At 43.4% G+C, this 268,808-nt stretch overlaps 11 protein-coding genes and 1 long non-coding RNA gene across 55 annotated transcripts; 6 read left to right on the forward strand and 6 right to left on the reverse strand.

Moving 5' to 3' along the window:
• Positions 1 to 2,363: 2,363 nt before the first annotated feature.
• LOC306931887 (FAS-associated factor 2-like) lies at positions 2,364 to 3,731 on the forward strand (the record flags this gene model as incomplete). The annotated part of the gene is made up of 1 exon (XM_079513553.1): positions 2,364 to 3,731. The coding sequence occupies one exon, from the start codon at positions 2,364 to 2,366 to the stop codon at positions 3,729 to 3,731; it is 1,368 nt and encodes a 455-aa protein (XP_079369679.1).
• Positions 3,732 to 7,677: 3,946 nt separating this feature from the next.
• otud3 (OTU deubiquitinase 3) lies at positions 7,678 to 18,562 on the reverse strand. The gene is made up of 8 exons (XM_079522507.1): positions 18,364 to 18,562; positions 17,025 to 17,348; positions 13,560 to 13,708; positions 12,903 to 13,015; positions 12,336 to 12,458; positions 10,723 to 10,855; positions 10,060 to 10,247; positions 7,678 to 8,419 (listed from the first exon to the last, which is right to left on the reverse strand). The coding sequence occupies exons 2-8, from the start codon at positions 17,228 to 17,230 to the stop codon at positions 8,258 to 8,260; spliced, it is 1,074 nt and encodes a 357-aa protein (XP_079378633.1). The 5' UTR covers positions 17,231 to 17,348; positions 18,364 to 18,562; the 3' UTR covers positions 7,678 to 8,257.
• A 7,167-nt stretch (positions 18,563 to 25,729) lies between these two features.
• Positions 25,730 to 43,072, forward strand: tmem240a (transmembrane protein 240a; the record flags this gene model as incomplete). The annotated part of the gene is made up of 4 exons (XM_079522216.1): positions 25,730 to 25,803; positions 26,187 to 26,293; positions 32,933 to 33,141; positions 42,918 to 43,072. Exons 1-4 carry the CDS (start codon positions 25,747 to 25,749, stop codon positions 43,070 to 43,072), a joined length of 528 nt encoding a protein of 175 aa, XP_079378342.1. The 5' UTR covers positions 25,730 to 25,746.
• Positions 43,073 to 44,341: 1,269 nt separating this feature from the next.
• Positions 44,342 to 60,434, reverse strand: LOC306916176 (ATPase family AAA domain-containing protein 3-like). Of its 39 annotated transcripts, XM_079493971.1 has the most exons (19): positions 60,101 to 60,434; positions 59,348 to 59,424; positions 58,927 to 59,028; positions 58,063 to 58,122; positions 57,906 to 57,975; positions 56,918 to 57,083; positions 56,729 to 56,798; positions 56,127 to 56,282; positions 54,845 to 54,901; positions 53,395 to 53,520; positions 52,854 to 52,978; positions 52,382 to 52,433; positions 52,225 to 52,295; positions 51,949 to 52,116; positions 49,610 to 49,718; positions 46,603 to 47,720; positions 45,975 to 46,014; positions 45,879 to 45,911; positions 44,342 to 45,650 (listed from the first exon to the last, which is right to left on the reverse strand). In XM_079493971.1, exons 1-19 carry the CDS (start codon positions 60,300 to 60,302, stop codon positions 45,240 to 45,242), a joined length of 3,213 nt encoding a protein of 1,070 aa, XP_079350097.1. In that variant the 5' UTR covers positions 60,303 to 60,434; the 3' UTR covers positions 44,342 to 45,239. The 39 variants fall into 39 exon arrangements, with proteins under 39 accessions (XP_079350097.1, XP_079350091.1, XP_079350095.1 ...); XM_079493965.1 differs by having other exon boundaries at positions 44,342 to 46,439; positions 46,608 to 46,694; positions 46,728 to 47,720; XM_079493969.1 differs by having other exon boundaries at positions 44,342 to 45,911.
• Positions 60,435 to 62,732: 2,298 nt separating this feature from the next.
• LOC306935274 (succinate dehydrogenase [ubiquinone] iron-sulfur subunit, mitochondrial) lies at positions 62,733 to 69,024 on the forward strand. The gene is made up of 8 exons (XM_079518244.1): positions 62,733 to 62,862; positions 64,162 to 64,295; positions 64,740 to 64,825; positions 65,391 to 65,527; positions 65,834 to 65,950; positions 67,081 to 67,182; positions 68,082 to 68,204; positions 68,292 to 69,024. The coding sequence occupies exons 1-8, from the start codon at positions 62,797 to 62,799 to the stop codon at positions 68,370 to 68,372; spliced, it is 846 nt and encodes a 281-aa protein (XP_079374370.1). The 5' UTR covers positions 62,733 to 62,796; the 3' UTR covers positions 68,373 to 69,024.
• A 12,698-nt stretch (positions 69,025 to 81,722) lies between these two features.
• On the reverse strand, positions 81,723 to 137,666 carry LOC306938451. Its single transcript, XR_013791726.1, has 3 exons — positions 137,481 to 137,666; positions 86,391 to 86,548; positions 81,723 to 81,952 (listed from the first exon to the last, which is right to left on the reverse strand). It is a non-coding gene; the product is annotated as an uncharacterized lncRNA (long non-coding RNA).
• ttll10 (tubulin tyrosine ligase-like family, member 10) lies at positions 105,133 to 143,227 on the forward strand. 4 transcript variants are annotated; one of them, XM_079522594.1, is made up of 12 exons: positions 105,133 to 105,514; positions 124,970 to 125,528; positions 127,267 to 127,420; positions 127,886 to 128,004; positions 129,719 to 129,839; positions 131,622 to 131,710; positions 134,556 to 134,742; positions 135,327 to 135,498; positions 139,039 to 139,179; positions 141,654 to 141,770; positions 141,887 to 141,980; positions 142,248 to 143,227. In XM_079522594.1, the coding sequence occupies exons 2-12, from the start codon at positions 125,096 to 125,098 to the stop codon at positions 143,066 to 143,068; spliced, it is 2,448 nt and encodes an 815-aa protein (XP_079378720.1). In that variant the 5' UTR covers positions 105,133 to 105,514; positions 124,970 to 125,095; the 3' UTR covers positions 143,069 to 143,227. The 4 variants fall into 4 exon arrangements, with proteins under 4 accessions (XP_079378720.1, XP_079378721.1, XP_079378723.1 ...); XM_079522595.1 differs by having other exon boundaries at positions 131,625 to 131,710; XM_079522597.1 differs by having other exon boundaries at positions 141,937 to 141,980; positions 142,248 to 142,387.
• A 691-nt stretch (positions 143,228 to 143,918) lies between these two features.
• LOC306942070 (putative pleckstrin homology domain-containing family N member 1) lies at positions 143,919 to 160,005 on the forward strand. 2 transcript variants are annotated; one of them, XM_079527772.1, is made up of 12 exons: positions 143,919 to 144,476; positions 147,400 to 147,478; positions 148,774 to 148,929; positions 150,206 to 150,352; positions 151,333 to 151,419; positions 155,492 to 155,576; positions 155,924 to 156,057; positions 156,151 to 156,297; positions 156,953 to 157,039; positions 157,372 to 157,447; positions 158,088 to 158,164; positions 158,842 to 160,005. In XM_079527772.1, exons 1-12 carry the CDS (start codon positions 144,382 to 144,384, stop codon positions 158,965 to 158,967), a joined length of 1,296 nt encoding a protein of 431 aa, XP_079383898.1. In that variant the 5' UTR covers positions 143,919 to 144,381; the 3' UTR covers positions 158,968 to 160,005. The 2 variants fall into 2 exon arrangements, with proteins under 2 accessions (XP_079383898.1, XP_079383899.1); XM_079527773.1 differs by lacking the exon at positions 156,151 to 156,297.
• A 226-nt stretch (positions 160,006 to 160,231) lies between these two features.
• arhgef19 (Rho guanine nucleotide exchange factor (GEF) 19) lies at positions 160,232 to 189,683 on the reverse strand. Its single transcript, XM_079518134.1, has 16 exons — positions 189,318 to 189,683; positions 170,619 to 171,333; positions 169,391 to 169,870; positions 168,480 to 168,612; positions 168,289 to 168,374; positions 167,890 to 168,143; positions 166,737 to 166,897; positions 166,486 to 166,638; positions 166,184 to 166,313; positions 165,904 to 165,978; positions 165,726 to 165,815; positions 164,891 to 165,054; positions 164,086 to 164,244; positions 163,808 to 163,881; positions 161,108 to 161,212; positions 160,232 to 160,917 (listed from the first exon to the last, which is right to left on the reverse strand). Exons 2-16 carry the CDS (start codon positions 171,310 to 171,312, stop codon positions 160,763 to 160,765), a joined length of 2,913 nt encoding a protein of 970 aa, XP_079374260.1. The 5' UTR covers positions 171,313 to 171,333; positions 189,318 to 189,683; the 3' UTR covers positions 160,232 to 160,762.
• Positions 189,684 to 200,050: 10,367 nt separating this feature from the next.
• On the reverse strand, positions 200,051 to 232,519 carry ano11 (anoctamin 11; the record flags this gene model as incomplete). The annotated part of the gene is made up of 26 exons (XM_079513566.1): positions 200,051 to 200,071; positions 200,979 to 201,487; positions 203,571 to 203,724; positions 206,444 to 206,534; positions 207,161 to 207,297; positions 207,951 to 208,156; positions 209,741 to 209,877; positions 211,606 to 211,703; positions 212,476 to 212,530; positions 213,730 to 213,841; positions 214,787 to 214,889; positions 215,199 to 215,297; positions 217,521 to 217,658; positions 218,226 to 218,369; positions 219,239 to 219,335; positions 223,027 to 223,117; positions 225,502 to 225,667; positions 226,120 to 226,230; positions 226,410 to 226,467; positions 226,598 to 226,734; positions 226,849 to 226,956; positions 227,352 to 227,581; positions 228,189 to 228,315; positions 230,426 to 230,544; positions 230,992 to 231,073; positions 232,514 to 232,519. The coding sequence occupies 26 exons, from the start codon at positions 232,517 to 232,519 to the stop codon at positions 200,051 to 200,053; spliced, it is 3,336 nt and encodes a 1,111-aa protein (XP_079369692.1).
• A 482-nt stretch (positions 232,520 to 233,001) lies between these two features.
• LOC306935365 (nuclear factor 7, brain-like) lies at positions 233,002 to 237,026 on the forward strand. Its single transcript, XM_079518380.1, has 3 exons — positions 233,002 to 233,094; positions 233,335 to 233,397; positions 234,838 to 237,026. The coding sequence occupies exon 3, from the start codon at positions 234,903 to 234,905 to the stop codon at positions 236,298 to 236,300; it is 1,398 nt and encodes a 465-aa protein (XP_079374506.1). The 5' UTR covers positions 233,002 to 233,094; positions 233,335 to 233,397; positions 234,838 to 234,902; the 3' UTR covers positions 236,301 to 237,026.
• Positions 237,027 to 238,931: 1,905 nt separating this feature from the next.
• plekhm2 (pleckstrin homology domain containing, family M (with RUN domain) member 2) lies at positions 238,932 to 265,449 on the reverse strand. Of its 2 annotated transcripts, XM_079526349.1 has the most exons (20): positions 264,912 to 265,449; positions 263,267 to 263,373; positions 262,647 to 262,756; positions 261,435 to 261,534; positions 261,256 to 261,343; positions 260,991 to 261,165; positions 259,637 to 259,696; positions 257,714 to 258,014; positions 255,511 to 256,371; positions 255,341 to 255,410; positions 254,770 to 254,860; positions 253,723 to 253,787; positions 252,358 to 252,446; positions 251,982 to 252,114; positions 251,674 to 251,867; positions 247,316 to 247,381; positions 246,834 to 246,993; positions 244,228 to 244,407; positions 243,213 to 243,329; positions 238,932 to 242,097 (listed from the first exon to the last, which is right to left on the reverse strand). In XM_079526349.1, the coding sequence occupies exons 1-20, from the start codon at positions 264,969 to 264,971 to the stop codon at positions 241,960 to 241,962; spliced, it is 3,165 nt and encodes a 1,054-aa protein (XP_079382475.1). In that variant the 5' UTR covers positions 264,972 to 265,449; the 3' UTR covers positions 238,932 to 241,959. The 2 variants fall into 2 exon arrangements, with proteins under 2 accessions (XP_079382475.1, XP_079382476.1); XM_079526350.1 differs by lacking the exon at positions 259,637 to 259,696.
• Between the last annotated feature and the right edge of the window lie 3,359 nt (positions 265,450 to 268,808).

Below are 268,808 nucleotides of genomic sequence, written 5' to 3' on the forward strand. Positions count from 1 at the left end.
GGGTTTTTCAGAAAACTGTCAGGAATTTGAAGGCATTTGTAGAATTGTCGTCGGGTCTAAATTGGAAACCTATGCAAAGCATAATAACCAGGGCTGCAGCATTAATGTGCTCATCTACCTGGGCACAGCTTAATGTGTCAACCACCTAAGGCTAAGCCCTATTTTATACCTTGGCTATTCAAAAATAGCTGACCTCCAAGCTCACTCAAGTCAAATTGCGGTTGAAAGTTAATTTGGCCTATTTACTAATGGGGTAATACATTATCTCCTTAATTCACAATTTCACTCTGCCCTTTCCACTGAAGTTGCCTAAAACATGATTATATGTGTTCCAACTCTAGAGGGCACTATGGGATGGCTTGTGTGACAATAATTGTAGAAAATAAAGCATTAATTTCACAGATGACATGCAATGTTGATGTAAAAAAATAAAATACAGCCAAACACTGGCAATGTGTGCTTAATATACCCTACAACTATATCTGCTGTTCTGATTCTCTGGAAGAAAGTTGCCACCTAACTTGAAAATGTTCATTTTTCAGGAAATGAAAAAACATCCCGCTGGAGTGGAGTTAGAATTTTGTCAAAGCGCTTTAATACTTTTCATTGGTTCAATATTTGTTTTAACCAACACACAGACGTAAAGGCCTGTTACAAAGCACTGTTTTTATTGAGAAAAAAAGATGACTAAATGAGTGGAGTTAGCTGGTTTGGCAGATAGTTTGAGGAATCAATGGAGTTGGGAGTTTTTACCAATGGAAAGTTAATACTTTCCATTGGTCAACATTTTTTTAACCGACAGACATAAAGGGTGTTCAATAGCATTGATTTATGAAAAGACATAGCCACCTCACATCATATTTTACGATGTCATTCATAACTTCAATATTAAACCATGATTTGTCTGTCTAAGTCTTCTAGTATGTTCATGTATTTGTATTTCTTTTTGTGGCAGTAGTCCAGCTGTTAACTGTAACTCAAGTAGTTCCCATGAAATGAGAGCATTTGTCTCTGATTTGAAATGCAACATCATGAGAGGAAAAGCATACAGTAGTTTGGTTGGTGACCTACCCAGGCCTGTGTCGTCATTCGTCAATCACCTTTGACATACAGTATGACTTATGACTCCATACTTGTGCAATGTTTCAGACTAATCCTGCCGCCACTGACTTCCATCATAAAACTAAAGTTAAATATTTGAAGTCGGTGGGGCGAACGGTTCTCGGGTTACGTGCATTACACACGTACAGACAGACAGAGATGTGGTGCATTTATAGATAGATAGATTCAAATTAATGATATAAAAAAGATTAATCGAGTCAAAGCCCTAGTAGAATTGTAATGGAGCAAATATGTGCATATCATGACACACACTTCTCTCATTAGCACCGGACAAACAAACGGGTGAAAACTGCCCTTGGCCTGGCTGAGGATAATAAAACAGCCTGTCTCTTCTTCTCTCATCTCAAGACTTCTCAGTATGGAAGGCTTTTGTTGTTGACAGTTTGTCAATTCATTAGGGATGGTGGCCATGTGGTCATATGACGATTTGGCAAGGTTTCAATGTCAGTGAATGGTACCTGTTGCGAAGGCTCTCAGGTGGATCTCCATATATGGGGATAAAAGGCCGTCACTTGGTGTTGTGAGGGCTCTCAGATGGATCTCCATATATGGGGATAAAAGGCCGTCACTTGGTGTTGTGAGGGCTCTCAGATGGATCTCCATATATGGGGATAAAAGGCCGTCACTTGGATCTCCACATATGAGGATAAGTTATAGCCTATATGTGGAGATAATGGAAATATCCAATGCTGACATCAGATTAATATGGAAACCCCATATAGGGATATACACGTGTGTCATCGTCAGATGCGATTGGATAGCATTGTCATTATGACACGCATATAACTAAAAGTATAAAAAGGATTACAATCAGAGGCTTAAGTGGGCAGAATATCTTCTACTATCTTGGGCACGAGTCGGTTAGATAGGACGGAATATCTGGCCAAGCAAATTATAGAGCTTTGCATTGGGGGTTTCCACATCCCGGTTAAGTTCGTATCGAACACCACTGTAGTGGGTCCTAACTAAATAACCAGCACTGGTTCGAGCTATTTTACAGTACCCCCAGTCGCATTTTGCATTTGAGACAAAGCTTATGAAAGAAAGCGTATGAGAGTTGGCGGTCGACTAGGATACAGGTTAGGTTAAACAAGGTGCACTCTGAGGTCTATATTTGGAAACACAGCATCTCAGCCAATCACAATGTTAGGACGAAACATCCAATTGTGACATCACTGCTACTATAAAGGTTTCCGACAGAGGCACTAGGGTTCAGCCTTGCGAAGTGCCTGTCGAGGAAGATGGAGGAGACGATGGAGCAAGAATTAACCCAGGAGCAGACCGAAAAACTCCTCCAATTTCAGGACATCCTGGGTTTGGAGGACGTGGACCTATGTCGTCGTACATTGGAACAGCACAATTGGAACATAGAGGCCGCAGTACAACACCGACTGAACGAACAGGAGGGGGTCCCCAATGTGCCTGATCAGCCAGCCTCCAGGACAGTACAGGTCTACACGGCACAACATGGAATGTATAGTTACATCATCGCAAGGCCACAACCCAGGGGATTTCTAGGATGCAGGTTCTCAACACCACAACCCAGGGGTTTACTAGGATGGAGTTTGTACTTCATAGTACTACCTTTTAGATTTACAACTTACACACTTCTGGACATATTCAGGTTCGCCTTGCGGTACATCAGACGCCCCATCACATATCCTGTTGGGGACGATGCATCCTTTATTCAATTCTTTGAGGAGCAGTACGGTCAGTCGCACCCAATATTCTATCAGGGAACATACAGCGAGGCACTGAACGACGCCAAACGCGACCAACGCTACCTATTAGTTTACCTTCATGGGGAGCATCACCAAGACACGGATGAGTTCTGCCGCTTCACATTATGTGCAGAAGAAGTCATAACCTTCCTCAACCAGGAAATGCTCGTTTGGGCGTGCTCTGCAAGCAGGCCAGAGGGGGTCACAGTGTCCCAGGCCCTGCAAGAGAACCATTCCTTCCCTTTTCTTACCATGGTCGTGCCGAAGGAACGCAGGATGACTGTGGTGGGCAGGCTGGAGGGTCTCATCCAGCCAGATGACCTCATCAAACAGCTCACTGTCATCATGGAGGCCAACCAGACATACTTGGCGTCGGAGCGTCTGGACAGAGAGGAGAGGAACCAGGCGCAAGTGTTGAGGATGGAGCAAGATGAAGCATACCTGGCGTCTCTGCGTGCCGACCAGGAGAAGAACCGAAGGAAGAGGGAGGAAGAGGAGCAGAAACTGCAAGAGGAAGAGAAGCTACGACAGAGTGCTCTGGCTGTGGAGACTAGACGATGGACACTTGAGGAGGAGAAAGAGAGGAAGTCAGAGTGTCTTCCTCCGGAGCCTCCCGCAGATCATCCTGAAAGTATCAAGATAGGGTTTAAGCTGCCCAATGACACACGTGTGGAGAGACGATTCCTCTTTGAGCAGTCTCTGACGGTAATATACGACTACCTCTTCTCCTTGAAAGAAACCCCAGCGAGGTTTCAGATCGTGACGAACTTCCCTCGCCGAGTGTTGCCCTGCCTTCCCACTGAGGAGCAGCCCAACCCCCCCAAGCTGAGAGAGGCGGGACTGAGTCGCTCAGAATTCCTTTTCGTTCAGGACCTCACCGACGAGTAACCGTCCACTGCCCAGAGCGGGGGTACTTTTCTTTAATATACCAGCCACTTATTTGGTCATTATTATTAAAGGGACACTTCACCCCTTTTGCAACCAGATCTTATTTTAATGATGTTTGGGAGATGAGAAACACTTTCCTGGGTTTTTTTATGTGGGTAATATGTTTGTAGTTATTTTAGTATGATGTCATGGACACTGGTCTCACTCCCTTCCTGGACTACAAGTTGTCTCACCCCCCCTATCCACAAGGTCGGGTGAATTGCACCAAAGCATTATGGTAATTGTAGACCAGGAAGGAAGTGAGACCAGTGTCCATGACATCACGGACACTTTGAAATATCTAAAATATCTAAAAACACATATTACCCACAACAAAAACCCCAGGAAAGTGTTTCTTGTCTCCCAAAGATCATTAAAATAAGATCTGGTTGCAAAAGGGGTGAAGTGTCCCTTTAATTAAAGAACTACAGGCCCAAAGTCCATTGGGAATGATGCCTGTTGGGAATCCATGCCCCTCCAGTTATGCAATAATCAATTGTACCATCTGTCTGTGATCCTTTTTATGCCCATGTATGGATACTCGTGTACATCATGGCTGGAGGATGTACCTGTACCGTACATCAAGCCACCTCACACACGCAACATGCGGTGCCGTTGGTTCGTAAAGCTACTTATATTATTTATAGTTGTTGTAATGTTAAACGTCTGCAGAGGCGTTAGTGCATCTGCATGTATCAAAACCACTGACTTGTTATTTGGGGACATGAGATTTGGGAAATACTCTAAATCATGGTGAAGTTCCCAATATAGTGGCCCATGTTACGAGACAAAACATGATAAAGTGCTGCCCTCCAGACTGCCCTACATGCTTGGAGAGTAAGGGGCCTCCAGACTGCCCTACATGCTGGGAGAGTAAGGGGCCTCTACATGCTTGGAGAGTAAGGGGCCTCTACATGCTTGGATAGTAAGGGGCCTCTACATGCTTGGAGAGTAAGGGGCCTCTACATGCTTGGAGAGTAAGGGGCCTCTACATGCTTGGAGAGTAAGGGGCCTCTACATGCTTGGAGAGTAAGGGGCCTCTACATGCTTGGAGAGTAAGGGGCCTCTACATGCTTGGCCTCTGCTTGTTCCCACGTGAGACAAGTGGATGCTTCTATAGTGGGGAGATGCCCTCCTGGTTTTGCTGGGGTTTTTTTGTTTTGTTTTTTTTAATCCCTAGCTAGTGCACTACAGATTGTCCTGTGGCCAGTGTGTGAAATTGTTACGAAAGTTGTAAATAATAAAAGCTATACCAAAACAAATCACACCCGTGTGAAGTGAGGGCCGCTCTTATCATTATACATCATCTCATTCTGGCCAATCACAATTTGCGTCCTCATCTTCGTCATCAATGTTTGTGTACTCAAAATTGTCCATTCATTGTCAATGGCATTTAAATGTTTGTGTAGGATAAAGTTTGTGCACACACACCAAAAGCTGGACATAGGAGGAGCTAGCGCGCCTCAAATATCAAAAAATATAAAATGTGGAAAAAGATTATCTTCCCCCCCCCCCCCATTCCCCTCAGACAAACAAGAATCCACCACTGCTGTCCCTGGCCAACTGTGGGCAAAGAATTTGACATTCGTTCCTTTTAAAAGGAGAATTCCGGACAAGCCGCATTCTTACCTTAATCTGATGTTATTATATCAAAGAACGGGTGCTATGTGAAACATTTTATACCTCCATCCCCAGCCCACCACAGCTCCGAGCGCGTGCAGTGGGTTTAACGTCATGTCACCCACTATAGCAGCCTATTTTGGGACAAAAAACAAACAAACACTGAAGACATTATGAAAGACAGATGTCTACCAAAGAATCAGACCTGTCTGAAGTGAGTGGTGCGGTACTGCACTTGTGCTGTACTGTACTGTACTGTACTGTACTGTACTGTACTGTACTGTACTGTACTGTACAAGCCCTCCTCCCTGGCCTGTGTGTTAGGCTGTGCAACAGTGACACTTGGTGGTGAACAAACTCTATAACGCTATTTTCGTGCTCGGACACAGACAGGGACACAGGGACAGACAGACCCAGGGACACCGCCACACACATAGCTGTCTATAGGAGTGGTTGCACCACTCAAAAGAATCACACCCGTGTGAAATGAGGGGCGCTCATGTCATCGTACATCAATTTAGCGGACATTGCTACATAAGGTAGGCCTACATAAGGTGGTCCCTTATTGGCCAAGCACTCCCACCCACCAACATGTGATTCATTGGTTAGCCGATTTGCTCATATTTAGCGGAATTATCAGCTCTTATCATCATACATCATGAATCATCTCATACTGGCCAATCAGAATGCCTGTTGCCTGTGATTGGTTAGCCGATTTGCTCGTTTACATATGACGTAAGTTTTCCCTTCAATCTCAATGGCGTTTAATGTTTTGATGTTTAATTTACGTCATATTTAGCGGAATTCTGACATAATTTCTCCGTTCATTGTCAATGGCAAATATTGAGACGTGTGGGGACAAGATTTAGCAGACATTTGACTTGAATTCCCCTTTCATTGTCAATGGCAAATCTTGAGACGTGTGGGGACAAGATTTAGCGGACATTTGACTTGAATTCCCCTTTCATTGTCAATGGCAAATCTTGGGACGTACGTGAGGACAAAAGATGTTCATAGAAGGGGTAGTGCCCCTTAAAAAAACCACACTTGTGTGAAGTGAGCGGTGCCTTTTAACATGATGATGTCCTACATCAGCCAATCAAATCATAAACATCATAAACGGACATACACACAAAAGCTGTGCATAGGAGTGGCTGCACCACTGCAAAAGGGACCTTTTGGAGTGACCTTATTCAAAAAATCAGTGATTTAGCTTTAGGCTTTTCAGAATTTTAAGTAGTTGAGGTTTCCTGATAAGGAACAGTGTCTTAACCCATTTAGACCTGAGGATGATTCTACAAATGTCTTCTAAATCCTGACAGTTTTCTGAAATATCTGGTGCTCAATATTTCATGTCAAGGACCCCACAAATATATGTAATAGGCCGCCGACCCCCATCTGAAAATATGTAGTTCCAAGGACCCCGCCCAGAAGCAAAGATTTGAGTTCAAAACGTTCGCTGTGAAAGAATATATATTCAAAGATTTGCGCCACATTCACGTTTTTTCAAAAACAGCAGATCTACAAGCTTGTAGATCTGCTATTTTGTAATAGCTAAAGCACAGCATAATGCTTAAAAACACCAAAAGGGGTCCCCGCCCAGAATGGGTTAATGTCATCCAACCCAAAGGGGCCTAGTCAACTGTACTGTACCCCTGTCCCCTCCAGCAAGGTCACCACACGTCCTTGTCGTTAAGTCACAGCCCATGTCATTTAGTCATTATGTTGCAAATGGAATTCATTCATCCAATTCAATTTGATTAGGCTAGGCGGCTGTCACTTTTTTTCTATTTGTGGGAACTTCATCTTGTTTCCTGAAATAGAAGGCACAATAATACATGCTTATACATTGTCATCCTTGGGAGAGTAAGTACACTCTCACACAAAGACATTTGAGGCATTTCTGAAGCAAAGGTTGACAAGTGGCCGGCTCTGGTACTGCGTGATTGGGCCCGCATCCGGGTGGCTTGACCAATGTAGGAGCTTTCTCCACTTGATTATACAGGTTTATTCCTCTAATAATGCCTCATTTAGACCTGAGAAAGGATTCTACAAATGCCTTCTAAATATATATGTAATTGGCCGCCGACCCCATCTGAAAATATGTTGTTCCAGGGACCTTCCAGAAGCAAAGATTTGAGTGAAAAACTTTCGCTCTGAAAGAATATATATTCAAAGACTTCTGCTATTTTTCAATAGCTAAAGTTTAACATAATGCTTACAACACCAAAAGGGGTTCCCACCCAGAATGGGTCTAACACGAATAGAACACCTTAAAAAAAAGAAATCACTGTAAAGATTGTTTATTGCCACATTCCTCATTTATGTTACAGTAGACTGTATGCATAACAATCATTCATAAACCGCTCATCCTTTAGTTTAAATCTTTGGCTAGGACCAAGAAACTAAATGCTCAACTCAATCAAAATGGCAAAAATGAAAAAGCCCAGCTGCACATGAACATCTGCATGGTGGCCGTGCGTTCACACCAGCATGGAAAGGGAGAAGGTACCTCGGCAGGTAGACCACATCTGAGAAAGAAACCCAGGTAAGAAAATAAACTCCAAACCCCAAAAAATACTCAAAATACAGTTGAATCCTCCAGGTTTGCTTCGCTCTTTTCTGACAACTGAAAACGAGCACATAATCCGCACGCACGCACACACACACACACACGCACGCACACACAAAAGTCGCAGGCACCATAATAACATTTGCAAAGGAAAAGGAAATGGTTTCTTTTCTTTTAAGAAAAGTCATCCATCGTGATTGAAGAAGTTTGACAATGTGCAAAACATTTGTTTGACAGCGTCAGCCACTGGTAGCTAGAGGAGTAGTAGGTGTTGTTTGGCCATGCTCCAGACAGTCTATATACTCAGAGTGTTGAGGGCTGGCACTAAGGTAACAGCCTCTGGCAGGTTCTGGTCGCAGTTCCCTTTGCTCTGCAGCACCTTCTGTCGATGTCTGTCCTCCTGGCGTTTCTTCTTCTCCTGTCGCTGCTGCTCTTTCCTCTGCTTGGTGGACACCACCTGGGATGGAGAACAGATTGAAACCCAGTGCATGCCGAGACATCTGCTCCACAGCGTACTGTACGTGTTTATACACTTTAATTGCTGCATTGTGGTGACTCTTTCAAACAGCTGAAAATGCTGGATGTCACATGATCTGGGCTCACGAGTTCAAAACCTTTAATTCCTATCTCGGATCGGATCAGATTTGGATTTTGGGGGGGGGGGGGTTCAAAACCAAACATCTGGATTGGGATCACTGATATTTGATCAGATAAGGAGATTCAATCTAAGATGTAATCTGGATCAAATCTTCAAAAGGGGTAGTTCAAAACAAAACGTAGGATAGAGACACGCGGGGACTACAAATTTCACAGCCCCAAATTAGACAGCGCCCCCACTTGTCAATGCAATCCCTATGAGAGGCATCATAAAATACTGTAATTTCACTGGTTGATTACGGAGGCTGTAGCGATTTGTTTGTGTTCTAATGAAGTGACCTATATGAGAAAAGGAGGCACTGGAGCAGCTCAGACAATTTTGGCCCTTAATTTATTAAGGGCCAAGGGTACAAGAAATAAGCGACAACGTTTCGATGTTTCAGTTACATCTTCGTCAGGTCATGTTTGATTTGTCCTTTTTAATGTCGCATACCTGCCACCCTGGAACAACATATTATCAGATGGGGGTCAGTGGCCAATTACAATTACATATCATTTTTGGGGTCCTTGACATGAAATATTGAGCGCCACCGATACAGAAACATAGGGTTTTTCAGAAAAGTGTCATTTTTTAAATGTCGACGTCAGGCCTAAATGGGTTAAAGTGGTTGCATGGTATACTATAAACGTCACGGTTGCATCCCTTGAGATTTTCAATAACCAGATACGTTTGTGTTTCGTTTTATAGGCTATTTATTTGTGGTAAATGATCCAAACAAGACTAAGAAGCTAGACTAACCTGGAGAATTCACTAGATAGTTGATGTCGGGACGACGGGATGTGTCAATAATGTCACTCCATTTAGTTGGGTTATTTCCCCAACTACAAGTTACAAGTTAATACAACAGCGGTAAAACACACACGTTTTAGTTTCTCATGTACCGTCGGAGCTCTGCGGTAAGTGGAACATTTATATAAACCCCGTCATGAACAAAGTCAGTTGGGATTGGGATGTATTATTGAGAATTCCACTCTTTACAAGGCTACGAGCACTGACTTTGAAGACAGTGACGTCACATAAAAGCGACAGGTTTGCTGTCTCCCCTCTGCTCTGTTAACATTATGGGTAACCCGTTCAAGTGGTAAATTAGATGTGAAACACGTCCTCTAGTGAGAAAGATATGTTGACAAAGACACTCCATACATAATGGGCTTCTATGGGTGACCTGCAGTACACCGTTCTAACGGACCAGATGTGTGGCCGCTGTCTCATTTGGGGGCGTGAAATTTGTAGTCCCTGTGTGTCTCTATTGGGAACAGTTTGATCCCCCCCAAAGACATCAGACTTGTGCGAAGTGAAGGGCACTCTTATCATCATACATCACATTCCGTGCTCAGCCAATCAATTTTGTTATATTGGTTATCGGCCATAACAGCAATTAATTATATCAAATATCGATATCGCGAAAGATGTCTCATCGGTGCATCCCTAAATTCTACCTTAGGTTTGTGAAGGTTGCTGCTCTCCGATGGCTGCTTCTGCTCAATGACATTCATGGCTGCATCTCTGCAAGCTGAGCAGGAGTGGGAGCCACACTGGCCCTGGCAGTGCTGGCCAAGCCCAGAGCACACCAGCCACTCGGCGTTGATGGTGGCCGCACTCAACTGCAACAGGTTCTCCTCTTCAGCTGCGACGGACAACATAGCACATGGTCATTATTCATTATATCGGATGTTGTCGTGATATTTTCGTACAACACAGTATAAATCACACAAAACACACAGATTTGTAGTCGTTGTGCCCCTTACATATGTACAGTACATGCTCTGTGTTTATCTCTTAAATAAACCCTATATGCATACCGATATGCATACATACAGAGAAAATGCTTGACGTTTTGGTCTTGAGCCTGGTGCATCTGTGTAAGGAGATTCCACCTGAAGTAGCACTGACACTTATCCATCCATTCTGCATCTACTGTGCTATAAAAGCAAGTTTACAGTATATATTGCTGAATTGTGGCCTGAGTTATCATTTGGTTACATGATGTGTCGAGCACCGAATATACAAGCCCACAAAACATCAACTAAGTAATGTAAGTATGAATCACCCATAACATTGTCAACAGTAGGTACAGAATCCATGGCTAGTTGGCTACTCACTCTGGAGACCTCGGTTTTTGATGGAGCTCAGGATCACGTTGTCCTCCTCAAAGGAAGTGGGTGATGACGGTGACCTTCTATCCCTCTGTCCATCTCCAAACTCACGCTGCTGGCCTCGTGAATTCTGCAGATTCTGATGAGGATAATTAGACCATGTCAGCAAAAAGAACGCCAAGAGCAACAAATCTGAACATTTTTGTCACCGTCAAGTAGGGCCTTCATTAAAAAGATGGCGCATCGACTTCATTAACACAAGTCGATTCAAATTAGGAGAAGTCGAAAGTAAGAAAAAGGTGGTTTCATTATTTTTGCTCTGTGCGTGTGTACAGAATTCAAACTGTAGGATTGGTTATTGTCACGGACAGAAGTCATTATTTACTTTTACAACTGCATCGGAGTTCAGCCTTAATTAACAACATGCAGCTGTGTTTGCCTTTGATGTCCGTTCTCTGCGTTCTCAGTGGTGTACCACTAATTGACTGGCTGAAGTTGAACTGCGCTGTGTCAGAAGTAACAGATAGAAGCGCGCAAACTTTATCCCCAAACTTTACCCACCCCCCATGCTGACGCAGTGACTGTACCGTTTCTGGTTTAGCTTTACGCGCGGGACACATGAATCTCTCCATCTCCAGTCAGTGCGGTTGTTGTTAATTTACTTAATGGCTCAGAAAAGAAGAATCATGAGGACGATATCGAGTTGTTGTCAGGAGGAGAAGACATGCCCATGTCGTGAACATGGAAGGTAATAGCAGATTGTATTCTGATGATGTGCCAACTGCTGCTGGCTGCTATAATGTTACAGTAATTATACCTATATGATCTATGTCTTCTATTGTGTTCTGAAGGTCAGGCTGCTGTGCCACTGTAGAGTTAATGTTATATTTTGTATTGTGTTCTTATGGCTGTCCCGGGCCGCTGTGCTGTGTGCCAATTATGCCCCCTTTCACTCTGTTGCGTTCTCTTTTCTGGTCTCTGTGCTAGTGTGCGTGTGTGCCTGCACTGTTTAGTGTTTATTATTACATTTTTATGTTTTGGTAATCATCGCCTTGCCATAGATACATACAATGTGTGTAGCCTAACTATGTCTTCTCTAATGGGTTTCAGAGACAACTGTGAGCACACTGCACACCATGTTTATTGACTCCGTTTGACATTCTCCATATTTGAGGTTTTTTTGCCCCTGATCCGATCATTTGATTTTGAGCATCTGCCGATACAGATTTTCCCGATCAGATATTTATATTTTATATGCCATATCACAATAGTACAATATCCCAAATCACAGACAATATCCAGTCTAATATCATGATAGATATAATATTGATACTAGGGATGTCCCAATCACGTTTTTTGACTCCCGATCCGATTCCGATCATTTGAAAATGATCGGCCCCAGAACTTTGTTCGGATAGTCAAAACATCTCTGAGGTTCAAGAACAGCCGAACAAAGTTCTGACAAGCACCGCCGAAGTTCTGAATGACATCATGTTGTGTCCGAACTGTCCAGTATGTACTATGTAGCCCGTTTGAGATGTTACAGGTTTGAACTTCGATTGTACATTAGTAATGGTACTTTAGTACAAGCTAACATTGAGATGGTACATTTTCTTCACCTCGATGCGCAGCTGAGCAGGCGACTCCGAGTTGTCCCCAGTGCACCTCACGCTGTCATAGTGGTCGCCATAGCGATATGCAATGTGTAGCTCTCGGCTCGCTTGCTTCTCTGCACCATTGATCTGCATTGAAAACAACACATGTGTTGTTGGTGGAACAGTGTGGATATCAGTGATCACACACACCTTAGCATGTTGCGGGGCCGAAAACATCCACAAGCTCACAGCGGCTGTACACCGGCCGTTTTCAGCGTGCAAGTATAAATTAAGCTTAACCCATTTTGGGCGGGAACCCTTTTGGTGTTAGCATTAGGTTATGCTTTAGCTATTGAAAAATAGCAGATCTACAAGCTCATAGCGCGCCACCGAGTGGCGCGCTACGAGCTTGTAGGTCTGCTATTTTTTTTAAATCGAAGAACCACTGACATAGAAACATAGCTTTTTCAGAAAACTGTCAGGATGTAGAAGACATTTTTAGAATCTGATCTCAGGTCAAAATGGGTTAATAACAATATATTCGATCATACAGTATCATTTAATATTCTTTGTGTGTGCCGTGTTGACTACCTCCCACAGTGGTGTATTAAGCTGATGGATGACGACTTTCAGCTGCTGACTGCGGGCGAAAGCCACAATGGCATCATTGCCAGCGAAAGTACCAGGCTGAGCGAGATTAGACACTGTAGGGAAAGACATGCAAGCAAAGGGATTAGTCACACAATTGTATATAAAAAGAAATTCTCCAATGTTCATGGACTACATCATGGGTTCCCAAAGTGGGGTCCGGGGACCCCTAGGGGTACTTGAGGGAGTTCCAGGGGGTACCTAGCTCAATTAGAGATAGTTAGGAACCAAATGGGTCTGTAACTCAGAGAGTGTACAAATGGAACCAAATGGACCCGTTAGAGAATGTCCATTTGTACATTCTCAGAGTTAAATTAACAGTGGTTTTACAGGATAAATTGGGGTACCAGAGATAGAAATGTCATTAAATCGGGGGTCCGTAGCATAATGCTTGTGAAACTGGGGGTCCATGAAATGAATATGTTTCGGAATCACTGCTAGAGCCGTAAAAATCTTCCCTTATCAGGGTCACTGGCATATGTTTTCAAATGGGGGTCCCTGGCCTAATAAATGTTGATTTGGGGGTCCTTGACACGAAAAAGTTTGGGAAGCACTGGACTACATGACAAGGCCAGGATTCAAACTGAGTTGTGTCCTCACAGTGCTGTGCAAAGGGCACGTCGTCCTCCACAAACGGCTCAAAGTCTTGTCGATAGGACGTCATGTACTGGACTGTCTCATGACGCAGCCGCAGGTGTCCCCTGGAGTGACCTTCTAACTGGTCACCTAGAGCTCTGAACAGGCAGTTCCTACAGGGAAGATAGAGACGGTATTGTTAAATTAAAAGACTAAAATCCGACTTCAAAACACATCGTTCATGGTTTAAACCACTCCTACAACTGGCTTTGTTAGTTTACGTGTCTGTTCGTACCAAAAAATGAGCATGGTTGCTATGGTCACCCAGTTCACCCGGGTGTGATTTCAGCTTTGTTAGTTTACGTGTCTGTTCGTACCAAAAAATGAGCATGGTTGCTATGGTCACCCAGTTCACACGGGTGTGATTTCATTACGTCATACATTACGTCAGACCACAGCTGATCAGGCTATATAATACCTTACACCACTCAGTTCACACGGGTGTGATTTTTGTTTAAATGGTTGTATTTTATCCAAATCTAAGGCCAGCAAATATATTGGCAAGTGGCAACCAATGTTCATCAAAGAAAATGTTTAATTATCAAGACATTTCTGCCTGGTTTCTAGATAATCGATCGTTGATCAAAGTAAGAAGATGAATTAAAAAGCCATCGTCGTCATTCTGGCTGGCATGAAAAACATTGTTGTTAGATTACAACCTATGCATCTAAATGTTCCAAAGTCCAAACGTTGGAGCGGCATGCACCGCTCGAAGATAATTATATTATATATATATTATATTTGTTGAGATTACATTTCTGCATCAATAACTGTAATCACTAGGCAACACAGAAAAGGAAATTAGATACACTCTGCGGGAGAGATGTCTGCACAGAGTAGTTTGTTCTCTCAACCTGCCATTCACATAACTGTCTGCACATACAGTTTCCCTCATCGTGCCATTCTCATAAATGTCTGTTCAGACGTAATTTGTCCTCTCATATTCTCTTAAGTAGGGCAACTGTGGCCCAGGAGGTAGAGTAGGTCATACAATGATCCGTGGGTTGGTGGTTCGAATCCCAGACACTCCTCCTGAACACATGTCGAAGACACTGAACCCTACATTGCCTCCAATGAGTCGGTTGGTGTGAGCTTGCCACCATTGGTGTGTGAATGTGGGAAGTGAGGACGCTTTGCCTCGACTGTTCGACGATTCACCTCCCAATGTATGAATTAATTTACCATTTTAAAGCGATTTGAGCACTTTGAGCACTGTAAAAATGCTATTCATTTAACTGTAACAGTTTTCACTAGTTTTTCCCCTCATCCCTCAAGACAGAGAAGGATCTAATACTCATGTGATCTTGCTTTTATGTTGGAAGAACATTACATCAAACTGTTACTCGAAATGCTGCCAGCAGTGCATCCAATCCACCATCAAATTCAACTCGTTGCAAAGCACAGGCTCCTTTGCAAAGCAAAAGCACCTACTATACTTATTTAAAACATGATTAATTGTCCCTTGATTACTATGTCACACACAAACTCATTCATACTATCTAAAGTAATAGTTCAGGTTTTAAATTAGGTTTCGATATTACACATCCCATGGTTGTGTAATCTCTTTATTCTACTGAGAAATGAAATGTATAGTACTAGAATTTCGCGGGCCTTCGGCCCGCTCATCCCAGAGTTGCGTTGCCCCGCGTTGCGATACAGAAGTCCACAGGTACAGAAGTCCACAGTGACACGCGTTGTATGCAGCTGTTTTGTGTTGCAGCGCGTGCGCGCGTGTGCGTGTAGTGAATCCTGTACATATAAGCATCACGCAATCGTCACCCCTACACAGCAGTCATTAATTAATGGTCTTGACTTGATTGGCTATGCGTTGAAGTTATATAGGGTGAAAAGCGTGAAATGCACAGGCTCATGTTACATCGCTGCTGGCTGCCACTGCCACTCTCTCTCGCTCTCTTCTCTCTCGCCTCCCTCGCTGGGGGGGGGGGGGGGGGGATTAGTTGCGCTGCCTTCGACAGTGCTATACTTCTCCAGCAGCGGTGCAGAACCGAGAGAGTGACACATTCTTTTGGATGTAAACTGCGCAACGTTTAGCTTTAAAGATCGGATTGTGTAGTCGCACCGGTGCTACAAAGTGAATTGTACAACTTGCACGGTGATATGTGAAGTCGCAAATGCGAGTACGTAGTCGCACTGTCGAGCCCTGTGTAGTGTAGTGCAATTTGCGCTGCATCGCGCGGCGATCCAAATTCCCCCCCCCCCCCCCGCGCGCGCGCACACACACACACACACACACACACACACTGTACGTAGCTTTTTGTTGTTGCAGCGCGCGCGTGTGCGTGTGGTGTTGCTGTTGTTGTTCGTATCCATATATGCGCCTCGGGTGTGGGGATCGCCATGTGAGGGGGCTAGCCAATAAGGGCCCTGTGTTGCATGTGGAGAATTGTGTAGGTTAGTGTGTGTGGTGTAGCCGAACGGGGTGGTGAGAACATGAGGGGGATGTAGCACAGCAATCGGTGACCCCTACATTAAGCTGTGTTGCTCCCAAGATGCAGTGCAAATGCGTGTTGTAGCAACCGTAGCCAATGGGGAAACAGGATGCAGTGTTGCCAGGTCCGCGAATTGTAAGCGAGTTGTAAGTAGCGTGTTGAATGGCATTTTTTCTGGGCTTGTTTTCATAGACGTGGCAACAAATTAGGCGGGGGTGTCGGTGCTTGTGGCGTGTTTGTGTTTATTATTTATATTGATATTGTTTGCGAGTGTGGACGGGAGCCGGCTTTAGTGGCAGTGCGATGACAATTTTTACGCGGGTGGTGTGGAGTGTGGCCGAGCGGCGCGACATTAGGAGATAGGGAACGAACGACGCGGAGGGTAAGTGTGTGACGTGTTAGTGTGTTGTTGCAGTGTGTGTTGCAGCGTGTTGCAGCGTGTCAGTGACGTAGTAGCTGGTGACTTTCTTTTCGTGGTTCGGGCTTTGGGGACACCTTTTCAAATGTATAATAGATACTGCAGTGGCGTTTCCAGGAATGACATGTTGGGCAGACAAATGTGTTGTTGTCGTCGTCGTCGCCCCTCCCCTCCCCTCCCGTGCACGATCAGGTGCACTAAATGTTTTCAAAGAGATATACCTGCCAGACGAGTACGCTACAAAGGCTGAAAGGCATGCATGTGCATTCCAGTGGGTGATTGAGTGGTGGTCGCGCTCTGCACGCAACGGCCAATCCGCTGTCCACTAATAGTTCTCAGGTCTGGTGTTTGTCCTCACCTTATTGTAGATACGCCACTGGTATACTGTTGGATGGACTCTATTATCTCTCTCTCTCTCTCTCTATGATTCAAATGCTTCCAAAAATAGCTGATCCACAAGCTCACAACATGTCACAAATGCTTTGTGGTGAGCTTGAAGATCGGCTAATTTTGACACAGTCATTCAATGTATCAATCATCCGAGTATCAATCAGGCTTTACCCGTCCCCGGGGACCTCTCTCAACTTGAGGCCCAGCGCTTGGAGCTGGTTGGAGAAACTGACAAACTCCTCCCCTTCGTCGCCGTCCTGAGGCCGGTTCTTGCGGTCTTTGGCGATGGCGCGGCGCGCCGCCCGCTCGTCCCGCTTGCGCTCCACGTCGCACTTCTTGTTCCTGCCCACAGGTTTGACTGCCTGTTTCCTGGACATGGTGACTGAGTGTAGATGTTGCTGTGAGGCAGGGGTCCGCTAAGGTTCCCACTAAGAGCAGAACTACAACACCACCGTGCTGCTACTGAAGGCCGTGCCACTTCCACACATCAGGAACCTGAGGAAAGAGACACACACACACACACACACACACACACACACACACACACACACACACACACGTTTTCAATGTAATGAGTCCCAGGATGCAGGGACGGTCTTTTAGATGAGTCCCAGGGACATTTTATAAGTCCCACTTCAACGACGTGAGGAGTCATACTGTATTTTGCCATTTTTACAAATTGCAGCATTTAACTCATTTCATTTTATATTTGGGATACAAAATGCACCCTATTTTAATCTCTGCACACGCACATTTGCATTCACATTTTATAAGACATTCTTGAACACAAACAATAGTGGATGCGCAAACTTGGAAAGCTGTACAACAAGTGCTTCAGGATACAGATCACTGGTACAGGAAGCATCGCCTTCTCCATATATGGCGACTGCCAATATTATTGCCGACACTGAAAAGAACTTCCAGACTGTGGTCAAATGTACATGCCACTTCCAAAATGGTCACTTCTCTACTGTCCTCATCAACAACAGCAATATCTGGTGTATAGCTGTGACATCTGAAGAGGCATCATTTTCATTATTGCGCAGTTGAAAAACACAGACAGACAGACACACAGACACACACACACACACACACACACACACACACACACAGGGAGAGGGACATAGATAGTGAGTGAGCCATAAATACAACTGTATCGCAATGTTGCTTAATTACTAAGCCATCATAGCCATGTCGTCATTCTAGTCCAGCCAGCCCAACCTGACAGCTGTGTGTGTGTGTGTGTGTGTGTGTGTGTGTGTGTGTGTGTGTGTGTGTGTGTGTGTGTGTGTGTGTGTCACGTCGTTAGGATACATACTGGGCTGCTGGCTAAAGAAGGCATAATAATAAGCAATAACTCTGTTTAACTGCCAATAATCCTATAATCAACCAGCCAGGTTAAATTACACATTCGACGAAGCAGCGGCTAATTGAGCTAAGCTCGCAGGCTAGCATTCGAGTGATTCGACCAGACTGTTACATAATTCAAAAAGGAAAAAGGCTAGCTTACCTGCCGTTGGTAAACTGAGAAACTTGATGTAACACAGTACTCAAATCCAACAAGACGTAACTGTTATTATGAAAGAATTTATAAATATGGCTATATATATATTTGCTGAAGAGCTCGTGATTTTTTAGCTTTGTTTACAAATTAGATTCCGCACTTACTTCCGCATGCGTAGTAAAGTACAGAAAAGGGACACGGCCAAGCTTCAACATAGCAAATGTATGGCGCCATCTGTGGGCCAGTCTGTAGAACAGTCGCGTCTTCTATACAAATTACAAACTAAGTGCATTTTATTTTTAATATCAATGCATTTGCTGTATTGAAATTTAACATTTTCAAAAAAAGGCAGATTTACAAGTGGTGTGAGCTTGTAGGTCACTTAAATTAAAGGGATTAGGCCTACTTGTTCAACATGATGCAGGTTAATCACAACCTCTTGACTGACATCTTGTGTAATGACACATAATGACATGTAAAGTCATGTTCATGTTGTGAAACATGCCCCATATGCAGTGTAGACCAGTGGTTCTCAAAGTGAGGTCCGAGGACTCCCAGGGCACCTTGAAGAGGTTTTGGCAGAGGATCCCCAGCAAAATGAGTAGCCTAATATACTAAATATAGCATCAAAATCAGTTTAACCACTTGAAACGTAGGCCTACAGTATACTGTACATTAGTTAGTTGCTGCGAGAGGTCTAGCCAACACCAACTCGGGATTCCTGGATCGCTGCCCTCCACAATTTCCTATCCAACATCAGGTTCTTGAGTTCTGCACTGTACTGCGGCACACCGCGCCGCAGTACGTCTACATAGGTGGTACGCTTCTTTCCCCTCCTGGCTTTGCCCTGGGTTGGCTCCCATAGGGTCAATTTACTTGCCTCAAGTTCTGGGTGACTGCAGTGCCCTGCCAGCCTTATCCTTCTCTCTCTGACTTTGTCCGTGACCCGTGGTAGGTCCCCATAGAGGTCCACATTTCTGATGTGGTCCGTCCATGTGACACCTATAGTGCCATTCGTAGCATTCTTGTGTAGACTCCATCCAGGGCTTTTTTTTCCTGTTGTACTGTGAGGGTCCATGTCTCGGCCCCATACAGCAGTACTGACTCCACAGTAGCTATGAACAGCCGCCTCTTAAGGTCTTCTCCCATATCTGATTTCCACACTCTCCTCATCCCGTGCAAGGCTTTCCAGGCAAGTGCTCTCCGAACATTCAGATCCTGTTGGCTATTTGAGTACCAGTAAGACGCCCTGAGGGCGAGAAGCGACCTCACCCTAAAGGACGAGGTCGCGCGCATGCATCCGCCTGGGTGATGGCAGACGGCAGACTGCTGGGCGAGTGCTGGCGCTTTGGCATGGTGGGGTCAGATCAATATATGGAATGAATTCTGTACTGGCCATATATAGATCGTGTCTTGAGTGTACAGGGTTTGATGAGGTCAGATCAACATGGAATGTCAGAACAGGAAGGACGGGTGCATGGGGAAAGGATCAACATATGGCATGTCAGAAAAGGTCAGCTCCATATATGGAGATCTAAGGGTTTGAGGTTTGAGGTCAGATGTAGAGCTGCTGGCCGGCTCCATATACAGTATGCAGATCTAGGTGATGATCCAGTCTTCTCCATGTATGGTTATCCAGGGGTCACTGCTGTATATACTGACTCACCTGAGGAGCCCTCACTGGCAGGACATCCTATACTCCTCCCGCCAAGTATTCCCTGCTGACAGGATTAATGCAGTATGACCAATATCACCTGCAACCGCTTTGGGACTATTACCACTGCGCCACCCGAGCTTGCTTTTGGAACATTTTAACAACACAAATCTCGTATGGGTGTCCCTGGCACAAAAAATGTTCTGGTTCCGCTGCTTCCGCAGCCAACATATTAATTAGTAGGTCATGAAAGACTTTGACAGTCACTGGTGTAGACCAGGGATTCTGATTCTCAACCCCCCTCCTACATTGTATATATGATGATTAAGGATTAGGAGGGTGAGAGTTCAGTGTTTTGAAAAGAGTATACAAAAAGAATAAAAGAATGCCCCTCTCTACATTCTGCTCTCTTAAATTCTCATCTCCTCCAAGTCCTATTAACTTTCTACTTCTGACGTCAGTAGTTGGATAAAACAAACGGTGTGGCCGAGGAGTAGGTGAAGAGGGGAAAATAAATGAAATTAAACACCGGCAGCTGCTGAGAGGAAAAGACATAAACTGCATCACAAAGGGGGGATTTGTAGTGATCCCTGAGGAGAAATGACTTCTCTGCATTGACCCAGCAGTGGCTTGACTCAGACTGAGCACATGGGGGAGCCGTTGGAGGTTAAGTGTCTTCCACAGGGAAGACTTTACCAGGCGTCACAAATCCTGGAGAAGCTGGTAGGATCGAACTAGGGACTTTCTGATGCCCAGACAGTGGCACCACCTCCTCCTGAGCTACTGCCACCCACTGACCACAACACATTTCATTTCATTTCATTTCATTTTTATTTCGCACATAGTGTATCACAATACAGTACAAATCATAATAGATAACAATTAGTTTGTCTTTCATAATTCATTTGTCTTTCATGCAGTGATACGCCCATGGCGAAAAGGAGCAGGAAGAAGAATAAATTCTTATCCCGGCTCCTCCTGTCTACATGTCGAAGTGTCCTTGGGCAAGACACTGAACCCCAAATTGCTCCCGATGTGCTGGTTGGTACCTTGCATGGCTTCCGCCGCAATCGGTGTATGAATGGGTGAATGTAATGCACAATCTATTTAAAAGCGCCTTGGATAAAGGCGCTATATAAATGCACCATTTACCATTTATAAATACCTGCCCCCTTTAGATGGGACATGAGAAAGCTTAGAAGAAAGTCTACTCGTCATTATCATGACCATCTATTTAATAGAATTATATAATGAATAGGCCTCGTTATCTTAGAAACATGAACCACACCATCTGCTTACAGAACAGTAATATTTCATAGACCTAATTTGTTGTTGTTTTCTATATAGACAGATGTGTGACCAGTGGGCTATGTATATTGTATAGGCCATGTAGTTTTAGTAATGGTCTTTTGAATTAAAAAAAATGTAGTTAAAATTGAGTAAATGTTTTCTTCTGAAATGTTTTAGTTTTATCTACAGTTTATTTTGTCGACAGAAATGTATTTTGGCGGGCCTTAATGGCGTTGTAATGCCTGATTTTATACACTTGGTTGCATGCCAAAAATAGCCAATCTGCTATTTGCAGAGCTATTTTCACACCAGAGCACAACCAAACAATTAATTGTCTTTTAGTTCTACTGAATCTCTTCTCCATTTTATTTTATTTTTTATTTGTTGAGGAAATTGTCAACATGTTTAGTCATATAGTCATAACTTAATTTTTATTTAGTTTTCATCATTGATAAAGGTAGTCGATGAACAAAAGGTCAATTTTAGTCAACAAAATTAACATTACATACATTATGCCAAAAGTACATGTCATTCGTGTACATATTAGAACAAAATGTGTATCAGTCTTTTACAAATGTAGCAAATCTAATGTAATGATAGGTGGCTTGTCGATTCTTAGGAAATGCTCGGACAACTGCTTTCATTGATTGATTACAGTACATTTCAAGCACAACTCAATACAAAAACTGTTAACAGTGAGTGGACGACCACTTGTTTACAAGAGGGTCCACCTTGTTCAATTCATCATAACATTTAGAGACGTACAAATATACACTTCTATATAGGCAAAGAACAGGAAATCATCATAAAGGAGGTAAAAAGGGAAAAGAAAACATATACAGTAAGAGGAAAAAGGGGTGGGTGGGGGATTCAGATTTTATGGGGGCCAGTTTAGTTTTGCAGCCGTCCGTATAGGTGCCCTTTGAGAGCGGTTTTGAAGGAGTCAAGGGATTCGCATGTCTTAATGACTGTTGGTATTGGCGTTCCACATTTTGGTGGCATAGGAGCGAAAAATAGGAAACTCTCTTATTTGATGGCAAATTGAACCCTATGGTTTGAAGTTGAACACACAAACTGTCTCCAAGGCTGGGAAGTCCTCCTGTCCAATGACACACCTTGGGTGCTATATAACCCCCAGCTGAGGGTTCTATCTGTCCCAAGAGACCATTCAGGTCCCGAGGTGCTGACGCATATAGAGACCATGCAGGTCCCGAGGTGCTGACGCATATACACCTTCTTTTCCCAAGGCTCAGGGGTTCTGGTGACCCACCGTGAAGCATGTGCAGTGTGAAGGGACTCTCCTGGTTCTCTTCATGCGTTGGCACAGGGCAGGTTCAGTGCCGGCCAGCACTGTACAGTACTGTATTTGCCACAAAGATTTCAGAAGAGACCCCCCCTTTTCTTTTCGAACACCAACACCATACCAATACTCAAACTCAAAGTCCTCTCACGTGCATCGGAGTCTGTTAGTAGGAGCTGTTGCATCTTGCCTCCCTCTTCAGGTGCATGCCATCAGCAACACAGCAGGCAGCGAAGGATATAGCGAGGCTGGACCAGTATGGCTTACTTTATTTTGTCAGCTTTAAGTTTAACCCAACTCAAGCACCACACTGTTGTCCTGCTCTTGGCACATGCACTGTGGGTCAATGGTGTGAAGCCAGGCAGTTAGGGGTTGGGTTAATAATAATAATCTTTATTGTCCCGAAGGATATTGATCTTCACAGGTCTGTTCAACACCAACAACAAAACAACATAGTACAGAAAAACATTACATTTTTTACATTACATTATAAGACAATACAAAAACATGAGGTCCCCACTGTGTACAGAACCATCCTATCGGCGAGGCAGTTTGTTTAATGCCGCGATGGCTGAGGGGACAAAACTCCTACTGAAACGAACCTTTTTCCATGGTAAGGTTCTGTATCTTTGTCCTGATGGCATGAGGTTGAAAAAGCGATACAGGGGATGATCAGTTAGAGCATCTTGCTCAGAGACACCTCAACAGGTCTGGGAATTGAACCTGGGACCTCCTGCCCGCCTTCCCAGGCGGGCTCTCTACCCATTCAGCTATGGCCACCCATAGTAGACCCAGGTAACTCTGCTGCTCTCCTATAGGTTCTGGGGGGGCCAGTCCTTACTCATTAACGGTGTTGAGTATATTTTAGTCGGTATAGCGACACTTTCACCGCTCAGGAAGTGTATATAACATGGGATTTATGATGTGTTGTACCTGCACCCTTTATGGGGGTGACAAGAGGCAAGCAATGAGTATGTGTGGAATGCCTGAACAGGTGTTTTGTCATTGACCTATAATGAAGATCCAACACAGACATTTTTGATGGGCTATATTTGAACATCCCATAGACTGTTATCACACTATATGCTATGGACGGCTGGCTGGGTCTGTGTAACGGTGTTCCTGATGACGATCATGTGGGTGAGCGAGCAGGCTGTGCCCAAGGTGAAATGATGACATTGTTAGCTCTCTTGCCACTATATGATGCTGAAGGGCTATACTAGTGTTGCTAAGCCCATATAAAGCCAGTCCCTTGGGATATCAATAACGGCTCCCTTATGTCGTTTGAGTATAGGTCGGTCCAACCCTTGTGATCAACCCTTTGCCTTATCTGTGCTTTATCTCAGGGTGCTTGGCGTGTGTGTGTGTGTGTGTGTGCGTGCGTGCGTGCGTGCGTGCGTGCGTGCGTGCGTGCGTGCGTGCGTGTGTGTGTCCAAGTCTGATAATACCATGCCCCCAGGGGTTCAATTGCAAATTAAGAGCTATAGTCTGTCTAACTACATTGAAGAGAAGATTACAATATCATAATTTATTTTGTTTAATTTGCTACCTCTAAAACGGTTACCTGAGTCAGTAAATTCTTTAGACTTTATGCTACTTGCCACTGCTGCACTGCATGCAGTCCAATCATCAAGGAAATATAAGGTAACTCTCCAAGGTCCTGAAGCAATGTTTGACATGCAGTTGTTGAAACTCTAAACTCTAAATGTGCTAAATTAATATTTGAAAACTATAGATTTCGCAGTGATACTTAATTGTCCTCATCAGGTTGTTTCACGTGTTTAACTGATTCGTCCAAATAAAACAATAGTTATAACTTAGGCTATATGTTGGCTGACTAAAAAAGAAAGGTTATAGAGAGAGCAAAGCAGTCTTTTGACCTATGACACCCATCACTGTGAGTGGGATAAACTGGCAGGGTTGTGACAAGAGTATAACACAAAAGCTCGGCGAAATGGCGCAGAATGTGAAAGTGAACTGCAACGTCCAGAGAGAGAGAGAGAGAGAGCGCGCGAGAGAGAGAGAGAGAGAGAGAGAGAGAGGGGCGCTGCTGGATAAGGGAGGGCGGAGGTGGATGGTATAAGGGGGGTCTTGAGCCAAGCGGTATAAGGTGCCGCCTCCTACAGAGAACATTTGGTTAAATCAGCGCGAATGTGCACGATTCTTAAAATGTACTCTAATGCAGCAGGCTTCGATTAATAATATGATATAGCGGCAGTCGCACTCGCGGTTTGTCCCTCGCATAACGCCCACAACAGCACGCGCATGCACACGCACACGCGCGCACGACACACGCAGAAACGAGCAAGTGCGCACGCTGCATGCACAGAGAGGTGGTGGTGGATGGATGGATGGATGGATTGGAATTGGATGGATGCTCGTGGCTGCTATAAGACAAGATGGGATAATCATGCGAGTCTGGCTCCGGGCGTTGATGCAGCAGCTGCCGTTGCTTGGTCAGGACAGGACTGAGGGTATGGCTACTGGGTGGGTCTAGCTCCGACTGGATCTATTTGGCCTAATGTCGATGCTATCAAACCATTCCGAGAAGACGTCGTACGGGGACCGTGAAAGTATCCTAGTTGGCGCAGTTCTTTGAAAAACCAGGGCTGCATGCAACTGAATCTTTTTTTTCCTCCTAGTTCTTCTTCCTTTTTTAATCGATGGCTATAATATATTTCTAAATCCCATAAGGCTCTACCAAAGTCCGGAATAACTTGGACAAGGGGACAGATATAGCCCACTTCCAGCCCTTGCATCTTTGCCGAGAATCTTTTGAATGGGATAGATAGAGCCACGCCGGATAAGCACACCCTCCTCTTCGGCACCCTTTGCCGCGTCCAGCCCGGCGCAGGCATCGATACCACTATATACGGGCCGGACCATTCCTTCTCCATGGTATTTGGCGTTCGGTGAAGGCTGTTCTATAGCTATACTGTTTGCCTTGTGTCGGACATAGACAGTGGAGGGACGGAGGGACAGCGGGCCACCGGCTCAGCCCCTGTGCCGTTTCCACTCCACGGTGGGCAGCCTGCAAGGTGCAGCCACGGCGCCTCGATGAGCGTCTTCTCCCGGGACGGAGCGTCTGAGCAGAGCCGCGGGTAGAGGAGGGCTACAGCACGGCGGCGAGTTTGGAAGTTTTTTGATGCATATGATCACAACCACCATGATTTTTATGATTCTTGGTGCTTCAGTTGTTATGGTAAGTCAGTGTCTGTCACCTTTTTTTTATCTTGCCAATTGAGACCGGATCCTTGTTTGCGTCCCAATTTGCCGATCACACATTTGTTAAGTAATTAAAGCTATATATAGCACATCATGTGTAGGAAACTACCTCGCAGGAGGCCTATCAATGGCATGTGGAAGTAGGTTAGCCTACCTATAATTACCTGCTGTCATAAATAAATAATCCAATTGCCTACCATTTCGATGCAAGAGTTTCCCCTTACATTCAGGCGGATTTCCCACTGCCACTCTGTTTAATTATTTTTTAAATACACACTGACCATATCATGTGCAGCTCGGTGGAATATAGCCTAGCCGATTGCTTGACATGTCCCAGCTGACTGGAATGCTTCTTTGCAGGCGATAGCCTGTTTAATGGACATGAACGCACTACTGGACCGCTTTCACAACTACATCTTACCGCATCTACGAGGGGAGGACCGCGTCTGTCATTGCAACTGTGGAAGGTAAATACCGTAAATGCCATCATAGCCTATATTCGGAAATACACACACCGTGGGCAGCGTCAAAACCGCGCTGTTATTTTGCCCGTCAAATTATAATTGCTCAAAAGGCCTCTCGAATGTTTCGCGCGGTGTATAGCCCTGAAAATCGAACGTGATATTATGCGTAACAGCTATATAGAAATAATACTGCTTCATTGACGTCAATTTGGCGATTTTGTCCGTGCTGTGTGCTTATAACGGACAGCTTATTTATAGATTGTGTCGGTGTTTGGGGGCTATACTATAGGACCCACTATAGGCTGCTATACTCGGATTTAGATTTTGCTGCATGCGAAGGTGTGTTGGATGGAGCCATAAATAGGTAATGAATTATTGTGTATATTAGAGGCCATTCTAAAACAATGTGATCAAGTGCATGCGTTCTGTTTCAAACAAAAACACTTGTCGAGTCGAAAACATAATATGATTAGCCTATATAGAAATCATGTGGCTTTTAAAGATCAACTACTATACCTGCAGCCGTTTGTTCTGTCTGATAATGCAAAATTGGACAATGAGAAGTCTTCTCATTTGACAGACCTGTGTTTGAAGTGAGAAGAAAACAGCAGCATGGCCTGTTCATCAAAATCTTCAAATGGAATTCACCAGCCAACACATATTTTAAAGATCTGCTGTATAGGCTATATGTCCTATATGTCCCATAGCCATATTACACATCATCATGTGTAATTACTATAGATGCAGAACACACACCAAGGTGTTTGATCTCCCCTCTTTTTGATGAGTTAAGTTCTCTCTGTCTCTTTCTGCATTGCCCAAGGGTGTATTCATGCTAGAATTAAGGATCCAATAGGTCCACAGTCACTGTGCACCTTCTGTATATAATGTGGCACCTCTTGTGATAATATCTGAATGCCACAGGCTGTAATAAGCGGTTACAAATGGCACTGTCACGGTATATTAGTGCCTAATACTAAATATGAATATGGTAGTTTCATCCTAATCAATTACAGATCAGCATGTAGATATTATCTGCATGCTGGGGGTGTGCTATATTATGGTATACTCGCTGTCTAAAAGACACGAGCACTGAACTCTACCATGTTTTAGAGGCTGTGGATGTGAAAATGGGTCAACATGCTGGTATATTAGACTATATTCATGCAGGGATGCAACCTGTGGAATGGCCTCATGTTCCAAGTTTCAGAAGGTTTAGGGTGACCTGATAGCCGAGTGGTTAGGGCACATATGGGCTCAAATGCCTGACAACGATTTCCCAGTTAGTTCCCTGACCAGTAACCAAGTACAGTTACTTAAGTAGTGTACTCAATTACAATTTTTAGGTATTTGTACTTTATTTGAGTATTTCCAATTTCCAATACTTTTACTTCTACTCCACTATATACATTTATTTGAAAACTTAGTTACTAGATAGCTATAGTTGTAGATTTGGATTATCATTAAAAACATATAACCACTTCAGCCCTATTTCGGCCATTTAATCAATATAAATTTTGAATTCCAGACTTTTACTTGTAACAGAGTATTTATATATTGCAGTGTTGATACTTTTATTCAAGTACAAAATGTGAGTACTTTTTCCACCACTGTTCCTGACCAGCCAGACCAATTCCTGCATGTTCTGCATAGAAATCACACCTGTGTGAAGTGAGGGGCGCTAATATATCAAAGTCTAACTCATGTTGCTATGATTAGGTGAGGAAATGATGATGTAAAACAAACTATGTCAAAACAAACATTGAACTAAAAACAAACAAACCTGTATATAGGCCCTCAAAAATGTGGTTTAGCTAAAAATACCAATGTTATTTAACGCCAAAGAGTGTACAAATGGAACCAAGTAGCTACAGACTGAGGGTCTACTTGGTTCCATGCAACACTAAGGATTTTACTGTGTACTGACACAGAAGGGAGTTGCACAGTGACACCGGTATGTTTAGACAAGAAGTGTGCCAATGTGAGTTAATGTATTAATAAAGGCTGCATGTTATCTTGGTCATTTTATTATTACAGCCAACCAATTACACTCTTTTTTTAAATTAAACCAGATTTCTTGATCAACATGAAGTGATATGAGCTGCAATGAATCATTAAATTAAATAACTATACACCACAGCTTATTGATTTTGATCTTTTGATGAATAATATATTCTGTATTAAAATACAGAGTGACCCACAAAAGAAAGTCCAAATCCAGATCTCTTATCTTGGCTGTTTTAAGGTTGCTATTGGCACGTTGCCTCACACATTCCCGAATCAGCATTGGTCATTGGTTTTTGTGCCAGCATAAATATTCAGCACCTTCTTCTCTGAGTTAATTAATCAATTTGTAACTCAGACACAGAGAATGCACAAATGTTCCACGTGTGCATTCTCTGAGTTAAATTGACACAAGATTGTCCACTGTGAGCCGGGGAACTGCTTGTATAGCCTTGACTACATGACAAGTGGAGGCGTCCATGTCCATCATTGCACACTTAATCAGACTTGAGGATAAATCCTGTGTCATTTCCCTTGGCAGCCACTGCGCTTTGTTTTGTTGTAGCTCAGTCAGGAGTGGAAGTCTAGTTTTACGTCCATGTGGCACAGAGCACGAGCAAGTAGTACATATGGGATGCTGGTATGTAGCCATCTCTTTTTGGAAATTGTGCAAAATATGCCGGTGTGCGTGTGTGCGCGCGTGTGCGTGTGTGCGTGTGCGTGTGTGTGTGTGTGTGTGTGTGTGTGTGTGTGTGTGGTGGGGAGGCAGAGTGAGTGTTGGCAGCGGACTTGTCCTAGGGTTGCCAATTAACAGTTTGACCACCATCCCCAGTTATAATCTCACTTCAGGGCCTGTGTTGCATGTCGTGATTGTCGTCCCTTGTCACTGCCCTGTCACTCCAGTAAATAAAAGCCGAAAATAATGCGCATGAACCCCTTTATGCACCCCAGCCTTCGTCAGTAATGAGCCCTCACGACAAGCTGGTATATTGATTAAGTTTTTACTTTAAAAAAGGGGGGGAATGCACTGCACATTTCTGAGTGTCAGACCCTTCGGTCCATTATTACACTCTTACACTTAAACACTCTATACTTAGTAAACTGGACAGTGTCTGTACTTTGTGTGCTGTTTTTACGCTCTACACCAAATTTCTTCACCAAAAAGAGCTGATTGAGTTGCATTGTAAGGTTGTAGATCGGCTGTTTTTCATGAATATTCCCCCCAGAATAGGCATGCTAGGATTCAAGTGTCAAGGTCATGTTTATTTGTATGACCCAAACTGGGAAATATTGTTTTTACAGCAGATGATAAAAACTCTAAAAACACAGCTACACACAAACTGACAAACAGACATTAACAAGAACAGACATGTACATTATCACAAGATCAGTGAACTATAACTAAAGTGCAATTACAACCATCCTGCACCCTGTTGTTACACTGACACTAATAATTTTCACTTGGTTTATTCATCATTCTGCTCCAAGCAGTTTTGTCATTTAGAAAGTATTGGCAGACCTTACATCAGAAGACAGGCCCGGAGGATTTAATGACATCAATCCAGGATGCAGCTGTCTTTATTCATTTGCTCCAGTCAGTGCTTGCAATAGTGCATCACCGTGGTTACATCTGTCAGACTGTCACTGAGAACTAAGAGACACTGTATGGAAGTGCTTTGTTTTACTGTAGCAATGGGATTCTGTGCTTTCTAGGCTTGGAAAGCACGGCTTTCCTCAATGAGGTGACTTATTTACTCAGTAGGTGAGTCAAAATATACTATACTTGTGGTCAAATATGACTCAACTACAAGTGACAATGTGTACTTTAGTTGAAGTACATGCTTTTATAAGATCCCCCCCAAAGAATTCTAAGATTTTCCCCAACATTTAAAAAAATATCATACATTGTGAGCTTGTGGATCTGCTATTTCACTATTTGAAAGGAGCACATCACCCATTTTCAAATTATCTTCACATAATTGGTCCTCATGCTAATTATAAGATGCCACAATTTCCATCTACTCACTCTGTGTCTCATTGGTGGGATATGGACAGTTCAGAAACCTGCCTATCAATGACATCAAAGCAAAGGGGATTCCAACAACAGCCCTCTTCCTGGACAGTGTGAAATAGAAGCCATTGGTCTTGCATTAATAAAAAATACAAGTTTAAAATCTTGAAATGACCAAACCTGCCTATCGTCGATGATGTACTGGTAGGTTTCTGAATTGTCCACATGCCTCCTCCAGGCGGAGACTGACAGAATGAGTAGACATAAATGGTGCCATCTTATAATAGCTTTAGTAATGACCAATTATATAAAGATAGGTTAAAAATGTGGTCCTCAAGTAATTGTATTATGGTGGCGTACAAAAAAAGTAAATACAATATAATGTAAATCTTGTAAATTTGCTATTTTCACTTAAATCGTATAATCACAGCAAAAGTTTTAAATAACCGTGATATTGATTTGAAATCATATCGGCCAGCCCTAATAATAGGCTTGGAAGCATCGCTTTCCTCAATGAGGGTACTCATTATGTGTTTTGTCATAACCACTTAACTCTAGCATCTCTATTATGGTGACATTCGTAAGTCACCATAACGATGTAGATTTGCTGCTGTCTGTTGATTCATTTGATTTGATGGGGGGTAGAACGGATCAAGTACAGAGCTTTTACTAAGTAAAGAGGTGGTTAACAGTGTTTCAAAGAAGATACATGACATAGTATGTGTGAACCCAGTCTACGCAGTTCCCTTGGAGCGTTTGCAAGACAACCAAACACTTAATTAATTTGGTTAACTCAAGCCATCGTTCGATTTGAATTAGACTGAACACTTACACCCATCTTTCTTTCTCTGAAGTTGGAGGTACGGAACGAATAAGAAATACTGTATATTTTATTTGTATTTAGCCTACTTGGTGCACTCCAATTAGCAAGACAGAAGTGTCATCAAGAAATGCAGTCACTGCTGAATAATGTAACAAGATGAACAGTAATGGTATACACTGACACCAAGCTAGACAGGAACGCCCAAAAAACGTCACATCCGGTTTTAGCCTGAGGTAAGAATTTTCTATGGCTGCCAATGCAACTTGGTCCAATCCTTAATCACATACGGACAAACATCTATGCCGATGCTATCTAACTTGCGGAGGTAGCGTGCCTTGTCCACGGGCAACAGATCTTTCAACGTATGGCATTGCAAATACGTTTGATAATCGCTACTCTGCTCAATATTGTTTTGAAAATGCCGCAAATTGCATTGCAATGAACGAGCGCAAATCACAACTTCCCCAGAGGGTGGGCGGAGTCACAGTTTGAGGCGCTGATTACGCGCCGTGGTGTCAGTGTATGAGTCAGTGGTCAACACAGCAAGGGACAAGCGATCTGAGAAAAACACACCATGTGTTCCTTTGTCCGATTTCTCCTCTTTGTTTAGGAATATGAAAATACAGATTGTTGCAGCTTACATGTTTAGTGAGGAGCAGACGTAGAGAAACCCTTATGAAATGAGTTGCCAGTAAGCCATGAAGGGATGAAAAAAGGGATGCAAAACTACTGCATACTGTCTGTATGAATTAATTAATGATTTTTTATTTTCGTGTCTTGTCGTTAAGACCCATCCCTTACGGGATTATAAGACACCAACAACATAAATAAACAATATCACGTTTACTTCCCACACAGAAGTTACACCAAGTATTTGTAAAAAACTGAAATAAGCAAAAACATAAAAATAAAAATTTTAATTTATTTTTTATTAAAAGTTTTCTTTGTCCGTATGTCCCAAGCTTTCTCTATATATTCTGCTAATGCAAATATCTTCTGTTCGAAAATCCATCTCAGTCGCTCTGCATCACTTAACCACATCAGATCTATATTTTTACATCTGTTAAATAACTTTTGACGTAGCTCATGATACAACGGGCAATAGAAAAGATGTATGTCTGTAATATGTATAGGCCTATGTAATATTGTAATATTGTAATGTATGTAATATTGTAATGTATGTATACAGTATATGGATTGGCAACAGGATAGGTGGGCTCTAGGGACATCTGGGCACCTCATATTTTGTCCAAAATGTTCAAAAAAGAAAATAATATTTGGAAAATGTTTTTAAATAAAGTAAAGTATACATGATTAGAACATGTTTAAACATTTGACAATTAAGGTCTAATATTTCTACAATTGCTACAAATAGCAACAAAACCTCTATAGCCTCTCATTTTGGGGCATAAACGAGAAGTTGAAGGATAAATGTAAGTCTGATAATGATGAACAGTGCTCACTGTTCACATCATGTATACTTTACATTACTTAAGACAATTTTATATAATGTATATCTGTATATCACTCAACTATGCACACTTCATCGTTTGTTAGTCGTTGCATGCAAAGAGTGGGTAAATTGGGAACATCCTCCCAACATCCTCTTGAACTCCAATTAGTTTTCTTACGAAGCAAGACAGATTTCTGCTATGATGACAAAATACAGTCTAATTGAATCACTAATATATTGTACCCCCGGGACAATGTTGAGTTATCCTGACAAAACTTGTGCCATTGAGACAAAAAATGATTTATACTTTTTAATTTATCCGCCTAACGTCTTTATCTGGCTGCCCTATAGGCATCATGTCCACTATGTTATCCCGTATGATGGGGACCATTCCTTGGTGGATTCGTCAGAGAATTACTTTGTGAGCGACAGCGTGACAAAGCAAGAGATGGACCTGATGCTGGGCCTTCTGTTGGGCTTCTGCATCAGCTGGCTCCTGCTGTGGCTGGACGGCGTTCTACACTGTGCTGTCAGGGCCTGGAGGGCTAGCCGATACTACGGTAAGTCACCCTGGACGGGAAAAGCCTCATTTATACTAAGTCGGATGACCGTGCCACTTGACAAAAAAAGAACTGATTTTCAACTGAAAAGAAGAAGGAAAAAAAAACGCGGCTGAAAAACCCATTGCATTACCCCAAACCATTCCAATTGAAAATCTGTTCTTTTCATTTCATCACGTGACACAAAGTAGGAGTCCTTAGCCAGCTGGCAAGCATTACACTTCTGCAAAAATGAAGAAGCTCATAGACAAAGTGAAGCATAGCTAATAGATGAGCACATATTTCTTTCCGTAATGATCTGTTCATTTTAGCTAGCACATCATAGTCATTTATCCAGTCACCTGCCCCAGAGACTGAGCAGGTGAGAGTGGATGCTAGGGGTGTGCATCTCTCCCTTACAAGACGATTCGATACGTATCGATACGCATGGGCTACGATGCGATTCGGGGTCGATACATTTTATATACAGAACGATTCGATTCGATTCGATTCAGTCCAAATCGATACGATTTCGATTTTGTGGAACTTCATGGAATTTGATGCGATGCGATTCGATTCGATACGATACGTTGCGATCTGACACATTTAACCTTCTATAGATTTTTTATTTGAAGCTAGATCTATAAAGAATAGGGTTGGGACTTAATTAAAAAACATCTAATTAATTGGACGCGTTGTGATTGATTAATTAATCTCAATTAATCACATTTTAATCGCATATCAATAGGCCTATTTGACCTGAGCAGTGAGCTTTTTTTTCAAATGGATTTGGATATGAGTGAATCAATGAATAGTGACTACATAAGCATAGGCAATAAAACAAGTAGTAATAATAATAGTGATAATAATATTATTTATATGCTTCTCTGAGTACTTAAAGACACTTTTCAAGGGGAACATGAGAAAACAAATAAAAACAACTTTATTAGAGAAAAACTAAGACTATGGAATAAAATAAATGAAAGCTATAGCAATATTCCAGAGGTGGGTTTGAATTTATAGGTGGTGGCATGTCTCTGAGTTTTGGAAGTGCATAGTTTGACAGGTCTGACTGCCTGCTGTGGACAGTGAAACCCTGACCATTAAACACGGGCAGACGCAACGATACAGTCTATCATTCATTGTTAAAGCTCCAAATGATATTCCCATTCGTCTTTGTGTCTGCCCGTGTAAACGCAGCAGCGAGTGTGAGGGGTTGGGGAACGGATGGAAAGTATAGTGTTATTAAGGAGGACTCCTTCTAACTATATGGAAGTTAAACTAACGTTAGCTCCCATGCTAGCTACTAGCTAGTAGCTTCCCTCGTCAGACAACAGAACACCACCACAGATCGGGTGGAAGCTGTTGATATCACTGCTTGTGCCCGTGGATGGGAAATAAGATGTAAAAGGCTATGGAAGCGTGGATGAAAGCACAGATGTGTGCAATAAAGTTGTGTCGGATCTGCCTGTGCACCCCGTCTGCTGCTCGTGTGTTGTGACTGTCGCTGGTGCAAAGTTAAAGAGCGTCATAAGCATGCGCCCTTCCTGCGCTGGAAGTAGCAGATCTACAAGTTATCTACCCGTCGCAATGCACAGCGCTGTGGGCTTGTACATCTGTGTTTTTCCCGCAGTTAGTTGAATTATATCGATTCACAACTTTAGGATCGATCCAACGTCCGATCCAGACGCTAATTTGACCGATCCAGACACACGTGCATCGATGTAGTCGTATCGTTAATGTTAAAATCGATTATCGATTCATATCGATATTTTTTGACACCACTAGTGGATGCCCTTCAAGCATCTGTGTTCAGCTGATGTGAAAATAAACTGGCACTTGAAATCTATTCTTGACAGACATGCTTTGGAATTAAAGGTGATGTTTTGATGCCTTAAAGCTAAGACTTTCCGAAATGATAAATGAACGTGTGTAGTATACGCCAAGACATGTCAAAACGAAGGGTGATTGTTTTGAGTGTGAAGATAGTTTCCCATCTGTCCACTTAAATATATGGACACTTATATGTCCATATATTTTTCAAGGGATTGACTACAAAACGTTGACGAGAGGTGCTGAGGTGTCAATGGATGGCAAAATGATTAAAAACGGTAGGAAAGGGTCAGTAATTTGTATCGAGTGACTCACAGCTATTTGAAATGACTTGAAAGCTAGGTTTCGTGTGGTAGTACTGGGAAGTATATTAAGTTCTCCAATATGATAGAAATATTTTAATAAAAGCTATGATAAGAATCAATATCAAGGCAGGCAATGAAGATATTATGTTCAACAATCAAGTCACAACAAAAATGTCTCCTCTATCTCTCCATCAATATCTCGTAAACCTTTGTGAGTCAGAGGTCTCGTTGCAGTAAGTACAAGCATAAAAGATGGAGGCACTCGTTGAAATGTATTATTAAACTAGATTACAGAAAACATGAGTATACTGAGATCAACACGTTCACACATCCAACACTTCCTTTGAATTGCCCATCACCAGGTGGTAGATTCACACGCATGTGGAAGCAACGCACGCACGCACGCACGCACGCACGCACGCACGCACGCACGCACGCACGCACGCACGCGCGCACGCACACACACACACACACACACACACACACACACACACACACACACACACACACACACACACACACACACACACACACACACACACACACACGTATAACATTGCATAAACATCAACCTTGCCAAAAAACCCAGGAGGTGGCAGAGCTCTTGTGAGTGACCTTCCTCCTTCCCTTGGCCCATTTTCCACTCGTCTCACCTCACCTTTTTTGGCCTCCGCTTACAGTGACCTCATAGAATATCACAGCCAAAACACCCAAACTGTGCCTGTGTGCCATGATTCATAGGCCTACTACTGTAGTCATTAGATACGGTAGAACACGATCAGTTTCCAAAATGTTGTTTTTTTTGTCTATATATTTATTTTTGGGGTTGGGGGACGTTTACAGGTCTCACTGAATATTTGGCCGAACCAAATATTTGTCAAATGACTGGATCCTTTTCAGTTTCTTCTTGGCTGTGTTGTCAAGTCAAGGTCTCATAATGCTCACTACTTCGGGAGCATTATGCCCATTCCTTGTATTAATATGAAGTTCCGGGGGCCGTCCCGGTGGCACACCGGCAAAGTAATACTTGGGGTTGGATTCCTCCGTGGTGCCTCCTCTGGCTTGGCCGGGTGCTCCACTGAAAACAACTGTCTTTATTTGCAGGTGGCACCTGGGTGGCATAGCACTCCTCCGCACATGTTACACTCTCCTGGTGAAACTCCTCACTATCAGGTGAAAATATTTAGCCTGTCAGTCATGCAGCAGCTTTCACCCCCACGGTCAACGGTTATAGCTAGCAAAACACTGAAGTGAATTAAATGTCTTCCTATAAAAAAAGAAATCTGCTTACAGTAGAGTGCAAATCTCCACCAGGAAGCATGCACTAATAATAATAATAATAATAATAGCAATGTATGCAGTGACATTTCTACCTACTGCACTGCCATGAAAGAGTAGCTTGGCACCAATATTGTACATGTATAGTCTCTATTGCAATCTTCCTGGGTTGTCACAATCGCATCTAAACATGTTATCTTCAAATCCAGCATGCTCGTTCAGCAACTCTTCATGTCTGTGATTTCAAGACAGTGCTGTATTAGGCTATTTTAGATTCGGTGCACACCGTACATAAGCTTTGTGTCAGCGAACTTGCATAGCCTATCTGCCATTGTCTATTTCCAGTATATCCCACAAGCCGGAGTGATGGGAGCAGCCAGTGTAATTGGCTAGCCTGGTGGGACCCTTATCCACAATTGCTCTGCCATTATAAATAAAATAAATTACATAGTTGTCGGCATGCACAAGATATATGACATTGATCGGCACAGTAGAATGTGAGACTAAGGCCTCACTCAGACCTTTAAAACATTGATGCATGCTTGTTGTATGAATGTTGTGAGTGTCATGGCCGCCCCAATGCATTTCCAATGGAAGTCACATGGTTTGTAGTCCACATTTTGGACTACAAGCTGTTGTATGGCTTTCGGCTGTGTTTCGACGGCGCCCCTCCCCCTCATACAACACAAATGTTGTGTCAAACCATGTGACTCCCATTGGAAATGCATTGGGGCAAGCTGTGTCACACCCTTTGTATACAACAAGCATACAGCAATCTGTTGCGACCGTGTGAGTGAGGCCTAACTGTGGAAAGACAGACAGACAGACAGACAGACAGACAGACGGACGGACGGACGGACGGACGGACGGACGGACGGACGGACGGACACATGTACACGCAGACCCACAGTGCCGAATCTCCTGGTGGAGATAATGACAGAGATCTCCAGCCTGGTCCTCAAGCAGGAGCTTCATGGATTAAGGTTATAGGGTATATTTACATAATGGCAACCTACCATATGTAGATGTCTGTTGAGTTTTTTATAATTATGACCATTTCAGACCAATCGAGGGACAATGACGTTGATGATCATGATGATCAGGCAGTGAAAGTTGCTGCATAATCATGACTTTTAAATAATAGTAATAGTTATAATAATAATTACAACATGTTGTCAAAGTACAATGTACCCCTATACTCTGATTGTCCTTGCCCGTAAATTTTGGCCTCCATGATGCCTCTGTCACCTCTTGTCCTGAAAAGACGAATGAAGGGAAGAAAAAAAAACATATCCACGATAACGAGTCCTGGAGACGCGGTGACGCAGAAAACGTTCATTGTTATAGCAACATTGTCCAGCAATGTGTATGCAGTTGTATAGTCGTCGAGTATGAAAACACTGACTATATGCTTTCAAAGCCAAAAAGAAAAGAGGACGAGAAAAGAGGAAGCACAAATGGAATCATGGGAGAATGCGCTGTGTCTAGACCAGACGCAACCCGGTGAGACAGTGGACCGCACAGAGGACACGTGTCTGTTCATTGGTGAGATACTCCCGTCACCTGTCTCTCTCTCTGTGTGTGATTGTCTGAGACCTAATTTCCCTATTCAACGTCTCCTCCTTTCTCCAATAAGGATGTCCTCACTCTTAGACGGGGTAATATCACATTACATCCACTATCACATTTCTGCTCTGTGGTATTCTGTGTCAAAACAGGCCTACGTTAGTGTTATTTATTGTAGTATTTGTATTGATTTTCCATTGTACAATCACAACAATGCACAAGACACTACTCCAAAATAAGACAAACGTAGAAACATGAAAACTGATCATTGCTGGACATTGCAAACCGTGGGTGAAATTTAAAAGTGTAAATGGGGGGAGGAGCCGAGGAGGGTGGAGAGTTTCTATTTGTAGCTACATTCATTGAGCCCTATTTTATACTTTGGCTATTCAGAAATAGACGATTTAGAACCGTTATGTGAGCTTGTAGATTGGCTATTTATTTTTTAATCAGGCTTGAAAAGGTTTAGTAACATTTTATAAAATAATACATTTTCAATTATTATTATTTCAAAATATGGGCACCAGGGTTCAAGTGGGTAATGGAAAGGAACTCAAACTCAAAATAGGACAAAAATGGTTGCTGCGACTTATAGTAATTCTGCATGGAACCACAGGATGAGTATTTAAGGCTTAAGCTGTTACCCCAGTGCTTGTGAGCTGGTGGCATAACTTTCTTCCAACTAAAGTGCATGAGATGTCTAGACAAGTAAAGCAGAGAATACTATAGCTTCTGCCTGCAATGCAAGGACACACTGATAACTAATCACCATGCAGGCCCTGCATGGTGATTAGTTATCAGTGTGTCCTTCGGGACTACACCAAAGACTGCAGTCAGTCAGTTAGGATCAATAACCATAATACACACACAGTATACCTACCGGTACTATGAAAAAGTATTAAAATGCACCTGTCCAAAAATGGGGCCAAACAAAAACAAAACAAAGCGGGGGTCTCACAACACCATCACTTTTGAATGCTCCAAAGTTTATTTGCGACTAACTGCAGATACAATGCTCGTATCTGCCGTTTGTCGCTAATACAACTTTGAAGCATTCAAAAGTGAGTTGCGAGCCCCTGCTTTGTTTTCATGTTTCCGTTCATACAGTTTGGCTCAGATCTGCACCAAGAAACGGAGGATGTGCGACTGCGTTATTGTTTCTTTGAATGCCAGACAAAACCAAAACATGACGCGACAGAACCTGATGCAAGTCGGATGTATACCAGGGTAGAGTTTAACCACCTTATATGTAACCTAGATGTACAGTCGGATGTATACCAGGGTAGAGTTGAACCACCTTATATGTAACCTAGATGTACAGATGTATACCAGGGTAGCGTTTAACCACCTTATATGTAACCTAGATGTACAGATGTAACCTATGCAGAACATTCAAGTTTGCTTTCTTTCTTTCTTTTTTTACCTGGGCCCTATTTTTGGATAATTTACAAATAATAGGCTAGTAGCTAGTGTGGAATGGTTATTGTGAAAAATACACCAGTCAAAATTAATATATAATAAAAAAAACCTTTGTTTAATTGAAAAAATTACAATTTATATCTGGCTGCTTCCTCCCACTGCCTCGTTAAGTGGGTGTGTGATGGGGAGGAGACCTTCTGAATATTGCCATGTAATACATACAATAGCTTCATATTGGAACACCACTGAAAAAAATGGTAGCAAGTGACGACATTTCACCAGTAATATGAAATATACATTTGAGAATTTAGAAGGGAGTTCCAGCCGCGCCTCTAGCCTATAGCAGGCCAATCTGGTGCAGGACATATATGCGAAGAAGGCACTGGAGCAGCTCAGACGTTTTAGGCCCTTATTTTATTTGTAACAGGGTGCAAGTAAAAAGCGACAACGTTTCGATGTGTCAATTACATCTTCGTCAGGTCATGATGACCTGACGAACCGTCTGAGCTGCTCCAGTGCCTTCTTGTTTACATTTGAGAATTATTTCGAATCAAGGCCTCAGTACATTGGAATCCGGAAGCGTGACAAATGTGTTGGGTCGAAACCAAACTCTAGCCATATTGTTGGGTAGAAATATAAGGTTTTTGTGATGAATGAAGCAATACCATTGCTACGTCCTATGCAATCGCCCCCCCTCCCCCCCAGAAACAGCTATAGGCTTCTTTTGTGCTGGACCCATTGTGCAAGGGAGGGAATGCCCACTGCGCTGGCAGTGACGTAGAAGTGTGGTTCGAGTCGTTTAGCCTCCCAGAGACGGGGAGTGAAGGTGAGGCTAGCAGAGACGGAAGGAAGGAGGGTGGAGATGCTGTCACATAGCCCAACCCCCACCTAAACCCCCACATACACATATACAAGCTCTCTCCTCCAGATCTATAAATAGAATGAGAGAGCAGCTGGAATGGCGGGTGAGGGAGAAACACACGCACGCGTGCACACGTATCGTTGCTGTTGGGCAGAACCTTGTCTCCATTTTCATCTTTTAGTTTAAAAATAATAATTCATGCTCTATTTTATACTTATACTCACAACATGACATGATGCGATGCATTGTGAGCTTGTATTTCTTGTTATTTCCAGTATTTGTGGAATGTTATGAAAATATTTGAAGTTGAACGAACGTGCTTTTCCTATAATGACATGCCCCAAATAGGACTGTGGGTTTTATAAATATTTAACGAATAAATAACAAGAGCTTGTGACTAAATAGCTGGATTCATTCAAACGCAGAATCTCTTTTTCTCGATTTCCTGAAAAGCAATGCTTTGGGAATATACAAGGTTTCCACCTGACAGTGGCGATATACACACGTGCCGCATTGAGGTGAACATTGATTTCCACCCCCCCTCCCCTCCCCCGCTTTCCTAATTTCATCTATAGCTCTCTCCTCCTTCCCGTTATTGAACATCCTCCAAGCAGTTTCCTTTCCTCGTGCATCCTTTCCGATTTGCTGGTGTACTTTCTCCATTATTGTGGAATTCACCACGAATGCATGAGCTTATTGCGTCGGTGCACTACACTGGCGTCGCCTTTGTCAAACGAGTGAAAGGGGGAGGCAATACAATGATATAAATAAAGAAAATGATGACTTGGCGTTCGACATCCCCTCCCCCAACCGCCTATTGAAAATATTGCCGGGTGTACCTTGCCCCCCCCCCCCCCCCATTTTGTGCATTACATTATCATTTTTATTTCTCATGCGGAGTGCAGACCCCATCTCCTCATCCTTTTATTGAAATGAGAAGGAACCCGTCTCGTGCTGTCGTTTGTTTCCTTTGGATACCCTTCAGAGCAGTCCTTGTGGATTGCATACCCATTCAAGGCTATAAATAACTCACTCACTCAGCCCCCCCACCCTCCCTCCCCTCCCCTCCCCCAATCTGGCTACCGAGTGTTGCTGTCTGGGGCTCTCCCCCATTTCTACCCAGTCTCCAGTGGTCCTTGCGTGGCATTAGAGCTCTGGCTTGGACTGACAAGCTCAAATCTAGCTCCACCATTCCTGTTCCCCGCATAAACCCCAGTCTGTTTCATCAACCATGACAAAAATAAAAAGAATCCCAGTTCATCCCAGTGCAGTCATGGATTCACAGCAGGTCAGGCTCCCCATCACAGAGCTTGGAACACAGATACACACGCATCGTCAGGGATGAGTTATGGCGGTTGTTCAAATACGGAGAGCGACGTTTGGCAAAGTGAGCAGCATGGGCTATTGCACTCTAAAAAATGGGGACTGGTCTGTGTCCATTGAATTTTATTTTATGCAATGCCAATTTCAGTCTTTAGAGAGAAGGGAGACTCAGCCAAGGCACCTGCTCATGTGCAACATACAAAACATGAATGTAGTCGTGAATCAAGGACATTTCATGCACTTAAGATATTCCTTTCTCTCTTGCTCATCCAATCACATACTGTCTCATTCCTGTGGTCCTGTAAAATGCTCACACCCCTACTTTACACAATTGGAGCTTATTAAAGATAGTTGTTTTAAAAAAAAAAAAAAAAAACAGGCATTGTAAAGCTCTCTTGGCAGTTCTAAAAACAATGGCCTTATGTGGCTTAACATAGTCTCGGGTGTTTATACAGCATTAAGAATGATTTCAAACACGGCTCAAACAATAATAAAAAAATAACCAGAACTATATGTTTTATAATATTCAATTGAGGATGACACCTGCTGTGTGTGTGATCTCATATGTCCAGCTTTTAGTGTGCGTGTAATCCGTGTATACACAAACGTTGTCCTAACACATACATTAAATGCCCTTGATAATGAATGGCCAGTTTGACATCATTGTCCCAATAAACATTAAATGCCATTGATAATGAATGGGCAGTTTGACATCATTGTCCCAATAAACATTAAATGCCATTGATAATGAATGGCCAGTTTTGAGTTTGTGTAAACACAAACATTAAAACCTGGACATCTCATATTGGCCGGAATGAGATGATGTATTATGACGTATGATAATAAGAACGCCCCTCACTTCACACAGTTGAGATTTTCATACAGTTGACAGTGGTAGCCACACAGTAAGATTTGTGTTCATTTGTAATGTACAAATATAACAAATGGTCCATTTGGTTACTGTACAATGAGGATTTACTGTGCATCTATTGCAGTGGCAGATATGTTTTTGACTCAGTCGCCCTGTGCTTGAAAATAGGACAAAATGTTTTATGGGAAACGCCTTGTGCGTTTGTTTGTTATGCTGGTTTTGTGATAGACGCTGGCACAACCGGCCGGGAGCTGAGAAGGACCCAGATCTGGGCCGATCTAGTTTATGATCCTCACCCCTCTGACCTTGTCCTGCTTCTCTTGTGTTTTTCCTGTCCCAGACACCCCATCCTGGTCGTGGCTGCCCCAGTTCTGCAACCTGCGGGATCTGCGTCGCCGCGCGCAGCTCCGACAGCTGGAAGACTCCACCGGCAACATGGTGCACATCAAGCAGAAGCTCTACCACAACGGTCACCCTAGCCCTCGTCACCTCTGACTCTGAAAACTAGAACCACCCCAACACCAAACCCCCACCCCCCTTGTACCGGTCTTGATACCCCAAACTGCCCCATGGCCAACTGCTGCCTCAGAGACCCTGAAAAACTGCCCTCCCACCATTATGAACACGGCCCCTCCAAATGCCCACCCTCGGCGACAGGGCTTTCTTACCACAAAACACGGCGCTTGTCGGCATCCAAACAGCCCCGAAAATCCAAATGGAAGATTATTGTTGCCACTGAAATCTTGTCTTATGTCCATGTCCACTATTGTGGGAGGGGTGGGGGGGAAAACAACATTTTTAAGGGTGTTTTTTCTGTATCGAGACATTTTCTGTGTTCATTGTTAAACTTGGCATGCTTTTAGAACAGGGTAATATGTGGGCAGTGTATGGAACAGGGAGGTAAGAATGGGGTGCCATGACTCTTTATTTTATTTTTCTCTATCGGGCGGGAGGGACTTTGTGTATGGGAGGGGTGAATGACAGGGGTGGGTGGATTTCAAACATTTTTTTTGTGATGAACCAGATAGATTGCTGCTTCTGTAAATACTTATACATACAGGAAAGTGGGGTTTAACAGTCTACCACGGGGTGTGTAGGGGAGGGATTTGTGTGCGAGTCATTTCTCAGTAGAAAACTGGAAGAGGAACTGTGTGGGGGGGAGATTATGATGTGGAGCAGCAGAGAGGACTATGGTTGACAAATGGATGTGAACCATGTGATTTCTGCTAAAAACAAGAACAAAAAAAAAGAACCGAAAATTTAGCTTTGTTACTTAGTGAATTAAATGAATGTATTAATTTTCTTCCCCCTGTAAATATGCGGGTGGGAGGGGAGGAGCATGTGCTTGCGGCCAGGATTCTCTCTGCTGTGCTATTATTGTTTATTTAGTGATGGGAGAAGGAATCGATGCCAGCCGAGGTAAGACGGAGACAGTGCAGTGCTTCCCTCGTCTTCACCATACTGTGTCCAATAGCGCTTCTCATTTGCTACGTCCAACTCACTCACACTTATCAGGAGCAACCAGCCTATCAGCGGAGGGAACCCTCGCCCGGCCCCCCCTCCCCTCTCTGTCCAGACATTGCTGTTGTGAGGATGAAATGTCTGTTTTATTAAAAGTGCCATTGAAGCACAGCAGTGACCCCTAATGTTTTGACTGTGTCACTCCCAACCACATCAATGACTATTAACTTGGGAATAAACAAAGCCCAAGGGTTATCATAGAGCAAACCCAATAAGTAAGGTCCCACTTGACAACTAGAGGTTGGTTTATCTTACTTTAATCAAAAACATTCCATCAACACTGAAATGACTAATACAGTCAATGACATGCTTTACAGTCTTACCATGTAGTCATTTAGTATAGTCTGGTGATACAATACTCCAACAGTGTAAATCAAATGAGTTTACTTGCTCAGTTCTTCCTCATAAATATGAATTCGCTCATAGCCACTAACAGCAAAGATATCCTTGTGGGTTCACAAGGATATTTTTGAATCATACAAACAAAACATGCATGGACCAATAAACCATGATCATTTTGTCTTAACTGTACCTGCAGTGAATTAAAATCCCAGGGGCCGCTAAGCTTGTCCTGAACGTATACACATTTGTCACAGTGACAAAACCAGATTTTTGAAAATGGAGGAAACAAAAGGTTCACACACTTCAACAAGTTGATTTAACCGTTAACAGTGTGAGGTAGTGCAGATGCCACATTCGCAGCATCCCTTTACCCCAAGGAGTTATTTCAATCTGTCTGAAACCAAGAATAAATGGAATTGTTTTTATTCCCTGCAGACTGTATGTAGGCAGGCGTGGGTCTATCTCTGTGGTAAGACAATAACGACTAATGTTCTGTTGTCAAAGGCAGACACGAATGGGTGTCACAGCCCGCATTATTATATTTGAATTATTGTTCCCTGTGCCACTTAAGACAAAACACCTTCAAGTTAGGCTCTATGCCCAGAAGAAGACATACTGACATAATGCAAGGATATAGATCAAGATTGAACAGGAGGACTGTAATCCAAACCAGAATTAATTCTGAGTGAATGCTTCCGTTTCTGCAATAAGGTCCCAGTAAAAAGACATTCAATCAAAAATAATCTTGTTTTAAGAATTTAGTCAACTATCCAAAGTGCTTTTTCCCCCCTCATTTAAATCATTTCTTGGGGTCACTCTCTCCTTTCCACAGTTTCCACAGTCTGCTTGAAGGTTTTGTCTTGTCTTCCTCAGTGCTGGCAGCTTCAGGTGTCTGAATTTGTTCTGAAACAACAGTGTCTGTATCTGTCTTTGCTGCCGTGTCTGCCGCCACCACTTCTGCCTCCTTGGCGACATGTGTAGCTATGTCTTCAGTTTCCTTGACAACCTCTGCTGCAAGTTCTGTTTCAGATGCCTTGGCAACCTCTGTCTCCTTAGTAACCTCTGTTGCTATGGCTTCGGTCTCCTTGGCAACCTCTGTTGCTACAGCCTCTGTCTCCGTAGCCACCTCTGTTGCTATGGCCTCTTTCTCGACAACAACCTCTGTTGCTGCGGCTACAGCCTCTGTCTCCTTGGCAACCTCTGTTGCGACCTCTGTTGCTACGGCCTCGGCCTCCTTAACGACTTCTGTTGCTACAGCCTCTGCATCTTTAGCAACCTCTGTTACTACGGCCTCAGCCTCCTTAACGACCTCTGTTACTACGGCCTCAGCCTCCTTAACGACCTCTGTTGCTACAGCCTCAGCCTCCTTAACGACCTCTGTTGCTACAGCCTCTGTCTCGACGACCTCTGTTGCTACAGCCTCTGTCTCCTTGGCAACCTCTGTTACTGTGGCCTCAGCCTCCTTAACGACCTCTGTTGCTACAGCCTCAGCATCTTTAGCCACCTCTGTTGCTACAGCCTCTGTCTCGACAACCTCTGTTGCTACAGCCTCTGTCTCCTTGGCAACCTCTGTTACTGTGGCCTCAGCATCTTTAGCCACCTCTGTTACTATGGCCTCAGCTTCCTTAACGACCTCTGTTGCTACTGCCTCAGCATGCTTAACCTCTGTTGCTATGGCTTCTTTATCGACAACAACCTCTGCTGCTGCGGCTACAGCCTCTGTCTCCTTGACAACCTCTGTTACTTCAGCCTCAACACCTTTAGCGACTTCTGTTTCTGCGGCCTCAGCCTCCTTAGCTACTTCTGTTGCTACAGCCTCTGCATCTTTAGTCACCTCTGTTGCTATGGCCTCAGACTCCTTAGCGACCTCTGTTGCTATGGCCTCAACCTCCTTAGCTACTTCTGTTGCCATGGCCTCAGCCTCCTTAGCGACCTCTGTTGCTATGGCCTCAACCTCCTTAGCTACTTCTGTTGCTACAGCCTCTGCATCTTTAGCCACCTCGGTTGCTATGGCCTCAGCCTCCTTAGCAACCTCTGTTGCTATGGCCTCAACCTCCTTAGCGACCTCTGTTGCTATGGCCTCAACCTCCTTAGCTACTTCTGTTGCTATGGCCTCTGCATCTTTAGCCACCTCTGTTGCTACAGCAGCCTCAGCGTCTTTAGCGACCTCTGTTGCTATGGCCTCAGCCTCCTTAACGACCTCTGTTGCTATGGCCTCAGCCTCCTTAGCGACCTCTGTCGCTATGGCCTCAGCCTCCTTAACGACCTCGGTTGCTATGGTCTCAGCATCCTTGGCAATCTCTGTTGCTAGGGCCTCAGCATCTTTAGCGACCTCTGATGCTATGACCTCAGCCTCCTTAGCGACCTCTGTTGCTACAGCCTCCACCCCAGTTTTGACCACTGCCTCTAATTCTTCTGCTACAGTGGCGACATCTGTTATCTTAGAAACATCACTTGATATGACTTCAGCCTGCTTAGCAATAGCTGCTATGGCCTCTGCTGCCTGGGCAACATTAGTTACAATTGCCTGTGCCTCCTGTACAATATCAGCAACAACAGTCTCCTGGGAGACCGCAGCCTCCGTCTCCTTGACCTCAGCCACAATGGCCTCTGATTCAACTGCCTCCTTGGCTACTTCTGCTGCTTCCACCTCCGGAGCAGCTGGAACACCGACCGACTCTTCTTTACCGACAGCTGCAGCTTCCTGCACAGCGGACGCGGGAGCGGCTTCTGCTTCCTTCACCTCTGCTGTGATATCTATTTCCTTCACCTCAGGCACAATAATCTCCTCCGTCAGATCCTTGACGACCTCCACCTCTTGCACCAACGGGGCAGGCGCGGCCATATCCGTGACGGTTTCGACCGCTTCCGCATCTCTGACGGCTGGAGCTGCTGCACTTGCCTCCGCAACAAGGGGAGTGGCAACCTCAGCCTCTCGTATCAAGGCGGCTGCCTCAGTGACGATGGCAGCCGCTTCCACTGGTTCAGCCACGGCTGCCATCTGGGCACTGGTGACCACAGCTTCCACCACTGGGAGGATTTGCTGGATGGTCGGAGGGGCTACGTCTACAGCGGGCGCGAGTATAGCAGGGACCAGGGTAGGTGTAAATCCAAGGGCAGCCTTTTCCTTGGGGACAATCACCCCCCTCTTACCGACACCTTCCCCCGCTTCTGACAGAAGCCAATCCATTTTCTGTGCATGCTGTTTCACGGCGTCTTGGACTCTTGCGTCAATCATTGCTTCAGTCAAAACACCATCTTGTGAAGAGTATGCTGCAGCCTTTCAGAAAAAAGAAAACAGAAGACAAGAAAACAGGTTATATTATTTTTGGTTTAGTTTTTATATATAGTATAGTAGAAATTTGCACATCTTCGGTGCACTCACTTCTAGCACCATGCGTCGCTATTGGGAATTGTTTTGTTTTTGTTTTGTTTATTTGCTTTTTTTTGCTTGGAAAAGCAAACCTGGCAAATCTGTGATGTTTTCATATACCCATTAGCCTGGAAGCACGAACTTGGCAACCTGGCCAAGTGGCCAGGTTTTTTCCCCCCTATGAAAGCAAACGTGACAATCCGTGATGTTTTCATATACCCAGTTGCTTGTAAACCGCAAACGTGGCAACCTAGTGGGAAATCGATACCTAACGTAATTCTTTTTGTTTTTGTACTGTACTATTCTGTATTGTACTGTAGTGTCCTGTACTGTCCGCGAATTTGGCAATGTGGCCGAGAGGCTGGCCGCGGGTTTAGTCTCACTTTGTTCAACAACGTGGATGTGATGTTTTAGCGAGGGGAAACGTAACCCATTTTGGACTGATGGCGATTAAAAAAAGGCTTCTAAATCCTAATGGTTTTCTGAAAAACCCATGTTTCTATGTCAGTTGTGCTTAACCTTTTTCATGTCAAGGACCCCCAGAATTATCTCTATTGGGCCACGGACCCCCATCTCAAAATATGTTGTTCCAGGGACCCCCCAGAAGCAAATATTTTTGTTAAAAATGTTCGCTCTGAAATATATATTCAAAGATTTGCACCACATTTTTACAACTTTTCAAAAATAGCAGACCTACAAGCTCGTAGCGCCCCCCCTCGGGGGCACGCTATGAGCTTGTAGATCTGCTATTTTTCAATAGCTAAAGTATAACGTAACGACAAAAGCCAAGGGAAAGATGCAAGTCGGAATGTTCTGCAACAACATGTGGATACAGTTGGGTGCCACCGATTACCATAACCTCAAAATTTTAAAAAATCCTTCTAAATCCTCCAGTTTTCTGAAATAAATATTTTCACGATTTTTCAAAAATAGCAGACCTACAAGCTCGTAGCGCGCCACTCGGTGGCGCGCTATGACCTTGTAGATCTGCTATTTTTCAATAGCTAAATTATAACATAATGTTTAAAACACCAGTCCTTTTGCACAGATCACGCAAACCTCAGCAAAAAGAAAAGGACAATATCGATGGCCTCCAACTGTATGTAGATGAACGGAGCGACGGACGTACTGATGATCAATGGCGCCGAGCAACGGCTGCACGCTCAGAGAATCGCGTGTCGCGTGATTGGGTCGGAGGCTCGGAGCCAATTGAACGTGGATGCAGGCTATGGGAATCGGATGACACGCGTGTCACATGAACAGGTCGGAGCCAATAGAAAGACGTATATCGGACGTATAACTTGCCTAGAACTCATTTGTATACTGATACAGTATTTTAACAATTTAAGGCCTATAATCATTGTACGATAGTGGAAATACGTGGCAGATTTACAAGCTCACAACACATTTTGAGCTTGTAGACCTTTTTTTCTTTCTTTCTTTCTTTTTTTTTAAAGAATTCTGACAACATTTGAACATTTCTAAAAACTAAGATGCCAAAAAAAGGAACGGCAGATTTTAAGCGTTTAGGGCTTAATCGTTAAGCATTTATTCATCGTCCAATTCATCTGCCATGTTCAGTCCCCGGCCAAGTCATACCAAAGACTATAATTGGTACATTACATAATGCATCACTGCTTGGCACTCAGCGTCAAGGGTTGGACTGTGTAGTCCCTGCGACATACTGTACTAGTGTCATGTCCAGGGGCTGTACTTGATGCCTGAGGCTAAGGTAACACGACGTGCTGTGGGCTCCTGGCCTATGGGTCCGTGGTGTCCCAAGGCCACTTACTCACCTGCCAGGCCACACCAAGTTTGGAGATTTCACGACCGGACATGCCTTCTGCTACTACTGCTATCTCCGAGCACTTCAGGCCATAGTCAAACTGAGCCAACTTCATTCTCCTGTTGAGTTAACACAAAAATACATTTGCATGTTAACAACCATCCAGGAGTTGCAATTATTCCAATCTACTGTATCTAAGCAACGTATCAGATTGACTACATAGTCAATACGTAACTAAGTACATTTAACCCTCTTTACGGCTATTGACGTAATTGACGTAATGAATCAAAAACTCCCTCATTACCGTTGACGTAATCGTTTAATTCCCTGTAATCGGGGGCTTAATGTAGCAAAATGTAGCAACTTTTAGCTTGTTTGGCTAACAGCCGATGTAATCTACCTAAAACCGTCCGAAATCCGTGCGTGCACACTCTCGCACGCACGCGGTCTTTATGTGCATCGCTGCGTAAAATGCGATATTTGGGGCTTGATTAGAGCTTAATTTTACTTAGTTATCAAAATAAATGATGATCGCTTAGCATCCCGGACATCTGACAACACAACACAGTGAAGAAAGCTAGCGGATGTTGTTGTGTGTTGAACCGGAAGTGATATCGCCAGATTCGCTCTATTTGGTCAAAATCGGCATAATGGTGAAGTTACCGCCACCATCAGGACTGGGTATAATACTATAGGATTACCGTGTTAAAATGAGATATAGTGTGTATGTCACAGACTTTTCTATTGGCATTAAAATGACGAATTAAACATATGAATAGTGCAGGTAGAAGGCACAATCCACTGTTAATTAAACATATGAATAGTGCAGGTAGAAGGCACAATCCACTGTTAAACATATGAATAGTGCAGGTAGAAGGCACAATCCACTGTTAAACATATGAATAGTGCAGGTAGAAGGCACAATCCACTGTTAAACATATGAATAGTGCAGGTAGAAGGTACAATCCACTGTTAATTAAACATATGAATAGTGCAGGTAGAAGGCACAATCCACTGTTAATTAAACATATGAATAGTGCAGGTAGAAGGCACAATCCACTGTTAATTAAACATATGAATAGTGCAGGTAGAAGGCACAATCCACTGTTAAACATATGAATAGTGCAGGTAGAAGGCACAATCCACTGTTAAACATATGAATAGTGCAGGTAGAAGGTACAATCCACTGTTAATTAAACATATGAATAGTGCAGGTAGAAGGCACAATCCACTGTTAATTAAACATATGAATAGTGCAGGTAGAAGGCCCAATCCACTGTTAATTAAACATATGAATAGTGCAGGTAGAAGGCACAATCCACTGTTAATTAAACATATGAATAGTGCAGGTAGAAGGCACAATCCACTGTTAATTAAACATATGAATAGTGCAGGTAGAAGGTACAATCCACTGTTAATTAAACATATGAATAGTGCAGGTAGAAGGCACAATCCACTGTTAAACATATGAATAGTGCAGGTAGAAGGTACAATCCACTGTTAATTAAACATATGAATAGTGCAGGTAGAAGGCACAATCCACTGTTAATTAAACATATGAATAGTGCAGGTAGAAGGCCCAATCCACTGTTAATTAAACATATGAATAGTGCAGGTAGAAGGCACAATCCACTGTTAATTAAACATATGAATAGTGCAGGTAGAAGGCACAATCCACTGTTAATTAAACATATGAATAGTGCAGGTAGAAGGTACAATCCACTGTTAATTAAACATATGAATAGTGCAGGTAGAAGGCACAATCCACTGTTAATTAAACATATGAATAGTGCAGGTAGAAGGCACAATCCACTGTTAATTAAACATATGAATAGTGCAGGTAGAAGGCACAATCCACTGTTAATTAAACATATGAATAGTGCAGGTAGAAGGCACAATCCACTGTTAATTAAACATATGAATAGTGCAGGTAGAAGGCACAATCCACTGTTAATTAAACATATGAATAGTGCAGGTAGAAGGCACAATCCACTGTTAATTAGGGTGGCCATAAGAGGGTTAATTGGCAACTTCAGTTACTAGACGTGTTATAATAATCGAAATCTTCAAAGTAACTAAACATACACCACCAGATAAATTATGATCTTGGTTAAGCTACCCAGAAACACACATAAATCATGACTAATAACATTCCTACCTACAAAAATCTGAGTACATCTTTCACTTTCACTGACTCCATTAAAAAAAACATTCTGCATAAAAAAAAGAAAATCATTATGTAACTTAGAAATCAGCATAAAACCATGTTATGTTTCCTTGCTCAAAATCACTTTCGAAACATGGCAACATGAGTAATGCTGTTTCATCAGTGGTAATGGGTATACTTACTGCCTCCCTGTAGTGGCCGGGCCCAGAACAAATTTGTCAAAATACAGACGGACCAATCTCTCTCTCTCTTCCAGCCCTGGGAGGGCAAAGTTTACGATCTCATCGATGCGGTCGTTGATGGCCCAGTCAAACTGCTCCGGCTGGTTACTGGCCAGTACCAGCATGAACCTCAGGGGAGAAAATGGATTGTTTAAACTCAGTCACAATGACCTTTCCAGTCATACCGATGCCCTTTTTATGCACTGCCATGCATACTGAATTATGCAAGATACCTACTTGTTGCTCTGCTCCCCAGTGCGGTAAAGGAACGCATTGAGTGTGGCTCTGAGGTCTTCGCTGATTTTCTCCTGCAATACGAAAATTAGACATCCTGAATACAGAAACATTGAAACAGAAAAATAATGCATGAATATGGCTCTGTTTTTTAACTTACAGTTGATCGCTTACGGAGGAATGCATCTGCTTCATCTACGAACAGCAAGAGGCTAAAGAAGAGAACAGGTAAGAAGAAACAATTTTATTAGCTTATTTTCTGAAGTAGCACACTACTACCCGAATCAAATAGGGTACAAGATGCTACAGTACAAAAAACAGATCTAAACCAAAAGGTGGTAGCTGCGGTGGCAGATAGACCAACGCAGCACATGAGCAATGCAAACTTCCCTGTTTAATTGGGGCGCTTTATTAGTGAAGTGTTTATGTGATTGGTTGAGATTGAGAATAGTGTGGAGCTGAGACAGACCAATCGCTGAATTTACTCTGTGCATATTACAGTATATGCAACGCTCATAATACCAATAGTACCAAGTGCATTGCACTTTTCACAAAGTATATATTATGTTCACTGATTGAGCTTTCAACAGTAGGGATACAGACTGCTAATGAAGTAGGCTCACGCATCCTACCCTCGTCTGCTCGTGCCGGCCCAGTCAAAGACCTTGTGCATCGCAGTGACCCCATCGCGGCCCATAGGTGCCACGTCGCCACCCGTCATGATCGCATAATCCATGCCTGAGTGGAGCGCCAGTTTCTGAAAAGGTAACAAAAAACAAATGTATCCGTTAAGATTCTGTTACATTACAACTACGGTGTATAGCATCACAACTGGTGTGAAATAAATGGCATTCTTTCTGTCATTTTATACCAGGCATTTTGAAAAACAAACTGATTTATGCTCCATATACTTCAATTCGTACAATGAATAGCGAAGCGGCACGCTTTGAAGTGAGCTTGTAGATCGGCTTCTATTACATTTTATTACAAGAACGGTACAAATTTTGGATTAAAAAAACAAAAGTTCGCCCATAATAGGGACACCAGTTTTAATGTGTTTAAAACAAATTGTAAATTCTGTTCATTTTGCACTCATGCAACCTGATATCGCCGTAGTATGCTGTTGCCGTTGTCTCAGCTATTGAATAAGTTATTGCCGTTGCCAAGGAATACCTTGGCAAACAGTGTTTTTCCAGTCCCAGGTGGCCCATACATCAGGATGTTCCTGTAGAGGCCCTTATTCTGCCTTGTGTTACGGGTGGCGATGGCGATGTCCCGCACACGTTCCTCCAGAGATGGCTGTGAGACAAAGAAGAGGAGGAACAGGTCTGCTCTTTACCAGGAGTCACAAGTATATGTACACTAAAATGGCATAAGACACTGAAAGGCTCTTGAATACTTTGTCTTAACATTATGATGTTGAGGCTATCACGCACCGAAAATAGCCAATCTATAAGCCCCTGACACCATGACCCCCTTTCTACCGGTTGGTTCCCAATGGGAACCGGTTCAGTTCTTTTTGGTTCTTAGTCCAGGAGCCAGAGCTCCAAAATTGGTTTGAAAAACTAGACCTATATTACACTGTTTATAGGATCAATACAAGTAAATTAATACATGATAACACTTCCACAGTAGTAGCTTTTTCATATTTTCGATTATTTTGCATATTTTCCTACATAATGCCTCATTTGCATATTTAAAATTTGTAATACAATAAATCATTGTCTTCGTGTAAGTACTCAATTGGGGAAGTTTCATGGTGATAACAATCTAATATAGGTATAGTTTTGCCCACTCAATTCATAATTAACGTTCCAATTTTGGAGCTCTGGCTCATGGACTAAGAAGCAAAAAGAACAATGAACCGGTTCCCATTGGGAACCAACCGGTGGAAAAGGGGCCCATGTGTGTCGTGAGGTTCTAGATCTGTGATTTTCAGCGCACGACAACCTCATTATGCTGGCGTATAAATAAAGCATCACGAGGAGGCATATCTAAATGCACACAAACAGTAAGACACTAAATGAGTATCAACTGGATATGAGATTTGTTTTCTCTTGAAAGCCATCAATCAATCAACGGTTCTCAAATGAGGGTATGTGTACCCCTAGGGGTACACGGAGGTACTACAAGGGTTATATGAGAAAGTGGAAAATGTCAAATAAAATGTATTACTGTTGTGTTTAATTAATGATAAAAACGTATACAAATTTGTGTGAAGCTGCTGATGTACGAAGGTGTTAAACCACATGAAATCAAAACATTTGACTAGCACTGTCTGTTATTGAATAAAAATCTTCTTTTTTTTTGCCATTATACTGCATTTTGAACATATATAAATCAAACCTGGACTTGCAAAAATGTTATGGACATAATTTAAAATAAATCTAACCGGGAGGCACTAATTGCATCTCTTTTACTTGTAATGTTATATTCTTGAAGATGGGATATAACTCATTCATCGCATCCTATCATTTGTATTTGTTTTCTCTTTTTTTTTGCAAAAATGTTAATAGTCGAGTACTTGCCTCGGTAGTTGGAATTAGAAATCAGAGAAAGAGGGTATTGAAGCCAGAAAGGTTTTGAGAACCACTGCTTTACATAAACCGTATAAATCACTCACACTGAGCACCACGCCCTCCAAAGCATCCTGGGGTCTGCTTCTCAGCCGCCTGGTCGTCTAAAATAAGAAAACATGTTTGAAATTCAACACCAGCAGTGCTTTACACCCACTGCAGCAGAATAGAATACATAGAACGCCGAAAACACTGTAAGAATATTGGAAGTTGCATCAGTGTTAACTTTTTCACAATACTTTGATTTTAGTCTTAGTCTTTTGAATAACACACCATTTAGTCTTAGTCGTATTTAGTCTTCTGAAAAGACCTTAGTCGACTTAGTCTTTAGTCTTAATGCAATGTTAATTTTGCCAGAAAAGATTTAGTCTTAGTCTTTTGAATAACACACCATTTAGTCTTAGTCCAATTTAGTCTTCTGAAAAATCTTAGTCGACTTAGACTTTAGTCTTAGTCAACAAAATTAACACTGGGTTGCATAACTATGACATTTTGTTGATAAATCATTCAAATGACTGAATAAAATAAAGACAAAAAAATGCAAATGCATTTACATTGGATAAAGTGTGCCTATCTGGGGATGAATAGCGCCACTGTTCGTATGAACAGAACATGATGATAGTTAGTGTGAAGGAACAAACCTACAAAAAATATACCCCCCCCCCCCCCCCCATAACACCTGCCTGGTGGTAGAATTGAAAAGTAAAAAAGTAAAGTTGCTTTATTCCACCATATTAACAAGCTCTCAAAATAATGCAATAGACTCTGTACACACACTTGTTTATCACGGTTACGGTACTTTTGTCAATATATTCATTAGTGGTAGGCCAACATGACCAGTGAAGAAGCCGCAAGGCTTACATTTAATTTACTTTGAGTACAATAATGGCCTACAGTATAAAAGAAAAACACTGTAAAAAGTCTAGAATTCAAAAACAGGTATAATGTCAAAAGCTCTGCAAGGCTCTCTACCACCCATCATTCTCTGTACTAAGAATCATTTGTATTTGTTTATAGGAAATTTAGGTGAGTTTATCAGGGTAGATTTCTTCACAAAACTGATCAACTGACTGTTGGGAGCAAGACAGACATTTATAAAACATTGAATGTTTTATGAGAATGCCAAATTAATTTAAATTATTGCAGTTTTCTTTTTTTTAATTATTTGAATATCAAGCATTTTAATGTATCTGTTGACCTGCCTTTAAGGTTCTTTTGGAAGAATATTAACTATAGTATTTTCTATCTTCAAGTTACAAAGGAAAAAAGAGAGAAAAAAAATGAAAGTAGAGCAATTATTGACTATGACCAATGTGAATCTCATATAACCTTGATGGGGTGTTTGATGCCTTCCCCGACGGTGATCCTAGAGGTCTCGCGCACCAGCGCGGGTTTTCCTAGACGAGCCTCGATGTAGCGCCCAAATACACCTGTGGCATTCCTGGCAGAATATACGCCTACTGCCAAGAGGGACAGGCCTGCAACCTGCACACGCGTCCACACACGCGCGCGCACACACGCACGCCACACACACACAAAATGGGGAACATGAATATAAAGTCATGGTGTCTGTAAATGTACTGTAGATCTTCTGTAATGGGCCTTCTACACCAACAATAACTGAAGTAATAACTATAAATATGTTAGTTTTAAATAAAAACTATTCTTTAAATGTTACATTAAAAACGTGGATGGCAGAGTACAGAGAGTACAATAACAACAGCGACAGTGGCAAACAAGGTGACAACAAATTCGTAACAACTAACGGATCGACTATCAAAATCCTTTTGAATTCACAGGGTGTTATGTTTACAGAAGGGTTTATATCGCTCATCAGTGTGGATTGCTCACATCATTATGATTATAGTAATTCGTGGTGGGGATGGCCCTTAACACTTCCTATGTGACAGAAACCGACAAGTTTGACTTACGGCAGCTGTGAGTTTATCCCAGTCGGAAATAAAGGCCTGAAAACCCTCCCCAAATACAGCTCCTGCAGTCCTGCAATTAACAAAGACACAATTGTCACTAACACAATAAAGAGATACCTGCGGGGAACATTCCAGTGGTGTCATTCTTACTGTCAATACTTTGCCAAGCAGAAAATGACTTCAACTCACTTAATCGATTCAAGGACCGTTTGTCTGTGTTCTGCAGCCTTGAGGCGAATCTGTTCCCGAATGAGGTCGGCGTTCTCACGTTCGACCTTTGCCCGTGCCGTGGACTCAGCCTCGACACGAAGTAGCTCATTCTTGTGCCTCAGATGCATTTCATGTTCGATGGTGGCTGGAAGATGCAGAAGCAGGCTTGAGTTACTGTGTGAATTAATCATTGAATACATTGAATACATAACAGTTATGAGATGGGGAAGGCCCAGGTATTTGCAAGTGGCTACTGATTCATATAAATTGAATTTAACTTGCTTGGAACAAAAACGGAACATCTCAAATTAGTGCTGCAATTAAGGGTTATTTTAATAATTAATTTATCCGTAATATTACGTGTTTTTTTTAACCATTGTTTGATATTCACATTAGAGAGAGAGATAGAGGAAACACAGAGATCTAGCAGGGGAGTGGCATGCAGCAAATGGTCCGGCTGACCAGGAATCAAACTGGGGACTCGGTGACAAGCATTACAGACCAAATGGCATGCGTTGGGTCGCCCTGACATGTTAAATATATCTTTAAACAGTAATTAAAAACACAATTGTGAACCTTACAGGTCAACTTTTACACTTTCAGAGTGAAATTAAACCTGCCAAACCATAACTTTTATCACCTACAGCATATGGGTTTCAACCCTAGGTCAAAAATGTCTACTGCTGAGCTCAGACATGAAGCTGTTTACAATTTAGGCATTTAGCAGACGCTCTTAATACCAGCGATTTACAGTAGTTTAGGCAGGCAATGTATCATGTTTTGAGTTTCATGCAATACCTCATCAAACAGCAGTGGATCCAACCACTGCAGATGTGTTCATTTATATTTGATCAACATACTGTAACTCTACCACACACACATAGTTAAAAATTAAGTTTTATTCAGTCACTCAAAGTCATGGATTGCAGCTTTTACGCTCAAGATGTTACTGCGTAGTTTCCCTTACCTTTTCTCATAGCCTCTTGCTTCATAACGGATTCCTCCTGTTTGCGGAGGTTATCCTCATTGAGCATTTGCTGTGAATACAAAGCACATGATTGATTAACATGTCCATTCCAGATGCGTTCACATTTTCAACAACAATGTCGATGCAGAGAGCTTACCTGTTGCCTGAGCTGATCATCGTACCTCTGTCTGGCAAGTTTGTCCTGATATTGTGCCCTCTAGAGGTAGCAAATGACAAAAAGCATAATACAATAAGGAGGATAGCGTGAACTAGAAACTGGCACTCCTCTGAGTGAAGGTCTTCACCAGGCTAGGTGGCCTGGCAAAGACCATGGATGTGGTGTGGGTTGGTGATGTCAGGGCGGAATCGGTTCCACCACATTTGGAACCGTTTCCGGTTCTGGTGTTTTTATAACACTGCCAGAGCTGGTATTACACGTCAGCAATACAATTACAATACGAGTGGTTCTCAAAGGACCACCATAACTCTGAGATGGTGCAAATGGAACCAAAGTGACCCGCAAGAACCTTACGGTCCATTTAGTTCCAGCTGCACCTTTTTAAGAGTCCATTTGGAACCCCCTGTATGATTTGTTAAAGGGAACCGTTAAGATCGGGCCGTTAAGAAGACCGAATCGTTAAGATCCTAACGGATCCCAACCCTAGTGCTGGTGGGGGTCATGTTTCTGCAATTTGTGGTGCTTGCTATGGGAGTACAAAATCACTTATGGCTCTGCAATGTTTAGAGGCCCTTTGCCTTCAATGTGTAATACAAATTTGGGGTCGATCGGACAGGTCATTCATGAATTTTGCCAGCCTGTCAAGTCTGGCGAAGAAGACAATGAAAGCAAATAAGTTATGCATGACTGATATACTCGTCATACAATGCTGTCTCACACCAATATGACATAATGTGAGCTCGTAGATCGGCTGTTATCAGTGTGTGACACCATTGTTCTACAAAGTATAAGTTAAGCAGCATTACTTCAAGGAGATAGATACTAGTGTACAGACAGACTTACAGCCTGGTTTTGCTTAGTCTCCTCATTGAGGGTCTTCCGTCTCTCCTCCCCCGCGGTTCGGATCTGTTCGCCCTTCAGCTGCTCTACGGCGGCTTCATATTCCTGTTGGGGTTTAACATTCCGTTAGTTGTACAACCAATAGACAGACTGATTCTATATGGGATCTGTTCCGACCACCTCAGGCATGTTGTTTCTAGCCTGGCATTGCCAGACCGATCACGTGGGGTCACTCACCACCAGTTCCACCACAACAGAGAATGTGTGAGTGATCACACACACACACACACACACACACACACACACACACACACACACACACACACACACACACACACACACACACACACACACACACACACACACACACACACACACACACACACACACACACACACACACACACACACACACACACACACACCTTCACTTTACTCTGATGCTCCATCTGTACTGACTGCTCCTGCATGCGAGCCAGGTCCAGGGCTTCTTTTGCATGGCCTACAGTGAGTGGATATTAAAGCAGTGGGAAATTGTTAGCATGCTTTGAGCTGTTTTGACACAGGGGTTAACAGAAATGCCACTTTCACTGAAATCACTTTTTGTAGATAAATAAAAGCAGCCTAAAGATGATGGTATTTCACAACAAGGATTCATACTACAGATCCTGGCATGTAAGTTCTCTCATGTGTTGTGGGCCTACTGTAAACAATGGACTGAACTGAATGCCTCAAGTCTTAACTCACACAGACAGACAACATGGCGCAGCGCACAACCTAGCAACATAGGCTACACATGTACTTGGCCTTGAGCCCAATGTCATGTTAGTTTGGACACACACATGTTAACAAGTGCCATGGGTCGACAAAAGGGACACTCTGTTCTTTATTCTCTGACACGCCCACCAGAGCTCCTAAACCTTTGTTGCATACTTGATACTTGTGCAAGTATACAAACTAGTATTATAGCAGATCGCCCGATGAGCTGAAGTCAAGTAACGTTATGATCATTCTGTCAGTTTTCTAGCAAGGCAAGTGCCTAACGTCATAGGATCACTTAAGATCGAGCTCCAACAGGTTCCGAGCCAATTAGAAACGGCTTTACCTGGTTAAAAAAAGACTCAGCAGTGCAACATGTACCCCATACGTTTGGAAAACAGATTAAACTGTTTACATACGTGATCTGTCAAGTTCTCTGGCAGCTTTTGCGGCTCTTTCGAGTCCAGTCGGGTCAAAGTTACTCCACTTGTCCTTGGCTCTGCCTCCCCCAGAGCCTCCCCCGGAGCCCCCTGCCTCCGCGCCTCCTCCTGCAGCCTCCGTTACCTGCTCCTCCAACGAGGGGGTCTTGGACCCCCCCCACCAGCCCCAGAGCCACGACATGGCCGATGGATGTGTTCTATTAGCCCCTTTTTACTGCCTGGGGTTACAAGGTCCCTAGTCCCTACCTAAAGACCCTCTCCCTCTTTCTCCACAATGTACTTTGGTTACATGCATTGAACCATGCGTGCATGAGCCCCGCACTGCGCAAGCGCAGCCACGGTAGGAGGGGAGAGGAGAACCATTGGATTCATACAGTGATATGATTGGATCATAGTTTCTTTCCCCTCCCGCCTCTAGTGGCATGTGATTGGAGAGTGCCAAAAGCGCCATGAATGGGATTGGACAGTGGTCAAAACAGGAAATCCACTATTCCACTTTCCATACACCAGTGGTTCTCAAAGTGTGGTCCGGGGACCACAATGGGTCCTTGAAGGGGTTTCAGGGGGACCCAGCAAAATGTGTATTTTAGGTGTTTTCATTGTTTCATTGTTTAGGTAAACCAAAAACATCCCCATCTACCAAAACAAACAGTGAAAACACCAGAATACAGAAAGAGGGGCCGGGGTCTAAATTAGCTCTCAAACTTTCATTCTGGCATGAAAGTTTGAGAACCAGTGCCCTAGAGGGCCTACGTACACTACAGTTCAGTTTGGCAAATGTACATCCAGCTGTGTAGAAGACACCCATGACGGTGGACTTATTTTTTGATCATCTCAGATCTCACTAATACTATTAAAGGACCACTTCACCACTTTTCAACATCTCTTCATATAATTGGTCCTCACTAATGTTCATGATAAAACACCACCATTTTTTCCTACTCAGTCTGTGTCTCATAGGAGGGCTTTGGGCAGTTCGGACACCCGTCCACCAGTGACATCATCATTAGGCAGATTCTTTTTTAAACAAGATTTGTTTTAAAATATATTTAGATTTTTATTATCGTGAGAACGATGGCTTCAACTTTTGCATTGCAACTTTTCAGGAAAAGAAAGCCTGCCGTTTCTATTAGCTTGGATTCACCATCGATGATTGAAATATTTATTAACAGTTTGCAGAATTACAGTACATTTCAAGCACAAACTCAATACAAAGACTGTTAACTGTGAGTGGACGACCCAATTAAGCATTACACTTGTTTACAAGAGGGTCCACCTTGTTCAATTCATCAAAACATTTAGAGACGTACAAATAGACACTTCTATATATAGTCAAAGAACAGAACAGGAATTCATCATAAGGGAGGTAAAAAGGGAAAAGAAACATATACAGTGAGGGGGAAAAGGGGTGGGCAGTGGGGAATGGCCTACAACAAACAAAACAAACAAACATTTCCACATTGGTTTGCATGTGGTTATCACAGATGACACTGAAGCCAATCTCATCAATCATCAATCTACTCAGCCCTGGGTCTTGTTCATTTGAGTAGCCTACTGAACAGATGAATAGGCCTAGATATTGTTATAAAGTCAAGTTTAGCTTAGCACACACACAAAATATAAAAAATTAAATAAATAAAGAGCTGGAAATATGTGGATCATCATGTGAGACAAGACTCTGTTACTGAAGAGAAATGATTGCTATTGGAAATTGGAATATAGAGCTATTTAATACTATTTGGTAGAGCTATTTTGATACTATATTTATACAGCTAATGTCCATCATATTCCACCATTTATTGATGAAGAACTACTTATGTTCTCTTACTTTGTATTTGTTTTATTTTGGTGATATTGTGGAAAGCTCACTATGAATAGTTGTTACTGTGGAAATAACTAAAGGGGTGAGTCATAAATAAACAATAACACATACACATTGTCTTTTTAATTGCACCATTATAGGTTAGTACTTGTCCTCCAGACTTCCCGTAGGCCTAGATCTGTCCCAGTATACTTGCAGTAGTTTCCACAGAAGCATCTTCTCAGCAGCATCTGAGCTGAGCACACTCAATTAGGGTATCTTTTGCCATGCATGAGTGGACACAGTAGGCCTATCGCCTATGCCAAGAAGACTGCCAGATGGCTGTTGTACAATGCATTACACCATCAGCTGCTGCTGCTAAACAAAGCATAGTGATGATGAACATGATAAGCATGCATGCGCACATTTCTATTCATGCTGTGACTTATACAGCAGCCTATATATCTTACTACGAACACATCAATAATAAAATGAAATGCACACACTTTTGTTGTAACGTTTTGTCAATAATGACATGCCAACAGTTGAAAGGGTTATCATTTAAAGAGATTAATTTAATTTGAGTTTATATAAAACAAATTCATATTTTAATATATATTTTTAGGCTATATTTATTGATTTTAGTTATTATTTTTGACATTTTCTCTCGTGACCCCATGCCGTTTACAGCAATGTCACTTGTACAACAGTCTCTGACGTCATGTAATGTATATATCCTGGCCACACATTGGACCATTCCAGAGAGACGTCACGCGGCGGCATATAGGGGCGGGACAGTAAGTTACATGTGAGAACATGAGAAGGAATCATCGCAGCCTGTTCTAGTTCGAGGAGAATTAAAACAATCAAGAAAATGTCCATTGTTTGTATTCCTTTGGGGAGAAATGCATGGGCCTTTAGGAATTCTAGCGCAATGGTGGTAAGTGCAAGACAAGATGAACTGACTGAGCATGGCTTTGTTGAAAGAATAGATAAATCGTCACCCAGCTCTACCATCTTTGCGATGTCTATTTGTGAGTCGGGTTGATGACCATTTTAAATATCCTAGGCCTACCGTTTTCTATTGTAAATAGGCTACCAAAGTGTACTCGATTAAATCAATAAACCATGTTCATGACCTGTTCTAAAGCATGCTGTAGATAAAGATAGTGTGGTGTGAGTCACTGTGAGAGAACAGACTAGTTGTTGTGCAACTCTTCCAAGTCTATGTTTCGACTAGCGATTCTAAAAATGTAACAGTGCTAAGTGTTTGTATTTTATTCCTTTCAGATATAAATGGAATATTCACCAGTTTATTTATTTTCATTCCCAAATCCCAATATGTTGTTTTTTGTCTCAGAATGACAGTTAGGTAACAACAGGCAGAAAAGTGATGTAACACAGTAGTATAGTATCTACATTGTATCAGCGTATACATGCCACTAGGGGGCAGTGTCGTTAGTTGTTTTTAATGCAAAGCACACTAATAGAGCTGCCTGGAACACGAGGATTGGATTACCAAACTCTGCATAACTTCTGACAAACTGTGTCACTTTACAGAGACAAGTGTCATGGCGTGTCCTTGAAATGATCTTGTGTGTATATATTTTGTCATGTAACTTACTTTAAAAGCGGCAATCTGGAACTTGATTTATAACGAATAAAACATTTGAACTCATCTGTATGCTAGACTGTAGACATCAGATGTGTCTGGAGCCGGAGGAGGAGGGTATCCATCTCCTTACTCATTGAACATTTTAAACCCTGATGTCGGGTAGTAGGACACTCACTGGTTGACAAGTAGAGCTGGCTGAAGCTCATCAGTGCAATATTCTCCCCAGGACAAACAGGCATTATGTTTTAGCTCAGTGGTAGATAAACAACATGATCTCTCAATCGGGAGACTCTGGTTTGAATCCCTGCTAGGACATTGTTGCTGTATTTTGTATTTTTGTTCCCTTTTTATTTCATAAATCAATGCTATTGAACACCCTTTACGCCTGTGTGTTGGTCAACAAAATATTGAACCATTAAAAAGTATCAAAAAGCGCTTCGACAAAGACCTCCTAACTCCACTTGAGCTGGGTAGTTTTGTAATTTCCTGAAAAATGAACATTTTGGAGTTAGGTGGTTTCTTCCAGACAGCAGAGACATAACAGTTATGGATTACAGCTTTTAACAGGACTATAATTTAAAAAACCAAATGAATACTGAATACGTATTGACTCGCCCTGCTCAGATGGTGCGTCACGCACAGACAGCGGCTGCTCCAGCCCCCACGCCCAGGGTCAAGAAGTTCCAGATCTACCGCTGGGACCCGGACACCGCCGGGGACAAGCCCCGCATGCAGACCTACGAAATCGACCTGAACGCGTGAGTGATGACCGTCTCCGTCTGACAATTCACACTTTGTCAAGTCCCGCCCGTGGTTCTGCCCCTCTTCGCACCCATTGGTTGCCGTTTTGTGGTTGGACAAAAATCCTTTCTCTACATCCACTACCATTGAAATAAGGTGGTTTTCAGTTGCTTCGTATTGATATTCTGTGCGTTCATTTTTTATTTTAAACTTGGCGTCAGTAAAAAGGAACATGACAGGTGCAGCATGGTGACTGGGCATATCATGTTTGTTTTTAGTATTTTCCAAAAATTATGTTTTATCAAATTCAACATGAACAAGGTGGAACCAGGGCGGAACAAGGCAGAAAGAGCATGCTGGTTAGTCAGTCAGGGACCAATCAGAAGGCTGACAAAGGGTGAAATTTGTCTTGTCATCATTTTTCTACATTCACCTGTTTGATTTGATTGTTCATATTCTAGATGCGGTCCAATGGTCCTGGATGCGCTCATCAAAGTTAAGAACGAGATGGACCCAACTCTAACATTCAGACGCTCCTGTCGAGAGGGTGAGCTATTAGCATAATATACTAGATGCAAATAACTAACTCCAAAATGTTCATTTTTAAGGGAAATGAAAAATTGTAATACCAACGCACAGATGAGGGTGAAGGGTGTTCAATAGCACTGATTTCTGGGAAAAAAAGAAGGCTAAACGGGTGGAGTTAGCTGGTCTGGCACATAGTTTGAGGATCCAATGGAGTTAGGAGGTTTTTGCCGAAGCACTTTTTAATTGGTTTCCATTGGTTCAATATGTTTTTAACCAACACGCAGACGTAAAGGGTGTTCAATAGCATTGAATTATGAAAAAAAATACTCAAAAACCTAAAAAATTTAGTCAGGTGGTTTCTTCCGGACAGTAACAATATTATATATTAACCCATTAAAACCGGCATCTGTGTCATTTTACAAGTGATACATTTACAATGCTTAATTTATACTCCAGTGTACAACAGTGTTGTATGCAGAAAATAGCACATGCTCACACCGTGTTGCGATGCTTGTAGATGGGCTAAATAATATCTATTGGGGTCTCTTGGACTTTCTGACGCAGCGTTTGTGTTTTTTGTTCAGGGATCTGCGGCTCGTGTGCCATGAACATCAACGGCGGCAACACGTTGGCGTGCCTCAACAAAATAGACACCAACACAAGCAAAGTGACCAAAATCTACCCTCTCCCGCACATGTATGTCGTCAAAGACCTGGTACCGGTGAGCACAGCATCTCTACTTAAAAGCCTGTTTGAGGGGCGCTAGCCCCCTCCTATGCCCAGCTTTGTGTCTACCCCATAGCGATGATTTGATTGGCCGAGCACGGAATTGAGGATAAAAAGTGAGCACAGAAAAGTGAGGACGCCAAAAGTGATTGGCCGGAATGTGATGATGTATGATGAATCTGTATGATAAGAGCGCCACATGGGTGTGATTTTCTTTATTTTTTTCAAGATGAATGCATTCATTGTTCATCTGTGTTCGGGAGGTTTTGAGTGAGTAGAGTTCTTTTATTTCTGCCAACAGGACATGAGCAACTTCTATGCTCAGTACAAATCCATCGAACCCTACCTGAAGAAGAAGGACGAGACACAGGAAGGGAAGGAGCAGTACTTCCAGTCAGTGGACGACAGGCAAAAACTGGTACGTAACCTGTAGACCTGCTCTGAACCCCCCTAACCTAGACAAGACAATGTTAATCACTGTCTTGATATTGTTGCATTTTCTCTTCCTTAAAGCGATAGCTTCCCTAAAGTGATAGGTTACATCCAGCTATCTGGCCATGACGTAAGTCCAAATACTTTCAATCATCCTTATCTGTTGCCCCTTTGCTCTATGAGTGAGGAAAGTAGATATTTTCTCTCTCTCTCTCTCATTTACTATCATTGCATGGTGAAACAAGTCGTTTAGAAAAGCAGATAAAAAACAAGTCATGTAAAAAAAAAGACACTTAATTCTGTGTTCCCTCCTCAGATTATTTTATATTAACAAGAGATAAAGATACAACACAGTACATGATGGCCAGGTAGCAAAACAAATCCTAGGTTCTAAAGAAACTCAGTCACTTAAACTATACCATTCGACAACATACCTTGATGTTGTGAGTCTATTGCGAAATTAAAGACCTTCCAAATGAAACTTTTTAAATAAGAAGCAGAGACAGAGAACAGGGCGCTGATGATTTTGATTCACTATAACCCTGTTGGTAGCATTGCATGGCAGAGCCTTGTAATCACTCTTTGTGTCTGTGGAACTGGGTGGGAATGATCAGTAGGCTGCCCCGGAGAGAAGATTAACTTTCAGTTCGAAAAGGAAAAGGCCAACGTCACAATCAAGGTCAAGTGCAAAATTGAGAACAGATGGGTGGATTGAAATCATGAAATGCGGGGAGAATGATCAGTAGGGCTGCCCTGATGATTAACTTTTGTGTTGAAACGGCAAAACATCAAGGTCACAATCAAGGTCAAGCTCAAAATTACATCATCAGTCATATATCAGGAGCAGTGGAGAGTTCCACCGGTGATGCAATTGGGATCGTGTGCGGACGCACACGCGCACAAACGCGCACACACACGTGCACGCACGCACGCACGCACGCACACACGCACACACACACACACACTCATAATCCAGATTTTCAGTAAGCAAGGTAAACATGAGGTAATGCATCAAATGCATAGAAATAGTAATCTAATCAGATTTGAGTGAAATTTCACATACATAGGCCAACCAAGGACTGAATTTGTGAATTTGTGTCTCTCTTTATCTCCCAGGACGGCCTGTATGAGTGCATTCTATGTGCCTGCTGCAGCACCAGCTGTCCTAGCTATTGGTGGAATGGAGACAAGTACCTGGGGCCTGCTGTCCTCATGCAGGTGGGTCTTCACCTCATAGGATACACACAAGTGACACATTAGTGACGTTACCTCTTAGAAAGTTATATTCTTATATAGAAATACGTATAATACATAATAGCGCTGTATAGCGCCTTTTTGATTTAAAGGACCCCTAGTTTGATATGCATTAGGCCATGGACCACCATTTGATACATCGTTTTTTTTAATCTCAGGAAACCAATCTACATAGTCAAATCCTAATTTGGTTCAATTTTTAAAACCCTAACCACACCAAAGGGTCAAGACGGTTTTAGCGTTGTCCCTGCGGTGTGATATGTCCTGTTGCACGTTGACGTGTGTCGTCCCTAGTGATTCAACGCATGGAATTCAATGGCCCAAACCACACCAAAGGGTCAAGACGGTTTTAGCGTTAACCGTTTGGACCCAAGGAGTTGCATGGTGACCCTTTGGTGTGGTTAGGGCTTTACACTCACTGACTTTTGTTATCTATAATCAAAGGATTAATAGTACAATCAAACCCTGCAAACCATAGAGTATATAAAAGGATGGAGACTGATCTGGCGCGAAGCTCCGCCCCCTCCGCTATTCATGTCAGTGGAAGTTGCTCAGTGGCGTTTTGAAGCACCCAGAAGGACCGTCTCAGAACGTCTACTTCCGCATTTGCCAACCAAATTTTGGTTGGCAAATGCGGAAGTGCAACCGAGCGCTCAATGTTAAAGCCCAGCTGCGCGGGGTTTCCCGGTCATGAATCCACGGGTCCGCCTGTAGTCCCTCCTCTTACCACTAGGGCCCAGTGCTTCAACGTTGGAGTGCCTCACTGGCCCCTTGCTGCAAACCCATCAAGGACTGCTGTCGTTGTCCAGACCGCACGTTGATAACCAGTGTCTTAGCTAACGCCATATGACATTTTTCGACAGGCATATCGCTGGATGATTGACTCCCGTGATGAGTTTACAGAGGAGCGTCTCTCTAAACTTCAGGACCCCTTCTCCCTGTACCGCTGTCACACCATTATGAACTGCACCAAAACGTGTCCCAAGGTAGGACACAGACCACACACGTTCACATGTTTTCCTGCTGCTCTCGCTCCGTTTTTAACATGCCATTTCATTGGTTCATTTTCACAGGGACTGAATCCAGGGAAGGCCATCGCGGAAATCAAGAAAATGATGGCCACGTACAAGGAAAAGAGAGCAATCGCGTCATAAATAATAATATCGTACCGACGGTACCGTGCCATGAATATCTTGATCCTCCACTTCCATTTCCACCAACACTAGCATGACTGAGAGGTCATTTTGAGCAATGTTTTGAGATTTTGTAGTTGATTATCTTTGCTCATGAAGCTTTCAAAAGGTTCCCCTTCCATGACCATCATCATCCATCATCATTCTATCATCTCAGAAATCTTTGACATCTGAAACATTTTCTAAATATGAATATTTATTATATTTAAGCACATGCTACTTCTGTCACATTTTACTTCAGTCATGCTAGTGTTTTAAGTGAAGGCCCAGTTATTTACTTTTCTTTTTGCACAACAGCGTTTTCTTTCTTTTTCTTTCAACTTTTTTAAACATTAAACTTATTTTAAGTTATCACAGGATCCACAAATAATTTATTGAAACTTACCCAAGGTCTGTAAGGACTCCAGTATTTAGTAGGTTAACTGTTACACTATGTGTAACAGTTAACTTACATCGCACATTTTACATTTAAGGCATATAGTTGTATGATGCAGGCACTTTTTGGTAGTGTAAAGTCAATATGAGAAAAAGTGAGCAAATAAATAACTTCCTTGTGAGAGAATGCTGGGTGGAGAAACGGAATGCAAGATGTTTTGAGCACTTGCTGGCTGTGATGAGAAGCAAAGCAAAGCAAAGTTACTATATTTACCCAGGGTATCTGGGCTAAGCTCAAGAACTTGTTTCCAGCCAGGCCCTGCTCATAGAACATTTCATGGTAGTGGTTCAATGCCTTGCTCAAGGGCACTTCAGCGGTGGTAATTTTAACGTGTCGGACCGCTGATTCGAACTGGCGACCTTCCGGTATCAAGACCGCTCCGCAATCCGTTCGGCCACCGCTGCCACCATTTAGAGACATTTAACCAAAGAGCGATGGATGGATGGATGGATTAACATTAATTAGAAAAAGTGAGCAAATAAATAACTTCCTTGTGAGAGAATGCTGGGTGGAGAAACGGAATGCAAGATGTTTTGAGCACTTGCTGGCTGTGATGAGAAGCAAAGCAAAGCAAAGTTACTATATTTACCCAGGGTATCTGGGCTAAGCTCAAGAACTTGTTTCCAGCCAGGCCCTGCTCATAGAACATTTCATGGTAGTGGTTCAATGCCTTGCTCAAGGGCACTTCAGCGGTGGTAATTTTAACGTGTCGGACCGCTGATTCGAACTGGCGACCTTCCGGTATCAAGACCGCTCCGCAATCCGTTCGGCCACCGCTGCCACCATTTAGAGACATTTAACCAAAGAGCGATGGATGGATGGATGGATTAACATATGTCACATTCTGGGCGATGTATGTTCTGTAAATGCACTGTATGCTATGTGGCAAGCAGTGGAGGAGAAAACCCATAATTCAACATGTAAATATTATTTAAACACATTAAATACGTGGTGACTCAGTCCCGAGTAAAAGTTTAATGTTTATTGTAAAGTTTGGATTTCTTTTGAATTCATGTGTTGTGTTTGTGAAGCAGTCTTGGTGTCGTCCACTGGAAATAGACCATCTGCAAGCTTACAACTCGTTGCCAATGCCATTGCTCCTTCTGAGCTTGCAGATCGGCTAATTTTGAATAGCAAAAGTATATAGGGAAGTGTTACACACTTGTAGGCTACCGATGTCCTGCCCCATAACTAAAATTAAAGATAGGCTAGAGTTACTCCCTAGCGTAGCGCTTCATATAATATAAAGATCCATCCACTATTGCTGTTTCCACAATGAACAATAACAGTTCTGCTATAACACCCTTAAAAGGTGGATTTAAGTAACAGATCACATGCATTGTGGCTTTGATCCTGCATGCAAACAAATTAAAATGTTTATTTGAACAAATACATCTGGTGATTGATGGCAAATCAATTGTTCTCAGTTCCGCCAGAAGATGGCACCACATAATTTGTTCTCAAAGGCTACAATGGAAAAATAAAGGCAGGCTGCACACTCAAATCTGTGCACAACCGGGTATTACACACACACACCCACACACACACACACACACACAAGGCATAATCAACCAGTGAGATAGGATAGAATATATATGTTCATCACTTGATTGGTAAAAGTGTCCACACCTGTAACTCATGGGAGTTGTAGTCCTATCACTTAGTGAACTACAAAGGACACAAGTGTCTACTGAGACAGGGAAACACCACAGAAAAAATATTTACAATTATTTATGGAAAACAAAAAAACTAGACAAAATACAATACAATGCAAACATCAGGCAAAAGCTGTCATAAAGCAAGGAGCAAATGTAATCTTTTGTCATTTGTATAGTATAGTACAACACTCATGTCAAAGTGCTCATTTAAACCTTCTAGGCCAGGTATGGATCCAATAGAGCTCTCTCTGCCATAACCTCCTGTCGGTATCACCCCCTCTCTGAAGAGTAATCTGCTCTGCCATAACCTCCTGTCGGTATCACCCCCTCTCTGAAGAGTAATCTGCTCTGGCATAACCTCCTGTCGGTATCACCCCCTCTCTGAAGAGTAATCTGCTCTGGCATAACCTCCTGTCAGTATCACCCCCTCTCTGAAGAGTAATCTGCTCTGGCATAACCTCTTGTCGGTATCACCCCCTCTCTGAAGAGTAATCTGCTCTGGCATAACCTCCTGTCGGTATCACCCCCTCTCTAAAGAGTAATCTGCTCTGGCATAACCTCCTGTCGGTATCACCCCCTCTCTGAAGAGTAACCTGCTCTGGCATAACCTCTTGTCGGTATCACCCCCTCTCTGAAGAGTAATCTGCTCTGGCATAACCTCCTGTCGGCATCACCCCCTCTCTGAAGAGTAATCTGCTCTGCCATAACCTCCTGTCGGTATCACCCCCTCTCTGAAGAGTAATCTGCTCTGCCATAACCTCCTGTCGGTATCACCCCCTCTGAAGAGTAATCTGCTCTGCCATAACCTCCTGTCGGTATCACCCCCTCTCTGAAGAGTATAACCTCCTGTCGGTATCACCCCCTCTCTGAAGAGTAATCTGCTCTGCCATAACCTCCTGTCGGTATCACCCCCTCTCTGAAGAGTAATCTGCTCTATGCCCTGGAACCTAAGGGAGGAGATGGGATGAGAGTGATTATTAAAATTACAGGCTACAGGGTAGTTTTCATCTTTTCTCCTTTGTGTTCACTGATTCTTTGTTTGAGGGGGACGGATAGTATGCCAACATAGATTAGATTTTTTTGTGTTACATGTGATGAAAGGGCTGCCAATGAAAATACATTTTGGAACCTCATAATGTATATGATACAGTACAAGTGAGAAACCAGTACAAGTGAGAAAAACGCCCGTTTATCCGGTGCGAGGGGCAGTGGCCAGGCCGCCAGAGATGCTTTTAGCGGTTTCAGGGGGTCTTCCATTAAATTATTTATTTAATCTTCATGTACAAGATCATTAAATGTTTCCAACGTACAGGTCAGCATTATGCTAAGGTCGCTTAATTATTTAATTTCCTGTATGCATGCATGTGTGGGAATACAATACAATGACCCACACCGTCTACACTTCCACAATAAGGACAACTTTATTCATGCTAATCAAGTTATATTATTATTGTGCAAGTGTAGAGGGTGTGCGGGTCATTTTATTGTATCCGGATTCTGATCCCTGCCATCTCTTAGCTGATCAGGTGTGCATAAATAGGACATTGCTTTTTCCTGCATGCATGTAGAAAACATAGCCTAGAGTGCTCAGAAAAAAGTAATCAGCAGCCAATAAAGTTGCATTGTAAAATAAAGGCCTACACTTTTCCAGATTGAACTGTATGTCTTTGTGTCATGTGTATATACTGTAGTGTAGGCCTATATGGGGACCGCATGTAATAACGACGGAGCATTAGTCCGACATGCGGCTATGGTTAGGGTTTGAGGTGGGTTGTCGTTTGTCGGACCAATGACTAGTCTGCCTCACAAAAATTCAGCTTCAATGTGAAATTGAAGTTTTTCTTATAGAGCCAACAGGTGGCGTAGGCCTACATACTTTTAATAAATCTGGCTGACCCCAAGCATGCAAATAACTTTATGTTATCGTTCATAACAGCCAGCATTGTTCTCAAAATTCTAATGTGGACGTCACCTGGCATATCCATCAATTATGACCTTGCTTGCTCCTTGCTCAGGTTAAGCACTAAAAGGATTTATTTTCACCTCATATGTAGGCCTACAAGAAGAAGAAAATGTTAAGACTTGTGGTAAAGTCTCTGAGACAGAGTTGAATACTTTCTCAATATAAATATTATTTACAATGCAACAACTGTCAATTATGCTTCCAACAATGTGAATGCCCTTCAGCTATATCTAGCATGTCTTATTGCAATGGAGAAGAAAGGTTTGGCAAGGCATCTCTGCAATAGTCTTGTCTTGACAAAGAGAAATGCTCAGAATTCTCATAAAACTATTGACATTTTGAAAGTGAAAATTAGACAAAGTAGTCTAGTTTGCTTTGATGTGGCAATGCTATAGTGCAGGTCAATCAAGATTGATCTTCAAATAGTCTTCCCTTCAATACACCATGCCACAGACAATGGAGAGTAATATTCTGTAGATTCATAGATTAATAGATACTGTAGATAGAAGTGCAAACGTTTGAATTTATTAATCACTGTTTGAATGTCATATTTTTACCCAGTAAACCCACTTACATACTTTGTTGTACAATTATTTGCACAAATAGCCTATCTACAAGCTCACATCATTTAAATGGGGACTCGAGGTTCAAAGTGGTTAACACCGGCTGATTGTTCATGAGCTGAACAATTACTGGGCTTGATCACCTCAGTTTAGAGGGTAAACACAATGTACCTGTATAGGCTATGTCACCAGCAGCAAAATATGTCCAATCAACAGCACCCAGTTCAAATGTTAGATAGTGTTCAATTGTCTGACACTGAGTGGTGTGCATCTGAAGCAGAACGGAGAAGCAGAATGGAGAAGAGGGTGCGCCAAATGACAATAATGTCCAATTTTTCAACATGTTATCAAATTGTTATAGATATTAACCTTCACTTTCATCACTATATAAATTGAAAGGTAAAAATAAAAAAACCTGTTCTGTAATATGAAATTAATGCAAATTTTAAATCAAGTGCAGAATTTCCAAGGGGAATTTAGGATGTTGTAATTCTAACTGGGTTGTGGTGGGGACCACAACAATCCGATTTGGAGACACCTCCTCTCTTGAATTGCCTTCCCTCTTGGGCGGGCTGACTGGAAATACAGGAAATACAGATTGTAGTCTGAGAGCACCTCCAGTTTATGCACTATTTACATAATCTTTTTTTTCTGCCAGATCTGGCGGTGGTGGCAAGCTCTCAGGACACTGAATACAAAAAGTACAGAATTCGAATAGCCTAAGTTCTCCTCACAACAGATCAATGGATTTCAGGTTCAAAACAATTTAAATCGTGATAGAATGGGAGTTATATGAACAGTTAGTCATCAATGCCTGGGGAAAGGTCATTCTTTACTCATTTAAAAAGCCATAGAAGTGAAAACTCCAAAGGATTGTGCTTGCCATTTTAAGGCCCTGACATTGAGAAGAGATTTACTTCTCGTTTAAAGGGAAAGCTGTGATTGATGAGCACCTGACTTCAGAGTTTTTGGCTTTATCCAGACTATGTTGATTGCAATGTTACCATAATGTGTAGACCACACTGCAAATTTGACATGTTGGTCCTATTTCTTTTTTAAATAGCAAAAAGAGGCTCTACAAGCTGTGAGATTTTAGAGCAGCCTAATTACTATTTTTGATAAAAAAATATATATTTTGGGGATTTTCACCTTCCAGTAGGCTATAATGAAATGGCCAAAATAGGGACGCCGGGGTCGAGAGCGGTTAAACGACCTATCTCAGCTTCTGGTATCTGGTTCATTTCCTGTCCATGACCAGTATGGATTTCACAGATGTCCACAAGCAGTTAACCCCACCCTGTAACCGGCTACTGACTGCCGTTTCCAATTCTGTGTTGGGAGCCTGTTGCACTGAGCTGAGGAGGGTTATAAAATCCCGTGACCAAACATTGTCTGTCTGCCTCCCAGGAAGCTGCTGTCTGTATACGCTCACTGAGCTGATGCAGCCGGATCCAGCAGCGAGCAGCACTTCATGTGAAACCAGTGATTCAGGATGAGGTGGCTTTGTTTGCACTGTCACTAAACACCTGTTTTTGCATCAACAAGCAGCACCGCATCGGTTGTTTTTCATGAAGGCGTACCAACGTAAAAAAAGGATCACAGCGTGATGTAGGTAAGGGGAGCTGCTGATGTGGCTCGTGTCACGACGCAGAGCTTCCTACGGCTGCAGGGAGGTGCCAACAGAACCAGCGGGGGGCATCGTGAGCCTGCTCTGTGCTGCTGACGGAACAGTAGGCATTGATGAACCACCTTGCACAGAGACAGATTTGTTTTCTCCAACCATGAATTAAACATTGAATGTCATTACACTATACTAGCAAGACAGGGAGGGGGAAAGGAAGTTAAACAAGGGAGAGAATTGAGGGAATTAACAAGAAACAAAAACATGTCAAAATAATAATAATAATAATTCCACTTAAAAAAAGAGACGACATTCAGGTGGGATTTTATCGTCTCCACCAAGGAGGTGATGTTTTCGACCCCATTTGTATGTCTGTCACCATGATGCTAAATGAAAATAACATGTTTATCCATGTTTGTAAAAGAGATATTGTATCTCAAAGGGAATCAACCTGTAAATAAAGGTTAAAAAAGATTTGTATAAACTTCCCTCAGACGTTTTATTTCACTATTTCTATACCTCAATGGGCCTATGAGGAGCTTTAAAATAAACACATCTTAAAATTACTATCGCTTGGGGTTGTAAAATGTACTGTATGTGTATTTAATTGCATAACATTTGAGATGGTTGGCCTGCTGAGAGATGGGATCATGTCAGTGCTGGAAACTGGTTGGAGGGACTTGTGTTACTATGGTGGAAATCCCACTGATGCAATATGAGCCAGGAGCAGCGTTTGAAGTGCTTTGTGGCAGGTGATCAAGTCGCTTTAGAGGAAAGGATTCTCACTGAGGAATGACTCTCCAACAAGAACCAATCCAATCCAACGCAGTAGGAAAAATGCCTCACGATAAGGCAGCGTCGATAGATTGATCACATTGTAATGTAATTCTTCACTGGAGGGAAAACAAACAGATTGTACTGTAGAACCTTTACAGGTCCAAACTGGGTCACTTTTTACACTGTCAGAGTTAAATCAATGCTGAGGATGTTCTGTAGCTGCACTTGGACGTAGGCCTACCACCTTTCCTATAACAACTTAAGCCCTATATACTTTGTCAAACAAGAACAAGATATCTAAAATACCCAAACTACGAGCTCACAACAAGCCGGGAGCTTATAGATCGGTTATTTTCAAAAAGTTTAACAATTCTCGACAATTTTCGACCTCTAATGACATGTATGCCCAAAATAGGGATGCTATAGGTTGAACTTGAAAGCTCCCTGTAGACCAGCCCCACCTTTGTATAACAAATAACACTTCAATAGACCACCCATGCCAGGACTTGTGGCCCCCCCAGCAGCCCAGCCCTCATTGTGGGGGCCTGCTGTTGACTACAGGCCAAATGTACCTGCAGCGCTCTGAGGATTTGTTAAGAAGGTGGTCATTATATACACTTCTTTAGAGGAACACAAGCCCCATCTGTGGGGGTCTCTCCACATGGCAGATGGGTGGAATAGATGGGACCGCGAGGCCAATTTAGATATCAGACATTCAGAAGGCATGTTTCACCTCCTGAGAGGGGGGGGGGGGGGGGGGGGGGGGGGGGGCGTGAGGAACATACTGTACTAAACCGTCCATCAGCGGTCTCTCAAAGTGAGGTCCATGGACCGCACAGGGGTCCTTGAGGGGGTTCCAGGGGGTCCATGGACCGCACAGGGATCCTTGAGGGGGTTCCTGTGAGGTCCATGGACCGCACAGGGGTCCTTGAGGGGGTTCCTGTGAGGTCCATGGACCGCACAGGGGTCCTTGAGGGGGTTCCTGTGAGGTCCATGGACCGCACAGGGGTCCTTGAGGGGGTTCCTGTGAGGTCCATGGACCGCACAGGGGTCCTTGAGGGGGTTCCAGGGGGTCCATGGACCGCACAGGGGTCCTTGAGGGGGTTCCAGGGGGTCCCCAGCAAAATGTATTATTATATCATCAAAATCAGTTTAACCACTTTAACCCTATACATACAAATCTTGTCCTTGCCCAATACTTTGAGGTCCTTGACATAAAAAGAACCGCTGATTACCAATGGCTCTGCCCCAGTTGATGCATGTAAGTAAGGGAAGAAGTACCCTCTATGATTTAAAGTTTAGCTCAATAGGAATAAATTATTTAGCCCAGGGGTTTTCAACAGGTGGTTCGTGAAGGTATTGCATGTTAATGACCTGGTGACTTATGATTACGGTCCATGTAGTCATTTACTGACAAGTTGGAGGTCAAGAAATTCAACAGAAAAAGAGAGTTAGAATCTCAAGAGGGGGAAGTGCACGGTGACCAGATTGTCTGGTTGAGTAGTCCAGACCATATGGGCCATTGGTTGAGAAACATACACATCATGGGATGCATAGCAAGTGTTAAAAAGCACTAATCTTAGCCCATATTCCCGCCCAACACAACAGTGGTCAGTGGTTGATTCTATTGTCAGGGTGGTGGTCCCCAGGTTGATTCTAAGTCAGGGTGGTGGTCCCCAGGTTGATTCTAAGTCAGGGTGGTGGTCCCCAGGTTGATTCTAAGTCAGGGTGGTGGTCCCCAGGTTGATTCTAAGTCAGGGTGGTGGTCCGCAGGCTGATTCTAAGTCAGGGTGGTGGTCCCCAGGTTGATTCTATTGTCAGGGTGGTGGTCCCCAGGTTGATTCTAAGTCAGGGTGGTGGTCCCCAGGTTGATTCTATTGTCAAGGTGGTGGTCCCCAGGTTGATTCTAAGTCAGGGTGGTGGTCCCCAGGTTGATTCTAAGTCAGGGTGGTGGTCCCCAGGTTGATTCTAAGTCAGGGTGGTGGTCCCCAGGTTGATTCTAAGTCAGGGTGGTGGTCCCCAGGTTGATTCTAAGTCAGGGTGGTGGTCCCCAGGTTGATTCTAAGTCAGGGTGGTGGTCCGCAGGCTGATTCTAAGTCAGGGTGGTGGTCCCCAGGTTGATTCTAAGTCAGGGCGGTGGTCCCCAGGTTGATTCTAAGTCAGGGTGGTGGTCCCCAGGTTGATTCTAAGTCAGGGTGGTGGTCCCCAGGTTGATTCTAAGTCAGGGTGGTGGTCCGCAGGCTGATTCTAAGTCAGGGTGGTGGTCCCCAGGTTGATTCTAAGTCAGGGTGGTGGTCCCCAGGTTGATTCTAAGTCAGGGTGGTGGTCCCCAGGTTGATTCTAAGTCAGGGTGGTGGTCCCCAGGTTGATTCTAAGTCAGGGTGGTGGTCCCCAGGTTGATTCTAAGTCAGGGTGGTGGTCCCCAGGTTGATTCTAAGTCAGGGTGGTGGTCCCCATGTTGATTCTAAGTCAGGGTGGTGGTCCCCAGGTTGATTCTAAGTCAGGGTGGTGGTCCCCAGGCTGATTCTAAGTCAGGGTGGTGGTCCCCAGGTTGATTCTAAGTCAGGGTGGTGGTCCCCAGGCTGATTCTAAGTCAGGGTGGTGGTCCCTCGTTCATAATCAGTTGAAAATCCATGTTTTAGCCTATAGTTTAAAAAGATAGACTGCATGTGTAGTAAACAATTCCAACTCTTAGTCTCACTTTAGACTCATTCTCATACTTGTATTACGATTATAACCGCATTTCTGTACAGAATATATTGAAAACATTTAAATCCTATTTTCCTCACAATTTATTTAACAATCTGCAGTACTGGCAGTCTGGCATTCGTGCATGCTCAAGGAATGAAAGGAAAACCTTGCCCATGAATGGAAAACCTTCCCCATTTTCAACCTAAATCTTCATTGTCTGTGTAAAAAAATCCAAGTATGTGTACTGTATTTCTCTGCAAAAATGATGATATCAAAGGTGTCACTGTCATCAACATCCATGATGAGAAACATCAGTATTATTTAATAACATTATTATTTCTGTATTTAAGGAATCTTAAATCATTACATCGATTTTCCTTTAGCACTTAGGATTTGACATATAATCTCATTGAGACACACACACACACACACACACACACACACACACACACACACACACACACACACACACACACACACACACACACACACACACACACACACACACACACACACACACACACACACACACACACACACACACACACACACACACAGTCGGCTAATAACGATATACAGGTGTTGACTTAGCCATGTCTCCTGCTCGTGCTGGTTTTGCATCTTTGGTTTGATTTGAACAAAAGAAGTCACATGACAGATGAGCCCTGCCAGCATCCGCTCTGTGAATGGAAAGTTATTTGCGTAGGAAAATGAAAGTATAAGCCTTGGGAGAACACGAGAATATACACCTGTTGACAGTGCTGCAAAGTAACTAAGTACATGTACTCAGGTGCTGTGCTTAAGCACCTGCAGTTTCTTTCAGTGGTGAAATGTCACCACTGGAAGAACACTCAATGTTATAGTATTTGACTATTTATTTTGTAGTAGATAACATTAGAAAAATGATGAAGTCTGTGTGTTTGACTATAGGGTTTGACTGGATGGCTGAATTCCTACAATGACCATAATGCTCTAGTGCACTGCCCCTCCTTGTGGAGAGGGGGGGGAGCTGCGTGGGGGTGTGACTTTGTAGTTCAGGAAGAAAGTGAGACCACATTTTCATGACTCAAGTTTGGTCATGAAGATGGCATCATGACTAAAATATCTAAAAACACATAAAACCCCCAGGAAAGTGTTTCTTGTGTCCTAAACATCATTAAAATAAGATCTGGTTGCAAAAGGGGTGAAGTGGCTCTTTGCTTGGTACTTCTCCTTTACTTGAGTATATCCATTTCTCAATACTCTACTACACCTTTTTAAAACTCCTTTTTACTCCACTGCAATTATTAGACAGGTTTAGTTTACTAGGTTTAGTTTACCAGTTGCTTTGCCGGTTTAAGTTATTAGTACAGTATAACATATACATTGTGCCGGACCACTGGCATAGCGGTCCGGGCACCTAACAGGCTCAACAAAATGTCAGTGATGTTACCCATGTTTTAAATGGAGAGTTTGTACTTCTGCCCTCTGGGAGAAGGTACAAAGAACCAAAGTGGAAGTACATCAGGTGTAAAAAATCGTTTGTACCAGCATCAATCAACTAAAATGTCGAATGAGGCTTTGAAACAGCAGTGACTGTGAGAGGTTAGTTAGATTAGCCACACTATGTGCAATTGTATAATGTTGTGTCTCCCTCTGTTATGTATTTTTGTTTGTCACTGATGTTTTATGTGTGGCTGCAGCTGGGGTGAAAGCCCAAGACAAATATCCCTTGTGGACAATAAAGTTTACATTGACCTTGACCTAGGCTCAGTGTAGTCTGACCTGGTCTTTGCTGCCACTCATAGGTTTTAGTGAATGGAAAAGGCGTATTTTCTGGTCCTCTGGGCATTTATTTGACACAGCTGATGGCTGCTCAGTTGACTCAGATGCTTAACTTAAGATCCATACTTCATAGGACACAATGGAATTAAATTCCCCAGGACCTTTTTTGTGCTGTTAACATGTCTAACTAATAATGTATTCAATAATGTAACTCAATCAAAAATGTAAGTTAAGCGGTCAGCTTTTCTGTGGCACAATACAGAGTCTAATGATATGCACGCTCCACTCCACCCCCCCCCCCCCCCCTCCCCCACAGCAATGGATAACCATTAACCACGCCTACTTTAGATGTTTCCTTTCATCATCTTTTCATGATTCTGATCAAATAATTGACGAGGGGGAAGGGGGGGTCCTGACCCTTAGTGTCTAGACTCTATAGCCTCTGTAGACATTTTTAAAGCGCAGCTTAAGACTCACTTCTACACTCTTGCTTTTAATTGATCTTTTAATTTTTTTGTTATTCATGTCCTCACTGTATTGCATTACTGCTCTTGTTTTTTTTTATGTTTATGCCTTGCTTTTCTTTATTTTCTTTTTCTTTTTTCTTTTTCTCCATTGCTCTGTAAAGCACTTTGAGCTGCATTTCATGTCATGAAAGGTGCTATACAAATAAAGTTTTATTATTATTATTATTATTATTATTATTATTATTATTATTATTATTATTATAGCTCAAAGACACTTCAACCCATACACTGTATGGGTTGAAGTGTCCTGTACTGTACAGTATATGGCGATACAGGATACTATGGGTATGGGTTGAAGTGTCCTGTATATGGCATACAGGATACTATGGGTATGGGTTGAAGTGTCCTGTATATGGCGATACAGGATACTATGGGTATGGGTTGAAGTGTCCTGTATATGGCGATACAGGATACTATGGGTATGGGTTGAAGTGTCCTGTATATGGCGATACAGGATACTATGGGTATGGGTTGAAGTGTCCTGTATATGGCATACAGGATACTATGGGTATGGGTTGAAGTGTCCTGTATATGGCATACAGGATACTATGGGTATGGGTTGAAGTGTCCTGTATATGGCATACAGGATACAATGGGTATGGGTTGAAGTGTCCTGTATATGGCATACAGGATACTATGGGTATGCGGCTGCAAAGGGTCAAACCTGCTACTGTAGCTTCCGATTCAGCAACTCTAATAACTCAGCTGCGGCTGCCTCTTTTACTGGCTATTCCAAACCAGTATCCTGTTATATTATAGTGTGATAAGTGTGGTTTTGCAATTAATAAATAAAGACTAATTGTTGGATTTGTATCCATTTATCAAGTGTTATTCTGCAATGGTCGCTGTAACAATGCAGGAGACAAATGTAGATGCAAATGAATCCAGCATTACGACCAGTAAAAAACATCCAGATTAAATGTTAATTATCACATCTGTTGCTGTTGAATAATGACTGGAGAATGATAACAAAAAAACCTCTCTGAAGTGTTAAAACACATTCCCTCTTCCCTTCAGACTGAGTCCACGTGTCCTTCGTCCAGTGAAACAGACTCAAACAGACTGATTTGCATCCGATGCAAATCTTCAAACTGAAGCACTGATGTACAGTATATGACTGTGAATGACTGAATATGTATGATTGTGAATATTATTAATCCATTCCAAAACATTCAATATATATTTGATATCTGCTGCTATGTGATGTTTCTTATAGACTGAGGTACTCTGTTTTTTTTTAAAGGACACACATTATGTATACTTGATATTTGATATTATATTGTTGGTCAAAACATTGACGGTCCTTCCCTTTGTAGTAGGCCGAGCGTGAGAATCAGGTGAACTTATGAAGAATCCAAGGCATTCCGTTCAGTTGAGTTTAAAAGCCTTTAATATGGCCCAGGCGGTGGCGTAACCGTCTGGGCACCCGACTGGTAATCCAGTCGCAGTGTGCCGCGGGTTCGACTCCCGAGCCCGACACGGCCTTTACTGCATGTCTTCCCCCATCTCTCTCCCGTTTCCTGTCAGCCTACTGTCTGTCCCTTCAAAAACCAATAAAAAAAAGGCGTAAGCCGCAAAGAAATATCTTAAAAAAAAAAAAAAAAAGCCTTTAATATGTCATGGTAAATGGTAAAAATGGTAAATGGTGCATTTATATAGCGCCTTTATCCAAGGCGCTTTACATAGATTGTGCATTACATTCACCCATTCATACACCGATTGCAGCGGAAGCCACGCAAGGTACCAACCAGCACATCGGGAGCAATTTGGGGTTCAGTGTCTTGCCCAAGGACACTTCGACTAGACAGGAGGAGCCGGGATTCGAACCGCCGACCCATGGATCATTGGACGACCTGCTCTACCTCCTGAGCCACAGTCGCCCCTATGTCATGGCTTGGAGAGGTTAAAAACTATTATATTTATTTAGTTTGTCAGTGAAAAAAACGAACATTTTTCGTCAGAGGCTTAGTCGACGAAATTAACACTGGTTCCCCCCAGAATGCTGGGATTCAAGTGGTTAAACGTCAAGTATAAAGTGATTTTCAATCTGTTATAATGGAAACCGATATTCTATCAAAGAACGTGTCCTTGTGATATACTGCATCTTAGGGGGAAAGATTTACATATTTACGTACCGTAAAATGACATACATGTACGGTGCTATAAAGTAACAATGTAATTCAGGGGTGCCGTGGATGAAAAAGTTATTGACCTGAGCCAGAAAACCACTTCTTTTGAGAACCACTGCACTGCATGCACCACTGTAAAATCCTCAGCGTTATTATAACTCAGCGTACACAGATCTGGTTCCATTTGTACACTCTCTGAAGTACAAGTTAGGTTCCTTTTGGTTGCATTTCTAGACGCTCAGCGTTGAATTAACAGAACACTCAGTCAATTAAGGCCTCAGTCATTACAATATGGTGTCATTGTATGAAAATGAGGTGTTTTGGGGGTATTTTCGATGCTGGTGATGTGAGGATATTACATGATGTGTACCGTACGTTCTTCTGTGGACGCGTGGGAGATATCGACTTCCTGTTGGCGTGTGAATAAAGTAGCGATGGTAATAACAGTGTACGTCCCTGTCTGTCTGTCTGTGACTCGGGAGGCACGCTGAAACACATGCACGCACGCACACACACACTTCAAAGGGAGGTGTGTGTGCAGCGCACGTCCGTGTGTTGTGTGTGTGTGTGCTGGCGGGGCCTCTGTCTGCGGTCCCCACCCCACATGAATAGAGCCAGGCCCAGTGCAGTCGACAGCTGTCTTCTTTGAACCCCACGAAACAAAAAAAAAGGAGCCTTAAATCCACAGCCCTCCTCTTTCATGTGTTCATTTGATACCAGCCTTCCTCACCTCACTGTCACTGCATTCAGGTCCATGGCCTGCAGCATGAGGCCTCGACTTATACTAGTGCTACTACTGCTTCCTGCTCCAGGGCTCCACTTTAATGACGCTGTCTTCTCTCAACCTTTTAATGAAGTGGAAATGGATCTGTTATTATCTCTCATTTGTGTTTGAAACAAGAACAATACAAATATAACATTTTAACTAACTTATTATGGGCCCCATTTTATATTTTCCAAAACATTGCGAGATTATCTATAGGCCTACATTACAAGCTCATAATGCAGTGTGAGCTTGTAGATCGACTAATTTAGTTAGGCTGTTTAAAAAATGAAAAACTCCTAGTGACAAAGCTACAAATGAGGCCAGGTGTGGCCAGTTACACTGTCACAGAGTATGACAGTGTAACTGGCCACACAACATGGGTTAGGTTGTTTAAGAAAAAAAAAGAAAAAAAACATTTGGAAATTGTTTTAAAACCCAGAATAGGGATGTCAGGTTATATGATGATTCTGATCAAACTGCACTGAAGGATTTCTGTTGAAATGAGTTGGAATGTGTCTTTATAAGGCATTTAGTGAGACGTTACAGTAGCATGCATGACTGCCATAATATGTGAGGCACAGTTTGACAACATGGGGGAGGAAGTTCAAACGGTCTTAATGCTTTTTAACCTTCCTTGGCTCGGGCTGCAGATTACGGTTAGTCTAATGAGCACAACTGCAAAGGCTCCACGCTTCTATTCTCAACCAATCGCAGACTCACTTCAACAAATGGAGACGTTTTCATTGCTCATTCCTTGCTTGCTTGAAGTTAGACAACACCCCATATTTGGGGCGTAGCTGCATTGGGAATTCCTTATATGGTTATGGCAGAGTCATAGTGACATGAGCGAGACGATGTGGTCCACCGGCCGGCCACTGGCGGCCAGCCACCCTTTTCCAATTGTAATATAAAAATCACACCTGTGTGAACTGAGTGGTGTAAGGCCTGTCTGACGTAATGAAATCATGTCTGACGTAATTAAATCACACCCGGGTGAACAGGGTGAACATAGCAACCATGCTCATTTTTTCTGCACTAACAAAGCCAGTTGTATGAAATCACACCCGGGTGAACAGGGTGAACATAGCAACCATGCTCATTTTTTCTGCACTAACAAAGCCAGTTGTAGGAGTGGTTTACACCACTCAATAATGCTGGGTATAGGGGAGATGGTGTGTTTTCCAAAACAAGTCTTTTTAATGATGGGTGCCGGTGACATAAAGCTACAAACTGACACCCGTCACTGCGTGACGTCATGACACGCTACAAAGTTGAACAGGCAACTTTCTGAAGCGCTACAATCAATGTCAAGGTCAAGTGTCTCTTCCGCTGCCCTTCTCTCACCCCACAATTCCTGTTCTGTTACGCAAGTGGAAGAAAATATCATTTTTGCCGTTAGCCAGTTCCCTGTGCTATTCAACCCTACCCTTTTATTTACCGGGACGCTAACAAAACAAAAGCAACTTGGCAGACGTTGGCCACTATTGCCAGAGTACGAGCGCTTGAGCAACACTTCAATGGTGACTCTGACAGTGTAACTGGCCACACCTGGCCTCATTTGTAGCTTTGTCACTAGGAGTATGAGCTTAGCATTAGGTATAAGTGGCCCACTACCATGCCTCCCATAGACCCAATGGCCTTTGATAAAACATAAAAAAGCTACAGTACAGAGGTGAGCTAAAAATAGTAAGTTGAGGAGAAGAATGGGGAGTTCCGCGGTGTGTGCTGTGATAACCCGGGCGATTGGCCCTCTGTGTGTCCGCCTGCCTCCCATCCAGCAAGGGCAATTAGAAATTCTTGAGGGCAGGATTCCTTGGCTCAATGCGTTCACGTTTTTGTGTGTGTGTGTGTGTGTGTGTGTGTGTGTGTGTGTGTGTGTGTGTGTGTGTGTGTGTGTGGTTGTGCGTAAGGGGGCAGGGGCCCAGCACTGTACCAGGCAAAGGTTTCCACCAAACTGCTCTTGCATAACTCAGTGAGTGATAACACCGGTGCATTCCTCTCAACACACATCACAACTGCCAACATCTTTTCTCCTTAGCTTCTCCCCTTTTCGCCTTTCCTATGCACTATGCGGCTAACATAAAATACTGAAATACTGCCACAGTCTATACCGCTGTCCTGCGTTGAGTCAGTGCACGCACTTTCTTCTCGTTTCGAGCGGATTTAATCAAAGCACGGCAAGGAGCTGAGGTGGCCGGCCTGAAATGAAGACACCCTTTTCGCTCGGCGCTTTGAGGGGAGAGAGAGGAGACGGATTGGGGCTGGGTTCTCCTCCAGGGGTAGAGGTCACGTTCATCAAGAGGTAGGTCAGCTCAGGTTATGGCTGTAGGTGTTCCCACATCTATAGAGTGTCTGTCTGTCACCCTGACACAAAACAGAGGCTGCCTCAGGCGGCATGTCTTAACATGTGGCTCAGGTGGTAGAGCGGCCGCTTGTTAAACGGAAGGTTCCCGGTTTGATCGCCAGCTCCCCCTCAGTTAATGTCATTGAGCAAGACACTGAACCCCTGACTGCTCCCGATGAGCAGGTTGGTGCCTTGATGGTTTCCTCTGCCGCGTGTGTGTATGAATGGGTGTATATAATGTACATTGTACCTGTGTATAAATGCACAATTGACCATTTTAACATGTGAAACAATCTTTTTTTATTTTAGCCCCACATGAAGGGACATTTTTTCCAGCTGATGGCAGGATGTTGGCAAGACCCCTAAATTGCTCCCGATGTGCAGGTTGGTGCCTTGCATGGTTTCCTCTGCCATCGGTGTATGAATGTGTGTGTGAATGGGTGAATGTAATGCACAATCTATGTAAAGCGCTTTGGATAAAAGCGCTATATAAATGCACCATTTACCATTCACCATTATACTGTATGTTGATTCAGGGGCAACACACCTGCCTGTTCCTGTCCAAATGCATTGGCTATAACAGAGGTTGTCAAAGTGGGGTTCGGCCACCCCCAGGGCACCTCAAGGGGATTCCCGGGAGTCCTCAGCTAAATGATTGATAGCTTAAGAACTAAATGGACCCTTACAATCGACATTTGTACACTCTGTGTTCCCTGAGAGGGAACACAGAGGAGCTGTACCTGTCCTGCAACCTCCATGCATCGTTATCCATCACCCAAGGAACAGCTGGTCTCCTTGACTCCCGCTGCCTCATAGGGCCCTTTGCAGGGCTGTGTTGCGTCTTTGCTGCCCTTTGATTGGCTGTGGGGAATACGAAGAGGTCCCTGCGCCTGGAGACCTATTTTGTTGACAGAGAGAGAGAGAGAGAGAGAGAGAGAGAGAGACAGACAGAGAGAGACAAAGAGAGAGAGAGAGAGAGAGAGAGAGAGAGAGAGAGAAAGAGAGGTCCAAATTCAAAGGGTGTGTTTGGAAGGCTGTAAAAACAACTTTCAACTTGGCCGTCCATAATTTGGGCATGTCATTATACCGTAGATGACAATTGTCCAAAATGTTCCAAAATTGAATGACAAAAATATCAAATCTACAAGTTCACGGGGTGCCATGATGAGAGGTGTTGTGAGTTTGTACTAGATCTGCTATTTTCACTATATTGTCCTAGGAAGAGTTGTAATAGAGCTGAAGTGGTTAAACTGGCTGAAAGGTGTACATTTATAGACCTCTTACTGTGTGTGTGTGTGTGTGTGTGTGTGTGTGTGTGTGTGTGTGTGTGTGTGTGTGTGTGTGTGTGTGTGTGTCCGTGCTTGTGCGCGTGTGTTTGCGAGCCTGGGTGCCTGCATGCGAATCAGAGAGAGAGAGAGAGAGAGAGAGAGAGAGAGAGTGGCAGAAAGCAAGAGAAAAGGGGATGGTCAGCTGATGTTTGGGCCCATGGACTTTGATCCTCATTTCCTTCCTGATTCATAACATTGAATGAAATCTGCTGATCATTGACTTGCAGCCAGAGACCGGTCGGTGTGACTGCATTCAGTCCACGAGGTAATTTACTTGCAGCCAGAGACCAGTCGGTGTGACTGCATTCAGTCCACGAGGTAATTTACTTGCAGCCAGAGACCAGTCGGTGTGACTGCATTCAGTCCACGAGGTCATTTACTTGCAGCCAGAGACCAGTCGGTGTAACTGCATTCAGTCCACGAGGTCATTTACTTGCAGCCAGAGACCAGTCGGTGTGACTGCATTCAGTCCACGAGGTCATTTACTTGCAGCCAGAGACCAGTCGGTGTGACTGCATTCAGTCCACGAGGTCATTTACTTGCAGCCAGAGACCAGTCGGTGTGACTGCATTCAGTCCACGAGGTCATTCCATCCTCATGGTGTTGTGGCTTATCTAATGATGAGCATGAATCCTGTGCCTCTTTCGTCTCAAGGGATCACACATCATGCATTGCCTACAGCTGGGGTTCTCAACCTGTGGGTGGGGGGGTGGGTGGGGGGGGGTGTTCAGATTATATGGCCACGATTTGGCCGCGAGACATGGCCAAAGCAATTCCGGGGGTCACCGGCCAAAAAGGTTGAGAACCCCTGGCCTACGGTATCATTCACAATACACATGCACCGCAAAGAACAGGTATAAAATGCATTACATTATGACTTTACGCAAGATAGGGCCCCGGATGGCGCCCTATACTATGTATAGTTTCAATGTACAGATTCTAGATGTTTTGATATTATACGGTTTAGACCGATTATATAGGTTCTTGGTTTACCTTATATGACATATGGTCTAAACCAAAACTTAGATCATATGTCCAGATGAAGCAGTGTTTTGGTACTGAACTGTATGTCAAATCCTTTCTGACCAGAAACCAGCGGTCATTGTGTGCCCAGCTGAGAACTGGTATCCTGCCTCTGGCTATTGAGGTAGGGCGGTTTTCAGCGGTCCCAGAAGAGAATAGATTATGCATTGTATGTGACCTAAATGATGTGGAAAATGAATTTCATTTTATGTTTTATTGTACCCTGTATGATGATTTGAGGGTTCCACTGTTTGAGGTAATGCAACAAAGAAATCCTGATATATTCTGGGAAGATGATGGACAGAAGTTAGACTGGTTATTTAATTATGAAGTATTTAGGACAGCCCAGTTTGTTTCTAGAGCCTGGAGTAGAAGACAATCCCAGCTCTTCAAGTAGGTACATGTGTCTCCTGTCACAGGCCTAATGGTGTATTTTATTTTATGTTATATATTATGTAATCTGCCTCGTAAGGATCTGGAGTGTCAGTTTGGTATTCAATTGATCATTGTTTGCAAACCGTCATGTCGGTTTATTGTAATTGTTCATGTAAACTGTAAAAAGTGTCCTGTAAGTCCATATGGGCTGGGCTTCTTCGGAAGCATGACACTTAAATAAAGAATCAATCAATCAATCAAAATCATATATGATCCTAGAAGATTACTATTTCTATGCATTTGATGTATTACCTCGTGTTTTCGTTGCTTACTGTAAATCACTCTTCATTAGGAGCGTCTGCTAAATGCCTAAAGTGTAAATTGTTTTAGCTTTTGTAGCGTAGTCCTCTATAGTGACGCATTGGGCAGTGTAAAAGCGGCAATAACTGAATATTTGTAAGAATGTTGTTGCAACACAAGAAGCACATGCAATGGTATATTCCATAGAATTACCCTTTAAATGTATAAATTCCCTAGTTCATCTAAATATTCTCTGCTTGGACTGTAAATCTAGGCAATTCCTATGGTAAATGTAGATCAGATATACGGTCTGTAAAGATGCCATCTTATTTTTTATTGCCATCAATTGCCATTTAGCTATTTTTATTCCCATTTCTATTCTACTTGTATTATAATTAGAGGTGCAACAATTAATCAAACTAATCGATTTAATCAATTATAAAAAGAAAATATTGATCATTTAAGAATGAATCCCTATTTTGGAATTATATGCAATGTTCCGCGTATCGGGTTTGTTCTGTTCTCTGGGATTACTCACTTTAGTTTACAGGCATGCACCTTATTTAAACCACATTTAAACGTATAGTTTTTTAATAAATTAGTGCTCTACTTCATCGTACAAGAGTGTCATGCTAAAGTGGAAAGAAAAGCCAATCTACAAGCTCATGTAGGAGATGTACTATTTAATTTTTTTATTTAGAAAGTGAACGTACCATAGTTATCTGTCTGTGGGTTTAAGAATCATGTACGGTAACCATTGTAAAGTAATAACTACATTGGATCCATTTGAAGACAGGTTATTTTTGGACATACAAGGTTTCCGCCTGCCTGACAGCGAAGATGTATTCCTTGTTGATAACAAATATATTCATTATATTCATATTCACTGTTGATAGGCTGTACATTATTCAGATACTCACTGCTAAAGGCTGGTTGACATATATATTGTATTCAGTCTCACATTCACTTTGGATAGTCTGTGCATAATCAATCCATTCATATATCCATTGACGGCAGATTCACTACTGATAGTGTACATTTACTTTACTGTATATTTATTGACAGAATATCCACGTTAACTCAGTCAGACAACCTTCAGACTATTCTATTTTATCTCTATTTTTATCTCTCTACCTAAACCTATCCTGTGTTTCACTCTCACTGCTGTTGCTGCTATGAGTTTATCTTTATCTAATCTTATCACTTAATAGCATAATATACAACCAGATACAGCGCTATAGCACCGGTTATTAACTTTTTTTAATAACCATTTCCTGCCACAGTTAGGCCTGTCACAAATAAATTATTACATAATTGTCTACTCTAATCGCAATTATTTGAGTTAATGGCAATTATTTTGTCATAATAGTCATAATCGTTTCCATGTTGAAACATTTTCATACATTAAACAAGCTGAAATAGCAGATCTACAAGCTTACAACGCGTCACTTCGTGATGCATTGTAAGCTTGTAGATCAGCTATTTCAGCTATTTTTTTAAACCTTTTTTTAAGTTTCAAAATAATGAATGTCAGTAATTTCTTTGCATATTTCAGTTATTTGTCATATTTACCCTGTGCATTTATTTTATTACGAGGCAAACTAAATGTAATCTTTATTCATATGTTCCAATGTTCAATGCCAAAAACACAATGAAATCCTTAATCACAATGAATTGTGTGACAATTAATCATCAACTTAAATTGGTAATCGTGACAGGCCAGTAGCTACAGTAAGATGTCCAGGAAACCAAGTGGTTTCTGTTTCCATTCTTCATGAAGTGCTGTTCCAGTGAAGGGGCGTGGCGCTGCCTCACGTCCAAAGATTTAGTTCTGGTTCAATCTCTGGTTCACCCTCATATCCTTTATGAGATAAATGAGGTGATTATGGAGTGAGTTATGGCGTGTCATGACTGGGCCTTTGAGGGGGCGAAGCCAGGGTGTCTGGGTATCTCCCTGCCCACACCACTGCTGAGGTCAGATGTATATTTTGGCCGTGGCTATCGGGATTACCAAGGATTGTAAATTACCAAGAGCTACAAATCTCATTTAACACATTTTGGGCGGGAACCCCTTTTGGTGTTTTAAACATTATGTTATAATTTAGCTATTGAAAAATAGCAGATCTACAAGCTCATAGCGCGCCACCGAGTGGCGCGCTACGAGCTTGTAGGTCTGCTATTTTTGAAAAATCGGGAAAATATTTATTTCAGAAAACTGGAGGATTTTTAAGATTTTTTTTAAAAATGTTGAGGTCAGGCCTAAATTAGTTAATTGGAACCTTTAACACTGCTGTCTTGTAAATTGCAGACAAAGAAACCCGACTAGAATCTAAGCTTGTTTTCAATGTCGGCGCTGAACTCTACTGTCTGTCAGCGGGAGAAATGTCAGATATGTACAACAAGGCCACAAATAAAAAGTACCAATGAAGATCACTTGGAAAAATGTGGCGAAGGAACACAGAGAGATGGAGTCAGTTGCTTTTCTGTTTCACTCATACGATACTCAGTGGTAGAAAGTAACATTTACTTGAGCATTTCCAATTTACAGTACTTAATTTACTTCTACCCCTCTACATTTCAGAGGCAAATATTGTACTTTTACTCCACTACATTTATTTGAAAACTTTAGTTACATTATTATTACATACAGTAACCAATACAGTAACCACTTCAGCCCTATATACATTTCGACCATTTGAAAATAGCTGATCTACAAGCTAACAATGCGTTGCGACGCGACGCATTGTTAGCTTGTAGACCTACTATTCCACATCCCCGCAGGGAGTGCAGTGCCCGGTGTCGAGTCGGTCGGACCCACGGTTGTCCAGAACCGCCACAAAAGGCCTCTCTGCCCGGGCTCTGGACAGGGCCCCTGCCATGCAGGGTCCATATATGGAGCTGGCCTGTTCGGACATCACAACACTCCATATTTGGGCATGCCTGACACAGAACTCCATATATAGGAATAAAGGGACACAGAAAGACAGATACAGAAATCTCCATATATGGGCATAAAAGGGACACAGACAGAAGGGTGGAACGGTTACTCTGACACGGGTACAACAGGTATTGCATAGCCGGGTGGGGCATGGATCTCCAACTTCCATCGTTACCAACTCTGTGCACTACAGCTGAGTACCAGTCTAGTTCATAATAAAAACAGTACAATTATGCAGTCTGGCATTATGAATGAATAATAAAAATCACACCCGTGTGAAGTGAGGGGCGCTCTTATCATCGTACATCATCATGCATCATCTCATACTGGCCAATCAGAATGCCTGTTGCCTGTTGCCACAAATTTACGTCAGATTTGGCGGACATTTGACCTAATTTCTCCTTTCATTGCCAATGGCAAATATTGAGACGTGTGGGGTCAAAAGCTGTATATAGGAGCGCCCCTCAAAAAAGCAGGATACATGTATATACAAAGTGTAAAAGAATAAAAACAGACCCACCCATCCATCCCAGCTAGGACATAATTCTATAATCAATTGTATCAACTGAATGTCACAAAAAGCATACCTGTGCAAATGATGTTAACATTTTCCTCTTTTAAACGTGTACAATTTGAGGCGATCTCTCATTCACCTTGCGTTATATAGAAGGTGCCTCGATCGCACCTTCTCAAACACAATGCATGTGTAAGTAATGGGCATGGCGGGCCACGGGTCGATGTGTGGCGTGTCCCCAGCGTGGCAACGGGTCCCAGTGGGCAGGGCCCTGGCTGTGTCTTCACCTGACTGCCTCTCTGGAGGACGCCTCTCCACATCACAAACACATGTTGCATCATTAGCCAGATCTGCTGTTCCCCTGCACGCAGGGACAAGCAGCCCAGGGCTCCATGATACGGGCTCTCTGGGAGAGATCAGTGCTTATTCATGTCTGACACACCGGCTGAGATGGATTTGCTGGTGGCTCTGTAGCTTAACGCATTTTGACCTGAGATCAGATTCTAAAAATGTCTGTTTGAAAAAGTCAGTCGTTCTTCGATTTTTCAAAAATAGCAGACCTACAAGCTCGTAGCGCGCCACTCGGTGGCGCGCTATGAGCTTGTAGATCTGCTATTTTTAAATAGCTAAAGCGCTACATAATGCTAACACCAAAAGGGGTTCCCGCCCAAAATGGGTTAACGCACATTTGAATGTTATATATATGTGAGATATTATGAACAGAAGCTTGAAAACGTGGAAAGCTATGATGTCTTCCGAGGCCCATATTTTGAACGTTCACTTAATCTGGGAGATAAAACGGAGTGCTTTGCTTTGCTCTTCTTCTAGCTTTTGTTCTAATCTGATTGATGTTGCCTTCATGTACTGTCTTGAAATTGAAGTTATATTTGTGTGTGTGTGTGTGTATGTGTGTGTGTGCGCGCGTGTGTACAGTATGTGATGGGGGTTGCTTTTTTATAGATAGACAGTCTATCAATTGTATCAATTGAATGAAATAATCTTTATTGTGCAAATGTGTACATTCTGGCCAATGGGAACTATGTCTAACTTAGACTATTGTGTACTATAACATTTAACTATTCATTTATGTCCAGGCAGGATATCTTAAACCTTAAGCCACTGTACATACAATTGTGTAAATTACTTTAACCACTTAAACCCTAGATATACTTTGGTGTAAGAATGTCCGGGGTGCCCACACTTTTATGACGTGAGAGCTACTTTCAAAATGATCAGCTCAACAAGATCTACCCACCGTTGCTGAAAAAGTGAAAATAGTTTAAATATGTACCTGAGGGGGCTTTAGAATAGCGGCACTGGCATTACATATAGGACAAATGCACTTGGAATGGGAAATAGAGGGGGAGAAATCTAATAGTTAGGGTTTTTTTGTATTTAATTTGTAATGCTACAGACATTTGTGCACAGCAACACTGTTGAAAACAAAATATTGCATTGTGAGTTTGAGCTTACAGGCCCCTTTTGTCAATCAATCAAGTCACCTTTAACTCAAGTGGCAGATTCCAAAAATAGTTTTTTATATATTTATTATTTAAATTAAATATTCTTTAGGGACATGTCCTGTGATCTACCTGTACAGCCTTCTACCTTTTGGGCACCCCTACGCAACAAGTCACAATATACATTGTAAGCCTGTAGATCTGCTTTTTTCGCCAAATGTCCGTCGCCTGTTATGCCCTGCAGACTAGGGGCGCTAGGGCTCATGTGGTTTTAAGGGGAAACCAACACAAAATATCTTATTTTCACTGTGCCCAAACATTAACCCATTTAGACGGTTAGACCTGATTAGACCCCCCCCCCCAGGAGCAAAGATTTGAGTTGAAAACGTTCGCACTGAAAGAATATATATTCAAAGGTTTGCGCCACATTTTCAGTATTTTTCAAAAATAGCAGATCTGCAAGCTCGTAGCACTAGGTGCCGCGCTATGAGCTTGTAGATCTGCTATTTTTCAATAGCTAAAGCATAACATAATGCTTAAAACACCAAAAGGGGTTCCCGCCCAGAATAAGGTGGTTTTAGACGGTCAGTTGTGTGGGTGAAGTGTTGCCTCTTTGACTAATCCATGTATCTTTTCTAGTCAAAGTAATGAAACATCTCATACTTGCTCATGTGACAAGTAAAAGGCCTGGAATGACCCACATAACAAGGCTTTTGTTAGAGACAGACACACTTTTCCTTTCCCTCAGGTGAGCTCATAACACAAACATAGACTGAGGTATACACCCAGTGCTTCTGATGCTATTGAACTTATTGAATCTATTGTCATTTTCCTCATCGTAATGCCTTAGTAAACACATCACACAGCTAGCTAATTACCTGGGACCAAACAGAGAATCTTTTGGAAGGAACGGGCAGGTGTGTTTGGAGATGTGTGTTGCGCTATCATAGCCGCTCATAATGCAGTTGACTGAGCACACAAACCATTTCATGCTAGTAGACAATGCCAGATTTGGCCCCAAGGCAGCGAGGCGCACATGCTATTTAGTGCGGCGCACAATGACTGGTGACCTTGAGGTCGACATTCAAACTCATTTTCTAAACAAACTCCCAACGTCTCAGGCATGGCTGCCTCTCACCCCTCACTGCTGAAACTTGACACAGGGCAAGCCCTCCACCAAGGTGATTGATTAGGCAATGAGAACCACACCAATGGCATAGTGCGTGTCCCTCTCTCTCTTTGTGTGTGTGCGTGTGTGTGTGTGCATTTGTGAATGCATTCGTGCGTGAGTCTGTCTGCAGTTGTGTGGGTGTGTGTATATGTGTGTGTGGAGGCAAGTGTTTTAATCTTTGCGATCATCTTTATCATGTATTAAATTGTACTTCCCACTACCAGTGGCTGTTAATGGACACTCAATATTCCATGGATAGATTATATATCGCCGTAGATTGACTGTCCACATTTTAAATGTATCCATTCTCTCACGGTGTATGTAGCTAGCTGACACTACAGTGCATACTGTATGTAGGCTATATATGTCCGCCACACATTTTATGTCTAGTGGGATACGGCCAGTATTTGTGCGTCGAGTAGTTTCAAATATCCAGTGGCTTACTTTTATTTCTACTCTACTACATCTCACAGGCACTTTGACTTCACTACATTTATTTGAAAACTTGAGTTAGGCCTACTAGTTACTTTGTAGATTTGGATTATTATTACAAAACATACATTAACCACTTCAGCCCCATTATATATATATTTCAGCCATTTGAAATTAGCTGATCTACAAGCTCACAATGCGTCGCACCGCAATGCATTGTGGACCTTGTAACAATTTTTGCTAGTCAAAAAAATAATGATACATTTGAAAACGTGAAATGGGACATTCTGCTAGATTTCAGTATTGATACTTTTACTTAAGTAAAGAATTTTTCCACCACTGCATATGACATCTGAAAAGGATGGTGATAGATGGTACAGTGTATTAGGCTAAATACAGTAAATGTTTCACCACTGATTATATATTCCTCATTTATTCACTGTAGATAAATATTGAAAGGTTGTTATACAGTAGATTGTTTGAGTGCAGACAGCGAGACCTGACCTTATATATTTGGCATTTTGAATATTAGTTCTACTACCTGACTGTACTCGACTCCTATCAAGCAGGAGACCTGGGTTTGAATCCAAATGCTAATGTCAACATTATATGAGTGATTGCCCAACACAATGTGCAACGTCATATTCCTACACTACTTTCATTACGTGAATTGATGTGTGGATTTACCTTACATAAATGTACCATACGTGGATGTATGGTGAGTGGATTTACGTTATGTGGCTTTACCGTACGTGGATTAATCTTATGTGGACCATTCCATGCGGATTGACCTAATATGGATTTACCTTTCCTTGCTGCACGAATACTATAACTGCATACCGGTATCTGTTATTGCTCTAGTGAACTGCACCTGATGTATTTTTGTCTCCACCAGGCCGAAGGCATGGGGAGAGAGTATGTTTTGCACTCCGTCCGTGTGTGTGTGTGTGTCCGTCCGTGTGTGTGTCCGTCCGTGTGTGTGTCCTTCCGTCCGTCCGTTACCAGCTAATCTCCGGCACCGTTAACCCGGTCGATGCCAAACTTTGCACACACACTCCCTGGATGCCAACGATGAACCTCTGCCCCGCATTTTCCAGAACGGCCTGTTATAGCGCCACCAGGAGGCCGACTTTTGTAAAACACATTTTTGGATATTACTCCTCCAGATTCTGTCCAAAAATCTCACAAATCGTTACACAGTATCTCTATGGTCATGTGCTCAAGTCGGATCTGTCCGATATTTCATATTCCATCCTAATTGGCTATAATTGGCTTTCACAGTTTGCAAGATTGCCCCGTTTTGAACAAAAGCCTCAAATCATGAACACAGCATGCAATTTACGTGAAATCTTTCACACATTTCTTACTAGGCTGAGGAATATATCCCACCCTTTTCACATTGGCCTGTTATAGCGCCACCAACAGGTTGATTTTTGCAAAACACATTTTTGGAACAAAATGCCTCAAATCATCCAATTGCCATCAAAGGCAAACATGTTTATATTACTCCTAAACATTTTGCCAAACATCTCACACAGTCCTATCCTCCTGGTGGAGACCTGTGCCCAGAAGGGCACTTTTTCTAGTTGCACCTGTGGCTACTGGTAACCTCACCTTATTGCTGCACAGTATGTACATTTCTGGATGGCACTTACGTCCGCCTTCTAATGAGAGCGCAAAATCTCTCTTGGAAGAGCCACCCATCGACTTCTCTAATATACGGCAACCTTCCCTGTGTTTCCTCGTCCGATCCAGAAGAACACAGTTTGCTGGCCATGAGCTGATCATGAGGTTATATCTTCCCTTCTTCTCTGGAATCCTGCCTCAAAGCAGCCCAGAGGTAGAAAACTGTCGTTCCCTGATGTCATCGCTATAGCTACACATGCATCAGTAAGCAGGAACTGGGGATGGCAATGACGGACTGGGAAGTCTGGCGTGGAATTGTGAAATCCATGATCTCGACCGCGGTCGAAAAATGTGGATGATGCCATTTCCTAACCTCATGTATATACCGGTATACATGTTTCTACCTGTACTGTATGTATGGCGTGTGCATGTTATACAGTATATCTTTCGATTATTTGACTTGTTTCTATCCTGTGTTTTTCTCCTTGATCTCTATCCTCCTCCATTGTCATGAAAACTACAAATGGAGGGTGCAGGGGAAAGCGATTTTCACCCGCACCCACTTCTAAAACCCATAAACCTGTGATGTGACCGTACATTTGATTCTGATTCTGATATAAACACTAGTGTATAGAGACTCTTTAGGTGTGTGCTATCACATTATGCATTACTCTGCACTATTCCTATATGGTGAGGAAGGGCTTTCCCATTGCTTGCACCGACATCAGACTAAAACAATAGTAAGTGGGACTCAACCAGCGGGCCAGCCAAACAGGTGTGTTGTGGAATAAGATGCAATAATAATTGGTGTGGCTTGCTCCCCTTCCCCTCCCGTCCCTATGGTAACTGCCCCACTGGGGATTACGGGGTACGGTGGTGACATACACACGCCACACACCCCTCACTAAATCCTCTGAGGGCCAATTACCTGCTGCTGCTGGAAGGCGGCAAGTTGGAGCAAGGCTGTGGTTGCTAGACTGCTTGTGTGCACCTCGGTCCCTCGGCGATTCCCTTATACCAATCCTTCATGAGAACAATTATGCTCAAATCTCCAAACTATACGCGTCTTGCGGGTTCCGTCTGTAGAGGTAAAACAGTGAAACGTAAAAGTCATACACTGTAAAAATGGAACGAACGTATTCCAGTGGCGTCATTCATGAGTGCATTGCAAACACCTCACTCGGTGGCTGCATGATGACGTGCAGACATTGTTCTCCGGTAACGGCAGACAGGGGAGCTAATTGGCGAGAGACTCCGTAGAAATCAGTGGTTGAGTGGCTGATCAGGGTAATGAGGGGCCTTTAAACATCGCACCTGTGCTATAAGTCCTCCAATTTCCTGTAAGACAATGTAAATCTATGTAATTATCCCAGAGTCACCTGAGCAGCAGGGCAGTGCATGAAGACAGCTGGATGAAACAACAGAAACTACCAAACAAACAGATGCTACTTTTTGCTATGGATGGGTGTTAATGATAAGGTGTGTCTACTAATGGACTGTCTATCGATGGTGACACTACATTCTGTCTATGGCAGTGGTTCTCAAACATGTTATTTTCAAGGAACCATGGGTTCGGGGACCTGTAAGGGTCCATTTTGAACCCGGAACTTATAGACCTGTAAGGGTCCATTTGGAACCCGGAACTTACAGACCTGTAAAAGTCCATTTGGAACCCGGAACTTACAGACCTGTAAGGGTCCATTTGGAACCCGCTCAAGGAGACAAGAGGGGGGCGCGCGCTGGCCTAGTTTTCCAGGCGTATGCCTTATATAGTCTGGCCTGACAGCGTGTCGCGTGTTCGAGTCACGTTCATGACGACCTTTGCTGCATGTCTGCCCCATCTCTCTCTCCCTCTTTCCTATCAATCTTCACTTGTGTCTATCAATAAAGGCAGAAAAGCCAAAAACAAATCTTCCGTCTCTGAACCCCACTTTGAGAACCAGTGGTCTCTCACAAAGCATGGAAGGAATCATCAATCAATGTTCAAGCATGTGATTATTCCATTTGACGTAGCTTGTAATTCGCTTGTCTGAATGATTGGGAAACAAACAGTAGAAAGTAGCATGGAAGCCATTGAAAACGGTACAGCCTTTTATATCTGTTACTATAGTATATCTGTTACTACTATTATGTTCCTGTATATTTAAGTGCATATATATACACAGAAGTTCAACACACATCATACTGTAGCATCGGACTATAGAATAATGTGTATGTCATGTTTTCATTACCGTTGATCGGAACTGGAACTGATAAATACCTGTGACATTTGTCATATGCCTGTGTGACATTGCCTATGTGACATTGCCTATGTGACATTGCCTATGTGCAATAACCTTTCCAGCTAAAGATAAGTCAGATGTTCACAAGCTGTTTTTGTTCAGTAGGAAAGGGGCTTACGTTGAACAATCATGTAAATGCTAGGATAGGATATCTCTGTATTCAGGCTAATATCAGGCTACATCTCTCGACAGGGGTTATACACGCATTGAGTGTTGGTGTAAAAGAGTTGTCGATGACCCATGTTTAGATCGGGGTCAGACGTGTTTGTTTAACCTGTGGCACTGCAGGTTGAGCTATTGCAAACAGGCTGACATTATATAGTCTAGACTCTACACATTGATAATGTGATGTACTGTAGCACACAATGATACTCAATGTTAATAACTGATCTTAAAACTGATTCACTGAACATGTACTGTATTTAGCTTACACAGCGGGCTAATGAGCGACTGTTTGAGCCAATTGCAATCGCAGCTGAAATTCAACATACTCCTCACCATTCTGTATGAAAATATTATGCTGGTAGTAGAGGCTAAACTTGTACCTACAGTATCAGTATCTGCCAAAGGTTTTAGAAAGATTTTTCTTACTTTACTATATTCAATGACGGTCACAATATCCTGCCTGAAAGAAGGCCTGAAGAAGGTCAGTACAGACCGAAAGCTTGCAAATAAATATATTGATTGTGCACAGATTTGAGTGTGCGGAGCTTCCCATAATTTTTTCTTCATTATCCTTACGTTTTTTCAGAAGATGAGCAGTGTTTTTTTTGTTGTTGTTTGGTCACACTATCCATAAAATACATAATCTACATAATAGCATTGTTTTCTTGTCCTAATCTGTTTGCTTTGTCTTGTTTCTTGTACAGCACTTTTTGTCAACCTTTGGCAGTTGTAATATGTGCTTTATAGTATACCGAAAAGTTTGAGTTGAGTTGAGTTGAGCACTAAAACATTGTATTCTCTTCTAGATTAGCAAAACAAATATTAGCTTAAAAAAAAGACATCTAATGTTTGGAAGCACAAGTTAAAGGGTGGGCCAACAATAAGGGCTATTACACACCCCTGTATCCAAGATACAGCTTATCAGTTATTGTAAACTAGTTTGTCATTTGCATACAACTACAACAAGGTAGGTATCCTGAGAAACAAATCTGAGAAGTTCCATTGTGTACTTCGTAATTATGGTGACAAAGATCCATCCAAAAATGAAAGACTTAATAACAATACAATTACATTTTTGTGGTTAATTATCCTGAAAATCGTGATTGTAATCCTAAACTACAATGTGTACACTATGGATTCAGTTAGGGCCTGTTCTACCGCTCTACAGAATTAGTCACCATGGATACGAAACACAGAGTAAGAGCAGTGACTATGCAGAACTGTGAAACATGAAAAGGGCAACGGCACATAGAGAACAATAATACAACAGTTGTAAAACCTCCCAAACAACAAGAAGCCATGGCATGGATCCAGGTGGCACTGAACTCTGCTGGGTGAGGTGACCTAATCTCATTTATATACTTCTTATCATCATCAGTATCACTACCACCACAATGGGGATGTGACAAAACCTTAGAGTATATATATTAATAGAGACGGCACCGGATTTCTCCTCCCATCCACTTGCATTAAGTTGCTCAAAAGCGCATGAGGCGATTTCACTCCTCCTTCCGGGTAGGAACAGAGTGCATTCTGGGATGGATTGGGCCAAATCGTGAACGCGCTCGCCGTTGACTGTCATTGCACACGTTCAGGTATGAAACAGCGTTCACGTGTCATTGCCCCATAACGTGAACGTGCGCAATGATAGTCAACGGACCAGCGCTGGCTCGAGCTGCAGTACCAAATTCGGCCACTATGTCCATTTCGCCTCAGGGTTTCCTCCGGGTGCCGTCTCGATTAATAGGACAAAACACACTAACTGCAAAAGCAACACCAAAGCCTACGGTCCTTTCACAGAGGCACCACCCAAGGGGCATCCTGACTGGATGCCTTCGGTTGCATGTGTTTGGTCCGACGTACTAACAGTCCTACAGTCATGAGTTCGACACCCTACCCAAAACCCAACCCTAAACCCAACCTCACAGGAAGCCATGGGTTAGTTTAACCTGGCCCCGGGTTAAGTTGTAACCTGCAACGCATGTCGGGAAACACAGGGTAGTTTTAACCCGCCACAGGTTAGTTTTAACCTGCCGTGCATGTTGGGAGCCACAGGAACGACGGTGTTGTCGAACTAATTATGCCTGTGGGACTGTAAGAAACGTATATGCACCCCACTGGCCTCAACCGAAGCACCACAGAGGGTGGTATGGACAGCCCAGAGCATCCGTTGACATGATCTTCCCTCCACACAGGAAATAATATACACCAGACGACAGGGACGTGCAGAGAGTGTTAGAGAGGCTGAAATCCCGTAAGAGGGCACTTTTGGACAAAAATAGCGAAAATAGCTGATCTACAAGCTCTCAACGCATCGAGAGCTTGTAGATCAGCTATTGTCGGGGCGCTACCCAGCACTCTTTAGCTAGTGGTGATGCGGTGTATACGACATGGATTTCTAAACAAATTAGTTCAACGCAAAATACTGTGTTCAAGTTCAGGAGACTTCGGGGAAAAAAGCAATTCTCCTGAATGCTGCCTTCCGGCATGGCATGGAAAGGAGAGGAGGGCATTTGCATTTCTTTCACCATAGTAGATGCTGCATTCGTGGTCTGGAAATGGCAGTTGTTTTACAGACGGGTAAAAGGGCAGGGGGTGAAGCCCCCTTTGATGTCTATGTGTGCACGTCCCTGCCAGACGATATGTGAGTAAAGCCTGTATAGGATTATCAAAGACCCCCAACTATGGACTGTTTCAGCTGCTACTGTCTGGCAGTAGTGGTTCTGCAGCCTCAAAGTCCAGACCACCTCTTTCCATCAGTCAACCAGGCTTATGAACAATAGACAATAACGGTCTGTTGTCTGTCTGCTTGCCACACACACACACTGTATATTGTATAGGCATGTAACATTTATTAAGGTGCTAAGTGCTGAAATGTTTTACCTGTGTGTGCGTGTGTGTATGTGTGTGTGTAGTTCCCCCCCCCCCCCCCCCACACACACACACACAATTGTTATTTTATTGCTAATTCTTCGCGATTATTTTTTCTGGTTGCCGCAATGTCAAGGAGCCGAAACCCAAGAAGTTCCACTTATGCTGGTACTGTACGATGCATGTAAGAAATAATCTGTCAGCATGTCAGACCACTTTTATCATTTATCATAATAATTACAAAAGTAATTCTAGGAGGGCCACTGCACTTGGGGGCCACTTGCGATTGTATGTGTTTGTGTACATTTGCTATTGCGTGCGTGCGTGCGTGCGTGCGTGCGTGCGTGCGTGCGTGCGTGCGTGCGTGCGTGCACACATGTGTGCGTGTTTGTTGTTGAGGGGGTGTGTGTCGCCTGTTGGGCTGCTGATGGCAGTCCTTGCGTCCTGCCTTGCGTGACAGGCCTGCCAGATAGCCATCAGTATCCAAATGAGTGCAGGTCAGGCCCCCGTGCTTCACTCTAAACCTCATTTGGTATGCAAATGAATATCCGAAACAAAGCAAACCATTCAGACTGGGGCGGGTTGACCATCCATTTCCTCTGAAGAGGCCTAGCTTCATTCAGGGACAGAAGATGTTTCCTCTGAAGAGGCCTAGCTTCATTCAGGGACAGAAGATGTTTCCTCTGAAGAGGCCTAGCTTCATTCAGGGACAGAAGATGTTGAGACTTTTATAATGCATAAAATTGCTTATACTGGTGGTCTCGTACATACCAAATGAACCAAATGAGTCAAATGACCATTGCGGTTTTTGACACATGTTTTGGTCCAATGAACCAATGAACCAATTTCATGGCATTTCTCATCGCCCCGTGACGAAATCTCACAGGTTTTTCGACTCACAGATCCTCTAGCGATCACCTCTTTGCTCTGCTGCCAACGCAGCAGCACCACAGCAGCAGCAGCAACCTGCGCCACGCCCCTGTGAAACAGGATCCGGCTCGGGCTTTGTGCTCATTGTTGAGAGACTAATCCAGACAATTACACCTCAAGACTGAGAGTGGCTTGCCTTGCCCAGCAGCTAGCCTCGCCCTGGACAGGGCCTGGGATTAGCCCCTCATGCCTCTGGGGCGGTGAGCCTCAAGCCTATACGTACCAGCCCCCGCCCCCCCCGTTGATTGACAGACCCCACTCACAGCTCCTGCTTTGGTCTGAGCCAGTGATGTTTTCGTCGACTAAAACTAAGACTAAATATATTGACAATTTCGTCAACAAATAAAAACTAGACTAAAATGTTAGGGACTAGTGGACAAGAGATCCAGTAGACTTGGTTGCATGCTGAAAATAGCCGTTCTACAAGCTCACAACGCGTCGCAGCGCGATTCGTTGTGAGCTTGTAGAACGGATATTTTCAAGTGTAAAATCAGTCATTACGACGGCATCAAGGCCCGCCAAAAAAACATTTTAGTCGACTAAATCAACTGTAGATTTAGTCGATCGCATGACATTTAGTCGGCTAAAAATACACTAATACATTCCAGGTGACTAAAATATGACAAAAACGAAATGAACTTTCAGTCCAAAGACTGACTAAACTAAAAGAGAAATTTGCTGCCAAAAACAACACTGATTGACAGACTCCACTCACTGCTCTGCTTTGGTCTGAGCCAGTGTGAGCAGACGTTTGGGTTTGGCCCGGGACAGTCCCGGGTTATCAAGCCGCTTATCCCCGAGATCCGACGAATATCTGTAAAACATTCAATATCCCCCGGTTTTGACCACAGTTAAGACCTGAGGACGATTCTACAAAATAAATCATGACGGTTTTCTGAAAAACCCTATGTTTCTATATGTCAGTCGTTCTCAAACATTATCATGTCAAGGACCCCCAAAAATATATGCAATTGGCCGCCGACCCCCATCTGAAAATATGTTGTTCCAGGGACCCCCCCAGAAGCAGATTTGACTTTAAAAAGTTTGCTCTGAAAGAATATATATATATATATTCAAAGATTTGCACCACATTTTCACGATTTTTCAAAAATAGCAGATCTGCCACTCATCCTAATGACAACCCCAGGTGAAAAAAATACATTGTAGCAGACCTACAAGATCAAGATACAAGGGTCCTTGAAAGCGTTTCTGAAAATATGGTCACCCTAGTCTGAGCTCTCTCTCTCCCGCCCATGGCCTCAAACCGCCAGCGTGTGTCTCTGCTTTGCTCACCTGCACTTTGTTCACCTGTCATTCGCTCTAGAAACGCAGCAGGGTTATCGTTGGCCTCAAATGGGCGTGTGAACACAAAGAGAGGGAGAAACAAAGAGAGAGAGAGTGAGAGAGAGAGAAAGAAAGAGTGGGCCTGGAGAACAGGAAAAGGGCAAAGGGCAGGTACTTCAGGTTACGGCCGTGTCATACGCCAAAAGTAGGCCAGGGTTCATGTATGTCATAAAATGTGTGTACATGTCTTCAGGGGGTGGGGGAGGAGGTGAGGGGCTTCTCGACCATAATAGTTTGACAGTTTCTTGATACTTAACTTTTCTCAGCGCGAGCACCTCTCCTCGTCCCCATCCCTCAGAGAGGATGGTGGCCGAGGATGACGGCGCTTGCCGTCAACTGCTGTGAGTGTTGGAACATAGGAGGCCGTTCCCACAGAAGCTGGAGCTGACATCATAAACGAAAAAACACAGACACACACACACACACACACACACACACAACAACAAGGTACCTGGGGCGGATGAGAGGAAGGGAAGGTGGGGGCAGGCGAACCGGTGAGATGGGAGTCGGGGGGGGGGGGATGGGGGTGGGCGGCCTAGGGGTGTTTCGTCTCGACTGCGATTGGCTAAGCGTGTCGCGGTGGACACACCTGTGGGTGCCAGAGGCTAAGGAGATTGGCTGCGACCTGAAATTTACACCTGCGGGGGGAGGGGGGAGGGCTACATGTAAACCAAGCCCTTTACAAGTTCTGTCTCTCTTCTTGAGGAGCTTAACCAACGAACATCGGCGACAAGAGCACCCGGAAAGAAGACGCAGAAGAAGAAGAAGAAGAAGAAGAGGGAAAAAAAAAAACTACTTTAAAAGAGGCGCCGGCCGGGAGAGACTTCACGAGCTTCAACGCCGGTTGGGTTTTGTTTCCGCGACAGGCCGGTCTTCTCCGTCCCATGGATGGATCTGACCTCCCAGCGAGCTGACCCGACACTTTATCTACCCGAAAAAGGACAGCGTCTTTTTCTTTTCACCCCCGAAGCCTACAAAAGTTGACCGTCCTTCAGCGAGAAGGAGGAAAGAGGAAGACTAAGCCAGAAAGGCGTCAGCGCCAGCGCACAATGATGTCTCTTGTCTTGGGTTTCTGGCTCAATGACCACACCTGGGGACAGACAGGGTAAAAACTCACAAACGTGATACTTTCTTTGTCTGCTTTTACATAATTTTGGTTGAAACACTTGCCATTTGTCGTTGACATAGTTAGAGCTTTACGGACATTTTGTTTTATATTGACTTACAGTAGGCACTGATCAGGAAATGCGTGGCAAACCAATTAGGTCATTGCGTGAAGCCTTCGGCATTTGTACGCCGATATAGGAGGGTCGAGTTAGTTTCGATGGGAAGCAAAAGCTTAATCTGTATCAAATTCCAGCTCCATTTAAACAGAGAAAGGAGAGGAAACAATAGAAGCCAACGCTCATTCCTAAACTGGATAGACCAGTTGGGGCAGGTAAAGGCAAGCTGCCAGACTTGTCAAAGGATATGAAAACGGTGGCAGATCCCTTCTATTGGAAGACTGCAATGTTATTTACAATAGGACATTTGAGCAAATGGTACAAACAATTTTTACAAATTGGAGAACTGATAACAGGTTATTTGTTGTTTCTTTGTAGGGAAAACGTATTGTGAAATTCGATGTTTAGTTGTAAAGGATTCTTGCCGCAGCGAGCGATAATTCATATGAGAAACTGCGTCGACAACTTTTCTCTAACACCTGTTGACTGACAAGCCTTTGTGGTCTTTTGCTAAGATAAGATATTGTCTGTTGAAGAGGAGGCTAAAATACCAAGGCTGGACATGTTCTTGCTTGTCTTTTGGCTTGTGTAGCTAGAGATTTGAGAGAATAATCCCTGTTTTTTTGCCTTTGATCTGAGAAAAGGAAAGCTAGTAGTACAGCGTGCAGAACATAAAATGTCTGCTCATCCATTTTATTTGCCTCCGTGGTTTCTGTAGCCGTTTGATAGAGAGAGAATTTAGTCGACTTCCTCCGAGCAGAGAAATTCAGAGAAAACCGCAAGTTAACCTTTTCTTGGTTGATTTAAGCCGGTGTTCTTTAGTGGCTCTGCATTATGAGGTTCGGAAAGGCATTGGTAAAATGGAGGGAAAATGTCGACCGCGTACTGTACAGCAGTGAACGCAGAGCGAGGTGGAAGGTTGTGATTGGTGGAAAGGGAGACATTTGTTCAATTCTTTCATATTATTTGAATAGCTGCGAGTCACATGAGTTCTAATAGCTATGCCAGTGTGTGACAACAGGGTGGAAACAGGAGTAGGATTTCAGCCAAAAGTGAGATGAAATGCGATGATAGGGACATCAAACAAAATGGAGGACCTGCTTCTGAATGGTTGCTTTTATAATGTTTGTTCACAGCTAGCCATTTGAGGCAGAAGAGCAACTGCCTTGTAATAAAAAAGGAACTGTTGCTCTTATCACCACACAGGTTGAGAGGTCAAGTTAAAGCAGCATTTGACGTCACGTTAGTGGATTGACTTAATGACAGCTTTACATACATAGGCCATGTGTCATGGTCAATTTAAACAGTTACAACTATGCTGTGTATGATGTATTTCCCCCCCCCCCCAAGAACGGAGCAATGATAATTAGGTGATGTACTGTCTAATAACTGACATTCAAAGTAATAACTTAATAATAACTAATAGTTGCAACTTTATGGCAGCAGTCATATTTAATGAAACATAAGTTACAGGACAGGAGCTACACTTGGGAATTCTTCACCGAGCATTAAAAGCATTAGAGAATTAGAAAAGGACGAGTACATCCCTTTTTGATTATCAAATTTCTTGCAAATTTCACCCATTCATTTAAATATTCAAAACAGAAAAGGAAACTGGCTGCAAGGGAGGAGCTGATGATACAATGGCTCTGAAAGAGACATATTTACATATTTGCAATACTGAACCAAGTAGCAGTAGCTTTTAGACCTGTACGTGGTTCTCAAAGTGGGGTTTGGGGAACCCCAGGGGTCATTGAGGGGGTCCCAGGGGGTTCACAGCTAATTCTGTTCACACAGCATCAACTACTTTCACATTACAACATATAATAGACTATTTAAAAAAATAGGCGATCTGCAAGATTACAGGAGCTTGTAGATCTGCTATTTAAATTTGTATTTATTCAATCTTTTTAAGTGAAAGATTTAGTATATTTTTTTGAAACATTCTAACAACACAAATCTTCCACGGGGGTCCTTGGTACAACATATTTTCATATGGGGTTTATAAACTAAAATATATTTAACATGAGACACTGAGAAGATGTAAAGAGGAGTATAGAACATAAAAGGAAAAAAAAACAGGGACGCAGCTACACATCATGGTAACTAGGCGACTCCCCAGTAGGAGGAAGGCCCAATCAGGTGTCGTTGAGATAAGGTACGGACTTAAATAAGGTTTTGGGTTTCCCCAACCATTGTTTTCTCACAAAGACGCCAACTATTGATTAAGGACCAGGCTGGTTTACCTATCAGGTTGTTCATTTCACAGTGGAGTCACATTCCAGCACATGAGGGCAGGGTTACCTGAGCACGTCCTCACTTTACAAACAGCCACGAGCGTGGGCAGCCATAAGCGGTTTGTGCTCCCACCCGAAAAGAGCACCACTGCAGCTTCAACAATGGAATAATAACCCACACAAGGAACAAAGTTTTTGCAGAAGAGGAAATATTTGGAAGGACATGTCAGGTTAGAACTAATTCAAAGGAAGTTCGCTGGAGGTACTGTAGGGGTCTATCAGGGGGGGGGGGGGATAGGTAACGCAGGACAAACTCTACCTTGACCAGATACTATTACTTTTGTGGACACTGCTTCTTTCTGCCTACTCTGGGCTAATCTTTTTTTCTTTCTCTCTCTCTCCCTCTTTTCTTCCTCAGAGGGCCCGCAGCACTGGTTTATAATGCTGATGATTAACTAAATAGAGTCTGGGAGAGCAGGTCTGCTTGGCTTTCTCATTTCACTGACCGGGAAGAAGACGCCGCGCGTTCTCAGACAACTGGCTGGAAATTCAAGTTCTTTTTTTTTTTCTTCTTTTTTTTGTCCTTCCTCCCCTCCAGTCCATACTCACTCTCTCCCTTTGGTTTTGTTACAATCTTTCCTTGGGGGTACCTTTCATGACGGTAAGGTTACAGGTGTATTCTACGTTTTCCCTCTTCTTTGCCTTCCTTTCCTTGAACCTTTCCCTCCCTCATGCTCTGTTCTCTCTCTCTCTCTTGCTCTCTCTCCCTCCTCCTCCCCCCTCTCTCTCACACACTCAAGCTCTTCTATTTCGCCTTGCTTTGCAGGATGACTGGAAACCTGTTCTTTCCCCCCCCCATCTTTTCTTTTTACACAAGAACTAATCACACAATGATTCTGTTTTCTGTCTTGAACAAAATGTGTCACTTTGTGCGACATGGAAATGATAAGGCAAAATGGCAAAAGTAAGGTCAAAGTAAAATGGGACATATAAAACCCCTACCCCGAACTGTAGAATGATTTACTGAAAGAAATGGGGAACTTCCCTTTGTTTGCACGCGTTATCTGTAGATTGAATGGCTAATATGCTATATTTCACCTCTAATGCGACTAAAACATTTGTAATGCGCTCGCGAGGGCCTCACTGCAACCGTGTAGATTGAGATTTTGGCTACATGGACAAAAGATAAGGTGTAAAAATAGCATTATACAGGACAGCACAAACAGGAAGTGTGCCGTTTTCACACCGTGTACCTGTGAACGACACACGTTATTCAGTAAACGAGGGCTGACTGCATGACCTTCTGCCTACACAGCGTAGGCACAGGTCAGCCTGAACAGCATTCCTTCAGGCTTTCATCACAATGCAAACAACATAAGACGGGATACTCTGAGAGGGCTGAGGAGGTTGATTTATACTCCGTCGTACGCCAAAAAGTATAAATTCGGCTAATGAGGAAAGAAAATAAATCACATCACCTCCAAGTTGCTTACATTTCATAAGAGAGATCTGTTGAAATGCATTTGACAGCAAGCGTGCATTTATTAGAGACAGCTAAGTGCGCCATGTTGCAACGTTACAAAAACATGACCGCCATTCTCCAGGGAATATGGTGCAAATAACTCCAGGGGTTGCAGGGTTGCTCGAGACTTTGTGGTATTACAGGATGGATGTGTGCGAGAGGAAATGTTTGAAATAAGTAACCGCCATCCATTGTGTGAGAAGCAGCTGTCGCAGCCTTGCCATGCCATAGATTTAGACCAGTCGGAACAGGTTTGGGCAATCATTAACAACGGCTTGTGGCCCAATCTTCTGTGACAGCTAGTTTTAAGGTAAAAAAAACCTCAACCAGAACAAAGGATCCGCAATAATACATAAGAGAGAGCGAGGGATATGAAGCTAATGACTGCTCACGTTATAAAATGCTAACTTCAGGCATGCAGCTCGGTGACTTCCCTCTAATTTCTAAGAAAATATTACTTGGGCCTATCTGGTTTTACCTGAGTCAAACATTTCATATTAATTAAAGCCCCTATGTACTGTATTACTCATGGTTGATAGGTTCGAAACCACTCCATCTTTCTACCTTTCTTATGTTATTTTTTCCAGTTTTAGAGATTCAGTAGCTCATGCCTTTACCAGAGGTGTTGGTCATGAGAAACCTATTACTATGGACGATTATCTCCATCTTACGAGGCAGCATTGGATCGCATATCACTTTCTCTAATACTGCCTGGTAATGATGATGATCGCTGTCCACTATACTGCGATGAATCCTGTCACGTTTGACGTTAAGCAAGATTAGTAGACTGCTACAGACAACTATTATTAATAATATTATTACGTTTGGCTACAGCTTTGCCAAAGAAAAGCGGGGGGTTGTTTGGGGTGGGTGGGAGGGTTTCCAAAAAAAAGAATTGGCTCTCAGGACCCATCTTACCTTACAGTGCTGGATTGTACGTGTGTGTTCTAACACTGTCTGGTAACGATGTTTTCTGGGTGACCCATGGACTGCAGCCTAACCCAACTCTGAAACATACCACGCTCAATGAGTCACTCTCCAAGCACTGGTTCCCAATCACTGGGTCGCGGACACATTTTTATGGGTCCCTTTCCTTTTTTTTGCTCACTACATTTTGTTTTTTAATTATTGTTTGTCGTTTCAAAACATTTTCAAAAACATTCCCAAAAAAAAGCTAACATTTTCATGAATTAAAACCAAAGTTCTATTTTTTTTCCAGTGATTTCATGAAGAAATCTAACCAAAAACTAAGAAATTCCATAAATTAGAAAATGTTTAAGAAGTAGTGAAAATAGCCGATCTACAAGCCCGCGACGCGTTGTGAGCTTGTAGATCTGCTATTTTCACTATTTTAATGTCTAATCTCTCTTTTGGGTCTCAGCCTGAAAAGTTTGGGAACCAATGCTCTAAAGCACAGGCCTTTTGACTCTAATAGTTGAGACTTCAGTTGTTCTTTAGTATCCCTGGATTTTAATAAATGTTTTTCCATCTACAAGATTCCTCCGATGATGTCATTGTTAGGTAAACTTACCTGTGGCCTTAGTCACCGTCATTATTTTAACTGAAGTTAGTGCACCATGTAAGCTCTGGAGCCATAGCTGTAACATATTTGCATGGTGATTCAGCACAAGCACCTACTGTATACCTATGACTACATCCGTATATTTAACCACTTAAAAACTTTGTTGTACATCAGTGAAATTGTGAAAATACTACCTTTCTACAAACTCTGAGCTTGTGTAGAAGCTGCTATTTTCTCAGAATTTTCGCAGACTGTCTATGGCGCCTATGACGACATGCCCAGAATAGGGCATGTCAGTTTCATGTGGTTAAAACTGATTTATAACTCCTCTCATAATGATCAGATAATTCTGATATCCATTCATTTCAACCTCCTTTTGAGTTTGTGTGAGAAACAAATTACTTTCCCTCTGGGAAATGAAAAAGAGTAGACAAAAAATTTGGGCCCTAAAGCTCAGCCATTGTTCTTCCTCTCTGTACTTCCCTGTCCTGTATTCATTTTTTTTTCTTTCTTTCTTTTTTTATGGCGACCCCTCCCTGTCCGAGAGTATCAGTCGGTTGATGGTTCCACCGGTCGTGCCGGGAGTGGTTTCCTTGTTCCCTCCCCCCTGTACAGTGTGGGCCTTTGTGCTGTGTGGCCACGATTGGTCCGTAACTCGCCTTACCTGCGTGGCACATCCTGTAACTGACACATGAGCTCACCTGAGCACTTAACGACTAAAATAGACCTCAACGACACTGCCGTCTCCTCCCTCTATATACCCGCTAACCCACAGCCTGTCTGTGTGCTAATAGAATTACCGCATATTTCAAGAGTCAAGAATGATTCATTCATGTGGGAAGTAAAGATATTAATTGAAGGTTTTAAGTATACCGGAACAAAATACTTTTTGAACCACCAGACCACCCCCACACATATTTTCCTTTTTGAATTTCAGAGGACGCTGATAACGTATTTTAAGTGAAATGAGCAGATCCCTTCGAGGCAAATGAGGGTTTTATCCCTTGCCAGTAGGAAAATAAATCCCAATTAAATGTGTGGAACCTTCAAACAGTCACCACAGACGAAGGCAAATAATAAAGACAGAACTGGCAGAGGCCTAATGTTTGTTTAAGGAGGGAGAATTACCCCGCAAATATTAAGCCACACCTATATTTGCCCACCCAGCTCCATTATCCGAGTCATAGACACACGCAATATATAGCTTAGCTTTTTTTTTTGTCCTTCCCTTCTTGTTTAGTCACCGCCCTTTTCTTTCTCCTGCCGTCAAAAAGCATCAGTTTCAGAGAGTAATGATGAAACCAGGAAGGCTATATAGGTTTCGTCATGAAAAGAGTTTGCTAAAGCTTCCTTTGTCGTCTCCCTTGGCCTGTACTTACTTACAGTCAAAATGTCAGCTCTCTCCACGGGCGTGTTGTTCCTGTCCATGCATGGCAAATCACTGTCAATATCCAGTACTACTGAACTACACTGTGTGGGCTTTGTGGACGCTACGAAGTACACAGTAAATTCCTCAGTGTATATAATTCAATCCCATCGTTAACTCTGGCAGACTAGTGTACAAATTGAACCGAATGTCCATTTTGGTTCCATTCGTACACTCGCAGAGTAAAGGAGTTTACTGTGTAGTGTGCTCGTTTCGTCCTTTTTTTTTGCTGCTTGCATGTCTCACTGTCTCTTCTGGTTTCTCCTTCCTCGGTCGTGTACAGGTACTGTAAAAAGCTCAGAGGTGATCCTTCCAGCCCGTTGATAGGCGTCTTACCAGACATGGTTAGATGTAATTATTTGTCTCTAATACTGTCTGGTAATGCCGTCCATTAAATGGCATTACCTTCCGCTCTCTCTCATTTCTCTCTGTCACTCTTTAACGTGCCAAGTGCCCTCCGTCACCTTTGGCAGACAGCGCCGTGTATTTATTGACCTAAAGCTGTACGGTCGACGCACAAGTGATTATGTATAGCGACAGATGGGGTGGAATAATAGACTGAATGACGGCGATAATGTATATGGAACTATGAGCCTTGCACTGGAAGAATGATTGAATTCTTGGGGTTTCTTCTATGTGGTTTGTGTCAGAGTTCCCTTTGTTCAGCGGCTGTTCCCCATAATGCCTTCAGAACATGACTGCACCTGCTGACTATTTGCGTTTCAATAAAAGGCTGTACATTTGAAGGTTAAATGTGTGATATGTTGTGTTGAATGCTATGCACGGAAAACATGCATATATCATTAAAACAGTATTTGTATACATTGTAATAAAATATGTGTTGTTTTGAATGAAATAAGTGCTTCCTTTATTTTCATGTTATGGACCCCCCTTCCATTTTTACACTGCCATAGTTAAATTAACCCAAACCCAGGATTTTTACAGTCTAGTGCCATCCAAGAACATTTCCTCAGGTAACTGTAGCCTCATGTTTCTGAATGTATATAATTACACTGATCTTCATTATGCAAAGTAACTGCATTTAATGCAATATTATATCATGTTATGTATGGAAATCCTGAATAAAAAAGGTTAACATTGAAAATGGCCTATTTTTATCATTTCCTTTTTCTGATTTATATAATAATTCCATTGTAGTCTTTTTAAAAAGGGAACATTTAACCACTTAAACTCTCTGAAATTAGTAAACTGCCATTTAGTTGACCAGTGGGGACTCTGTATTTGACCTACTCGCTGTTTGAGCTCGTTGATGATCTGCCATTTTCGGCTGTGAATGTTACCCCCAAAATTGTGACGCTATAGAGTTCAAGTGGTTAAAAGTGTATTTTAGGGCTTTTTTTTCTTTTTTCTTATCCACTGGGCCTCCATTTCTCTGGTCATTGTGTTCTGGAGAACTCTTGCCTGCACAGAGCGGAATGCCAAGCCCCCAGTCAGGTGTGGATCGGGTTACAGGTGAACAGAGCTCCTTTTTAAATGCCTCAATTTACCCATGAGGTCCCCCCCCCCCCCCATCAGCTAAGCCCTCATTGTGTCCTAGAAAAGGCCCGGCGACGTGGCCTGCTTGATAAGCCCAGAAACACAAGGGACCCGGGTTATTATCAGTGGTGGGGAAAAAGTACTCACATTCTTTACTTAAGTAAAAGTATCAATGTAGAGCTATACTAACTAAAAGTCCAGAATTCAAAATGTACTTGGAGTAAAAGTACCAAAGTATTGGTATCAAAATGAACTTAAAGTACCTGAAGTAGAAAGTACTTATTCTGCAGAATGTCCCGTTTCAAGTTTTCAAATGTATAAAAATATTTTTTAAATAGCAGATCTACAAGCTCACAACGCGTCGCATCGTGACGCGTTGTGAAAAAGTACAATATTTGCCTCTGAGTAGAAGTAAAAGTATCGGAAACTGGAAATACTCAAGTAAAGTACAAATACCTCAAAATTGTACTTAAGTAAATGTACTTAGTTACTTTCCACCACTGCCAGAAGTACAAGGGACCCAGGTTAAATAACTTTACAGTGACAATTTATATGCTTATAACTGCTTTTATTTGTTGTTACACTAGCCTTTTTAAATCAACACCCCCCTCTCTCTCTCTCTCTCTCTCTCTCACGCAAACACACACACAAATTGTAGGCCTATTGGTGTTTGATTAGGGCTGTTAGCCTGGGGGTTCCGTTGACTGGTTAAATGCAGCTGTGATTTTATCAGGAACGAACACAAAGACAAAAAACATTTGGCCATTTACCAGAACGGGCTCCTCGAGGCCCCATTAACCTCTTACTGAAAGTGCTACTGCAAAAAATAGAAGAAAAAAAAAGAACAGTCCAATCCGGGACTTGTATGAATGAATAACATGTTATTTTATCCAATCTGTATGGGAGAGTATTTTAATAATATAACCATCACATTTTGCATTCCAGTGAGAAATATAGCCCCTGGTGTCAGCTGGGACACAATGAATAAAGCTATTTGAAACAGACACAGCACACCACATCTCCACTGGACACTAGAGAGAGACAACGGACATTGTAGCTTTTAAGGGCTACGTTGACATTTTGACTTGTCTGTCTTTAGTTTGCCATCTCTTTTTCGTTGGCAGCCATTCGCCATACTACAGTAAGAAATAAGGTGCCCTTCAGCTACTCCTAAAAACATATTGTTAGCATGACTTTGAACTGAAGCCAAGAGGAACTGCACTAGAAAGCTATTAAAGCTAATAGTTTAGATAGTGGTTAGTACTAGTAGAGGCTACACCTTTTAATAAGGAATGCTAACAAGCCATTTGTTAGTAGAGTAAAATGTAGAAAGGGAACCTATAATTGAATGTGTGTGAACTGTTCATACACAATTGAATAAGTCGGTTAATGAATCCAACCAAATTACTGAATAAAATAAACATTTAACAAGGCCTGAATTGGGAATTGGCTTTACTAAATTGGGACTTGAAGGGGAGAATCTTTTTTTCTTTTGTCTTGAAGGGGCATGTTTTGCACAATAACAACAGTCTTTTCATTAGGTCTGCCCACGATCTCTGTGATTCATACAGTACAGTTTGTTTACCTCAGTCACTGATACTAAAATCTGATTTTATTTTTATTTTTTCTATGAACCTGTGACTTGACATTCTGATTCTTTCAAAAGATTTTCAAAAATAGATAAAAGTGCCAACCTACAAGCTCACAACGTGTCGATTATTAAAATAAAATCTATTAGCAGTCTTTCATATAATATATTCTTTGATATGTAAATAAGAAACAAACTATCAAAGAAAACACACTTCTCCATTATTCAACGAATAGAACAAGTCAAAACGCTCGATAGCAGCCCTACACGTGACCTAGAACGACATTCAGCAGCATGCCAGTCAATCGGACGCAGGAAGAAATCCTGCTTCGTCATGCTGATGCGGGGAGGCTGAACAGAGAATGGACGTCGGCGAGCGGCCATCTTGAATGAGTGTGACATCATCATCATTCACAAACCAGCCACTGGCATGTTACATTCCAGACACGGAGAGCTCGTGAAGGATTCCAGCGCTGGTCTGTGCATGCTCCCAGTCGGACCGGATTCCTTTGCTACGCTCCACTACGGAGGAGTAGGGCTTAAGTTCAATTGAGTTTGTTGCCACTGAGGTGGAACGTACAGCAGAGCCGAGGGCTAAACCGGTGTGACATATAGCTACGCTACGGGTGTGGTGACGTAGGCCTCGGTGCGCTGTCACGCACTCACCCGAGGAGGGAACTCCTTTAAGTGGTGAGCCAGAGGCTTTGAAAAGAGCGAACTGCAGGTGAAATTGAAATTGTAAAAAGTAATTTGGCCATAAACTAGGTCGTATAGATGGTAGTACCATGTGGTAGTAGTAGCCACTGAAATACTCAAGACAGCCGGATTACAAAATAATCATTATGGCTTCCATGAGAGAAAAGGCAATACATTAAAAAAAAAACATTTTAACTCGAATGTCATCCAAGTTAAATGGAAGCAGGAAGACACTTTTCAGCATTTGTTTGATCTTCCATTGACGTGCAATCATTAAAGATTTGCCAATGCTGATGGAATGAGGCCAGGCTGTCGGAACAAAGCGTGCTGTTCTACAATCGTGGCAGTTATGTCTGAATACGCTCGTTTGTGTCTTCATACCGTTAAGCTGCTGACTGGGTTAGCAGCTTTGCAACCAGGTGTGTCTGTGTTTAGAATGGAGGCCCAAAACGCATCGTTGCCAAGGGAACCGTACGACACAAAGAGTGATGCTTTAAAAAGTGCTGCTGATCCCTGAATATTTGGTTATCATTCATGCCATAGTGCACAGCACACCCATTGTGTTTTCAAGCTCTGCAAAACCAGATCCTGATGCTTGTTTTCTTTATACAGCTTTATACAATGATGCTGGTAATGACAGCAAACGGGCGGTATCTTTAAAACTATTCAAAGAGAGAAAACAACTTCTCTCTACATTTTGGGTGACCACAGAAGCTTAGTAAAATGCAGATTGTGATGGAATATCCTTCTTTTTTTTCTAAATGAAAGCCCTTTTTTATACATGACGGCCAGGCATTGACAATAAGGGTTGCCCACCTGCCCCTGGCAGGTAAATAAAGATTTTGGGCAAGTGGAGTTTGCGTTCTGGTTGGCCGACCGGGTAAGTGCTCGTTTGAGAGTGGATGCAACCATCTATAAAGACAACAGGAGATGTCTGTCTAAACAACGGAACGTGGCCAGAGCACTCTGTCTTCTGGTCTGTGGAATGTAAAATAAGAGCACTGTTAACACATTATGTGCCCTTTCATTCTTTCAAAATAGCGACGTGGGGTGCCCATCCGATTTTGCAAAAAAAAACGTCTTTCCCCAAGACGTGTATAGACGTCCTTCGCACTGCATGGGATCATTCCTAGGACGTCAAATTGTGCTAAGTGTGAACCCATAGTCATATTCATAGCTACAGTATATGTAGATTTGGCATACAAAATGAGGTATGACATTTTGTGTCGCACAGCCCCAGAAAGTAAAAAATAAAAAAGTAAAATGTTAATTCACATTTACCTATCATGTTATAATGGATGAATTACTTTTTGGGCAAGTGGACATGACCTGTATCTGTGTCTACCTGTGTCTCTGAGACCTGAGTGCCAACCCCTGTACGTGGTCGAATCGTCAAAAAAAATTGTGTCGTGTGGTGAAAATCTCCAATCTACAAGCTCACAATGTGGGAGGCGTTGTGAACTTGTAGATTTGAATGACATATACCCAAAACAATAGCTAGAATGAGATGATGAAGGAATTAGGATCTGTATATCAAAGTAAATACACTGTCAAATCATGCGGAAATGGTCGCATAAAGCAGGGGTTCCCAAACTTTTTTGGACCAGGTACCCCTTTTGGGGTAGACATTTTTCCAGGTACCCCCTCATCTGGAAGCGGCCGCAGAAACCTTTCAAGAGTCTTTTTGTTGTTTCTGCAGCATGCGTCCTGCTGTTACTGTTTGGGGTCACGACAGGTTGACTGATGTTGTAGTTTTAGTAATCATGTCAGCTATAGAGGGTATGCGCATGCTTAAAGTGAATGGCACATCGAGTGGCAAATTGAGTGGCAAAGCAACATGCAAAGTGAGTTTAACATTGTTTAATGTTGTTTAATGCAATCAGAAGGACTTTTCTGTTTGGATGCATGCGTTTCAAGGCCAGAAAGTAGTTTTTTGTCACTCAGTAGGCGTTCCTGCATAACTTCCGGGTTTGATGATGATGTCACGCGCATACCCTCTATTGGCCCAAAGCAAACATGGGAGAAACACAATGAACAACACAAAAAATACGTTTATTGCGCAACTTGGCAGAAATGACCATGTAGATAAACATAATTTTAATGTTAAAAAAAAGTTAAAAAAATTAAAAATAAATAAAAAATAAAAAAAATTCTGGGAATTATTTCGGGTACCCCCTGGCTACACTTTGGGAACCGCTGGCATAAAGGATAATTCGGCTGTTATTTTTTTATTAAGCTTTAAAGGGACACTTCACCCCTTTTGCAACCAGATCTTTTTTTAATGATGTTTGGGAGACAAGAAACACTTTCCTGGGGTTTTTATGTGGGTAATATGTGTTTTTAGATATTTTAGTATTTGAAAGTGTCTTCCTGGACTACATCCCCCTCCCCCTATCCACAAGGGTGGGGTGAGTGCAGCAAAGCATTATGGTAATTGTAGTAATCCAGCAGTGAGACCAGTGTCCATGACATCACAGACACTAAAATATCTAAAAACACATATTTACCCACATAAAAAACCCCAGGAAAGTCTCGTCTCCCTCCCAAACATCATTAAAATAAGATATGGTTGCACAGTATAGTACCCTGGGTTCCAAACAAGCCTCCATAAATTATTGGTTGCATACAAATTCTCCTTCATGTACAGTACAGTATGTCCTCACTGTTCCGTATCAGATATGGCCCAAAATGAATACAATTCTCAGCATTTATTCCCAAAAGAATGAGGTTTCACTGAGAAGAAAAAAAGAAAAAAAGATGATACTGGCATATAGCATTGTCCTTGCGGTTTTGGATGCGTGTCAAAACCAGTTTTAGTGAAACTCGACTTGAGCATGTCCCCTTCTTGTATGTCTCACCTACGGTGGGATGGATTGGCTCGAGACCATGGGAAACGCTGCTTTCCCCCGCAGACCCCCCCACCCCCCACCCTCAATGGCGGTGTAATTCTGTAAGGAAATCATGAATAGCGGGAGAGAGAGAGAGAGACCCCATTGAAACTGGTCTTTCTTTACATTGTAACTTAACTCCATTCCTTCCCCTATAACACCTTGACAAGGAGAATCCTTCCAAATAATGGGTTGTGCAGGGACACCATTGCTGCAGGCAGCACCCCTGTAATTGCAAAACTACTTCCTGGTGCGAGAGGCGGTTGAGATGACATGGGAATGGGCTCGTCTCCAAAGACACACAGCTCGCAGTGTCCCCGCCCAGTGACAATAAAGGCCCGCCCATCCATTGGTGCGCACGCGCACACTCACACACACGCACGCACACGCACGCACACAGGTTTGTATTACTATACTTGTGAGGACATCAACATTTTGAAGACAGCCATTTTATGAATGCCATTTCAAAATATTTTACCGTTTTTAACCCCAACCCTAAAGCCGAAAACAGCAGATCCTGCATGTGTAGATCTGCTGTTTTTGGTGCACAACACAAGTACTGTAGGTAATAATCTGGCACAACTGTAACCCCAACCTAACAAATACGTTTTAACCATAAAACAACCATTTCTCATGAGGAGTCGGACCAAGAAAATTGTCCTGACAATGTCCATTTCTCAACTTCTGCTACACTTGTACAGACATTTGGTCCTCACAAGTATATTAATACAAGTACACACACACACACACACAATCAGACATTAAAAAAGATATACTCATGTACAAACATATGCCCTCGCAGGTGTACACACACACACACGCGCACACGCACACACGCACGCACACACACACACACAGTCTTGGCAGATGGCGGGCTGAGGAATCGGTGGGGCTGTAAAACAAACCTGTTCTCTTTGTCCACCTACGCGGCACTTTGCACAGTGTGTCTATCAGATGGCGGCTCTTTATCAAGGTGTGGCTGACACTGGGCTCAACACCAGCCAAACACAAAGCACTTTTTACACAAGAAATATACCTCCAATAATAAATGGGGTGCCTCAGCCTGTACTAATGTTCTTGCCAAAGACCTGTTTCAGTCTTTGCTGACATTTTCTGTACTCCAAGTGAGGCGTTTACAAAGCCACAGCACAGCCTCATGAGTGACGGAACATGGCTGTGTGGCTGGTGTCTTACTTTCTGTGTTTTACGGTGAAATACATTTCTTAAGACTTTAACAAGACTGGCGTATAGAGGGAAGTAACGCACGCCTCATGATGAGATGATCCATAATTGTATGGTTGCATGGATGCTTGTTAGAAAAGACGCCCTTCCCTGTCAATTATCAGCCAGTTGGGAGGAAGAGGAGATTATGGTTAATTGCCAACTGTGGTTGGTGCCTGGGCGGGCCCTCAGTTATCAAATCACAGAGACAGGGAGTGATTAGTGGATTTTCCATACGAGACGACAAATGCTGCTAATGTTGCTCAACTGCATGCTCGGCATTGCATCTAGTAACTTCACAATATAAATCACTTTTATCAGTATGCCAGAATCGCGAGGAATTCAGTCAAGTAAAATCATTTTATGACATGTCCAATAACGCAGACTCATTTTTGAGTGGTGCCTAACCCCTCCAATGAACAGCTATGTGTGTCCCTATCCCTATGTATGTATGTCTCCATGTATGTCTGAGTACGGACAGCTGCAATACCACTGGGTGACCTAAAGTGGCACTGTTGTTGGCGTGGCCGTGTGGTCACACACACACACACACACACACACACACACACACACACACACACACACACACACACACACACACACACACACACACACACACACACACACACACACACACACACACACACACACACACACACACACACACACACACACACACACACACACACACACACACACACACACACACTCTGTAGTTACAAACATATGTACTTTTCACTGTATGACAGCCAACTGCGGGGGAAAGTCATTGAGGCCCTCATCACATCAATACTAGATTATTGTAACTCTCTGTACTCAGGAGTTGCTAGCTCATCACTCTCCAGACTACAACTTGCCGCAACCAGACCCCTGACTGGTGGTATCACATCACCCCCGTTCTAGCCTCCCTTCATTGGCTGCGAGTCAAATTCAGGATCAATTTTAAAATCTTACTGTTTGATGTTAAAGCCCTACAGGGCCCGGCACCAGCCTATATATGCGACCTGATCAGGCCTCCCGACTCCACGAGGCCACTGAGATCAGCTGACCAGACGCTCCTAAAAGATCTGCGCACGCCACTGAAACTAAAAGGCGACCGAGCCTTCTCGGTCGCAGCACCGAATCTGTGGAACACTCTGCCATTAGCTGTCAGGGCTGGCCATTTTTAAATCCATATTAAAGACACATATATTCTGCCTGGCCTGGCAGTGGGGCAAGGACATTTTAATTGCGACTGTAGGTCGCATTTACTATGAAAACCTGCATTTCCGCGTGTCACGTCACACCTCCATATATGGTCACGCCTTATGACATCACGCCTACATCGCCATACTGTATATGGAGCTGTTCTGACATTCCATACTGTATGTTGATCCTACCTCACCAGTCCTTCCTCTTCGATGTCTCCCTTTTGACGGATACCTGTCCATTCAAATTTCAAACTCTAGACAGGCCCGCCCCAAAGTTATTAATGCAGCCGCGCCCGGCAGCCGGTGAAAACTAGAGTTCTCAACAGGCCCGAAACTTAAGGCCTGGCCCTACCTGGGCCCTCATCAAACCCTGTACAGTGTACACTCAAGACATTGCCCCCGCTGCCACTCTTAACCACACCAAAGGGTCGAGACGGTTTTAGCATTGTCCCAGCGGTGTGATACGTCCTGTTGCACGTTGACCCACGTCGTCCCAAGTTGTGCCAAGTGATTCAACTGGTTGAATTCAATGGCCCAAACCACACCAAAGGGTCACCATGCAACTCCTCGCAAACCGTTTGGACCCAAGGAGTTGCATGGTGTGGTTTGGGCTTTAGAATAGATCTCCATATATGGAGCTGACCTGTTTCTGACATTCCTTATGTTGATCTGACCTCATCAAAACCTGTACACTCAAGACATGCTCCATTTATGGCCAGTACAGAATTAATTCCATATTTTGATCTGACCCCCCCATGCCAAAGCGCCAGCACTTGCCCAGAAGCATGCTTCTCGCCCTCAGGGCGTCTTACTGGTATACGTAATATTTGCCAAACCCTCCCGCGCACTCAAATCAGCCAACGCAGGGAAGCTGGAGGTACCTTCACTAAAAACGCCGGGACAACGCTCCACATGTCCCAAACTCTTCTCCCTTCTGGCTCCAAAACTATGGAATGCACTTCCCATCACAGTCAGAACTGCAGCCTCACTCCCAATCTTCCGCCGTAGTCTGAAAACCCACCTCTTCAGACTCCACCATGGCCCGTAGCACTTGCCCTAGCCTAGCCCCTTAGATAGCACATTATGTAGACTTAGATAGTATTTTAAACAGACTTATAGCTTGTTACGTAGACAGCTCTAGAATTGCACTTTATGTAGTCATAGCACTTTATAGTACACATGTATAATATATTATATAGTATAGTATGTATAGTTTACATAGATACTCCACTGTTACGTTCTTAGTCTAGGCATGATTCATGATAACTACTTTTTATATATGTGATGTATGCCATGCTTTTGTTATTGCTTAATGTAAGTCGCTCTGGATTAAGAGCGTCTGCTAAATGCCTAAATTGTAAATTGTAATTGTCTTAAAAGTCCTTCAATTATTACTTTAGAAATGTACAGATACCCTGTCTGCACTCAACTGCATAATGATTTGTTTACTGTCGAGTGAGAAAACAATGTTCACATTAAGCAAATCATCTGGGAACCCCCCCCCCCCCCACAAAATGTTTTATTTATTTGACAGGGACAAAGCTCATTAATCAACAGTTTTCACCTCAATGTAAATGGGCCAGAGTTAGCCAAAGCAAAATTTCATCTGTAGTCCCTGGGCAGGCTCTTAAAAAATGAATGAGTGTGTAGTGTGCCAGCACACAACACCATGCGTTGATGCCATGTGTGCATATGTGCCAGCACCCAACACTATGTCCATACAAAAACACAATACAATACAGATAAAAGAAAGACAGAGTTTGTAGTGTGCCAGCACACAGCACCATGCGTTGATGCCATGTGTGCATATGTGCCAGCACCCAACACCATGTCCATACAAAAACACAATACAATACAGATAAAAGAAAGACAGAGTGTGTAGTGTGCCAGCACACAGCACCATGCGTTGATGCCATGTGTGCATATGTGCCAGCACCCAACACTATGTCCATACAAAAAAGTAAAAACACAATACAATACAGATAAAAGAAAGACAGAGTGTGTAGTGTGCCAGCACACAGCACCATGCATTGATGCCATGTGTGCATATGTGCCAGCACCCAACACTATGTCCATACAAAAACACAATACAATACAGGAACAGATCAACATGGTACAGGGGACAGAACAATATATACTATATATATATATACTAAATAGTGCTGATAGTTACTCATGATTACAGATTTGATTTGTTTTTAGCCACCTTTTCAGGTTGAATTTGAAGGTCAGATAGTTGGAAGTCTCTCTTACTTCTGTGGGGAGATTGTTCCAGTAATGGGAGGCTCTAACAGAGAAGACTGTTTTACCAAACACACTACGTCTGATTGGCACTTCACAGTCCCCTCTGGTAGTCGCCCTTGTTGCTCTGTCACCGCTGTCCCTTCGATCTATGAACTGTTTCAGTGGTGGAGGTGCAAATAATTTAGGGACCCCCAGTTTGGGAACCATTGCACTAGATAGAATATTGTCACTACAATGAAGACAAGCAAGATCATGTTGAAGCCCATACTTAGCGCACTCACTTCGCTCGTGCCATAGCAGTTTGTGCAGTCACATTCCATCCATGAGTCCTGAATTTCACATTGTATGCCCAGGGCTTGCCAGCAGGTGTGTGTTTGAGTTTGCCTTCATTATGATGACAGAAATCCAAAACATGTCACAAACACAACCGCTCAGAAATGATGGCTTCACCCTTTTTATGTCTGGACACAATACGTTGGAAGGACAACAAATCCATTTTGATTGACAGCCTGTTCTCATGTTACTCATATAGGGTTCACAGCAGACGAACGGATTACTGGCAATTAATATTGAATGATGTTAAACGCAGGTAGAGGGTCAATGTGGGACACTTATCCTTGAGTGGTATGTGCTGGGTTGATTGTATGGCTTGTTTTCAATATAATTAGCAACTGTTGCCTAGGGGCCCATTGCCAGGGCAACCAGTGATTGTTTACACTGGCCAAGCAAGTGTGCCCACAACCCACATTGACTGAAGATTGGCCAGTCGACTTCACCTCTCTGTTCTCTCTGTAAAAGTTAAGCCATTTCTCTGGTACCTCCAGTTGGACTACATTTGGGTGGAAGAGGGGGATTAGATGGAGGCTTCATGCAATTTTTGCTGACCGTGTGCTTCAAGTGAAGTGAGTAAGTGACCCTCTCCAGTTCTAGAAACAGCAGCAACATAAGGTCAGATTTCACCCCTTGACAGCCAGCGCAAAACGCCACATTCAGTCATGTATTGCTCATGCTATGTTTTTGTCGTCTCACATCTGCTAAAACTTCTGTTTTAAGACTGATAAATGTATTGGCACAAAAAAACCTATACAACTATAAACTAAAATGAAATGATCACTAAACTATTTGCTGTGATGGGTCGATAACTTACAGAAATCAATTCAAGCATGTGTTGTGCAGTATACAGTATACACCAGGATGAAAGAAGCCAACGCCACTAGTGCTCTCCTTTCAATGTCTCTCAGGTCTATCTTGACTCAATCTACAGAATTGGATATAGCCTGTGCTCTCCGCTCTATTAACCGTACAGGGCCAAGACGAGACAGACAGACAGACAGACGTGTCGTACACCTCTCTCTCTCCCCTTGGCTGGCGGCCAGGCCCTAATGGAAATTCTCGATTCTCCCCCAACGATGCGGGTGATCAGTGGCAGCGAATGACGTCATCCAAGTATTGGGTTGAGCCCTGCAGCCCTGAGGGTGAAGCAGGGTTGACGGCGCTGCCGCAGAGAGACGCCGCAGGGACACGAGCGAAGGAGGAGGAGGAGGAGGCACGCGGGTGTCCTGCGGCGATCGGGACATCGCAGCAGGGGGACACAGAGGTGTCAGGAGGGCAAGAGTGTCCTGCGGTGATCGGGACATCGCAGCAGGGGGACACAGAGGTGTCAGGAGGGCAAGAGTGTCCTGCGGTGATCGGGACATCGCAGCAGGGGGACACAGAGGTGTCAGGAGGACAGGATCCTTTGTGCCCAATTAACCGCAGGTTCAATGAGGAGGTAACGTCAGCCGAAGGTCCGGAGGAGGCAACAGAGAGGTCCGGCCGGGGGAGTGCGGAGGAGGAAGGGGGCAGGAGCAGTGATGGAGGGCCAGGTGTGTTTGGGGAAAGGTGGGCCGTCTCATGATTCAAATGACTACAACTGAGTGTTGCTTAAAAAGGATAGTAAAAACACTTTTTTTCCTATCGATTACTCACCCCATGGAGACTTGAATTCATTAAATTATTTTTTTGTCGCATTCCTAAGCCAATAATGTGATGACCAGCAGTTGGTTCCTATGGAGACACACATAGTCTCCTCTGCCTCTCCATAGGGAGCTGGTTATTGCAGTATTGGCTTAGGAATGCGACAAAATCTAAAAAATATATCCATGAATTCAGGGGTGAGTAATCGATCGAAAATAAGTCATTTTGGGGGTGAACTATCCCTGTAAGGTACTTTACACACCGGAAGCGTGGAAAATAAACAATACAGAAACACGTCTGCGGATATTCCGCATGAAACAACCCATATGGTTTATGACGTGTCCATACAGGTGGATGGCATTATTTGCGGTGAACATTTGACTTCGTTTCAAAAAGAAAGGCTTTATTTCCACCTAATATTTGTGTTCTGTGTGGTTGTACTCATGACACAAGCAACAGTTATATTTGTTAGTTAAAATAAGTGTTAGATAACTATTGTTAGTAATCGTTGCTAAAGCCTTTTTGTTCAGTATAGCAGGGATCTTGCTGTGTCTCTGCTGCTCTTTAGTAAATGAGGGATACTAATATCATCCAACCAGGAGAGAGAATTGGAACGTAATCAAATTAAATAAATGGGTTCTCTCTCCTGATTGGATGAAACTGGTGACCCACCTGAAAATTTCAAGTGCTGGAGACACAGGAAGATCCATATTACTGAACAAATAATGTCTATATAGCAATGATTACTATCAGAATATTGATCTAACAAAAAACATTCTTTCACTGCCGTTTACTGGAAATCCTGTATTTAAAATTATAGCCATTGTCTGCCGATTACTGTAAATCCCGTAAATGAGCATTTTATATTAATATGAAGCGTCTGCACTGCAAACCAGCCTGTAGTCATGCCCCAGTTGCTATGCAACGCCTCCGTCATCCCCAGCACAAGGACTTTTGCACACGACTCCCATAGACCACCACCAGTCAAAGTAGGATCTAAAATGCCTCGTTACTCTGAAACTACGGGCGCTTTCCGTGGTCTTGAAAAAAACATCCGATATCTTGATGTGATTTGTGATTTTTCACCCGCTGGCGATCGACATATTACCATTTCTGGTGAAAGGTAAACATCGTAAGGAAATGCTAATACTAGCCGTTTCTTCTCCTCTCACTTCGCGAGGCCAGGAGACCGGATGTAAAGGACTAGAAAACCCGTCATATCCGTCGGCAGGGTTGAACCACCTCATCAGACCACTAGGTGGCAGTCATTAATACAGCTCCTAATTTTAATCGCACAGAAAACATAACACGCTTCCAGTGTGCAGGTAAGGGCCTGTGGTTGTATTTCTCTCAAATACAACCGCGTGCGTGCGTGCACGTGTGTGTGTGCGTGTTAGGATTCAACGTTTAGAGGTTAGGTTTAGGGGTTGGGTTTGGTGTCGTGAACTGGAAATGGCAGATCTACAGTACAAGCCCACAGCTTGTAGATCGGCTATTTTCGGCTTGGGTTATGGTTAAAATTAAATGCCCAAAAATGATAAAACAAAATCACCGTCCTAAAATGTTGACATCCTCACAAGTACAGTATAGTAATACAAGTGTGTGTGTGTGTGTGTGTGTGTGTGTGTGCACGTGCATGCGTGTCAGGTATGTGTCTGGTGGAGCGTTACTTCAGTGCGGTCAGCAGCAACAAGAGAACTCCTTCCAGACGATTGGAGGAGCTCTCCTACCCAGACAGGGAGAAGGAACCCCGGGGCTCTGGACCCTTCTATTTCTTCGGAGGTGCCAACGGGGCCGAAATGTAAGTACAAAACACTATTTTTTTGCATTATATGCTTTGCCTCATATGCTTTCAAACAACACAGATGGCCACTAGCTGTACAACTTATAGTGAATAAGTTGGCTAATAACTTAACTACGTTCAGCCTGTCGCCCCTACGTACGTCATTAAGGGAACATTTTCCAAAATGTTCATGAAATGATACAATTCAGAAATGTGCAAAAATAGCACAGGTTTTCTTTTTTGTGAGGGAACAGGGGAGGGTGGGCTATATGTATGCCTGTAATACTGAGAGAAAAAAAGAAAAAGGCAGATCTACAGGTAGATTGTCTATTTTCACTATTTCTGACATTTCATATATACAGTATGTTTCAAAAGAAAATGAAACCTATTTATTTCAGCTAAGCTGCATGAACTCATGACCTGTGGATAACAGTATGTTGGTAAGAGTGCAGCAGAAGTGTGATGGATTTTCTCTGGGTCTAGAGTGAGCGATTATTGCGAGAGCAAAGGATGGAGGCGGACCTACGATGCGCGCAGGGAGGATTTCAAGCTGAAGTGGTGCGAGACCAAGTCTACGGCCAACTACAACAGCTTCAGAGAAGGTAAAAGGGCAGCGGTGGCTCAGGGGTAGAGTGGCTGGATGGGAACCGCAAGGTTGCCAGTTCGAACCCGGGCTCCCCCAGAGTTAGTGTCCTTGAGCAAGACACTGAACCCCTAATTGCTCCTGATGTGCAGGTTGGTACCTTGCATGGTTTCCTCCGGCATCGGTGTATGAATGTGTGTGTGAATGGGTGAATGTAATGCACAATCTATGTAAAGCGTCTTGGATAAAGGCGCTATATAAATGCACCATTTACCATTTAAAAGCAGTCATTGGTGATGTGAGACGACACCAAACACACTCTGTGGTAATTCTATACATTACACTCCCTTATGGTAATTACAGTACACTGCGTTTCCCCCGCACATGAAAACTGGGACACCTCACACCTGGTATTTTTTGTTATACTGTACACTATCATCATTGTTGCGGGTGAAGGCTAGCTCTGGTCCATATCAGTGTTGATTTCGTCGACTAATACTAAGACGAAAAATGTCAGTTTTTCACTGACGAAAACTAAATGAAAACTAAGCTATGATGACTAAAACTAAGACTAAATATATTGACAATTTCGTCAACAAATAGAAACTAGACTAAAATGTTAGGAAGGGACTAGTGGACAAAAGATCCATTATAAGTCATTTTACACAAAAATAAATGTTGCTACTCACCAAAACAAAGACGGTTTAATGTAAGCCTACTCTCACTGGTTTAGCAGTCCAGGTACCTTATCTGGTAATCCAGCATGACAGTGTGTCGCGGGTTCGAGTCCCGATCCCGACGAACTTTACTGTGTGTCTTCCCTTCCCCATCTCTCTCTCCCTGTTTCCGGTCTACCTTACTGTAATCTATCAATAAAGGCAAAAAAGCCCGCAAAAATATCTTAAAAAAAAGAAAGACTGGTAGAAAGGTAGAAAGGCTCTCAGCACCCCACCTTCCGTGTAAAATACACTTTTTGGCCAGAAAACAAATTATTCCACTGACTGGACTGAAACATATTTTAGTTACTCCTGTGCTCCACTCCACCTACAGATCTTGCCAATCGCATTTTTCTACTTTACACGGAAGGTGGGGTGCTGAGAGACTTTCCACCCAGGAGATTAAAACCATCTTTGTTTTGATGAGTAAACAAATGTCTGAAGATTCACATAGAGCTAAGGAGAACTCCTAATGCCATGGACCAGAGCTAGGTGAAGGCTTAGCCTATTCCGGGATGAATATTTGACAGAATCAAGATCTACAAGTTCACAACGCATTGCAATGTGACACGTTGTGAGCTTGTAGATCGCTATTTTCAGTTTCAGATATATTTGGTGTAGGGAGGGAAAAACGCAGGGTAGGGTTTAAGTGGTTAATAGTGAAAGTAAAGAAAACAAGATAGGGTATAATATTAACAACATGGCTTCTAGGGGTGTGGAAAAAAATCGATTTGAATTAGAATCACGATTCTCATTATAAACAATTCAAAATCGATTCATAATTTCCAAAAATCGATTTTCAAAAATAAAAAATAAAATACATGCATTCCCTATTCAATCTGTAGCTATGGATAGCAAGTTACAAGGTGTGATGTCTATGGACGAAGCACCAACACACACACACAGACACACCCACATGCACACACACACACCCACATGCACACACACCTATATGACTGCCTGGCCCCATCGGCGCCATGCCATGAAAACCCAAATTCCATCCATGTCTGCATGCAGGTAAACAGCTGGTGTTCCAGATTCCCAACAACAAGGTTCTGACCACTAAGATCGGTCTTCTCTGCAGTCTTCGAGAGTATGACCGTGTCAGTACCAAAGTCAACCATGGTCAAGGACAGAGGTGAGACATGGTACAGCTCGCTTCTAGTGGATTTGACTCCATTTTCCAAATGGGTACACTGGTTTCAAAAGGGAGGGATGAACCATTATCGGTCTCCATTGTTGTCGTAAGAGAATACTGTGATGTTTTGAGTTTCATGTCAGTTCTTTTTCTCTGTTACACACTAATGGCTTCTGGTATACGGTATCCCTTGGCTTCAATAAATAATGTTCACAATGGTAGCAAACATCTTGGGGCAGAATATAACAACTTTCTGCACACAATGTGACAAGCTTTGTGGTGATGTCAGGACATTTCTGGAGCAACGTATTCCTTGAAGCACAGACCTGCTGTTTACTCAGGTTTCAGTGAGGTGACCTGCTTACATGAACTAGCTGTAGGCAAGCTTATACTGAAGGTAGCAATATGGTAGGCTAAAGTACATATTGACGCCAGATACTAGTAGAAATAGAATCAAATTTCTGTTCTAATTCACGTAGACGTCATGTCTTCATGATGAACTTGTCTTAACATCTCAACCCTGAAGCACCAAGGGAACATCACACGTTTACACCTACAGTAGCTGGAATATAATTTAGACTAACTTTCATTTAAATCTTCGTATCCAACTATAGCCTTAAGAAGGATATTTCTGTCCCTGTGTCCCTGTGTCCCTGGCTGTGTCCGAGCATGAAAATAGCGTTATAGCGTTTGCTCACCACCAAGTGTCACTGTTGCACAGCCACACACAGACACACACAGGCCAGTGAGGGCGGCTTGTACAGTACAGTACAGTACAGTACAGTACAGTACAGTACAGTACAGTACAGTACAGTACAGTACAGTACAGTACAGTACAGTACAGTACCACTCACTTCAGACAGGTCTGATATTTGGATTTAATATCATACATTCAAATAGCTGTTAAAACACATTGTGTGTGAGCTTGTAGATCTGCTTGAATTATATATACAAGGAGGAAACCCCCACAGGTATGACCGTTCTACATTATTCATGGCCTCCATTCATATTTCCCTGTGGTCTGTAATAGGCCTGCAACTATTGATTATTTTCTTAGCAAGTATTCTATCGATTATTGTGGGGTTTTTTTCTTCTTTCTTTTAAGAAAATAATAAATACATTTAGAGTGGGCAATTATTTTTACCCCCTTTTCTCTCCAATTTAGCCGTTATGCAAATAAATTCATCCCCACACACATTTCTGTGTTGTCAGTGTTGTCAACATTTGACTGCTTACTGACTCACCTGCCAGTGAGGAGCCCCCACCAGGAGGACATGGGGCCTTCGTCCTATACTCCTCCCTAGCCTAGAAACCGGACGAATCTGCCAGTAAAAAAAAACAAAGAAAATCTCTGTGATATTAGCTAACTCCTCCCGCCAACACTTACTGCTGACAGGTGCCACCCCAGCCCGTAGGAGTACAGTATGTGCAGTGACAATTATCACAGTCCCCGGGCCAGCTTCCCTCCCCCAAATGTATAGGCGCCCCTCCCCCAAATGTATAGGCGCCCGACAAAGGGCGATGCACCACGGTGGATTCGAACTCACAACCTCCATGGTGGTGGACAGGTGTCACTACGGTGTCATGTAAACATTGAAACATGAAAATAGCAGATCTACAATCTCCCAGTCCCAACGCAATACGACGCTTCCATATATCTATGAACGCTTCTATAATTATGTTATGAAATGATTATTGCTTATTATTGATTAAATCAATTAGTTTGATTAACTAATGAACATTATTCATGGCCTCTGTTGATAATTCCCTATTGCTGTTTAGTAGGAGACTGAAAATGGAGGACTTCTTTCCTTGGACATTCCGCTTGGACGTGAAGGACGAGAGAGAGGCTTTCTTTGCCCTACAGCAAGGTAAAAAATGGTGACACAGAGCTGCACAGTAGCATGGTGATACTATCACACTGGTTAAACTAGATTCTTGTTTTGTGAGGGGACGTTCGTGGGAAAAGTTAACAAGAACTCGTTCCAGTCGTTGAATTTGCAAAGAGAAGAGAAATTATGGAATTTGCCTGGGGATGCAACTATCGACAATCTTCTTTGCGATAACTTTGTCGATTGATAGGAACATCGAGAAGCGGGTTTTTTTAATTGCCGCAAAAATGCTGAATTTACTTTTTTATAATTGAGTAAATCGATGAATATGATTAACTACTTAATCACTATTTTATATACTTTATAAACTATTCTAAAGAAAAAAAGTGAGATTTAAATATGTTTTCGTTTCGATTAGCGATAATTTTGTATAATCCATGAAATCAATTTGTTGGACGAACTGTTTGACGAACTGTTCAACTCCTCGATGATGATAAGACGATAGCAACCTCGTTTCATTGGGGGGTTAGTGCACTTCACCTCCCACAAGGCCATGGGAAACTCACCAGCGGAACATGTTGTTGCCATAGCGACCAGTCAGAAGAGGGCAGGGCCGAGACACACAAAGGGAAATGTTCAACAGGCTCCCAGGTCTGTACAGTACGTTGCTATTGGACTGTACAAAACTCACTCCAGTGGCCAAGCTTGTATAGCTTGCAGTGGTGGAAGAAGTACTCAGATATTTCACTTAAGTAAAAGTATCAATACTAATAGTCTGTTACAAGTACAAAATGTACAGTATGAAAGTACACACAAGAGAAACGTGAATACTCAAGTGCAATATACCAATGTAATGAAAGTAACGCAACATTGTACTGTAGTAAAGGTACTGTACTTAGTTTACTGTCCACCACTGTGGACTGAGCATGGAATTTTCAGCCCTTTTTGAGTAAATGGTGACAAGTGATTGGCCAGTCGCTGTGATTGACAGCCTAACCCTAACCTCAGTATAAAACTATAATATGGGGGCGTCATCATTTACTCAAACCTGAAGATTACATGCTTGTTACAACACTCACTCCAGTGGCCATGCTTGTAGCTACAACACTCACTCCAGTGGCCATGCTTGTAGCTACAACACTCACTCCAGTGGCCATGCTTGTAGCTACAACACTCACTCCAGTGGCCATGCTTGTAGCTACAACACTCACTCCAGTGGCCATGCTTGTAGCTACAACACTCACTCCAGTGGCCATGCTTGTAGCTACAACACTCACTCCAGTGGCCATGCTTGTAGCTACAACACTCACTCCAGTGGCCATACTTGTAGCTACAACACTCACTCCAGTGGCCATGCTTGTAGCTACAACACTCACTCCAGTGGCCATGCTTGTAGCTACAACACTCACTCCAGTGGCCATGCTTGTTACAACACTCACTCCAGTGGCCATGCTTGCTACAACACTCACTCCAGTGGCCATGCTTGCTACAACACTCACTCCAGTGGCCATGCTTGTAGCCGTGGGCTGCGTGGGCACAAGGAATGGTTCAGCCACAGTGCAACTCTGAACCATGCCGCAGTGCTGTAAAGTAACTAGGTATTTTTTACCAAAGTACTGTACAATTTTGAGGCGTTTGTACTTTACTTGAGTATTTCCAATTTCCAATACCTTTACTTCTGCTCCACTACATCTCAGAGGCAAAATATTGTATTTTTACTCCATTACTTTTATTTGAAAACTTTAGTTACTAGTTACTTTGTAGATTTTGATTATTATGACAAAATATACAGTAACCACTTCAGCATTTTCAAAAGACGTATATACATTTGAAAACTTGAAATGGCACATTCTGCATAACGACTACTTAGTACTTTAAGTGTTTTGATGCCAATACTCAAGTACATTTTTAATTCCGTACTATTACTGACGGAGTAGTTCTGTATCGCAGCATTGATACTTTTACTTAAGTAAAAACCTTTGAGTACTTTTTCCACCACTGAACCATACCACGGTTTGGCGTTGTTAGGCCTTCAGCATTATGTCAACATGAGGGACGGACGGTAATGGCGAACATATGGTTATCAGAAAGTCAATACAAAACACACAGTCACCTTTCATCTCTGGGAGATGAATGAATCTGTGCAGTGGCGTGCACAAATGGACACTAGGGGGTGCTAGAGCACCACCTGCCCTTGCCCTCTGGACAGCAATGTGCCCTTTTAAGCTTCTAATATATTATTTATGCCCCAAACTCTATAAATCTCACACTATTAAGGCAACCGGCCGGTTCTATACGCACTGCACAAGGTGCCCTTTTTTCACTTGAGCACCTGCCCCTCTAAATGTCTGTGCACGCCACTGAATCTGTGGAACATGTACAATACAGGACAGGAAGGTTCAGCTTAAACATGAACAGATCAGAGAAGGTTTTGCAGACTTTGCTGCCCTCCCTCTCCAGAGTGGTGTAAGTGTATATACTGTAGGGTGCCGGGGCTGTGCTTGGCCATGCAATGCATAGCATGTTACATACATTATAAAGATGCTCATGCTCATTCAACTTCATGAGAGTTCAATTAACCTCCATATATATAGAATAGTCTCTCGAGACAGACTGTTGCCTCACCCAATCTTCAAATGCTTCTGTCGTACATCAGAAGAGCTAATGCAGTTCGAAGTCGGTAAAGCATATGTGAGCCTCCTCTCCATTTCCGTTTAATCTTTGCAGTCACGTCGTAAATAATATTGTGGACAAAGATTGTGGAACAGTTGTCTGGTTTCAGAGACTATTACTAGACTATATCGTAGGGAGGGATCTCATCAAGTCTTACACCCCAGCCTCTGGGGCAGACTTAATGTACCGCTCTGCCTGGTGGTTGCTACAGTAGGTGCGAGCAACAGGGAGACACACATGTGGATATGTAAGCCCACGGGTCTGAACCAGGGGAGAGGCATCTTCCTCCTGAGGGGCCAGAAGGACATCACCACCCTCAGACTAATGCTACAGGATCTGGAGGACAGCCAACAATACAAGATGCACTTCCGCCAGCCTCAGGCACGCATTGTGCAACAGTGAGTGAACACAATTCTTCAAATTTCAACTCTTCTGTTACATTACCATTCGAGCATTCCATGCAAATGAAACCAAATGGACCCTTTGGTTCCATGCATGTACATTTTCTCAGAGATAAATGAACACTGACGATGTTTCAGTGTGGATTGGGGTCGAAGAGATTTATTTTATTTGAATGGCGGTCTGTGGCCTCATGCATATCAAACTGAGGGCCCTTGGATTTAACCCATTTAGACCTGAGACCAGATTCTACAAAATGTCTTCGAAATCCTAACAGTTTTCCGAAATGTTTGTATATCAGTGGTGAACAAACTTTTTCATGTCAAGGACCCCAAATATTAAATGTATTTGGCCGCACACCCTAATCTGAAAAGATGTCGTTTCAGGGACCCCCCAGAAGCAAAGATTTTAGTTAAAACGTTCGCTGTGAAAGAATAAGATTTGTGCCACATTTTTCTAAATAGCAGCTCTACAAGCGCTATGAGCTTATAGGGGGGGTTGAGAATCACCGCTTTAGAAATTGGCCTATCAACAAATGTGTCCTCTCGCCCACACACACACACACACACACACACACACACAGGTACATCCAGAACCCGCTGCTCCTGAAGGGGCGGAAGTTTGACGTGCGCTCCTACCTGATGATTGCCTGCACGTCTCCTTACATGGTCTTCTTTCGCCACGGCTACGTACGACTGACCTGCGATCGCTACGACCCCAACTCTAACAATCTGTCCGCCCACCTGACAAACCAGGTAGACTTTGTAATGCATAACTGGAACAGATTTTAACATATTATATATTTAATATACGAGTATCACTAATACTGTACCACTTAACACTTAAGCGTTATTCATAGTCTGGATTTTCGGTGGTGGGGTGACCACCGAACTACAACATGACGTCACAAGCCGCGGTGAAGAACAAACCACCGCCACCGCCCCAGCCCTTCTCTGTTTTTACTCACCACCGCTCAGCGTTATTTCAGCTCCGGTGGTCAGCTCACCACATTATATTATAGAAAATGTATGAGTGTCTCTTACCAGGTGGAAAAAATAGGCCATTGTGTTGTTGTGTTGGATCATGTCTAGCAGTCAAGAAAAACATTACAATCGGACTATAATTTTCTAAAGTAGCACAACAGCTACAAGCTTTGCAACAGCTCACAATGCAGCGAGTTTTGAGTTTGTAGATCAGCTATTTCCGCAAAGAGATTTGATGTTGAGGGTTAAAGGAGCAGACCTAGTATACAGCCCTGCGTGAACACGATCAAGTAAGTATATAGTGTTTAAAACCCATTTAGGCCTGACGTCGAAATAAATAAAAAAGTCTTCTGAAAGAATATATATTCAAAGATTTGTGCCACATTTTCATGATTTTTCAAAAATTGAATAGATCTACAGATCTACAAAAATAGCAGATCTACAAGCTCATAGCGCGCCACCGAGTGGCACGCTACGAGCTTGTAGGTCTGCTATTTTTCAATAGCTAAAGTATAACATAATGCTTAGTTAAAACACCAACAACGGGTTCCCGTCCAGAATGGGTGTTTAACTTTCCCAATATGCACATGACTAAATAACATTTTGGCTTATAAATATCACGGTCCTGAAGCATTTTGTTTTTTACTAGTCTCTCAAGACAGACGGTTGCCTCAGGGGTCATTGTTTTCCCCAATATTTGACGATGGGATTCTCAGATTGATTTTTTTTTACTAACGATGCTCCAAAAACGTTCACTTCCAACTAATGCCATAATGTGTCCTTTAAAGGAGCATTCAGTGATTTGGGTGATTTGGAAAACCACCCAGTCCGCCCCGGTAACAAAATGTGCACATGCACGCTCTACAGTGGGGGGGAAGTGCAACAGGCCAACAGCATGTGCACCAAGGCCCGCCCCCACTCGATCATGATTGGAGGAAGGCCCCACTCATCCTGATTGGATGAAGGTTTTGCCACCCGCCACCAAAACTGAAACTAGGGTTTTTTGACCCCAGGGGCTCACTGAGGACAGGGAGGAACTCCTTATAGTCAGCACACTCTATAGTAGGGAGGATTATCCAGAAAAAAAGAAAAAATAAGTGATATTTGAATTAAGTCAAATCACTGAATATACCTTTAATGTGTTCATAGTGTTGATATACAACCCATAACCCCAATTGGAAAAATATGGAAAAGCTCATTTGATTTAGCATCCGAGTGTTTAGGTGAAGATGACCTTTTATTACTCAGGAATGTTATGCACAGCTACGATATTCATAAAAACAAACATAAAAACTATGGCAATTATTATTATTAATAGTAATAGGCCTACTACTACTACTGTACTGTGGTACCTTTAAGGGGTGGGGTATAGGCGTCGCAGTCCCGCCCCCTTTCATGACGACGCCAGGCCCAGGAAATAATTCCCAATGCATTTTTCCCATAGACATTTCAAAAAGTATTTATTTAAAGACCTTTTAAGCGTCTTACAAACTACTACAAAGCCAACTCGAGTTGTGACAAATCATGAAACAATATTTTGGACCAAACAAATAATTACAAAGAAGAAAAACCACAAAAAAAGTGTTGTAACCTGCCGTTGTTTTCTTCTTTCTAATTATTTGTTCGGCCCAAAACATTGTGTTTATTGTCCTGATTTGTCACAACTTCAGTTGGCTTTGTCAACATGAACAGGGAACAGGGAAAATGAACAGGGAATTATTTTCCGGGTCTCTCGAGGGTACATTTGCACATACCTGTCATTCTGTCAGCAGTTAAGTGTGCTGCTCGTTGAGTTGAGGGTCAAACCAGCGACCTTGTGATTTCCAGATTGCCTCTACAGTGTCAGTCGGTCATCCTTTGCCCACGGTAGCTTCCTGTAATAGGTTGGAATGACATAACGGATTATAGTTTCAGTCAAAAATGGGGATATTTCATTCCACTCCAAGGTAATGTCCTTAATCATGCACATATCTGTCATGCATGTGCTGCTATTTGACTGCCCCATCCCACTGCTACAGTAATTGTAACCACTAACCACCCACCATGTATATTATTATTATGGAACTTGTTTTATGTCATTTCACATGGCCCCAATATTGATATCTGACCAGTTTAGCTGTTTCTTTCTTCCCTTATCAGTTATCACTTTTCACCTTTCTATGAATGATGTAGGGCAGGCTATCACAGCAGTTGACTTGACAGTTGAGGTAATGAAACCCCAGACTGATTTTGTAGTTTGTTTTTCAGTTCACAGCAGATTAAAAGCATGGCAGACTAGCAGTAAAGCAACCCAGGTACACCAAACAAAACAAATTGAAGATTGTCTGCTTGTTTTCATGGGTCTTGACTTCTAGAAGAGCCAAGGGCATACCAAAATGTCTGCAACTTGCACATTTTGGTATGCCCTTGGCTCTTCTAGAAGCAAGCATGATAGCAAATGCCAGAAAACGTTAACGTAGGGTGCCGAGAGGGGCTACTGTGTTACTTACATCATTCAGTAGTCTACATCACTGTGTAGTGTAGAGGCCTAGTACAGTGATTATGCAGCCTTGAAAGTGCAATGATTGATTTGTTTTTACCCTGCCCTGCTGTAGACTGTAGTGGCAATTACAACAATTACTACAAAATCAGCCTAGGGATACATTCATGCTCCTTTGAGTTGTTGTCGAAGTCGAAGACAAAATGGCTCATGACTAAATAATGATGCTGGTTTCGCCATTTGACAGTATTTACTATTTACCTCCTTTATTTATTTATTTTATCTTCAAAGCACAGTAGGCTAGTGTACATAGAGCATGCACGCACTGCCACTGATCCGCAACAGTTCTTCCTCCTCCCTCCATGTGGAAAGCCCGGTGACGTGACTGGTTTGCTGAGTTCTAGCCTTGGATCAATTCAAGACTTATCGAGTATGAATTATGTTACTTTCGTTAGTTCCATGGTAACGCCTGCGGTCTCCGAGACCGAGTTCCATGGTGGTTAGTTCAAGCAAGATAGCCTAATAGTTCCCCCACAATGGCTCAGTGTCACCTGTGGCAGCGGTGGCCGAACGGATAGCGGCGCGGTCTAGATACCGGAAGGTTCCCAGTTCGAATCAGCCGTCCGACACGTTAAAATTACCACCGCTGAAATGCCCTTGAACAAGGCATCAACCACTACGATGAAATGTGTTCTATGAGCAGGGCCTGGCTGGAAACAAGTTCTTGAGCTTAGCCCAGATACCCTGGGTAAATATAGATTTCATTTCATTTCATTTCACCTGTGTGTGTGCGTGTGTGTGTGTCTCTTGCGCCCCCTGCTGGCTCCCTCTAGTGTATGCAGAAGAAGAATCCTTTGTACAGCTTGTTGAAGGAGGACACAGTGTGGTCCATGGAGACTTTCAACAGCTACATCAACGACAGGTTCAGGGCTGCCAGAGGCCTGCCATTGGACTGGGTGATGGGTGTCTTTGCAGTGAGTCTACTGGTGGATTGTGCTTTTTTAAATTTCGTTGTACTTGTTGCAATGACAAATATCTATCTATCTATCTATCTATCTATCTATCTATCTATCTATCTATCTATCTATCTATCTATCTATCTATCTATCTATCTATCTATCTATCTATCTTTTGGGGACCACCAGTTAGTATTGTAGCCTAATGGGTGTTGCTGCTCATTGCAATACTGATGGTTTGTTTAATTAATAATTTAACTCGGTGTACAATACGATCTCAGAGACGAATGACCTGAAAATGAATTGAATTTATAGGCCTTTTTTATATAATTGGTTTAGTGATGTAAAAATGTCTATGCACACCAAAATGTGAATTTTGTTTGATCGCTGTGTAAAATATTTCAAACTTGTGATGAGCATTTGCCTGTATTCATTACTCTAATTCAATTTTACCATCATTTTATGACCTCGAATAATTGCATAGATTAATTGTATGATAAAAATTGAGTGGTGTAAACCACTCCTACAACTGGCTTTTGTGTGCAGAAAAAAATGAGCATGGTTGCTATGTTCAAAATAATTTCTGACGTAATTAAATCACACCCGGGTGAACTGGATGACCGTAGCAACCATGGTCATTTTCTCTGCACAGAAAAAGCCAGTTGTGAAATCACATCCGGGTGTGATTTCATTACGTCAGATCAGAGCTGATCAGGCTACATAATACCTTACCTTATTTCATTACGTCAGACATTACGTCAGACCACAGCTGATCATGCTATATAAAACCTTACACCACTCAGTTCACACGGGTGTGATTTTTTTGGTACGAACAAACACGTAGACACGTGGACACGTAAACTAACAAAGCCAGTTGTTGGAGTGGTTTACACCACTCAAAAATGAATTCACAGATTAATCAATTATGAAAATAATGGTTAGTTGAAACGCTATGTTTGATAGATCCATTGATCCATCTAACACAGCTTACAGTACAATGTGAGGGAGAGCAAATGTTTTAAAATGTTTTACACTAGAATTTCGCGGGCCTTCGGCTCGCTCATCCCAGAGTTGCGTTGCCCCGCGTTGCGATACAGAAGTCCACAGATACAGAAGTGCACAGTGACACGCGTTGTATGCAGCTGTTTTGTGTTGCAGCGCGCGTGTAGTGTTGTTATCCATATATGCGCCTCGGTTCGTCCCGTTTGTTCCACGCCAGGTGTCGACGCAGTCGTTGGCGCAAATTTCTTATTATTGTAACTGTGTATGTAATCGCGGCTAGTAGCACACTTTTTTTTTTAGGAGCACGATGAAAAGTTATGAAATAATGTGTTTGAGGGCCCTCCTATATACAGCTTTAGTCCCCACACGTCTCAATATTTGCCATTGACAAAGAACAGAGGAATTAGGTCGAAATGCCGCTAAATATGACGTAAATTAAAATGTATTATATATATATTTTTTTTTAATTGAATGTAAATACTTTACTTCTAAGAAAACCTGGCAACCCGCACCCCGCGGTCATTTTCCGCTAACCGGAGCGGTGCTCCCTAGCCTGCTGGAGGGGTTCACATCATCCCATGCAGCCTCGAGAGGAAAAAGAAGGAAAATAAATGCAGCCTTGAGGCTACCTACCAATGTGGTGTTGTGGAGCTTGATCACCTCCTCCTCCTCCTTTTCTCCCCAAATTGCCAATCCCAATAAAAGCAAAAGTTGCCTAGTGTGAATACTTCCACAGCCTAAGTAGTAAAGGATAAACTATCAGTCTTCTCTGAAATCGGTCAATGTTTGTCAACTCAGCACGTGTTGACAACGCATAGTAAACAGAAGCCGTATGTGTGTCACACCAAAAGTGGTGACCTATAGAATCCTGTACATAGAAGCATCACGCAATCGTCTCCCTCCCTGTGTGGGTCACGTGGTGGGCTCTGAGCAAATGGGAGAGGGAATGTAGTGTTGCCAGGTCCGCGTATTGTAAGCGAGTGGTAGTGTGTGTAAGTAGCGTGTTGAATGGCATTTTTTCTGTGCTTGTTTTCATAGACGTGGCAACAAATTAGGCGGGGGTGTCGGTGCTTGTGGCGTGTTTGTGTGTATTATTGATATTGATATTGTTTGCGAGTGTGGACGGGAGCCGGCTTTAGTGGCAGTGCGATGACAATTTTTACGCGGGTGGTGTCGAGTGTGGCCGTGCGGCGCGACATGAGGAGATAGGGAACGAACGACGCGGAGGGTAAGTGTGTGACGTGTTAGTGTGTTGTTGCAGTGTGTGTTGCAGCGTGTTGCAGCGTGTCAGTGACGTAGTAGCTGGTGACTTTCTTTTCGTGGTTAGCTTTTGGGGACACCTTTTCAAATGTATAATAGATAGATAGATAGATGAGAGCAGTCCCATTCAGAATGCCTGGCCATGGTAGACCCATACTGAGCTACAGTATCCTTAATATTATATAATATTGTTTTGGTTAAATTATTTCTTTCTTTGTCTCTGTCATCAGAAGCGCATGCAGCAGATTATGACCCAGTGTTTTCTCGCGGTCAAATCCAAGCTGGACCGCAGACTGGGCATATTTGACCTGTTTGGCTGTGATTTTATGGTCGATGAGGAATTCAAGGTATTAAAAATAATATGTATCTATTTATTTATTTTAATTCAGAGACATTTAGCTTACCTATTTTGTCCAAAAGTGTGTTTGTGTTGACCAAGATCACCTTCATCTACCCTGAAAAGGTCTGGTTATTGGAGATGAACTGTAACCCAGCTCTCCACACTAACTGTAGGGTCCTGAAGGAAGTGATACCTGATGCTGTTGTGGAGACTTTGGGTGAGTGCATAACTTGGCGTTAGTATGAAATCACATTCAATCCGCTTATTTTGAGCTCCTGCTGAAAATAATGCAATGAGAGATATTAGAACACAGTTACTTTAGTGCATTTTGTAATAGTTAAAAACAAATGACACTAGTATTCACCGTTTGCGTGGTATACTTCACACAAATTTGATTTGTTCATTGTCAAATAGCATTTATTTTATTAGCCTAAGGTCTAATCCTGAGCAATTTATATTCCCCATTCCTTCCATCTTCATATAGATCTAACCCTTGAGATCTTCAACAAGTCTCGCAGAGGACAACAAATCCTACCCTTGGCCAGGCAGAGGGAGTTTGTGCTCCTGTTCAATGGGGAATCTCCCCCTGCTTCTGCTTTGCCCCGCCGCAAGAGGAAAAAAGGTCGAACGAAATTGAAGAGAGTGTCTGAACCGAAAGCCAACAAGAAGACGCCAAACTCTGCACCAGTAAAGTGTACCCAGAGGAAATCAAGAGAAAGGAGCCAAATTACATCAACAGCTTCCTCCGCAACTTGTGTGAGTCATTTGGCGGCTGCTGGTGCAGAGGACAGTTCCAATCCTGATTGCACCTCTGCTATTTCAACATCCGCTATCCATCATTCTGCTCCAACAAGTGAACACCTATCAATGCAGGCACTTCGAGATTCATCCGCTGGCCCGGTGGTTGCTCCAAAACCACATCTTGTAGCTAAACCTGTAGAGCCCCCCAAACACCACCTGCCTTTGCGCAAGTCACAGTCTCAGCCCCGGACAGAACTCAAGCTCAGCAAATGCACCTGGCTTCACCCCTCAGGGCCCCCAGTCCACCTCGCGGCCCCTGAGGGGCTTCACCCCTCAGGGCCCCCAGTCCACCTCGCGCCCCCTGAGTCGCACCGGAAGATGAGTGCCGTCAAGTCGCTTTCAACACCGTCTCTGAGCGAGGTGTCCTCTCGCTTCTCACTGTCCCGCACGACGCGGTCTGTGTGGATGGAGAGTCACGACAACAGACATGGACCTGATAAGCAGGAGTGTGGAGAAGATGCAAAGAACACAGGGATCAACGTGAAAGACAAACTGAAACCATAAATGCCTCATATATGCAACAAATATCATATATGCAATGCTCTAGTTCCAGCATAGAACTATACTGTGTTCAATCTGGACAAATATCAGGGAGTGGTGAAAACAACAAACATGTTTGTGTAATGTGTTATTAAAGTATAATAAAGTGTAATCTCTCTTAATAATGACTTTGTGGCAGTATCTCCAATACTTCGTAGTACAATTCATTGTGAAAATAGCAGACTTTTCTTTGTTTTGAAATGTTTTGCCTGCCCTACAATGACATGTCCAAAATGAAAATGACATTTCAACAGATCTATAAATGTACTCTCCTTTAACACCGGACGTAGCATGACCTTTTTTTTTTCTGCAGCTGCAAATGGAGCAATGGACAGACAACCACAAACCACACCATACAGCAGGGTTCGACAGCGTCTGTAGCTATAGGCGAGAGGCATTGTGGTTCATGCTTCACATGACAGATCAAATGGCCCGTGGAATCTCCTCCTGTCTCAAATAGGATTCCATACAAATGATGAATACACAGACATGACATTGTGCACTCATACTTTACGCCCACGCAACACATTGCTCTATATAGTTCCCAACCAACTGTGGTTGTGGCTTGCTGTTATGACTGCAACCCCTTGCCTTATTGTTTCACAACAGCTTATTACTTTGCTTAACAGTCCATGTTCAGGTTCTGCACATGTAAACACAGGCATTACACTTCCACCGTTTTGCCTACATGGGCAGGTCTTTCCCAACGGCTCTGTGATCAGTTGCTCCACCCGCGACAAGGTGCCTCCAGAGACAGGCTGTCAACATCAGGAGGATTGCTGCTTGAAAAACATGAGGGGAATGACTGCTCAGCCGCTTAATCGTTTTCTGATTGCAATTGTTCAACACTGTCACCATGACATTGAGGTCAACTGTGTCTGACAGTCAATGACAACAAAGCTTGACAGAAGTTAAAGTGTCCTTCCCAGCTCGAGGCTGTGTTTGAAACCCCTGAGTGAGGAAGCTGCTCGGTGCCCTGCACTGAGGCAACTAACAGGAAGGAAGAAGCAAGCTGGCTCAGCTTTGACACCTCTCTCTATCTTGAGCCTCCATGGGCATGTATTTGGTGGCGAAAAGGGGAAACTAGGGCTTAGCTGCAACCCCCTCCTTCTCTGGTGCAGAATATCCTCTTTTGGTACACAATACCAGCCCCTGTCTATATCACGTCTCTTTGGTGTGGATGAGTCACATTGGGCAGATGGTACTCACTGTGTGGAGACTGGAGCTAAAGGTACAGCAGGAGTTGTCCGTCACATTGAGGAGTGGACACTTTGGTCATGGGATGTTGCAGTGTGACCCAGAGTCATACTGGGATTGATGAGGTGGGACCTGACGAGATTGAACTCCTGGAACTTTCTGGGGACAATATAGGGTAAGGAAAATATCCATTCATAATGTAATTCAGACAGCAGTTCATATGTTTATCTTATAAATGTCATACATGTTATATAGAGGGGTTGTTCTGTTGACTTCAGTAGAAAAGGAAGTGGTAAATAGCTGTGACGTAAAAGAGCAGTGTGATAACAGCCTGCTTTTGTTTCAACTTTTGCAGCTTTGACATTGACATTTGGATACACTATCTGTATCCACTGCCACTGTATCCACTGTATGTACCACTGAGCCTTATGCAGCCACTTTTCAAAGTCCACAACTGCATTTTGGTAATTTTGCAGTTTCAAGTGCTTTGCAGCTCTTCATCAATATTTGATCTACATTCTGCTGCTTGTCTTTGTGAGTTTTGGGTTCGGATTTTGTTTTACAAATTGAAATCCTATTATGAACTTAAAATCTGCAGGGGATAAGATAATCGATTAATAATCAATCCTTATTTTGGGGCACAAAGTAGCAAATATTGTTAATCGATTCATTGATTTGTAGGCGTGCTTCTCGATTATTAAAAAGTAATATAATAGTAATAATTAAGAAAACAAGGGATAGTTGCAGCCCTATAACAACCCGACGGCATCCTTGATTATATCCATTGACACCAAACCTAATGAGGCGGGACAACTAATTTGTCTGTATTTACACCACATGAACTTGGAAGTCAGTGATGCAGCGCTGATGTGATTAGAAGATTGTAAAAAGACAATGGATGATGGTGGCTCAGCCAGTTAATGCACTTACACCACATGCTCCATGTGAGTTGCGACGACACGCGTATGGATCTATAGCTCTGGTCCATAGCCTCCTGCACTTTACTGCGCAGGCAGTAAAGTGCAGGAGATCAGTGCAGGCTATGGATCAGAGCTAGTATGAATCGGAATCCTGGTGTTATGTCTTGCGTGTCTCTCCTCTCTTTGCCCTCGGTTAATTCATTGCCTGGCTGAATATAGCTGAAAATATATAGCTCAAAAAGTTATCAAAAAAGCCTTGCTGCGAAGCCTGCGGTTCCATTTGTACTATAAGGAGTGTTTAGCACAGAGATCATGGGTGAGACAAATCCCCACTCATTTCTGAGACTGGGGGATTATCAGAGGCTAATACCTGTCCATATGTGCCTGAACTGCACATCGCTGACGTATGCACCTATAAAGCAATCATGATGTATGCTTGATGTACCGTATGTACATACTGTACAGTAGGCCTACATGCACTCATACACACACATGCATCCAAAGAGTGTGTGGTTATCACAGAAGTGAAAAGCAACCCATGAATGCAGCATCTAGCCCACCGTAATGTCAGGTCCATTCGCAGCCTTAAAATAGATGTGTTTACAAATTTGGTTGCATGTGCAGCATCACCATCTCACTGTATGAGCCAGATTCAGTGTGTGTGCAAAAAAAAAATCACACCCGTGTGAAGTGAGTGGTGCAACTCCGTGTGGGGGTCCCCGGAAGTTCCAGACCCACAGGAACGCAACACGGCCAGGGTGTCGGCCCGGTTCCGGCGAGCCGCCCCGCGTCCAAAATGGTTGAGAAATGACAGAGTTACTGTGTGGGGGTCCCCGGGGGGTCCCCGGAACATCCAGACCCCCAGGAACAGCCCGGTTCGGGCGAGCCGCCCCACGTCCGAAATGACCCCAGGGGGTCGCTCTATACTTTAGCCTACTCTACACTGTGTGTGTGTGTTAGGCTGCGCAACAGTGACACTTGGTTTTGAAAACCAACCAAAAGCTATTTTCGTGCTCGGACACAGCCAGGGACCCAGGGACCTAGGGACCCAGGCAGGTACACACACACATAGCTGTCTATAGGAGTGGTTGCACCACTCAAAAATCACACTTGTGTGATCACATGTTGCTGCCACATGACCTCACGAGTGGGGTCCTGTTTTTTTCTCCCTAAAAGCCAGACGTTGGAGGGGATAGTGCCCCTCACAAAGCCAGACGTTGGAGGGGATAGTGCCCCTCACAAAGGTCAGATGGTGCAGGTCTGACTGTGCACTGACACACAGTAATCTGATTATGTCTGACTATTGTCTGGCAACAGCTAGGGCGGTCACATCTTTTGGTAACTACTAACTACTGTAGGTACCGCAAGCCAAGTAACTGCATGAAAAAATGGTAACTGACATTTAAAATAACAAATTGTATACTGCAAACAATATTGTCAACATAAAATGCAAGGAAACAAGGAAGAATAAAGTAGTTATGATGATAAAGGACCACAATGGAAATGAGCTCTGAAGCCTTATTGTGTTTTATCCTTTTGACTGATATATAATACTGTGTATCAATCACAATACAACTACTCACGAGTTTCACTTTGGCATTGCCTGATTGTCAGTTATGTTCCAATCAGACATACAGTAAAAATGCATACAAGACCATGTAAACCTGTGGTTCCCAAACTTTTCCATGTCAAGGACCCCCAAATTAACACTAATTAGCCCGCGGACCCCCATTTGAAGAGATAATGCCAGGGACCCCCATAAGAGAAGATTTGTATGGATCTAGCAGTGATTCTCAACCCGTTTAATTTCAAGGACCCCCAGTTTGACATGCATTAGGCTACGGACCCCCATTTAATGGCATTTCTATCTCTGAGAGCCCAATTTATATTGTAAAATCAAAGTTAATTTAACTCTGAGAGTGTACAAATTGAACTAAATGGACCATTTGGTTCCATTTGTACACTCTCTGAGTTATAGACCCATAAGGGTCCATTTTGGTTCCTAACTATCATTTAGCTGCGGACTCCCTGGAACTCCCTCAAGGACCCCTAGGGGTCCCCCGACCCCACTTTGGGAACCACTGGTATAGACAACCATGCTCTATTCATAATCACGTCCATAGTATGCATTGTTGCAAGAATAAGATACATAGAAATAACGTGCTTTATATGGTTCAGGGTATGGAAGCTTGGGGAAAGCAGACTGCAGCTGTCAGTGAGGGATGGAGACGATGAACCACCACCTCAACACCCCTCAGTAAGTCATCTTGAACAAAAACTAAAAAACAATTCATAACAAAAAAAGGTTATTATTATCCCCATGGGGAAATTACAGTACTTCTGTACATTTGACCCATCCTATTAGCAGTGGTGTAAAGTAACTAAGTACATGTACTTTTGAGGTATTCCTTTTTTAATTTACTGGAGTATTTCCAATTTTCCTCTACTCCACTACATCTCAGAGTGAAATATTATACTTTAGCTTTAGCTAATATTATATTTTAGCTTTGGACACTTTGGTATTATGCGTGTCTTAAGTACCAGGTCTTATTACTTAACTTAAGACCTGGAGGCGTGATCAATGCCATTTGGCTATTCTGAGTGGCAGCAATATCATATATTTGATATTGCTGTATTTAGTGTATAGGCCTATGTTGTTGATTTTTGTGTTTTGTATTTCGGTTACATTGAAAATGAGGGCCTGCCCCTCAATTGTACTCCGAGTTTAAATAAAGGTTATGATGATGATGATGATACTTTTACACCACTACAGTTAGTTGAAAACTAGTTACTAGTTACTTTATTTGTAGATTTAGGTTATTATTACAAAACACACTAACTACGTCGGCCCTAGTTACTAATTTCAGCCATTTGAAAATAGCAGGATCTACAAGCTCGCAATGCAACGTATTGTGAGATGGGCTATTTTCAAAAGATTTTTTTTTCTTTTTTGTTGCTTTTCTGCCTTTATTGATAGTATCATCAAGTGAAGACTGACAGGAAAGAGGTAGAGAGAGAAGGGGAGAGACATGCAGCAAAGGTTGTCATGAACGGGACTCGAACACACAACGTGCTGTCAGGCCAAAGCCTGGCATGCGCCTGGACCACTTGGCCAGCGGGCGCCCCAAGATTTTTTTAATACATTTTGAACTTCATGTGTAATGGGTCATTCTGCACAATGAGTACTTTTACTTTTGGTACTGTACTTTAAGTATATTTTGATGCCGATACCTCTGTACTTTTACTCAAGTACATTTCGAATTCCAGACTTTTGCTTGTAAGGCCTCACTCAGACCTTTAAAACATTGATGCATGCTTGTTGTATGAATGTTGTGAGTGTCATGGCCGCCCCAATGCATTTCCAATGGAAGTCACATGGTTTGTAGTCCATTGGGGCAAGCTGTGTCACACCCTTTGTATACAACAAGCATACAGCAATCTGTTGCGACCGTGTGAGTGAGGCCTAAGAGAGTATAGTTCCACATTGCAGTATGTATTGATACCTTTACTTAAGTAAAACATTTGAGTACATGTTCCACCACTGCCTATTAGGAGCAACGTGCAGCCCCAGGGGGTGCAGACATGGACACCTCAGAGACACCTCCTCGACACCAAGCCAGGAGGAGCCGGGGATCAAACCGAGCTTCTGGTGCCCAGACGGACGCTATTGTACCTCCTGAGTCACTGCCGCCTGCAAGAGATCAAGAGGTCAGTGGAATTGAGCGTGTGTGTGTGTGCGTGCGTGCGTGCGTGCGTGCGTGCGTGCGTGCGTGCGTGCGTGCGTGCGTGCGTGCGTGCGTGTGTGTGTGTGTGCCTGCCTGCATGTTTGTGTGCGTGGCTGTGTGTGTGTGTGTGTGTGCTTGCGTGAGACAGAGACAGAGAGAGAAAGAAAGAGAGAGAGAGAAACTCACGGTTTACTTATATGTAGTTTGACAAAAGTCTGTGTATGTGCAAAGTATCGGTGTGCATTTCTGGTACTTAAGACATAAGTAGGTGTTCCGCCATGTGCTCATGAACCAACCAATTAGAGGTTGGTTGCTCAATTTGAGCAAATAAATGAATACATTTGCAATACGGTAATATCAGACTGCGGCAAGCAGTTGCACTGACTGTGACAGACTGTCTTCAACATCAACATTTTCCACTCTAAACTGTTATTTGAGTTGAGACGAGTCATGTTCTATATACAGTGCATAGGCCTACTGTTACGTACCACAGGAATTTCCATGACACAGGTGAGAGACGTTGTATTCTTCATTTACTGTGTGAATGTTTCCAACCCAAAATAGGCTTAGGGAAGAAATAACACAGTAGCCAAAGGAAAACAGTTATTCCACAGTACTTGTCAGGGTTGATGTGTACATGTGTGAACAAGGGAACTGCGTTCAAGTCAAAAGTCTTATATTGGGTTTCCAGTCAGTCAGTCAGTCAGTCAGTCAGTCAGTCAGTCAGTCAGTCAGTCAGTATGTCTGTCTGTCTGTCTGTCTGTCTGTCTGTCTGTATGTCTGTCTGTCTGTCTGTCTGTCTGTCTGTCTGTCTGTCTGTCTGTTGTCACTGCTGCTACAGCTCTTATATGATAAAAATAAGCCAATAACCTTTCATGGTAAGAGGAAGTATATTGTATCTGCTCGGACGAATTAGGTCAATTCAAGTTCCTCCCTAATGCTACTCCTGTCTTCTCTGTGTCATGATTTTGGACAGTATTATAGCAGGGTGTAAACAGTTTATAATTTCATGAATTATTCTTAATTTACACAAAGCAGGATAAATGTGACAAAGATTTATAAATGTGTCATCTTTTACTCATCTAGTTGTTGAACTTTAAATGAACTCCAATACGCAGCTATCTTCAGACCTGTGTCAAGATAATAGTCATAATATCATATTATAGAATAGACTAGATTCAGGATGATATGAGCAACAAACATCAGTTTAAGTATTTTTCCAAAATAAATCTCTCTCTCTCTCTCTCTCCCCCCGCTAGGTGGTGCTGTGGGGCAGAAGCAGAAGTGAGTTGTACCACAGGATCTACTCTCAGCAGTGTCTCCAGGGCTGGGAGGGCCAGCCTGCACACATGTATGGAGAGATCCTCCACTCCTCCTTGGTGTCTGTCTTTAACACCTACACACAGGTTGGGCTTTAAACTGTCCTTTGATGTCTTAGCCATTATTCTCTCAATTACCTTTTCAGAAGCGTGGTGTGTTTTAAAATGAACAAATGCCAACATATTTGATAGGACTCTGCAAGTCTCCTACCGGGGAAATGATTGGCTTCTGAATGTGACAAAAACAAGATTCTCCATGAATTCAAGGCTTCAGGGCTTACTCCTTTAACTGTTGAACCCCTATACACAAAGTACCACTGCAGAATAGAACACAACTCGCAGTATTAATTGTCCTTTGAAAACTCCTGTTTGTCTTTCCAAAAGGACTCCGTTTGTGTTTTAGTTTATTCTCTGGGAGACCTTTGAATGATCTTTTTATTCAGATGACTTTATAAAAAATGATCTTTTCTGTTTACGGTATGACGTCAGGGAAATGTTCAGATCTCACCAAAGTAATGACACTGTTGAACATGTAGGCTACAATTAGTCGTTTACCTAAAGGTAGACAGACACTAGACTGGGCGTCAGAGGTTGCCTGACAAAGCCAATCACCAGACACTTTTACCTACAGCCTACAGGCAGCAATGTTGCTTGATAAAGTAATGGGTAGGTGAATTAAACCATATAATGACACATAATAGCAAATTATTTTGTCAACACTCACAAATTAGTGTGTAAACACTTTAATAATGCACAGCAGCAGAACCTAACCTCAGCATTTCTGAGACATAGGTGTGAAGTCTGGTTGTCAGACATGGCTAGCACATTCATGTCATGCACGTCACGCACAAAATTGGGAACTTCTGTTTTTGAGAAACTGAAATAGTTTGTTTTTCAAAAGGCATCTTTCATTATGATGCCTCTGGGACCATTAAATAAGAGCACAGGTAGTGAAGCGGTGTGTAGAGGATGCTGATTGGAACAACAGCACGTCTCCAGATAGTGTGCAGGTGTGTTGACTGTCAAACCCATTTCATGTACGGTATAATGTCCATTTGTTCCCACAGGAAACAAGAGAACACTTCCTGGTTTTGTTCTCTTTCCACTTGTTGCTGCTGTCTCTGGACCACTTTCACCATGACTTTATTTATGAGGTACTGTACTCTCTGTTCAACCACTTAAAACCTATAACAACAACAACACCAACAACAACACTAATAAAGCTTGATTTATATAGCACCTTTCAAGAACAAGGTCACAAAGTGCTTAACAACAAAGGAAACCCAATAAAGAACCCAATAATAATAGCAAAGCATTGGATAACAGAAAGTGAAAAATATATCAGAAAATACATTCACAACGATAAAGGATTAAAAGCAGCTTTATAGAAATGGGTCTTCAAGGAGTGATTTAAAACGAGGAACCGAGTCGGCAAGCCTGACCTCAAGGGACTGCTGGGCATTCCACAGTAAGGGTGCACGGACTGCAAAGGCCCGGTCGCCTATAGTTGTTTTTAAACCAGTTTTTATTGTAAGTAGAGCCTTGCCTGAGGATCTCAGCTCGCGGGCAGGCTCATAGGGGTCGAGTAGGTCCAAGATGTAGGACGGAGCAAGGCCGGTCGTCGCCTTGAATGTAAAGAGCAGAATTTTTAAGTAAATTCTAAAGGAGATTGGCAACCAGTGGAGGGTGGCCAGGATAGGTGTGATATGGTCAAACTTTCTTGCCCCTGTTAAGCGGCGGACTGCTGCGTTCTGGACCAATTGTAGCCGGTGAATGGATTTTTTTGAAAGACAGGAGTAAAGGGAGTTGCAGTAGTCGAGGCGTGAGTAGATGAAAGCATGGATAACTTTAGTTAAGTCGAGCGTGAAAGGAAGGTTTTGATTTTGGAAATATTGCGAAGGTGGTAGAATGAGGACTGGACAACCTTTTTTACATGGCCCTCCAGAGAGAGGTTGGAATCTAGGGTGACACCTAGGTACTGTAGGTTTCTAGCTGCGGTGCAGTTTGACCCCTTTCATGAAGACGAGAAGCCCAGGAAATAATTAATTTCCCCCCGTAGACATTTCAAAAAGTATTTATTTAAAGATATGTAAGCCTCGAACAAAGCCAACTCGGATCGTGACAACAAACAAACAAATTCTTTGGGCCGAATAAATCATTAGAAAGAAGGAAAAAAAGGGCAGGTTTTTGTTGTTTTTCTTCTTTGTAATTATGAGTTTGGGATATATCTCTTTCCTGACCATGATACATTAAGAACACACACACATATTATAGAAAACAATATACAATATAGAAAACAAATTAAGCTTGGCTAGATCGACTATTTCTGCTATATTCGTAGCAGGCCTTGTGATTAAACAGACCTAAGTGAACCCAAAGCTTGGGTATAGGCTATACTTTGTTATTTAAACATTTAGCTGTGTTGGTCCTGGGAATATTTCTTTAGGCAAGACAACAACAAGAATTATACGAGTTTATGCTCAACAAAAGGAAACCTGGAAATGAATGGAATAGCCACAACAAAAGATACATTCCATGGCTGAATCTGCTGTTGGGGGTATTTTCAGGAAGATAAAAGACCCATTGTGCTGCCAAAGAATATACGGTACATGTACAGTATGACAACGTATAGAATAACCTACAGGTGGCTCTCATAAAGGGGCATTTCAACCATTTAGCACAGAACTGTATTTTGTGTCTTCAGTGCAACTGATTCACTTGGGAGTGAAAAAAAACGATACTGATACTGTAGTAAACCCGTGCTATAATAGTTTTAGTTCAGTAAGTGTTTGTTCAGTAACTTCAGTAACCAGGGGGCTCCCCATCTCTCCATCTCTTTAGTAAACAGAAAACAATCAGTTTCGATTTGAGTTCCAGTTCCATTTCTGCTCTGCAACAACAATCATCATCATCATCATCATCATCATCATCATCATTATTTATATAGCACCTTTCTTAACCCATTTAGACCTGGGCGATTCTGTCTTCTAAATCCTGACAGTTTTCTGAAAGACCCTATGTTTCTATGTCAGTCGTTCTCAAACGACTGAAAATTTGTTGTTCCAGGGACCCCCCCAGAAGCAAATATTTGAGTTAAAAACGTTTGCTCTGAAAGAATATATTCAAACATTTGGGCCACATTTTCACGATTTTTCAAAAATAGCAGACCCACAAGCTCATATCGCGGCACTCGGTGCCGCGCTATGAGCTTGTATATCTGCTATTAAAACACCAAAAGGGGTTCTGCCCAAAATGGGTTAACAATGTTACAAAGTGTTAACATCAACCAAACAACGTGGCCTGGTTGGCATCTGTCACTTGATCTAATTGGAACTGGGTCCGGCACGCATTGATGTTGATGTTGTATTGTTGTTGGGGATTTCCAGTGGAACATATCTATGGCAGGTCAGGGCCCTGTTCAAAGGCAGTAAGTAGAAATACTCCAGTGGAACATATCTATGGCAGGTCAGGGCCCTGTTCAAAGGCAGTAAGTAGAAATACTCTAGTAAAAGTCAATTGTTTTCATTCAAATGTTTCCAAAATTGGTCAAAAATAGGGATCTACAGGCTTACAATGCACTGCAATGTGACACATTGTGAGCTTGTAGGTCTGCTATATTTTCGAATAGACAAAATATAAAATAAGGCTTAGTTGGATTACCGTCTGTTTTGTAATGATAATCTAAATCGACAAAGTAACTTGTTTTGATTGATTGATTGATTGAAGAATTTATTAACAGTTTGCAGAATTACAGTACATTTCAAGCACAAACTCAATACAAAGGCTGTTAACTGTGAGTGGACGACCCAATTAAGCATTACACTTGTTTCCAATAAGGTCCACCATGTTCAAATCATCAAAACATTTAGAGACGTACAAATAGACACTTCTATAGACAGAACAGGAATTCATAAAGGAGGTAAAAAGGGAAAAGAAACATATACAGTGAGGGGAAAAAGGGGGGGGGGGCGGTGGGGGGGGATTCAGATTTTACGGGGTCCAGTTTCGAATTGCAGCCATCCGTAGGTGCCCTTTGAGAGCGGTTTTGAAGGAGTCAAGGGATTCGCATGTCTTAATGACAGTTGGTAGGGCGTTCCACATTTTGGTGGCATAGGAGCGAAAAGAATTTAGTCCCTTGTTTGTGCCGAATCTGGGTTGTACATGGTTCGTTGCACTCCCTCTGGTGTTGTGGGTGTGGACTTCGTTAACATTAAGGAAGTATCTAGACAGGTACATGGGTATCTTGGTGGTGTATCGAATCTTGTGGACCAGACCCATTGCAAGATGCTGTACTCTGTCGTCGACCCTAAGCCATTCCAGCCTGTCGAAGTGGGCAGGGGTGAGGTGGGTTCGGGGGGCTAGGTCAAGTAGGAGCCTGACCAGTTTGTTTTGGGAAGTCTGGAGCCTGGTTTTAAGGGCCTTTGAGGTGCTGTGGTACCAGGAGGTGCATGCATAGTCAAAGAAACCCTGTACAAGGGCTCCTGTTAAGGTCTTCAAGGTGTTTTTGTTGACCAGTGAGGAGATCCTGCAGAGGAATCTTGTTCTATGGTTGACTTTTTTGATTACGTTGGTGGCCATTTTATCACCGGAAAGATTAGCCTCCAGGATGGAACCTAGGTAGGTAATTTCATCTTTACGTGTGATAACATTGTCACCCACTCTAACCAAGAAGCCATTTGCCTTGCTGAGATTACTAATAGAGCCAAAGAGAACGGATTCAGTTTTTCCCAGGTGTAAAGATAGTTTGTTATCAGCGAGCCAGGTGCGGATTCTACCGAGTTCAGAGCTGAGGGCATTTTCAACCTGCAGTTTGTCCCTGTCCGAGACCAGCAGTGCTGAGTCATCTGCGAACAGGAACAAGTTGCAGTCACAAGCTGAAGTCATGTCGTTTACATATATTAGGAACAGTAGAGTATGCTTCCTTGTGGAACGCCACAGCTCACTGGGAGGGGGGGGGGACAGTGTTCCGTTCACTTCCACCATCTGTTCTCTCCCCTCCAGGTAGGATTGCATCCAGCTCACTGATGTGCTATCGAAACCAATTTAACTAACTATTGTAACTAAAGCTGTCGAATAATTGTAGTGGAGTAAAAAGTACAACATTTGCCTCTGAGATGTAGTGGAGTATTAAGTATAAAGTATCGAAAAAAGTGACATACTCAAGTAAAGTAAAAGTACTTGAGTAGTAGTACCACCACTGATGAGCTGCTTGCCGTATCTCCTCAGGGCATCCTTCCTCTTTCTGGACTGTCCGTACGAGCAGTGTCCCTCCCTGACACATCACATCCATCACATATGTTTGAGATCAGCGGTGAGTCACGGGACACTTGCTTTAAGGAAAAATAAGCAAACAGTAAAACATTGATTCTCAAACTTTTTTCATGTCAAAGGGCCAATGTATTTGGCCGCAGACCCCCATCTGAAAATATTTTGTGCCAGGGACCCCCATACAAGATTCTTTGTTGTTTAAAAAAATATGCTTTTTTTTTACGTTAACATTAACACATTTAGCTAGGGACATTCTGTAACCACCCCCCCCACTTTGCAGTGACACTTTGATAAACACTGCAGTAAAAGACCTCCAAAACAAGACAACGGAGGAAAATGACAAGATTGTAAATAGCAGAGCTTGATTTCTACTATTTTCTTACTGTTAAGGTCCAATGGTGGATTCCAAGGTGATTATTTGTGCCAGTGCTACAGAGTTGAGGACATGGATTGAGTGCCTGGAACACAGAAGATACAAGTCAACGGAACAACTCAGTCCCTCCCACTGTGCACTTCCATATCTAGTAATAACAGTATACCAATTCTTCTTTTCTTTTCTTTTCTTTCCTTTTCTTCTCTACATTGATATACTCTGCTCCTCGTGTTTTATGCTGCAGTTACCCTGTGATGAGCACTGGAAAAGAGAGGAGCTGAAATCGTACCTAGAAAAAGCTCCAATATGGCAGTGGGAGGGTTCTCCTATCCAGCACATGGGTCAGCCAGGATATATATCCCTTGTGCACATCATTAATGCGCAAAGACAGGTAAATGAGCTCCACCGGGAGGTATTCATACTAAAATGCCGATGCTGCAGTATGTTTCCCGGGAACCTTCCAAGACGTTACCTATTATGGTAAAGTCATATGAGGCTCACTGCAGGTTTTTTGCAGCACTGTTTTGTTTGTATTGGACATTCTCAGGCTTCCATCATTATGAGTTTCTGGGTCGTTAAAGAGCCAAAACACTAAACCTTTTGGGATGTTGTAAAGTGCACGAGGAAGACAAAATGTTTGAGTACATTTCAAAATGCAGAAGTGGGACCAAGTGAGTGATTCATTCATTCATTCATTCATTCATTCATTCATACATACATACATAGACAGACAGATAAACAGCCTCATAACATTCAGTTTGCATCATGTTGCGGCTCAACCAATCTGGGAATCCATTGGTTTCAAGTCTCAAAACAAGTCTTTATATCATACAGTTCAAGTCAGGGTTGAGCTACTCACGTCGAGGTCCAGTGCAAGCTGTCAAATCCATTACTCAAGTCTGACTCGAGTCCAATCAGTCCAGTACATGTGACTCTGGCGAGTCTAGTCCACACATCTGTCCCAATATCAAGGTGCCCTCTATTTCTATTATATATAGTGTTATGACACAATGATCGTAATTGTGACACTGGCGGCTTTGTTGCAGGGAATCCAAGAAAGGCTCATGATCCTCTTCCCTCAAGATGTCCTTCTGCTGTCAGTGGATAACAAACGCCTGAATGTGAGATATGAGGTAGCGTAAAACGACACTATGGGAAAGCTCCACGATAATACCTCTGAACACTGTGACCTATCCACCTGTTATTATTACACAGCGGTTGTTCTTTTGACACATGACATATTACACATTGTCGTTGCTCACGCATATACCCACCCATAACACCCATCTGCTCTGGGAAATGAGGCTGAATAATGGTCTAAATGTAATGCTGTCTCTTGCTAAGAAACGCATTTGAATCAGGGGAAACTTGTGGTACTACAAATCGAGGAGGAAGTGGTGAATGTTACATGTGCTTCAGTGTACCATATGGATTAAATGTTCTTATCTCTTGTCAACTGCAATAGGGTAGGTTACCCAGGAAAAGCATCAAAGCCATGGAGAGGTCCTCGGTTCCCGGAAGACTCCAGTTTGAACTGACAGGTGATTCACTGACTTGCATTATATTCTAGTACAGAAACCATAGCCTTGGGGGGTGGGGGGGGGGGGGGGGGCACGGTGGTTTGTAGCGCTGTCACCTCACAGCTAGAAGGGTGCTGGGGGCATGTTCTCTCCTCTGTGTCATCAGCGCCCATACCCTAGGTGGGGTTGCCGAAAGGGCCTTTCTGTGTGGAGTTTGCATGTTCTCCCCGTGTCTCCTTGGTTAAGTTCCCTCACAAAAACATGCAGTAATCCTGGTCTCTATACTGACTCGCCCTGGTCAACCGGGGCGCCTGATAAAGGGGAAAGGAACTGGTGGAAATACTGTAACATGTTCCTTCCATGCGCTACTGTACGTCCTACCGGGGAAACTTCCCCTGTCAGGTGATAAGAAGCGGCTTGCTCACTCCTCATGCATTGAAGAAAGCATGAGCTCAGTTCGGGGCTCTTCCCAGGTTGGCAGAGGGAGAGTAGCCCCCAGGATTACAGCTTAGGCAATTGGCACCGGGTGAAAAAATGTGATGATTTGGTTTCATTTGTACGAACTTGAATTAACATGAGGACTTTATTGTGCAGAACTAGATGACAGCGAAATAAACTATACTGTACAGTGAAGCATAATGCATAATGTACTTTGCTTCAGGTAACCTGATGGAGCCCCTGCAAGTCATCTGTACAAGTCCAGAAGACTACCAGAACTGGATGTTTCATTTACAACAGGTATGCGGCCCTCTCGTCTGAATTACAGTTCAGCTTGGAAATAACGTAGTAAATAGGTAATGTTATGCAAATACCATCTGATATGGTTTGATAGTTTAGTTTACCCTGAGAAAAACAGACGTTGTTTCGGTTGCATGCTAGATGCTACATCCCTCCAATTTGAGTGATATTCATGTTTTTACTTGAGGAATGTTTCCAGGACCTACGACGCTGTGAAGTCATTTGAATCCGACAATCTAATTTAAGAACAAAAATGCCCTGTTGATGATCAAGTCATTCCTTTTCTCAGTTCCATAAATGTACTGTAGACTCTATGGAGGTATGAAAGTTACATCTGTACACGATTCCCAATTTGAAATGTAATGGGTCTGCCTATGTGATCCACAATGTAATGGGTCTTCCTATGTGATCCACAATGTAATGGGTCTTCCTATGTGATCCACAATGAAATAAGTCTTCCTATGTGATCCACAATGTAATGGGTCTTCCTATGTGATCCACAATGTAATGGGTCTTCCTATGTGATCCACAATGTAATGGGTCTGCCTATGTGATCCACAATGTAATGGGTCTTCCTATGTGATCCACAATGTAATGGGTCTGCCTATGTGATCCACAATGTAATGGGTCTGCCTATGTGATCCACAATGTAATGGGTCTTCCTATGTGATCCACAGCCTGACAGAAACAGCAAAGTCACAGCGAATCACATCGCTCCTCCAATCATGCCAAAGCGATACAGGAATAGAAAGGAATCTCAGGAACCAATGATAACCTCTGACCACACCAATGGATGGAGCTGACTCATCAATTCATTTCTCTCCTGTACTGTATAATACAACCCAAACATGTAGATAGTGTGTACATTAGTTTCTATTGGGATTTGGGACCCGGCAACTACCCAACAACAAGATACTGTACTCTAATGAAATCTCAGGCAAGGGGTTTCTTTTTCAGTCCTGTAGCCACAGTTACTTAGGTTTATGCTCGCTCTGGGAGCCAGGCTAATGAAAATGCTCTTATAGCCGTATACTGTGAGGACAGAACACAATCATGGCCATTGTGAGACCGGAGTCACTGTTTAGAAATGCCAGGCTGTGTAGCCTATGGTCTGTAAGGGCAATTTCACGCTTTAAGTAGTTGCAGAGAAACAACAAGTCTCACGTGGAATTGAACATTGCATTGTATTGGCATCTGTATTGCAGATGACGGTACTATTATTGCAGAAGACAACCCAACAGGACCAAATGGTCGATATTGCACATTTTCATTTCTATCCTGACTGATCTCTGATTTCTTTTTAACAACTTTTTTTTAAATCAAACAATAAAGAGTAAAAAAAAAAGTGATTGAAACATGAAACAACAATAAAAGGAGTATTTGCATTTATTTTAAGAATCAAACATCTACAGTGGTGTGCTGAAACCCAGAAAACATCCAGTGTATCATACTGTTTGATATTGCTATCTTTCACTGCCAAATTCAGCATTATGGAATATCAAATCCTGCTCATATAAATTATCATAAACGTAAATGAACCATATACTATTTTTTTTTATACATGTAGCTACGTACATCTAGTACAGAACGTAAATTTACATCAGTATCTCCATAGAGAATAACCAGCTATAGGAGCATAAATACCGCAATCATAAAACAGCAATCTTTAAATTAGAACTACCATCATAGTTGGTGTAACAAAAGTCGATTTATAAACATTTCATGTGCCACTGGATTGGTTTACATCTTAATGTCATTAATAGTGGTTGACCGATAACATACAGTACACTTACATTACAGTATGTTCTTGACCTTCAGTCTATGGAGTGGCGAGAGCAGTTCCCTTAGGGCCGATTCATACTCCTATTTTAGAGCCGAATAAAAGTCGGTTCGGCTCTGTAGAGCCTACAATGTGACGTCATTTGAGGTTCGGGGGGGCGGGTACTGTCCTAAAGTCGGCTCTTCGGCGCTACTCAAAATGTCTGACGAGCCGAAATCATTTCGGCACTACAGCGCCGAAACAGCGGTAAAATAGGAGTATGAATCGGCCCTTAAACTACAAGTCCCCCCACCCCAAAACTATAGATCCAATCTCATTTGATGGGAAAAGATGTAGGCCTAAATGCAAGTCAGTGCTCTGTGTACGTTTTAAATGTAAGCATTGGGTCTAGGAAAGTTTTTTTTTTTAAAGTTAATACAACTCAATTTGTCAAGCCGCTCTTAGAGGCTAAGTTCGGCAATTTTAGACTCATATACTGTAGGTCTAAAATCACCGAACTTACCCTTTTAATGTATTTTAAGATGCACAGAGCCATGGATACAGAGCCAAAGCTTTGGAAATAATGGAAAGCTTTGGAAAGCTTTTGGAAATAATGTGCTTAGTCATTTCAAAGAGCATTGAATGCATTCACAGCCAGCATGCAAAAAGGAAGTTGCAATTTTGGCATGTTCTAGCAGCTGCATATATTATGTTGGACCCACATGGATTTAAAGATAAAACATCAACGCTGAAGCTTTAAAGTCGTATTAAACTTAATTGTATTGTATTGTATACTTGACATTGTGCACACATCACACGGTGCGCTAATGATGGACATTTCAGTGTTCCACCTCCAGTTTCTGTGTGACACACTTGATGCGTATATTGTCTCGGAGGTTGCGGAGGCGTGCACTGCGACTTGTGATCTCCTCCACGTAGGTTTTGGGGAACCAGCCCCGTTCTCCGTCAGACAGTCGGATGCCTTCCACCCAACCTGGGAAAATACAGCAACCCTTAGTAATCCAAACACAGTATCTAGTGGGTTTTTTTTTGCAATTTGGTCACCATTCAGAAAGTATTGTATTGTTATATTTTGCTTACAGTTGATTATCAAATATATTGTGCATTTTCGAATGTTGGCATTGAAGCATTTGCTAATAGATAAATTGGTGTCAGAGTCTTACCGTCACTGGTAATGGTTTTGGCTTGAAGAATATCTGCTTTCTCCAATGTCAACTCATCATGCTCTTGTGCCTTATAGCTCTTGATGCACTGAACTTGAGATAGATCTAACAATGAAAGGAAAAAGAAAAAATAGGTAAGCAGCAGCAGTACTCGCATTATTGGTGACATGGCAGCCTCCACTATGCTGAAATATATTAAAAAATCACACCTGTGTGAACTGAGTGGTGTAAGGTCTTATATAGACTGCTCAGCTGTGGTCTGACGTAATGTCTGACGTAATGAAATCACACCCGTGTGAACTGGGTGACCATAGCAACCATGCTCATTTTTTGGTACGAACAGACAGACAGACTAACTAACAAAGCCAGTTGTAGGAGTGGTTTACACCACTCAAAAACATATCTTGACTATACAAGGTAGAAAATCGATAGAATTTTTCTTTATGAGGTTTTCATATATTATGGGGAATCCAATGACATTCTGATTTGAGATCAGAGGAAACTGCTTCAAACTCATATATATTGTGGAAATTGTAATGTATTAGTGAATATTTCTTCCAAACTAATGCTTGCTCATATGACTTTATAACCTACCCGCTGTAAAAAAATAAATAAAGAAAGAAAGTATATGCTAATTATGGATTTGAAAAGCTCCAGGACTTTGAGACTGAGGTGTGCCATCAGGTGTATGGGAAAGATGGACTCCTCTGTGGGCATACAGTGGAGAGACAAGGCCCCTTATCGGCCTGGAGGGTGTGAACTGCACTGTCTAGTGTCTACCAGGTTACCAGGTGTCTACTAGGTAGGGGAGGTGGATGAGAGTGACAGGACTATGGAGCCCCTCCCAATCCTCCCATGAACGTAAGTACGAAAGTAAAAACCCTGCTGGCACAGACATGTCTCATGAGTCATGACTCCCATCAAGGCTATAGAGTGGTGCACTTGGGAGGCCAGGATGAGTGCTCATAGGCAGTTAGAGAGAGTGGGGCGAGTCAGTCTGTGGTTCTGATGGTTCTAAGGCCCAAACCACACCAATTACTAGTCGCAACTCCTTGCAACTGCCATTGGGGATAATGGTTGCATGCAACTACATGCAACTGCATGTTGCATGCAAGGAGTTGCGTGGCGAATCATTGGTTGGGACAAGACATTATTATTATTATTTTCTAAATGTTTATCCCATGATTTTGCAACCCATTTTTTCACCCAGTGTCAATTATCTAATGTAATCCTGGGCTCTACACTTCCTCTGCCAACCTGGGGGGGGGGGGCAGTGGACTGACCTCATGCTTCCTTCGGTGCATGAGGAGTCCAAGCTGCTTCTTTTCACCTGACAGGGGGGAGTTTCCCCGGCCAGACGTAGCGTGTGGAAGGAAGTGGAACACCCTTTGGTGTGGTTTGGGCTTAAGACTTCCATGTGTTGCAGGGCTATTGTTAGGCCAACAGGGATGTCAGGCCCCCTGGATAGTCCAGGCAGATCTGTCTCTTATGCCCAAGACAGGCAACTGTGGGTCGGACATAGGTAGGAGGAAGGAGAGTTGATCCCCGGTACGGTGGTGGTGTTTGTAAGACCTCCATGTTGTGCATTGGCTCAATTTGTCTGTGTGCCAGGCTTACAGAGATATGCCTATATGTCAGACTGCACTCACACAGGAGAGTCAGTATCTGGTTGTATCAGTAGTAGTATTAACACATGCAGGTCCCCACCCAGATCATTATGTCTCAGAATCTGGAGCGTTTCAAATCTGTAGAAGGAAGCAATAAGGTACACCCGCACACTGTGTATCTGCTCGGTACAAGAGTATTGTCTTATTTAATGAAGCAACGTTTCCTCTGCCTGAGGAAGGTCCCTAGTGACCGAAACGTTGCTTCATTAAATAAGACAATACTCTTGTGCCGAGCAGATACAGTGTGCGGGTGTACCTTATTGCTTTCTTTGATGTCCACTGGCCTACGCACCTGTGCATACGCCTGATTGCTACATGTGCGATAGTTTTCTCCTACAAATCTGTAGAAGGGAAAGGGAGACAGCCCAGGACTCCCTGGACATCCAGCCCCCCTCTTACCTCTACACCCACACCCCCGCTCTACCAACCTGAAACCCTGAATTTATTGGTAAGGAATTGGTTACAAGTTTTTTTTTTTAATAACCTGACTTATAAATGAAGATTTCCGCCATACAGTCTATGAGTTTCAAGCCGTTTATTTGATCTCAAATCAGAATATGGCATTGGATTCTCCATAATGAAAACCTTAAAAGATACATTCAATCAAGTTTCTACTTCGTTTAGTCAAAAGGATATGTTTTTTAATATCATTAGTGGTGGTGGGCACCATCTTGAAAGTGTCGATTTTGAGGCACTAGCACACATTTTTGAGCTGGACAGTGGACATACAACAGATTTGTATCCAGCACCTCTTAATACCCCTACAAACATTATCATAAATTAACAGCACATTTTCTGAAATTCTGCCTAGTCTTGTTTATATTCTTTAAAGTGCTGGTGTGATTTTAAGATTTTAAGTTTCACCATACTGTACAATGAGGGTGAATGTATTTCCTACTTCCGGTTCCTTTTTATACAGCACACAGAAACAACAGATTAACAACAATATTTGGACATAATATATCCTTCCCACTGAACCAATGGCCAAAGGTTCTAAGTTCAACATCGCATTAGAGCAAACCATAGAACTCACCTTCATTCTCACTCGCCTGCTCAATGTCTGAGTCAGATGGAAACATTGCTGTGATCCATCTCTGCTTTCCACTCCTTGGTAGTACAAACAAACAAACAAACGTTTTGAGCACAGGCTCAAATGTCCAATCAATCAGAACAGTAAGGAAATGGTTTCTAAAATGAAGCCCTCTGGCATGGTTCAGGACTTTCGAAGAACATAATTCATAGGAAACTACTCATCGAGGCTCTATAAAGCGTGCGGAAGGCTATATAAGCTGTTGGAGTAGTAATACTCACTCAGTCTGGGCTTTGAGTAAGATCTGGTGCTTGAGCTGCGGGCCCTCACAGAGCTGGAGGTGGAAGATGAAGCCTGAGATGCCCTGGAGCTTCTGACTGAGGTCCTTCACTTTCAACTCTCCAATCTTGGCATGGACAAATACCATGAACTTCCACGTGCTGCGCAGAAACACGAGAGGAACACGTCATTCTGGGATCAACGTGAACACACTACAGTAGTGTATTTTGTTTGTTACATTTGAGATAAGGTACTGTAGTTAAAGGACCATGCTGGTGGTCTGGCAGATCTATCCCATTGACTACGACTCACGGTACACTTGACATCACTGCCAACAGTTCCATTTTCATTTCAGTAATAAAAATGAGCTATAAAAATTAACTTCCAGATTTTAAAATTGCTTAAGACAGGTAATCGAACACACACTGCTGCATTTCACCAAACCATTATTGTGTGGCAAGGTCATAATAATGCACTTTAGAGCACTGATTAATTTGAAAAGTCTAGCGGAAAATAGACTTAGGGAGGATTGTATAATACTCCCTAGTTGTTGGCATTGTTTTAATAACTTTGGATAAAATGTAAAAATCTAATCAAATGGTCCATGTTTATGTAGAATATGGCCAAAGCTATGAATGGATAATGTACAGTATCAATGCTGGTATGCTCGGTTAATGGTGGGTTTAGCGAGTCTATTGTCCAAGGTGTTATTTCCTTCATTACATGCATGGTATCAGGACTTACTCCTTCCTTCTGGACAGCAGCAGACAGTCATTGAACAGGTGGAGGTACACAGGCTTTACTTACTCCTTCCTCCTGGACAGCAGCAGACAGTCATTGAACAGGTGGAGGTACACAGGCTTTGTGGGGAACTTGAGCTTGGACCCAGAAATGCTCATCACCTGAGTGTCCACTTCCAGTAGCTCACCATGCTTCACCAGCCAGCGGGACTGAGAGATCAGAGGGAATATCTGGAAGGGGGAAGATTGCAGTGTACAGTAAAGTAAGCCGCCTCGTGGAAATTGTTATTATTAGCTACAATAGAGCAGCGAAGTCTGACGTCACTTTCAGTAGAGGGCGCCAGTCCACATGGAATTAATGTGGCCGTAAAAGCCTTGAAACTACAATGAAAGCAATGTCGCTGCTAATATACAGTACGTCACGCCCAGCTGTCAACACATTGCGTTCCTGAGATTCCTCGTTGACGTAAGCTCAGCTGGCAGTGACTTGAGTAACCACGAAACATTAAATGTAAAAAAGAAAAAAAAACTTAATTAACATGTCAGTTTCTGTTGTGCGACGGGCAGCTGCAGCCACCCCGCCTACCCGGAAATGTAGTCTCTGGGTTGTTTGACTCGTTTCTAACGCTTATTTTGTTACTCTTTGGGTATATTTGTACTTTCCACCTTCAGTCGATGCTTCATATCCATATGAGTGAAAAGGCCGGGATGATCGGTTTATTTTTCAAACACAGTTCTTATATGAGGCGATCTAAAATCCCCCTATGGGGATTTCAATGCAAATAAAAAGTACACAAACCTGTGGACTGGCTCCCTCTACTGACAGTGACGTCAGGACTTCGGTGCTCTATAGATTGGAAAACTAAGTCACGTACATATACTAGCAAAGTGCAAAAACTTACCTTCCCCTCAAAATTAATTTTCTTGTTGAGGTGAATAAGCTCCTCCATTCTTTTCATAGACTGCACACTGAAATTACATTCCATTATGATCTGTGGAGACATAGTCCAACATAGCTATTACTGTCAAGTAATAACAACGTAACAAAGTTTTGCTTGCGTTACACCAGTTAATCACTACCTTTTTCAGCTCATTGAAGGCTTTCGTCGCAGTGTCTTCATCTCGCGAGCCTGGCGTTGTCCTCTTTAAGATATTCTACAAGGTAAAGCAGAAGTCACTTGAAGACATGCCACATAGCAAACATCACTGCCACGTACTGTAATGCTATTCAAAGAGACTGGGCTAAGCTAAGAGGTGGCAAAATACTTAGAAATAGAATAGAAATAACCCACTGATGATGGCTCACATAATTGAAACCAAGCGCTAACATGAATTCTGTCATCAAAGTTCACGGCTGTACCTCCACCAGCATTTTGAGTCGTGTGATCCGCTGGAAAGGAAGGATCAGGAAGGAGGCGAGAGGAAGTCTTTGGCAGATGGGGTCTTCCTCCAAGCGAGCCAGGATACTAGGGAAGCGAGCGTTCTCCTGCCTGAGAGGATATTAGACAGTCCTTTAGAAGCTGAAACACTCTTTAGAAATGTAAGTAGAGCATTAAGATCATTTGTAAAGGGCAGGTATCAAAGAACACGTGAACGCCATTACAGAAACATTTGCATTTCCCTCGGCATTAACATTCTACAGGGAATTAAAATGTTGCTCACAGCAAACGCTGGTAGGTTTGTTCTTGGTAGGCCTGGTTGGTTACATACGGCAAGTAGACCCGACGTAGGGCTGGGCAATGGTCAAAGACGATGTCACATACGTCAAAACGCAGGATGTCCTCTTCTAGCCTGTGCTCCAGATCCCGAAGGAATCTATGGATAATTAAGCAGAATCATCAGAGACAACAACACATACATTGGAATTTCGTGTAACCAAAGTGGCACGTACAATAAAAGCCATCTTACTGTACCTCTCACTGACATCTTTGACCTCAGGTAGCTTAGAGAAGAGCCATTGTTTATCCTGGGCTCCCAGACACTCGCCTAGCTCCTGGGAGAACATGAAGTGGTCCACTGCAATCGTCAAGCTGCGAATGTATGACGCTTCAGATGTCACCAGCTCAAACTTGGCCTGATTTGAAAAGGAAATAATATACCTCAGTCAATGTACAAACTATGTACACAAGTAAGACGCGCGAACGCGGGAAGCGAACGCAGCTCGTAAATTGCAATAACAATTAGAATAAATTACGTACTTTAAGATTTCTTCAAGATCTTTTTTAAGTTAAGTTTTTTGAAGTTAAGTTTTTTCATTTTAAGTTTTTTTTTTTTTTTTAAGATTCTTTAAGATTTTTTTTTTAAGATAAGTTTTTTTTAAGTTAAGTTTTTTTTTATTAAGTTAAGTTGTTTGTGTGTGTGTGTGTGTGTGTGTGTGTGTGTGTGTGTGTGTGTGTGCGTGCATGTGTGTGTTTTTGTGTGTGATACAGCTGCGCCCTCTGGTGGCGGGCGGGTGGTGTTACAGCGTGACACACACACACACACAGACAGACAGACAGACATGATCTGCTGGGTCTCATAGTAAATGCTCACTGCGTTCGCAAATACAAACTATTTTGACGACAGCTGTAATGTGCATTTTCCTAGCATAGTTTAGGTCCCACATTCAGTGACCTTGTGGCCTTCGGATCGAGGTGTTAACAATCTAGAAAAGACAACTCCCATCAAAATAGAAATGCCTCATCTACGGACAATTTGAATATACCAGAGGGCCCTATTTTCAGCCCTGCGCTATCCCCTTGGCACTACCCGCTACCCGTTAATTACGCCCAAGGCAGCTGTCTCTGTCCCCAAACGGTATCTTACGGCCGTGCTACCTGCTAGATATTATGCCGACTCCGTTATTTGCTCCTGGAGGTGTGACCGCGGGCGTGTTGTTGGGTAGCACGATTTGGCCTTATTGCTGAAATAAACTTGCTTTGCCTTGCCTTCCTTGGACCCAAACCACTCAAGGAAAACTGCATATATCAACTTAACAGAACAACAAGAACACAATAATTACACATGCTATCAGGAAAGATGAAGGAATGCCAATGCAAAAAAACGTAATCTTTCTTAAATGTTCACCTCCTGCAATTTCCTTTCCTCGTTGCTGAAGTTGTCCAGCTGGCCACTGCTTCGAACATCAGGAATATCCTGCCACAGAGCGAAAGCGGAGCCTCGTGACGAACGGAAGGAACTGGACGGGGAGAGATTGGATGGAGACGGCGTGCCATCGGACCCCTCTTCCCTAAGCTCCTCCTCTGTGCTTGGCTCCTCCCCCTGTTGCCTCTGGATCTCTCTGTTAATGGCCACGTCGCTGTACTCCTGGTATAGAATCGCTAGGATGTGAAGACAAGCCAAACGAAAGAAAAGGGTGAGATCGTGATCCTGAGAGTGTTCGTCAATACAATTGTATACTTTAAATCCTTATCCTTGCTGTATCCTTAAACGGATACAGCATGTGAACGTTGCAGGACAACTTACAGCTAGGCAAAAAGCGAGACAGGCGATTTGAACTTGTGAGAGGGGGAGGTGAACCCCAGTCTTCCTCTATGGATTTCTTTCTCATCCTGTGAGGAAGAGGAGAACAGTCAAGCGAACGTAAAGAATGTCAACATTAGCCTTTGCACCTGATTATAACTGTGTTTAAAGTGTCTCCTTCAGGGAATAGTCACCCAAGTTTGGTGCTCCAACGATGTAATGGCATGCTACAGTCACTGGAGGGCAGTGGTGGCGGGGGGCCAACAGGACTGTGGGGGGTACTGTCACTAGAACCCCCTGAACATCGATGCCTCGTGTTGGACTTCGCTAAAGAGGAACGAGCAGATGCTGTAAGTTGGTAATGAACAGCTTCAAAATTCATGGGTATGAATGGGTGTAAGTCCAAACCACACCAATGATTCGCCATGCAACTACTTGCAACTATACTTTCAACCATTATCCCCAATGGCAGTTGCGACTAGTTGCATTGTTGTGGTTTGGGCCTTAGGCTTATGTTATCGAAATTTGTAGAGATTTGCAGTCCTAAAACCCGGAACTGACTTTGCAATGTTGCAAAGTCAGTTCCGGCCGGGTTTCAGGAATACAAATTGTAGCAATCAATTAATCCAGGAACAATTGTGTCACCGATACACACATTCTTTTGTGCTTATAATAATGAATCCAGTGACTTTGGTTTGCTTTGATTAAATTCTTATTTTGAACTAACAATTTCTTTAGAAAGTGCCTAAATAACATTTTCATGTCAGTTCTAGTTTTCCATCAGTTTTTTGTAGCTGGCTTGGGACCTTTGGGTATATCTTCTTTATATATTGGATGGAGCCCGCACACCACAGGTATAAGAAAGATCGTTCTTTACTGAGAATTCTGTCAGAATTCTCAATAAAGAACGTCTTTCTTATACCTGTGGTGTGCGGGCTCCATCCAATATCTGCTGAAGTTTCTTTAGCCCAGCACCCAGCCTGTCGATGTGCGTATTCTACGTCCGCTCTACATCTTCTTTATACACATTTTGGATGAAAACGTTGGCATAATGATGACATGCATGATGTGTATAATGGCTCCTATGGTCTTGCAGCCGACTCACAGTCAGGGTTGGGGCTGAGGCTGCTGGAGCTCTGCCTGTCCCGGGACGCTACGCGAGCAGACAGCGACTTCCCCAGCTTCAGGGTGAAGGAGCTCTTCCTCTGGGACAGCTGCAACCTGGATATCAGTTCTGAGGCCGAGAAGCGCCGGCGCTCGTGGTCCCCTTGGCGAGGTCGCGATAAAGAGCTCCCCCCGATGGCCGCCAGAGTCTCTATGCTCTCACAGTCCTCTCCCGCCATTGAGTCTTCTATTATATGCAGGGGCTCCTCGGGCAAAGTGTCAGAGTAAAACGAGTTTGGGAGGTCCATAGCCTCCGTAGGCGAGGGACTGGTGATCGCCTCGGAGGAAGAGATTCCGTTATTATCGTCTTCCTCCAGGAATGACGCAAAGGGTCCTGGGAAAACATACTCTCCATCCAGAATTGGACTGCTGAGAGACTCGTCGCTCAAGCTATCCGGGGAGTAGACTCGCATCTTTCGCCCTAGCAAACAGGGGGAAGAATATTAAAGGACCACTTCACCACTTTTCAACCTATCTTCATATAATTGGTCACAATTTGTTTGGGGAGCGCTAGCCACTCCGAAATCCAGCTTTTAGTGTATGTTCACAAACTTTGTCCTACACAGACATTACATTCCCATTGACAATGAATGGAGAATTTTACGTCATAGTGTCTGAGCAAATAGACTGTCTATTTTGTCCTACACAAACATTAAATTCCCATTGTTAATGAATGGAGAATTTTACGTCATAGTGTCTGAGCAAATAGACAGTGTCTATTTTGTCCTACAAAAAGCCCTTATCCTAAACTTCTTTGCCTTTTTTTACTACCACCATTTAATGGCATTTACTATTACGAAGAAGTTTAGGGATAAGGGGTGAAAATGGATGAAAATAGATCCCATAGTGTCTATTTTACATCATGATAAGAGCACCTCTCACTTCACACAGGTGTGATTTCTGAGTTTAAAAACCAAAAATCATCATTTCAACTTGGCCAACCATTATAACATTGGAGTGTACTGTAGGTCTATATTTGTACGTCTTAAAATGTTCTGATGAATTGAAAATGGAGGACCCTGGTGTAAACAAGTCTTAGTGCTTTTTCTGGTTTTATCCTCGTTGCCGTTTTTGTATTGACCTGTACTTTCGTTGAACTGTACGCCCATTCTACAAACTGTGAATACAAATTTCAATCAATCAATCAATCAATCAATCACGGTACTCACGGAGGGACTTCTCCTTCAGCGAACCCTGAGACGCTCTCCTCTGTGGCAGGTACGTGTCTGGACTCTGGAACCCCGGGCCCTCGGGGGAGGACGGGGAGCCGGGCAGCTGAGAATCCCAGGAGTCTCGGTTAGTATAAAGGGAAGACAGAGGTAAAGACAGCGGGAGGCTAAGCGCTGCATGGAGGGGACGGCACACGGTCGTCACTGAGACGGGTCTCTCCGGCTCCTGAGAAGCATCGGTCCCGGTGTCGCTCTGGCCGTCAAACTCGTCAAACTCGCCTCTCAAAGTCTGCGAGTCCAAATTCAAGTTTGCGTCGTGGTCGTCGTTCAGGTTGCTCCTCCTCCTGTGGCGGCCATTTTGTATTTCATTCAGCTCGTTCAGCGTGTGCTTAAGACCATTCAGTCGTGCCTGTGTGTCCAGAGTAATGGCGGACCTGGCGGAACCGAGGCCATTGATTTTAGGAGTCACGGGTGACTGTAGCTCGATGAAGGCGAGCGTTTCCTGCTGGCACACGGCGACGTGCTTGTGGTGGCATGATGGCCGCAGCAACGATCTGTCATCTCGGGCCTCACTCAAAGCTTGGGACTCGCCTGAGCCAGGGATCCACATGCTGGGGCTCTCTCCTCGGCAGTGAAAGGCGTGGAGGTGGGGCTGAAAGTCAGGGAGAGGCGACAATCCATACCCAGGGAGCATAACGGAACAAATTCATGGACGCTGCAGAAGTGGAGAGAAGAGAGGAAGTGGTCACATTCATATCCATGTACAAACTTATATTTTAATGAGTCACTAACTCTCGATTACTCTCGATGTATGTTCTTATGCTCTGTGATGTATTGTGAAGCACTTTGGTTCGACCTCGGTCGTTGGAAATGTGCTATATAAATAAAGTTTAATTTGATTTGATTTGATTCAAATATTCATTTTCTCCCATTGCCAATTCCCCCAATAGTCCCTGTCACTGCTGAGCCCTATAATGGGATTTATAGAATACCTTACACAGCCTTTATTAGAATCAAAGGATAATTCCAACCTAAAATATTAGATATTATTAATATAGAGATTACACTTTGGTTCGACCTCGGTCGTTGGAAATGTGCTATATAAATAAAGTTTGATTTGATTTGATTTGATTCAAATATTCATTTTCTCCCATTGCCAATTCCCCCATATAGTCCCTGTCACTGCTGAGCCCTATAATTGGATTTATAGAATACCTTACACAGCCTTTATTAGAATCAAAGGATAATTCCAACCTAAAATATTAGATATTATTAATATAGAGATAGGTTTGGCCTGTTTAACCTATTGACCATGACTCACTGTATACAGCAGGCTACTTGACATTACTGTCGACCATTTTCCAAACGTACATATGCAGGTACATTTGGTAACATTTTATTGACTTTGGAGGAGAAGACACTAACAGAAGATGGTCTATGTTTATGTATATCATGGCTGAAGTCTCTGGATAATATCAAGCCACTCCGTAGATCTCAAGTCAAAAAAGTGTGGGCACCCCTAAACCAGTGGTTCTCAAAGTCGGGTCCGGGGACCCCCAGGGGTCCTTGAGGGAGTTCCAGGGGACCCTGACGGGTCAATTTGTTTCCATTTGTACACTCTCAGAGTTAAATTAACATTGATTTTACAATCACTGAGAATCACTGCTAGAGTCGTAAAAATCTTCTCTTATGGGGTCCCTGGTATATCTTTTCAAATGGGGGTCCGCAGGGCTAATTAGTGTCAATTTGGGAATCCTTGACCATGAAAACGTTTGGGAACCGCACTGGCCTAAGCAATCTGACCCCCCCACCCTCCCTCATCCCCACCCACCACCTGTCTGGGGTCAGAGGCAGAATGTGAGCTGAACAATGCCAAGGACACTGGCACACAGGACAGGTCCATTTGGAGCTTTTGCATGCACACAGATGTTATAACCTAGTTATACTCTATCTAAGTAACAATCTTGTGCACAGCATCTTCAAACATCGGTCAACACTGCTCTCTTGCTTTATGAGTCCCCCTTGCTGTTGTATACATATGTTTAGTATTGATATTAACACTGGTACAATGTCTGATGAGTGATGATGGAACAAAACTAATGTTAGTCTCATGTACACAAGACTAGAAAATAACTCCCTTTAATATTGAACCCTTGATGCTCGATAGCCCAACAAATGAGAGAATTTGCTTCCGACCTCAACACCAGGACCTAATGAGAAGAAGAGTAACCGTCAGAAAACAGGAACGCTTTGTCAAGAAAAAGGAACATTGAGCTGTTGCTGGTGCTTTAGTCCTCTGTAACTAAAACACCAGCGAAATACAAAATACAGCAACAAACTGCTTATCCAGCCATTAGAGATGGGTGACAGCACAGAAACTCATGGCTGGTAAATTGGCTTCAGTGACGTCAGAGGATTCCATGGACTTGATCATGTGTTACGTAACACAGTGGTGGTCAAGTATAATGAACAGTGAGTGAATTGTTATTTGTGACATGAAGGTTTCTGTTCATCTGGAAGCACTGGAGAGGGCTGTGGTATACACCCTATACTAATACCAGTGGTTCCCAAACCTTTTCATGTCAAGGACCCCCAAATTGACACTAATGTTAGCCGTGTGGACCCCCATGTGAAAAGATATGCCAGGGACCCCCATAAGAGAAGGTTTGTACGGCTCTAGCAGTGATTCTCAACCCATTTAATTTCAAGGACCCCCTGTTTGACACGTATTAGTCCACGGACCCCCCATTAAATGGCATTTCTATCTCTGGGACCCACAATGTATATTGTAAAATCAATGTTAATTTAACTCAGAGTGTACCCTGACGGGTCCATTTGGTTCCATTTGTACACTCTCTGAGTTACAGACCCATAAGGGTCCATTTGGTTCCAAACTATCATTTAGCTGGGGACCCCCTGGAACTCCCTCAAGGACCCCTAGGGGTCCCCGGACCCAACTTTAGGGTCCTATACACAAAAAAATCCAATTGACTTTGAACAATGGACCAAAGTCAAGAGTTAATTAAACACTCGTTGCACAGCCCTCTCCAGAACCACCAGATGAAGTGGAAGTCATGGATGGAGCTCCGGACTTCACTGTGTTAACATGGCTCCCGTTACATTGTTGCGGTTTGACCCGTCCACATTTAACATGCCATCCGTACGATACGCGCACAAACGTGCACACACAGGCTCGCTCAGGCGCTTCCTACAGGAATTAGCGAGATGAAGGCTAAGACGACACGTGCACTGGTGCAGGATGTGTTTCCGCACGCACGCACGCTCACCACTGCAAAATCATGAGTGTTCATGGGGGGGGTACAAATGGACCCGAAAGATGCCATTAACATTAAAGATTTTACTGTGTGGTGCACACCTCAGTCGGGTGCAGTGTCTTCTGAGCTATGTCTTCCTGCTTTAATTAAAGACCACTTCACACTTCACAGCCCCTGTACTTATCGCGCGTGCGCACACACACACGCACACGCACACACACACACACACACACACACACACACACACACACACACACACACACACACACACGCATGCACACACGCACGCACACACGCACACACGCACACACGGCCAGACAGAATACCCACAACAATCAGACAGAGTTAGAAGTAGACAGCACATCCTCACCACTCTCACCTTTCACCTGAGAATAAGGCCCATCGATCACACTGACCGTCTGTCTGTCAGAGCCTGACTGTGTCTCCAGAGAGACACTCTGAAAGCACTGCTGTTTGTTTTCTCCCAGTTTGATATATGCATCAGGCAATGGACACCCATTTGACAGTATTCATTGAACTCTGAGAGGGTACAAATGGAACCAAATGGACCTGTACCCCACATAGTAACAACATGCAGTGTACTGTGTGTGTGTGTGTGTGTGTGTGTGTGTGTGTGTGTGTGTGTCGTGCAGTGTAAATAGCCAATCTAAACTCACAAGACGTCCTGCTGCTACATTGTGCACTTGTAGATTGGAGAGAGACACCGCACGCAACGATACAGTCCTACTGTATAACATAATTAAGTTCTTGACAGGCATTATTTCATTTCAAGCGTTTTCCCCACACCATGCCTATTATAGTATAATCTAGCCGAAGGCATGGGGAGAGAGTATGTTTTGCACTCCGTCCGTGTGTGTGTCCGTCCATCCGTCCTTCCGTCCGTCTGTTACCAGCTAATCTCCGGCACCGTTGGCCCGATCCATGCCAAATTTTGCACATACACTCACTGGATGCTAACGATGAACCTCTGCCCCACAACAGCTTGTTATAGCGCCACCATGAGGCCGATTATGGCAAAACACATTTCTGTAGATTACTCGTACACATTTTATCCATACATCACACATTCGGTATACACTATCTTCATAGTCATGTGATCAACACGGATCTGCACCATTTCCCATCCTGATTGGCTAAGATCGGCTTCCAAAGCTCACATGATCGAACAAAAATTAATCACAAACACAGTGTGCAATTTCCGTGACATTATACACGCACATTTCCACTGGGCCGAGGATGAAATGGCACACATAGATCTGTGTACAACTCTGTATGCACACTCCCTAGAGGCCATGGAAAAACGTTTTCCCTGCATACCAAAACATCTGCCGGTTATATCGCCACCATGAGGCCGATTTCTGCAAAACACATTGTTTATATTAGTCGCACAGATTTCATCCAAATCTCACACAAATCGGTAAACATGATCTCTGTAGTCATGTGATCAAGACGCATCTGTTGGATTTCTCAGATTCTACACTGATTGGCTAAGATTACCTTCCAAAGTTGGAGTGGCTCGTTTTGTACAAAATGCTGCAAATGTCCTGCTGATCCAGAATTCTATCCTCAGAGATGCTATGCGTGATCTGGCTCTGCATTTCCTCAACAAAATGAAGAAAAATGTTTCAAAAAACAAACAAACAATAAAACATGTTTATATTACTCCTAAACATTTTGCCAAACATCACACACACTCCTATCCACCTGGTGGAGACCTGTGCCCAGAAGGGCACTTTTTCTAGTTTAAACATATTGTTGAGACATTTAACAAAGGTACAATAGCCTATACCTTTTTTCCCCCCGTTGACCACCTGTAATTATGCCATTGACCACTACTCTAGTGCTCCGTGAGGCGTGGACCACTGATTGAGAAAGTCTCTTCAGTACAATCAGATCAGCAGCATTTCTAAAAGCATGTTTCCAGGGAGAGAAACCACTAGCACTTATCCAAGAGGTAGGGAAACCACCTCCTCCAACCTCTGCACAATGAGGTCACATACAGTAACAGTCCTCTAGTCTACTCCAAATGAGTGCCGCGCTACGAGCTTGTAGGTCTCCTATTTTTGGAAAATCGTGAAAATGTGGTCCAAATGTTTGAATATATTCTTTCAGAGTGAACGTTTTTAACTCAAATCTTTGCTTCTGGGGGGTCCCTGGAACAACATATTTTAAGATGGGGGTCGGCGGCCAATTTCATATATTTTTGGGAGTCCTTCACAAGAAAATGTTTGAGAACGACTGACATAGAAACATGTTTTTTTTTTTCTTCAGAAAACAGTCAGGATTTAGAAGGCATTTGTAGAATCGTCCTCAGGTCAAAATGGGGTCTGGCTCATAAACTAAAAACTGGTTCTGAACTGAACCGGTTCCCAACCGGTGAAAAGGGGGTCACAGTGTTTCTTAATGTTTAGAGTGAGAGTCTCTTAAAGTACACCGATGGGGACACATCCATCAGTGGTGGAAAGTAACTAAGTACATTTCCTTATGTAATGCACTTAAGTACAACTTTGAGGTATTTGTACTTTGCTTGAGTATGACACATTTTCAGTACTTTTACTTTTACTCCACTATACAATTATTTGAAAACTTTACTTACTTGTTAATGTATTAATATACAAAAACACACATTAACCCACGTCAGCCCTACATACATTTCGAAAATAGCCGTTCTACGAGGTCAAGGCGACCCATTGTGAGCTTGTAGATCGCCCAATTTTCAAAATATTTTTTACTACATTTGAAAACGTGTGAAATGGGACATTCTGCACATCGCGTACTTTCTACTTTTGGTACTTTCATTACATTTTGATGGCAATACTTTTGTACATTTTGAATTCCAGACTTTTACTTTGTAAGGCCTCACTCAGACCTTTAAAACATTGATGCATGCTTGTTGTATGAATGTTGTGAGTGTCATGGCCGCCCCAATGCATTTCCAATGGAAGTCACATGGTTTGTAGTCCACATTTTGGACTACAAGCTGTTGTATGGCTTTCGGGCTGTGTTTCGACTGCGCCCCTCCCCCTCATACAACACAAATGTTGTGTCAAACCATGTGACTCCCATTGGAAATGCATTGGGGCAAGCTGTGTCACACCCTTTGTATACAACAAGCATACAGCAATCTGTTGCGACCGTGTGAGTGAGGCCTAACCGAGCACTTCTACATTGCAGTAGTTTTACTTAAGTACACCATTTGAGCACTTTTTCTACCACTGCTTAAAGTAGAGCGGTGGGGACACATCCATCTTGACAGGCTGTTTAAACCATTTGGACCTGGGAACCATTCTACAAAATGTCTTCTAAATCCTGACAGTTTGCTGAAAATCTTCATGTCAAGGACCCCCCAAAAATATATGAAATTGGCCGCCGAACCCCATCTGAAAATATGTTGTTCCAGGGACCAAAGCAAAGATTTGAGTTAAAAACGCTCGCTCTGAAAGAATATATATTCAAAGATTTGCACCACATTTTCACGATTTTTCAAAAAATAGCAGACTTACAAGCTTGTAGCGCGGCACTCGGTGCCGCGCTACGAGCTTGTAGATCTGCTATTTTTCAATAGCTAAAACATAACATAATGCTTAAAACACCAAAAGGGGTTCCCGCCTGGAATGGATTAAACAGAGCCCACTGAGGCAGAGTCTGTGATTGTTTCCCCCCCTGCTTCCTGAACAGCTAATCCTCAACTTCTGACTTAAACACCAGGTAAGTGGAATAGTTCAGACACAAATATGCACAGGCACGTGCACGCCCGCACACCCACACACGTACATAATATGCACACGCCGAGACATTCACGTGCACTTGAATGTGTCACCACCACCACTGGCACGGCAGTACACACCTATGTGTGTGTACTGACTGTAGGAACAGGCACACGCACATGCCGTACGCAAACACACTCGCGTACGATCCTACCCCTCCCTTTTTGAAACAGCCACACCCACTCTCACTGCAAAGGTAGGAAACCTGGTCGACTCTATCCCTCTCCCTCTCTCTCTTAAAAAACACACACACACACACACACACACACACACACACACACACACACACACACACACACACACACACACACACACACACACACACACACACACACACACACACACACACACACACACACACACACACACACACACACACACACACACAGAGAGAGAGCAGACACAAACGGTTACCTGTTCCCTGCTGCAGACAAAGGCAGCCTTTATCTGTGCGACTGGGGCAAGCACAGGATACCCAAGAGGCTGTGGGAACAGCTTATGCTGCTAACTCTGAGAGTGTACAACCAAATGGACCAGTAACGGCCCCATTTGTACAGTACACTCCAAGGTAAATGAGCATTGAGGATTTTACTGTGTGGAAACACTAAACTCCTCCACTCATAATGCTACCATACATTTTAATCCTGTTACAAACATACTGTATGGTGCTTACACATTATTGCCAAATCCTTCTGTCAAATTAAGGGGCGTTTGTTTACTGGTCAGTTATTGTCATGGCGCCTGCACAGCAATATCCGGAGAGCTAATTTAACTAGCATTTGACTGTTTCTCAATAATAAGCAGGTCAATTGACTGTTACCATGAACCCCACATCAATGATTCAGTCCATGAATCAAAGTATTCTTTTTTATAAAAGCAGTCAACATGTGGTAATAACCCACTCACCACATTCATCAAAACACAAAAAGCATCCGATTACATGCATTTTGCATTCCCCGCGATGATGCTATTATATCGGGCCATTCAAATAAAGTCCAAAGACTTATAATTTTCCTTGTCATAGCAGGGTGTTATTTGTGAGCCTTATGGACTTATGCTGCCAGAGTTGCTCCCTGTAATTTAGTAAGACAGCATGTCTGCATACAGCACTTAATGAATGATGGCACTCTGGCATCTCTTTTATGACAGCAGCGATAAAAGGAGATATACAGCATAGATTTTTTTTATAATATGATTTTTCATCTTGAAGGCTCAGAATGATCCCTTTGGCATGAATACGAGCATAAACCTAACGCTGATTCAGCTTTGTGAAAGCCCAAAATGTTGTGTAATAGCATCATTACAGTTTGTTTGATGTTTGCCAGGGAAGGCGAGGGGTGTTACAACAAAATGTGTTCACCGTCAGAAACGCTTGTGGTTGATGGGAGTTTAAGAGACTTTTCCGGAGCATTTACTTTTCTGATGTGTGGTTTGTGTGACGTTGGTCGATGGTTCTGTGCATGCATGGTGGTTGGTTAGTGGTCATTTTTTGGAGAATCAGTCGTCCTTTGTCAGGATTTCAGCGTTTAGTTAAATGTCAGAAACTACACACAATATCTTGCATCTGACAATACTTTGTCATATAACCTTTATGAGGATCGATTATGGCCGTGTGTGGGTAACAACGTGTGGGCTCTGGGTGGGTAACATGGCTGTGAGTCCAGTTTGTTTGGTCAGACAGGCCGGAGTGTCCTAGCGGTGTGGTGTGAGCAGATCCTGTGTATGTGTGAGGTCGCAGTGAAACTTTGTCACATCAGACCACTAATTGCCTGGCAGCGGACTGCAGAAGCCCACACTGTCTGCTTAGACGAGTGACACCGGAGACATGACATCATTTTGTGTGTCACTTCTGGGAAAAAGTTCCACTCTGCTTCTCGTGTTTAGGGATTGGTTGTATATTAAGAGGAATCCAAGAGGAAGGAGTGATGCTAACTAGCCAAGGCAAAATAACAAGGTTTATTTCAAGCATTCTTTTCAGTGACTTTGGAAATAGCAGGCTTTATTTAAATCCTTCACTATACTGTCTTGTTGCTTCTTGAACTTCTTGTTGAACTTAAAGCCATTTCTGATGACTCAGTGAGGTGAGTCAGATGGTCTTGTATGCTGCATCTAGTGTCAGACCATCTTCCAAATTCAAATATCTCAGCAAAATGTTTTAGCCATTCCATTCCGGAGAAGCATGTGCATAGGAGGGCAAAGTGACCGGCTAATTGGCTTCTTTTTTTTTTTGTAAGATAAGCCATTTGGATTCCGTGCAGCATGGCTGAGTGAATTCGGGTCAGGGGGTTCTTTGGTATTTGTCCCTCTTCCGTCCGGCTCCCACTCAGACAGGTGAGCTTCCCAGAGGCTATGGAGGAGGAGGAGGAGCGGTCGAGGGGTGGCACCCGAATGTTTACACACGATGTGGGTCCTCCTAATCCTACCCTATAGCCTCCAGCAGATATACCCGTGTCCCACCAAGACACCATCAAGACCAATACTGACAACCTGGCTTAGTATCGCACAGGGCACTGACACATGAGGCCCCCATTGGACAAATGACTGAATGTTGTGCGTGCGTGCGTGTGTGCGCGCGCGCGTGTGCGTTTGTGTGTATGTATACACTGCAGTGGTATCTATCCATTTTTGATTGCATGTAATAAGACATATAGGGAGACCTTCCCTAACCTTGTCCCGGTCTGGCTCAGCTGAGCTGGTTTGGGGCTAATATAAACAGACAGGGCAAACAACAATATCTCATTTAAAAGCCTGGAGAAAAAAATGGGGACCATCTCACATGCAAACGTCAAGACTTTGGGAACTTTTGACACCTGCCCCCCCCCCCCCCCCCCCCCCCCTCCCCCCACATGCCCTTCCACAATAACAACTCCAGACAGATAGAAAGCTAGGAAAAACAGCAAGGGATAAACCAAGTAAAGATCCCAGTGTTAAGAGTGTATGTAACCATTTGAACATATAAGGACATTACTGTGCAATGCAGCAACAACCGAATGACCTGATCCAATTATGTTGCACTATCATGATTCATGAGTCATAAAAGCTACTTAAGACATTTTGGGCGGGAACCCCTTTTGGTGTTTTAAACATTATGTTATAATTTAGCTATTGAAAAATAGCAGATCTACAAGCTCGTAGCGCGCCACCGAGTGGCGCGCTACGAGCTTGTAGGTCTGCTATTTTAGAAAATTTGTGAAAATGTGGTGCAAATCTTTGAATATATATTCTTTCAGAATGAACGTTTTTAACTCAAATGTTTGCTTCTGGGGGGTCCCTGGAACAACATATTTTAAGATGGGGGTCGGCGGCCAAATACATTTATTTTTTTCAGAAAACTGACTTTTTTTAGAAGGCATTTGTAGAATCTTTTCTCAGGTCAAAATGGGTTAAAGCAAATACAGTGAAGGGCTGAGGAGGATCCAACGCACTGCAGTAAATCCACACAATCCCATAATGAGCACCGTCTGACAGAGAACAGTGGGATCTTTGATATTGGAGGCTCGGCTGAAGCCCGTGTGAGAATAACTTCCTAGGAAAGGAGGACTTTAGGTGTGTGTGTGTTCAGGTCACATGCATAATATTGATTATATTGTTCCAGGAATATACTTTATACTTTAATAAAGATACTTTGTATTGTTACATTGATTGTTGTCATCATGGTCAGCCACTTCAAAGATGCAGCTAACATATTTAAATGTTATGTAGCGTCTAAAATACTGCACATTTGCTTAGTCTTATACAGTAGTTACTGAGAATACCAAACGACTCGCCCCTTTACCAACTCGCCCCGGGCGTACAGCCGGCGGAACTGTGCGGCCTGGTACTCCTAAAGTAAACTAAGTATATTATGCTTAAACAGTTAAACCTAACCTTATTCCTAACCTTAACCTCAGTAAAACTATGCCTAAACCTAACCCTATACATAAACTTAACACCAACTTAACTATGCCTAAACTTATTTCTAACCTTATTCTCAGTCAAATAAAATAAAGAATACAAGAACCGTCGGACCGAGCGGTCGGCATGAGGTCGGCAGAAAAATGGAGGGGTGAGATGGTTTAGGGGCGACCGTCACCGTCACCGTTACTGAACAGCGCTATAGTTCAATACAAGCACAAATGCATTGAACAAATCAGTGACTGGATGTGACAGAATTCTTTTCAGTAAAAACAAAGACAGAATTGAAGTAACAGTTTTTGGAGCCAAAAAAAAGAAGAAAAAAAAAGAAAAGGAAAAAAGAAAAAAAAGGAATCAGGCCTCAGCCCTCATTTGGTAATGTTAAAAACCACAACCCCTAAACATAAATCTTGGTGTAGTGGTCATGGACTCGGACGTGAATCTCAACAGCCTTAAAGGACCACTTCACCACTTTTCAACTTCTCTTCATATAATTGGTCCTAACTAATGTTCATGATAAAATACCACCATTTTTTCCTACTCAGTCTGTGTCTCATAGGAAGGCTGTGGGCAGTTCAGAAACCCGTCCACCAGTGACATCATCGATGGTGAATCCAAGCTAATAGAAACGGCAGGCTTTCTTTTCCTGAAAGGTTGCAATGCAAAAGTTGAAGCCATCGTTCTCACGATAATAAAAATCTAAATATATTATAAAACAAATCTTGTTTAAAAAAAAATCTGCCTAATGATGATGTCACTGGTGGACGGGTGTCCGAACATTAGTGAGGACCAATTATATGAAAAGATGTTGAAAAGTGGTGAAGTGGTCCTTTAAGAGAATTACATTGTCCTGATGAGTCTACAATCACCTTAAGAATAATATCAAGGATTAAAGGACTATTATGTCTCGGCAGGATTTGGAAAAAACATGTCCATATGTTTATGTCTAATGTGTTTAAGAATAATGTACATGTTTTGTTAAATTGAATCTACCTCTTCATATAAACTCCACTATAATCAGATGAGGAAATTAGTCCAAGACTGGTCCTCCCTTAATTGAGTGTGGTTTGGGAATACTATTACATTGAGGTTCACCGAATGTTGTGAAGAATGTCTGGCATCCACTTATCTGCTGTGTTCCCATTTCACCTTGAGCTATTTGTATTATCATCCTTTTTTCTTTTTCTTTTTCTCCCATTCTGGCTCTAATGTGTATTAAAAGTACCGCTGGCTGGTGTTCTCTACACTCTAACTGTCAATCAATCGGCTACACGTCGATTCCCATCTGATCCTCTGCCACTGAACTCTCAAGAGGCTGACCTACTTTAGAGTTTAACCTCTTGAGCATTCATATACATTCAAAACTAGCCAATCTATTGAGCTTGTAGACTGCTTATTTGTGGCGAAGAGATTTGGTGTACGTTGGACAGGTGGAAAAAAAGTAGTGTACTTAGGTCTGTTTCACTAAGAATAGAGGGTTTTAACTACTTGAGCATTCATATACATTAAAAAAAGCCAATCTATTGAGCTTGTAGACTGCCTATTTGTGGCGAAGAGATTTGGTGTACGTAGGACGGGTGGAAAAAAAGTAGTGTACTTAGGTCTGTTTCACTAAGAATAGAGGGTTTTAACTACTTAAGCATTCATATACATTCAAAACAAGCCAATCTATTGAGCTTGTAGACTGCCTATTTGTGGCGAAGAGATTTGGTGTACGTAGGACGGGTGGAAAAAAAGTAGTGTACTTAGGTCCGTTTCACTAAGAATAGAGGGTTTTAGTGGGTTAAAGCTAATGTATCTCCTGCATTCATCTCCTCCATGTTGTTAACTCGCACTCCTCCCTGGCTGTTTTTCCTGTGTCGCCACGCTTCAGGTTTTTCAGCCAAGCACCAGCATTTTCTTGTCAACCCCCACTCCTCACCTCCCCTTTCTTTTATTATCTGGACAGGTATGGACAAGCAACCCAAAGGGCTGCTTGTTGTGAAATGTGATCAGGTAAAAGTGGCGCAAACATAAGGAGCTGACCATGCGGCTATAGGTCTCCAGAAAACGGTTTGCCGTTGCCCAGAGAGGTGAAGCTACAGGTACGCTCTAATAAAACATAAAAAAACGCACAGTGTCATCGGGATTAGGGGATGAATCCAACAAGGGCTGTGTGCCAGCATTTTGCACATTTTGAAGACAAAGAGAGAAGGGAAAAAAATCGAGTTGTTTCTTTAAGGAAGTTGTCAGATAAGCTGCGACACGGCGAACACATGGGCACAGTGTAAACATTTTTAGACTTTCAGTAAATTAACACAGACGAGGAAGCACCATAATATCTCAACCAGTTTCTATGGAATAAGTCATTCCTCCCAGGTCAAAGAAATGCATTATCTCTTGCATGAGTGTGCATGTGAAACTCTCTCCCCGTATTGGCCAACTCCCAACCTGGCCTAGCCTGAAGGCTACAGTCCTAGACAGGTGTGCGAGCAACACAACCGGAGAGACACTTCTTCCCCACATTGCCTCCAGGCTAAGGTTTTTTTCACGTCTGCTTTAACATTCCCACATGCAAATATCCGTTCACACGCAGGTTAAAATCATTAAATGTGCAGCCTTTAAGGGGTTCTTAAATCCTCTGAAGAATGCCACCCAGATCCAAATGAACATATTGATGTATGCTTGATGCATGCACCGGATTACTTTATCCACTTAAGGCTCTACTTCAAAAATAGCAAAAAATAGCAGATCTCCAGTACAAGCTCACAACTAGTCATATTGTGACACGCTGTGAACTAGATCTACTATTTTCACCTGTTTTTGCCAAAAGTTTGACATTTTTACTAACTACAGTATAAACACAAGAGCAAAATAGGGTCATCACCAAGTCGAAAGTGGTTACGGAACACAAACATCATTGAGAAGACAGCATAACAAACATAAATCTGTCAGTGGTCAAGTTTATCGAGCATTTCAAGACAAGTTCACGTCCAACTCCTGTGCTGCCCCCCCCCCCCAAACGAGAGACCCTCTGACACTTTCCACATTCCCTGAATGACTAGGCCCCTGTCATTCCTCTGAAATTGCCCACTAAGCTGAGGCAGGGGACAAACAAAGAAACTCAACTATCCACGTGCAAAAAAAGCAAAGGCTACTATTATACACCGTTAAGCCCACTGCTATTTAGGCCAAACGCTGAAAAGGCTAAGAAAGTGGTTGACCCTTGTCAAAAACACTATGGTATCATTTCACTTTAAGACAAAAAGTGAACTTTGGAGGTCAGCAGGCAAATTTGTCTCCGCTTTGGAAGCAGGGTTTCAGTGCACTCGGCTGGGGGTTGAGGGTAATCACCTTGTTTTGGACGTGTGTGTGTGTTTAAGCGCAGGTAGGATTTACAGTACATGCCAAAGTTGGTCGGGGGTAAGGTGGGGAAGAAGGGTGGGGCACGGCGCACGCACACACACACACACACACACACACACACACACACACACACACACACACACACACACACACACACACACAGCGTGTCTGAGTGGCAGGTGATGGGGCAGGTGCTCTCCAGACATGCAGTGATGAATGGGAGCGCGGTGTGGTTATAAATCTAGGCATGATATGAACAGGCCTCGACCAAAAGTCTAATCCACTACTACTGCTATATGGGCCTCACATTCAGAAGTTAAGAAAACTGGCACAGACAAGACAGACAGACAGACAGACAGCTGTCATGTTCTACCCTGCAGTCCGTGATGCTGCACCGTGGGAGACGATCTGTATACTTGTGTATTCGTGCTTCGATATGACGAAGGTGGTGTGTCCGACGAACAGACCTAGCCATAGTGAATCACATAATGATCCCTGAAACACACCCAGAAAGTCGCCCGGCTTGTGTACCAACTTGTGCTGCAGCCCAAAATACCATTGCCGTCTGGATTGAAACCTCGTATCAGCATATTTCCGTAAATGCCTATACTTTGTTAAACTACAGTGTCACACAATAGTACGGAGAATACGATCCTCAGGATGCGGTGCGAGCTTGTAGATCCGCTATTTTTTTACTTATTTTTGTTTAAGTGAAAGTGGTTAAGTGTGTGTGTGTTATTTTTAACCAATGAAAAGTATAAACAAGAGCATGTGTTTTAAAAAGAATATACACATTTGGAGTGAACACAGGTTCATTTTCTCCATTTCCTGAAAAGTAATAACCGTGTCGGACAGTCAAGGTTTCCACACACCAACGCCGACAGTGACGCTACAGTACAGCATGTACAGTACTACCTGCGTACAGACATCCTCCACATAATGGGACAACACAGACATGCTGCCAGACACAGACAGAGGCTCTGACTTGAACTCGGGACGCAGACCAGCTCGCGTGACGATAGACTGAGTCATCCCCGAGCGCAGACGGAGCAGCAGGCAGGGCATCACCCGGGCTCACCCTCCATCACTTCTGCTACATTACAGACCATCATTATTACGCTGCGAGAGGCCAGTCCAAAGACGTCTGGAGGGGTTGAGTGACCTATTTTAAGTTAACCCCTTTTCGACGGGAACGCATCCGTGTCGCCGTATAGCGTTTGACCACTTTAAACCATTATTTAAAAAGAATAGCAGATCTGCAAGCTCGTAGCGCGGCATTAAATCGTGAAAACGTGTGCAAAATCTTTCACAGCAAACGTTTCTTTTTTACTTGTATCTTTGCTTCTGGGAGGTCCCTGAAACAACATATTTTCAGATGAGGGTTGGCGGGCCAATTACATACAGTATAATTTCTGGGGTCCTTGACATGAAAGTAGTTTGAGAACCACCGATATAGAAACATAGGTTTTTCAGAAAAGTGTCAGCATTTAAGAAGACATTTTGTAGAATCTGGACCCAGTGCTAAACGGGTTAAACCCCAGTTCACCAAAGCAGTACTAAAAGAAGTGCGTAATGGGATTCCGGGGCACTAAACAGAGTTATATGGCTTGGCTGTTGAATGTCATCGTTGCGTCGTGTGTTTGTCCATCGCGAAGCTGTGTCAACAACCCGGAGCAAACTGAAGACGGCCCTGCCAGAGACTCTGGGTCAAATAGACAAAAAACATGCACAAAACCGCCCGCGCCAGAGAATATCCGACGGTCGCCTTGGAGAAACAGACATGTATACATTTACATATTATAATCGTACGGTTTGCCACACAGAGACACCAACACACATAGACAGGGACACACAGAGACACACAGAGACACACAGAGACACACAGAGACACCAACACACATAGACAGGGACGTGCAGAGAGTGTTAGAGAGGCAGGGGCTGAAATCCCGTAAAAGAGGGCACTTTTGAACAAAAATATCGAAAATAGCAGATCTACAAGCTCACAACGCGTCACGCTGTGACACGTTGAGAGCTTGTAGATCAGTTATTTTCGGGGAGCAACGCAGCACTCTTTAGCTAGTGGAGATGCGGTGTATACGACATGGATTTCTAAACAAATTTGTTCAACGCAAAATGCTGAAAAAAAGCAATTCTCCTGAATGCTGCCTTCCGGCATGGAAAGGAAAGGAGTGGCATTTGCATTTCTTTCACCATAGTAAATGCTGCATTCGTGGTCTGGAAAGGGCAGTTGTTTTAAAGACGGATTTAAGGGCAGGGGCTGAAGCCCCCTTTCATGTCTATGTGTGCACGTCCCTGCACATATAGAACATGCAACCAAACACTATCCTTAGTGCAGTGGTTCTCAAACAGTCAAGAGTAATAGAGTATACCCCATATTGATCATGTATTAAGCCGTTGACTCCCATTTGACACCTGTAAGTACAGAATGCTACAACTGTCTTCACTAGCATCGATACTCGTGTCTTCACGAGTATCGATGAAATGAGCAATGTAGAAATGCTCTTGTTGCAAGTAAAAGTTCCGGATTTCAAAATGTACTTGAGTAAAAAGTACAAAGGTATCTGCATCAAAATGTACTTAATGTACCAAAAGCAGAATGCACTCATTATGCAGAATGTGAATGTCCCATTTCAAGTTTTCAAATGTCTTAAAAATCTTTTGAAAATAGCAGATCTGCGACGCATTGTGAGCTTATTAGTAGATCGTCATTTTCAAATAAATATAGTGGAGTAAAAGCACAATACTTGGATTCGAGATGAAGCGGAGTAGGAGTAAAAGTATTGGAAATTGGAAATACTCAAGTAAAGTACAAATACCTCAAAAGGCAAAATTGTACTTTTCTTAAGTACAGTTCAGTACAGTACTGTTCAGTTCAGTTCTTAACCAGTGTGTGTTCCACCACTGGTTAAGGGGGAAAGAGAAAGCTATGATCTGAATAATAATTCTGTCATTGGATTACCTTATAGAACCTACTGTAGAAGCTGGTGAAATGATACTGAAACCAACCACCTTCAATCTGTTTTTTTTTTTTAAATACAGAAAATAGCAGATCTACAAGCTTGCGTTGTCTCGGCTATTTCTGAAACGGTGTTTAAAAAGCGTTCCTGATTTTGCTGGGGAGACCCTCGAACCCCCTCAAGGGGCCCTGGGGAGTCCCCGGACCGCACTTTGAGAACCAGCACTTTAGTGTCTACAAACACAGGGTCACGCTTAGCCTAAGGCTACGAAACGTCTCGACTCTTAAGTTCCACCGTGCCCTGCAAAAGAAATACTACAGTGAGGAGAGTGCAACACCGGCGCCAAGTTTTCAGCCATGTACAGTCTCATCTCGTTTTTTTTTTAACAACCCCTCATCCAACATAGTCCAGACATGCACTTACCTGCCCCGCTCGGCACTCCACCACTGTAAGGCATCGCACCGAAGCCCATGGCTTAGAACCAACCTCACCTCTCTCTGCACAATGCCTACTGCTTCATCAAGCGTTATTACCGATGCAAGCGCGCAACGCTTCCAACAGAATACATTAAAATGAAAGCTGATCATAAAACCCTGGGGAGGAAGGTTATGCATGCGCTATGCACTGCTTATTCACATAAATGTGAAGGTGTGCGTGTGTGTGCGCGCACACGTGTGTCACGGCACGTGAAACACAGCGCTGACGCGCCACGCACGCCGGCAGCAGAGTACTGTACATCAACGTTCAGTGCTTCGAAACCTGCCAATGAGTGGCCCACTTTTTCCACGTTTTAAGACACCAAAGCCTGTTTTCAGTTTTCTTTCTCATTACAATGTCATGTCTGTAAGTGAAGAGGAAGAATGCATCCCATATATATATATATTGTGCGCGGTGACATAACGTGTCACGGCGAGTGCGTTTGGTATATCCCATAGGAGGCTGACAGAGTCCTCCACACAGATCCTCTACAGTGCTACCTTTGTCTCCAGCAGCTAGTGCTCCACACTGACACAGACAAAGCAGTGCACCTGACATGCAGCAGTGGCATTACTTTCCCCCCCCCCCCCTTCCTCCAAAAGTGCACACAGCGGCGCACAGCCCGGGTGACTCGCAGACAAACAACGCAGGCTCAACTTTCACCACCCCATCCCCGACAAACAAAACACTTAAACGCTACATAATCACTGACAGTGGAACGGAATGTTCCCAGTATTGATTTCCACAAAAAAAAGAAGTACATCTACATAGTGAGACTGAGATCTTATTTGCAGTGTGCACAGGAAAAAACCTCAGTGTTAATATGACTCTGAAGAGTGTACGGACCGAATGGACCCTTATGGTTCCATTGGGTTCCACTTATGAGGTTTTACAGTGTGACAACCCACAGAGAGAGTGCGGTTACTGTCCCGTGTACTGTACCTCATGAGTGTCAGTATGTTGCATGCTGGATGGTGGCCAGCATCGCTGTTTGAATCCGGGCCGTCCCAGGGTCAGGCTGAGCCGCGGCTGTGCTATCCATTGCTGCCTTGCGTTCCTCTCGGCTTTCTTGTTTCCCCCTTTCTCCCTGGTTTTCTTTAAACTCCCGTCTGCAAATCCCCGGCGGCACCCGGACAGGGGGTCCTGGACGAAGCCGTTGCTCCGAAGCCCCCCTCTTCTGTCCTCCTGTATTCCTCAGGCAGCAGAAAAACAGGTTGAAAAAAAGCTCCAACAACAACAACCACTTGCTGTTCTCTGGGCTACTTACAATGCAGATCCCTCTGTAAGCTCTTCTCCTCTCCTTGCTCACATTTCTCCCTCTCTCCCTCTCTCTCCCTACTACCCTCTCTCTCCTTTTTGCTCCCTCCCTCTCTTTCCTTCTCCCTGCTACTGTTGGGGAAGCACTCTGCTGTTTTCCCTCGCCCTCCCCTCCCTTCCTTGGAGTCTAATAGTTATTTAGTGTCTCATTTCAACACCTGCTTGGAGAGAGAGAGAGAGAGAGAGAGAGAGAGAGAGAGACAGAGAGAGAGAGAGAGAGAGAGAGGGGCGGGGGGAGCAACAAGGAAGGAACTATAATGAAAAATCTCATATACTCACATACACTCTTTGCAAGTGAGTGTGTGTGTGTGAGCGCGCACGCTTGTGTGTGTGTGTGTGTGTGTGTGTGTGTGTGTGTGTGTGTGTGTGTGTGTGTGTGTTAACATGCAGTAAATGTGAGACAATAGCAGCAGGTTTAGAGGAAGAAGTTTTGTTTTGTATACACGTGTTAAAAAGAGTTATGTGGCATTATGTGTGTGTGTGTGTGTGTGTGTGTGTGTGTGTGTGTGTGTGTGTGTGTGTGTGTGTTTCAGCTGCAGGAATGTGTGAGATACATTGGGAGAATGTCTGTGCATGTGCAGAAACTGCAGAGAAGCATGTGTGTACGGAAGTGACGTATGTGGGCATGCATGCATGAATGCAAATTATTCGTGTGAGCGAGCGGCCGACCGCGTGCATGTGCCCTGTGTGTGCGTGTGTGTGCGTGTGTGTGTGTGTGTGTGTGTGTGTGTGTGTGTGCTTGACACAGCAACATTAAATCAAATGTACTTTGTAATCTGTTATCTTAACTAATTTAACACTTTGAACCCTTTGCATAATCTGCGAGGGGGACAAGAGCCAAGAAATAGCACATCTACAACATGCTGCATTGTTTGACACATTGTGAGATTGAAGATCAGCTATTTCTGGCAAAGATATTTGATGTAGATGGGGGGGGGGGGGGGGGGGGGGGAAGCAGTCCAAGTACAGTTGCAACTCACTCAGATCAGTTTTCCTAAGAATAGAGGGTATTAAGTGGTTAACATTTGACAGTGTTAACTGTTAAAGGTATATTCAGTGATTTCACTTAATTCAAATATCACTTCTTTTTTTGTTTTGTTGTGATAATCCTCTTTACTATAGAGTGTGCTGACCATATAAGGAGTCCCTCCCTGTCCCCAGTTAACCCCTGGGGGTCAAAAAACCTTAGGTTTCGTTTTTGGCTAGGTGGCAAAGCCTTCATCCAATCAGGATAGAGAGGGGCCTTGATCCGCCAATCATGATCGAGGGAGGGTGGGCCTTGGTTTGTGTGCTGTTGGCCTGTTGCGTGTCCCCCCACTGTAGTGTGTGCATGTGCACATCTTGTTACCGGGGCGGACCGGGGTTTTTTCCAAATCACACAAATCACTGAATGCTCCTTTAAGTGTACAAGATGAGATTTGGGAGACAGAGAGCCGCGGATAAGGCATGCCGCAGAGCTCTGTGTCCCTGCCATCGCTGCCTGGCAGAGCTCTGTGTCCCTGCCATCGCTGCCTGGCATTTTATCCACCTAATTACTCTCTAATCAAACATGAAAAGGCCTATGTGGAAAAACAGGTTACCTGGGGCCAGCGCTGTACCCAGTCAAATCCTCAGTGTTTGTTTAACCCATTCAGGTCTGACGTCGACATATTAAAAACGTCTTCTAAATCCTAACTGTTTTCTGAAAAACCCATGTTTCTATATGTCAGTGAAACATGTCAAGCAAAGATTTGAGTTAAAATGTTCACAATATATATTCAAAGATTTGAGGCACATTTTCACGATTTTTCAAAAATAGCAGACCTACAAGCTCATAGCGCGCCACTCGGTGGCGCGCTATGAGCTTGTAGATCTGCTATTTTTCAATAGCTAAAGTATAACGCAATGCTTAAAACTCCAAAAGGGGTTCCCGCCCAGAATGGGTTAACTCTGGCAGTAGTGTAAATGTAACCCAAATGGACTAAATAACACTGAGTGTTTTTTCCCACGTACCTATACCCACTCCAGCAGTGCTGAGAGATATGCTCAAGAGGGAAAACCGTGCTCTGAAAGCCTGGGAGAGTTCTTGTCGGCACTACCTTATCGAGGACTTCCTATTTAATTACAGCTATTAATTAACTAATGAAATAGAAATTGAATGCCTTCGCGTGATGGGGGGTTGGTGCCTGGTTTGCAGGACATGTGATATGAGCTTCAGCGCTTTCTGGATCGGAGCCCACTTGAAAATCTCAAATGCGTTCGTGGCCAACCCTCAGGGCTCCATTTTCGTCACCGCTAAAAACCCCTTATCCCTAAACTTCTTTGCCTTTTTTACTATTTTGCTAAACATTTGTGAATAGTTAAAATGGCCAGTCTACAAGCTCACAACGTGTCAATGTAGATTGGCTAGTTGAACTATTCAAAAATGTTTTGCAAAATAGTAAAAAAAAAAGGCAAAGAAGTTTAGGGATAAGGGGTTTAGCTGTGACGAAAATGGAGCCCTCAGTCTCAGATGGGTTTTTCAGAGCATGTTTATTGGATCAATGCCAATTGGTATAACTTATGAAAACCCCAGCTTTAAAGGAAAGATACCAGGTACTTTATTTTTTACATCAATAATTTGATATTAATGTTATATTATCATTAAAATCTTTGTGTGTTTGCCAATTATTGGGGGGGGGGGGGCACTTGCAATACCCTCACGGCCCACCAGTAGGCCCCGACCCACAGGTCGGGAACTCTGAGAGTGTACACGTTTGTGTACACGTTTGTACACTCTCAGAGTTACAGACCCATAAGGGTCCATTTGGTTCCAAACTATCATTTAGCTGGGGACCCCCCTGGAACTCCCTCAAGGACCCCACTATGGGAACCACTGCTATAGAGAACAGCGCGCACACACACACACACACACACACACACACACACACACACACACACACACACACACACACACACACACACACACACACACACACACACACACACACACACACACACACACACACACACACACACACACACACACACACACACACACACACGATCTTTCTCCTCATACTGTACTCCTGTACAGTACTTTAGCGTGGCAGTGGGAAAGTCAGGTCAGTCAGTAAATGCTTCAGAGTCCACATTGCATACCTGCTGCTTGCTGACATGTACTAACGCTGCACTGCTCTTCCTGCGGGCCATGGAGGAGGAGGAGGAGGAGGAGGAGGAGGAACGCACAGCAATCATAACAATAAAAAAAAAAGAAGAAAAAGAAAACGATGAACGTGGCTAGAAAGACAAGATGGGCTGGTGGTGGTAAGTGAGACAGGAGGAGGGAGAGGAAGGTGCAGAGCGACGGGGTAGAGGTAGAGGAGACAGAGGGAGGGAGAGGAAGGTGCAGAGCGGCGGGGTAGAGATAGAGGAGACAGAGGGAGGGAGAGGAAGGTGCAGAGCGACGGGGTAGAGGTAGAGGAGACAGAGGGAGGGAGAGGAAGGTGCAGAGCGACGGGGTAGAGGTAGAGGAGACAGAGGGAGGGAGAGGAAGGTGCAGAGCGACGGGGTAGAGGTAGAGGAGACAGAGGGAGGGAGAGGAAGGTGCAGAGCGACGGGGTAGAGGAGAGGAGACAGAGGGAGGGAGAGGAAGGTGCAGAGCGACGGGGTAGAGGTAGAGGAGACAGAGGGAGGGAGAGGAAGGTGCAGAGCGACGGGGTAGAGGTAGAGGAGACAGAGGGAGGGAGAGGAAGGTGCAGAGGGACGGGGTAGAGATAGAGGAGACAGAGGGAGGGAGAGGAAGGTGCAGAGCGACGGGTAGAGGTAGAGGAGACAGAGGGAGGGAGAGGAAGGTGCAGAGCGACGGGGTAGAGATAGAGGAGACAGAGGGAGGGAGAGGAAGGTGCAGAGCGACGGGTAGAGGTAGAGGAGGAGACAGAGGGGGGGAGAGGAAGGTGCAGAGCGACGGGGTAGAGATAGAGGAGACAGAGGGAGGGAGAGGAAGGTGCAGAGCGACGGGGTAGAGATAGAGGAGACAGAGGGAGGGAGAGGAAGGTGCAGAGCGACGGGGTAGAGGTAGAGGAGGAGACAGAGGGAGGGAGAGGAAGGTGCAGAGCGACGGGGTAGAGGAGACAGAGGGAGGGAGAGGAAGGTGCAGAGTGACGGGGTAGAGGTAGAGGAGACAGAGGGAGGGAGAGGAAGGTGCAGAGCGACGGGGTAGAGTTAGAGAAGAGGAGACAGAGGGAGGGAGAGGAAGGTGCAGAGCGACGGGGTAGAGGTAGAGGAGGAGACAGAGGGAGGGAGAGGAAGGTGCAGAGCGACGGGGTAGAGGTAGAGGAGACAGAGGGAGGGAGAGGAAGGTGCAGAGCGACGGGGTAGAGGTAGAGGAGGAGACAGAGGGAGGGAGAGGAAGGTGCAGAGCGACGGGGTAGAGATAGAGGAGACAGAGGGAGGGAGAGGAAGGTGCAGAGCGACGGGGTAGAGGTAGAGGAGACAGAGGGAGGGAGAGGAAGGTGCAGAGCGACAGGGTAGAGGTAGAGGAGACAGAGGGAGGGAGAGGAAGGTGCAGAGCGACAGGGTAGAGGTAGAGGAGACAGAGGGAGGGAGAGGAAGGTGCAGAGCGACAGGGTAGAGGTAGAGGAGACAGAGGGAGGGAGAGGAAGGTGCAGAGCGACAGGGTAGAGGTAGAGGAGACAGAGGGAGGGAGAGGAAGGTGCAGAGCGACGGGGTAGAGGTAGAGGAGACAGAGGGAGGGAGAGGAAGGTGCAGAGCGACAGGGTAGAGGTAGAGGAGACAGAGGGAGGGAGAGGAAGGTGCAGAGCGACGGGGTAGAGGAGAGGAGACAGAGGGAGGGAGAGGAAGGTGCAGAGCGACGGGGTAGAGGAGACAGAGGGAGGGAGAGGAAGGTGCAGAGCGACAGGGTAGAGGAGAGGAGGAGACAGAGGGAGGGAGAGGAAGGTGCAGAGCGACGGGGTAGAGGTAGAGGAGACAGAGGGAGGGAGAGGAAGGTGCAGAGCAACGGGGTAGAGGTAGAGGAGACAGAGGGAGGGAGAGGAAGGTGCAGAGCAACGGGGTAGAGGAGGGAGAGGAAGGTGCAGAGCGACGGGGTAGAGGTAGAGGAGACAGAGGGAGGGAGAGGAGGGGAGCGCCACGGAGAGAGGGAACAAAAGAGGGCTGACGGGAAGTGAAAATAAAAAAGAGGGGAGGAGAGAGAGAGAGAGAGAGGGGTGACACAGCGGTGAGGAGGATGAGAAGGGAAGGGGCGGAGGGATCAGAAGTACCCCAAGGCCACATGCACACACACACACACACACACACACACACAAGCACACACACACACACACAGTAAAATCCACAGTGTTAAATCGGCAATCTGGAACTTATTTGAATGAATAAAACATTATTTTAATCAAGCATGGTATAGAATATATAGCATATACTGTACCTAACACTTCTGCAGTGGTGGGAGGTCTCCCTACACTCTTCCAATGAGAAAATGGTGTCAGGGACACTAGACACCTGCAGGTGGACAAGTAGTACTGCCTGAAGCTCCTATATCTTCTGTGTGGTCAAGCAGAGATTTCATCTTGGAAGAGAGACAGACATTTTGGCCTCTCTGGGTATAGCCCCCTGGCCTAGCGGTCCGGGCGCGCACATACCACATAATACTGTAGGCTCTAATGAAGCCTGACAGCGCATCGCGGGTTCGAATCCCAAACACGATGATCTTTGCTGCGTGCCACTCCCCGTCTCGCTCTCTCCACTGTATACGGTGGCGGCGGTGGCTCAGGGGTAGAGTGGCCGGATGGTAACCGCAAGGTTGCCAGTTCGAACCCGGGCTCCTCCCAGAGTTAGTGTCGAAGTGTCCTTGAGCAAGACACTGAACCCCTAATTGCTCCCGATGTGCTGGTTGGTGCCTTGCATGGTTTCCGCCGCCATCGGTGTATGAATGCCGTGTGAATGGGTGAATGTAATGAACAATCTATGTAAAGCACCTTGGATAAAGGCGCTATATAAATTTACCATTTATACTATGACTAAAGGCATATATATCTTGGGTCTTTCAGGCGGGAGAGACCTGGGCTCAAATCCGGATGAAACATAAAACGTATGGATGATTGCAGCTTTAAAGTAATACTCAGGATTTGACAGTGTACCCGTATGGTTGAGGATTGTGAAGGGAGGGAGGGAGGAGGCCGCGATTGAAGAGAGAGAGAGAGAGAGAGATAGAGAGATTAAGAGAGAGGGAGAAAGAAATCATTAAAGAACAGCTGTCTCCCTCCGACTCGTCATAAATCACTGTCTGTGTCATGTGTGCCCCTCGGTTTAGAGAAGCTCACGTTTGTTAACGTGTGATGGATAAGAAGAGGAGGAGAGACAAGCTGTGGTGGGAAGTCCATTTACTCAAGTAGCCTACTGTATCTTAAGTAAAAGTACGAGGTATTTCAATACTTTTCTACTCCACTACATCTCAGAGGCAAATATTGTACTTTTTACCCTACTTTATCATTAGTTACATATTGCACATTTAGAGTATTAACACAATAACCAATTATGCCCGATTTTGTACTTTGGCTATTCGAAGCTTTCAGATCACTGATGATCAGCCTTTCTACTTTTCTGAATACAAGCCTTTTACTTGTAACAGAGTATTTCTACCGCGTGGTATTGCTACAATTGAGTAAAAACGACTTCAGCCACCACTGCAGATAGGAGGAGAGGTTAGTAAACCTCTCTTACGGATCATGCATTGATTGGTTTCTGTTGTTTTCTTGCATTCATCAAACGATATTTATTCAGGATTCTTTGCAAAACAGCTCACACACAAAATGCGAGTAGTGTTTACTGTATGTTGTTGTCATAGCAATTATTACACTGTAACCATCAGCAACAAAACAGTGAGTTTTCCATCTGCACACAAATACACACACAGTGGAATAGCTCAGTGTTCATTTAACTCATAGGGGCGACTCACACGGTCGCAACAGATTGATGTATGCTTGTTGTATACAAAGGGTGTGATACATCTTGCCCCAATGCATTTCCAATGGGAGTCACATGGTTTGACACAACATTTGTGTTGTATGAGGGGGAGGGGGGCATTCGAAACACAGCCGAAAGCCATACAACAGCTTATAGTCCAAAATGTAATTGTATCAAACCATGTGACTTCCATTGGAAATGCATTGGGGCGGCCATGACACTTACATCTTGCTTACATCTAGCATGCATCAATGTTGTATGCTAGATCGAAAGGTGTGAGTGAGGCCTTAGAGTGTAAAAAAATCGCACATGTGCAAACTGAACGGTGCAACTATACTTGTATTTGTTACTTGTTATAGTTGCTGTGTGTGTGTGTGTGTGTGTGTGTGTGCCTTGGAGTCAAGCACAGTTGTTGACTTAAGCAGCTGCAGGGTCAATAGTTCCTGCTGAGACAGGGGTCAATATGTCATACTCAGACAGGCGCACAAGCACACACACACACACACACACACACACACACACACACACACACACACACACACACACACACACACACACACACACACACACACACACACACACACACACACACACACACACACACACACACACACACACACACACACACACACTTAATGGAGGCGGTTGGCACCGTTCAAAATGACCCCAATGGACACGACAGGTCCATTAGGGTCAATTTTTAAATTGAACACTGTATTTCACTGTGTAGCCATTCAACTCAACTCAACTCAACTGTGTGTGTGTGTGTGTGTGTGTGTGTGTGTGTGTGTGTGTGTGTGTGTGTGTGTGTGTGCACGGAGAAGTAGAATATCGACATTTGCAGTTACTAGAGCAGAATTTCAATAGAGTGCAAGCAATACGCATCATGTGAAATGTGAGCTCGGACAGAGCAAAACGTAAAAAGAAAATGGACGAATAGAATCCGTTCTAGTGTTTGAATCACTGCTCCTTGTGCTTGGCCTTGGCTTGGAGATGAAAGAAGTCCATAATATTGATACCATGATCGAAGCCTTTTTTCTGAAAATGGACAAGATGAATCCTCAACAGACACTTTACTGTCGTGCTTCTGTGAACAAAATCCATATCGCGTCCAATCAAAAAGAGACAGCAGTCCAGTGAGGAGGAGGAGGAGACACCCACGTCCACAGACGGTAGCCCCAACGAGTGTCTTTTCCATCAAAGGAGTGTCGTCTCTACAGTCTACTACGCGGTAAAAATGCCCAGTGTTCATTTATCCATTTGCAACTCAGCGGTTCTACAGCTGCGTGGGGTGTAACCATGGTATAATGTAGCACATCTACAGTATCTGGAGGTGGTTTTCCTCGAGTCTTCCATTGAGAAATGTAGACCCTAGGTGTCGGGTATAGCAGTGGCTCCCAAAGTGGGGTCCGGGGACCCCCAGGGGTCCTTGAGGGAGTTCCAGGGGGTCCCCAGCTTAATGATAGTTTGGAACCAAATGGACCCTTATGGGTCTGTAACTCTGAGAGTGTACAAATGGAACCAAATGGACCCGTTAGAGGTCAATTAACATTGATTTTACAATATAAATTGGGGTCTCAGAGATAGAAATGCCATTAAATGGGGGTCTGTAGCCTATTGCATATCAAACTGGGGGTCCTTGAAATATAGCGGTATAGAAATCTGGTCTCTTACATGAAGTTTTACATAAGCATGACCGGGTCAATAAGAGATTCAGGAGGAGACTACTGAGCTACTGAGTCCTATTGGCTTCAGGAATGCAACAAAAACAAACAAATAAAAAACAAATCTCCATGAATTCAAGGCTTCATGGGGTGTGTAATTGATGGGAAAATACCGGTAAAGTCATTCCTTGGGGCGAACTACTCCTTTAATGTGTTGGCCTGGGTTGGAATCCCTGCGAGGACATAACAGTAACGGATTGCATCTTAAAATGAGCACTGAGGATTTTTTTTGGCAGCGTAAATCTCCTCTATCCCTGGCAAACTGTCCCCCCCCTCCCCCTCCCCTCCCCCTCCCCTCCTCGTCTTCATTGCAGCGTCTCTCGGGCTCTGCGGTCTTAACTCATGTTGCCAGAGGACGCGTTGCTTGCTTGAAGGCAGGGCAGGGCGTACAGTAGAGGGTTGACAGGGCAGGGCGTACAGTAGAGGGTTGACAGGGCAGGGCGTACAGTAGAGGGTTGACAGGGCAGGGCGTACAGTAGAGGGTTGACAGGGCAGGAATGAAGAAGGTAGACAAGACAGACAGACAGACAGACAGAGAGAGAGAGAGAGAGAGAGATATAATTCTATAAATTATGTCAGTGGACTGCTGTGTCTGAAGCAGACAAAAACACCTTAAGGGCATAATTTACTCCTCGTCGCAACAAGGACAAAAATACTGTAACTCGGTTAGAAAATGTGTTATTTTACCATAAGTGGCTAATTTACACCTTGTTGCAACGACAATGAAAATGCTGTAACTGAATCAGTTACTCATGTGTTATTTTTTAGTCTGTGACAAAGCAGGTTATACATACTAATAATAATAAGCTTTTGAGCTTACTGTCTGCTACAGTATGATATAGTCCAGTGGTTCTCAAAGTGGGGTCCAGGGACCCCCAGGGGTCCATGAGTCTTTTTAGATTTTAACCACTTAACCATTTCCATTACATTTGATTAGAATCTAACCCAAGCATGAGGTGAGGCAGAACAGATTGAGGACTACTCACCCCACCGTCAGGGAAGGAAAAACACATCACAACATTGTTGGTCAGAACACAGGGAGACACACACCATCAACACAGCACATCACTGAGCTATAGGGAGACACACACCATCAACACAGCACAGCACTGAGCTATAGGGACACACACACACCATCAACACACAGCACAGCGCTGAGCTATAGGGACACACACCATCAACACAGCACAGCACTGAGCTAGAGGGACACACACCATCAACACAGCACAGCACTGAGCTATAGGGACACACACCATCAACACAGCACTGAGCTATAGGGACACACACATACCATCAACACAGCACAGCACTGAGCTAGAGACACACACCATCAACACAGCACAGCACTGAGCTAGTGGGGGGACACACCATCAACACAGCACAGCACTGAGCTAGTGGGGGGACACACCATCAACACAGCACAGCACTGAGCTATAGGGACACACACCATCAACACAGCACAGCACTGAGCTAGTGGGGGGACACACCATCAACACAGCACAGCACTGAGCTATAGGGACACACACACCATCAACACAGCACAGCACTGAGCTAGAGGGACACACACACACCATCAACACAGCACAGCACTGAGCTATAGGGACACACACCATCAACACAGCACAGCACTGAGCTAGAGGGACACACACCATCAACACAGCACAGCGCTGAGCTATAGGGACACACACACCATCAACACAGCACAGCGCTGAGCTATAGGGGGACACACACCATCAACACAGCACAGCGCTGAGCTAGGGGGACACACACCATCAACACAGCACAGCACTGAGCTAGAGGGACACACCATCAACACAGCACAGCACTGAGCTAGGGGGACACACACCATCAACACAGCACAGCACTGAGCTAGGGGGACACACACCATCAACACAGCACAGCACTGAGCTAGTGGGGGGACACACCATCAACACAGCACAGCACTGAGCTATAGGGACACACACACCGTCAACACAGCACAGTGCTGAGCTATAGGGACACACCATCAACACAGCACAGCACTGAGCTATAGGGACACACACACACACCATCAACACAGCACAGCACTGAGCTATAGGGACACACACACACACACCATCAACACAGCACAGCACTGAGCTATAGGGACACACACACCATCAACACAGCACAGTGCTGAGCTATAGGGACACACACACACCATCAACACAGCACAGTACTGAGCTATAGGGGGACACACACACCATCAACACAGCACAGCACTGAGCTATAGGGGGACACACACACCATCAACACAGCACAGCACTGAGCTAGTGGGGGGACACACCATCAACACAGCACAGCGCTGAGCTAGAGGGACACACACCATCAACACAGCACAGCAGATGTTGGAAAAATAATCAATTTGGGGGGGGGGGGGTGATTTGTTGAAATGAATGGTTTGCATTCATTTGCATGAAAACAGTTGCATGAAACAGGGAAATGTAAAATAGGGCGATTGAAAGTGTAATCATGTTAATCAATTTAGATGATTTTTTATAAAAGAAATCTATTAGATTTATTTATTTGCTTCTCCATCGTTCGAGTAATTGGACCGTGTGGGCTGGGGACGGTGGGTGGCTGGGGACGGTGGGTGGCCGACCGTGTGGGCTGGGGACGGTGGGTGGCCGACCGTGTGGGCTGGGGACGGTGGGTGGCCGACCGTGTGGGCTGGGGACGGTGGGTGGCCGACCGTGTGGGCTGGGGACGGTGGGTGGCCGACCGTGTGGGCTGGGGACGGTGGGTGGCCGACCGTGTGGGCTGGGGACGGTGGGTGGCCGACCGTGTGGGCTGGGGACGGTGGGTGGCCGACCGTGTGGGCTGGGGACGGTGGGTGGCCGACCGTGTGGGCTGGGGACGGTGGGTGGCTGGGGACGGTGGGTGGCCGACCGTGTGGGCTGGGGACGGTGGGTGGCTGGGGACGGTGGGTGGCCGACCGTGTGGGCTGGGGACGGTGGGTGGCTGGGGACGGTGGGTGGCCGACCGTGTGGGCTGGGGACGGTGGGTGGCCGACCGTGTGGGCTGGGGACGGTGGGTGGCCGACCGTGTGGGCTGGGGACGGTGGGTGGCCGACCGTGTGGGCTGGGGACGGTGGGTGGCCGACCGTGTGGGCTGGGGACGGTGCACGATGTTAACAGCCTGGGGGCGGGGGAATTAATACGCCGCCGTTCTCAGGTGCAGAATTTGACCTCCGGTTTTACAGGTATAGTTAACTACCGCTTTAAAAGACCTCTGCATCGTAAATATTGGTAGATTAGTTATTAGGATAGAATACCATATATATATATATATATATATATATACTAGACCGGTGCCCGGCTGTAGAGCACCGAGTCGGTAACGATGGAAGTTGTAGATCCATTACCCCACCCGGCTATGCAATACCCGTTAGAAATGTTTAGTATGGATCCCCAGCATGTAGAAACTGCCGGATGCTAACTTGCATATGTTGAGCAATTTTCATAATTGGCATAATATGTGACCATACCAATTACAACCTATAGAAAAATTTCATCATGCTTTATGTAGCATGTGACATGTCAAACTAGGGGGTTTTCATGATGCTGAATCCATTCCAAGCATTAGTTTTGCAAAAAAAAACACTCATTGGGCTAAAAATGGCCAATGCCATCATCACAAATTGATGTCAGCACATTTGGGCAAGTGGGCATGGCCGTTTTAAGCCCAATGATGCATGATGGTTGGAATGGAATTCAGCATCATGAAAACCCCCTAGTTTGACACATCACATGCTAGATAAAGCATGATGACATTTTGAATATTTTGCCTTCTATAGGTTGTTAATGGTATGGTCACATATTATGCCAATTATGAAGATTGCTCAACATATGCAAGTTAGCATCCGGCAGTTTCTACATGCTAGGGACCCATACTAAACATTTCTAACATAAAACGTTGGTGTACTCAACATGTCCGGGTTCACTTTTTGGCTACTAGGCTAATATATGGAGTTCTGTGTTAGGCATGCCCAAATATGAAGTGTTGTCATGTCAGAACAGGCCAGCTCCATATATGGAGATATAGGGGTGATCAGGTCCAGAACCCTGGCAGAGGCTTTTGTGCTGGTTCTGGACAACCGGCTATCCGACGGACCTCGACACCGGGCACTGCACTCCCTGTGGTGGGAGTGCAAGTTAGTGGGGCGAACGTTTTTTGAGTTATGTGGATTACAGACGGAACGCACGTACACAAAGAAACTTGGTGCATTTATAGAGAGATAGAAGATTTATGTATTAGTATTATTATTATTCCTTTCCTTTATTAATTAAATAATAAGGAAGTGATTAAATGGTAATAAATACATAGGCATGTGGGAGGTTCTCATTAATTCATCTCTCTGATATCAGTAGTCATGACGCATTTTACTGCCAGGCGGGAAAGTGAGTCATTACCACAAACGACTTTCCCCTTGAACATTCCTTTACCATTTCCCCCAGTTTATTATTCCTTAGGAAATCATCTCAGGGATATTATCTACTGCTCGGTTATACCAGTTATACCTCCACAGAATGCTATAAAAATGTATCTGGTAACGCGAGAACATCTTCAACAATCACGTTCACTTGTGTGGGACTGTGGAGTCGGGACGCCACAGACTACAGTATGACAGCAAGTCGAGCTGCAGGTGCTTAGCAAAGTGTGTATAGTGAGTTTGTAGGAGGTACTAGGTTCCTAGGCACATGCAGGGGGCTTTAGAAGCCTATAAAGTGTGGAATTTATTTATGGGAAAAAAGCAGTCTGGGAGACAGGTTTAATATGTAACCTATTAACACTACTGCCCCACTTGCCCTGTTGGGAATGCAATTGATCGCACATAGGAGATTAATGTTTCAAGCCACAGGGAATAAACTATGGTTCTGGCTGCAACTACAACAGCACGCTGCGTGAATGTAAAAAAATAATAATTTCATATCAATCAGTTCACATGGGCATGGACAACCCATGCGTGGTAAATGCTAAATCTACCGCATGATATGGTTGTGGAAAGCCATGCAGATGCAACGCAAGGAAGGACAAAACGAGGAAGGACAAGGAAAAAGACAGTAAAAGACAGCACACAAAACAGGAAAAGTGGTTCTCTTAAGAGTCTCTAGGACCCTAGGTCTGTGCGTGTGTGCGACGTGCGTGTGCGTGTGTGTGTGTGTGTGCGTGCGCGTCCCTGTGTTCCACTGACCTGGCCCACGGCCTCGACTCACCAGCAGAGCCTCCTGGTTGTCGGTCAGGGCCTGCTTGGCCAGGAAGCGCTCGCGCTTGATCTGCACCTCCAGAGACTCGGGGACGTCGGGCACCATCCAGTCGATGGAGCGCAGCACGAAGAACACAGCGTGCTGCCAAGTGATGAGGGGAGGGGAGGGGGGGGGGGGAGAGAGAGAGGGAGAGAGAGAGAGAGAGAGAGAGAGAGAGAGAGAGAGAGAGAGAGAGAAACACCCAAGGAAGATTTACAGCTGAAAAGAGAGAGAACTGCCGCGCCAGCTACACCTCCAGGTTTAAGAGCTTATCGTAACCACATTAACCACTGCTGCCCCGCTGGGGCATTTTATCTGAAAATATAGTCTAGACTAAGACAATGTAGAACTGTAAGTAAAAAGTCCGGAATTCAAAATGTGCTTGCGTAAAAGTACAAAAGTATTGTTATCAAAAATGTACTTGAGGGTACCAAAAGTAAAAGTACTCATTATGCAGAATGGCCAATTTTACAAGTTTTCAAATGTATACAAATCCTTTGAAAATAGCAGATCTACGAGCTCACAATACGTAATAATAATCCAAATCTACAAAGTAACTAATAACTAAAGTTTTCAAATAATTGTAGTGGAGTAAAAGTACAATATTTGCCTCTGAAATGTAGTGGCGTAGAAGTAAAAGTACTGAAAATTGGAAACACTCAAGTACAAATACTTCAGAATTGTACTTAAGTAAATGTACTTAGTTACTTTCCACCACTTATGTTGATGTTATTGTATCATCTATGCCGGTGTCGTTGCGACACCGTCATACAACCACGTATGACTCAGGCATAAGCGGTTAAAGTTAAGCCTGCAGGATGCCACGTGGAAAGCACAACTGCCTCAATGTTTTTCAGGCCAAGGACCCATTATATTATATTAGCTGAGACTGCCAGAGAGATTAAGCAGGGACCCCCACTACATATTGTGTTGCAGAATACTTTTCATCAACGTGTTTGACAGCACTGCCTGTCATCAGTGTATGTTGGATTCATTCATGTTAAAGGAGAATTCCATGCTAGAAGGCTTTCTTACATTTATTTGTAGTTATTACGTCCCCATCAAAGAGGTCCAGGTGTTATTTTGTGCAAAAGTGCATTATTGGCTATTTCCCCTAATATAAGCCCACAATGGCGTTTGGGTTTTTGTGTGCCGCTTGGGATACTATTTACATTATGAAGAGAGGATATATACAAAAAAAATCAATTCAATTCATTGAGGGCTTATGGTAGGGGAAATAGCCAATAATGTACTTTTGCACAAAATAACACCTGGACCTCTTTGGTGGGGACGTAACAACTACAAATAAAGGTAAGAAAGCCTTCTAGTATGGAACTCTCCTTTAATGTGTATTAAATACTTAATGAACATGACTTTTGGCCCTGTACTTGGTCTGCTCTTTCTCCTCCTCTACACCAAACCACTTGGCCAAAAATAGCCGATCTACAAGCAATGCGTAGTGAGCTCGCAGATCTTGCTATTTTCGGCAAATGGTCCACCTAAGAACAGGGATGCTTGTCTTCAAGTGGTTAATAATGAAAAAATATAAGACGTTCTTAACACAAGAATATTTGGCGGAGGACTAGTACCTAGGAGACCCCTGATTTAGAGAATAAGTGCTGAATATATCAAGTGCAAAAAGTGCCGATGTGTGTGATGTGTCACATTTCTGCTGAAGCATGAATCAGATTTAAGAAGCCAACAGAGGGAGGAGAGCGTGAGGGAAGCCAACAGAGGGAGGAGAGCGTGAGGGCTGCTGATTTAAGAAGCCAACAGAGGGAGGAGAGCGTGAGGGCTGCTGCGGCAAGAGATGGAGGAGTGATGATGGACATGGAAAGAAAGGCAAGCACGATATTGACAAAATCCGAGAAGACGGTAGAAAAGAGAGAGCGTATAAAGCATTGGAACGGAAGAGACGAGAAGGGGAGCGACAAGATAGCTGCCAGATGAAAATACTAGTGTGCGGAAAGATGGCTAATCAATACGGTGGTTATAAACCTGAAGAGATGGATGACAGATTGTTGAGGCTAAGCCAGTTTCAACACTGCCACATAAATTACCGTACGTACATACGGGCAAGCATGACATGAAATGGACAAAACTGAAACATCAGTCATAGAGATACTGTATACAGCAGAATAAGAGAACCAGTGTACAACTGTCAACTAGGCAACACAGTTGAATGGAACGATAAAATACAGCAATGATGACTATTTATTTCAAGGATCCCTGTTTGATATGCATTAGGGCCCAATACACATACACACACACACAGCCTAATGATTAGGCCACGCACTGACATTTATTTCTGTGGGACTCCAATCTACTCTATAAAATAGACGTCTCAAATGCCTGTATTTCAGAAGCTCTTAAAATGTAAATGAGTAGAAAATAAAGCCGGAGGCCCCCGCCCACCCCACACTTCTGGTTTGCTATCTAGTCGAGGCCTATACAAGATATACAACGTGATGTCACACTGTGTTGTTGTTGTAATAGTGGCGGACCTCACAAGATGGCGCCACCTGTCCAGTGTCCATTATAGAAATAAAGGTAATGGGTCAGACACACCTGGGGGGGGAAACATTTTGTGAGGTAGTCTTGTCAGCTATCTCCTTCTCTACAGCTAGCTAGCTGCTTAGCAGAAATGGAAAAATACATTTTCATATGCAGCACAAAAAATACCCTTCCGATTTGAAGAGCAGATGACGCTTTTACAGGGCGTTGTTACAAGTCTCTCTTGCATTCAAAAATGGTGGAATAGATAGTCTGGCTTGAGAGACTATAGTTGATTGAGTTTCTGAGTACACTGTTGCTGTCTTACCTCAAATGCAATGATGAAGCCCAGTCTTACAGCAAGCAGCTCCCAGTAAAACAACGTGTAGTTTCCATCATCATCTCTGAAAGCTTTATACCTTAAGAAGACACACACAACTATCTGTTAAGTCTTGTCATTGTCAATCAACACAAGAGGCATCTGACACGCAGCTGCAACAATAAAATGAGAAATGCTGCCCTCTGTTGGTCCAGTCTCTGAATCTCATAACGAAACAAGTGCTACAGTACATTTAAACTTTTTACAAACATTCTTCAATCATGCTTGGAGTTTTTCCAGAATGAAAAATGAAGACTAACATCCAAAATGTCTGTAGGTACTATAGGTCAGGCTTTTAGAGACGTTATTGTTCTGTACGGGAACCCCTTTTGGTGTTTTAATACGTTAGCTATTGAAAAATAGCAGATCTACAAGCTCGTAGCGCGGCAGCTTGTAGATCTGCTATTTTTGAAAAATCGTGAAATGTGGCGAAAATTTGGAATATATATTCTTCGGCTGGCATAGAATCATGGGTTTTTCAGAAAACTGTCAAGATTAAGAAGGCATTTGTAGAATCGTCCTCCTCTCTAAATGGGTTGATTTCTGGCGTGCTACAAGAAAAATACAACGTATAGCAATTTCTTCCCCAAGCATTCGCACATGCAGAGTAAGCCTTTTGCTCCGTCAGCATGCAGTTCACCTGCACATCGTCAGCATGCAGTTCACCTGCACATGGGGTAGACGGTGTAATTAGCCGGAGCGTGAGCCAGGCTGAAGTTGACATATCCATCCAGGTCTTTATGAAACTTGTACTGGTACAGCAAGCGAGGCAAGAAATCTGATGTGAAGGCGATCAAGAAAGCCTGTGGACATAAAAGCATAAAAGAATATGGATGTAGATCACCAGTGGCGGAGGGAATGTCCCACGGGCCCCGATGCCAGATTGACAGCCCAGACCCCCCCCCCCACCCCCTCCCCCTCCCACCCGCACGGTGAACGCCGAAAGGGACCATACGACCCAACAAGTGTTTAAAGAATCAGTGTCATTTTAGATTCTAGCGTTGGCTATTCAAAAATAGCAGATATACAAGATCAATCTGGTATTTTTGAAGTGTTTGAATAATTTTGAATGACAAAAAAAAGGTTTGAGAACTTCCGATTTAGAAGGCATTTATAGAATCGGCCTCAGGTCTTAATGGGTTCTGAACATGTTGTGATACAAGGGAGTCATTTTTTATATTAGCTGTCCACAAAAGTTTTGTAAAAAGAAAGTCAAATATGAACAACTTGGGACGGTGCACACAGCAGTGTTGATTTCGTCGACTACTACTAAGACGAAAAATGTTCGTCGACTACCTTTTTTCACAGACGAACACTAAAACATTCCAGGTGACTAAAATGTGACTAAAACTAAATTAAGTTTCATTCCAAAGACTATGACTATAAACTAAAATAGAAATTTGCTGCCCAAAAACAACACTGGCACACAGTAAATCCTCAGCTGCACGTGACGCACATTGACTATGACGGACAGGTGTGACAGGCCCTCCAGGATGTTGAACCAGACGCCTATGTTCTGGGCGCGCTCGGCCACCGGGCGCCGGTACTCGCACACAAACTTGTGGGCGTCCAGGCGGACCTCTGCCCAGTTGTTGAGGAGCGCAAAGAGAGGCGCCAGCGGGAATGCCGCCACGAAGATGGTGATGAACCCAAACTGCAACACTGTTGATGAAAACGGTCATACATTTCAACAACATAAAAAAAAAAACCCTATAAAATATTAGTCATAAGACAAAATATAGGCCAGCCATTCCAAATTGTGTTAAGTGTAAGATCAAACTTCAGGTTCAGTTGACACAGCCATAATAATAATACTTCATCTGTGGGCAATGGACATATATGGTAATAATAGTCGTTGTGTAGCCACTAGCCAGACAACTATTCCACAATCTCCGAATGCTATAGTCTGGAACTACACCTCCCGAAATCCCAGTAAGGAAGCTGCCATTTCCGTTCACGAAAATATATTTTAAAATATCGTTATTCGTTAGAGCTTCTTTTTTTATTTCCATTTCTGCTAATAAGCAAGCTATATATATGCTTAGATGATTTCTATTTATATTAGGATACATTTGCGCGACTGTAAAGACGAAACGGAAGTGAGGAGGAGGCTCCACTTCCGCTTTATATTTTACTCATGATAGCTCTTCCGTTGTCTCCAGACTGTATGATGGAAGCATTTGAAAATTGCGAGAGGCAACAGTCTGGCAACGCGAGACTATGGTAATAACAAGTAAGACGCGCGAACGCGGGAAGCGAACGCAGCTCGTAGATTGCAGTAACAACAATTAGAATAAATTACGTACTTTTTCAAGGTTTTTTAAGTTCTATTTTTTTTGTTTTTAGTTTTAAGATTTTTTCTTTTTAAGTTTTTTTTGTTTTTTTTTAAAGTTTTTTCTTTAAGTTTTTTTTTAAGTTAAGGTTTTTTAAGTTAAGTTGTGTGTGTGTGTGTGTGTGTGTGTGTGTGTGTGCGTGCATGTGTGTTTTTGTGTGTGATACAGCTGCGCCCTCTGGTGGTGGGCGGGTGGTGTTACAGCGTGACACACACACAGACACACAGACATGATCTGCTGGGTCTCATAGTAAATGCTCACTGCGTTCGCAATCACTGCGTTCGCAATAATAACACATGGAAGGAGGTAGGGCCCAGCAAACCATCTTTAGGCAAAGGAATTCCTTTGCCTAAAGATGGTTTGCTGGGCCCTACCTCCTATGAGACAGACAGACAGACAGACAGACAGACAGACAGACAGACAGACAGACAGACAGACAGACAGACATGTCCTTATGCCTAAACGTCTTTGCCTTTTCTTTTTTTTTTTTTTTTTTACTATTTTGAAAAACATTTTAGAATAGTTAAAATATCTACAAGCTCACAACGTGTCGATGTAGATCGGCTAGTTGAACTATTCAAAAATGTTTTTCAAAATAGTAAAAAAAGGCAAAGAGGTTTAGGGATAGGGGGTTTAGCATGGACGAAAAGAGAGCCCTTAGTGCTATATCTTGCGCCACCTACTACTTAACTACTATCTTGTTTTTCAAGATAGTAAATTATGGCAAAGAAGTTGGTAAGGCGCGCCCAAGATTGGGGCCATTAGTGTAGATGGAAAAATGTACCAGTGTACAGACAGACAGACAGACAGACAGACAGACAGACAGACAGACAGACAGACAGACAGACAGACAGACAGACAGACAGACAGACAGACAGACAGACAGACAGACAGACAGCAATGAGACCCTCACCCATCTCCAGGTATTCCTCAAACAGACCCTCATACTCCACCAGCTGGTAGTCTTCCTCCCAGCGGCGCGGTTCATCGGACACCTTGCTCCCCCGCACCTTGGCCATAGCTCTCTGCTGGCGCCAGGCCTTCACCTTACTGTCACACAGGGCGCAATGATCAAAGTCAATTAAATATAGCACACTCACCACAGGGCTTATAGTACTGTAGCAGCTTCTGCTTCATTTTGACCTGAGATCAGATTCTAAAAATGTCTTCTACATCCTGACAGTTTTCTGAAAAAGCTATGTTTCTATGTCAGTCGTTCTTCGATTTTTCAAAAATAGCAGACCTACAAGCTCGTAGTAGCTATGAGCTTGTAGATCTGCTATTTTTCAATAGCTAAAGCATAACATAATGCTAACACCAAAAGGGGTTCCCGCCCAAAATGTGTTAACCACATGAATCCCAACATCAACTGATTATTCTAAGAGAACACAAAAGGAGGGATATTTTTTGTTTGTGTAACAGTGTCCAATTTTCTCTATTTCTAACCACACACACACACACACACACACACACACACACACACACACACACACACACACACACACACACACACACACACACACACACACACACACACACACACACACACACACACACACACACACACACACACACACACACACACACACACACACACACACACACACACACACAGTGTCCCAGGGTTGACAGTGCCAGTACTGCAGTAACAGTACGGTATAGGGCTGTACTGCTAGCCTGGATCCAGCCCAAAGACCCTGCCCACTCTCTGAGTGGACTGCGTCTCTTGTCAGACTGAAGCTTCAAGAAAGCTACAGTCTGATAATCAGGCTACTGTACTGCACCAAGCAAACACAGCTCCACTCAACATGGAGGGAAGTGTAATGCAACACAGACTACAGGCTTGATTCATACTTGATTGATTTATACACAAAGGAAGAACTTAGCTGCCATTAAGCAGTTAAGTCGTGAGCTTGCAGATCTGCTCATTTTCTGCGAAGAGATTTAGGGCTCTATTTTCATCCTTATGTCCTTATGCCTAAACGTCTTAGCCTTTTTTTCTTTTCTTTTTTTACTATTTTGAAAAACATTTTTGAATAGTTAAAATATCTACAAGCTCACAACGTGTCGATGTAGATTGGCTAGTTGAACTATTCAAAAATGTTTTTCAAAATAGTAAAAAAAAGGCAAAGAAGTTTAGGGATAGGGGGTTTAGCATGGACGAAAATAGAGCCCTTAGTGCTATATCTTGCGCCACCTACTACTTAACTACTATCTTGTTTTTCAAGATAGTAAATTATGGCAAAGAAGTTGGTAAGGCGCGCCCAAGATTGGGGCCATTAGTGTAGATGGAAAAATGTACCAGTTTTTTTTTATATTCTTTTTTTTCTTTTTTTCTTTGCTCTAATCTGGTGTGCAGGTGATGACATGCACATGACATGCACAATATAATTACATTTTCTTTCTTTTATTTATAATGGGCTTCGGTGGCAACGAGGGCCAAAACTGGTTTCCACCAGGTGGCACTGGATGAGTTAAGACCAGAGACCAGATTCTACACAATCCTGTCAGTGGTGCTTCTATTTGGCCGCAGACCCCCATCTGAAAATGTGTTGTTCAAGGGGGGCCCCCGGAAGCAAATATTTGAGTTAAAAAACGTTCGCTGTGAAAGAATATATTCAAAGATTTGCACCACATTTTAGAAAATTGTCTAAAAAATAGCAGATTTACAAGCTTGTAGTGCATCACTTGGTGCCGTGCTATGAGCTTGTAGATCGGCTATTTTTCAACAGCTAAAGTTTAATATAAGGTCTTAAAGTGTGGTAAAAAACAACTTACGGGATGACAAACTCCTGGACGTTGCCGATGACCTGCTTCCCTACCATGATTATGAACAGCTGCTCGGCCAGCTCAATCAGACAGCCACCTGGACCGCACTGGACACACGCACACGCACACACACACGCACACACGCACACACACACACGCACGCACGCACGCACACACGCGCACACAATATCAATGCAGAATCTTCATTATGATGATAATAATACTGGTACTAATCTACTACCAATAACAATAGATAATAATGATCAAAAGAAAGTAGGTTATAATGTAGTGTATAAAACAGATCAAAATGTACTTACCCGTATTGTCCCGAATATAAGACGACTAGGGCCCTATTATGCGTGTCTTAAGTACCAGGTCTTATGACTTAACTTAAGACCTGGAGGCGTGGTCAATGCTGTTTGGCCACTCAGAATAGCCAAATGGCATTGATCACGCCTCCAGGTCTTAAGTTAAGTAATAAGACCTGGTATTTAAGACATGCATAATAGGGCCCCTTGTCTCTGATTATAAGACGACCCCCATTTTTCAAGACTAATTTGTAGAAAAAGAACATTGAATGTCCAATAGTCTTGTCCCCGATTATAATACGACCCCGTTTTTTAGGATATGTCCATTGGAAAAAAACGCAAGTCTTATATTCAGGCCAATAGGGTAAATAATAATAATTTAAAATAAATGAAAATACACAAACAAATTCCTGTCTATACTACAAATTACTGTATCTTTAGGGACTTAAAAGCTACAGCTGATTTGCTCCCAATAAGCTCCTTGCTCGACCTAAAGTAGGCTACTGTACAGAAACCTTGGAACGAGGCTAAGAACCACACGTATCATCCAAACATAATAGAGAAAACTCACGTCTTCGTTTCTCATCCCAAATAAGGTGCCATAGTTGGTGGGATAACCCACGAATCTATCAGTGACATGAAAAAAGAAAATTAAATTCTTTACATTGAATTATTCTTCAGGAAAAAAAAGTTAACAAATTAACCACATGAACATTCTGCGAAAAGTAGCTGATCTACAAGCTTGTGTCGCACGCTGGCGCGTTGTGAGCTTGTAGATCAGCTGTTTTCAATGAGGAGATTTGGTGTAGACTAGAGGAAACAAAAGTACAGTTTATAGGGTTTAACCCATTAAGACCTGGAACGTATCTGTGACACCTTAGCTTTTAACCACTTTAACCATTATTTTAAACTTTAGCTGTCGAAAAATATCAGATCTACAAGCTCATATAGCACAAGCTCATAGCGAGCTTAGTAGATCTGCTATTTTTGAAAAATCGTGAAAACGTGTGCAAATCTTTGAAAACATTTTTAACTCCTATATAATTTGCTTCTGGGGGTCCATCTGGGGGGCCGCCGTTTCATTTGGGGAATCCTTGGCAGGAAACATTTTGAGCACCACTGATATAGAAACATAGGTTTTTCAGAAAACCGTTAAGTTTTAGTAGACATGTGTAAAAATCGATTCAGGTCTTAATGGGTTTAAGTGGAAAACAGTGTTGCATTCCGTTGCTGTTGCACCTCCATTTTGGAGGTTTTAGATTTGTTTTGCATAAATCAGTGCTATAGTCCATTACGTCTGTGTGTTGTTTCGAAAATATTGAACCAACGGAATGTAGTAAAAAAAAATGCAAAAAAACCCCAAAACGCTTTGGACAAAACCTCTCAACTCCATTGGACCCTCAAACTGTCTGCTAAAGCAACTAACTCCACCACCTCCCCCCCTCTCATGCAAGTCACAACATGAAGTCACAACACTAACTTTGATGAGGAAGAATTGCTTTGTTTTCAAAATATAAGGTTTTCTCAATTTCCTGAAAAATTTATATTTTTCATTTCCTGAAAAATGAAACTTTTAGTTGAGTTAGGTGGTTTCTTCCCGACAGAGCCATAGAGTAAGACAGAGTTACGACAACTCCGTTCACTTCATGGGGCCAGGCTCTTCTACATAAGTTTACAGAATGCAATGTGGAGTCTATGGGCTCGCGCGAGTACATGAACCACGTGATCAGGCTGTTTTCTGCCCCCTCAATGTCATAACTTTGTCTATACTCTATGGCTCTGCTTCCCGACAGCAGAGATACAGTGTGAGTCACTTCTCTCTCACCTCCCCTTGAAGAAGGCAACGTAGAAGGGAGAGGAGTAGAAGTTGACAAACTGGAAGACAAACACCTTGAAAGTGAAAGCGTCTTCATACTGGGTCTGCGTTCTGTGCATCTCTGTCAGAAGGAAGACAATAAACATGATCTTCAACTCAAGTCACTAAAAGAGTTTCAACTTTTAGCGTGCTCGTGTCTCTGTCTATGGTTCATTTCACGAACTGACTGTTCAGCAGCAAATTTCTTGTGCACACTGCCAGTATGCCACTTATTTTTTTAATATATTTATAATTTATATTTCAGAATCAGCTATATTGTCACATCACAGATTTACCAAGTAAAAGAGTGGGTGAAATTCGTTTTTGTGCATAGTTCCTATCATAGAAAGAAAGGAAGGAAGAAGGGGGTGTGTGTGTGGGGGGGGGGGGGAGGGGGAAAGGAGATCAAGGAAAAGAGACAAGGTAAAAAAAAAATCGACATATTTACACATAAACCTGAGATAAGGTACAAAGGTGCGTATATATAATGCACAATGTATATTGTGCATTATATACTTTCATACAAAACACAGAAGTCAGTGCGTTCGTTGTACATGGAATTAAGTTCCTAAATGTCATGGTATTAACGTGCAAAATGTCATAATCTACATCGAAAAAAGGAGTCAGGACTGACACTGGTATAATCCACGAGTAGGCCCATGAGGTAGAGCAAAGGAAAAAAGGTCAAGTCCCTCGTGGTATAATCCACATGCAGGTTGGTCCAAGGAAGAGCTACGTGAAATATCTTTTACGGTGGTGGATTTGAATGTTATATTCCGTGGGACTGACCTAAAGACTAACCTTAGCCCTGAAGCCTTGAGCTTAAACACATTTTAGTGCATCTGCAGTAAAAGCTAAAGTACTCCTACGACCTGGAAGTGAGTGGGTGCTCTTCCTCCACGCACTGGGCATTGATCCCGTATATCAACGGGAGAGGCGCCAACAGTAAAAGATGCTTGGGAGCAGTGGGCATATCGCTGCTGTATATCAAACGGGAGCGGTGCCAAAGAGTGCCGCTGGCTCTTACCCCATTTAGTGAGCTTCTCTGCTAATGCGGTGTAAACCTGTCCCATCAGCAGAATTAGCCCCAAATTCACCATGCTGCTGGAGATGTTGGCGATGTTCCCTGCCTGTGGGTGGGCACGTGCACACGCACACGCACACACACACACACACACACACACACACACACACACACACACACACACACACACACACACACACACACACACACACACACACACACACACACACTCTTTGTGTTACTTAAATGAGGATTTCCTGCCGCGTTGAAGGTGAGGCTGGTGCCAAGTGCCGAAGATGGCAGATCAACAAGCTCACAAAGTGACACGGTGCAACAAGCTATGAGCTTGTAGATCGGCCATTTTCGCCATGCGACACCGCCGTGCGACACAGTATAAAATGGGGCTAAAGCGTACCTGTGTGCGCAGCACGGGGCTCCCAGTGTGGAACATCATGACGCTGATGATGGCACGGTACATTATCACCGTCACCAGGAAGATCATCACCACACACAGCTGAGTGGCGGGCAAAAGATTACAATTCATAAAAGCACAGGTGAAAACGATGGCTCACGTTTTGACACCAAAGTATTGACACCAAAATATACTGTACCAAAAGTAAAAGTAATCATTATGCAGAATGTACCATTTCACGTACCAGTTCAAGTTTTCAAATGTATAAAATGTATACAGCACAAAATCTTTTGAATAAACAGATCTACCAGCTCACAAGATCGGCTATTTTCAAATACCCAAAGTATAAATAGGGACGAATGTTTTGCATTAATACAAAATCTACAAAGTGACTAAAGTTTTTAAATAATTGTAGTGGAGTAAAATGTACAATATTTGCCTCAGATGTAGTGGAATAGAAGTAAAAGTATAGAAAATGTAAAATCCCTCAAAATTGCACTTAAGTACAGTACTACTCGAGTACATGTACTTAGTTACTTTCCACCACAGCATAACGGCAGAGGTGTGTGTTTACCTGTATGATAAAAACAGCATTGTCCTGCCTACATTTCAACATCAATACGAGGTCTCATTGTGTGTACTCATTATGTATTTTCCAGATGGTCACAATATTGCACCCTGGTGAATGTTCCCTTTCTGTGCCGACTAGCCTCTGTGATAACAATGCTGACTCAGCGCTGTATCCGAGCATGCCATTTGTAATTGAGATTGGATAATCTTGAATCTACAGTATAGGAGTATATACAGTATACACGTCCAGAGGCCACATTGACGGTTCAATTAAATTCAGACATTTTTTCCATTATTGTTATTGAGTGGAAGAACCCACAGGTCTTTTAACCACTTTAACCCTGGAATCCCTATTTGGGGCTTTTTTGATGGGCGCTATAGCCCCTTCTATTTACAGCTTTCGTCCCCACACTGTCACAGTCTGTCAGTGTCTGTGTGTGTCTTTGTGAGTGGGCGTGTGTTTTGGGCGTAGGCTTGGCTCCAGCTCCCAGCTTGGCACACCTGGTTCCAGTTCCCTAATCTCCCTCACCTGCCTGGCATCAGCTAATCATCCAGTCTATAAATGTTTGGTCTTCTCCCCGCGCCGATGCCAGATCGTTTCACAACCTCAGTGCGTGGTAACGCTTCTAGTCTACCTCTGTAGTATATTTCCTTGTGAATCCTTAGTGTTAGTATTTTTTGGAACCTTGATTTTTTGCTTCTCGTGATTTTTGATCCTTGCTCTTCTTTTTTCTCAGTGCTATTCTGACCAGCTTCTTTGCCTTGCCTGCCACCAGCCTCAGCCTGCTCGACCACACCGAATATAGAGGATCTACAAGCTCCTTTTTCCCTCCTGTGTTTTTTCAATAAACACCCTTGGACTTTGACTTTGTTGTGTTCTGCTTTTGGGTCTGCCAGTTTTTACATATCGTGACACACACGTCTCAATATTTGCCATCGACAATGAAAGGATAAATTAGGTCAAAACCCTGCCAAATATACACATCAAAACATTAAACGCCATTCACATTGAAGGGAAAATGTACGTCATATGTAGTAGACGAGCAAATCGGCTAACCAATCAGATGTTGGTGGGAGCGCTTGGCCAATAAGGGTGCTTAAGCGCTTGGCCAGAAGATATCAAAGCTCTACTGATTGGCCAGTATGAGATGATGATGTACGATGACAAGAGCTCCCCTCACTTCACACGGGTGTGATTTTGTTTTTTAAATATTTACAAAAACTTTCAAAATAAATCTGCAATTTTAAAAAATTGCTAAAACGGCCATTTAAAAAAAAAGAAGATGACTATCAAAGGTGAGATGAGAAAACAGACCACCTATTAAAATACAGAGTGTCTCACCATAACGATGACCATGGACCCAGTTAGCATGCAGGTCAGTGTCTCACCATAATAACGATGACCATGGACCCAGTTAGCATGCGGGTCAGTGTCTCACCATAATAACGATGACCATGGACCCAGTTAGCATGCGGGTCAGTGTCTCACCATAATAACGATGACCATGGACCCAGTTAGCATGCGGGTCAGAGAGTGTCTCACCATAATAACGATGACCATGGACCCAGTTAGCATGCGGGTCAGAGAGTGTCTCACCATAATAACGATGACCATGGACCCAGTTAGCATGCGGGTCAGTGAGTGTCTCACCATAATAACGATGACCATGGACCCAGTTAGCATGCGGGTCAGAGAGTGTCTCACCATAATAACGATGACCATGGACCCAGTTAGCATGCGGGTCAGTGTCTCACCATAATAACGATGACCATGGACCCAGTTAGCATGCGGGTCAGCCTAGCTTTCTCCGGGAAGTAGGGCTCCTTGACCCCCGTCACCGGGTTCTCCTCCATAGCAGGGGCCATTGCTACAAAATCTGGTCTGGGTCGCTCCTGGAGAGACAAGGGGGACATTGAAATGTCTGACGACATCGACTTGTAAAACGTTAATTGATTCATCAGCAAGAGTCACGGGCGACGTTGAAAACTCATGTCACGTGACGTCACAAATAGATTTGGTTGAAAATAAATCGAAATTCTGGTCTCTAAACTACCTCCTCCTGGCGCCTGATGGAGGGGAAAGTAACTGGTCAGAATAACGTGTTCCTTCCACGCGCTACGTCCGACCGGTGAAACTCTCCCCTGTCAGGTAAAAAGAAGCAGCTTGGACTCCTCATGCATAGAAAGAAGCATGAGGTCAGTCTGCTGCCCCCCCCAGGTTGGCAGAGGAAGTGTAGCGCCCAGGATTACATTAGATAATTGACACTGGGTGAAAACATGGGTTGCAAAATCATGGCATAAAAATTATGTGAAGAAAATAAACCGAAATTGACTCTCCATATTGGCAAATCCCCCCCCCCCCCCCCCCCCCCCCAATGAATTAATGAATACAACTATTACTCATAAAGCTAACTGTAAACAATAATATTAAGTCGAGGTGAAGATGGGTGGACACGAAACCTCTTCTTCTTGGAAGTCCATGCAGTCCCAGTGGTGGGCGAGGGTGGCCATTTTGCGTTTCCAGTACTCCAAGAAGGTAACAGCCCAGAAGGACATGAACACGCTGAAGAAAACTGTGCCTGGGTGATCAAACAGGTAGCCCACCTGAAAGACAGACAGGTGAGGCAAAGATGACTCCTGGTACTGAACCCATTTTTTGGGTGCAGTTGCAGTACCCGTGCTTCATTTCTACAGGCATCACTGCTTTGGCTGTGTCATTATAGGCTGAATAAATACAAATGTTGAACAAGCAAAAGATAGCAGAATGCTCACAAGTCACAACACATTGTGAGCTTGTACAGCAGTGGTGTATCTACTATCTACAATAAGACGAGGACAGACGGCCGCCTGTCCAAATCCATTTCTGCCTGGCAAAAATCCATACACTGAGAAAAAAAAGCGAGGACAAACACCAGACCTGAGAACTATTAGTGGACAGCGGATTGGCCGTTGCGTGCAGAGCGCGACCCTCAATCACCCATTGGAATGCAAATGCATGCCGTTCAGCCTTTGTAGCATACTCGTCTGGCAGGTATATCTGTTTGAAAACGTTTAGTGCTCCTGATTGTGCGCGCGCGGGGGGGGGGGGGGGGCGGACAACGACGATGACTACAACACATATTGGCCCGGTTTCCCAAAGGAAACCGGGCCAATCTAGGCCGCACACAGAAGCCTGTGAACATAGACATTCCGTGCATAGATGTGCCACGCAATGGTAGGCCTAGAGGAGCAACTGAGCATGTGCAACACCACTTCTTACACCATGGTGTAAGAGGTATCCTTTGGGAAACCGGGCCCTTGTCTGCCCAACATGTAATTCCTGGAAACGCCACTGTTGTACAGTAGCTCCGCTATTCTCACTAAATAGGATTTAAAGTGTTAAACGTGCCAGCAAAAAACGATCCTTACTAAAAACACAAAGTGTAGTTTTACTTTTCGGAGAACCGTTGTTGAATAAACCCTGGATGTAGTACCTTGGCCATGGGGCAGATGTCTGACATGTTCCACGACGTACAGGTGTTACACAAAGGACACATCAGGTAGCTGTCTCCACTGTCACAGATCTCCTTCCTGCAGACATGCATGTATATGCAAACACATTAGGGGTCAAATAGTTATATGCAAACACAGTAGGGGTCAAATAGGTATATGTAAACACAGTAGGGGTAAAACAGTTAATCAAACTGATCAATTTAATCTATTATTAAAAAAAAATCACACCTGTGTGAACTGAGTGGTGTAAGGTCTTATATAGACTGATCAGCTGTGGTCTGACGTAATGTCTGACGTAATTAAATCACACCCGGGTGAACTGGGTGACCGTAGCAACCATGCTCATTTTTTGAGCACAGACAGCAGACACGTAAACTAACAAAGCCAGTCATAGGAGTGGTTTACACCACTCAAAAAAGTGATAAACAATTTCATAAAATTACTGATTAATAATCAATCTGTATTTTGGGCATGTCATTATAGGCAACAAGCTTTAAAAAAAGCAGATCTACAAGCTCACAATGCGTCACTACTACGCAACGTCCTAGGCCTTGTGCAACAAGTAGACAATAATGCTCAAGCGGTTAATCTATATCACTTATACAATTATATATTAAAAGCCACGCTTCGACGACTTAGTTCTCAGAAAAGTAATATAATGGGAAATCTGAATCATCTCTGCTTCTCAGAAGCACAATGAAAAGGCCAACAGGACTGCGTCACTGAATTCTGATCAGCGAGAGGCTGAGAGGCTGTTTCTTAGGATACAAAACCCTGACATTCTGCCATCCGTTGTTCAACCTTAATCCCAGTAAAAGCACAGTGATTGTGTGGGTGATCTCCGAACGATTTTTGCCTCAGGAGGGGGCTGGAGGAGCAGTTGGAAATAATTTGTATAGAAGGATGGCTAGCTGCAACTGTGGATGCACACCAGCTGGTTTAAGATACAGCACTCAAATGAAGAGAGTGAATAATGGAAAGATCATTATCCACTAATTGCCGTGGTGCAGTTCATTATTACCAATACAGATCTCCCTGTTCGTCTCCAGTGATTCGTGGCCCTAATCTAACGCAGATGAACAGGTACACAAGTGTCCCGTACGTTAAAGACAATTGCTTTTGCTTCCCAAACATTATTGTCTCGTTCGTCGTAAAACTCTCTGGTATTTCTCATTTGCAACTTATCCGAACTGAAGGCACTATAAATATAGCGGCGGGTGAGTGCAAACTGAAAACACTAAGCCCCTCGTGGAGGAGGAAGTCATGGTCAATGGCTGCCATGGAAACAGACAGGGTGAAATAAGGACCTTCTGACGAGGCGTTATTACAGCTCGCCGTCACCCAGAGATTCACTTCAGGAAGGAAAACAATCCAGCACTGCAGTGTCGGTCGGTAGAAGGGAGCTCACCGAGGTGATGCATTATTAAAACCCATTTAGGCCCGAGGACGATTCTACAAAATGCCTTCTAAAATCCTGACAGTTTTCTGAAAAGCCTCATGTTTCCATGTCAGTTGTTCTCCATGTCAGTCGACCCCCCCAGAAGCAGAGATTTAAGAGTTAAAAGCGTTCGCTCTGAAAGAATATACATTCAAAGATTTGCACCACATTTTCACGATTTAAAAAAAATAGCAGACCTACAAGCTCTTAGCGCGGCACTCGGTGCCGCGCTATGAGCTTGTAGATCTGCTATTTTTCAATAGCTAAAGTGTAACATAATGCTTAAAACACCAAAAGTGGTTCCCGCCCAGAATGGGTTAAATATTCTAACCTGACCACGGGCGTACACATACCCATGTGGTTTACACAATTAGTGTGTTGATTTTAGGCTCTGCCCGGCTGGAATTCCAGGAGGCTGAAATAAGTGTATTTGGACGCGTGCGCATGTGTGTGTGTGGTTATGCGTGCGCGTCGGTGCTTGCCTGTCTGTGTGTGTCTCTGTCTGTTTGTCTTTCTGTGCGTAAACAATCTCTGGAACCGCTGGACTGATCAGAGTGAAACTTTTCATGCTTGCTGCAGTATGCCAACAAAGACACTATGTATGATGTATCTATATTTCTGGGAGATCTGCTGATCCGACTTGCCCACTTTGAGCATCACTCCCTGAGTCCTCAATCATAGACACGACAGGCTTGAAGTCGATCGGTGGGGCGGTTCTCGAGATGTGCCAGTGACACACACACACACACCGGTGTGAGATGGCGAAAATGGCCGTCAGCTTGTCGTCGATTGGCTGTTTTCGCGACTTTAGCGCACCACTGACGTGCAACAAAGTATAACATAGGATTTAAGTGATTTAATCACTATACAAATCACTATATAATTATTTCACTATGGCTATTATGAGGAAGCATGGCTGATGGCTGATGGAGCCATAATCACATTAGCAGCAGGCAATTTGTAGCTGCAAATGGATGGCTATTAAAGCTGTTGATGAAAAGATATGCTACAACTACACTGATGGCCTCCTAGCTGCTATAGGCCGTTATTAGACCCTTTAGAATATAGCTGCTAGGCCCTAGCAGCTATATTCTAAAGGGCATGGCTTCTCTGTGGATTTCTGATAACATGTTGATGATGTCATATTGATGATGGCAGTCTTGCCGAAATATTGGGGGACGACGGTACAAACTGTACCTACTGGCAGCACCAATCCTGCAAACTTACTGTGTACAATACTGTGTACCGATGTGTGTGATGCATGGATAAAACTCTGTAGGAGTATGTGTATATACGTGTTAGGGCATTCACTTCTAGTAATTTTTACTAGTTGACTAGTTGCCTAGTTTACTAGTCGACTAGTTGTTTGGAAATCAATATTTGTACATTGAAAAACTGTGTACATGGTGACTATAACTATAATCTACCTGATCTTGAGGCCTACAAAATCGGGAAAAAAAATAAAAAAATAAACTTTTTTTTCTTTTTTTTCCTTATCAACTAGTCAACTAGTACCAACAAGGTCGACTAGTGGATTTACTAGTCGACTAGTAAACTAGTCGACTAGTTGCTTAATGCCCTAATACGTGTATATATATATATATATATATATATATATAGGCCGATCTGAAATATCTGGGGCAACGGATTGCAGTTTCACTGCAATCTTTCCCTTTTTTTTACTATTTTGCAAATAGTAAAAAAAAAGCAAGAAATAATTCTTAAATTCTTGCTCTCAAAGCAAGAAATGTTGCAAAACTAATGTTCCTCTTAATGTCTGAAAGAATGACATTAGCCAAGCTTCATCAACCAGACTTTATCAGCCAGACCTGTGAGTATAAAAGCACATTTGCCATGGATATCATACAGTAATGATGTGTGTCTGGCTGCCATCTGCAAGTTGATTGATTTGGTATGTTTTTTTAACCTCTGTTTTAATATACTGTCACATTGGCTACACAGACACATTCCCAGTGTTAAATTTATCCATTTGAGTTAAATTAGCACTAGATTTTACTGTGTACGAATCATCCTGTTAAAAAGAGCCGACACTATTATCTAGAATCTCTCCGATGAAACAATGTTCCTATCTTTCATTTAATTGCCTATTAAACCCATTCTGTTTCTCCGTCTTCTGCACAGACACACATTCACAAACTTTCTATCCCCATTATTTTTCAAACAATCTTAGTTTCTCTCCAAGTCCTGTTTTATTTCTTTAAAACATTTTTAATATGATTAATACCATGCCAAATGCCCATTGGTCTCCAATGAGGAGACATATGTGATGACTAAAAGCAGTGGTTTCATTTAGAGGAGGTTTGGACTCACGCAGGGGTGTTGCTTCCCATGGACATGACTCCTGACACGAACACGAAGGTTCCCACCACTGCAGCGGGCAGCAGCCAAGCTGTGTAGAAACCTGCAGACAGAGAGAAATACATGTCTGTTCCACCCTGGATGAGCTGAGGTCCATCTCACTGCTCCATATTAAACTGCTCTATATGGAGCAATAGTGTCTGTTCCACCCTGGATGAGCTGAGGTCCATCTCACTGCTCCATATTAATGATGAGCTGAGGTCCATCTCACTGCTCCATATTAAACTGCTCTATATGGAGCCGAGGTCCATCTCACTGCTCCATATTAAACTGCTCTATATGGAGCAATAGTGTCTGTTCCACCCAGGATGAGCCGAGGTCCATCTCACTGCTCCATATTAAACTGCTCTATATGGAGCAATAGTGTCTGTTCCACCCTGGATGAGCCGAGGTCCATCTCACTGCTCCATATTAAACTGCTCTATATGGAGCTGAGGTCCATCTCACTGCTCCATATTAAACTGCTCTATATGGAGCAATAGTGTCTGTTCCACCCTGGATGAGCTGAGGTCCATCTCACTGCTCCATATTAAACTGCTCTATATGGAGCTGAGGTCCATCTCACTGCTCCATATTAAACTGCTCTATATGGAGCAATAGTGTCTGTTCCACCCTGGATGAGCTGAGGTACATCTCACTGCTCCATATTAAACTGCTCTATATGGAGCAATAGTGTCTGTTCCACCCTGGATGAGCCGAGGTCCATCTCACTGCTCCATATTAAACTGCTATATATGGAGCTTTTAGTGTCTGTTCCACCCTGGATGAGCCGAGGTCCATCTCACTGCTCCATATTAATAGTGGCAGCACGTCCCATTGGGACACATGACTCTTCCTGAAAATGACCAATTAATTACATTTCTCTTCCAATTTAACCGAAATGCCAATTCAAGATTCCTCGTGTATTCTAGTCTCTTGTCACCGATGCCTCCTAAAGTTGGTGCTAGGGAGATCACAGACAACCATGTCTCCTCCGATACATGGATCATCATGGTTAGAGCTAGAAGCTGCTGCTGATTGGCCAGGCCGTTTTGTGGCCGGGCATCAAGTCTGCCTGAGAGTTCCCAGATGGGAGCAGGAGGGGGGAACCCAGTGTACTCTCTGCTGCCCCATCTGGCGGAGTCAGGTTAGCATTGCAATGCATCGCGATGCATTACTCTTTTCTATTACTGCACGTAAACATGTCAAGTCAATACAGTCAGATATTCTGAACAACATATTTCATTTAGAATTATATTATATATTGTATACAGAGCAGGATGCACCCAAATGTATTATTTATTATTATACTATACTATGTGTATATGTATCAATGTATTATATCCATGGTTGATTCTTTTCATCCGACAATGAGGAGTTTTATCAGAAGGACAAAATGTGGGGCGCCCGCTGGCCAGGCACACACCACATACACTAGGCCAGGGTTCCCCAATTAATTTTCCTCGACGGCCATATTTTGACTAGGGTACCAGGCTGGGGGCCGAGTCCGCACGCGTGAGGTCGAGGTCTTGCCCTGAAAATGAATTTTCAGGGCCTTGAAAATTCATTCAAAAGAAAAGTTTTTTTTTTTTTATTCTTCCGCGGGCCGCAAGGGGCGCTCCGCGGGCCGCAAATGGCCCGCAGGCCGCCTATTGGGGAACCCTGCACTAGGCTCTAATGGAGCCTGGCAGCATGTTGCTCCCCATCTCTCTCACACAGTTTCCTGTCAATCTCCACTGGTACAATCAATAAAAGCAGATAAAAATATATTGAATCACATTGAGGACATAATGTGTCCACCCTGACCAATCTGTAGGAGCTGCTAGTGCAACAACAGAGAGATCGCTCTCCCTCACCCAGCTTCCCTCCTGCCAGTGCCAACATGGCCAGTTGTTCTTGATTGGATGCCCGGCCAAGCCGGATGCACCTCTGAGGATGCAAACCCTTAGTGGTGGTGGGCAGGAATTTCACCCCTTGCACCCCGATTTTAGGCATTTTAAGAACATACCGCACAAGTTCATCATACACCAAAGAATAAGTTCACAGGGGATTTGATGCATCGCAAAAAAAACAGCTTTTTAAGACCAGAGTTAAATGTATTAATGCAATAAATAAATAAAGCTGTAAAATGAATAGTGATTAGTATGACAAATATATCTAAGCAATCTTAAAATGCATGGAAACAAGAACGATGATAATACTGAACTAGAAAGCTGCAATCCTGCGGAGTGTGGTTGCCTATCTCTTTCACTGAGTTGGGTATGTCACCGACACCGTATACTGTCCATCAGATGAGGGAAAAGTGCACAAAAGCCTTGAGAAGAGTTCCGAATCACTGGCCAATCGGAGGGGATAATAGAGAGTTATTGCACGCCAACAGTCTCCTTACCTATAGGCAACCACACTAATTAAAGATCTCGTCTTTGGACATTAGGATGCATACATTACCTAGCCAGGCAAAATAAAGTGCAATCTTCTCTCCAAAGTACTCTCTGATGTGGTCCAGCGGCTGGTACTTGAACCATTTGGACCAGCGGGCCCAGTAGTGGAACAGAACCTGCCTCTTATTCAGCTCCTCAGGACGCACCTCGTACTTTGGCAGCTCAAAAGGACCCTGAGCAACAGGACAGGCAAACAGTCAAATCCTCAGCATGAATTTAATTAACTCTGTTAAAATTTGTACAAAAGTCAAGTCAAGCCACGCGCCGCGCTGCGACGCGCGGCGACACGTTTTGAGCTTGTAGATCAGCTATTTTTGCTATATTTGAATTGAAATCCTGAATAATCTTTTGCTATTTTTGAATTGGAATCTTTTATTTAATTTCAAATGCATTTAGTAAAATGTATGTTAACTTTATGAACTAAATACAAATATACATTGGACATAAAAAAAGTTAAATTTAAAATTACATTTTAATACTAGTAATTAGCTGAAATCAATACTATATCAGTATTCTGATGTTGACCTCAGGGCCGCATTAAGTGAAGGAGGGGGCCGCATGTGGCCCCCGGGCCGCCAGTTGCCCATGTATGCTGTAGACAGTGATACATATGCGAAGATCTGACCTCATGCAGAGGGAAAGCGGCGGTGTAGGCCCCCTCGTTAAGCAGCCTCGCCACGCCAACCTCAGCTCGCTTCCTTTTGCCATACTGCGTCCGAGCAAGAATCTCATACACCTGGAATGGAGACGATTTAGGGTCCATCACTTGATGCAGAATGCATTTCATTTTCATTGTGCTTTATTGACGGGGAGTCAAATTAGTCAAATGATCAGAAGTCACACTACACTACAAAATCAAGTGGCAATTTTAACTCGTCAAAAATGGGTCAGGATTTTGAAGCGTACTGTACTTACAATGCGGTGCCTCTGCGTATTTGTGAAATATGTTTCCTGGTTGTTTGAACCGAGGAACCTGAAAGGAGAGGTCCATCAGGATATGCCATGCATGAACTATTCTGCCACATTTGTATGTACTACTACATGCAATATACATTATATGGCAGGGCCTATATGACAGTTATGAAAGTGGATCAGATTATTACTTTTCCATCTTTGACTTGCGAAAGGCACATGTGTAGTAGTCCAGCGGTCTGTTTGGCACATACTCTGCCATGATGTTCGGTATGTATAGTTTCTTAAGAACCCGATCAGAAGGGTTGAAGTCTGGGTTGGGCTGCGCCTGTGGGGCAAACGTCATTTCCAATCAATCACTGAATGTGTTAAGAACAAACTCATCATTACAGCAGCACGATATCCAGGCCAGCTTCCTTTCAAGAATAAATATAACGCGCACCTGCAGCGGTGCCCTCAGGCTGAGGTCCTCGGCATAGTACACTAGCACCTCCCACGGGGCACTGACTTTCAGGAAATGAATAGTTTTCTTCTCATTGGATGTTTCCTCCTGGTGGGACGAGTCAAGAGAGGGAACACAAAGTAAAAGCTCCTGTGCCCAATTTATAATCCCGTCTGTGAAAATAGCAGATCTATAAGCTCAATTAAAGATTTGCCTCCCGACAATGCAGGACAATGTATTTGCCACTGTTGTCCTGCACTTTTTGTTTTGCCATGAGAAAATAATTGTGTTACGTGTTGTTGCTGTTTGTTGCGTTTGTTTTTTACTGTTTGAGACCGAAGACAAATTTCCATACGTGGACAAATAAATGAAACTAACTAACTAACATGCTTTCTGAGCTTGTAGATCGTCTATTTCCAGCACAGGACATCTGTAGTAGTCATCATTAATGAATGAATAAGGCAGATGATGGACGCCGCTTTACACGTGACCTACTACTATACCTTCTCCATTAGCAAGCCAACACTCTGCAGGTTCTGGACGAACCTCTCCCTCCATTCTGCCAGCTGGGCCTTCCTTCTCTCCGATCTGCTCGTCTGATCTGCCGCCGCCGCCGCCGTCTCCCCCCCCTCCTCCTCCTCCTCCTCCTCCTCTCTTGCGGGATCGGCCCGCTCCCTCGCCCTGGAGCGACGTCTCTTTTTGCGGGATCGCACCTCCCACACCAGCACAAAGTCTGGACCGGTGGTGGAGGAAACAAAAGTACCCAATTGTTTCACTTTTAAAGTAAAAGTATCAATATTCTACTACTCCGCTACAAGTGAAAGTCCGTCATTCAAAATGTACTTGAGTAAAAGCACAAAGGTATTGGCGTTGAAAGGTACTAAAAAGTACCAAAAGTAAAAAATGCAGAATGTCCCGTTTAAAGTTTTCAAATGTATGCAAATAATCTTTTGAAAATAGCATCACTGTGAGCTTGTAGATCGGCTTTTTTCCTAATGGCCAAAACATGTAGAGGGATATATAAGTGGTTACTGTATCTTTTGTAATAATAATAAAAGTAACTAAAGTTTTCAAATAAATCTAGTGGAGTAAAGGAACAATATTTGCCTCTGAGATGTGAAAGTATTGGAAATTGGAATTTTTGAGGTACAAATACCTCAAAATTGTACTTAAATGCAGTACTTAAGTAAATGTACTTGGTTCCTTTCCATGCACCACTGGTCTCAACACAGTTGGCAGCAGAGGCCAGCCGGGGGTTAGAGTCAGGTCAGATTTGGGACCATCAGTCAGGGAATGCTCAGTGGATTGTCACAGCCAATGACACCTGACACCTACAGTACCTATTTTGGTGCGTCCATCTCGGAAGTAGTTCCCCTGGAGAGCGGCTGGTTGGTCGCTCTTTGTATCAAACTGAAGGTAGATGGGGTCGACATCGTCGTCATTTTCATCACCAGCTGCAGCTAAGAGCTGAACATGAACCCATACAATTCAATTATACAGTACTCTACTGCACTAAGTACTTTATTCAGTGAGCAAACAATAACAGGACGAAAGCACAATAAATAAAAATACTCGATTTTCTATGGGTCTCTACAATGGGTCTTATCTTTTGCCATTAAACAGTATCATAGCAGGCTCCACTTTGCAATATTGATCTTTAGTTGCACTCTCTATAAAACATATGAAAGAAAAAGGAAATGCTAGGAACAAGCTTTTTCATGAAGTACTGTCTGTACACCAATCTCCTAGAATCTAGATCAGGGGTGGGCAACTGGCGGCCCGGGGGCCACATGCGGCCCCCACCTTCACTTAATGCGGCCCTCAGGTTAATGTCAGAATACTGATATAATATTGGTTTCAGCTGTTTACAATTCCACAACATGCAAACATGACCCGCTTTAATTACTTCAGTCTAAATTAGTAGCTCAATGCTTCAACACAAGTATAATTAAAGACATTTGAAATTACATAAAAATGTTAATTTTCATTCATTCAGATTCCAATTAAAAAATAGCAAAAAAAATATTCAAGATTTCAATTTGAAAATAGCAAAAATAGCCGATCTACAAGCTCAAAACGCGTCGCGCTGCGACGCGTTTTGAGCTTGTAGATCGGCTATTTTTGCTAAGACAGTAATATATGGCCCTAGGGAGTGAGAGTGGAAATATAGTGGCCCTCTCCATCGTCAAAGTTGCCCACCCCTGATCTAGATCATGGCTAAATCCATATAGAAATGCGAGACTTCTCAAAACCACAAGCTCATACACAGTACTGTACACACTACACAGAGCAGTGGACGTCAGATCTGGGAGGAAAACCACAAGCTCATACACAGTACTGTACACAGTACTGTACACACTACACCGAGCAGTGGACGTCAGATCTGGGAGGAAAACCACAAGCTCATACACAGTACTGTACACACTACACAGAGCAGTGGACGTCAGATCTGGGGGGGAAAAGCCTTTCAAGATTTACTGCATCGTCTTGGAGGGGTCGGCGAGGCGTGAAGGAAATGAGACGAGTATGGTGGGGGGTTGGGGCTTGGGGGTTACAGTCAGGCAGCATGATTATGGCTAATGTGATAAGCCCAATTATATTGTGTGTGATGTTTGTTGATGATGTTTGTGGAAGTTTTTTTATTTTCCTAATGCTTCTATTGCCTAATGCTCATTGTGGTTATCGGTGTCATTTCTTTGACACAAAATGTTATACTGTATAATAGCCTGTGTGGTTTTTATGGTGCCTCTGTGAGCCTGGGGAGAAGGGTTAGTGTCAGCTGACCAAATAAGGTGTTTGAATAAATTGCCAGGTTTCATTACATAACTGTGTGAAAAAATAAGATAACAATCTTTGATTATTTCTAAATGATTGTACAGTATGAAATCTGTGCACGCAAAAGTACAAGTGCATACCAATTTACAATTAGCAAAAGATTCAGATTGGGGGTTAGGATTAGAGATTTGGGGCGTCTTGCGATACCCCTTAACCCTAAACTAATTTGCCATTTTCTACTATTTTAGAAAACCTTTTACAATAGTTCAAATAGCGGATCTACAAGCTCACAATGTCTCGATGTAGATCGGCTAGTTGAACTATTTTAAAATGTTTTTCAAAATAGTAAAAAATGGCAAATTAGTTTAGGGATAAGGGTTAAGGGGTAGCGCAAGATATAGCCCCAAATCTCTAATCCTAACCCCCAATCTGAATCTTTTGCTAATTGTAAATTGGTATGCACTTGTACTTTTGCGTACTTTTGACTAAATACATTTAGGGATAAGGGATAAGGGTGACGCAAGATGGAGCCCTAAATTAGAGTTAGAATTAGGTTTAGAGGTTGGGATTGGAGTTATGCCTGGTTTACACGTAGTTGTGTGCCGGTGTTGTCCACCGAAAATAGCTCACATAACTCACAATGCATCACGTTGTGAGCTCGTAGATCGGCTATTTGGTTACTTCTGTCTAAAATATCCTAAAGTCTTCATGTACGCTTCATGTACGTGTGTGTGCGTGTGTTGCATAGAGGGGGCGTGTGTGTGTGTGTGTGTGTGTGTGTGTGTGTGGGGGGGATCCTCACATATCTCGGTGGGATGAAACCCCCATTCCGCAGACTCCCGTAGCTGTCGCTGCCTTGGGCTTCGCCCCCGTAGTCGAGATCCAGCAGAACCTTTCTGTCTCCCATCAGCAGCTCTGAGCCTGTGAGAGAGACGAAAATGATATGATGATGAGAAAGATGAAGTTCTAGCCACTGGGTCTCACAGGTGTGTCTGACATGGGACCCGCATGGCATGGAGTTTGCACCCACAGTAAAATCCTGAGTGATAATTCAACTCTGAGAGTGTACACGCTGAGTTACACTGAAACTGAGGATTTGACTGTACACAGTACAGACGCTCAGTGCACATTGCATGCTGTATAGATGTTTTATGCACAATATTCTGCTCACAGGTTCAGGATGCTAATGTGACCCTGTCAAGTGTCTTGACAAAAATGATGAACATGCTCTGAAAATGGAAAAGAGTGGAATGGCTGATACATACTGTACCTCTTCTGTAAGGGAGAGGAGCCTGGGAAGAAATAAGAAAAAAGAAAAAACGCGGATGAAAGCGACAGCGGATGGTTCAGATATGGAGCAGTCTCTACCTCCCTTCTCCTCAGATCTCTCTGCATCCTTTTCTCTCTTCTGCTCCACGGGGAGAATAGCGGAGCACTGTGGACTGCCGTACTGCAAAGAAAATAGGCGCAGTTACTGGGTCGCTCCTTTTCAGCACAGGGGAATCCGCGTCAGCGCATGCAGTACGCATCCATCGCACCATAAATAATATATATATATATATATGCATAAATGAACAGGGGCAAAGTAGGGGTGTGAACTGTGAATCCTCACTCAGTAACATTCTTCTTGAATTAATTTGGTAGGGAGAGATCGTATTCCCCCAGCCACACAGGCTGATTCACACATGTAAATTGAATTAAATATACACCTTAAATAATTAATGCTATTACAAGAAAAGAAAAAACACCACTCACTGCCTTTTGTTGCCTGAAATAGCACAGGCAAATTAAAGCAATTGCACTGACGAATAGTTCTTTGCAGAGCAATGGTTGAGAATATTATTTTGAAATAATTTGCAGTTTTTTATATATATTACTTCAAACGCCCAATTCATTATCAATGGCCATGACCTTTTAAAGGGTAGCAACAGCAAAGAACACAAGTCTATAGCTTTTACAATGCTCTTATAGTTGTAATCCAGATTGGGGAGCTCAGGGAGCCAGATTGCTCATAGAGTTGCTTGTGCCAGGATTCGATCCCGAGTGCTATTCCCATTGAGCTACCCAGACACAAGAAACAATGTAGATTAACATTCGATTCCATAAATCTGCAATTTTTACTACAGGGTCCACAGCCATTGTTTTTACATCACCAACTTCACACAGGTCTGCTCTCCGATTTAATCCAAAGATCTGTAAACGTATACATTGAGTTAAGACCATTAATATCAACTCTATATATTTTTTTTTGTTGGAGTACCAGGGCACAGTGGTTAAATGTTTAGGTGGAATAATAGTAAGTTTATGAACAGGATACCATGTTTGTTTGGTTCTGGTTCCATTCTTTTACCTTATAGTTCCAGGCACAGAGGCATTTCTGAGTGATCTGTTCCTCATATCACGGTCACCACATTTGATTCAGATCTTCAGCTATAACATGTAGCTCTAGATTATAATGGGTTCATCGCCCCCTTGTGGCGGACAATACTACATTGTAGCGCACACCTGAACAAATGATTCATAGTGCCCATACGAATAATGTGACATACCTACCATTTTCACCTTGGTGTAGTTGTCCAAGCCATACTCTCCCAGCTCTCTACCGTTTCCTGAGGCCTTAAGTTGTAACCTTTATTGTACAAAAGCATTATTGTCTCCACCAGGCCGAAGGCATACATGATACCAGTCGAATGGGGTGGCAGAAGTATGTTAACCACCTTATGAGCAAAAGAGAGAGAAAAGCAGAAGGACTCTTGCTATGAAGAGACACTCACTCATGGATTAATTAGTTGAGCTGGAAAAAGGGGGCTAGAATTGATGCTGATGCCAAAGCCATGGAGGAAGCTGCAGATAGTATGCAGAAAAGGCAGAGAACCACTAGCAAACTTACCTTCATTGCAAAGTCCAACAGCCTCTGCCATTCAGCAAAAGAAAAGAGAACAAGCCATGCTATAGAGACATTTGAAAAGCAAATTGATGAGCTAAGAGAAATTAAAGAATGAGAAGCTTTCTTAGATCAACTTAGATCGACAACATCATAAAAAGTAGAGAGGTCGCTCACACCAAGAAATACATTTATTACACACTGAAGATTGTGAAGAAGGCTTGTAGTCGAAACGTTTGTCCTGATGAAGTAAATAAACCTGCTTAAATGTATTTATTGGTGTGTACGACTGTACGTGTGCGTCGTGCGTCCTCTCAAGTGACAGACTAGTGAAGTGTCCATGTCTGTTTGTGCCAGGTGAATCAGCCAGGAGTTCAGTCTGCGGAATGTAATGTGTAAAGTAATCCATTAATAATACATTCTATGAACAAAATGTGTTGGCTCTGCCTCTGCTCCGTTTCACTTCCACCTTCATCTGATTCCGTTTCCGGCAGGCCTCCTAGTCATTATTAGGCATGTCATTAAGGACCTAATGGTTTTCAGCTGATGTGAGAGCGAGACGGCGTCCAAGTTCCAACGTTTACATGGTGAGTTCTGAGCTTTGCGTGATTCTTGATATATATTAATCAACGACCCTCGTCCATAATTAGTACTTTTGCACGTTATGCTTTTGAGCAGATTAAACAAACGGGAGACTTGAGATTGTGTTAGCGTTTACGGTTCTACCCCATTTACAATCAATTCAACATGAATAATAACATGGCTCCTTTCCGTTGACTGTATCATACGGATATCTAAGAACTTACTTTACATATTACATTCCGCAGACTGAACTCCTGATTCACCTGGCACAAACAACAACAGACCTGGACACTTCACTGTCTGCTATAGTGAGTACCGTATTTCTACAGTTGTAGTAAATTGTTATGGATGGTGGATGGTGTTTTAAAATGTTGTTTCCTCTGCTTTCTTCGAACTTTGCACATGGTCAGATGGTCTCTGGCCCTGAGACTAGACCATTCTACTTAGCCCGTCTCCGGACCCCCCGGGTTGAGCTCCTTTGGACCTGCCACGTAGGGTCCGGTCTCACCGGCGTCAAGCGACATGGGATGCCATCTGATTTCCCCTGACTTAGCCCTGTGCTGCGGTGTGGGTGTCACGCTGACATATTCCAAACGAAGCATATGAACGCTATAGGAGACAACGAACCATCTGACCCCCCCCCGCGAACGGCTCAGAAGCCGTTAAGTATTTTTAATGTTTGTACGACCGTTTTGCCAGCTCTGAAATTCTCTCTTCGGTCCCTCCTTGTTGACATCTCGGTTGGCTAGCTGCGCCTACGAGGCGCGTAGGGAGGCGCTGCTAGCCAACCGAGATGCCGAGAGGCGGTACAATGGGATGTCAACAAGAGAGAATTTCAGAGCTGGCAAAACGGTCGTACAAACATTAAAAATACTTAACGGCTTCTGAGCCGTTCGCGGGGGGGGTCAGATGGTTCGTTGTCTCCTATAGCGTTCATATGCTTCGTTTGGAATATGTCAGCGTGACACCCACACCGCAGCACAGGGCTAAGTCAGGGGAAATCAGATGGCATCCCATGTCGCTTGAATCCGGTGAGAAGGAACCCTACATAAAGTCATCAAAATGTCAGAAACTTTAACGTAGGGTTCCGAAAGGAGCTACATTCTACTATGCAGCTTCAAAATGATGAACATGTCAAGCCAAACTAGCAAGCAAATAGGCCTACATTATCAGCAATTAAACCACTCACAGGCAGCGTGGTGATGCATTTAGATCAGCTTTTCTTTTTCGTGCCATAGGTTGGTTAATTTAATATGGAGGGAGTAGGAGTATGCAAACTATATGCCACTTAAATCAATGAAATCAACTGAAAACAATACCTCTAATGGAGCGTAGCTATTTAATTGATTAGCAGGCGAGAGGAGTTGCACATTAAAATATGAGAATCAAAGTTGTGTGTTTGAGTGAATTTGAAAATGAATGCTTACCCAGGAATTTGTTATTATATATTTATATATTCACTATATATTTCCATACAACAAAGTGTAAATGACCAGAGAACAAATGAAAATTATCAATGTAATTGAATCCTCTTAGTTGCAAGTTATGGAGACCCATTGTATTCCATCCAAGTAGTCTGCTTAACGTACAGTTGGTACTCGGTAGTGGTTCACTGATGATTAATAAGACCTTGGTTTGCCAAGTCTTATTGAATGGCTAATTAAATCCTTTTTTTTTAAAAACAATTATCTATTACAACCACTACTTGTACTACTGCTTGCTAATAATGTTATTGTTTCATCTGCTAGTTCTCCGCAGCAGTGACTCTGCCTCAGGTAAAATACCAGTGGAGGAAGGGCTACGAGCAGACTCGATGGCTTCCAATTCGACTCGAGAGGATGAGGAGTTCCACTGTGCTGTGTGTCATGAGATCTATAAAGATCCGGTTATCCTGTCATGTAGCCACAGCTTCTGCAAATGCTGTCTACAGGAATGGTGGACAGGAAAACCAACCAAGGAATGTCCTGTGTGTAGAGGATGCTCCAAGGAAGAACCTATTACCAATTTGGTGTTGAAGAACCTGTGTGAGAGACGGAGTGCTATGTCAGAGAGGTCGGACGTTCTCTGCGTTCCACATGGCCATAAACTCAGCCTTTTCTGTCTGGAAGACAAAGTTCCTGTGTGTCTCGTGTGCCGGGATTCTAAAAAACACAACAACCACAGGTTTAGACCCATTGATGAGGCCACATTAGATCTCAAAGTGGAACTCCAGAAATTACTTAATCCCTTACAGGAGAAAATGAAGGTCCTTGATGAAGTTGAAGCGGACTGGTTTAAAACAGAAAAACACATTAAGGTCCAGGCTCAGCACATAGAGAAGCAAACGAAGGAGCAGTTTAAGAAGCTTCACCATTTTCTACAAGAGGAAGAGGATTCCATGCTCTTTGCAATTAGGATGGAAGAGGCACAGAAGAGTCGGGTGATGAAGGGCCACATTGAGCGGCTGAGCATAACTAAGGCAAAGCTTTCGGCTACAATCAGAGATGCAGAGGACCAATTGAAAGCCAACAATGACATTTCATTCCTGCAGAACTACAGGGCCACAGTGGAAAATGTCCAGCTCACAGTTGAGCTGCCGAACCCACAGCCAGTCCCAGGAGTACTGATGGGTGTGGCCAAACACCTGGGCAACCTGACCTTCCGTGTCTGGTCCAAGATGCAGAAAATTGTCTCTTGGACGCCTGTTATTCTGGACCCAAACACTGCCGATGCTAACTTCGACCTGTCTGAAGACCTGACCTGTGTGAAAGTTGGTTTACCACAGCAGCTGCCTGACAACCCAGAGAGGAGTCGCTATCTCTATGTCCTAGGTTCTGAGGGTTTTAAGTCGGGGACTCACAGCTGGGAGGTTGAGGTTGGTGACCATACATCCTGGAGAGTCGGTCTGTCAGAATGGAGTTACCCGAAGAAGTTGCAGGGTAAATGTTGGTTAATGGACATTCATGATGGCAATTACAAAGCAAGCTCAACAGAAACAGTGCCCACTGTGTTAACTTCTGTTAACCAGAAGGTCCAGAGGATCAGGGTCCAGCTAGACTGGCTCAACGGAATGCTGTCCTTTTCTGACCTTGATTCTAAAACACACCTACACACCTTCAGACACAATTTCACTGGTGTTCTCTTTCCAATATTTGGTTTTGGTTCCTTCATGTCACTCCCCCTGAAAGTGTTAACAAAGGAGCTCTGTGTCCATCAGGCAGACAACAGTTAGACGCCAACACAACCATTTGTAGCTAAAACACACCACGCCATTTGTAGCTAAAACAAAAAAAGCTTATTGTTACCTGTATTACACAATTTGCATGTTATAGCTAGGAGTGCCATGACATGCTCATGCTCCTCAGCAAACAAATTGATAGTTTGATTGTAAACTGAACACTGCATTCTGTGATAGCTTTAACATTAATTCAATGTTTAATTCTCAGAGAAAGTTGGTGCCGAGATAACAAAAAGGAGTATAGAATACGTTGGGTAAGGTCAATGGTATAAAAACATTAACCAAAAGCAATTTGTCTATAATTTAAATAATAATCAAGAGGTAGAACCAAGTCCAGTTTCAGTTGCCAAGAAGAGCATTTAGGGTTGAGGGGCAAAATATTGAAGCCCTATTCAAGATTTTTCAAAAATGGCAAATCTACAAGCTCACAAAAAACATCACATTGGCATGTGTTATGAGCTTGTAGATCTATTTTTCTACTAATTTTCTCCTATAGTGACATGCCTAACACAGGGATGGCAGGTTGAAACTGGTTAGACAGAAGTGAGGTAGGAGGCATACATCAATGAATCTAGTTGGTGAGCTACTGTACACTTCAGAGAGAGATCGATGGCAACCATTCCAAACCTTCCTATACTGGACACCATTTTCTGTTCCATCATTGTAAGATGTTGGCTGTATGTCTATAAATTACTGTAATTACTATGTAATTTGGGTAAATAAATATACATTTAGCAGAAGCTTTGTGATGGAGTTTGTTCCATGTTATACTGTAAACAGTTCAGATTCACCATTAATGATTATCTGTTCCAGAATCTTGGTTGACTCTACCATCCATATACAACTAGAGAAGGCTTAGCCTCGATAGTCGATACCCAGGCTTTCATTAGAGAAGGCTCGAATAATCAGTTTCAAGGTTATCTACAGTAGGCTCTAGGAATTCTGGACCAGCTGACACCACCATATGGGAGCAGGACCAAAACATGTCTAATGACTATTCAATTAGCGTTCCATGATAAACCTAATCAAATGTGGGGGTCCTTAAAAGTAGACCTTGGTGTAAACAAAATACCACCAGTAACCACTAGATGGTCATTGGTCAATTCAATAACATATGAAATGGCCTGTATTCCCATTTGTCTTGAACAATGCTGAAAAAAGTCAAGTAGGAATCAGCAGTACCAACTCAAGTTGCCTATAAAATTCAATCTGACATGACACAATGCAGTAAAAAGGACTGTTGTGTTTGATTTAGAAAAGTTTGTCTTATTTCCTGTCAAAAAATCTTGTCTTTTGGCAATATCGGTAGAGTATATGGAGTAACAAAGTATTTTTCTTCCAGTGAAAAAACAATCCCTTTCATACGTGTGGTGGGGGGGCTCTGTCGCTCTGAGTGCGTCCAATAAGGAAAGTAGGCTTTCTAATAACACAAGCCACCTTTGTATTGGTGAGTAGGTAAAACGTTCTTTATATTTTCGCAACAGAGGAGAGATGAGGCTGTCTGCACTCTGCAAGAGTCTGCATTTAATGCAAGGGCAGGAAGACAACAGTAATAGGCCATAGTATGTCAGTCAATTTAAGATTTGACCCAAAATAAATTGCAATAGTAATCATTCAAGGTTTTTATGATTCTTAGGGTCATCCAAATAACAAATGATTATATACATTTTGGATCATTTCAGGGGTTAAATGTTGGGGTACCATTGAAAACTTATACAAGGGAAACATTTCAAATTTGAATTATGCATGTCAAACTAGGGGTTTGACATGTAACTGACATGCTACTTAAAGCATAATTCAAATTAGATTTATTTTCTTAGGTTTTCAATGGTACCCCAACGTTCAACGCCTGAATTTACCATGATCCAAAATGTATAATCACATTTTAATGTTATTTGGATGACCCTGAGCAAGGATCATAAAAAAATCACACCCGTGTGAACTGAGTGGTGTAAGGTTTTATATAGCATGATCAGCTGTGGTCTGACGTAATGTCTGACGTAATGAAATAAGGTAAGGTATTATGTAGCCTGATCAGCTCTGATCTGACGTAATGAAATCACACCCGGCTTTTTCTGTGCAGAGAAAATGACCACGGTTGCTACGGTCATCCAGTTCACCCGGGTGTGATTTAATTACGTCAGAAATTATTTTGAACATAGCAACCATGGTCATTTTTTTATGCACACAAAAGCCAGTTGTAGGAGTGGTTTACACCACTCAAAAAACCTTGAACGATTACGATTGCAATTTATTTTGGGTCACCTCTTTTTAGCTTAGATTCAGCAAAGGGCATTAGGGCAGTGGGCCAGAGCTAAGGAAAACCCAGTCCTGTATTGTTTTTATTGCTAGCAGAAGAATGTGTCTGTGAAGTCCGTACATTACACTCAGTGACAGTGGCTGACCACGCTTTCTTGATCATTTTGTAGCTTTTCTCAATGCTAGTGTGGATGCAGCATATTTTTAAATAACCTTTCAGGACGGGAACCCCCTTTGGTGTTTTACTCCATCAGGATGGGAACCCTTTTTGGGGTTCTTGTAACATTTCCTTTCCCAGAAAGGTTTTTTTTCAATCCGGCCTTAGTCCTAATGGGTTAAGATACATTGCCACAGAAGCCAAGGTTTATATTGAATTTATTCATATCATCCCGTTCAAAAAAATGTTTTATTTGCACATTCCTCCATTATGTACAATAGAAAAACGTTATGGACATGCTTGACTTAGTGTGTGAGCAGATGTTACAATTGATTAAGCCTACACTATTTACAAATAAAAAAAAACAAAGGAACAGCCAAGCATAACATTGTATATAAAAACAAAAGGCGCCTCTCAAGAGATGTCATCCATCATTGGCCAGCAATGCCCAACATAGACATCACAGCTCACAATGTCATACTTCCGTTCTGGACAATTCCAACATATACACTTAATAGGCCCCACGTTTTAGATTTTTTCTAATAATCCCATTAAACATTTCAAGTACTTTCAGATATTGCTGTCCCCCCCCCCCCCCCCCACCCCCACTCAAGTCCTTTAATAAGCCACAAGGGATTGCAATTTGGATCCTTTAGTTTAGTTTTAAATCACTCTAATTTAAGAAATCCTAATAACTTATTTTAAAACTACAGTACATCCATTTTCCAACAGCAGGCTACAATTCTCTGACCGACTCTCCAGTGTGCCCTCAACCTAACTTTACATTCTTCATCCAACATCGCACCTAAAATCATTTGGAATTACCAAACTGGAAAAGGGATTTAAAAATAATAAACGGCAACAACAAAAATAGGAGGGTGTGTATGTTGGGTCTTGAAATATGTACTATTGTAACCTGAGATCATTACCTTCACTAAAGAGCAGAATAGAAGTGAGAACGGATAGCACTGCCTTTAAGCAATGCCTGAAACTTCTAAAATACTAAGCTCAGTATGATGAGACTTGACAGACAAAACACAGAGGTCTCACTCACAACCATATACATATGCCTCATTCCTGACTTGTCGGCGACAGAATTCAAATTAAAAGCAGCCAAACTGTAATGCGTAAGGCCACACTGGGACAAAGTCCACTTTGTCATATTTAATTCAGGTTGACAAAAAGGCCACAAAGTAACTGAGTTGTCAGGAAATCTTGTCAAGCTCACCTTAAAGGCTATTGTAATACACACAGCAGCAGTTTAAACTTTAAGGTAATATTACTCATACTTCCTCGACAATGAATCTGATTATAATGCATCAATAATTTACATTGGGAGGGAAGCTGTATCGTAAAATTATAATGAAGCACAAACCTTGACCAAATATCCCATGATGCATTATGATTCTTATATTTTCACGTGAAGCTATTGGACTATCTAATAGTCATATAGGAACATATTACTCTTGGTCTAAATCAAAGACCATTTTATAAACCCCAATATGTTCCTATACTTCCCAGTCAAGACTGTAACAGTGAGAGACATTTAGTGGAGTACCCAGCTCCCAAGACTTTCTATTGTAAAATCTAAACCAGATGCATATACAAGTGGTAGTTCTCAGGGACACACAGGTATAAATTAATTCTTCACATAAACCACCATTTCTCGAGAGATGCAATGACACTGCCATTGAAAGCTCAAAGAAAATGAAATATTGCAGAGGAAATGAACAAGACTCAATTGTTCACATTTACTCCAAGAATCCAAATGCAGCACAATTTATGGAATTTGGACAAAACGGAGTCAGTCATTAGGTACCATTAAAATGATCAACAGAAAACCAAAAGTAGGCATTCAGCTGAGCTGGAAGCCTACTCCACTGATGTGTGCACAGCAGATCAGAATGGTCTGTGACGATTTAATATCGAAAAATAGCCAATCTACAAGTTGTGAGCTTGTAGATCAGCTATTTTCGGTGCCTGACACATCGTACAACGCAGTCTTCAGATTGTTTTGCTAGGATTCTTATTCACCCAATGGACACTGGGCAGTCTTGACATAGTTAAACACAGACCCAAGATGGGTGACAGATTAGCAGGTGCATTAACAGTGCAAGTAGTAGAATTCTCAAGATACAACAGAAAAATCCCTATTTTACTGTGGACTTCATAACCAGGGCATGTTGAGAGACCCTTGTCCTCTCAAGCAAAACACTACTGTAAATGAACAGTAACAATACTTTTTGTGAGGTATGTGCTGATAGACTAATCTTTACAAGCCAAACGGAGTAATTGATCCTCATACATGTACACACGAATAACTGATTATTATACATAAATACTGCACAGCTTGCTGTACACATTATGTACTGCAGGTCAGGTTTGAAAGAATGTCTTGTAACTTTAAGCCTCTTAGAACAAAGGGTGAGAGTTTGATCCTCAGTCCCCTGTGTTACTTCTTAGAGGAAAGTTAAGCGTCAAACATATGCAAGTTGAGGAGTGCGTGAACATTTGATCATCTCAATTTACTTCCTCCTCTATGGCTTTACATAGTTTAATAAATGTTAATAGAAGCCAGAGGTAAAATGATTAATGAAAGACCTCACCACCATCTACTATGTCTTCCTCTTCTCATAGCATAAATACAAAAGGCGGATCCTTTAACATGGAAATCTATGTCAGATTCAGAACATCATCAATAACAAGAATTTATCTTTTTCATAATGGATTGCCTTTTAAGAGGGAGTCACTTAATTGTGTATTCACTGAGACAAAACCAATGGCATGAATTGAAAATTATCTTCACTGAAAATAAAACCTTTTCAATTCAGCCCCAAGAATGAGGACACACCAAATGTGTGTAGGAAAGTATTTTACCTGCCACCACAATCCCATCATTGATCCTCCAGTAATCTGCTCATCCATCAGTATTTCCCATCAGGAGTTTTCCTTGACAGGGTGGAAAAGGCCTACAAAAACCCTCCTCTTGTAAACCTACGTCACATGGTAATGTTAGCTCCTACTGCTGAGGAGAGCTATCTCCGCTCATTAACGGAATGAGAGAACAGCATCAGCTGTGTGTTGTGTACTGCTCCCAGGCCTGCAGGTCCGGTCCTGATAAACGCAAAAAGCCCATCTCCATCTCTGCATACCTTTTGAATCATTCTCATGCGTGCCAACGTCATTGTCCATCAAGCTACGTTGTTAATTTTACTGCGTCTGGTCCCGTCCGATCCATCAGCACCACGGCTCTCTCTGGGCCCGGCCTCGGGCCAGGCTGTCGGCCCTCTGCCAGGCACTCCTCATCAGGGCCAGGGCCTCGCTGCAACGCTTCTGCATGGATGGATCGCGCACTTCTTTGCGTGGGAGTCTCACCTGGGTGGTCAGAGAGAAAATTATGGACAGTGAGTGTTTTGTTAAGAAATATTCTTGTTCTTCCCAGGCGGCAAGTTCCAGCCAGGCAATTATACCAAATGTCAAAAATAATAGGAAATAAATGGAATTTACCTTTGCATGCTCATGTCATTTGTGTAGACTCATACAGTAGAATGGAGAAGCTATTCCTATTATTCCTATGTTTGTCTCTAATCTTCAATAGCTAACGTTGACCATCAGATTTTGTGTCTGAAATATGTTGTCTCTCTCTCTCTCCCTAAAGGTAATTCTCCACCAAACAGACTACTGCAGATTACTACCGACTGGCAGTCGAATGAAGTCGGGAAAGGTGTGAAAAAAACGTTGCTGAATGCACCCGAGAGCCGGCACCGACAGAAAGAGCCTGAACATGTAGCCTACATTAAAGCAAAACAAAATCTCACGGCTGAAAATGTTTGCATGACCAAGTCTTAAATGTGCGATTTGTGAGACACTAGCACTGATTCCTAAACAATACAACCTTTACTAACACAATATGTAAAATGCCATATACCATTGTCCCATGAAATAGTTGGAGCACTCGGGTTTGCTATGGTAAAAATAAAAGTCAAACCTATAGACATAGAAACATAGCTTTTTCAGAAAACTGTCAGGATGTAGAAGACATGGGTTAAAGAAAACCAGCAGTATGTGCTTATGATATTTATCATAATTTTACGTTAAAGATACAGCATACACTTAATTCAATTTCAGAGACAATATGAGTCATCCGATTCTGTTTGAATCGAATGAGTCACACGTCACGTGTGCATACACACTCCCATACTGTGTCTGCATTTTGAGCACACATGCAGCAGTAGCAATATCAATATACCATGAATATGCACTGTATTCATACAAAATAAATGTACCACATTTTAGAAAGGGCAGCAGCCAAGCAGAGAGCACTATCTCCTCTCCGCCAGGCCGCATCTACAAGGTGGTCGAAAACAGAGCATGCTTGGTCGGCTTTATCCTCCATAACTGTTCTTTGTTCTTGCACGTTTCTTTCAGACGTCGTTTAGCAATACTGTATGAATGCTGTGTGTCCACAAATCCCTCCTGCGTGTTCCTACCTGGAAGATGTCTCTCCAGGTGGCCTCTAACACTTCCAGCATTCGATCTCTCTCCTCGCAGCCACTGAAGTACAACACCCAGGGAGGCAGGAACTGAGCCCTGTCCACGGAAAACTCCTGGACAGAGACAGGGACAGAGGAAAAGGTGATAAAACTCCTGGACAGAGGAAAAGGTGATAAAACTCCTGGACAGAGACAGGGACAGAGGAAAATGTGATAAAACTCCTGGACAGAGGCAGGGACAGAGGAAAAGGTGATAAAACTCCTGGACAGAGACAGGGACAGAGGAAAAGGTGATAAAACTCCTGGACAGAGACAGGGACAGAGGAAAAGGTGATAAAACTCCTGGACAGAGGCAGGGACAGAGGAAAAGGTGATAAAACTCCTGGACAGAGGCAGGGACAGAGGAAAAGGTGATACAACTCCTGGACAGAGACAGGGACAGAGGAAAAGGTGATAAAACTCCTGGACAGAGGCAGGGACAGAGGAAAAGGTGATAAAACTCCTGGACAGAGACAGGGACAGAGGAAAAGGTGATAAAACTCCTGGACAGAGGAAAAGGTGATAAAACTACTGGACAGAGGCAGGGACAGAGGAAAAGGTGATAAAACTCCTGGACAGAGACAGGGACAGAGGAAAAGGTGATAAAACTCCTGGACAGAGACAGGGACAGAGGAAAAGGTGATAAAACTCCTGGACAGAGACAGGGACAGAGGAAAAGGTGATAAAACTACTGGACAGAGGCAGGGACAGAGGAAAAGGTGATAAAACTCCTGGACAGAGGAAAAGGTGATAAAACTCCTGGACAGAGGCAGGGACAGAGGAAAAGGTGATAAAACTCCTGGACAGAGACAGGGACAGAGGAAAAGGTGATAAAACTCCTGGACAGAGGCAGGGACAGAGGAAAAGGTGATAAAACTCCTGGACAGACACAGGGACAGAGGAAAAGGTGAAGAATTGTCGCTCCCAAAAACACAAATCCAAGGTACTCGCGAACGTGGCCCTGCACACTCACAATGACACAATACTCCTTGTTGTCCTCCAGGCTCACGGCGGTGATATCGGAGAGGTCGGCGCAACCCAGCGAGCGGAAGAAGCTGGTCTGGCAGTCCTGATGACAAGTCAGCAGCTTGGTGTCCGTCACCACCATGCAACAGGGGATACATGGCGTTGGGGCCACACCCTGGGGGATCACCTGGAATGAAAAAGACACAACACAGTTACAAGGTGTGACAAGATGAAATCGAAAAATCGAATAAAATATAAATAATAAATTCCATAAATAAGAAAACAAATTAAGCGAAAGAATAATGAAAGTAGCCGATCTACAACGTGGCACGATGCAACGCATTGTGAGCTTGTAGATCTGCTATTTTCATTCGTTTGGGTCCCAGGGAGAAAATGTCTCTTTTGGGTCACAGGCTAAAAGGTTTAGGAATCACTGATCTAACAGATAGAAGTAAGTCTCACATGGCCAGCCCTCCAATCCCACATCACTCTAAATGGAAACTGACATGGATAGACTGAGCAAGCAGCTAACTCGCTCTGGTGTGGCTAAACTGTGGAGTGTTAGGAGTCGGACCATTGTTTTTCTGACCACGTGGGGAGCAAAATATAGTCAACTAGAAAAAGTGCCCTTCTGGGCACAGGTCTCCACCAGGAGGATAGGACTGTGTGAGATGTTTGGCAAAATGTTTAGTATTAATATAAACATGTTTGCCTTGTATGGCAATTGGATGATTTGAGGCATTTTGTTCCAATCAACCTGTTTTGCAAAAATCAACCTGTTGGTGGCGCTATAACAGGCCAATGTGAAAAGGGTGGGATATATTCCTCAGCCTAGTAAGAAAATGTGTGAAAGATTTCACGTAAATTGCATGCTGTGTTCATGATTTGAGGCTTTTGTTCAAAACGGGGCAATCTTGCAAACTGTGAAAGCCAATTATAGCCAATTAAGGTGGAATATGAAATATCGGACAGATCCGACTTGAGCACATGACCATAGAGATACTGTGTAACGATTTGTGAGATTTTTGGACAGAATCTGGAGGAGTAATATCCAAAAATGTGTTTTACAAAAGTCGGCCTCCTGGTGGCGCTATAAAAGGCAGATGCGGAAAATGCAGGTCAAAGGTTTGTCCTTGGCCTCTAGGGAGTGTGCATGCAACGTTTCACGCAGATCGGTGCAGTTTTAGGTAACAAATGTGAAAAGCTGCCTCATGGTGGCGCTATAACAGGCCGTTCTGGAAAATGCGGGGCAGAGGTTCATCGTTGGCATCTAGGGAGTGTGTGTGCAAAGTTTGGCATCGACCGGGTTAACGGTGCCGGAGATTAGCTGGTAACGGACGGACGGAAGGACACACGGACGGACACACACACGGACGGAGTGCAAAACATACTCTCTCCCCATGCCTTCGGCCTGGTGGAGACAAAAATAGAAGAGACATGTATGAAGATACTGACCTCTCAGGCAGTGTGCACTGCACAAAATACCACCTTTCATTTAAAGACATCCATCCATCCAAAAACCAGACTAACATCAACAGCTTTTGTTTGTCCTGCAGTCGCCATATTTGTTTCCCTGAGTAGTTGATGTGTGCACCTGTTAAACTGATTGTGACTTTCCTCTGGACATTAGAAATATGCCTGTTGATTTCTGTGCAAGGCTGTGACTAAAGCCAATTCACGGCGGATGCAATTCCACACTTAAGGCCGTTTCAGACGGGGATCGAGTGACGTGGGTATCCTCACTTGGATCAGCAGTTATCGCGTTCATGTGCCGGTGTGTAGCGTGGAAAAAGCTGACTACAATACAGCTCTTGCCGCCATGTGCATGGAACAAGCACGCTCGTGAGAGTTTAAAAAAAAATGATGGCATTCTCAATTGTTTTCATGTTAGTTTTTTTTCCCTGTGGGGTGAATGTGGACTGGAGTCCAGGTTGTCCAGGCTCTAGATAAATGTGTGTTGTTCAATAACAGAATTACTGTCTACAGTCTCAAGTAAATGATAGCATAGTCATAGTAAATGAGGTAGTGTGTGCTGAAGAAAGTTACAAATATATATAAATATACAGAAAAAACAAATGTAACAAGTTGTTTGTTTTTATGTCCGGACAGGCTTCTCCTCAAATCTGAACCCATTGCAACTGCATGCCCTTGCTGACATAGCCCCTAGGCAGGGTTTGAACCCACAACCTTCGGCATGAAAGACATATGCTCTAACCGCTACACAAGTGTTTGCTGGATTTAAAAAATTATAATAATCAGTTCCCAGTGCACCATGAAAACAATTTGATGAACTTTGTCCCCTTCCAAAGACCCACTTTTCTCTCAGCTCAAAAGTGGCCTAGGCCAGGTCATTCTCAGGTCAGCAGCAGCACATGCAAATGAGCCAGCCCGTCTCAGTCAGTCCTGTGCTGCTCCTTCCTCACACCCAACTGGAAATTGGCCAAAGGATTGCATCAGATTAGACTAGAGGAAAGGCCATGGGGCCTTAGATTTCAAGACTTTTGTTTTTAGACCAAAATGGTGATTAAATGGGCCGACCAACAGCATGCCCTGATCAAGTCAAACCTTATAGTTTCCTTATAGTGACAGTCACACTTGGAGGAATATTCTCACCCCTTTGGAGACGGACTGGCAGAGCAGCAGCATCCAGTCGGCCATGTCCTGTTCATTGTTGGCGCTGAGCTCCAACGGGGGCCGTTCTGTCAGGATGACCTGGAAAGCGTGTGGGCGCTCTGTGCTGTTGGACCGTCGACAGCCCCCGCAGTTCTCTCCTCTGATGGGGGTGAAGTAAAAATCAGTTTCATACAGAGGCAGTTTCTTTTAACCCATTTTGACCTGAGATCAGATTCTAAAAATGTCTTCTACATCCTTGTCTACATCCATGTTTCTATGTCAGTGGTTCTTCGATTTTTCAAAAATAGCAGACCTACAAGCTCGTAGCGCGCCACTCGGTGGCGCACTATGAGCTTGTAGATCTGCTATTTTTCAATAGCTAAAGCACAACATAATGCTAACACCAAAAGGGGTTCCTGCCCAAAATGGGTCAAACAAACAGGTTCTTATTTACCATGATCTGTTTACAATGTGAATCTTACCCCATGGTTATGGACATAATTGGCACCACGTCCATTCTTTCTGCGTACTGGAACAGAATCCCTTTGCTGCAAAACGTTCAATTTGACAACAGCCATGTCACCAAACATTATCACGCATCACAAATATTTGATATTATCCTACTGTCACCAACAAAGTAAGGACATAATAAACTAAAAATGTTCTCCTCAGAGCACAGGTCTCTGCCAGGCCACGTAGGTTATTGTGGGCTAGCAATGTTTGGAATTCAGTCATTGTGTGTGTATGTGTAGAAAATAACACATTGTGACATGCTCTGCAAAAAAGGGCACCCCTGCTAACTTTGGAAGCCAATCGGAATGAAACATTATGACAAATACGTCTTGATGACATGCCTACAGAGACCATGTGTATAGACTTGCACAAAATCTGTCAGAGTAATGTAAAAAATGCCATGTCATGGTGGCGCTATAATAGATGGATTTGTGGAGATTCTTTCTTGGCCAACTGGGAGTGTGCGTGCAAAGTTTCCTGCCCATTGGTCCAGCGGTGCTTGCATGCAGCATTTGCTTTGCCAAATGTGAATCAGCCTATAAAAGCGCTACCATGAGGCCCATTTGAAAAATGTAGAGTGGCATTTATTCCATGGCCTAGTGGGAATGTACGTGCACATTTCATGGCAATTGGACCATTAGAACCCATCTTAGCCAATGAGGATGTCATGTCATGTCATGTCTCTGTACAATGTGTTTTCCCACCATCCCCATACTTTCCCCCTCATGCCGTCCTAGTCACTACTTCCCCCGTCTCAGAAATCCCTCAAATCTCATCTATCCAGCTCGTTCACCCAGTCACCACATGGTGGTGGAGGGAGGCCTCTGGAACTGCCATGCAGCTACCAAAAAGAAAATGCCTGAATTCATCTCAGGCCACGCCTCCCTCAAGTCTCTGCATTTCCTTGCTCTGACTGAAACCTGGATTACCCCAGACAACACTTCAACCCCGGCCGCCCTCTCTGTTTCCCACAAGTTTACCCACACCCCTCGCCCAACAGGTGCAGGGGGTGGCACAGGACTACTAATGTCCCCCAAATGGAATTTCCGTGTCTTAAATCTCTCTCACCTTTCTCTGTCCACATTTGAATTCCATGCTATCTCAATATCACAACCAGTCCCCCTCACCCTCATTGTCCTCTATCGCCCCCCAGGAACTCTTGGGAACTTCCTGGAAGAACTAGATTCCCTGATTAGTTCATTTCCAGAAGATGGCACCCCCCTGATCCTACTGGGCGATTTCAACCTACCTACAGCAGAGAAGTATCTTCCCGTTACATCCCTTCTGGCCTCATTTGACCTCTCACTATCTCCCTCCCCTCCCACTCACAAGGCTGGTAATGTTTTGGACCTTGTGTTCTCCAGAGCCTGCTCTCCCTCTACACTCTCTGTTACTCCGTTAATTAGGTCTGACCACCACTTCATAGCCTTCTCCCTCTCTCTCTCCACCCTCCCGCCTAAACCCACTAACCCTCCTAACGTCACCACCCGACGCAATCTCAAATCCCTAAACCCCTCCTCCCTCTCATCCTCTATTCTCTCCTCTCTACCCTCCCTGGAGTCCTTCCTCTCTCTCTCACCTGACTCTGCAACCTCATCCTTCCTCTCCTCTATCTCATCTGCATTCGACCAACACTGCCCGCTCTCATCCAGGCCAGCTCGCTCATGTCCACCGGCTCCCTGGTTATCTGAAACTCTCAGATCTGAACGAACACCTCTAAGAGCAGCCGAAAGGAAGTGGCGCAAGACAAAGCTACCTGATGACCTATCCCACTTTCACTCACTCCTCTCTGCCTTCTCCCTCTCACTAACCACTGCTAAAACCTCTTTCTACCACACCAAAATCCAATCCTGTACTTCTAACCCAAGGAAGCTCTTCTCCACTTTCTCCTCCCTCCTTAAGCCCCCTCCCCCCACCCAACCTTCATCCCTCACTGCTGATGTTTTTGTCAACTACTTCGAGAAGAAGGTTGACGATATCAGCAGCTCCTTCCCCCCTCTCCCCCATAAAGTGGCATCTGACTCAACCAACACTAACCCCAACACACCATGCATGTCCTCCTTCTCTCCTCTTTCCCCAGACGAGGTCCTACAACTAGTGACTTCCACTAGACCTACCACCTGTCCTCTCGACCCTGTCCCGTCTCCAATCTTCCAGACCATCGCACCTGATCTGCTCCCCTTCATCACCTCCATCATCAACACCTCAGTAACCTCAGGCTGCGTCCCATCTGCCCTCAAGTCAGCCAGAGTAACACCACTCCTCAAGAAACCAACCCTTGACCCCTCAGATGTCAAGAACTACAGACCGGTATCACTCCTTTCATTTCTATCAAAAAGCATTGAACGTGTTGTCTCCAACCAGCTCTCTCTCCATCTCTCACATAACAACCTGCTGGATCCCAACCAGTCCGGATTCAAAAAGGCCCACTCCACAGAAACTGCCCTGCTGGCAGTCACAGAAGCACTACATGCTGCCCAGGCTGCTTCCCACTCCGCAGTCCTGATTCTCCTAGACCTATCAGCAGCATTTGACACAGTGAACCACCAGCTGCTCCTAGACACCCTAGCGGATCTAGGCATCGGCGGGACGGCACTAAAGTGGTTCTCCTCTTACCTCACCGACCGGACCTACCAGGTCTCCTGGAAAGGTCTGTTATCATCCCCCCGAACCCTCCAAACTGGGGTCCCACAGGGATCTGTACTTGGTCCCCTCCTTTTCTCACTGTACACTAAATCCCTTGGCACCATCATCTCTGCTCACAATATATCCTATCACTGTTATGCCGATGACACACAACTGTTTCTATCCTTCCCCCCCTCTGCCACCCAGGTGGAAGAGCGCATCACTGCTTGCCTGGCTGACATCTCACAGTGGATGTCCTCCAACCACCTCAAGCTGAACCCAGACAAGACTGAGCTTCTCTTCTTCCCAGCTAAGTCCTGCCCGATGCGGGAGCTAACAATTTCCGTAGACAACGCCCTGGTAACGTCTGTCCCAACAGCCAGGAACCTTGGTGTTGTCCTGGACAGTCAGCTCTCGTTCAAAACTCACATCACAGCTGTCACTCGATCCTGTAGGTTCACACTCTATAACATACGACGAATTAGACCGTTCCTCACCCAGGAATCATCCCAGCTCCTAATCCAGACAACAGTCCTGTCAAAACTTGACTATTGTAACTCTCTCCTTACTGGCCTACCGGCATGTGCACTGAAGCCTCTCCAACTGATCCAAAATGCCGCAGCTCGCTTGGTCTTCAACCAGCCAAAATTCTCACATGTCTCCCCCCTGCTCCGCTCCCTGCACTGGCTCCCGGTCGCTGCCCGCACAGAATACAAAACTCTGATGTTGGCATTTAAAGCAACCAAAGGTATGGCTCCCCCATATCTTGCCAGCATGATTGAACCCTACAAACCCTCCCGCGCACTCAGATCAGCCAACGCAGGGAAGCTGGAAGTACCCTCACTAAAAACGCCGGGACAACGCTCCACACGTCCCAAACTCTTCTCCCTTCTGGCCCCAAAACTGTGGAATGCACTTCCCGTTGCAATCAGAACTGCAGCATCACTCCCGATCTTCCGCCGTAGTCTGAAAACCCACCTTTTCAGACTCCATCATGGCCCATAGCACTTACCCTACCCCCCTTAGACAGCACTTCTTAGACTTATATAGCATTTGAAACAGACTTATAGCATGTCATGTAGACAGCACAATAAGTGCATTGTATGTAGTCATAGCACTTCATAGTATATAGTGTATAGTAGTCATAGCACTTCATAGTATATATGTACAGCATAGTATAGCATATATGTGTAGTTTATATGTATAGTGTCATTATATAGATATGTTCTAGTTATAGTTTATATGTATAGTGTCATTATATAGATATGTTCTAGTCACGTTCTTAGCTTACGCATGTTTCGCGATAAATGCTTTTTTACATATGTGATGTATTCCCATGCTTTTTGTTCTTGCTTATTGTAAGTCGCTCTGGATTAAGAGCGTCTGCTAAATGCCTAAATTGTAAATTGTAAATTGTCATGTGAAAAATCAGACCAGTCTGAAGCGAGTGGTGCAACAGCACCCCCTATTGGTACACATTGGTAAACATCGGGACACAGGGACATAGTCACACAGGTTGGGACATAGGGACAAAGCTGTTCCTTGGAGTGGTTGCACCACTCAAAAATCAGACAGATCCGTCTTGATCACAGGAGTGTAGACGTAAAACTGTGTGTGCACAGTTTCTCACTGACCGGTCCAACAGTGCCAGAGATAAGCTGCACACAGACTGACGGACGGACAGGGCGGAGACAACCAGTACCTGAGGATGAGGTAGCAGCTCTTCCACTGCTCTTTGCCCAGGTAGGTGGTAAAAGCCTTGTAGAGCAGAGCACCTTCCTTGGCATTACAAGACTCCAGTGAGCCTGTCCCCACTGAGGCTTGTGGGGACAGGGCCATGTCCATGGGGTCCTCCCAGTGGATCAGTGAGTACAGGCAGATAGACACCTCGGAAACCTAGAAGATTACCAAGATTTGCTTGATGGATCAATTAGTCAAAAGCTGGGGTCTTAATGTGAGTAACCCAAACATGAGAATAGACAGAAATGATTCAGGTCTCTTAGTCTCTACCTCACAGTGACATTCCTGGGAGATGAACTTGGTGAGGGCCAGTTTCTCCATGGTGGCATCGGTCAGGACAGAGGGGTAGGGAGGCTCGCGACAGCCCTTCACCATGGCTGACTTCAGGGCGTCCAGGAGCCAACTGAATGAAGGGGAAGGAGAATAAAAATACAGAATACAAAATACAAAGAGATAATAGAACCAGAGTAATACTTAATAATTATGATAGGATATTTTCGTCAAGCAACCCCATCGTACAACGTATAATTCAGGCTGACTTAATACAATGAAACACACATCCACTGGTTGTGAACTGGCAAGAGCAGCCTGCTTTGCAAAGTGGGGCAGGTGATAGTGTCAGACTGGTGATTGGTGGTACACTCACACAGTGAGTGAAGCATCCGATGTGTCCAACAAGAACTGTCGTCGCCTGTTTGTGCACACCAGCGTTATCGTCTGCTGGTCAAGGCCCACCTGGGAGAGAGGGAAACAGCATTACCACTTGCCACCATTGTACAAGCAAGTGTCAACAATAGTGGAAGAGGAGGGCATGTAGTCTTATGGCACTCTATCATGCCGAGTGCATGATAGGCGGACGGTTCTGTCTATACAGCCAGCGGCCATCCATTCATGTTGGCTGATTTTATTATTGACATTACAAATATGTGCAGATATCGCCTGCATTGTATGTGCTACATTTGTGAGAATCAATTGCAGTTGATTTTTATTTTTTTATGCCTCTATTAGTATTTATTTTTGCTTCTATTCTATTTCTCTTTACATGCCCTTTGATGCCTTTTGTAAAGTACTTTGAATTGCCTTTACATACTATACAAATAAACTTGTCTTCACATTCTAACATTAATGCGGCCTTATAAAAAAGAGATCACCAGCTCAGTGGCCTTGTGGTTAGAGTGTCCGTCCTGAGACTGGGAGGTCGGGGTTCAATCCCCGGCTGGATCATACCAAAGAAATGGGTCCCAGTGCATCCCTGCTTGACACTCGGCATCAAGGGTTGGATTGGGGGTAAGTCCCTGCGACATACTAGCGTCATGTCCAGGGGGTGTACTTGTACATCAAGCTGCCTCACGCCTACAGAAACAGGAGATAGGCTCCTGCCCTATGGGCCTCATGGCTCGGCAAGGCTACTACTACTATAAAACAATCACACCTGTGTGAACTGAGTGGTGCAAGGTATTATATAGCCTGATCAGCTGTGGTCTGACGTAACCAAATGACCATAGTAACCATGCTCATTTGGTACGAACACGGGTACAATTTACAATTTACAATTTAGGCATTTAGCAGACGCTCTTAATCCAGAGCGACTTACATTAGGCAGGAACAAAAGTATGGGAATACATCACATATATAAAATGCATTTATCAAGAAACATGCGTAAGCTAAGAACGTAACTAGAACATATCTATATAATGACACTATACATATTAACTATACATATATACTATACTATGCTATACATATGTAGGCTACTATGATGTGCTATGACTATATACAATGCAATTATTGTGCTGTCTACATGACATGCTATAAGTCTGTTTCAAATGCTATCTAAGTCTAAAAAGTGCTATCTAAGGGGGTAGGATAAGTGCTATGGGCACTTATCCTACCCCCTTAGATAGCACTTTTGTACCCGTGGCTTTGTACACGGGTACAAAGCCAGTTGTTGGAGTGGTTTGCACCACTCAAAAAGAGATGGCTAAGTATGAAATACCATATAGGGACTTACGGAGACATAGTCCAGTTCATTATAAGACACAGCCTCCTCTACGGTGTAGGGCTTCTCTGCAGCGCCTGGAATGAACAGTAGAGAGAAGACAACTTTAAGTTATCACAATGCACATCATTCTCAACAGTATATGAGCTTAATCTAGTTGTGTAGCTCTGCCAGCCAGGATTTACAGTAAGGAGGTTATCATCTTGATTTAGCTTAATTCAATTCTATTTGGTGGCGTCTAGTCAGGTTACACTTAAGCGATATCATCGCAGAAGTGCATTAATGACGATAAAGAACACCCTCAAGTGTAATATTGCAATTATACAACAGTTACCCTTAAAACTAAGATAATCGCAAAAACAAATCATATTTCTTTTAATGACAGATGTAGCCACTACTACGACCACAAAATGTCCCAAGAAACTAGCTAGCCTAGCCACCAAGTCTGCTGCGCTCTGGGAGAACAGAGCGGCTGAATGCTTTGTTTTAATTAGATGTTCCTTTGCGCTTGTGGGTTTGGGGGCTTTTCTGAGCCTTTATTTGATAGATATGTACCCGTAGTGTGGAGACTGAAAGACATGTTAGAGATAATCTAGTTTGGCGGAAATGTGCTTGCTTGGCATAAACTGATTTATGCCAAGATCCAAGTAATCATAGGGAAATAAATGTATAGCAGCATTTGGGGTAGTGTTTCTTCCCTGAGCTATTGGGAATGTGCATACAAAGTTAGATTATCTCTGCAGGCTCAGCAGTCCAGGCACCTTTGCTGGTAATCCAGTCTGGCAGTGTGCCGCGGGTTCGACTCCCAATCCCGACGGCCTTTACTGCATGTCACCCCCCCCCCCATCTCTCTCCCCATTTCCTGTCAGCCTACTGTCTGTCCCTCCATAAGAAATATAAAATAAAAGGCGAAAGCCACAAAAAAAACATTACAAAAAAAACAAATATATATATTATCTCTGCAAAGTCACACACACGAACACATAGTCACCTCCCAGGCAGTCAGCCTGGTGAAGACAATGAACACTCAGGTTTCTAGTGTATGACCTCAAATCTTACCCTTCCTGAGCAGGTAAATGTAACAGTCAGTCAGCAGCAGGAAAAGGGGTTGCAGGTCTCCCTCCATGTGGCCTGTACTCATCCGAACCATCTAGAGACACAATAACACCAAATGAACTGTTAAACTTTCAGCTAGTTCAATATTCATTCATTAAGCAATCGTTTACAGCCGAAGTTTTTTTATGAATTACGAAATAATTAATAATAAACAACGATTAACTAAATGTGTGTATAGCATGTCAGTTATTATATTCACGATAATAGCACTTTTCTCTTTGCCACATTTTGGTTTCATACACATTTTTGGAATGTACATTAGACTTCACGAGAGCATGAAACCTCAATGACAAATGATAAATACTTTATCACTTTGACTTTAACCACTTAAGCCCTATTGTTCTTCATTCATACAATGAATAGCGAAAATAGCTGATCTACAAGCTCACAATTATTGCCATTAAAACGTTGGGTTTTTACTTTTTGACAATTGCATGCATGCGCAGTTTGCTCATGAATACAATCATTATGGGGTGGGGGGGCTCATTATGAGTGAGGTGATCACCGTGTGTACCTTGAAGAGCTGCTCCTCGTTCTCTCGGAACACATGAATCATCAGAAGCAGCTTGTGATTGTTGTCCACTCTGAAACATCCACAGATTATCATGGCATATCCGTCTCTGACTGAAATCCTGAAGACAGTCTGGTCTGGTGCAGTTTTGTGATTTTCTATTCATGACTTACTTGAACTCTGCGGGATGAGTGCGCTCTGTTGGACTGAGCGACGTCTCCTCGGGAGGCTGCTCCTCTGTTTCGCAAGCCACCTCTCCGTTCTCAGCCCACGTTTCAAGCTCCTCCCTCTCGCTCCGCTCCACCGTCTCCTCGGCTTCATCTGCCTCCTTCACGGTGGGTTCGTGTTCCTCTGGCTCTTCTGCCTCTCCCTCATCTTCGTGTACACCAGAAAGAGCCTGTGGTTGGCAATGCTCTGCAGCATCATGGTGGCCACCACTCTCGGAAGCAGGGTCTGGACTGTGAGGGGTAAAGCAATAGAAGTCTGCCGAAGCGGGAGAGGTCTGCAGGAGACCGGGGCTCGGTTCTGCTGCTGCTGGGTCGGGTGGCTCGGCCCCCGGATGCTCTCGAAAGGGCTGCTGGACGGACGGCTGGAAGCGCAGGTTGCCGTCCAAGGGGGCGGACACGAGTTCTCCGTTTCTCTCCTCCTCCTCCTCCTCACCCAGACGGTCCCATGCCTCTCCGCTGTCCAGAGCCCCATTGAGGCGATCCATGACGTCGCGCAGCGGCCGGCCCACGCCGTCCATGGAGGTGTCCGTCATCTGCGGAAGCCGCAGGAGGGCGTCGGCCTCTTCTTCGTCGCAGTCCTCCGTCGCTCCCCTCCTGCTTCTCCTCCTCACCGTGACTGCCCTGCTGTCTGTGAGGGAACAACTCAAGTGCTCGTCCTCCTCCCCTGGCCCCGAGCCGTCCTCTGGGATCTGGAGGCCGTTTTCCGCTCCCATCTGCTCGGAAGAGGCCGAGTTGCTGACGCTGCCGATGGAGTCAGTGGAGCCCTTCCCACGTCGCTTCTTGGCTGGTTTTCTTCGTCTGGCCAGCCTGGAAGAACAGTTATCATCTGATGATGTTCCCCGCTTTATGCAAATATTCAATATATCACATTAGATCAGTTTAAATAGGAATGTCAAATTTCAACAGAAGAATTGCTGAATAACGTAGTATTTTTTGTGATTGATAATTTTATTAGACAATAAAATGCAAACAGTACAGAGTACAGTCAAGCACATTTGGCCCAAAAGGACAGCACCGAAGAAAGACCTTGCGGTCTTGTTTCCATTAAGTGTCCCATACCAACAACAATTGTGATATCTATCTATCTATCTATGTACAGGTTGGAATAGAAATAAATTGGAGGGGAGCGTTAAAGAGGTGGGGCAATCACCTTGTCTCCATCTGACCTGATGACAGTGACAGGTGAATTTTCAGCTCTTTTTAAAGGAAACCAGTGATTTGCGTGTTTTGAGGGAAGGGGGCAGGGCATTCCACACCTGAGTGGTAGTGTTGTGGAAGGGGAATTTACCCATATTTGTTCGAAAAGTGGGTGGCACCAGATCATTATTCATGCTCCCTCTAGTGTTGTGGCTGTGTGAGTTGCTCACCTTTTTTAGGTAATCAGTCAAGTAAATGGGCACTGGTGGCATGGAGGGCAGAGCTGCATTCACAATTTTGAATGTCAGACCCATTTTCAATTAGTGACTTTTCCTGTCAAGATTATTGAGGGGCGCTAGCTATAGTGTAGATTTTTGTCCTAACACAAACATTAAATGCCATCGACAATGAAGGGAGAATTTATGCCATATGTGGACGATGTGGACGTCGTGTGTGAAATTCACTTCACACGACGTGTGTGATTTTATAAACTTGACAGAGACATTTAAGCTAAGAACATCCAGTAAACGACTCTCGAGGTTCCCAGTGTCATATTGAAATGTCCTTTGAGCGAGTTACTGAACCCCTAACCGCTCCCTGGGTGCTGCCGTTCAGTAGCTGTCCACTGCTCCTAGCAGTTAGGAGGTTTTAAATGCAGAGGACAACTTCGGGGTATTTGCAAATGTAGTTGGCCAATGGAACTTAACCCTCGTAGCGTGGAACTCGGTGCCGCGCTATGAGCTTGTAGATCTGCTATTTTTTAAAGATCGTGAAAATGTGGCGCAAATCTTTGAATATATATTCTTTCAGAGCGAACGTTTTTAACTCAAATCTTTGCTTCTGGGGAGTCCCTGGAACAATATATTTTCAGATGGGGGTCCTCACCCTAACCTCCCACGGGGCAGCACACCTAAACCTAACCTTAACCCTCTCCCAACCCCTCAACGCTCCCCTCACCAACCTGTCTAACCAATACTATGGCTAACCAAAGGATGCCTCCCCATGTACAAACCTGATGACCTCCAGCTCGTTGCCGTTGCTCTCCGCGTCGTCTCCGGTGGTGACCGCGGCGTCGTCATGGCGACTGGCCACGTGGACGGGCGTGACGTCGGCCGACGTGTTGGTGTTGGTGTCCGACTCCTCGTTGAAGGGGTTGTGCCTGAACGTGGGGCTGTGCGGCGCCACCGCCATCTTCACCATCACAACAGAGGCTGCGCCGGGCCGATGGGCCGCCGCCGCCGTGTCGCAGACGACCGTCTGCGGGTCCGACCCACTGGAGCGTGGACAGCTGGCCGGGTCGGTGAGGTCGCCCTCTAAAACGGCAGCATACGAGAAACTGGGATTAAGCAGCGCTCACTCGGCCCGCTAAATGCTTTCATAGTTGTTAGGGCTGGCTTGGTGGCATATTAATGGCATATACAGCGAGATGCGTTAGAGCAGTGGTTCTCAAACGTTTTCGTGTCAAGGCAGGGCCCCCAAATGTGTTTATTGACCTGAAAATGAAAATGTTTTGTGCCAGGGACTCCCAGAAGGGAAAAATCACACCTGTGTGAAGCGAGGGGCGCACTTATCATCATAGATCATCTCATTCTGGCCAAATCACAATTTGCATCCTCACTTTTGTCTTCACAGTTTGTGTTTTTTGTCAGACTCTCAAAGCTGGACAAAAATACTTTCAAGATATTCTTTTAAATGTTCAAAAAATAGCAGATGTAAACGCTTGCAGTGAGCTTGTATATCTGCTTTTTGTTTTTTAATAACCGATGTATAAAATATGGATAAAGTGGTTACAATTATTGTGATGCTGTATTAATACATTTAGCTGGAGCCGCCCTGGAGCCAACCCAAGGACCGTGCTTTGAGAACCACTGCATTAGAGACATGGGCACACAGGAAGTTGCTTTCTTTGAAGTGGCATAATAGAGGCCTTGGTCAAACCGCTCCTCCACGGGCTTTAGTGCAAGCAAACAAATGCAACAGCATAATAGAAGCATCCCAAATTCAGCTATTAGGACCATTATTAGTATCACTAGATCACAGAAAGACTTAAGCAAGAGGGGTTAGCCTGAACCTTGACCTGTGTCACACAGCTTACCACTAGTACACACCAGGCAGAAGGAAAAGGATCCTCACCCACAAGAAAGAGAGGCATAAAAGTGGCATAGCATGGCTGACACCCTTTAACGTTTAATGGTACATTCGTGCTCCTTCCCCAAGCTATTAATCATTATATGACACTTATTGGGTCATTAAAAAAGGAAAAATAAATAGCATCTGCAATTTAACTTGACTTAATAAGGTAGAGTTATTTTGTTCTAAATTAGGTTAAATAGTGATCAAGAATTGTGCCCTGGATTCACACTGCATCTACTCTATATCAGACTGGGTGCTACAGTGCCATCTAGTGTACAAAATCAAAATGGGGTTAATCTCAGGTTACTTTTACAATTCAGAGATAAAAAATAATAATAAAGTTTGACCACATCCGAATAAAGTTGAACAAAATTAACTTGTGTTTTTAAGTGAGTGATGTCTGACCTGGAAGACGGAAGCAAAAAATTGAGAATCGAGAATGCTTTGCCTGCCGGTAACTTTAGATTGATATGCCTTTCTTACATGCTTCTCTGATAAATACCCAGATTTGAATTTCAAAATAATAAATTGCATCATTAGCAATAAGCTGAGGAAAACATATTCACATGCATTGCATATTAAAGATCAGTTTATATCTTCTATGCAACATGAGCAGCTTTGATGTACAGCATATCCCGTCCTTGTTACCAGACCCGAGAGTCACATTTCAAGCTAGTACTGTAGCATGCGTTGAGTTCAGCACAACCTTTGAGACACACATGCCTGACACCATGGTGGAAGAAAGGAAGCATGGGGGTGGGGGGTGAGCGAGAGGGCAGGGAAGGGATAACCAATGGCCCACCTTCCCAGTCTGCACTTGGCATTGACTGCAACACAGGGAAGATGTCACCGAAATCATAATCTACAAAAAAGGAGGAATAAGACTCAATATTAGAGAAGGAAAGATGAGTTATAAGAGGGAGAGAGATAGAGAAGAAGAGAAGAGAAGAGAAGAGAAGAGAGAGAGAGAGAGAGAGAGAGAGAGAGAGAGAGAGCTAGAAGAGGGATTGAGAGACAATGGCACAAAATCATGAAAATAAAATGTAACATACTGTATGAATGATACACATGAAAACACAACAGACAGGGGGGAACTAAAATGGGACGGTGACTTAATGATTTGTGGATAGTGGTGAGAAGAGCAGTCACACAGAGCACTAGCCTCGCCCCCCAATGGGTGGCCTACCGCTTCCATTTACACTGCTATGCCATTCTGACGTCCAAACGCTGCATGCATGTATGGCACTCCCTCTAATAAAATACCCTTCTATCAGTGAGTCATGAGGGTCTGCCAGAATCGACCCAACCCCTAGCTAAGTTACGTTGACGTTACCATGCAATGGCATCACACAGTGGAGAGTGCTTGTGTTTTAGTGACTCGAGTAGAATCTGCCCGGGCAATTAAGTGGAAGAAATATGAGCAGCAGTGTTTCTCCCACATTCATTCAGCAGATCGATGATATTACCATTACCGATTTGTCATCGCATAATGTCCTCAAAATATATTTTTGTAGGTGGAAGGAATAAAAGTTAGATCTTCCTGGTTCCCTGAACAAAAAAAAGATTCTTGCATTGGATTTTTGGTTATTTCTGAAAATAGGCTCTGTGGCATAAAAATCCATGATGCTTACATGTTCAGCAAGATTATGATTTTTGAAGCGTCAATGCAATCGTTACAAGTAAAAAGAAAAAGCTATCATTAGGCTATAAACTAACTAAAGCATGGTCACATGATGACGTTGTGGTGTCCTCATTTAGCCACCTCTTAGCAACTGACTTTTTTAAAAGCTTAGAAATTCACAAGCTAACAAGTACTGATGTATTTTATGTCATAGAACAAAAGTAAAAATATGAAAATCTGTTAATACTTGTTTTGACCACAAAACTTATTTCAGGCATCTAAACAAAAACCCAGTCTATTCCAAAAAAACAATAGACTTTGAGACAAGGGAACCGTGGAAGTGCAAAATGTTATCTTGTTCCTGGGTTTCAGAACTACAAACATTAGCGCTCTATAAGAGAAGAGTCCCATTAAACCGTGGCACACCGCAAACCCGTGACTGAAACAGAAAACATGAAATGCTTACCTGTCCTCCACTACTCTCACGATAGTTTGGGGCGAAACACTGCTGAGATAACCAAAGAGAATTCCTTACCTTCGCTGGAGGGGGCTATCGCGCTGTCGTCCCACTCCAGGTTGGTGGAGGTGAGGGAGGTGAAGGAGTGTAGAGAAAGGCTGTCGGAGCTCGGTAGTCTCTCCTCAAAGTCCAGAAGGTTGTGGGGCTTATAGTACTCTGGCATGTAGGGGGCCACGTCCAAATACGGCACATCCTGAGCCGGCGGGGAAATCAACAGGCAGTTAGAAGCCACCTTCGAACATTTCTAACCTGGTGGATTATTGCAATGGAACAGTGCACTAACCAGATCCAGGTTAAATCGAATGAACTCCAGGCCAGACACCAGAGTAAGGAAGAGAGTGAGGTGGTCGTGACTGCAGACCAGTGCATTTCTGGAGGGGAAACGGAAACATTCAGCTTCATATGCATTGAACATGTTTGCCCTTAAGAAATGGGAGATGGAAGTTTGCAAATATCACTCACTTGAAATAGTACTTCTGTAGCAATCCTTTGTTTTCTTGGAAGAGGCGAAGATAGCTTTCTAAGGAACTCTCGCTCAATGCCAGGTATAACCATGCACGACCTATGCAAGTAGAGAAAAGAAAATCATATTTAATTGATTGATTAAGGTTCACCATTGTTGAATGTTGAAGTTGGTAAGAACCATGCTAAGCAAGCATGCTGCTTTATAAATAGGACTAAGAGCATAACTTCCATAATCCCGAAACAAAGCCACTACAGTACAGTAGCATTCAAGCTGTTACACAAGATGAGTTCAACATGAAATCGTAGGCTGCTATGCCAGTTAAAGCAGGAGAGGCTATGCTGTATGATTGCCCAGGGTCATATGTAAATCCTTACGTAACAATAGTCCGGCATACGTGGTCGGTTAAGACTCACCCGTGGCTTCCAGGTTGGGGTTAAATTAATGTCGCATTATTGGGACATCTGACTAACGCTACGCACCCATGATTTCCTTGGTGAGATGGTTCACCACAAGGCTAATTAAATAAGGTTAGGAAGCGAAGGCCGTACGGTGGACTCCATGTTGCTTCCTAACCTTATTTAATTAACCTTGGTTCACCACTGAAGTTGCACAGTCCTTGAACCCAAAAACCATAAACATTAAAAATGCATGTGTGGGAGTAAACTCCTCCACTACACATGACAAGCATCAGGGTACCACCGACACCGAGGAGTTCTACCACACGATGAGCATGATTATAAATAGAGACTAGGAGAATAGACAACTTTCCCAGGACCAAAACGGTACACAATTTATGGATATATACGATATATATGGATGGTCATATTCATTAAACCTGGTAGCTAGATCTTAGTACTGACACTATCAGAATTAATCCTGGTAGCCCCGTCATCTGAATACTGACATTGCACCATGCATGACTTTTTTCTGGATGGTTGTGGTATGATGTTTATGTGTGTAGTAGAGTTACGTGAAATCAAAGAGACATAAAATACGTTTCTCATTCATTACAATCAGAGTTCTCATCGCTACATCACACAGTAAAGTCACTGGTTGCACTTTGAAAAGTCAGCGCAAACGGGGTCGGGTTCAAATCGGTTGAACTGCGAGCAGAGTGCTGGTTTGAGCGCTACACGTTGCGGAGGTAGTATTATATTAACAATGACGTTCTTGCTACGTGAAGGGGATTTAATGGCACGGACTCTCACTTCGACCGAGCTTGGTTGCTATGTGCTGGAGCTCGTCAATCTGTCGGATGGCCTCTCTCCTGGTGAAATGCAGTACAAGGACCCAGTACCCAGAGGAGATATCCTGCAGTCTGCAATGCAGAAACACAGTTGGAAAAGACAAGCATACAGTATGTGGCCCAAAGACATAAGAGATGGACCACAGGCACTTCCGTATTTCACTAGAAACTTCATGTCACATTCATACTAAATGGCAATTTTAGCTGTTGTTCCAAACCTGCCCTCATTCTTTCTCCCAGTTATGAGTCTAGTGCAGTTTGTAGTAATTATATAACCATTTTTATCAGGGATGCTTCTTCAGAATAAAAACACACAGGGAAATTGGCTATAGCCATGTTATTTCAAGTTCACACTTCTGTAACAGTTCATGACATGTTTTAGCTGTGGCAAAGCTGAACTTGCTATGAGCATAATTCAGTGTTGTTGACAGAACACAGTGCAGCCATACACAAAAGCTGAGCTTATATCAAGAATCAAGAGGGATTTATTTGTCACTTCACTCATAGGTTACAAGCAGCAAAATGTTGGTTATATACAAGCTTCTCCGTTTCCAGGCAAGCAGAGTTGGTGGTGTTTCTTACCCATAAAGGAGAGCGTGGTCAAGATGTTCACACAGCCGCTGCAGGACGCGGTCATGATTCCGAATGGCTGGAGTCTCATCTTCGCAGGCTGCAAAGTAGCTCTGTAACTACATAAAGACAATGGAGATTATTTCATCTATAACTTGGGTGGCGGTGGCTCAGGGGTAGAGTGGCTTGATGATAACCGCAAGGTTGCCAGTTCGAAGCCGGGCTCCCCCCGAGTTAGTGTCAAAGTGTCCTTGAGCAAGACACTGAACCCCTAATTGCTCCTGATGTGCTGGCTGGTGCCTTGCATGGTTTCCGCCACCATCGGTGTATGAATGTGTGTGTGAATGCCGAATCTAATGTAATGCACAATCTTGTAAATGTAAATCGCCTTGGATAAAGGCGCTATATAAATGCACCATTTAACATTTTAGAGTATATATATTAAATAATAATAATAATAATAATAATATGCCAAAAATACTGATAAATGACATGTTTTATGAGGATGATAAAAATAAGTTGTCATTTTTATTTAAGATTAAGGCTAAATCCTTTTTTTTTTTTAAACAAAACTAAAGCGTTTTGGTTAACAGTGACATATTTGCTCTAGCAGTGGGAGGGTATATTGTCTCTGGCTGGAGCTACAGGATACATTCAGGGTTATCCAAACAATCCTTATCCTGCTACAAAGTGAAAGTACGGCAATAACTTCCCACACACAGAGGGAGGTCAGGTGACTTGTTCTACCCTATGTAATAAGAACTTCACATGACTGAAGGATGTTTGTCTGAGGCAAACAGTATAGGCTTTGTTAAAGGTGTGTGGGGAGGATCCTAGTTCATGTTCATGTTGCACATAAACTCTATTTTTCATCATAGGGAAGATGTTAAAAGTCAAACCTTCAGATATGTGTTGAGAAAGAGGGCACTTCCCAATTCAATCACCTGATAATCATGTGACTGGTGTAGGAATTTAGGAAGTGGAAATATTTAAGACATCTAGCCTCATGGACACGGCTTGGATTATGCAGGATTGTATAGGATTTGTATCCTACATAGTTTGTTGTGATAATGGCCTGTGCCAAGTGACACAGAGAGCTATTAGCTATAGTATGCTGTCAGTCTGGTTATGCAGTGGCCTTAGTTATACGTGCATAGCTGCACCACACAACTTAAACAATAAATACCCCCCAACTTGCTCTGTTACCTAACTGTTAGCCCTCCTCATAGCTCTAATGCACCATTTAAAACGCATGTTTACACAACATAATGATGCCGCAGTCAGTGGGTCAACGCGGTGCCACCCGCCTGTTCCCCATTGTTCCAACAACAGAACTCAAAATAGAGACAACCGAAGCTGCCGAACAGAACACTTGTGTAATTACATTGTTATTTACTAAACTGGGTTTGTTTTGTTGTATCCTCACTATAGGGAATAATATAATAAAGCACATCCGGGACTATGAAATGGCACAGACAGACAGAACTCGCGTTGGGTTGCGCCATGGGTTGCGCACTCCCATTTCATTTGACTTGGAAGTTGCCCTCTTTCTTTTGGCAAACAAAAAGACAATCCATCCATGACAACTTTCTATCATGCGTATGACATAATTAGATGAACGTTAATTCCGTCTAGGTGACACGCAGATCTTAATTACCTTCTTGACGGACAAAGATATGTTTTCCAGGATTCGGTCTTTGACTTTCAGTTGATCCATCCCTGGTCTCCTTGGCAGCAGGCAGCTGCTGTCAGCTGATTTTCCACGGTCTGTGTTGTTGTTTGTTGTTGTTGTGCTAAGCTAACGTTAGCTTATGCCATTCAAACCCAGATAACCGTGTAACAACATGGACACTAGACTGAAGATACACATCGAATTACACAGACAGCACAGCAGCAATAAGAAACACTCAGCTAGCCATTTGTGCTGTTATATACTAGCAAGGCGCCTTACTTTCCTTTAGCCCGCTGAGCTAACGCTTAAGGTTGGCTAGCACTTTTTAGTTTTACTTTCTTATAGCTACTAGGAGGACACTACGTAATTCCTCTAACTTGTACATTTATGTCACTGGTTTAATAATGGTACTACCGTCTACCGTCCTTAATGCGACTTTGCCCACAATCCAGGTCATGTCTGCTGTGCTAGCCTGCCCAGTGCCTGCCCAGTAGTTCTGGGTTCTGAAGGAACCAGCCAAGCAGCGTGTATACTTCGCCGTACGACGGCGGTGTCGCGCATAGACAAGCTTTCGGCATTACGTCACTGCTAAATAGATGGACATTCGGTCCAAGCCAAGGGCATCCCAGAAAATAGACCCAGCACTAGTAGAGTGAGTAGTAGTTTGATTTATTAATGCTAGTTTACCAACACTACTTCACAATCTACTTCAACCATTTTCATTTCATCTATCTCAGGCAACCTTAGGCACGGGTGCCAATTGGCACAGGGGAGGGTGGTCAGCACTGGTCACTGGCAGTCTGGCACACTGGCATAAGTGTGAGACAGATTTTTTTTCTTTAAAAATTAAATGTTCCAAAAAGTCAGTTCAATTAAGTCCACTCACATCTACGAATTACATAATTGTACATTCATTCAAACTGCTAACTCATGACTGGGAGGGATTCTGAGACAATAGGTGGGCTACTGGTCTGAGTTTAATTCTGAGACAATATTGGGCTACTGGTCTGAGTTTAAATGATCATTACATCCTGATGTGAAAGAAAATATTTCTAAGGTTGTTATGTGTATCCTATGGACAATGAATCATTTGGGAATATTACATTTTGATGTGTCATAATTATATATGGCACACTGTCTATCACGAAAATGAAAAAACATGGCACTTCATTTGAAAAAGGTTGCAGGCCTACCAGGTTCTAAACCATTCTTCAGTTTTCAGTCCATTCTTCAGTTTCAGGGTCAACTGGTCTGGTAGGTAGGTACTAGGTAGGCTACTGACGACATCATTCCTGACATTCATTTTAACTTCTGCTTGAAAGTCTAATAAAAAAGAAACAACCCACATGTGATTGGCAATGGTAAACATACTCTTCTTACTACACACACACACACACACACACACACAGTCACACACACACACATACACACACTCACACTCACACACGTGCACATGTGCACGCACGCACAGACACACACGCACGCACGCATGCACGCACGCACGCGCACACCCACACACAAAGGCTGTCCCCGAACATTCGGGGTTCGAACGTTCGCTCGTTAGGGTTGGCACTCGAATCTTAATTAATGGGCTTGAACCATTCGTTTATTTTATTTTATTTTTTATTTTTTTCCTTTTTTTAACTCGAAAATATATGTCGGTGAGAATGCGATATGCATAATAAGAGTACTATGTTCATGTAGTCTTATTACCCCCCCCCCCCCCCCCTCACCCCCCAGAGTAAAGGGTTAGGGTCAATCTAGTCTCTCTCGAGACAGACTGTTGACTAACGGCAAATTCAAAGGAAAAGAGGGCGCTATTTTTCTTCTGTTTTGCCAATGGGCACCCAGATTGGGGTCAAATAAGCAAAAACACTGTCGAACACAATCAGGGTCAGAAAATGATTTACTGAGGTTTATAGACTTGTTGTCATCTCTCCCCTCAGTTCACCTGACTCTTTGTCTGGTGGTGTGTGTGTGTGTGTGTGTGTGTGTGTGTGTGTGTGTGTGTGTGTGTGTGTGTGTGTGTGTGTGTGTGTGTGTGTGTGTGTGTGTGTGTGTGTGTGTGTGTGTGTGTGTGTGTGTGTGTGTGTGTGTGTGTGTGCGCGTGTAGTAGTCGTAGTAGTCTAGTAAGCCTTGTCGAACCTTGAGGCTCAAAGGGCAGGAGCCTATCTCCTGTTTCACACACACACGCACACACACACACACACACACACACACACACACACACACACACACACACACACACACACACACACACACACACACACACACACACACACACACACACACACACACACACACACACACACACACACACACACACACACACACACACACACACACACACACACTTACACAATGCTATTGGTGTATTTATTATTATTTCTCAGTAGGCCTACTTACTTACTTAAAGGTGTTTGACTGATGGGATTCCTCCTTAATGGTCCAGAGGTGACTTCTGGTTGCCCGTGCTGGCAGAACATTGTCTCTGCTTTCTTGAGAATTGCCTCATCCACCCCGTTTTGGGTGCTCTGTTCTTGGTGTTGGGAGGAAACAGAGGTGCATGTCATCATCATCATGCCAAGCCCCCCTCGAAAATACGATGCTATACATCTCAAGTAGTATTAGTCTAGTAAGCCTTGCCGAACCTTGAGGCCCATAGGGCAGGAGCCTATCTCCTGTTTCTGTAGCGTGAGGCAGCTTGATGTACAAGTTCACCCCCTGGACATGACGCTAGTATGTTACAGGGACTTAGCTAACCACATGGCCACAAGGGGTTATAGGAAAATAGCAAAAAATTATCATCCCTGACCCTCAGACATGGAAACTCACCAGTTCAAGGTGCGTGAAGCACCTTGAACTGGAACTGTCCTCAGGACCATACCTGGTGTTGTTGGGATCCTGGGATGGAATTTCCATTCATTGTCAATGGGAATTTAATGTTTGTGTAGGACGAAAATAGCCCAAATTGCAATGGGCCTGATCTTCAAGATACGCAAGAAATTTGAGATAACCATGTACTTGTCAGACACAAACAGGCACAACACCAGAAGGCCTCACTGATCTCACTGAACCCAGTTTCAGCACAAAAATGGGCTCAAATTTGTTCTACTGCTATGCCGCAAATATGTGGAATACCAACAGCCCTAAAAATGTGTGACTAGTCCTTACCCTTCTTCAAAATCGCACCTACAGGTGGCTGCAAATTGTTTACTATGGAAATCTTGTATGTATGATATTTTTGCATATTATTTTATATTATTGTTTGTCTTAATGTCTTTAAATGTCTTGATGAATTGAATACACCAGACCTTAATATAAACAACACTTGAGGGCTGTGCCACCGTACATTTATTTTGCCAACTTTTAATTAAGTATTCAATAAATAAATAAATCAATGAAGCTTAGTTTATCTCATGGATGTACTGTATATGAGAAAATACAACTTTAAAGTTATTCAAAGCTGACTGACTTAATTGTTTAACAAAACTACACAATTATGTATTCATTACGTCCTTTAATTTTCCATGTACTTACTTGGAGGCGCTTCTCTCCTTAACCGATGGCCTTCCACCTTGACAGGGTCAAGCTTGGAAGGAAGGATGATCTCTCAGCTGGTTTCTAGCCTGGATGATGGTCAGATAAGCTTTATTATCATCTGCAGACCACAGGGCCAACCATGTATCATACATGGAATCATCATCACTCCCATTCACACACCAATTCACCTGCTTGGGTATGGGTATTTCTACACATGAGGCATCTTGAACTGCATGGAATCATCCACAGGATCACCTACTGTTCAGTGGGTTTTGGGGGGTCCTGGATAAGGCTGGAAGTCCAGTTGAGATCTTGAGCACCCTGTGTGATAAAATGCTT

Source organism: Electrona antarctica (assembly GCF_951216825.1).
Source record: "Electrona antarctica genome assembly, chromosome: 2".
NCBI lineage: Eukaryota > Metazoa > Chordata > Actinopteri > Myctophiformes > Myctophidae > Electrona > Electrona antarctica.

Bases quoted from the DNA above. Each gene is read 5' to 3' on its own strand.
- otud3 (XM_079522507.1), bottom strand. From the start codon at position 17,230: ATGTCCAGGAAACAGGCAGTCAAACCTGTGGGCAGGAACAAGAAGTGC. The intron at 13,016-13,559 runs GTGAGGACACAA...CTTTCCCTACAG, and splicing joins CGTGCCCTTTGCACAGCACT to TGTCTAATCTCGCTCAGCCT. The intron at 12,459-12,902 runs GTAGTCAACACG...TTTTCAATGCAG, and splicing joins TTAATACACCACTGTGGGAG to ATCAATGGTGCAGAGAAGCA.
- LOC306916176 (XM_079493939.1), bottom strand. From the start codon at position 60,302: ATGTCGTGGCTCTGGGGCTGGTGGGGGGGGTCCAAGACCCCCTCGTTG. The intron at 53,521-54,844 runs GTGAGTGATTTA...TTTGTCTCACAG, and splicing joins TGGAGGGCGTGGTGCTCAGT to CCATCTCTGGAGGAACGTGT. The intron at 52,117-52,224 runs GTAGGTATCTTG...TTCTCCCCTGAG, and splicing joins ACTGGGGAGCAGAGCAACAA to GTTCATGCTGGTACTGGCCA.
- LOC306935274 (XM_079518244.1), top strand. From the start codon at position 62,797: ATGTCCATTGTTTGTATTCCTTTGGGGAGAAATGCATGGGCCTTTAGG. The intron at 64,296-64,739 runs GTGAGTGATGAC...TTCATATTCTAG, and splicing joins TACGAAATCGACCTGAACGC to ATGCGGTCCAATGGTCCTGG. The intron at 68,205-68,291 runs GTAGGACACAGA...TCATTTTCACAG, and splicing joins GCACCAAAACGTGTCCCAAG to GGACTGAATCCAGGGAAGGC.
- ttll10 (XM_079522594.1), top strand. From the start codon at position 125,096: ATGACGTCATCCAAGTATTGGGTTGAGCCCTGCAGCCCTGAGGGTGAA. The intron at 128,005-129,718 runs GTAAAAGGGCAG...GTCTGCATGCAG, and splicing joins CTACAACAGCTTCAGAGAAG to GTAAACAGCTGGTGTTCCAG. The intron at 135,499-139,038 runs GTAGACTTTGTA...GGCTCCCTCTAG, and splicing joins CCGCCCACCTGACAAACCAG to TGTATGCAGAAGAAGAATCC.
- LOC306942070 (XM_079527772.1), top strand. From the start codon at position 144,382: ATGGGATGTTGCAGTGTGACCCAGAGTCATACTGGGATTGATGAGGTG. The intron at 150,353-151,332 runs GTTGGGCTTTAA...TTGTTCCCACAG, and splicing joins TCTTTAACACCTACACACAG to GAAACAAGAGAACACTTCCT. The intron at 157,040-157,371 runs GTAGCGTAAAAC...CAACTGCAATAG, and splicing joins GCCTGAATGTGAGATATGAG to GGTAGGTTACCCAGGAAAAG.
- arhgef19 (XM_079518134.1), bottom strand. From the start codon at position 171,312: ATGCTCCCTGGGTATGGATTGTCGCCTCTCCCTGACTTTCAGCCCCAC. The intron at 168,375-168,479 runs GTGACTATTCCC...TCTTCCTCACAG, and splicing joins CGTTGGAGCACCAAACTTGG to GATGAGAAAGAAATCCATAG. The intron at 163,882-164,085 runs GTGAGTATTACT...TGTACTACCAAG, and splicing joins TTACTCAAAGCCCAGACTGA to GAGTGGAAAGCAGAGATGGA.
- LOC306935365 (XM_079518380.1), top strand. From the start codon at position 234,903: ATGGCTTCCAATTCGACTCGAGAGGATGAGGAGTTCCACTGTGCTGTG.
- plekhm2 (XM_079526349.1), bottom strand. From the start codon at position 264,971: ATGGATCAACTGAAAGTCAAAGACCGAATCCTGGAAAACATATCTTTG. The intron at 258,015-259,636 runs GTGGGCCATTGG...CTGCCGTTTTAG, and splicing joins GCCAAGTGCAGACTGGGAAG to AGGGCGACCTCACCGACCCG. The intron at 242,098-243,212 runs GTAGGAACACGC...CTGACCACCCAG, and splicing joins CCTGGAGAGACATCTTCCAG to GTGAGACTCCCACGCAAAGA.